General features: G+C 43.6%; 2 protein-coding genes across 7 annotated transcripts; both read right to left on the bottom strand.

The window, feature by feature from the left end:
- Positions 1-60651: 60651 nt before the first annotated feature.
- Positions 60652-63979, bottom strand: RASSF10 (Ras association domain family member 10). The gene has a single exon (XM_033062754.1). It carries the CDS (start codon positions 63959-63961, stop codon positions 62654-62656), a length of 1308 nt encoding a protein of 435 aa, XP_032918645.1. The 5' UTR covers positions 63962-63979; the 3' UTR covers positions 60652-62653.
- A 35276-nt stretch (positions 63980-99255) lies between these two features.
- Positions 99256-243263, bottom strand: TEAD1 (TEA domain transcription factor 1). 6 transcript variants are annotated; one of them, XM_033062393.2, is made up of 14 exons: positions 243162-243263; positions 193072-193325; positions 140865-140929; positions 138271-138333; positions 138120-138182; positions 130490-130501; positions 129153-129287; positions 128946-128992; positions 128462-128523; positions 126392-126516; positions 117834-118007; positions 107409-107549; positions 106372-106524; positions 99256-105187 (listed from the first exon to the last, which is right to left on the bottom strand). In XM_033062393.2, the coding sequence occupies exons 2-14, from the start codon at positions 193217-193219 to the stop codon at positions 105074-105076; spliced, it is 1302 nt and encodes a 433-aa protein (XP_032918284.1). In that variant the 5' UTR covers positions 193220-193325; positions 243162-243263; the 3' UTR covers positions 99256-105073. The 6 variants fall into 6 exon arrangements, with proteins under 6 accessions (XP_032918284.1, XP_032918281.1, XP_032918279.1 ...); XM_033062390.2 differs by lacking the exon at positions 138120-138182; XM_033062388.2 differs by lacking the exon at positions 138271-138333.
- Positions 243264-269141: the final 25878 nt, after the last annotated feature.

Raw genomic sequence — 269141 nt, 5'->3', positions numbered from 1 at the left:
ATCTCCTTCTCTTCAGTGAGCTTTGCTAAAGAATTTTAACTGCTTTAGCTCACATTAAAATTGTGTATTTCTGGAGAAAAGAGCTTGCTGTGTGGTTCTGTATTCTGTAGTCAAGATAAAAGGACTTCAAATGCACAAGTAGAAGAGCCCTGCTATGGGATAAAGGATGATAAAAATATTCTACAAAGAGCTTATGTATAATAATAATAATAAATATTGAGATATTTCATCTCTGTATCAATACCTTTCTGATCAAATAATTCTAATTTTTAATAATGTTAAGCCTACATTTTACTTAGCTTCTGTAGTTACATTATTTCAAAGGTGGCTCTAAATATGTCCTAGCCTTTGGAACTGACTTTTTTATTTTATTTAAGTTTTTTCAGGGGAGATTAAATATGTTTTCTATGCTAGTCAAAACTGTAGGTGCCACCTGCCATGGCAGGACTCATAACTAATCCAGTATTTGCTCATCAAGTGAAAAAAATTAGTATTACTGTAAAGTGAGCTGCTTAAATACTTTGTTTCATCCATCTTCTCTTTTTTTTTTTCTTCTCTTTCCTTTTCAAAGGAAACATCCAGATCACGGCTACTTTTGATCCTGTCAGCTACTGAACCACATTTAACACAAAGAGTTGTATGTTCATGAATAATCCTTGACCCTTGATTTCTTTGCCCCAAGGGCATCTCTTTGTTACAGGATGTTCTGCTTTGCTTTGCTGTTACCTTTTTGGCATCATGGGAGTATCTTTAGGACAACCTATAGCTGAGTGTATAGAGGCCAAATGCCAACCATATCTGTCACCTTTTGCAGTGGTGCTTAAGTAAATTCAGGTTGTGAGAGCCGTGAAAGAGTCCTCAATGCAGAGGTGGCTGTGGGCAGAAATTGCACCACCTTTCACAGCAATTTTGGTTTGTGGTTGGCCAATCTGAGAGCCTCACTGGTCAAACTGAGCCCAGAAGTGTTGCTGTGGGCTGGGTTCATGTCACTAAGGGCAGAGTGTGGCATGAAGTGTGTGTGGATCTCTGTTAGTTATCTTTTGCATGGTTTCTATATAAAAAATCCAATGTGTTCCCCTATTTTCTGCCTTTTCCAGTGGTGATAAATCCTTAAATCACACTATGCAATACACACATTATTTGTTCTGTTCTTAGCATGCCTGGCTGATTTTTACCAACCTCTTGACCTCTAGCTACCAAAGCACTTACACCCCTCTGTGATATAAAAACAGTGGACGCCTTGCTGGTTTTTAGTTAGTGCCAGTGTTGGATCTATGTAAAATCAAAACTGCAAAAATAAAACCCCCTTGTTTTATGCTGTGACTGCATAGTTTTGATAGTCAAATAAATGTTTCTTTTTTCAAGATCAATTGCCTTAGACACAACAAATGGGATCTGCTTTCCAGTTTGGACACAAGCCCTTAGTCATGGAAGAGAAAATGGAAGGATTTTTTTGCTGATAAATGATCCTATCAAAAGACAACACAAAACACAGGAACTACATTTCTGCTTTAGTAGGAGCTGGTTTGGTTTATTACAGAAACCACTCAGACTTTTTGTGCTGGTCTCCAAGATGCCTCACTCAGAATTTGCTGTCTGTAAGCCTACTGGCATTTTACAAGCAAAGATGATCCCCACCAATTTCAGATAATGCGCTTAAATCTATAGTCCCAAAGAAAGACTTGTTTTTTAATAGTGGTAATCCTTTAATTGACTGGGTGTGGAAACACCACAGGGCCTCTTCTGGGTTCCCTGCTGAGAGGCTTTCTGTATAATCTGCCTTTTTCTTTTTTTTTTTTTTTTTAATTTTTAAAAAAAAATTTTAAAGCCCTGTTATAAAGCTCGGTAAGTTTTTAATCTGTTCTTTGAATGTTTGTAAAGCTACTGTGCTCATGATACACTTTATGCAGTGGATATTGAGAGGAGGTACTGGACAAAATAAGAGTGAAACAGAAGGCAGCAGAAAAATTTGTCCATTGGGAGAAAAAGTGGTCTAGAACTGCATATAAAGAAAAGGGAAATAGAAGATAAGGATGGAGATATCTTCATGTTTATCAATATTTTTCAGCTAAGAAGAAGTTTAAGAAAGTGTAGAGCTCCAAAGTTTTTCTGTCTTTTAGCCCCAGTAGCTTGTCCCTTTATTGGGCTCCAAGGTAATTCCAAGAGTCCTGCAAACAAGAGTAGCATATTTGTAATATTAAAATATTTATCAATGATGCTGTTTGCTGCCCTGCCCTTCTGAACACCTGAGAGCTAAATTAGGAATAACCAGCAGCACTTTTTGACACACAGCAGGTTGAACCAACAGAACAATAAATTTTATAATATATATAAATAATTATATAAATAATAAAAAAAAATAACAATTATCCTGACTCCCAGGAGCAGGAAACATTGCATTAACTTGGGAAATCTTATAGCATATCTGCCAAACGTGTGATCACATTACAGCACATAAAAGTGCACTGAATTGTACCTTATTCAGAACAATAATACCTTCCTTGGAACTTGTTTTTTGCAATGTAAGGCATTTACAGGTAGTGAAAGAGTTCTTTCTTCACACTCCTGCAGTTTTAAAGCTAATTTCACTTAATAATCGTTTCTTTCAACTGGAACTTCGATAGCAAGTTTGTTTGGATCTAATTTTAAAACTGAAAAGAAGTGCTTAAAACACAGAAATGATTCTTGGTAAAATAGGGCAAACATTTCAGAAAAGCTACCATCAAAATTTTAATTTTGGTTACTTTTTCTAAGTAAATTTCTGCATTTATAACTAATTACTGCGTTGTACAGAGCGTAAGGAAAAATGTTGGTATCTCTTTCTTTCTGTCAGTCTTTTGAAATATATTTTGAATAAACAAAATGTAGAAATTCCTCCCAGTGTAAATCAAGAGAGAGTATATATATGTTCAAAAGAATCAAACTTTCAATGCACTTTACCTCTTCTTTCTTTATTTATATTCACTCAGGTATGTTTTTTCCTTGGCCTCATAATCCTGCATATAAATTTATTTTTTATTAATAGGTTTTTCATTTATCCCATTGTGAAGATTTTTCATTACATCCCTAAAACATCTTTTAACAGCTGCAATCTCTAACAGAATGTAAAATTTTAAACTTATTTTCCTTTTTTACTATTACTTTATGTTCTTTTTGCCAAATTTTTGCTCTAGCACATTTTCTGGAATTAGAGATTAATTCACAGTTTAACATTCCATATCTGTTCAAGTTACTTCTGCCAAGGTGAGGTTTTTGAAGAGAAATGAGAATATAGTTTGATCCTCTTCCAGTCATCAGAGACATCCTGGTCTTCTGCATTTTTGTAAACAAAATGACAAATATACAAACAGTAAATGAGCCTGGATCCTTTGGTAATTTAGGTAAAAGCCTCTGTGAGATGCACATGGACATAGAAACGTTCTACCATAAATTATGAGGAAAAAAATAAATTTGATGTAGGCAGTAGCCATTCCCCTTCTGTGTAATGGTATCAGAAATCTAAGGGAACAGGAACTACTGCTTTGGATGTTTTTCATTCCTATTGACTAATTTGGGGGAAATCCCATATGAATCAGCATTTTAATTACATTTTTCAGGTAAATCTTTCTAGTATGAGCATAGTTGATTTAATATAGATATATATCTTGTGCATTCTCAGATTAATCATAAATTTGTTTTCTGAAAGCTGGAATTCTGCATGTTGAAACAAGAATTTTGGCATGCCAGAAAGGTGAATTTTTGAGCTGCTGTTTGTAGCTGTAGAGAAGCACAGAAACTATGCAGACACATGCCTTTTTGTGAATACACACATTGCTTGGAGGAAATGCCTCAATTTGTATTAATTTGAAATTGTTTGTGAAACGTGCCTGCAATTGGTGCTGTTGTCCTACCCTTAGGTATGAAATTGTGGTCATTTTTGATGATTCAATGCTGGAACCTGTAACAATTAGCAGTGTTTCCTCTGTCTCTGTGTCCATCTGTCTTCCCATCAGCAGGAACAGATTCTTGCTGCTGGCTCCTTGTCCACTGCCAGCCAATCTCATGATTTCTCGCCCTAAATAATTGCCACACCTCATATTTTTCCTTATTCCATTGACCACCTTGGCTCTTGCTGCATCCTAAATGATTGGGTGGAAAGTGGAGAAATTGGAAGCCAATATGAAACATGGTATTTGATGACAATAAGTCATCTGCTGGTGTGCAGGGGAGCAGCTGCATGTTGTGTTTTACTCCAAAAGCACTTTTCAGCTCTGTGTTAGACACAGGAAAAAAAAAAAAAAAGGAGGAATCTCATTTCTGCAGTCACACTTCTTTGAGGAGGACACATCTGCTCTGGTGTTTAATAACTTCCAACTGTCATCCAGTTTACAGTCTGTAAATGTTTTCCAAGACATGAATCAATTATCTTTTCAGGGAGATATGAATGGATTACAGGATAGGTGTTGCTGTGCATTCTTGGCATTCTGAAAAAAGCATGTGCAATCAGTTAAATTGCTCTGTACATGGACCTCTAAATCTTAAGGCAAATTTTATCATTCTGGTCGTAGGTTTACATTCTGTTTGAAACACTCCAGAAGAGATAGCAAATAAAGTAGTTCCATGAACACCTGCAAAAAAAAACTCCAAATCCCTACATTTGTGCCCTTGGGTGTAATTATTTTTATGTTGCCTGTGCAGAAGGAACAGTAGACAGCTGATATGATGTGTGCATAAACTTTTTTCAGTACTTCTGTGCCCCATGGTCTTGTTCTTGGACAAGTTCCCACTGAACCATTTTTGTTCCCTTAGAATATGTGTGGTGGGCTGGATCCCATTTAGAAAAGTGACTTTTTAAAAGGCCCTCTGTCAGTGCTTTCAGATTACAATTTTCACATAAAAGTTCTTTATCTGCCTGCTGTGCAAACTTGTTCTGCTTACTTGGAGTCAAGGCTGGGCAACCTTCAGCAGTAAAACACATCAGACAGGATGTAGGTACCAGTCACAAAAATTGCTTCACGTGCCTGCAGACCTGGGACACTAATTAACAGCTCTGTTAATGATACATGAGGCAAAGCAGGCAGGTGAACAGATGAGACTGAATGCACAGGGAGCAGAAGTTTGTGGTAGGAATGCTCCACTGGATGTATGAGAGTTTCTGACTATTATTAAGCTGAACTGGCATGGATTGCTTCTTCTGGCAGAGGGCATCACTCCGTGGACTAAAAGCAATTAGGGAAAAACAGGATCACAGTTTATTTTCCTCACAGGTTGGTAATAGGTGCTGGAGCCTATCTGCTGGAGGTTCATTAGATCAGGGTGTTTTGACAGAAGCTTTTGTGTCTCACAAAGGCTGTGCCATATGGGATCCCAGCTACCCTGACTCTGGAAAATGCCCCCAAGTCTTCCACAGCAACAGACTGTTGACACATTGCATTTTGGACCTGCCAGTGGGCCCAGAAATCAGGTTTGTGTTCCCAAACATTTATGGGCTGTTGAAGAAGCATAATGCCTGTTTGAAGGGACATTGGAGATGTTCCAAATGGACCTAGTGTTTGCATCACAGCTGGTAGGAGAAGGATCCCTCTGCATCTGCCATCTGCCAAAGAGGATCATGTGTTTTGTAACTGGCATTTCTTATTCATATTGTAGGCAGCAAACCTTGCAGCTAGGGCAGGAAACAGAAATAGGTCTGATCCTGGCTGCTGGTGTTTTGTGCAGCCCTGGGAAATTAGCTTAAGCTGTCTGGCCTACTGACTTTTTACATTGTGCAACCAGAATAATTTTATGCTGTTCTGGTGGGGAGAAAAAAACCCAAAAAGCTGTATGTCTGTGTAAAACATGTTGTGATGAAAAGCTGCCTATGAGCTTATTAATATAAATAATTAATGCCCTTGTAGAAAAATGCAATTGCATCTTCAAAACTTCAAACTAAAGTGAGCCAGAGAAGGAGTTCTCGTAAGGCACAGTGAACTGGGAATTGTCAGTATTCTGAGAGTCCCTTTTTCCTGACATTCTGCTAAAGATATTTCTGTAAAATTCTCTCCAACCACAACAAGTAACTAAAAATTTTAGACCAGGTGCCTCAAGCAGCTGAAGTGGTTATCCAGCATTAGTACCTCGTGCAGACTGATCTTCAGAAGCCACCAGCTTCTTGTGAGATACTCAGACTTTAGCTACTAATTCCATCCTGAGCATTGATGAAACTTTCTTGTCAAATTAACAAAGTTCTGCCTCTTTCCCATGTTTTGTGTTTAATAAGTACATGATCTTTACAAGGGGGTACTGTTATTTGGAACTCAGGAGTTGATTTACATTACTTACTTATTTGAAAAACATTTGCATCTATTTTTATCCTGTTTTAAGTTATGACATAGCATAGAGTGTTTTCTTCAGTATAAAATCCTGCCAGTACCCAAGCCCTGCCTTATTTAATTTTTGACAACCAATAATTTTACTGCCACTAATTATGAACCTTTTTTTAAATTACAAAACCTGGTGTGAGAGATATTCACTAGCCATTTAAAAACCACAGCAGATTTACAGCAACTTTAGTTATGGCAGTGCTGCCAATACATTTTCATGGTTTCATCATGCATTAAAGTTGCCTTTGGTAATTCTGGCATGGAATATTAAATGGTGGAGGGAGGCAAGAGCACCTGGAGCAAGGAGGATGAAGGAGAAGTGGAATTCCTGCCTAGAGCAGGCACCTGACACTGTGCAGGCTTTATCACTGCTCTTACCAAAGGCTCTTCAGTGCAAGCAGTGAGCAGAGAACTCAACAGCTCCATTTCTACTGCTCTGCCCAGCCCTGGGCCCTTCTGACTCCACAGCACAGCTCAGGTGAAGCCCCTGCCTTGCCCTCACAGCCAAGCACAAAAATTACAGCTGCTACAGAATGGACAGGGGGCAGCCAGAGGGAGCTTCTCCTCCAGCCAGCTGGGAATTGGAGCTGGTGTCTGTCTGTGCAGCAGGCACACAGGGCTGGCTGTGTCAGAAATACAGGTCTGTGTTGGCTTTGCAGGCAGCAGCACTGCAGAGCTCTTTAGGTAAGGGCACTTTGTGCTCCTGCCCTTTCCTGCAGTTAGTACAGCAAGAAGAGAGCCAGAAATAACTAAAAGCAGGAGGATTTTATTTTTTCTGGGTATGACTTGCTAAGCAGATACTTTTGGTGTCTTTAATGTATGTATTCAATTCCTCAGGTGTATTTAATGTTCTCAGTGCTGCCTGCTCTGGAGAAGAGCTGAAGGTGTTGGAGATCTCTGGGAGTGCTGAGGTGTTCAGAGCCAGCCCTCAGTGACTGTGTTGGAGCATTTCCCTTTGCTCCATTGAATTGGCTTCCCCAGTGCAAGCACAGGCATGTCCTGAGTTAGGTGTTAATGGATAGATAATACTCTTTGGAATAATTGCTTGCACTCCATTAAAATAAGCAATGGGCCAGGAAGTTAAACAGCTGGTGAAAAACCAGGAGTTGAGCTGTGGTAGAGCTGTGATTGCTCAGGTACATTTTAGAATAACTTCTGGGCTGTAAAGAGTTCAAAATGAGCTCTAAAATCTGTTGTGCAGGAAATAGTAGTGCTAAAAAGTTTATATGGGGTAATGAGCCCTGGCTTTGTTCTGGAGAGCTCTCCAGTGTTTGTCCATGAGTCATTGCAGAATAAATTTCTGAATGCTTTACCTGCTCAGGTTGTTAAACCCTTTCAGCCTCCTCAGCTTTCCATAAGTGTGATAACAGCATTAGCATTTCTGATGTTTCTCTTTGTACCCCAAACAGATAAAACTCTTTGCTTGGGTTGGGATTTTTTTTGTTCTTTTTATTTGGATTTTTTTGTTTGTTTGTTTTGGTTTTGGTTTTTTGGTGGTGGTGGTGATTTTTTTATTTTGTTTTGTTGGGGTTTTTTGTGTGTTTGATTTTTGGTGTTTTTTGGGGTTTTTGTTTTTCATCCTTTGGATCCAAAGACCTACTTACATCAGGGAAAGCCTGACTTGCTGGTTTACTTGATCTTACTCTGATGTGCAGGGATGTGCCTGTGGATCAAGGGCAGGCCCTGGGGTCTATAATTGGCATCCAGGGAAAAGGTTCAGGCTCCCAGGGCTGGGTTTGTCTTCATCTGCTTGAAACAACGAATGCACTTTGGTTTGTTATTGCTCCTCGAGCAATATTTTGTCCAAAATTATTCCAAGCACAGAGAGATTCTCCAGCTCTGGAAATTTCTTTTCTAGGAATGTTTGGCACAAGACTTTACCAGTTACCAATCCTCTACTAATCCTCTTGGACCTTGACAATTATCACTTCTAATACCACATAAATGTTCACAAAAGCTTCTCATCTGTCCCTCTTGCTGGTTTGAGCTGGGGACAAGCAAAGAAAATTCCACCACTGTTGAGGAGGACGGAGAAAGTGGAACTCCTGCTTTTGCAGCAGCTGCTGGTAGCAAGGAGTGAGAAATAAGTTGATGGCTCTGGGTCTGGGCTGGCTGCTGTGCCTAGGGAAGCAAAGCTTTGTGTGGTTTTTGGGGACACACAAATACCACTTTACCCATGTGCCTCAAATCCCTCACATTACAAAACCAAAAGAGGGTGCCAAGCCCATTTTCCTTGAAAGTCCATCCACAGTGGTGTTGTTTTGTTGTGTGTGTGGCTTTGCTGGTGGGTTTTTTTAAAAGGGCAGTAAAGCCATAAATTTTTTCTCCTGCTTCCCATTTTTGTTGCGATAGGATTTAACATGAAATTCTGGTTTGTGCCACCCTTTGATAGCACAAATTTTACAGAGGCACCACCATCGCTGGTGTGCTTTGTTAGGAAGCCAAATCCCTTCAGGTGGCTCAGACAGATGCTGGCACCTGGGCTACGCCCTCGTTTGTCTACTGCTCTAATAGTTACTAATTACCTATTCAATGTCATGACCACGTTTCTGGTTTTGGCTCCGGATTTCAGAGCAAGTTGCAGCAGTCACACACAGAAACATCACTGTGTATTCTGCCAGCAGCAGAAAATGAGCAAGGTTGGGGTGCTGAGCAGCCAGTGTGTGTGTACTTAGCTCTTAGAATGTGTGTTTGCTTTTGGGTCTTTGCATTCTTTGGGATTTGTTCCTTGCCTGGAACCAAAGAGCCAAAAAGGCTGTTTTTTTTGTTTTTTTTTAACTTCTTCTTCATTCTACGTGCTGCAGAGCAGATCTACTTTGGGGAAACTTTACAGTTTGAGATCACTCAGTGAACAGAAGGAAATCTCCTGGATGGCCTTGGGCATTCTTCAGAAATCTGTGAATTTTCAGAAGCTGGATATTATTCCAAGTCAAAGTTGCTAGGAAATAAAATTTTTAAGAAACCACCCCAAAATACAAATAACTCAGTTGCTTCTATTGTTAGAAAATATTTATTGTGAAAGGAAGCAATTCTTAACAAGGTATAATTGAGAATATGATTTTTTTAACCTTTTCATTAATTCCTGCTGTGTGTGTGAGACCCATTTCATATCAGGATTTTCAACCCTCTCAATTCCCTTGCCCCTGCTCCTTTCTGAAAAGGGGTTTGTGGTGAATGTCCCACAGAGGGAGGTGATGCCAGCAGGGCTGAACATGTGGGACAGAGCTCCCTGTTAAGGCAGATTCTCTGATTTTGGTGCTGAACACCCCTGTGGGTTTGTGCAGAGCTGCCCTGCACAGCGCAGCCACACATAAAACACTTTTCCTCATGGAAAAAAAATAAATCTTTTCCTCTCAGATTGGGTAGAACTCCTGCTCCCATTACCTGCACGTCTGCAGCAGGAAGTTTTCCTGGTGTAAAATGATTAGTGCTGTAATTTGTCTTGGGAGCATTGCTATGCTGATAACAGGACTGGTTTATTTTTATAAAAAACAGCACTGGGAACACTTAAGAGAGTTTGGCTGGCTTTGTTGAACACAAAAAAAGATTGTAGTAAGAAGGCAACCAGTCCCCCTCTAGTAAGATCTTATCTAGAGTGGAATATTTAATTTTTACATTTAAATTGCTGCTTAGTTTTCAGAGTTCACTTCCACATGAAAGACGCAATTAATAATTACCGAAGCTATTGTGTGGACTGCCTTTGAGGCAAAAATCCTTGTGTTTGAATTTATCTACTCACAGAAAACTTGCATTTTGAAATGTCTTTTGTGTCTATGCCATCTAGTGACTCCAGTTCCTTTGTCCTTCTTGATTTACAAATAATCCGTGGAAGAATGAGAGCAGTGCTGAGTGTGAACAAGAGCAAAGGAATCAAGAAAGTACAAATTCTAGATCACAGGGCTTGAACCCAGCCCTTTCCCTTCACTGCTGCCAGTAGGGAGCAATGTGTCTCAGTCAGGAGAGCCCAATACTGTGTCTTAATCATCATTACAGATATTTATTTCATTTATTGTGTCTTCAGTGGTGATCCTTTGGTGCTTCTGGAAATGTACAGTAATTTCACGATTATAAGCCGCACCTGATTATAAGCCGCACGTTACAATACAGAGTGTGATAAAAGGTATCTGTTCTATCACCATCTGTTGAGGGTGGGGGCAGTGATCCTTATCTCTGTGGCAGATATTCTGCTAATGGGCCATCCATTGAAACCAGGCAGGGCATTGTTCTTTATCTTTTCACAACCCATCCTTCCTCCAGCCAGTCATTTTCTGCTAATGGCCATTGAGTCCCACTGTGGGACTGATAAAATTACTGCATCCCATTGGGAGTTGCTCCAGCCAGGGGGAAGAGCCCAACATTTCTTACCAAGATAAAAACAGAGGTTTTGGGACACTAAGGGAGCCCCTTTCTCCACTGGACTCCAGAGGAAAACCGGATTTCTCCACATCCCCACTGGAGCTCCGGAGGGAAACTGCACCTTGTACAGGAGCACTGCTCCAACTGAGCCACATCTGTCACTGCAGGAGGATGCAGCCACCATGGAATGGGACTGCTACCAACACCCTGCCTGATGGGGTGTCAGGTTGTACTCTGACTTTGTCAGGGTTTGGAGTTTGTTTCTTTGTAGTACTGTATTTGTATTTTAATTTCCCTAGTAAAGAACTGTTCTTCCTAATTCCCATATCTTTGCCTGAAAGTCCCATGATTTCAAAATTATAATAATTTGGAGGGAGGGGATTTACATTCTCCATTTCAAAGAGAAGCTCGTGCCTTTCTCAGCAGACACCTGTCCTCCAAACTAAAACAGCAACTTTTCATTCTTTGTCCGTATATAAGCCACACCTGGTTATAAGCCGCACTTTGGGTTCGGACCAAAATTTTAGTCAAAATGGTGCAGCTTATAATTGTGAAATTACTATAACTCTTTTGCACAGGAAAAAAAAAAAAAGCATCATGTTGTTTTTCACACTGAATTGTGGGGAAAGTTTGCTTCCTTGTGAGTTCATTGGGGAAATTTTGTCAAAGGTCAAGTAACAAGAATGTTTAGCTTTCGGTTTTTAGTCCTTTTAAATATGAGAGGAAGAAGCCAAATTGGACGCTGAGATAACTCTGCAGTGAGTGTCCTCAGGGTCAGCACTGGACACACTCTTCCCTGTTGTGCCTCTTTTTTGGGCAATATCTTCTGATTTACGGACTAATATTCATTCAAGAGCTAAACCAGAATAGAAAATTAAATTATCCTGCAACGGGAATACAAGAAATTCAACCTGCAGGCTAAAAAGCAAAGTGTACTGACTTTGTTTTAAAAAACTTTTAAAACCCTTTTAGAATAAGGTTGTCTACTTACAATTTCATTTTCTGTAATTCCTGCCCATTTCTTGGCCAGGTCAGGAGCATGCAGATGTAGAATGCTGCATGGCTTTTTTGGAAGCAGGAGTTTGAAGAACTTCTAGCTGGTGTGTTTGTTGTTTCCCAGTCAAGGAAGCTGGCAGATGATGTTACAAATTTGGGAAGAATTGTGGTTTTGCAGACAATAAAAGCAGTAGTTAGGGCACACAAAGTCGAGATAGGACTGCTGGGAACATAATTATGATCAGGTTTCCTCTGCTTAACAGATAAGTAATATTAAAACCTCAAATAAATTATAGTTGTAGGGCCATAAAACAAGCAGCCCTGAAGTCTGACATTTGCAAGATCAAAAAGGCCAGGGGAGATCTCTCACATTTTTTATTTAAAGCAGCAGTTCCACTTCTCAGGAACTGTAGGCACTGCCCCATCCAGGCAAACAAACCTCACAAAGACATTCTGATTTTGAAGCAACAGTTTGCAATACAAGCTCTGAAAATCCAACAGAGATGGGCATTTGCTTAAAATGTTGGCATTTGGAAATTGCTCATTTCTATAACAATATTATTGATTTTTTTTTTTTAAAGTGTGCTCTGGTTTTATTTTTTAAAGTCATATTTACATCACCCAAAAACCTTTCAGTTATTCTGTGTGCTGGCTGGGATGTTTTTAATAGACATGGTATGTTTGGGTGTTTTTTAAATTACATTCCAGGAACGTGATTTTAGCTTAAAATGTTCCTTTCTAGTATATTTATTCATGTAAGATTAATGGCAATTTTTCTCGTACAATATTTTCTCTTTATTTTTGTACTTGGAAGCTGGAAGTGTTCTGAGAATTAAAATAAGATTCTCACTGAAGAATTAGATCTCCTCAGTGCTTTTGTGTTATTTTGATTATTGTAGGAAAGAGTAAAAAATGGGGAAATGGTGACAAGAGCTCTTGTGTGTCTTCACCCCAGCCAGCCTGAGAACTGCATGTTCTCTTGTGGTAGGCATCTGGTACAAAAGATTTATTTATAAAAGATATATCTCTGCTTCAGGGCAGAGGGATGCCCAGAAAATTATACCAAGGATATCTGATTTTTTCAACAGTTACTGCTTTGGTGGGAAAAAAGTTATTTGTTTCTACTGCCTTCTGTGTGATTGGAAGGGAGCAGGCAAGCTCAGCTCTTTGAAATTTTCTGATTTTGTTTGCAGCTGTTCTTGGTTTGCTTTGCCAACAGTTGCATTTTAAATTTCCAAACTTCAAATTAAATTTCAGTGCTCTAATATGGAGCAGTGATGAGTTCCATAGCCATGACCAGGATGCTGCAGGAGGGGAGACAGTATGTGTGGTAGGAAGGCAGATAAAATACGTGTGGCAACAAGGGAAGAAAAGCCAATTAAAACACAAATTTCTGAGATTTTGCTCATTTCAAGGGAAAGATTTTGCAATTGCATCCTGATGAAAGTGCTAATTCTTGGCAGAAGCACCTTGTAATACTCTTAATTTATTCCTAATGCTGCTGTCCACTTCCCCTTGTTGCTTACCTGGGATGATTTTGAAAGAGAGAAAATGTAAGATTAGACACCTAAAAATGCAAAATAACTGCTTGAGACCTAGAGACAGAAACTGACAAAAGTTTTCATAAACTGGGCAAATGGGGCCTCTTGAGTGATTAAACCTAAGTATTCCCAAATAATCATAAAGCTACTTCAGAAACTGAAATTTTGAGTTCTTCCATGGTGTAATAATGTTGATTCAAAGGAAGATGGGTGATATTAAATACCTTGACTTTGTTCAGTGTTTCAACGACTTCCAATATAATAATTCCTTAGGTTTGACACTTCTCCTGTGTGTTACTAAAGCTTCTTTCCATCTAAAATCCTGAGTTTTCAGGTCATGAACCCCATTTTACAGATGGTTTGGTGCCCCCCAGCATATGTGCAAACATCTGCTTGTCCCCTCAGCATGGAGCGCACAAACAGAAGGAATGCAGCAGAGAAAACTGGGACTTAATAGGAATAAAGGTTCATTCATGGCAGAAATGCCTTTTCCATTTTGAGGAATAAACAAATGAAATGAATCCAGAGCAGGAGAGGATTACAGTAATTTCACGATTATAAACCTCACCTGATTATAAGCCGCACGTTACAATAGAGAGTGTGATAAAAGGTATCTATTCTATCACCATCTGGTGAGGGTGGGGGCAGTGATCCTTATCTCTGTGGGAGATATTCTGCTAATGGGCCATCCATTGAAACCAGGTGGGGCATTGTTCTTTATCTTTTCACAACCCATCCTTCCTCCAGCCAGTCATTTTCTGCTAATGGCCATTGAGTCCCACTGTGGGACTGATAAAATTACTGCATCCCATTGGGAGTTGCTCCAGCCAGGGGGAAGAGCCCAACATTTCTTACCAAGATAAAAACAGAGGTTTTGGGACACTAAGGGAGCCCCTTTCTCCACTGGACTCCAGAGGAAAACCGGATTTCTCCACATCATCACTGGACCTTCAGAGGGAAACTGCACCTTGTACAGGAGCACTGCTCCAACTGAGCCACATCTGTCACTGCAGGAGGATGCAGCCACCATGGAATGGGACTGCTGCCAACACCCTGCCTGACGGGGTGTCAGGTTGTACTCTGACTTTGTCAGGGTTTGGAGTTTGTTTCTTTGTAGTACTGTATTTCTATTTTAATTTCCCTAGTAAAGAACTGTTATTCCTAATTCCCATATCTTTGCCTGAGAGCCCCTTGATTTCAAAATTATAATAATTTGGAGGGAGGGGATTTACATTCTCCATTTCAAAGAGCAGCTCCTGCCTTTCTCAGCAGACACCTGTCCTCCAAACTAAAACAGCAACTTTTCCTTCTTTGTCCATATATAAGCCGCACCTGATTATAAGCTGCACTTCTGGGTTCAGACCAAAATTTTAGTCAAAATGGTGCGGCTTATAATCGTGAAATTACTGTAATTTGAGGTGTAAAACATCCTCCATGTAGGAAGCACCAGTGCAAAGAGCTCCTGAATGGTGTAGAGAGCTGGTTTGTAGGAAGCGGGTTTCAGTTATGGCTATAAAATGTGTTTTTTGAATTTTGCATCTTAATGTTCTGTAGTAGATCAGTAGCCTGCATGAATATGGAGTGAAAAATATCCATAAGAAATGTAAATTAACTTCCGATATCTATTGCCAGACCCAGAAGTTTGAGCTTTTCTGCCTTTGGTAATCAAGATTTCTTAAGTAGACAGCTTGAAGAATTTAAAATCTTTTGTTGTTCTTTTACAATATCACTCTCTTTTAGCTCAGAATAGGTTAATACAAACAAGGTTAATAAAACAAATAGGTTAATTTGTTTTGAAAGGCACTCTTGGGCATTGGGGAGACATTTACAAAGAGCAGAATATGTTGTTCACTGTAGAGTAAATCTTGGAAATTTGCCTGCAGGTGTACTGGTAAAATTACTGCAAATTTCTGGAGATTAATTTTTATATTTTTCAGGAAACGCAACTTCAATAAGATTATTAAAACCAAGAAAGTTAATTGATGTAATAATGTGCATCATAATACCAATTGCAGTGAATGACCACCCATATGGGAAAGATTATATTTTAAGAAATAATAACAATTATTTGATTGATCTGAGAACAAAAATTATAGTGAGATTTTCACATTTGGGTAGAAAACAGTCCTCCTGTTGTGGCTCTACATTTTGATGGGAATATTCTGGTCTCAATTTTTGCCACTCTTTGCCTTTTCTATAGTTATTTTTTTGTCTTACAACAATTAAACACCCACTGCCACCTTCACCCTTTTCCCCTTCTTCCTTCCTCCCCTCAAAAGCCCAAAGTGAAGTCTTTCCCTTCCACACAAAATTCAGGTGTGTTTTTTGACCTGGGTGTGTCCTTTTGTAAAAAGTGTGCCTTGATGAAATTTTCCCTGCTTGTCTGTTGATAAAAATATGAAACTTTACCTGCTTATCTGTTAATATTAATAATATAAAAATATGAAACTTCACTTGCTTATCTGTTAATAATATTCACATAAAAATATGAAATTTTGCATACTTGTCTCAATATTATTTAATATAATAGGAAATGTTGCCTGCTTATCTGTTAATATTATTAATATAAAATATGAAATTTTGCATACTTGTATCTTATTAATATTCATACAAAATATGAAAAATTGCCTGTTTCTCTGTTAATATTATTAATATAAAAATATGAAATTTTGCATACTTTTCTCAATATTATTAAAATATAATATGAACTTTTACCTGCTTATCTGTTAATAATATTAACATAAAAATATGAAAACTCACCTGCTTATCTGTTAACATTATTAATATAAAAGTATAAAATTTTGCATACTTGTCTTTTATTAATATTCATACAAAATATGAAATGTTTTCTGCTTGTCTGTTAACATTATTCATATAAAAATACAAAATTTTGCCTGTCTGTTAATAATATTAATTTTAAAAAATGAAAATTCACCTGCTTGTCTGTTAATAATATTTGTATAAAAATATTTTTCCAACTGTTGCCTGGATCTGGACTTCCCATTTAGGTGTGTGCTTCAGAATGCCCTAAGGCAAGGTGTGAGCAGCATTTTCAGAGGTGTCCTGCAGGGCAGGAGGCTGACAGTGCATATTTGGGATAAAACTGAACCTTTCAGGAATAAAACTGGCTTGGAGTCTTGCCCAGTCCAGAGAGGGGAGTTTAAGGGCTGCTATTGCAGGGAAACATCAGCAATTCCTGCTGGAAGAAAATTAGTAAACCCCCATGCAACATCCAAACTCACACTTACACAGCTGTTACCGCTTCTCATTTCCAATATATTTTCTTTTCTAATCTACAAGATGAGATAAATAGAAGATTTTGTGCAACTACAGCGGTTTTTTTTATGTCAACTCTGTGTCAAGTGATTTATCTTTATTACCCACTAAAGCCTGAAAATTCACACTTATTTTTCATGTTATTTATCTTGGAAAATGTACTAAATTGCTCTTCTCTGACTAGTTTAAATAAAAGAGAGCAATTTGGCACCTGCAATAATCAAACTGGCTGGCTTAGAGGGTGGGATAGCAATTCCTTCAGCACAAGCCCAAACCAGGGGATTTCAGAAAAGTCAGCATCACTGTGCACTGAGAGAAGCCACACCAGCTCAGGAATGCAAATATTTTAAAAGAAATGTTGGCCTGTGCTGTGTATTAGCCCCTGGCTGGCTTAATTTATCTGGCACATGCTCAACTCTGACACTAGCTGATTATACTAGTCAAAAATTATATTAAAAAAGAATAAAAGAGAGAGGAAGTGTATAATGTCTGCACTGTGGTTTTTATATTCATACCCCTTCTGTGTCAGGGAGTGAGATGCTGACAGATGGTACTTAGTCACCTGTTATGTCTGTTCATTATATGCTTTGATCTAAAATTTATTTTGCTCCTCTTGGCAGCTGAGCAGCTCCTTAATCCATTGACAAAACCTGCTTAATAAGCACTTGCAGAGGCACTGACATCACCAGGAGCACTGCTGAAATCATGACGTGATGCCCATAAACCCAAAGGGAGCCTTGCAGTCAGACAAAATGCTTTTTGGAGAAGCAAGGAACAAGAAGTTTTATTCTTGCTTGGTGCAGTTTAAGTCTGATGCTCCCTTGTATTTATTTCAAATGTATCAGTGAGGAGAGGATGGTTCAAGTGGCTGCTTTCCTGTGGAGGATTTGTGCCCTGCTTTTCTGGGTATTGAGACTGTCAGAAACCTTTCAGCTTCCTTAATTATGTCTGTGAATAGAGTTTTCTGGTCATGGAAGAGTTTTGAGAAGAGAACCATCACCTTGTCCTGAGGAGACTCCCAATGCCTGAGCAGAGCTGACAGCTCACCATTAGGAGCATAGGGAGATAAAATTTGGGGTTTGGGGGGATTTTTCTTGATTTGCAAAAGGTAAAGCTTTCTGGGGTTTTAGTTTGAGGATCCTGTAACTCCTTAAATTCATCACTAATAAGAACCAGCTGAAGTAATCTCAATATACAAACCTTGGCAGGGGGGAGTTATAAATTTCTGGTCTCTTGAGGACTTGAACAGGACATTATAATTAAATGCATTATCATTTCAGCACAATCAGGTCTTTCCTCCTAAGCTGCTTGGCCATCCCTGGCCAGCTCTTGCTGTCACCAAGCTGCCCTAAGAGGCTCACAGGGTCCCTTGCCATCAGCTGGCCCCTCATTCAATTACCAGAACATATTTTGTCATCATGGGAGGAGTGGCTGCTGCCAGGCTACGGTGTAGGAAAAACAGCTTTTTAATTTTTATTTTTTTTTAGCATTCTCTTTGTCTTCCAGCTTGCTTGATGTCCTGTGAAGGAGTCTAGGTAATTAATTTGAGCTAGGTGGGTAAAACATGACACCAAAAGAGGTTGTCTCCTCTTCCATGGTCCATCCTCTGACAAAATACTGAAGTTGCCACGTGAAAGATATTCAATAGCCCTACAGGGAAATCATGTTTGTTTTAATGCAAGAAATAGAAATCAATGGAGATTACAATTGTGCACAGAATTCTGGGGTATTTAATTCTGAGTCTGGCTATAATAACATATGGGGTTGCTGCTCAGATTCAGAATTGCTCTTCTGTGTTCTAAGCTAAAGTGACAAGAAAGTTAGATTGTCTTTATTGTGACTGTTCACTTGAAAATAGGAACCAAGTATTTTTATAAATGCTGTCCTGTGTAATTATGTAAGGGAAGTTTTATAAGCATCTTTGTTTTCCTGTAATATTTTTTATTTTGATAAAGCTAAATCTAATAAAATTCCTGAGCAGATATGAAAAACAAGTTCAAATTTTACAATTAAAAAAAATTAAATGTAAATTTTTATTTTTTTTTTTGGCAGAGGAAAGGCTGATTTAAGAACATAGGCTACAGCACTGCTGGTTAAACTGTAAATTACAGAAAAGCATGTTAAGGCATGACACTGTTGCACAGCTAACCATCATTCTTTTTTGGCTTGCTGCCTCTAGAGGCAAACTGAAACAGGGAGGAGAGGGGGAGGAGAAGCAAGCAGTTTAGAGCTTATACCAAATAAATACTGATAGGTTTGGAAAAGAAAAACAAACACACAAAAATTCCAACCACAGCCCTGCAGAGACTCCACACCCCCTGGAAATCCAGGGCAGGAGTGCTCCCAGAACACAAAATGCTGTCCCCATCAGAGCTGTGCCAGGCTTGGGGACATGTGAGGTGCCAGACACAAATTGTGCCACACAGGGCACTGCCAGGATGTCTGCCCAGCTCTCACAGGGATGCTGGCAGGGAATAATGCTCACCTGAAACCTGCTTTTTTGTGGGTTTTTTCTGGCTTTCTTACTTGGGCTTCCACATGAGATAATGGGATAAACACACACAAAAAAATAAATTCCCCTCAATTCAAACATACACTTCAAGTCTTTTTAAAAATTAGTGGCAATAAATGTTCGTCCTCATTACTGTAAATGTCCATTATTATGAATATTTAAGAATCTGATCTTTAACTTCTGGATGAAAAAATAGACATAAGAAAGTGAATGCTGTGTTGTAGTTTCATATGAAGGATCTTAATGAAAAGATGCAGTGGTAAAATAAAGTAATTGGTGGTGTAATTCTGTATTTATAAAAACATGTGTTTGGTTGGGGTTTTGTTTCTTTGGGTTTTTTAAATTTCTTTTATTATGTTCCCACACTTATGGAGTTTTAAATGTTTTAACTCCAACATTTTCTGAATAATAAGTTGTCATGATTGATGCTTTAGCATCGAAAAAAAGATGGGGAAAAATTGAGACCGTGGTACAAACCGGATTCTTAGCTAAGTGTTGTTGTGAGCAATTTCACACTTTGACACTGCAGTTGTCCTCTTGGACTGCACCACTGGCAGTCCTCACACATGGCTGAGCCAATTCACTTTCCCAGAGTGTCTTAAAAATCGAATTTCATCTCTACTATCATCTTCTGATTAGAAAAAATTGTTTTACAGAAGTGAAAAAAAAAGGGAAATGTTTAAAACTCAGATTGAAAACACATGTTTTCATGGGGAGAATGCAGGGATAAATCCAACAGTTGTGGATTTGCCATATATTTAGGCAAAACTTGAAGTAGAATTTTTGCTTTGGGTCTTGCTGGTGGTGTTGGTTTTGTCTTATTTCTTTTAAATGAGCAGCTCTTAATTAAAACTTCTGAGTTTTTTTCCCTCTCCTTACAAGTAATGATGAATGTGACACAGTAAGAGCAACCTGGTTGCAATGCACATGCTGGGCCAGGAGTCAAACATTCCACATCAGGCTGCAAGATGAAAATGTTTGTAGTTTAGCACAGTTTTACACAGTTTTGATTGGAGCCCATCCAGGTATTTGCATGCAGAGAATTATTGCTCAATGACAAATTGTGTAGATATAATCTGGTTTGTTGGGAAATTTCCACTCCAGCATGGTCGTGTGCCAAGTATGACACCTCTTGGGAATGACACAATAAATGATGTATGTTGGCCTTGAAAGGTCACTGGACAGCAAAGTTTTTATCATTTGGAAGAATCAGTTTCTGTATCTTTAATCAGAGGTGATTTTCATTTTTTTGCAAGTTTATGCTAAGATTTTAATGCAAAAAGCTGAAACCCTGAGTGTTCCTGCAGGGTTTGTAGAATACTCCCACCCTTAGGAGGAAGGGTCTGTGCAAATAGCATTACTTGGGTTGTCTGTCCTCCAAAGTGTGATTCTGCAAATGTAGTGCTGAGCAGCACCTTCTTCCTACAAATATTGGATACCACTGAGAAGTTGGCTGCTAGCTAACAATTCCATTTAAACCTGATCTTCTCCCCTTTATCCTGTGTAAATCCTGTCTGAAACCAGCTCCCTTTTCTGCTCTATTAATGCTGTTGTGGAGTTTGTTGGTGTTTCTCAGCCTCACTCACCTCCCAGAGCTCTGCTCCTCATCATGACAAATCTCCTGGAACCTCTGGGTGACAATCACCTGAAGTGCTGCACATCTGGTGGCACAGAGATTATTCCATAAAACTCAGAATAAACCTTGGAGAAGATGCAACGCTGTGAGGAACAATCTGATGCTGAAGTGCCTCTGTAGGAACATTCTGCTTTCTGATGTGTATTTGACAAAAAATTGTCTGAGGGAATGCAGATGTGACTCTTCAGGGTTTTAGCACCAGCTACTGAAAATAAGTCCCACAGGATCAGTCAGGAAGTTTTGGTTTGAGGTACTTAAGAGTTCCTCAATGAGCCACACTTAGAGCTAGTAGTAATAGGTTTCCTACAGTTTTCCTTTCTCCTCTTCCCTTTGCAGCAGAATCTGCATGGAGGAAATTAAGCCTGAAAGAGAGATGTGAAAATGAAGTGTATTTGTTGTACATAACAGCAGCATTCTTCAGCCTTTTTGCTAAAGGAACATGACAACTACATCAAATGCTAGTTTTTAAGCTGGCTGGCTACAAAAGGAGTCTCACATTTTTCAAATCAAGTTTTGAGGCTCAAAATTCATTTTTCTTAACTGCTCAGGTGATACCTGGAATTTCAGTACTAACTCCAGTGGGAATCTTTCAGATTATTTAATTCACTTGTACTCTGTAAGGGTTTTTTTATTTGGCAACAAACCAGCTGCAGGATTACTTGATGTGTTTTGTGATGAGATTACACTCAGCACTGCTGGCATTTCATGTTCCTGTTGGAATATCACTGACATCATGAAGCAAGTTGAAGAGGCTTAACTTGTGAGATGACAGCTGAAGTCTTAACACCAAAATCTCCCTGATGATTAGCTGAGATGTCTTCTGTTGGGAAAGAGCGATATGGGAAAGGAGAAAGGTGCTAGGGGGATTTAGGGCTCTGTCAACGATTTAATTGCACAGCTCAGGGGTTCCAGGCTCTCTCCCCAAGCTTGCTTTGTGCTCAGCTTCTCTTTGCTCCCGTTACATCCTCGTGTGGCTGCTGCCTCTGATCCCTGCTGCAGCAAACAGCAGAGGCAGAACCACTGAGAAAAGAGCTGGGGCTTGCTTTGGGCTTGCTTTGGTGGTTTTGGGAGGGTTTATTCTTTTTTAGAGAAGGGAAAAGATTTCAAAGTGACTTCTTAGCAGTTGGCAGGCAGAGGATTATCAACTTTTTGTCAAGTCCTGTGTAAACTCCCACTTTGTGGGTGAGTTTTATTTTGTGGGCCAGTCTGAACGGTGAAAGCTCTTATGTGGTGTGTCCCATGGTTGCATTTGCTGATTGAAATACTGCCTGTGTGAGGAAAAGAAGTGTCTTTGGTTTTTCCAGGGTTAGTTTTGTTTGCACAGAGACAGTGACAACACTTTTAACCTGTTCAATACCTTCCCCAAAACCTTCCTCTCTCCTGAGGCTGTGGTAAGAACACAGAAACAGGCTCTTAGGACACTGTTTTTAAGCAAGGATAATAAATATAAACATAAATATTCACAATCCTCTGTCTCTTGCAATCCTGAAAGGCTGGGAATAGCCAGGTTTAAGCTCAGTAAATACACCACTTGCAAAAGTGGAAATACAGTCTTAGTGGGTCTAAGATGGACAATTTCATATATTCATAAACAGGATGTAAAGATGCTGCTGCAGAAATCTCCCTGAGAGTGATGGAAAATAGTTAAACACAGAAAAAAATGCAATAATGATAGTTCAGTAGCTTAGAGTCAGTCAGTCTCATCACTGTGATGATGTGAGCATGTACAATTTGTATTTTCACAGACTCGGCTGAGCTTTCTTGTAACACAATGCATTTTTCCATTCATGCTGTCCTTTGAATCTTTTTCTTCATTTCTATTGCTTTTTTTATTCTGTTGTCTTAATTTTTAACATCTTTCCCCAAAAACTTTCTGCCCCATTCTTTCTCCCCCAGTTTTTGTCATTCCTGTGTCCACTGAGAAGATTTTGCTGTGTGCTGGCTCAGAGATTCACGTGAAATGAGATTCTGACTTTTCAGTGTTCACTTCCCAGCTGGCATGGGCTGTGCAAATGAAATATCTGGGAGCTCTAGGAGCAGAGGGAGGAAGCAGGAAACCTCCATGAGCTTGTGGTTCAGCCCATGGTGATGTGTGGGAAGGGGAATTTTTGTTGTTGTTGTTGTTGTTTTTTGGGGTTTTTTGGGGTTTTTTGTCTTTCTCTCTGCTTCAGGAGCTGGGCTGAGCAGCCTCATTCTCCAGAGCATGCAGGCAGTGAAAAAATCCTTAATGCCCAAGCTCCTTGGTCTGTAGATGGCATCACAAAGTGCTGGCAGCACCAGGGGTATCTCCACGTGGTGTTATGTCATAGACTTTGCTGCAGGATATTTCAGTAATAACTGGGCTGGGCTGGCTGTTTTAATATCTGTATTTGTTATGGTCAGAACGACCAGCTACAATTTTCTGTAATTGCCTCTAGTTTTCCTTGGACTAATGCAAGCTCTGTTCAATTAGCCTGCTTTCTGAAGACTTTTCAGGAAACAAATCTCTTTATGTGCAAGGAAAACAAGAAGTCAGATCTGTAAAGTATTGAGGAACAAAAATCCCCCAAACTCTTACAATAAACCAGCAATAACCCAACATTTTCATGTAATGCAAAGCAGGGATCCATAAACCAAAGTTCCTATTTTCAGTGGTAAATCTCATAATACTTTTCTTGGAGATTTTACTCCTCTTCTTCTTATAGAAAATTTTCTCTTTTTTTGGACAAATACTTTTGCTCTTTCAGCACAGTGGGCTCTCCTGACATGACCTTGCATTTCTTGCTGCAGAAGTTGGTGATATGACCAAAATTTCCCTCAGTTACTCACTGTTACGAAAAAGTGTTGCTCTGCTTTTTCTCCCTGCTGTGGGGGTTTTTTTCAGTGATTCATTTCTCTTTGGAAGTGTTATTGGGCTTGATCTCATCCTTAATTTGCTCTGCTGGTTTCAGAAAGGTGCCAGTGTTCATTTTTCATTTGGATCTTTTGCTGTTCACCAGCCAAATGCTGACAGATGTGGTTATGAGAGAGAGCCTGGCTGTTTTCTTTTTGCAAAGAATGTTGATGGTTTTTTATTATTTTTTTTGTGGATTTATTGATAGCATGCCTGTTGGTATGCATAACAGAACTCACACAAGGGATGCAGGACAAGACCTCCATGGAGTTCCAAGAAGTTTTGAGAAAACTTCCAGCTCCCTGACGAAGTTGCTCACTGGTAAAACTTCCCACAAGTGGAAACTTGTTGGGAAGGAAAGCAGATCCAGGTGGCTATTGTGTAAATGTGGGGAGACCTTGTCTGAAAGGTTGTTAAACAGAGGCAAAATTAGAAGAGGGTGAGTAGATGTTTTAGCTTGTCCTCAGTTGCAGGAGAGCTGTCTGTGAGAAATGGGATACGGAGATAATTTTGCACTTGTGACGGAATAAATTTAATTAAAGTGATTTATTCCTCTTTCTCCCACAAACCTTTAGAATCTTTATGTGTTTGTTAGAGGGTCACTAGAGTAGAAGCACATGATTTATTCCCCCTTTCTCTTTTACCAGAATTAATGAAGATTTCAGAGGTGCTCCAAAACACTGGGGACATGTGAGTGGCCACTGATGGGGAAGTGCCTTCCACTTGGAACTGTCTGTTGGATAGAGCAGATTTTCAGTTCATTTTGGTCAGAGAACTGTCTGTTGGATAGAGCAGATTTTCAGTTCATTTTGGTCAGAGAACTGTCTGTTGGATAGAGCAGTTTTTCAGTTCATTTTGGTCAGAGACGTTTGGAAAAAACTTTTCTTATTGCTGCATTTTTTTTAGGATTAGTTGGAGACATCATACTGTTTGTAGATCTTTATGGGTTTTTTTTTTAAGAACTATTTAACTTCATCTCTCAGTGAGATTCTTTTCCACCTGGGTGGCTGTAGATTCATTTTGTGCAAAATATGGGTTTTTACTTTACTTTTTTATTTGAGGAAGTGTCACCTCACACACACATATCTACATCACCCATAAGGAAAAATATCACTTTATTTTCCAGAAGAGTCAGAAGATCTCACTCCTCCAGCCCCAGTCACAAAGCTGGGCTGTGCTCAGTACCTACAGAATTAAAATAACATCTCAATGTGGGCTCAGGACCTATAGAATTAAAAGGAGGAGCAGCTCAAGGTGTGCTCAGTAATTACAGAATTAAAATAACAGTTCCAGATGTGCTCAGTACCTAGAGAATTAAAAGAACATCTCCAGGGGTGTTCAGTACCTACTGAATTAAAAGGAAGAACATCTCCAAGTGTACTCAGTACCCAACAAATTAAAAGGAGGAACATCTCCAAGTGTACTCAGTACCTAACAAATTAAAAGGAGGAACAGTTCAAGGTGTGCTCAGTACCTACTGAATTAAAAGAACAGTTCCAGATGTGCTCAATTACTACTGAATTAAAAGAACATCTCATTGTGGGCTCAGTACCTACTGAATTAAAAGGAGGAACAGCTCCAGGGGTGCTCAGTGCCTACTGAATTAAAAGAACATCTCAAGGTGTGCTCAGTACCTAGTGAATTAAAAGAAATCCCCCTTGTCACTGAGATGAGTGCAATTAAAGCACACAACCCTGCTCAGGTTTCCCCAGGTTTGGGGTGGGCTGTGCAATGTGAGCAGCAGCTGTGGCATCCCCTGGCAAGCCCAGTTCCAGTCAATAATCCTGTCTGTGCAGCACACAGGAATTCCAGTGCACACCATCTCATCAGTCCTGGGTGAGCTGGAATCAACAGGGGCACTTTGGAGCAATATACTGAATACACTGAATACACTGAATATGCTGAATATACTGAATATAGAACCATGCAAGGCAATCTCCTGGGAGAAAGGCTGTGTTTGCTTATCACTCAAGCAATTTCCAACAAGAAGCACAGGGAAAACCCCAGCTTTTCCTATATATTTCCTAATATTTGCTTTTCAGAGCACATATTCACTGCACTTCTCAGTGGGCTTCAGCTTTGCCTTGAGGGACAGGGAAAAAAAATCTTAAGGGGAAGAGGGAGGTGCACAGGAGCATGCCCAGTCACCTGAGATAAATATCAGCAGCTCCATGCTGCATGAGTCAGGTATTTATGTCATTAGGGAAAAATAAGTGTTTTCTTTCAGGTGTGTATAAGGTACAGAAAGATTAAATCACGGGCCATAATTGCTATTAAAAAATAAATACAAGTGCAGCAAGACAAAGCACTACTGCATTATCTTGCTGTTCATATCCCACAGATAAAATTCCTTCTATCTGTTGATGTTAAAGGTCAGGCTTGCTGATCTTGGAGGGCTTTTCCAACCTAAATGTTTCCAAAGATCTGCATTAAAGGGGATTGTGTAATTTGATTTATAGAAATAAAGTGAATGCAAACAAAAAACATCTGTTTATCAAATGCTTCCAAAACCTGTGTGCTGAGGAGGTACAGAGCCTTCAGCAGCAGGTAGAAAAGAGTGCTCTTTCATCTGATAATCCTGTTTGAGCCTTGTGCTGGCAAACTTGGACACTCACTGGAGCAGAGATGCAGAATGAAAGTTTTTATGGCTCTCAAAGGGTGTTTTACTATGGTAGTAACTACTGCAACATGTAATTTTTATTTCTTTTTATGAGGGTGGTTTTGAATCCTTTTTGTTTGTTGTATTTCCAGCTGGACTCATGCTCTACCCTTCAAGGTAGCTGTTCCCCAACAGACCAACACATGGCTTGCATATCTGCATCAACTGGGAGTTTTTGGCAGCAAAGCTGTTTTCTTGCATCAGGAGAAGGAGTTTTATCCAAACAAGTTCTGTTCAGACAAATGGCCTTAGAGGTAGGTGGTGTGGCTGAGAATTTTCATTTCTGGCTAGCTGGTGACATCCCCCTGGACCCAGGTGTGGAACTGTGGGACAGGGTCTCCATTTGTTTCTCTCCTGACAAAATGCTTTTCCAGAGTGGATGAACCAGATCACATCTGAAATGGGCAAGAAGTTTTCTTCCAGTCAGTAAAAAGTCACTTGATATTTCAAAAACTTGTTCTGGGGATTTGGGGAATAAAAGAATTCTGTTTGAATGCACAGATTTTCTTTGGTGAAATAATTGAAGTCAATATGTGGAAACTGGTGTTGTTCCCATTGGAAGACCCCTGTGATTTTTCTCATGCTAAGATTTTGGCTTCTTTCCAAAAATGTTTTTCTATTTCTCATATATGGAAATATTTTGATCTGTTCTTTAATATATTTTTTCAATTACGTTGGTTCACCATTGTGTTTTCCTCTGGAGGTCACATATTTTAGCTCTTCTCAGAGAGTAAATTTTATCTGTAGAGAAATTCAGATCATGTTTTCTGGTGTTTCTCATTGTATGGGAAAATATGGGGTCCATAAGCTGATAACTGAGAAAATTTACCACAGCTTGGATTTTGGAAAGTGCAGATTGAATTACTTCATTTCTCATGTGAAACTTCTCAGTTTTGTGTGTAAATGGTTTCCCTGAGTTATTCATGCTGCTTTGAGAAGAAGAATCAATTAAGGACTTGAAAGACTGGGACTTCAGCGACAGAAGAACCTTCCATCAGCAAAAATAAACTGGTAATAAGGTAATCAGTGTGACAACCAAATGCAATCAATTGCAAAAGAAATTATTCATAAAAAATAACCTTAAATAATTTCCATTCAGGTTCATGAATAGCTTGTAAGAATACAGAAGGACTTTGTGATATTTAGGTTATTTTAGTTGTGATTGTGAAAGAGTGATGAGTGAGTTCTCAACGGGTTCTTTAGGGGACATTTTTTTTTAAATGATAATGCAAATATCAGTGGTTTGAAAGGAATCAAGAATGTGTTGCTCACATCGTGCTCTTCCTCTGTGTACATTTTTGGAGTTAAATTTTCTCACTATTTTCTCTGTTTAGTATTTCCAAATATTAAGTGTTTTTTCACAAATTGACTGCTGTACTGCAATCTGAAATGTGTATTCTACATTGGTGTTATTGGAATAACATAAAATTGGAGTAAAATAAAATTGGAGTAAAATAAAATTGGAATAACATAAAATTGGAATAACAAAGTTGCACATATATGTTTTGCAAGTGCCTTGAAATGAAGTTGCCCCTTTCACTGTGCTCAGCAAACATCAGAATGGTTTTTGGACAGGAAGCAATAAAATCATGATTTCTCATAGGCATTTACTGTTAATAATCCTCAATACAGCTATATCAGGAAATAAAACCCCTTTCCTCTTAGGTGGTAACAGCAGAAAATAATCTAGGGAGTTCAAAATCCACTGAAGTGTATTTAAATATTGGTTAATTTTTAGGGGGAAAAGAAAGATACACTTTGGTCAGGTTGGAAAATGAAAGGTTATGTGTGTGTGCATGGCTTTTTTCCTCTCATCCATCACAGTCTCTGGGTCTGAGCATTTGTTATATTTATCCTTTAATCACACTGTCTGGGTTTGTTTATGTAAGATTTATTATATAGCCAGGGTGGGTAGTTAAATGAAAAACCAAACCTGACCCCCAGCCAGTGCAAGAATACCTACAGATTACTTTGCTCTACACAGACAGATTAGATTTATTCTCAATCCATTATGTAAGAGTTGGGCTCCACATTCCCTGAGCCACCAAGAGACTAAAATTGCTGCCAGTTGCCTGTGTCTTTTCTTCATTCTCCAAAACCAGGAGAAAAAGAAGCTGGGTGCCTTTTCTATAAGTATTTCCTTGAGACAGGAACTCACTTAATGGTCATGTTTCATTGTGCAGTTAAGCAAACACTCTCATAATTGAATGTTCTTGCTGCTGGCTGTGTACAAATCTTACCCAGCAGGAGTTTCTTGGGGTTTTATTTTTGGTAAACTTTACAGAAAACAATTGATAGATACCAGTAGCACAGGACTTGGGTGAATGAATATTTTAAAAATCACCACATTGTGAGTGCTCCCACATTTTTTTGGACACAAACCCGGTTCCAATATGTATAAATAAATTCATTCCCTAATATAATTTATTTTAAAATACTTGTTGATGTTGCAGCTTGTTCTGCCAGGGCACTGTAACTGCAGGATGGCTTCCTGGTGCTTTCCATTGTTTTTTCCCTTTATTTGATGAATGTGCTGAAGCAGACTGGAAATAACTAGATCCCCCAATTGTCTGGACAGTGAATGAATTAATAGTGGTGGAAATCACAGATGTTTTCACTCCCTGCATGTTGTGTTCTGTACTCCCAGGGCAAGCACAGAAAAACTGTAGTGGGCTTGTCCTGATGTGCTGCTGGGAATTGCAGATTAAATCCTGGTTTAAAAAGACCTACATGAGGTTTATTAATCTTTAAAATCCCACTTAGATCCTGTTTTCATGTCTTAAGTAGGATTTAAATGATGTCCAGTGCAGGCCCTTTGGGAAAAGGGGAAAGAAGTGACCCTGCAGGTTACTAAAAACATCTTATTTTACAATTTCATCCAGCCATATTTGACAGGATTCAATGGGCTGACCTTTTGTGAAATCCAAACTGCATGTTTTATGAGGAAATATATAATTTCTGCCTCAACAAAAAACCTAAAGGGATTCCAATGATTAAACAACCACACTTAGACTCTTAAACAATGGTTATTGCCAGTTCCAAATGTTTGGCTGCTCCCTGTGGTTCCCTGCACATTTATTTAATTTTAAAATGTTTCACTTCGGTTTAAAATAATGTTTTGGGAGTTTCCTTGTTCCTGGGAGTTTTTTATTGATGCTTGTGAAACATCTCTGCAAGCAAAAGACAAAGTACATTGATTCCAGCATTTCTCCTACAGTTTGGGGTTTTTTTAAAGCTGTATGTAGTAACTTGTGCAAAAAACCAAACTGAGGAATTCTCCAGGCATTTGGTATGCCTGAGATTCTCAGAGATGAGATGCTATGGAAATTGTGAAAATACACATCATTGTTCACCTAGGCTGTAAAATTTCCTGCTGTCCCAGCACAGCTATGCAGTGAGCCACACTGAATTTTCTTGCTCTATCAAGAGTAGGTAATTTTGGCTTTCAAAAGCCAGAGTAGGGCTTGATTTGCAGTTTTGAGAAATTAAACACTAAGTGCCCCATCTGTGCAGTGTATTATTACTATTACAGAAAATATTTGGGCTAACATTGAATGTATTCTGTCAGCTCATGGTTCATTACAAAGTAATGAACAATCTAATTAATTGCTGTCACACTCTTTGAGGTGTGGATGAGTGCAGCTTTAATTAATTTCCCCCCATAGGCAACATATTTTTACCTAATTATGTATAATTTTCCACTTTTTTTGCTCATCATCTTGTACTAACAAACAAATCAGGATATATGTTTGTCAGAAGGAGCATGAACTGACAGAGGAACAACAAATCAGTGGGTGGGCAGGTGTGGAAAATGAGTTTTTTGAGGCTTTTTAGGCAGATAGATTTGAATTCCAAGACTGACTTTCTGTACCTGAAGTAATGAATCAATCTTGAGGCGTAATTTAAGGGAGGTTGTAATTACATTAGCACAATGTAACAGGCCTGCTAGGAAAACTGGGATTTTGGGGAGGGTGTCCAAAATAAAAAAGGAGTATGTCAGAGCAGGTGGGATTTTTAATTTATTTTTTTATCCATAAATTAGTCTGCTGAAATGGAAAAATGCAGATTAAACCAAATGGTCACTAAGATGATACTTTGGCCAAGTGCTGCAGGCAGGGGGTTGATACAAAATGCAAGAATAAAATTGTTTTATTTTCTGCTTTGTTGTGATTTCTCAAGGACAGTCATTCTGTTGGGCAGAGTCCAAGAGTCCCAGAACAGGATGGGAAGAGGAAAATGAGAATGGGCATGTCAGGAAACACAGATTTTGGGAGGGGGGAGCATTTTGTGAGCTTGGTCCATGGTTAGACCAAGATCAGCTCCCCAAAAGATCTGGCAGCAGCATTAGGGTGAGAAGCATGTCTTTGATTATCCAGCAGCTACTAATAATTTGAAATCCAAACTAATAATTTTAGTTAGTAAAACTGACTCAATAGCAGTAGGGGAGGTTTTTACACCATCCTGCATCCTTGTCAGGCAGCATCTCCTTTGTTCCAGGGACTTGCTGAGATGATTCTGACATGCACATCCTGCTTGGCTGCCAAAGCAGGCTCAAAAATTTGCTGCTAGTGCTCCTTTGCCAAATGAGAACGTTGTTTTAATGCTATTTATGCAGGATTTACCATTTGGGCTCAGCTCCATTATTTCCTTGCTGACAGGGATGGTAATATAGAAAGGGTCCATATTAAACTGACAGGTGAGACTATGCTACAAGCTATTGGAAAAGCAGGAACAGCTTGGAAAACAGAGAAAAATAAAAGTAAAATTTTAAGAAAAAGTGTCAGAGTATGCCCTTAGGAACAACTAGATGGTTATTTTGAAGAAAAAATGCCTTAAGAATTGCTAGGACTTCTGGTGGATTGTGATGCAAATAGCGTTTAATCATTTTTTGTAAAAATTACAAATAGGGATGTTTAAGTAGATGCCTCATTTGTGGTGGATGTAAAGTGATCCTCCCCTCCATTAGGTGCTATTATAGATTTTTCTGAGCTGCTGTTTCCTGAAGTTAGCCTCAAGTGGCTAAGACAGGGGGAGGTTAAACATGAGGAAAGGTTTTTGTTAGTGCCAGGAGTGGTGTGGTGCTGGAATGATTGTGGATATCTCCAGAACTTGCCAGGTCTTTGCTAGCCAGGTGAAAAGAAAGGGTGGGGACACCTGAAAATTCAAACCTCCTTCATGCCTGTGTTCAGTGATTCTGGATATCATTCACTGCAGCTATGGAAACCTTGCTGGTTTTATCTCTTTTTATCCCTTTAGCCCCTTGATTTGAGACTTTAGCAGGAGGCATAGTGGGAATCCTGCCTGCACTCTCAGATATTTTGACACTTCCATTTAGAAACATTGCCTGAGAACATTTTGGAGGAATGAAAGGCCTCCACACCTTGGATTGCATATATATTGCAGAGATATTTACTGACTGCATTGTACAAGCTGGGTGTATTCAGCTGTGGCTCAGTTCATCTGGGTACACTTTACATCTTTACAGCTTCTGTGATGCCCAAGAACTGGCTGAGGGGATCCTCCAGGGCTCCACCAACAATCACATTTCTTTTCTGGGGTGTGATGTTTGTCTGGGGAACGTTGGAAGTAAAAAAAATCAGATCTGAAGTTGGGAAACACAGTGAAATCTATTCCAGATAACTAAGATTTACTGTATTCTGTATCCAATTCCTGTGAGAAGGGAAAGGAAATTTTCTTCTCTTTTTGCAATCTCAAGTGTAAATTTTCAGGCATTTCAAGAGGGCAGCACTGAATTTGTGCCAGGGCAGGTTTGGGTGGGATATCAGGAAAAAGTTCTTCACCCAGAGGGTGGTCAGGCAGTGGTCACTGCCCCAAGGCTGACAGAGCTCCAAAAAGGTTTGGACAATGTTGTCAGGCATGGTGTGACTCTTATGGTGTCCTCTGCAGGGCCAGGGGCTGGGCTTTGGTGATCCTTGGGGATTCCTTCCAGCTCAGCCAATTCTGTGACTGAAGGTCCCTTCCAGCAGGAATGGATATGTGAAAGACCATCAAATAAAATTGTAGCTTTAAACTGGAATTCCATTCCTGGAAAATCCAGAGAAAAACATGTCATTTCCAAGAGCTAACTAAACACTGAGGAGCTTCTGGGATGCTTTCACATCTTCTCTCTAATGTCAACCAAGAAACTCAAGCAAAGACCCTTGGAAAGCAGGAATCCAAGGAATCCAAGCTACGAAAAGCTGGCTGACCTGCCAGAGCTGTGCCTAGAGCTCTGTCTTGTGCCAGGGAAGGGTAACTGCTGAGAAATTGGGTTTCAAGAACAACAAGAATTGTATTTTGGCAGCAAGAAGCCAAAAACCCTTCCCTAGCAACTCCTTTTAGGTGGAGTTGCACAAACTAGTTTGTCATTGTGCCCCTGCTGCATTCTCCCAGCCTTCCCCATAATCCAGGCCATGAATTATAGATTATTGTATAGCCATTGTCTCCATGCACTCCTCATCCCCTAATAATTACCTGCAGACATGCTGATACATATTGAGTTCTGAAAACAAAATAAAAACCAGCCCCTGGATACCAGGCAGACCTTTGGGCTGCTTTCACTCAGGTTACATGAGGTAAGACTTTATGTCCATTGTTAGGAAGCTCAGGATGACACCACTTCCTGGGCTTTCAATGATTAATTAGAAGCCTGGGTTGAGATGTAAAATTAAATACTTGTACCAGCACAATCAGCTCTGCTTTTTGCACAATGGAAGTGCAATGAGCTGCTTTGTAAGGCCAGATATTTCCTCTAGCAAAAGTGGGAATTCAGCTGGTATGCAGTGCTTTGGCAGGAGATTAAACAAAACCTAATTGCTGAAGTTATATTTGCAAAATAATTCTAAACCACAGGACTGTTTCCCTTTTCATTTTCACTGCAAAATTCAAAGGTCTTCTGAGTGGGTTTTTTGTTCCTCTTATCCCTTTACATTTGTAATATCTGGTGCATATTCAAAATGTCAAATTTCATTGTCTCTATCACCATTGAGGTGGCCTTTCCAGTATGGAAAGCCAAAGGAAAGCAAACTGGGGAAAATTCATGGAGAAATTTCTTACAGTTCATTGAGCCTTATGTTCTCTCTGGTGAATTTCTAATGGGAAAAACCCAATGGGAGCTGACAGTCATGAGATCTGAGTTTTTGCTTAATTTTTTTTTTATTATTTGTTCAGAAAAAAACTTCTGGATCAAGCAAGTATTTTATTTATATATTTTTTAAAGGTTTTGGGGGAGGTTGGGTTGCTTTTTGGGGGTATTTTGTTTGGAGGTTTTTATTTGTTCAGGGAAAAAACCTAGATCAAACAATATAACTTTCAACGCAAGTATTTTATTTATTTTATTTTTTTAAAGGTTTTTTTTTGGGGAGGGGGGTGTTTGTTTCTGGGTTTTTGGGGGGCTTTTTGGGTTGTTTTTAATGGACACAGTGTGGTGGTGCTGGTCATGGGTTTTATCCAAGCAAAACCTCAGACAAGTGAATATCCACGCTTTCAGGGCTCCTTTTACCTGCCCTGTGTTTTGAGTTTTTAAGTGTAACACCACACTAGATGGGGGCAGGCAGGAACTCTTGTGGTGCTGAGGATGGGCAACATGACAAATAAAAAATAAAATCCCTCACCATTCAGCCTCTTCCCAACATCCCCCAGCAGTAAAGGGGGTTTTTTACAATTATTAACTTTTTTCCAATGCTAAAAGGCAAGTCTCATTCAAATGCAATTTTAAACCAGACTAGAATGTCTGCTCCAGTTTAAATAACCACAGAGGTTGCACTCCAGAAGGTCTACACTGCAGAAATTGTGATTTTTTTAACAAGTAGCAGTTAATTTAGATGAATAAATTTAGTTTTGCCAAACTGCCCCAGAGAAATTATCACTAACAATTAAATATATTTCGTGCTAGCAAATACATTTTCAAATATCAAAACGTCACTTAACTATCAGTTATGCTTCATTTAGTGGTTCTTGATGAATTCATCAGCTAAATTAAGCTTCATTAACTGATTCTTGCAGTATAATTCAGAAATATTATCATTATTTCTCTTTTAAATATGGGGAAACCAAGGTAGACAATTCAGGTGGTTTGCTGATGGCCATGATCAGAATTTACTCTATAAACAAAATTACAGGTTAGGTTCCCACGGCTTCTCCTCTGGTAGTAAAACCACTAGCTCTGGTTTGATACTTATAAAAAAAACAACAAAAACAAAAAACAGAACAAACAAACACAAAAAAACCCCCCAAACCCATGAAAACCAACAACAACAAAGAAAAACACCACAGCCAAGACACATCACAACAAAGAGACAAAACCCAAACACACTCCAGAGAAAAACCCAAAAAAAACCAACCAACCTTCAATCTCACTTTACAAAATCATCAGTTTCTCTACTGGTTACTCTAACAAAATCTGAAAATTATTTGAATTAAATGCATATTAGAAAAGTTTTGGAAGCCCAATAGAAATTAAACCAATAAACTTTTGGTTTTCAGACCTATTTTTATTATGGCTTTCCCATTTGTTGACCCTATAGTGTTAGGTGTGTTTTCCACCTGGTTTTTAGGCTGGAGATGTCAGGAAGATTTCTGTATTTCTGTAAAGTATGCATTTGAACCTTTCCCAAATCATCAGAGCAGTGAATCTCATTCATTTCCAGGTTTTAAAAATCCCTGTGGCCAGACAGAAACACCCACCTCAGAGCTCAGCCCCAGTGCAGGGGAATGACCTGCAGAACTGGAAATGTGAAAGAGCTGAGAAGCAGCATCCTCAGTTTGATTGCCCTGCCACCCCCTTCAGATTTCCAGCCTGCTGTAGAAAAGACAACAGGACTGAACTTGTGCAGGCAGGAAATCGCTCCTTGCTGAGGCTGTACCTAAAAGCAGGATTTAAGCCACAAATCAAGGCAGATTCTGCCTTTATTTAGTGACCAATATTGCTGTTTTCTAGCGCAGGGGGAGGCAAAGCCTTTCAAAGCCGAGCCACTCGACCCCAAACTCAAATAAAAGTTTTTCAAATTAAAAAAACAGCCTCTTCCTCTCATTTAGTTATGTCTTGGAGGACACCACAACTGAAATTGTTGGTGGATTCATTGCTGCTGCTTAGCTGGAATATGTGAAGCTGCTGTGAGCACAGAGAACCAGCACTCAGTGCATGTAACAAATGATTATACATGCAATTCATATTTTACAGGACAGATATTGAGTACTGAATGGACAATAATAACCCTTTCTTCTCCTGACCAGTGCTGCCAGCTGAATATTCCCCATGTTGCCTGGAGCTGCTCTTGCTCCAGCTATTTACATGTAAATAATTTATGTGTTTTGTTATTAGTGGGGTTGGAGTGGGGGCAGGGGACAGGCAAGGCAGGCACAAAACTTGTTTTCTTCTGAGTGGGGAGGAATTTTGCTGCTCTTGGAGCCCTGGGGTTTGATACTTTGCAGTGCTGACATCCCCAGGCTTCAACACTGCCCTTCTTATCAGCATGTTTTGCATCAACACTGATGAGGGCAAAGTGTCTGGAAAAGTCTATCACATTGTGAAAAGGCACCTGAAGGAAAATTAAATGTTTAAGGGCTTTGTAGGTAGGTTGGTGAATCACACCTGCTATGGTTCCAGTAGAGGTGATTCTCCTCCATCATTTCTTTGCCAGTGCTTGTTTCCAAGGAAGGAGAACTTAAGTACCTCAGAAAAGCACATAAATTACTAATTAAATTACTAACTAAATACTAAAATTCTTTTGTGTGGAGTTATTCCAGAGGTAATGCTTATATGTGAATATATAAACCTTAAACCTTCTAAAAAGGCACTTAGCAGACCTCAGGTCCTCTGACTTGTATAGCTGAACACTGAAAATGAGAATACCAATTATCTGAGGTGTTTCCTAGGAACATTCTAATCATTATTAGTGACATTATATAATTATTGCTGCAGCCAAGACTGAAGCAGCATTCCTAATCCAAAGGAGCTAAATGGTTTACATTTCCTGAAGTGATCTGGAATAATATTTTATGTGTTAGGAGTCATGAGGAGCACCTAGAAAGTCTGCAGGCTTCAACAGCAGAGCTGTCTGGACCAAGGCAGAAATACTGAAATCTATAAGGGATGACAGTGTTCTGGAAAAAAAAATAAAATAAAAATAGCAAAGTGCACTTGTTCAGCCCCACTGCTCCTTTAGTTGTCTGACTTTCTGAAGCAGCCTGAAAAATTGCAGGTTACTCATTGTCTGTATTTCTGTCCAGTGTTTCCATCTGACACTTGATCTCCAGAGGCTGTTGGGTGTTAGGTGAAACCACAGCTTCCATCTGCTGTTATTTCCACCATACTCAGGGGTCCCTCCTGCACAGCAGTGTGGTTGAAATGCTTCAGCTAGAGCATTAGGAAGTTAAAATGAAGTTTCCTTCACGTCCTTACCCCAGTCAGTGATGTAGCCAGTCCATGATGCTGATGAATTGCTGTGAATAAATAAGCTGCTCTAGGAGTGGGGACAAAACTTGGCAGAGGTCTCTTTCCATTCTCTGTCTATTTTAGAAGGAATTAAGCAGCTGGTGTCTTCCATCTGACTGAAACTGGGCTTTTACTGTGCAGTTCTGACTTTATGAAAAGGGAATAAATTATTGTTGTCATGGCTCTGGTTTCTGCTGTTAAAGCCTGGCTTGCAGTACCAAACCAAATCAAAACAAGTTTTCTTTTAAGCAGCTGCTTGAAAATCCAGATTGTGAAGTGGTCCATGGTATTAAGTGTCAGAAACACCTGGAGATACTGCCAGAGCTGATGCAGGTGCCCTTAAATCTGACAAGTTGAATTTGCTCTGTTGAAAGCCTTGAAGAAGAGCTGTCAGTCCTTTAAGTCTGACTGGATTGGCTTGGCAGGCTGTGAAAATCACTCTTAAAAGGCAAAGAAGCAAAAAAACTTTGCTGTTGAACTCTAGGGATGAACTGCTTCAACAGATCTAGTTAGAAATGCAGGTTCCTTCTACCTATTTCTGGAAGACTGGAGGTCTCAGCAGTTGGAGGTTAAAAGCAAAGCTTGTCTTTTTCTTCCGCATAGCTGAGGATACTTTTGAATGTTTTTTGTATTACAGCTGAGCTGTGTTTCTCAATAATTTGAGGATAAGTTTGGAGGAGGCCACTTGCATGGGAGCTGTAACATACCCAGCCATGAAGTTTATTTTTGCTTGGATGTTTATTGAAAGGAGTAAGTTGAAGAGGGATTATCAGGAACTCAGTTGAACTTGAAGCCTGTGGAAACAGGAGAGTGGCAAGGGGAGCAGGAGGGCTTTGTGGGGTGCTGCTATGGGACCTGGTGTAAGCCAGGCTTTGGCATCCTTGAACTCCTTGAATTAACTGTGAACATCAAAAATACTGCTAAAGAACAAAATAGAATCTTAAATAAAACAAATAATGAAAATACTGCTACAGATCAAAGTTATTTTGTGTATTTGGGCTGGAGTGTGTTTGTTTATTATTTGCCCTCCTAGTGCTGGTAGTGTTTTTCATAAGTTTTTTAATGAAGGCAGAAAAGTTTTGGTGTCTGTACAATATCTCAAAAGCTCAAGGCACTTAGTGTCCTTGGTCTGGGAGGTGGGAGCAGGAAAAGGACAACACTCATCTCATTGTCTTAACTGAATAAAGTACAAAAATAATGAATGAGCATGGGAAATGGGGGAGTTTTTTTCAGAATTTTAATAAACTAGTTTTATTTTTTATATTATATTTATTAATAAAGTTGTAATTGGTTCATTCACTAAACTAGCTGGTGGCATTAGAAAACATTGTTATGCAGCTAAGATTCTGGTTTGATTCTTTCCACAGACTGATATGTTCAGAGTGGAAAGACTTGGAACAAAATGTTCATCTCCTTGCTTGTTTCTGTGTCTTGAAAAAAAAATTACCATTAATTTTAAGGAAGGTTTACCAACTTCAGTTTGTTCTTTCTCACATAAAAATAAATGTAGTGACTGTTCTGTGGAAAATATGTCTCTGGCCAGATGCTGTGTTTCCAGTTCAAGATTTTGGATGTAGTCTTGCCTGCATAAGGACTGTAGAATTTTGATTGGTGTTTAAAGCATGGCTATATATATATAAATTGTCCTGCTTGCATGCAAAGCTTATGATTGATTTGTTGCCTTTTCTCCAAGTAGTTCATCTGCTTAAATATCTTTCCAGAAATGGAGCTCTTTGATATTTAATATATTATTCATTATACGTCTCCAAGAGCAAATATTTCATTTACATAACTCATGAAAAAAGATAGGAAATAGGTGGTGATTCTTCTGATCAAGTGTTTTCAGTTAATTCTGGTGAAGATAAAATTGTAACAACATCATTCTGGAGTGTTTTAAATTAAGATAGGAAAACCAGACCCTGGCCTTAATTTTAAAGAGAAATAAACATGAACACTAATTATGGAGTGTCTACAAAAACTCCATCTCTTTATACCAAGAAATCCTCTCTGTCCACAGCAGTCCCAATTAAATCAAGTTAAGCACTCAAATCGTTTACTGTGAGTTTTATCTGATTAGAGACCTGGTGTGGGACCTCAGACACCACCTCAGAGGTGTCAGAGGTTTAAAATTATAGTAGAGAAAGCACAATATGACTTGGAAAACTGTGTGAATTAGACAGTCCTTCTCTGTTTCAGTCAGATGAATTCAATTAATATATAAATTAATATATGCAGGGCTGTTGGCTGGGTGGTGCTCCCTGCAGGAGGAGTGCCAGGTATCTCAAAAAGCATCTCCTGGAGTGGGCTGTCAGCTCATCACCACCATGGCACTGCCAGAGGATAAAAGCAGCCCCACTCCCACTACAGAGGGTTTGTTTGGTTTGGTTTTGGTTTTTGGTTTGGTTTTGTTTTGTTTTGTTTTGCAGATCCTTAGGAGTTATTGTAAGATGAATCTGGGGGAGGGCTCACCAAAGGAAACCCATCCTGGGTTTTCTGGTTCTCAGCTGCAGGAGGTGAGTGGGGTCTGTCCCTTCTGGGGCAAAGAGTGACCCTGGGCACCTCTCAGTGCCACTCTTGCAGTGACAGAAAGGAGAGGAAGAATCTGGCACTGGCAGAACCTGCTGGGATGTGCTGAGAACAATTGATGCTGGATTGACTTCACAGCTTAGCAGTGTTGGACAGCTTTCAAGTAGAAACACCAGGAAAAAAAAATACAGATCTGGTTTTTTTCTATTATAAAATTCTGCTGTTTAGTTCCTTCTCCAAGCTTTTCCCCAGGGACAGGGCTTCAGGACACTGCACAACTGCTGTTTGCAGTGTTACCCAGAGAACACTCTAACCTGTGAAAGAGCTGCATGAAATGTTATCAGTTTTTCATCATTCAGGCATTCAAAATGACACTGGTCTCTGCCACAGCCTACACTGAAAAGATGCATCCTGCAAGACCCATTGCTTCATCTTAGTATTAATGCATAACTTTTGCCTGATTTTGAAGTATTTGTGGCAGAGATTTTCTTTCCTATCTCTTCCCATCCTTGCTGCCAAGTGATGAAGGGAACTGACAGTAATCTTTTGTTACAAAGGGCAGAATTTCTGTGCCAGTTCACTGCATGCAAAGAAGTGCCACAACTTCCCTTCAGCACTTGGTTGTGTGAATTACACAAGGTGAAACCCACAGGGTTGAAGAGAATGTGTTATTCTGCTAAGGAAGCCTTGACTGGAGTCTGAAGTGTGGTTTTAGGCCACTCTTTGCTCGTGGGTGATCAGCTGTGACAATGCAGTGGCTTTCCTGAGGTAGCCAACAAGAATGTCATAATTCTGTTTATTAAATCCTCACTGCTCTACAAACATGGCATTCATTCTCCTTGGTTAGTCGTGGCTCTCCTGACAGTGGAGGGCTTTCACTCCTCTCTGAGTGGCCATCCTTCTCTGCAGCTGCTAAAAAACACAGTTCCACCAATTTTAGCAAATATTACAATTAAAACATCATTCAACGTGCTAATGAGCTCTTAACCTGCTAATGAAGTTCCTGCAAACACCATTCTTATCTTGAACTTCTCTGGCATGCATTAAAGAAGGTTCTTCAGTGTGTAAAAATTGTGTATAAATTATACAGTCAATGTAGTGTCTCTAATTCAAAACTTCCTGTTCCACGCTGAGCTTTTGTTGCATCTTTGTGTTCATGTGTGCCATTTAATGATTGATTGGGCAACATTAAAATGCCAGAACCATCCAACCATACCAATCATTCAGCAGAGGTTCACTGAAACCAAGCATTTCCCAGCCTGTTACCAGTTTTTTGTGGTGCTTTCTGTATTGCACCTATTGCTATTTGTACTTGAGTGATAGATGAGAGAACACCAAACTTAGCAAATGTGGATGAAAAATTTCAGACCAAAGCAGAAAAGACTGTTTGTATTCTCCCATTTTGTGTTCTTGAGGTGTTTGCAGGTTTCTTAGTGTTCTTGCTTAATGGCCTTTCCCATGTTCCTCCAGATTCACAGGCTTTGTTTCACACAGAATCAGTGAGATTAAAACATCAGAATCAGCTACTATTTCTACTTTTGTCACTATTTCTCAGGAGCTGATCAATAAACAAATGAAAGCTTGTCAATCTTTACAATTATTGAAACCCAAAGAATATTTCTACTTACAGAAAACATTAATTCTATCAGGGTTTAAGCAAAACTCTCAGAACCGACCAGTCTGTGAAAACATCTCACGACAATTTAACTAATTAAATTTAAAAAAAAAATAAATTAATGAACTGATTTCCTGCTTCATTTCACACAGCCATGAGCCTCATAACATCCCTGACTGTGACATCTTCATTGCTGTTTCCATTTAGCCTCAGCCAAAGGTTTGTCACCAGGCAGCAGCTGAAGCAGAATTTTCTCTACGTGATTCTTGCCACCAGCAGGGCCAGCAGAGCCACGTTCCCCTCCTGGATGTGAAGTGCATCCTTTGTAATAATCAGGGCAGCAGCAGAACAATGTGCATACTGTGGCCTGACAAAGACCTCTTTCATCAGACTGCAATATTGTGCATTTCATTGTGCTGAAAGGGTTAAAAGAATCTGTTTTCTGCTGTAGAAATAAATCAGAAATTTCTTGCTCAAAAATTATTACAAACTTCTTCTAAAAGATCCCTCAAAAAAAGCCTTATGGCTTTGCCAGGCTGGGGTTCTTTTTTTGGTTTTGCATTTCAAATGGGATATTTTTGTCAGAATTGGCAAAATTAGCAGAATTAATGTTTCAGCATTTGCAGTTTTGTTCTGCATATAACAGGACTTTGATTTCTTTTGCATGTTGCTTGGCATTCTCATTTATCCATCCCTTTGGTTTTTTCCCACTTTCTTCTATTACCATTACAACCATTTGTCACCTGCTTATTTCCAGAATTTCCAGAAATTTCAGGCCAAAATGTTATCAGTGGCTTTTTTCCTAACATCAGTGCACAAGAAGTTATTCCAATATATCCATTTTCCCTGGCACTCAAGGTGAAAAGGAGATTTTTGCTGTCTGCTGGATGCTGCAGCATCAAAGCTGAGCAGCACTGAATGAATTAATCTTGGGAGGTTTTAGGACTCTTCTTGGAGAATATTTTCCTGGATTTCCTGGATTCTGACCAGTATTTCTTTTTTCCTTTCTGGGGGAGCTAACAAGTGACACACCTGAAGAGTGTCACTTTTTTTTTTCTCTTAATCTGATAATTTTTCCTCCAATTTTGAAACTCCCTCACTACAGAGTGCTTTAATTGGGTGAACATTGATTTCACATACCTGCTAGTGCTGCAGAGGGAAACATTCACAAGAAAGGTGTTTGTTTTTGTTTTTTTTTTTTTTTAAAAAGGTTTGGAAATTATTTTGTGGGAAGATATCCAGTTCCAGGGTGTGAAGGGGTTCATTCAGTGCAAAACAATTTCTGTTGTTGTGATTTTTAATAGCTTTACAAAGAGTGAGTAATGAGGGAAAACCTATGGCTCCAGTGGGGAATCTGGGGCACTGTCTGATGCTCTGGAATTATCTCAGCAGCCACTCATCTCTGTGCTCCATTCTGTTTTTCCTGTTTTTCCATTTGACAATGCCTTGCTCATTCAAGGAACTCTATTACGAGTGCATTGCTTCAACTTCTTGTACCAAATCTTTGCCAGGTTTTGCCTTGTCCATGCAAGCACCTTAAATAGATGAAAAATATGACTGTAGGCAGGAGACATTGTCTGAAATGATCTGATATAAATGGATTTTAAATACTGTACATCAGTGTATTTATGTCAGTGACTTCCAACCAACCATTTTCGAGACAATGATGTAAATTCAAATAAATACATCTTCTAGGTTCAGAAGAGAGTTTCTGTGTAGAAGGCTTTCATTTTTCCTAGGACTGATTTGAAAGATTTGTCCTAAATTTTTGGAAACTCTCAGGTAGAATTTGTTCTGTTCTGGAAAAGTAGGTGCATGAAATCTGGGTGTGTAATCACCCAAAATGCTTTGTAATTACCACTCAGCGATATAATCAATCAGGGCAGTCTGAAAGCAAGATAAAATCAGGCACACTCTGGCAAAACGCTGATCTCTGGCTGAGAGTTATTCCAGGCTCTCAGTTTGGTGAGGTTTTAAACTGGAGGTGGGGGAGGGAATGAATTGTCAGCACTTTGGATCTCGTCTAGAAGTGATGTTTTCAAGCACTCTGTGCTGCTCTGCGAATTCTGCTTTATTACACAGATTGTTCTAGGGTCTGAATATCAGCTCAGTGTCCTGGGCAGACACTGCTGCCTCTGTACCTGCCCCATTGTAGCAGCTGAAAGGAGGGTTGTTGTTTAAAATCCTTCCCCTTGCTCCCCTATTCAGAACCATCCTGTCCTTGCTATGTCAGATGGTAAGATTTCAGTTCCTGGCCCTTACCAAATGAAAGGTATTCAGGCAGGCTGTGGACATTTACCAAGCAGAGGAACAATGAAATATCTGTTCTCTGGGTGGGAGCAAAGGGATTCATCCTCCTTCCTTTGTCAACTGGAGAAACACACTAAGCTCTTGAAATTCAAATTCTGTGCTTTCTCCTTTGTCACTAATCTTTTAAGTATAGCAAGAATGAAGCTTGCTAGAGAGTTCATCTACATGACTGTGCCATTCAGACTGAGTAATAAATCTTTTGAGCCTGTTAACATATTTGTTTATGGGCATTAATAAAAGAGAAATACAAAGGAATTAAACCCCCCTTTTGGTTTCCAGTGTACAAATCCTTGAGAGGAAAAGCACTGTGAGGAACAGGGTTGTATTGAGATTGAGACATCTCTTACTCAAAATGTCTTTTTATGGTTTTTGTGGTAGCTTTTTATATTCCTGTGGGCTTGAACCTGTACTCAGTAACAAAAATTTTGCCATTGACTTCAGTGGGAACACTGATTAGTACCAGTAACTATTAGAGCAGATAAGTAGATTTGATGGTGTTACTGTGGTAGGAGAAGTTCAGTGAGTGAAGTTTTCGAAAGATCAAAAAAATAGAAAGCAATATCTTATAATACCTGTATTTTATTCTGGCTGCCAAGCAGAGCTAAAGGATAAGCACCCAGTCCATTAGTGGTACTTAACCCTTAACCAGACTTTTCCAAAACAAATTGGAGAGAAGAAATGCAATATATCCCAAGGAAAGCTCCCCTGTTGTAAGCAGAACACTTTCTTGTCCTAAACATTTTGTGGGCTCCCTCTTTGCAGTCCCATCCCTTAAATAGTTCGTGGCTGATGTAAACTGAACTTACACTAATTATCTCTCTTAATTTTGCATTCAGTAGAGCATACTGGCACAGAGAATAATCAGCCTGTGCAATTCAATGCCCTCAGAGGTGCTCCCAGCAGCCTCCAGGTAACCTGAGAGCTGCTTTTCCTCTGCCCCCCTAAGACTTGATGCAATTAACTCTGTGGGCTTGGGTCTCTCAGCTCCAAGATTCCCTCTGGCACATGGGCACATCTCTTCTGCACCTCTGCTCAGAGCCAGAGTGGTTTGGAGGTGCCATGTGTGCCTGGTGTCTCTCAGTCCATCGGTCCTGTGAACATTCTCTGTTTTCTGGCAGCCTTTCAGGTGTTTTATCTACAGGAAACCTTGATGGTTTAGTGAAGGGCCAAGTCCTTTCATTAGAAGGGTCCAGAATAGGGGGTGTGGAGTGTGAGAGGGCACCTGGAGCTGGGGAAAGAGCCCACCCATGGCACCCCAAAGGGCTCAGCCCCTGTGCACACCCTCAGGAGGAGCTGGCAGGTGAGGGGTGTGTGTAAAACCACACCTCAGGGCGTGTGAGTGGGAGAGCAGCAGCAGTCCCAGCTTTGAAGTCTCATCCAGCAAGCAGGTTACCCAGGTTTAGGGCCCTCCTGTGCCCGAGGGCATCCAAACCCACTGCTCCCACCTCCTGGAGCTCCTTCTCCCAGGTGCTGTGGGCTGCTCCTGGGTGGCAGTCACCTCCACCCTCCCTGCTGTGCCCACGCCAGCTCCTCCAGGGACATCCTCAACCTGCCCCTTCTCCCTTCCTGCTTCCTTGTGGCAAGAACAGAAAATATCCCAAGCTCCTGGAGGAGGTGGCTGGAGCTGGCCAAGCAGCATGGTAGAGAAATTGAGGGGGGAAAAAAAGACATTTACTGGCAGCACAGTCCTTCAAGCATCTTTTTTCTGCAGTGGAGAAGATGTAGAAGAAACAGAACTTCTCCCCTTCCCAAAGTCTCAGAAGAATGGGTGTTTCTTGAGAATCATCTATGCAAACAAAGCCTTTCTGGCATCTTTTATCCACACAAGATGTGGCTTTGAGCACCTTGTTGTTCAGGTGGAACCCTTCAATCCCAGGCTGTTGATGGAAATGCATCCAGGACTTTGTTCTGAGCACAGAGTTAATGTAGGTCTGAATCCTGAATGCTTTGGATGGGGCACTGGGTGAAAACTTATGCCAGTAAAATTGTCTAAACCATGGTGTTTAACTCATGGTTCAGCTGTTCTGGCAGGTACTATACACCTATCATGCTTTTCATGTGAAGACCTAAGAGTGCTATTCAAACAGTAATTTATTTGAGCTTTCCTACAGCCTGAGAAATTGCAAATTGCAGCTTTTTAAGAAATAAAAGCAATAAGTTATATATTTCTCTAGCAAGTAGTACAAACATACAACCTTAATGACATCATAGCAAAGTTCTGTTTTTTGTTCATATTGAAAAGAAGTACATAGGGAGGGAGATTTTTTTCCCCTTCTCAACCATCCTCTTAAAATCAGAAGTTAGCAGTTAATTGTGGAGCATTCTGTGTGATTTCTATTGGCAAGAGCCACGTATTTTTTGTACAAATTTCATCTAATTCACTCCTGGACCTATGAATGGGTATCCAGCCTTTTCCCTGGGTGGGATCACACAATAAATTGCTCAATTAAATGAGTTACTGCTCCTTTTTGAGCTTTCCTTGCTGTTCCTTCTCTCAGGTCCTAGAAACTCCTGTACAGTCCCCAGGGATGTTTTGCATAGTTTTAAGCACAGCCCATTTGCGTGGCTGGAGCTCATCTGTGCAGGGCAGGGATGCAAATGTTCAGGATGAGAACGTGTTTTAGTGGTAAGATCAAAGTGTGGCTGGGGCAGAGCAGCTCAAGCAGCTGGTATGCAAAACTCACTAGCCCAAAGATCTCAGCCACTGGCCCAGGACTGATGGATTCCCTGCCTGTGCTCAGGGAGGGGAAAGGCAGGGCTTGTTTTTATAGCAAACTGCAGGGAGGGCTGCTGCTTCTTTTTTTTCCTTGAGTTTATTGATGATCTCTGGTGTGGAAAAAGAAATATAAATATTTCTTGGCATTCATTGATAAAAGTGCATTAGCCTAGACTGCTGTGAAAAGCCAACACAACTGGCTTGCATGTCCACCTCTTTTCAACTCTGCTTTTTATGGCTTGCATGAAAATAAGGAAGGAAGGAAGGAAGGAAGGAAGGAAGGAAGGAAGGAAGGAAGGAAGGAAGGAAGGAAGGAAGGAAGGAAGGAAGGAAGGAAGGAAGGAAGGAAGGAAGGAAGGAAGGAAGGAAGGAAGGAAGGAAGGAAGGAAGGAATTTCCTTTTCCTAAGTCCAGAATATATCCAGCCACTTCCATTTAAGCTACATAAATATTTAAGCTACTATGCTGAATTCAAACAAAGTTAGAATTATGGATTGGTTTTATGGACCTTAAATTCCACCTTGGATATACCCTCAAGATTAATTGGGAGTAGTGCCAGTGGCAGCGCTTTGCTATTGAGCTCCTTTTTTTTAGGTGAATCTTAGTGATTGGTTTAAGAGCTGCCACCTTTGTATCATGTTGCAGTTAGCAACCATTTCGTTCTGTGAAGGAAAGGGTCATAACTTTTCTGTGCAGGAAGGGAAAAAAATGGAATTTTGGCTAAAACCATAAGCTGAATCATTAGATTCAATAATACTCCTAAGGCTTGCTTTTCCTGAGGTGGTGTATTTGAAAAATGCTCCCCAAGACACGATATATCATCTTTGTAGTTTCCTGTGGTTTCTCTCTCAACCCTTGCAGGGATGAAGTCGTGAGACTGAGCTGCAGACAGCACTGCTGCAGGTCTGGAGCTCAATTAAGTGCCGGCTAAATTGCTCAGTTATGTGGTTCTACCTGGTTTAACAGCAACGAAGTGGAGCTAAAAAGCATCTGAATGAATAATTAACATGCTCCCATCAACGTGGAATCTCCTAGGGGGAGAGTCTCTATTCAGAAGAAGAAATATTGCCATGGCACTTGCCCTGTGCTGTTCCAAGGCCTGGAATTCCTGGAGAAACCCAAAGGGGTTCCCCATCCTGCTGCTCCCCTCCCCACAGGTCTCCTGCCTCCTTCTCCCTGCTCCCAGCCCCCCGAGGTCCCTGGCACCCAGTGGAGTTTGAGCCAGGGATATGCTGAGGGATGGAGCTGGAGAAGGCTGGAGAAGCAGGGGAATGGATGGGGAAGGAAAGGGGATGCAGGGGGATGGAGATGCAGCCATGTGAAGACAGCAGAGGTTATTCCTGCTGGCAGGGCACTGGATGAGCAGATTCCATTGCTCGGAGGAGATTATATCTGGTAGGAAATCATCCCAGCTCCTAAAACCCTGTCAAAGTTTCACATAAAAGGTTAATACGAGTTTGTTTGCCTAATAAGGGCCCTTGCCAGGATGCTGCAGCTCCTTCACATCCTGCCTTGGCTGAAGGAGATGAGGAGGAGGAGGGCAGCTGGCACTGGAACTGTCTCATGATGTAGCAGCTGGAAAGGAGGAGGAGAAATCCTTGGGCATGCAGTACTGGATACTGGTTAGCAGCAGCTCTCTTTTGTCAGAAAAACCAGGACTTTTTCCAGGCACTGCAACAATTAGCTGATGAGATTCCTAATAAGGAAGGAATAGTCTGAAACACATTAAAGCTGCTGCTGCAAAACCTACAGTAATTTCACGATTATAAGCCACAACATTTTGACTAAAATTTTGGTCCAAACCCAAAGTGCAGCTTATAATCAGGTGCAGCTTATATATGGACAAAGAAGGAAAAGTTGCTGTTTTAGTTTGGAGGACAGGTGTCTGCTGAGAAAGGCAGGAGCTTCTCTTTGAAATGGAGAATGTAAACCCCCTCCCTCCAAATTATTATAATTTTGAAATCAAGGGGCTTTCAGGCAAAGATATGGGAATTAGGATAACAGTTCTTTTCTAGGGAAATTAAAATAGAAATACAGTACTACAAAGAAACAAACCCCAAACCCTGACACAGTCAGAGTACAACCTGACACCCCGTCAGGCAGGGTGTTGGCAGCAGTCCCATTAAATGGTGGCTGCATCCTCCTGCAGTGACAGATGTGATTCAGTTGGAGCAGTGCTCCTGTACAAGGTGCAGTTTCTCTCTAAAGGTCCAGTGAGGACGTGGAGAAATCCGGTTTTCCTCTGGAGTCCAGTGGAGAAAGGGGCTCCCTTAGTGTCCCAAAACCTCTGTTTTTATCTTGGTAAGAAATGTTGGGCTCTTCCCCCTGGCTGGAGCAACTTCCAATGGGATGCAGTAATTTTATCAGTCCCACAGTGGGACTCAATGGCCATTAGCAGAAAATGACTGGCTGGAGGAAGGATGGGTTGTGAAAAGATAAAGAACACTGCCCTGCCTGGTTTCAATGGATGGCCCATTAGCAGAATATCTGCCGTGGAGATAAGGATCACTGCCCCCACCCCCAACAGATGGTGATAGAACAGATACCTTTTATCACACTCTGTATTGTAATGTGCGGCTTATAATCAGTGCAGCTGTGCAGCTGCACAGGAGGAGAGCAGCAGGTGCCACAGTAAAACAAAAGATTGTACTTTTTGAAGACCCATTTCTTCCCTTGTGGCTTTTCTTAGGGCAATGTATCCTCTGCAGGCTTCCCAGACTTTTCCACACTCAACCCCAGTTCTCCTCTCAGCCCAAGGGGATGAAGCACAGGCTGGATTTGGATTTTGAATTTTGGGATTTCAAATTTTGGATTTTTGGATTTTTGAGTTTTTGGATTTTGGGCACGTCTGCAGCACAGTTTTATCCTGAGTTAAGTGTTTGCTGTTTAGAAGGGCCAGGCTGGGTGCTCCCTGAATTTTTTCAGAAGTTTGAAGTTTGTTTTCAGGCTGTAAACCTTTGCTGCTTGTGCTGAAGAGGAGGATGTATGAATTGTCAGCATACACAAAATGGACTAGATTTTTATAGATGAATTAGTGGTGGTATGGTCTTGCCTCTTTGAACTTGCTGACATAAACTTTTGGCAGTGTTTTTTCTTCTCTGCCATTTTTTTTCTGAGCTGAGAGGGAGTTTTTTAATGTTTCTAGCAATCAGTTTTGGCTAGAAGTCCACCCAGCAGTAATGACTAAGATTCTCCTCTTCCTTTTGCCAAATGATAGAGGGAAAAAAAAAAAGATTGGTATCAGTGAGTGTAAGTCGAATTTCTTCCCTCTAGCATAAGATTAATGTCAAGGCTTACTATAAACATCTTTTCATGCAGTTTAACACCTCAAAACTATCAGTGTAGCACATCTTAGAGATCTCTCTGTGCATTTCTACCTCCAGCTTTTATGCAGTGTAGTAAAGCCAGGACAGAAAAGGATGGTGAAGAGAAAAGCAGCACCCTACACAGCATGGTTCTCCAAAGCCAGATTGCTCTGGCAGTAATGTCTGGCTGCTGTGGGGACCCAGTCCTGATCTCCCTCCTTCAAGGAGGATGGACCTACACCACAGAAGCAATTCTGTTATCAGCAGCAGCACTGAGTGATGCTAATTGCAGCAGGTTAAAGCCATGGCAAGCCTGAATGCAAGATTGCAGGGCTGAGGTTTCTTCTTCCTTGATCAAAGGCAGAGATAGGTTCCCAAAGCTGGGGAACAGCAACTGAGGGTTCATGTGCAGTGCTGCTGCCTCCAGCCACCTCTGGATGTGCCTCGTGTTCATCCTGGTGGAGTATTAGAGATAAACTGATGGCCTTAGTCAGCCGTGGCAGCTCAGTTTCATTCTGTGAAGTAAATTGGATGCAGGAGCACCTCCTAGAAAGAGGTCAGGAGCTGTGACACTTGCTGGGGATTTTTTTCCTTTCTGCAAATTTCACATCAGCTAGGTCAGGTAGCTGGGTTTGTGGAAAATTAGGTTTTCACAGTAAGTCTTTAAGATTTTCTTGCTCAGTTACTCAGTAGAGCAGCTCAGATCTGGCATGAGATGAAGATGCTCAGCCAGGAGAATGCTACAGAATGCTGTAAATATGAGCCTCGAACAAACAGTTCAATGGGACAAAGTGCTGGGTTAATTCACTTCCAACCCATGTATTACTATAACCTAGAAAAGCTGGGCCTAAGGAAAGAGCCTAAACATTTCCATGTTTAACCTCAGTCTCTGTTTTAATCAGAACTGGATGCAGTTCTTCAGAATAGCAAGAAAGTCACCAGGGGTAACTCTAGGCAGGTTTCAGTGCATGAAATTGCAAAAGTTTTGTCCTGGTCTAAACCCATACGCTTCCCTTCTTATTAGTTTGCAGCTTTAAGTATCAAAGGCATAACATTTGAATTCTGTAGCAGGGCTGCAATTTTCCAGAAGAGTCTCAGTGATTTTTTTAGAGCTGTACCTCTCCTGCAAGCGGGACTGGGTTCCCAAGGAAGAGGAGATCCACACCCTCCCTGCCCACAGCAAATCCTGCAAAGGAAGCCCCTGCAGGCACCTTCTGGGGTGGAGGGGATGTTTGATTTGAGGGCAATGTCTGTCAGTCCTGCCAGACTGGTTGGCTTGTGCTGATCCTGTTTGAGGAGCAGAGCCAGGCTCAGGCATGATACCCCAAGTGATGTTTGCTCAGCACTGAGCACACTCTCTCCTCTCTCAGAGACTCCTGAGCTGCTATTATTATTATTATTATTATTATTATTATTATTATTGCTATTATTATTATTGTTATTATTATTCCTTGGAATGAGTAACTGCCCCAGAGTGGGGGGATTATGGAGGACAATGCTGTGTGCTGAAAGGAAAATTGGGTTTCAGGATTGCCATGGGTTTAAATCTTCAAAAGAGCAGAGCAGTTGTTGGTTCCCATAAAGTTGTTTATTGTAAAGGCACATCAGTCTCAAAAGGAAGAGAGACCCAAGTGTTCAAGTCCATGATAAAAGCTTTCAGCATAGAGTCCCAAACAGAAGAAGAGCCCTGATTAGAAGTAGAAGCAGCTCCTGGTGCAAGACCCCAAGAAGGGCCAAAGTTGCAGCTGCAGCTCCTGTCTTCTTCTGGGTGATGATGATGGTGGTGAGGAGAAAGAAGAGAGAGAGAGAGTCTCTCCCCAGTGCACAGATTCCTATTTACAAATTATTTACAATGAGCTGAAAACACTAATCTGAAGCATTTCTGCTAAACCTATTAGAATTCTGTTTTTTTAAATACAGAACTTTACTTATAACTTTCACATATGGCCTATCTGTTCTATCTGAAATATGTAAGCAATATTCTCACTCTATTTTTATTATGTCTAAAACCATGTTTTTGAGCTCCCACTGAGACTTGTTTGGAAATTTGTTTTTGTTTTTGAGCTCTCACTAAAGCTTGTTTTTCACACCAAATTCTAAGGCTTTTACTTCTTAAGACATTAAAACATATTCTTACAGCACAGGAGAATGTCTCGTTTTAGGCTTGTGTTTGTTCATGGATAGACCGTGCTCAAATGTCAACTTACGCCACTCATCAATGTCATCCACATTTTAAGGTTTGTACCTTGGCCTTGAATCTGGCCCTGGTTACACCTAGTAAAACGTGCAGTGGGTTGTTCAGCTGTGGTTCATGCTGTTGGGTATCATGTTTTATCTTCTTCTTTTTTCTCTGCCAGAGCCGGGATTAAACGCACGAGAGATGGAATTTCATGTTTGGACTTAGATGTTTATTAATTCTTATCTATGTCACAATGAATTCTACAGTTCTTCTAGCTAACAAGCTAAAAATGGAGACTGTATCTCTCTACAAGGCCTTTTAAGCCCAAATTGTCCAGTTAAGAAAAGCCACCTAAACTATTTTTACTTTTGATCCAATGACCACACACCTGTGACCCGCAATGCAGAATTTTCTGTCCAGTTACTAAAGTACCACCTAAACCCATGCAGAAGAAGGTGGGAAAGAAAGAAACCTCCTCCCTAAAACCTTCATCTTGCTCTCTACACATGACTATATTCTAAAACCTCAAATTCTAAGTGTTCTACCATGTGATACCACACACTTCCATGCAAACCACACACCAGTGATCCCAGTTGTGTCACTCAATTTTGGAAGCTTTCTCCACAGCCTCAGGTCAAAAGCAGCGTTCTCTTGGGGGTCAGTGCCTGTCAGCACAGAAAATCTAAAATTCTCAGTATCCAGAGTTCCAACAGTTAGAGATTTTTGAAAATATAACACAACTCCCCCCAAAAACTCCTGCTGACAAAAATATAATTTTGGCCAATGTTATTGTACTAAATGTTCTTTGTATTTGAATGCTGGCTGGAGCTGGATCTTTCAGCTTTTACACTTGTACATGTTTAGGCTGGATTTGCCAGTGCACATAATAATGGATTATTTAATTAAGAGTCATTTAAATTGAAGGCTGATTACACACTGCTTACAAACATTCCAGTCTGAAATTAACTTCATTTTGCTCCTTAGTAATTTGAATTTTTACCTGTCCTTCATTGACATACTTTTTATCTACTGATGTCTAAATGATATTCATACTTTAATTATGACATAGGGAAGAAAAATCAAATTAACCTGAGTCATCTTGTATTTACCTGAGTAGATTATGAACATGTGTTCTGATTTTTTGTGAACATTACACTGTTGAAAGAATTTGTTGAGAGTTGTGAGGTACTTTTGAAGCCTCTTTCTGCAATTTGAAGTGCACACTACCATGCAAAGAAATTCTTTACTTCTAAAGAAGTCTTTGCCTGCCTGTCGAATTTAAAGCAAAGGATAAAAATTAGATCTTTTTTCATTGATCTCATCTTATGATTGAGCATGATTTTAGTTCTTTTGCTCAATAATTCACATCATAATTAATATGAATAACTACTAATTATGATTAAGGATCATATTCAGTTAATCAAGATTCAGATACATTTCTCATATTGGAGGCTAATTGTTAATAAAGCTTTTTCAAGGCTCTAATCTGTTTTAGGCAGTGTCTCTGACTGCTGTAAGAGCAGACACAAAGCAGTAGGAAAAGGCCTGTGCATGTCCTGTGCTGAATATTTATAAAGCCATGTGAAATGTTGAAAGCAAGTTCCAATAGCACTATTTCCCATGACTTCCATTATTTTGCTTTTCCATCAGGGTCTGCTCTTATTAAAGCTCATAATCCAGTATCAAAAGTACTTTCAGACTTAGACACCAGGTTTGGTGCTTTCCATTCTTGTGTCTGATATTATTTTGCTCATTAGCAATTTGAATAAAATGCAAATTTCTCACTTTAATTACATGCTTTGTATCACAGCTACCTTCCCACGTACAGGCTTTTGGTGAGGGACCAAGCTGTTTGGAACTCATGGAGCACAAATCACAGTGGGATTCCAGACAACAGAACCAGCCCTAATGTTCACTTGTACTCCATAATAGCTGGGGCTTTCATCTGGGCAGATCAAAAAACACATGATAAAATGTTTTTGGAGCTGCTCCTTTTGAGCCCTAATGAAAGATGCATCCTTCCTCAACATCAAATATTTGTGCAATAAAGCCTTTTGTAGCAATGCAGGTCTCCACAGCACTTCCCTTCAGTAATCTAAAATACAGTTTATATGGTTTTTTTGAAGTAAAAATGAAAATCTCAGGACTGAGCTCAGTTCCAAGCTGTGTACTGGCCACAGAGTGCCAGAAGGAAATAATCTAGAGTGCCACAGTCCTCCTCACCTGGAATTGCCAGCTATGGCATGTGTTGAAGGAGAACCTTGTCATGTGTCCCAGGCAGACAGCAGTGGCTGCAGGGCTCACCTGAGAGGAAGCCAGGCAGGTTTTGGAGCAACACCTACCCACCAGGTGAGGCACCTCTGTCAGAGCCACCCTGCACAAAGTGTCTCATTTTTTGTTAAATTGGAAAATTAAAGTGCAGCTAACAGTATTGGGGGGGGGAAATCTGTTGGGAAGTTTTGCTCATGGACAGATCTCTGCAGTATGTGTGGTTTTCTTGACTGCAGAAAGAAGTGCAGATATCCAGGAAATGGAGAATGAAACCTGTTTATAAATACAGCAGCCATTCATACCACTAACTGTAAATGAATGAAAAATCTTCCTGAAATCATAAATTCTCATCTATAAAATCATGGGCTTGAGACTATCAGGAAGTGTGGCTATGAAGTGCAGTAGTCTAAAGCACTAAACTTTTTTCTAGAAGACTAGAGTCTTCTGAAAATACTCAGTAAAATGGGTTTCTACCTGTTGTGGTCCTGTTGCTATACCAGTGCTAATTAAAATACTGCTTAGCTCTAGGTGCAAATGTACAGATCACGGGGTTAACTGGATGCATTCCAATTTCTCCTCTTTTACAAGCAGGCTCTGATGGGAACTTGTGCCCTTTTGCATCAGCTGGTTGTCTTACCCATCTTTGAACCAAGAAAACACTCATTCTTTCAATTTTTTAATTTTATAAGCAAAAGAAATGCTAGAATATTGGTGTGGCATCTTAGATGGAACAACTGTGACTTTGCAGGTGTAAGCTTTGAGTTGCAAGTGTGTGGCAGATGATTTCTGAACAGGCAGAGTCTCTCACCCTTGATAAATCCAAAGATGAAACCCAATGACTGATGTCTGAAGGAGAAGAATAAGGCATGGAAGTTCTGAGGGGAAAGGTACTGGAGGGAGGGGAAATGAAAGAGAAGTTAATAATGAAATATGTGTTCTATAAAAGTAAACTATTCCTAATTATGCTAGTTATGGAGGTGGCTATGAAGATAAAATACAGAAAGGAGAATAAATAGAGGCCCAATTAATATTATCAAAAATGGCAATTGTGTTCATTAACTAGACTGAGTGATCTACATGTGAATCATCCTGGTGACACATGATGGGAGACTTTAAACAATTGAAATTTCAGTGTCAGCTGGCTTGTTTTACACAAACTAGTTTACAAAACATACTTGCAAGCCATGTGCAATGGCCTTTCTAATCTGGCTTGTGTAAACTGGAGTAATAGGGCTGCATTTTTTCTTAAGCTTGTCTATTAAATTAAGTTGAAATAGCCCATTTTCTTTGTGCCACAGTTTTTTGGCAAATCCTGTGGGTAAGCAAAGCAACATGACAACATCCCAGGTTCCAAAAGCATCAGCTCTAGGAAAAAGGGGTGTATTGCAGAGAAATTGATATACAAACTATGTGTCATCTGGGGAAACAATAATAATTCCATATTTACTAAGAATAACTTGAAAGAAAAAGGCGAAAAAACATTGAGAATGATATCTTCAAACTCTCAGCACATTGTATGTTGCAAATTCTGTAGCCTTTGCAATTGGGTGAACAGGAGCTCAGGAAAACCCTGGAGTTTCACTGGTGTCTCCTTCCCCCTGCTCACCTGGCTGCAGTGTTTGTTGTTTTGTAGATCTGCAATGCTGTGAGGCTGTGAAGATGCTGTGGCTGGATGTACTGCTTTCCTCTTGCCCTATTCCTATTCCCCTATTCCTATTCCTATTCCCCTATTCCTATTCCCATTCCTAGTCCCCTATTCCTATTCCCCTATTCCTATTCCTATTCCTATTCCTATTCCTATTCCTATTCCTATTCCTATTCCTATTCCTATTCCTATTCCTATTCCTATTCCCCTATTCCCCTATTCCTATTCCTATTCCCCTATCCCCCTATTCCCCTATTCCTATTCCCCTATTCCTATTCCTTGTTGGGGCTTTTTGTCCTTTATTGTTGGTTCCCTTCAGGAAACTCCTCTCCAGCTGGTGAGGTCTGGGCTCAGTTCGCTTCTCTTCTGACACAGTTTCCTTCTCCACACTCTTGTCCCTGTCCATCCCCTCCTCACTCAGGCAATACATTTCATTCACCCCTAGAACATAAAGCAGCAAGCAGCACTCTCCTTACTGCCCTGGATGTTCCATAAATCCCTCAAAGCCAGAATGCCATTTTCTCTTCTAACTGTGCAGGTAGGGAGCAGGAGGTGCTGTTATTAAAAATCCACACCCTGAAATCAGGGATTAATTAATTTAAAAATTAATTTAAAATTAAATTAATTTTTTAAAAATTAACTAAAAATATTCATATGATTAAGTTACTTTATTTCACATTGGAAACATCTGCTGAAGAGTCTTAGCCCTGCCTAAGAAGGGGCTAAGAATGAGTAATTTACAGTACAGTGAGTTCAAACCTGTCATGGACCATTCTGTGTGTTACAGGACACCTGAAGCTCCCGGTGCTCCATGGCAAAATTTGAGTGCCTGGCTCTATTTCCTGGCCAGGGCACCATTTTTTTGCAGTGAAGGATGGAAAGTAGGGGATGCAGAAAATGTGCAGGAGCAGAATTATAAGCAAAGATGACAGCCAGGCTTTGAACTTTTAATCTGCTGGTGGTTCAAGATTCCTGCCATCAGTCACTCCAAAAAGGAAACCAGTAATAGAATTATGGAGAAATTCTTCAGTGAGAAAGGGAAAAGCAACTGTGAAGGAAAGGGAAACAGAAATGCCAAATATTTGCAGTTAAAAGCAAATAATTGTCTTCTATGCTTGTGGTAGGATGAGCAAGCACCAATGTTTTCAGAAGGTGATCCATGTCTCTCTGAATTTCCAGTTACTTTTCAACTGTTCTTAGGATATGTCTGTCAAGGGGAGATTCAGTGGAAGGCAGAAAATAACCATATAAGGCTACACTGATAATTAAATGCATAAACTAATAGCCTGATTACATGTTAAAAAACTACACAGTAAGAGATTAAAACAAGGGGATTACATTAAACTGAAACAAGGATTAAATATTTTTCCTAGAGGCTTTTAACACATTTTCCAAAGACCTGCTCATGAGCACAATTTGACTGATGAAAAGAATTTCTTTTGGAGATAATAGACTAAATAATCACATAATTAAGCCCTGTGAAGTGCAGTGCTGCTAAGCTGATGATAGTATTTTTCAGACATGCAAGAGCTCTTTCCATGAGTCATGGATGCTTTTTCTTTGGATTATTTTTTTCTGTTTTGTTTCCTTTTCCCCAGCAAACTCTATAAAATCCCAAGACTGACTTAGCAGGATGATCACTCTGCAGGGGTCCCATGAGCTGGTAAATGGGAAAGGCTGTTTGTAACCATTCACAAAAGGAGATGAGGCACAGAAGGATGAAATTTTTCAGTGTTTTCATTACAGCAGCACCTAGGAGCAGCTCAGGCCTCCTTCTGCCAGGTGGTGCACACAGTAAATACCTGCATCAAAAGCTCACTCTGCCAGGGAAATAAGACACCACTCCCTGCTCAGGTTATTCTTCAATAACATGAAGAATGGAAGAACTCTTCAATTCTTCAATTGTAACTTCTGTAACTGTATCTTCCCACCCCAGGATGTCACCTGAGGGGATGTGCTCCTTCCCCATGAGAATGGGAAAATTCCAAAGCTTGGAAACATGTTAAAAAAAAAAAAATTAAAAAAAAAAGTGGGGGAAGAGGGGACAAAAATGTTGAGCAAAACCAGCGCCAAAGAGCTGGTGGGAGTGTGTCCTTATGGCAACTACAAAAATACAAAATACACTGCTGGGCTTGCCAGGTACTACAAATACGCAGTTTTTGCCAAGACTTTCATTCTTTCTTCAGGTTTCTTACCAAGCAGGATTCCAATTCTGAACCCATGGAGTCCCAGCAGTTTGAACAAAGCTACTCAGAGAAATTCAGAGCAGGTGCTGATGAATAGGGGGGCAGCAGGTTGGCAGGAAGGAGGAAAGGAGTTATTGGGAGAGGAAACTGTCTTTTCATGGAACATCAGTGACTTTCTGGAGCATTTTCAAAACTGAGGTAAAGGGGTTGTAATAAAACTTTCCAAATAAAGCTTGAAGTGTAAACAAGCTGATCTGTAGGGAGTGAGTAAAGCCTGCAGAAACTGTATTTTGAGTTAGTGCTGCAACATCTAAGGAACCAGTGGCCAGCTCTGTGTTTTTCAGCATGTGGCAGCATCTGACAATCCACCCTGCATGGGAGGCTCTGCTCTGATGCATTTGCACAAGTGATGTAGCAAATTATGCCAGCAGTGTTTCTCAAAATGCTATTTGACAATTCCCCTTGAAGATGGTTGGCTAATTTGCATACAGAGCCAAGATTTGCTTTGAGTTTATTAATTTTCCCCTTTCTGTGAAGCTTCCAAGTTCATTCAGCAATGAAAAGGAGGGACATCCATGCAGGCTCCCTGCACTTTGCCATACTCATTTCTCTAAACTTTGTGTGCCAGCTCAGGAGCAATAATATCAAGTGACTTCAAAGGACAACTGCTCCCTACAATCCACAATGGCTTGTATTTCAACTCTGTAACCAGCACAGCTCACCAGACCTGTTATTTCAAGGCCTCTGCTGCTCTTTTCATGTATTGAGCCACATTCCCAGCTCAGTGCAAATGAAAAGGGGGGAAAAAAATCCCAAAGTCGTGTAAAACTTGGGAGGGAGGTTGATTTCTGCACGTGTGTCTCCAGACACAGGAACACAGACTGTTTTTAAAGTAAACTTAGAACATGTGTTTCATGCAATAATAAAGCTTAATGACATGTTTTCCTTTTCTCACACCCACCTAGCTGCTTCCCTCCTTTGACTGCATCTTGTCTGAAAGCTGGACCGTAGGTTCTTGGAAAAGGATCTGTCACCACAAAACAACCACCAGGCTGTGATTTGGCTGCATGCTGGTTTGGAATCTGTGGCAATAATTAATAGGTCATTCATTTTGCATGTCAGTGGTGTTCTTTACAGTAAATGTATTTTCCTCCCCTCTTCAAACAACATCCCCACAAAGTGCTTATTCAAACTGGCAGATCACTTACACTGGCTAAGAACTAAAAATACATCAAACTCCAAACAGAGTTTTCATTCTGATAATATTGCCTGATAGTGGGTTTTTGAAACAAGGTCAAGGCTAAGAGCTGCACTCTTTGGCTTATTTTGGGTTTAATATCGGTGAGTGTAATTGATGTCAAAGAAGTTTCAGCTCTTGGAGAGTTTGCACTCTCCAAACCTTCACTTAGACTGTGAGTGGGGGATATTTACAGCCTGGAGGAAGCTTTTGCCAGCACGAGAGTCAGCATGAAACAGTGCCCATTGCTGAAAGGATCACTTCCACCTTTCCAAGGGCCTTGCATTTCTCATTTTTACCGCTGTACCTTGTTGTTGCCAAAAACATTTGGGTGATTGTGCATTGAGCCCCATCAGGGCCTCACCTAATTAAAGTTCTTTTATTTTTTTTTTCACTGCCTGGTCCCACGAAGTCCAGCAACAGAAAGTGCCATGTGGGGTCAGAAAAAACGTGGCTGAGGGCAGCAAACACACAGGACTTGTGTAGGAGTGCTTTGTAATGCTTGTTTAAAGGCTGCCTGAAACTAAGGCCTGCTGCTACTCTGATTTCTATCTCCTGGACAAAACTTTAGGTATTTCTGAGAAAAGCCTGCTGGCCTCAGTCCATGATGATTCCTTAGAGAAGCAGACTGGTGAATAGATAGGGCAATCTGATACCAGACATGATTTACATAAATCCTAGTGCTGTTGGGTTTTTATTTAATCCCTGGCTACCTGCATCTATCCTAGGAAGAGAGGAAGTTTGGGTTGGAAGTGACTCTGAAAGATAGAAGAGAATGGTGTTAAAGCATCCCCAAAGCCTGTGTTTGTTGGATCTTTCACCTCTCTCCTGGTGATGCTGGATTTCTATCATGGTGTTGGTAAGGGGTTTTTGGTTTTTTGTTTGTTTGTTTGGGGTGTGGTTTTTTTTTTTTTTTTTTTTTGGGGGGATGGGTTTGTTTTTTGCTGCTATCTCCCTCTCCCATTCTGTCTGAACTGCAAGGGAGATAAAAAAAATCCTGCCCTTCTACCTGTGACTCTGAATTAGTTCTCCTAACCCTTGGCTATGTGCCCAGCAAAAGCCCAGAGCCAAATTCCCTGACAAGCATCCTGTGGCTTGTCTCTATTATCTGAGTGAGGATATACAAGCCCAGAAGAAGGGAAGGGAGAAGTGCCTGCTCCAATGCAAACAGCGATTTCCTCCTCTATACTAATGTTTTAATAATGGTTTGAGAGCAGTGGGGATTTGTGAAGATGTTGGAGTTCAGCCTGTGAGCCTCTTGCACTTGTAACTGTTTAAACATCAAATTAATTTACCAAATTTCACGTGTACAATGTAAGAACACGCTCCCATAAGTGCCCTAAGAATCCTCTCTAGCTCCCACCAAACCCTTGAGGTTGCAGTGCCATGATCTTATTTGGGCTCCAGGGAAGCCAAGAGCAAGCATCACACAGTGCCCACAGCAGCCAAAAGCAAAAATGGGTTTGTCCTGGCTTTATGGATTTTCCCAGCTGAGGAGGAGCAGGCAGGCTCTGCTTTACAACTCTGAATTCCCTGCTTTCCCTCACCTCATGCTCACAGGCTGCCTGGTGCCTCTATGAGCAGCACAGTGATGTGCAGCCTGCTGCAGCTCATTTCTTCAACACACTTACTTTGAATTTGCTTGGTGTGGTAATGGCAGAACTCACACACAGCCAGCTCAGGTTTATTGCCCACATCAGACCCAGTGTCACATCCATGCTGCTGAAGGCAGAGCAGCAGAGGGACTCCCCACTCCCCAGCTTGTTCTCGGCCTCTGCTTCCATGAAAATCCAAATTTCTCACTCTGGACGTGTGCTGGTACTTCTCAGTGCACTGCACTGCCCCTGCAGTGGCCAGAGCTGAGGACAGTGCACTGCTGCTGGTACCTGAGGGAGCCCCTTGTGCCATCAGAAAGCAAAGGGACAATGCCATCATCCCTTGGTGTACCTTTCTTCTTGCTTTGCACACAAGGCAACACCACAGAACCCCAGTCCCGGCAAGATTTTTAAGTCACACTCAATTGAGAACACTTACTTAGCCTTATTAAGAGTTTTATTAGCTCTAAAAATAGGTTCTTAAATATTTTCCAAGGTTGACTAAAATATGAAAAACAATTATATAATCAGTGTTTAAAATAAACCACAGTTTGTTACAGCTGAGACCCATTCAGTGGAATAGCATTTATCAAGAGTCATAGCATATAGAAAATTGTACAGCTACAGCCTCTGCAAATCCACAGACAGTATTTCTCTGCTTGCTTTCAAACTGAGCAGCTCCTGAACCTAATTTTCTGCTATCCATCAGAATTCTTACCAACAAGAACACTGCAAGAGTGGAACGTGGTCTTTGGGTAGAAGGCTGCGAGGTTTTTAATGAAAATAAAGAACTGGTCTATTGGTGTATACCCCTTTTGTTTTATATAATTTCTTATTGTTAAATGAAAACTTTTATAAATAATCTTACATAAATAATAATCTCAGAAGTTTTAAAAAGTTCACACCATCAGTCAGACCTGACTCAACATTCTCTGGTCTCTCACCGCTTAAACTATTTCTGCAATTATTCTGGAATACAAGAATCCCTAATGTCTCTTGTTGCAAGAGCAGATCATACATTTTGGGCAAGAGTTAAGCTGCAGAGTTAGATTTGGCAGTGAAGTGAAATGCATGTTACAGCTGATGGCTGCTCTTTTTTTGTTGTTTTATTGGAATAACAGAAAAGATTAAGCTGTAGCGCAGGTAGGGCTTGAGTCATGCTTTTATCATTGCATCTCTTGGCCTAATATGAACTATGTCCTTAAAAACAGTAGCTCAAGCTGATTCTGAACTCTGTTTATCTACAACCAAGCTCAACCAAAGACCAGCTAGCCTAGTGAAAAAGTGTAGTTGAAGGCTGAGTGCACACAGGCACCGCTAATTGCCTTCCATGACTGCCCAACGACTACAGACACTAACAGAGTTCTCAGCATTGCCTTTCAGCAAAGCTCTCTTATCTACACACAGGGAAGGGCACTACGCAGAGCAGAGTTAATACATGTTAACCTATACCTTGATCTAGCTGGTTCTTTAGAAAAAGAGAGAAAGGAGGTGATTTATCACCCCTTTTCGTTGCCAAAAGGAACTGCAGTCCCGTCCAAAGGCTGGTGGCGCCCTGGGAGATCCCAGTGTCAGTAGGACTGACGCCTCTTCCCCTCCGTAGTGCTTAAGTGACCATCAGCAACTTTGGTGTCGCGACTTTCTGCCTGTAAAGGAGCCGGGTGACGGCCAGTAGAGCCCAGTGTAACCCAGCACCAGCCACCGTTTGACCTGCAATGCCGAGAAGCTGCTCGGGAGATGCTGGTCTGGCTTGGGAGATGCTGATCCCCCTCGGGAGATGCTGATCCCCGCTGGGAGATGCTGATACACTTCGGGAGATGCTGATCCCCTCGGGAGATGCTGGTCCCCCTCGGGAGATGCTGATCCCCGCTGGGAGATGCTGATACACTTCGGGAGATGCTGATCCCCTCGGGAGATGCTGGTCCCCCTCGGGAGATGCTGATCCCCGCTGGGAGATGCTGATACACTTCGGGAGATGCTGATCCCCTCGGGAGATGCTGGTCCCCCTCGGGAGATGCTGATCCCCCTCGGGAGATGCTGATCCCCTCGGGAGATGCTGGTCCCCCTCGGGAGATGCTGATCCCCACTCAGGAGCCCATCCTGGCCCTTTGCTCGTAAAGAGCTTACCCAGAGCAGCCGGAGGGTTGAAAGGCCCGGCTAGAGAAGCTTGGGGAGGGACGCACGCTGCAGGATTTAAGAAGCGAGCAATCCCAGACGTGAACGAAGCACAAACACGCCGTGTGGGTTTTCTCTTCCTTAGATAAAAGCACCGGCGAGCCAGCCTAAGCGCTGCCCGCGGATGACTAGTCAGAACAAGTCGCAACTCCAGAGCTCAAATTAAAATGTTTCCTCCGTGTGAGTGACTGCTGCCTCCTGCGCCGGGAGTTCCCTCGCCTGCCCCGCAGTGCCCCGTGCGGGGCTGGCGGCGGCGGGGCGGGCCGGCAGCTACACCAGGGACTCGCACACGGGCAGCGAGTCCGAGTCCTGGCTGTGCATGGAGCTCAGCCCCGTGTCCGAGTCCTCGTCGTTGTCGGCGCGGTCCTTGCGCAGCCACTCGCCCGCCGTGCGCGCCCCGCTCGCCGCTCCGCACGGCTCGGCCTCCGCCTCCGCCACGTCCAGCGTGCCCAGCGTCTCCAGCAGCCGCTGCAGCTCCCGCTCCCGCTCCTCCCACGCCCGCTGCGTGCAGTCCAGGTCGCTCTTGACGGCCTCCAGGTCGGTGCTCAGCTTGAGCCCGATGTACAGGCTGGTGCTGAGCTGCGTCTTGACCCGCTCGTGCTCCAGGTGCAGCTCGCCCTCGCCGCCGCCGCCGCTCAGCTCCGTGGTGTCGCAGTCCGTGTCCGCCTGCCCGGGCCCCGCCGCCAGCTCCAGCCCCTCCCGCCGCCGCTTCATCCAGCGCTCGTTGAGCTCCTGCTGGATCTCGGCGGCCAGGTGCTCCAGCAGCTCCTCCTGCTGCGCCCGCTGCTCCTGCAGCTGCAGCACCTCCTCGCACTTCCTGGCGTAGTCCTCCTCGGGCCGGCCCGGCTCCCGGCCCGGCTCCCGGCCCGCCTCGGGCTCGCCCGTGCCCACCAGGTAGGTGTCCTGCACGTAGTTGACGCCGTGCCGCTTCATGCGGTCCAGGTGGATCTTAGCCTCGTACCTGTCGATCTCGCGGTCCAGCTCGCGGAGCCGCTGGATCTGCTGCCGGATGGTGTGGTCCTGCGACAGCACCAGGTGCACCAGCGTCTCCATCCTCTCCGCCGACGAGGCCTCCCGGGCCAGCGGCTGCTGCCGCCGCTTGTTGATCTTGGCCAGCTTGCGGAAGGCTTTCCGCACCACCCGGCGCTGCCGCTCCTGCGTGAGCGCCAGGCTGGCTCGGGCCGCCCCCAAGCCGCGGCCGGGGCGCTCCTTGCTCAGCACCACCCGCGCCTCGGCGCTGCGCGGCCCCGCGTTGGGCAGCGAAGCCTCGCTGCGCACCAGCACGAAGCGCACGTTCTCCTGCTCGTCGCCCCACGCCACCCAGAGCCGCAGGATCTTCGTCTTGTTGGGCAGGATCCTCTCGAAGCCGCGCCACTTCTCCACGATGCAGTAGGAGTGCGGCGGCCCCGACAGCATCCCTCCGGCGGGCTCGGGCGGCGCCGGGCGCTGCCGCCGGTGGTGGCTGTCCTCCAGCAGCACCCGCACCACGTCCGAGCAGGTGGTGCGCCGCGACAGCCCGGAGATCAGCTTCTCCTCCTGGCAGATCCACACCGAGATCTTGCGCTCCTCGGGCTCCATCGGGGGCGGCTGCGGGCGGGCGGCCGGGGCCGCGGGCTCAGCGCTGGCCGGGCAGCAGCTCCATGGGGAAGGAGCGCTCGGAGCTGCCCGCCCGCCCGGGATGCTCTGCCGTCCCCTCCCCGCCCGCGGCACCCCGCCCGTGCGCTCCGCCGGCCGCTCCACCCCTTCCTGCCCGGTGCCGGGCACGGGGGGGCCGGCCCGCTCCGCCGGGAGCCCCGAGCCCACGGGGGATCGCACACGGACCCGCACTTCGGGGCTGCCCGCTCCTCCGTGCGCTCCTCGCTCCTCCGTGCGCTCCTCGCTCCTCCGTGCGCTCCTCGCTCCTCCGTGCGCTCCTCCTCCTCCTCCGTGCGATCCGGCGAGCGAGCGGCGTCGGGGATCTTCCCAAAGTGCCGAGGGACAAGAGCGAATCCCGGAGCTTCAAAGGGAAAGGACTAGCGAGGAATTTCCAGTTTTAGTAAATCATCCGCCTGTAATTAGGAAATTCGTGTTTGTGAAGCACTTCGCGGATGGAATATGCAAAGGACGGGGAATGTCTGAGCGTTATTAAAATACTAGCTGAGCCAGATTTTAATGGGAGCTGGCTGCGTGCTTTGATGGGAACGGGATCGGTCTCGGAGTGCGGATCAAAAGGAGAAGATGTGAAAAATAGTAGTAAAACTCAGGGCTGTGGCGCTGATTTTCATTGATTGCATCTCAGGGTTCACGGACCCGGGCTTATCTAAAATGATGATAAAAGTGCTATAAAGGGCTAAGAAAGAAAACTGTGTCAGACCTGAAGGCTGCCCTGTACCTTCCGAGGGAGTTTTAGAGCCAATAAAATCACTGTGCCGTGCAGAGAGGGTTTTGCCTGGCTCAGGTTTGTGTTCCAGCCGGTGGAACAGAAACGGAGTCATGGCATTGCAGCCTAACTCCTGCCATTCTGCTTTTGGGAACAGCGGAACTGGGGCATGCCGAACAGCGAGGGAACTATTCCATAGCCTTTTCCCCTAAAATAACAGGCTCGGTGTGGGCAGTGCCTGTGCGAGCTTCTCCTGTGTTTCCGTGGAAGGGCCAGTCCCGGCTCTGGCTGCGTAATTCAGCTAATTACAGCGGTGCTTTGTGACGTGCAGCCTCCTGTCCCGTGAGGAAGTGGCTGAGCGACCAGGACCACCGACTGCCAGCATTCCTGCAGCTGGAGGTCACAGGGATCACGCTCCTGCTGCCCTTTCCTGCCTTGCTGCAGGTTGAGGGATTCCAAACCGAGCTGGTGTTGCAATAAGGGCACGCGAGATAGGGGTGATGGGAGCAGGCTGGATTTGCTTCCTGACCACAGCCACCTGAGGTTAAAGCTGCATATTCCTGTCCCACGGCAAAGCCTGGCACTGCCAGCTCCAAGGGCAAACTGCTTTGCTCTCAGGATGTGTCAGAAGCGCTGGATGGCTGCGCTTCGTGCAGCGCTGCAGGTTGTTCCCAAGGTGGGCAACTTTTGTGTTCGGTGGGTTGGTTATGCCTAAAATCAGGCAGGGGAGCAGTGGCAGTCCTGGAAGAGAACACAGTGACCTTAACGAAGGTGATCAGGACTCTGGAACACCCCTGACAGCTCACACTGCCCCAGAATAAGGGGGTGTTGAACAGGAAGGAGATGTGAAACAGGACACTGTGATTCAGCTTTAACTTTGAGATGTTCAGGATTTTCTAAAAACCCTTCAGGAGAGTAGGAGAAGAAGCCTTGCTGCTTTCATCAGGCTGGCAGAAAGTTGGAGAAACAGACCATAACTTGTTTTTTTCTGAAGAACTAGGGGTAGAAAAGGAATTAATGAGGCAATGAGAAACTGTCCTACTCCTCTACTGGTGGTTGCTTGCCTTTCCCATTTAGTTTTGATCTTGTTTTACATGTGTTTCCTATGAGAATGTCTGTACCTATTTTCTTTTGGCAAAGAACAGTACAGGAAGAGCAGGTTGTGATGTGAGGAGGCACTTTGTGCTCCCCACAGGTCAAGCTGCTCCAACTTGTCTGACTGCCTGTATCTATCCAGTATCCAAGCCTGGCTTTGTGCAGTGGAATTGGAAGATGATTATTCCATCTCTCCTTGACCACATCTCTGTGGATGGAAAGCTGTCTCTGCCTCCTCAGTGAAGCCCCCAAGGCAGCATTGCCAGAGAGAGGATGAAGATGCTGGCAGTTTGGTTGGAAGCAGCAAGAGTACAATTAAGATTAGGAAGGCAAACCCTTGATTTTGGTAGGACATACCTATTAGATGTGTGTGTATGTATGACCCGTGGTTAAAAAGATGTCATTCAAAATTCACATTGCTGCATCTCAACTTTAACCCTCAGGAATTTGGGTTTAGACTGTCTGCAAACCCAGGAAACTGCTGGCAAAGCTTCAAAAGTTTGAAGTGCTGTATCTGAAGCAAAGTTTGGGCTGTGCTGAATCCCAGAAGAAAACTGAATGCAGGCAACCTTTTGCCTTTCCTCCCAAGATCCTAAAGCATCCTGCAGAGGAAGGTGGTGCTCTTATCTCATTCTAAAGATAAGAATGCTCTGGCCTGAAGGAATCCAGTGCCTTGCCTGAGGTTGTACAGCAAGGCAGTGGCAGTGTCACAAAGCACACCAGGTTCCTTCACTCTGGAACCATTAGTCACTGAACTCCAACCTCTCCTCCTCTCCTTCTTTCAATTATTCCATGAGAAAGGGAGATGAGGAGCAAGGCATTAGCTCAACAGCTGCAGATGGTGATAGGAGCAAAGTGCAAGCTCAGCAGACAGCATTTACCCCTGGTGAGGCAGTGGGAGGCAGTGGCACACGGGCTCCTTCCAACCTCTCCTCCCTGGTGGGGGCAAAGCTCCTCCAGCCCACTGTGCCTGCAAACCACAGCACTCAAGTGTCCCTGGAATATCAAACTGGAGCAAATTGGAGGGAAGGACAGCTGCTCCTCTCTCCACTCCCTTCCCCACAGAGCAGTGATGCAGGAGGTCTTCTACAACATCTGCAACAAGCCTATCACATAACTGGAATTGAAAATGTCCCAGCTGTGCTCTGCTGTAATGCAGGGGCTGTTTCTGTACTGCCTGATCAATGCTCTTTTTCAAAGCACAAACTTCCTTGGCAATATGCTATCCAGAATTTCCTTCATGGCCTGTAATGTTTTGTTGTTTGTTTGTTTCATAAACTGCAAAAATTCCAAATTGATGATACTCTTAAGAGCTGCCTAAGCCCCAAAAGGAGATTTATGAGCTTAATATTTTAGGCTGTATTGAAAAGTTCAAGTCCAGGTATAGAGTGGTTTATTTTTATCTGCTGCAGGAGAATTACAAGGCCAAGTGATGAAAAATCAGATGTATTTTGGCATTTCACACAAAGTTCTTTCTATTCTTTCCTTTTCATTGAAGTGTGCAAATAAATTACCTAGTCTTTTGCAATAAGAACAGCATTCCTATTATGGGGCTGGATAGCAAGGTGTCTGTTTTGTTGGGTTTTTTAAATTTGAGCTGAATTATCAGAATGAAATTGACATTTTTAATAAATAAAATTGTGCAAGATCTTATTTTTAATTTGTTAAAACTTAACTGAATAAATGCAAACGTATTTTTCTGCTTCCATTATTCGTATAGCAGGAATGAAGAGGAATTCTTAGAACACTCTATTTGAGACACAGAATTAATTTCTTTCAAATGCATTTAAATGGGGAAAGTGTAAGGATTCGTGTTCAGGGTCTTTTTCTTTTTTTCCGCAGTGAAGTTGCTTTTACTTTTTAGATCACTCTCAGGACAATTTACTTATTTTTCCTGAGGTTACAGTTCAAAAGAACACAGCCTAGGTGGATGAGCAAAGGCAGGCTGGGACTGGTAATCTTTTGAGCCATCACTGTCTGGAGAAGCTGCTCTTTGTTGTGATGCTGCACAGCCACGCTGCTTTCCCAGCTCCTCTTCCTGTGCTCCTCTTCATCTCATTCTGTGGGGTTTAGCTCTCTGTCCCTTCTAATTGTTGCTTTCGAACATTTTGTCCCAAAAAACACAGATGAAGTCCCAGGACAGAATCTGACTGGGATGTTACAAACTTCTGCAGTGGCTGCTGACCTGTAGGGATTGGTGAACAGGGAATGGGCTGCCTGAACTTACTGGTCACTGTCTCACGGGTGCTTTTCTCTTTTGAACCCAGTTTTTCCTGATGCTGTAAAGCTGGATAACCAAATCATGCTGTGAATAACCAAATCATCCCTAGTTAGCATGCACAGAATGAAACACTTGAAAAACTACCCCTGTGTTAGCAGACTGTGCAGACTCCAGTCAAAACAGTTTGTAGTCTTAGGCTTAGACTTGGAAGAAAGTTGTTCAGCTTGTACCTGGGCAGCTTCAGACAGGAGAGTGCTTTGGTGCTCTTCACTTCAGACGTGCTGCTGAAGACAATGAAGGAGCTGGCACTAATGAGCTGCTGAAAGGTTCTGTAAGCAATAACTTTGTGACCTCTTGACCCATTTCCTTCAGCTCCTAGCAGCTGATGGGTGCTGCCTGCTTCTGAACACAAGCAGTGCAGGCGGCATATCTGGAAATCTGGAGTCATTCCTCGCCTCACATGGCTGGTGATCCCTCCATCCTTACAAGATCCCTTTGGGGAGACTGTGGTGTGGCCTGTTTGCATAATGGCAGCTGATACTGGGTGATATTGCTTTGGCTTCTCCATCCAACTTCTTCTTTTCTCATGTGCACACGCCCAGAGTGCAAGCAGGTATGGCAGAAGGGAACTATCTGCAGTGAAATCAGTGGGGGCTGCATGGGTAAATCCCTCTGCAGCTCTTTCAAAGGGCAGCTACATCTACAGACTACCATTACAGAAAATTGTCCAGACCTATATTTATGTTAAAGTGCAGCCTGGTAGTCCTGATGTGCTAGATGTGATGTAAATGCATGGCAGGAGGCTCCCCTGCCTTGAAGGCTCAGCCAATGTTAGGCAGCAGGGTGGGGGCACAGCAGACATCAGTGCTGAGAATACAGATCTCCAGCTCCTCATCTTTGAACAGAATCCTCAGCAGTTTGGGGTTGTTTCTTTGTCATACATACTCTTAGAAAAGAATCCTCCTCCCTTCACATCTTCTGTTTCAGATTTTCTTTTGATATAAGCAAAAAGAAATAGTTGAGCAGAGCACAAAACTTTTATCCTTCTCATAAGCAGAATAGATAATACAAAGTTTTCACCCTAAGTAAGTCAACAGGGCTGTACCAGTCAGCTTTGGTGGGAAATATGACAGATCAGACTCAGATGATGGCTACAACCTTCCTTTTCCATAAAATATTAAGTTTATTTGAAAATGGTTCGCTATTACTCTAATAGATTGGTCTTGGTTTGAATACTGCAGCCTTGGCTGTGGTCATCATGAAAAGGTGGAAGGCAGCAAGGAGGGTGTGCAGCAAGTTCAAAATCTTGGACTTCAGCAGAGCAGAATTTGGCCTCTTCAGGGATTTCTTGGTAAAGTCCCATGGGGTAAAGCCCTGAAGGCAAGATGGGCCCAAAAAGGATTGTTAATATTTAAGGATTGCCTTCTCAAAGCTCAGGTGTGGTGTGTACCAAAAAATTAAAAATCAGGCAAAAATACCAGGACACCTGCTGGGGTGAACAAGGAGCTCCTGGAGGAACTCAAATGCCAAAAGGAAACCTGCAGAGGGCAGAAACAAGGACAGGTTGTTTGTGAGGAGTGCAGAGAGCCTGTCCAAGCATCCAGGGATCAGGTTGGGAAAGCCAAAGCCCTGACAGAGTTAAAGATTCTCTCTTTAATATAATAATAATAGGGAAATCGAGGGCAAGAGAGCTTCTGTAGGTAAGTTGGTGATAAAAGGAAGGCTGGGGAGGTGTTTAGGTTACATTAAACATTTCTCTAATCCCTTGAGAACATGTCCAAGTGTCTCACCTCTTTCTTTAGTTTTGACCAGCAAACTCAAATGAGATGAACTAGATCACTTTATCATGAAGGCTTTTAACTACTCCAAACACTCTTGTGGATCCTCCCCATTCTAACTGATGAATATCCTTTGGAATACACCTTGTCTTCTGAGTAAGGAAACACCATGCTCTCAGTAGCACAGAGGATACAGACTTTCTCACATAAATACTTGGATTAACTCTTTTTCAGGTCACTTTTACATTTGTGGAAGGGACTGGAGGTTTCTGGCCTTAATGGCAGTGATGGTTGATTATTCGTGGCACCACATATTACAGGCCAGCTTCCTTTTTCTTCTGCCTTCTCGCAGAGTCAGGATTGAGGCACAAGGGATGGATTCTTGTGTTTGGACTCAGTTGTTTATTAATTCTTATCTATAGTACAGTGAGTGCTGCAGCACCTCTAGCTGACAAGCTTAAAGTGAAAAAATGGAGCTGGATCTTGCTGGTTACAAGGTCTTTCAAGACCTAACTATCCAATTAAGAGCTAACATCTATATTATTTATACTTTTGACCCAATGACCAAACACCTGTGACCCACAGTGTGGGATTTTTTATCCAACCAGAAACTACTGCCTGAAAGCAAGAAGAAGAGGAGCAAGAAGGAAGAAGAGACAACTCCCTAAATCCTCCATCTTGTCCCATACTATTACTATATTCTAAAACCCCAAATTCCAAACCCTTCCCCATGTGATATTACACGCTTCTATCAACTCCACACCAGTGATTCCAACTCCATCATTCAATTTTGGGAGCCTTCTCCAAGGTCTCAAGTCAAAAGCAGTGTTCTCTTAGGGTTCAGTGCCTGACAGCACAGAAAGTCCAAAACAGTTAGTGAAAAGCTCTCCTGTTTGTTTTTTGTGTAGAGGCTGGGATCCATGGCAGAGCTCTTCACTTTTGGCTTTGGGCTTTGCTGGGAGCTGGTCCTGGAGTGCTGAGGGTTGGAACCATCAGTTGTGCATGAGCAAACACCTGGCAGTGTGAGTAAAAGGGTTCCTCAGCATCCCTGCACAGAGAAGGAGATCAGCCTTGGCAGAGGTCCTGGCAGAGGTGCCCAGCTGCAAAGAGAGGGTTGGGGTTTGATTACATATGATTTGGGTAGGAGAACAGTCAGTGACATGTGTTCCTGTCTGTGACTATGAAATGTGTGTGCTCATCCTATGGCCCAGAGAATTTCCAGAGAACTATCTCACAGGGATTCCTTCTAAACCTCAGAAACCAACCTGAAATTGTGGTATAAGCAGGATGTATCATTGCAGAATGTATCATTGGCAGATTGGAAGGAGGACAGATGAATTCTCAGTGTTTGAATGAACAGAGCTTTCAGCACTGCCAGTATTACCATGAAATTGAAGTCTGTGCTGAGCAGGTAATCTGTTTTACCTGTTCTGTTTTTATGATCAATAGTTGATTTCAGCTTTTGCATTCAGGTAAGGTTTAAATAGGCAGCTATGAATCCATATGTAAGAGGTGTAATTTACTTTTCAGTTGTAATGAAATCCTTACTGAATTAAGTCTGTGTGGTTATTACTCCAGCCTCATTCTCTCCAGCTGTGATCTTCAAACTCTTTGCAGAAAACATTCCCTAAGCCTTTCTCCTGAACTTTTATATTATTTCTTCAATATATTTGTATCCTTGACCCACTTTTGTTTTGCATTCTTGGTAGACCATTGTGCTACCCTTGAATCAAACCTTTATGAGGAGTTCAAATGAGTAAATAAAACTTATAACTGAATAAATAAGTATGCTTTAAAAATTATTTCAGCAAAGCATAATTCCAAAGTACTTACAGAGAGGATGAACTGGATGTAGATAGTGTATTTTCACTGGCCCCATTCTGACACTGACAGTGGCAACAGGATTAGGTCCAGAGGCCAGAATTCTCTTTAGGAAGCAAGAAGATTTCTATGATGCCTTTCTTTCCCTTGAGCAAATACATCCTGAATGGCAGAAAATAAAATGAGGAGCAGCTCAAGCTGGTGAAAAAATGTGAGTGGTAATATGTGATGTGAGAAAGGAGCCTGAATTGAAGTCATATGGGAAAAGGCCTGGAGTTGGGTGCATGCAGCAGGGAAAATAAGATGTGTTCTTCTTTGAAGCATGGCTTTCCTGAGAGCCACAAGAAGATCTCAGGAAATTAGGGATTCCTTCAGGATGGCCCAGCACAGGTCTAAACAAGAACATTGTAGGAGGCACCTGAGTTGTTTAGAACTTGTTGCACTGCTATTTATAAGAAAAAGTGTTTTGCTTTATCCTTTTCCTTCAACTTAATAAGAGTGTGAACCCTAGCTAAAGGGTAAGTATGAAATTGCCATGGAAGTGATGGAGAAATGACATCAAATGCAGAGCAAGGGAAATAAGAAAAGAGAAATTCAGGGGATGTCAAGAAAATCAGTCTGCTCTGACACTTCCTGGAGCTTTGTTTTAAAGGAAGTGACAGCAGCATTGATAGGAACAAGAACTGACACAGCACTGCAGAATACAGTGAATGATCTTGGCAGAAATGGGGACCTCAGTGCAAACCCTCAAAAAACCATGCAGGTATTACACCAACAAGTGGAGAGGCTGCTGCTCACTGTGCCTGCCATTCTGTGTCCTGCTGGGCTTTTAGCACAGGGGTCTTTTCAGCTGAGCTGAGAATTGACAACAGTGTTAAAAGTGAGGTGGTGTCCACCTCCCTCACTTGTCACTGGGGGAGAATGGTGCTCCATGCATCACCAGCTCCTTGAGCTGCAGTGCTCCCTGCATTGTCATTCCCTTGTTTTTGAGGCCTCCAGCCCCAGCCTTTCCTTGACAAACAATTCCCAGGAACAATTCCCTGGGGTTTCTGGGGTGGGTGTAGGTTCTGCTCATTGCTCTGGATGCCTTGCATGCATTTCTCCTCAGTGCTTACAAAGCCAGCTGTCAAGAGCTGACTCTTCAGTGGGGAAAAATAGCACCAGAAGGGCACATTTATGGTGCTTCCTGGCCATTAATGACTGAAGAGCAGTAATTTTTTAATGATTTAATGTGTGCCATCTGCAAAGGCTGCTGTTGTAATGGCCTGTATATATTTTACATCCAGTGTGGACTTGAGACTTATGTGTCACTAATGAGTGCATAAAATAATAAATAAAGTTAATTGGGGTGTGTTTTATATGCAGAAAACAAATGAGTCTCTTACTTCTGCTAGGAATATTTATCATAAATCAGATTTTTAGTAGCTTAAAGTCAATTAACTTCTTAAAGCTGTGATGTCTTGCATCAGCCTAAGCTTTGGTTCAGGCATCTTTTTGAAGCTGTACTGCCTACAGTTTTTTGTTGTAACTCATGGCAACTTTTGAATCCCATTTACTTTGTTTTAGCAAGGAAACCTGAATTTCATTTATCATGAGAAAAAGCAATTTTCACTCCAAAACTTGATCAGCTAGTTGTTTTTGAGTAGGAGGCACTGCATAAACTGAGACCAAAAAATTCTTGACCTCAAAACTTAAATCCCTCATTGTTATGACAAGTTCTCTATTCTTTTCAGACTTTCATTTCTATCCTTCTTGTACCAACAGCAGTCATTGGTTTTGGCAGTGTTTCTCAACCTTTGAGCAGGAAAAGTGAAGTGATTTTTCTCCATCTTAGTGTTTTAGCACTCTTGACAGCTCGGGGCTTGTCAAACTGTTTATGGCTTTAGAGCTCTGTGCTCTGGGTGCCCAGTCCCAGAACATGCTGTGCACAACCCAGCTCCACTAAAACTCTCCTCCTGGGGGCTGGGCAAGATGCTGTACAAAACCAACAAAGCAAGCCAATCAATTAAAAAAAAAAAAAAAAAAAAAATAAATGAGGGAATACTGAACTGTAGCCTTCACTGTGGGATTTGGGTTTTTTGAAAAGAAAAAGAGGATAAAAAGAGAGAAGCCACACATATTTGGCAGAAAGTCTGACATTAGTAGCATAGAAGCAGTGTCAGGAGTGAAGAATAGACCTTATTGAAAATCCCAGGAGAATTGCATACTTAATAAGTGAAGACTTGATCCTGGGCTGCTGCCACAAGGCTTCAAGGAAAGCTGGAGGTGCTCAGAGCTCTATGGCACAATCCTCCCAATCTTCACAGCCTAGGACAGGTTCCAGCCTCATCTTCCCCTTATTAGAATAGCTGCTTACTCATCCTGCAGCCCCAGCCAGGGATATGAAACCTTTTGGCTGCAAGCAGCTGAAATCCCAGATCAGTGAGGGTCTTAAAGTACAGCAGGACTAAATCCTGGGAAGGGGAGCAGCTGCTTGGTAGAAATATCTGGATGTCCACAAAGCTCCCACCACCTTTAATTAGAGTGGGTTTGGATGAAAACTTTTAATCCAAGGGTTGAAATGAAACCTGAGTGCAGGATTTGCTCCGTGCTTAAACTTTCTGTTAGGTTTGGTTTTCTCAGTTTGCAAATAGGGCTGATAATGGTTTCCAAAAGAGGGGCTGGAGGCCTCCAGGTAAGCAGAGCTCTGGAAAGGTCAGGGCCAGGGCTGGGGTCCTGTCAGGAGGCTGTGTAGGCACAAAATTGATTTGAATTCTCCCTAGTATTATTTGGCTCCCATCTCCCTTCTGCTTTTCAATCAGTACAGCACAAAGTTTGTTTGAAGGAAGATAATTTTACAAAGTGCTGAGTTCAGTGTTCCAGAGCCTCTGGCATTCAGCAGGAGACTTGCATGCTTTTAATCTATCTCCTGTATTCCTATATTAAAGGAAATGTTTCAAAGTGATTTGAGCAAGTTACCTGTGTGAAACCTGCTAACAAATAATAGGATAGATGTGTGTAACAGTTACTTCACTTTCAAAGTTTGCCTTTAGGAGCAGAAAAGATTTCTCATTGCTAGAAATTTCTTTTCTTTTCTTAAAAAAAAGAAATAAGAAAGAGAAGAAAAGAAAGGCTCTCATATGTGATCTTTCATTGCTGTCTCTCTTCTGCTGGCTTTAATGTGAGCCTCCCACCAAGGTCAGGGGGAGTTCTGGCTGATTTACAGGCTCCAGGAACTGGGAAGCTGATGCAGATTTAGTGACTGCTCCCACAGGACCAAAGGAAACAGTGGAGGCAAGGAGCAAATCTCAAACCCAGGAACCTCCTCAGCCATTTCCTCTCACCAGTGTTTCCCTCCTTGAGGCAGAAGATCCCCACTGATTTGAAGGGTGAATTCTTTGTGAGATCCTACCCAGGACTGCAGCATTGTCCTGTCAAAGAGCAGATCCTGCAATCATGTGTTTGGGCTGGTGAATCCTCCCATTTCCCAGTGGCTTGGAGAATGCAGAAGAGATTCAGGCAGCTGTAGCTCTGAGCTAAGACTTTGCTGATCCTCAGCACTGAGCAGGATCTCATTTATTCTGTACAGTGCAAACCTGCAGAGCTGTGGCCAGCCTTGGAGCACTGTGACTCTGAGTGCCCTTTAATTTCCTCAAGCTGGTGGAATCCTCTCCAGGGATGCAGCAGCAGGGAGCAGGAGTGGGGCACAGAGCTGTTTGCTGAGCAGCCTTGTCCTTGTGCTCTCAGGAACTCCCTCTGCTGCCCTTACCTGCCCATGCTCCACTCTGCACTGGTGTTTAACTATTTTTGCTCGAGTTATTTGATCTTTCCAGTCAGTTTTGCCCGAGTATATTTGTAGTGACAAAATATGGCAATGTAACTCATCAGTCCTTCCCCTTGGAAAGCTAAATCCCTTATTTCACTTTCCATCTGTACCTCTCCTACCACTGTTTTCTGTCAAAGTGATTTTTCTGCAAGTCTCTTCCATCATTAGGGCTGCTTCTGATTTGAACAGCTGCTTGTGCTGGGCTAAGATTTAGGCCCACAGTAACAGGATCTCCTTCCTAGCAGGTATTGGGGGAGGATTTCCCCATCTTCCCTTTCCACCTGGCACCTTCATCCCACCTTGCTCTGCTCTGTGCTGTTCAGCTTTTCCCTACACCTACCATTGCAGCTCCTGTTGTCTTAGGGATGTTTGTTTGAGTTAAAAATAGGCACAATCTGTCCCATTTCAGGTGTCAGAAAAAGTGGGGAGAAGGGTGTCACAGAGGGAATTGTCCTCTCACCAAGGCTACTCCAAATCCTGCTGTGAGTCTGGGGGTGCTTGGATCCACAATCTTCCTGCCGCTGTGGGATTAACACACCAGTTCTGAGGTTTGTGTCTCAAAGGGTATGAAATGCTTTTAGCTGTGTGTTACAAACCCCACTGGGATGACTGCAGGGAAATTACCCCACTCATTTCCCAGCTGTGTCCCAGCCAGGCACAGGGTGGGCTCCCAGCACCACACCAGTCTGAAATCGCTTTGACACTGGCAGCTCTCCCTGCCAGGGCAGGAGCCCCCAGCTCTGCCTGCTGCTGCTCTCCAGCCCCTTCCAGCACCATCAGCCCACAGGCTCCTCTGCTCTCTGCTCACAGGGATTTTGCCCAGTTTGGTGAAACACAATTTCAGATTGCTGGCAGAGGTTTGTGCCTCCTGCCTGCAGCCCCTTGGGGCTCCTGCAGACTCACTGATCCCGTAATTCCTCGTGGTCACTGCTGTCCTCAGAGATTTGGTTTTGGGAATAAGGTGTGCCCAGAGATGCTGTGGTGCCCTGGATCCCTGACAGCGCCAAGGGCTGGATGGGACACGCAGCAGGCTGGGCTGGTGGCCTTGTCCCTGTCCTTGGAAGGGATGATGTCCCTCCCAGCCCAGCCCATCCATCCCGTGCCCCTGGTGAGGCTGGCAGTGCCCGCCTGTCGCGACAAGAGTGTCGCGATGCGGAGCGCAGGCAGCGCGGTCTCTGTCGGCCCCTGCCGGGCACGGCGGGCACCGCCGGCTCTGGGTTCATCCCTCGGCTTCCCCCGAGCCTCAAAACCGGGCACATCCATCCCCGGGCAGGGAGTGTCCTCCGCATCCATCCCCAGGGATGGGCAGTGCCCGCAGGCAGAAGCGCTGGGCACGGAAAGCCCCCCGCATCCATCCCCGGGCAGGGAATGTCCCGCACATCCATCCCCGGGCAGGGAATGTCCTGCACATCCATCCCCGGACAGGGAATGTCCTGCACATCCATCCCCGGACAGGGAATGTCCTGCACATCCATCCCCGGACAGGGAATGTCCTACACATCCATCCCCGGGCAGGGAATGTCCTGCACATCCATCCCCGGGCAGGGAATGTCCTGCACATCCATCCCCGGACAGGGAATGTCCTACACATCCATCCCCGGGCAGGGAATGTCCTGCACATCCATCCCCGGGCAGGGAATGTTCTGCACATCCATTCCCGGGCAGGGAATGTCCTGCACATCCATCCCCGGGCAGGGAATGTCCCGCACATCCATTCCCGGACAGGGAATGTCCTGCACATCCATCCCCGGGCAGGGAATGTTCTGCACATCCATCCCCAGGCAGGGAATGTTCTGCACATCCATCCCCAGGCAGGGAATGTCCTGCACATCCATCCTCGGACAGGGAATGTTCTGCACATCCATCCCCGGGCAGGGAATGTCCCCGGGCAGGGAATGTCCCGCATCCATCCCCGGGCAGGGAATGTCCTGCACATCCATCCCCGGGCAGGGAATGTCCTGCACATCCATCCCCGGGCAGGGAATGTCCCGCACATCCATCCCCGGGCAGGGAATGTCCCGCACATCCATCCCCGGGCAGGGAATGTCCTGCACATCCTCCCCAGGAATGGGCAGTGCCCGCTCTGTACAGCCCGAACCTCGCAGCCTGCAAAAAACAACAGCCAAAGTCATATCCTGACCCTGCTTTTCCCAGCAGAGCCCCCAGACTCCGGACTGCTGGTGCCTGGCTTTATTTTCCGAGGCTGAGAAGGGCAGAGGATCAGCGACAGCCAAGGGAAGAAAGAGGTGACTTGGAAAGAGGCTCCTGCTTGTGCTGAGAGAGCTCCAGACTCATCACAGCTCGGGAGGCTCTCTGCCATGGAACAGTATTCCCCTGGAACCCTGGAGAGAGCTGTGGAAGGGGAAAGCTGTGTTTTGTCTCCTGTGTATCTTCACATTCCTGCAAATGTAGCTTGGGCATGAAGCACATCATCTCCTGGCATCAGCTAAGAGCTGTGAGCCACCACAAGGGCCAACGAAAAAAGCACAGTCCTCTTGATTTTCATCCAAAGATTCTCCAAACCCGAAGATTTTGATCCAAACTCTTCCCCAAAGGAGTTTATGCCGAGCCCTTGCGAGGATGGGTGGTGGCTGCAGGTGACAAGGGAAGGTCACCTTTGGTGGTTTTTGGGGCACGGGAGCCCAGCCCTGCCAGACCCAGCACCAGGATCCAGCCAGATCCACCACAGCAGCTGCACTTCCTACAGCTCCACCACGGCAGCACGGGCTTCTGCACCAACTGCACTGCTGCTGAAGTGAGATGGAATAGAATGCACCAACAGGGAAAGAAATTAAGGCTGGTAGATGTGATTGCAAGAGAGAATTTATTCATGGAAGCAGAGAAGTGAAGTGAATCCATTTCTCATTCAGCTTGCCTCGTGTTGTGCTCTGAGGATGGTCATCTCAGTTCAGACTGCTTTGGCAGTGAGCTGATTCTTAATTTACAAAGTGCCACCTGTGAATCAAAGTGAGCTCTTGAAATTTGGGAGTTACATATTCAAAGTCAAGGATTTGGTCAAATGTTTTGATAGGAAGCCAGTTTTTATGGTTTTCTATGTGTTGAAAGTGAACTCTGTGCTTCTGAGAGCTCATGATGGTTAAAGGAAGTGATTTTACTCTTCTCATCAGATCTCTTACTCATTCTTCTTAACCTCTCTTACCTCCAGCATATGGACAATAATTTTTACGTAGCTCCAAACTTTGTGTCCCTGTATAATAAAGGTCAAAAGAATTTTGAGGATTTCTCCCTCATACTGTATCTCTGTGTAAAAGTTGGGTGTCGCAAAGTGATGACAGAATGTTTCTTGGAACTGTTAAATGGAGAAGCATCCGAAAAATCTTTATTTTGTAACAGAACAGGTGAGGTTTCCTACCATCTCTTACTCCCTCAAATCAAACACAACTTTCTAAGAAACTCTATTTAGGATTTTAACTGGGAAAAGGACAGGAATTGATATCTGCAAAGATGTCTCCAATGGACTTTCTGACTGCAGTTAAAGATTTATACTCTGGTACCTCTCCCAAAGACAGGAATTTTTCTCTCCCAGTCATTATCTATGGTGTAGATGATTTCCTTTGTGCACACAGGCTTTCATCTGCTTCCAAATCCATCCTATTTTGTGGCAGTGTGTAACACCTGACAGTGGACTGGCTGTCACACAAAATTAACCTCTCCTGTTCCATATGTTGCTGTGGAGAGACACAGAACTGAGCAAATTTTGTGGTGACTATTTAAATGTGGCCAGGGAGTGCCCCTTCCTTTAACTGGTCCTTTCCCTGCTTTGTACTTCTGTTAATTTTATTTAGGTTTTCTAGCTGAGACAGGCACTAGCAGTCCCTGCTGTGCTGCATTAGACTCTCACCTCCTCTAACACTTCCCTGCTGATCATTATCCTTTGTTTACAGAGCTTCTGCCAACTTTCCATCCTCTGACTCCTCGTGTCTGAGGCAGTTTGAACCGAGTACAGCAGGCAGCTGCTACAGGGAATGCCTCAATAAAAACCTTATGAATAAAAATTCACAAGCCTGTCGTACTCTCTGCACCCACAGATTTTGCAGTCCAGGAGAGCTGAAGTTTGTGCCACAATATTTCTCCACAAGTGCACGTTGCTCATTGCTCAGAGCAGTGTCTGCTGGAGGATTTGTGAATTTTGGCTGTAGGTGTTGCTGGTGTTTTACAGGTGAAGCCTCTGTGGCTCATACTGCAATTTCTGTAGTGAGATTCCAATGAGATTTACAGAGATGCACTTCAAGGCTGATGGAGATTTTAGGGGCTGACATCAGTGTGAGGTCAGATTCAAGTGTGTATTTCCTGTGAATTTTACAGCATCTTTGACCTGAAACAGCTTTGGACATGAGGCAGAACCCCCATGCTCGTGCCTACAGCCTTTATCAGCAGTTCTTATTCACTGCTTTTGTTGGTTACTCTGTTGGGTGGTTTTTCATGATTACCTCACAAGTGGTCACAAGCAGAACAAGCTCAATAGACACACAGGCAACAAAAATCCCTGCTGTTGTTTCATCATCTGCCCCCTTTGAGAGTTCCAATTATTTAATTGAACTATTTAGGCTCATGTACTTCTTCTCATCTGAAAGCACTTTATAAATATTATTCATTCCTATTGCTGGTAACCAACTTAATCTTTTTCTATTTCCAACCCGCTGCAGTGACCAAGCAGTCAAAATATTTGCATGACAGGTTTACCAATCTGCTCTCCCAAAAAACCACCCACCCTTTTCTTGGTATTCAAGGCACAAAGGTGACAAAACTGAGTATAAGTTGCTTTGGTTTGGTGTCACCAGAGAAAAGTCTAATAAACACAGTTTATTATTTATTTTTTATTCTTGGAGGGCCTGGCTCCTAATTCCCATGGAAGCAAATTGCTCAGGTTGTACTTTAAGGCAGACACAGTTTCACTGTGCCTGTTACTGCTGGACATTCTTACAAAACCCCTTTTCTGTTTTGTTTGTTGGGGGCTTTTAAAGTAGAAATTAGGCATTGCTAAATCAAACTTGTGCGAAAATAACATCTCCTTTCTTAAATTAAAAAAAAAAAAAGAAGTTAAATTTGTCATAAAAGACCTAATTATCCTGAAGGAAAGGATATTTCCTATGTGTTTGTTCTGACCTTGTGCCTCATCAGAGCTGGAACTGGGGGTTCCTGTTTGCTGCTCCCTATCTCTGACATCCACAACAGGGTGTCATAGCTAGGGGTGCCTGTGTCCAGCTGTTCCTGGGCACCTGGATAGGGCAGGCTAGGGAAAAGAGAGGGACCACCACTGCTGGGAGATTTAAATAGATCACCAGAGCCCAGGATTTTTTTTTTTTTTTTTTAGCTACAGCCTCCCTATTAGAAAACCTATTTTTAATTTATAATTTGTAATGAGGTAAAGCCATTGCTGGTATGCTTTTCCCAGGATTTATACTTTCTTAAGAAAACTGCAATATATGTAATGAAATATGTAACAGCCTGGATTTAGCTAATTACCCATCACAGCCCAAGTGATTTCCAACTTCACTGCTTCTTGAGATGAAATCTGCTGAATGATTTCCCTCCTGGAAACAGAGGCACAGAGGGAGACAGGCAGGCTTCAGCATGTCAGAGAATGCTGCCCACTGAAAACCTGCAGCATCTCAGGGTTAGGAAGCAGGAGTGGCCTTTTAACCCTTCTGTGTGTGCTCACCCTGGCAGCTTGCAGAAGGGACAAAGCTGAGGATTTAACCTGGGCAGAGCCATGGGAGGGACAGGGTGTGCTGCTGGCAGGGTCACACAGGATGGGACAGCATTCTGCAGGGCTTCCAGGGTGTTTTATGGTTCTGTTCCCAGCTTCACTAGTTCCTGTGTGCATGAACAGTGGGAGGACAGACAGACCTCAGGCATTTGGAGAGTACAGTACAGTAAATTCCTCATTTTTGGAGTGGGTTTTTTTTTTTTTTTTTTGACCATTAGGTGTGTCTGTATGTGGGTGTTAGGAGCTTTTCATGGCTCCCTGACCCCACTGAAGTCTGCTGTGCTGGTGCATTTTGGTCAGCTCAGAGAACTTCCCATCTTTCAAAAAGGTGGGGAACTTTTCTCTGAGAAAACATTAAAACACCACCTTTGGTGGCTCCTTCATCAAGCCATGAAGAAACCAGGGGGGGTTCAATGCTCAGGGTTCCTCACATCCCCAGCTGTGGCAGGAAAGTTGCTGGAGGTGGGAGGGAAGAACTCCCAGTTCCAGCACTTCGACTGAAGAGCCTCCAAAAAGTTTTCAGAGGGTGACAGCTCCCAGGCCAAACTTGGAACCCAAATGCACCACACAGCTCCTGCTGGGGACTGGAATTTGGCACTGCTGCCTCGGGCTCTCCAGGATTTCAGCAGATGTAGTGCATTGATTTAATGTTTAAAAGGGAGCCCTGCTGGGGCTTCCACAGCTTGTTTCATCGCTTCAGAAATCAGGCAGTAACACACAAACAATACAAGCAATTTTGTGTTATAAACAACAGCCAATGTTTAGGGAATTGGGATTGAAATAAAACGTCTTCAAGACTTTTGGCATTCCCCCGTCCTCCATCTGGAGATCGTTTTCTTTTTTCCAGACTCTCCCCACTTCTGTCTAGTTCTGCATTTTCAGTGTTTTCCTTGCAGCTTGGAAATACCTCCAATCTGTTTGGGTTTTTTTAAGCCTTGATAGGGCTTGTTGTTTGCCCCAAGTAATTCAGAGCTAATAAAAACTCTGACTCCACACCTCTGAGTGCTCCTATGCCATAAGGCAGCCCATAATAAGCCCATTTCTGGGATGTCATCCATGCTTTTGTTTGTACATTCTGGGACCTGATGCTTATCCTAGGCTCCCACTTTGTGTCTGGGGTGGGGAGGAGGTGACTGTGCTTCTGAAAACACTTCCAGAAACATAAAATTGTGATGATTTACTGAATCTTCTATTATTTGGGTTCAAGGAATTGCTTTTCAGAAGCATTCAAAGGAATGTGAGGAAATCAATTCAGGTTCCTTTACCTCTACTGCTGTGTTACTGACATGATTACACCCCCACAGAAAGATTGTAGAGCTAGAAGAGATACAGGCAGATAAAGTTGTAAAAGATCTGGCCCCTTTCTGTGTCAACCATCACATGAGGATTTCACCTTAGGAAAAAACCAACTGAATGAGCGTGAGGTAAAATAGTATAAAAATCTTGAATGGAGTAGAGAATGTGATTAGAAAAACGTCATTTACTATTTTTCATATTTCAAGAAATCCATGGCAAGCCTGATAGAAATTAAAGCATGCTTTTTCACAGAGGGTGATGTCAGTCCCAAAGGTTTACCTGGATTCAGACTAGACCCATTCACAGAAGCAAACTCCACCAAAAGCTGTTAAATATATTTGTTATCATCTCTGCTTCTGAGATTATTACCCTGTGTACTTTAAAACAGAAAGTTTATCAGGGAGAAAGCACAAAAGCTTCTGTTTTCTTCCATCAGTCGTTCAGCCCTGCTGAGACAGGAGACTGGAAAGTCCAGCAATTCTTATTTTTCTAGTCTAAAACTTCACTTCCTTCAAGTCAGCATCTTTTCTCTCTGTCTTACTCTTTTTCTATTCCTCTCTTTGGTTTTTGCATCTGCCAGGCTGTGTTCTCTGCCACCCCAACTACCTCTGCTATTTTCTACCTCCTTCAGAGATTAATTTTTTTGGCCTGCAGTAAATCCTTACTGTGAGACCTAGAAAAGATTTTGTCAGCTTAACACCCATCTACATTTTCTAGTGATTTGGGGGTTAAGAATGAAGCACCTCCAAGAGCAGCATTCCCTCCCTGACAAAGGAGGTTTGTTTAAGGAGTTTCCAGCCACTCACTAAGTGCCATTACCATAATGGTGATATGCAAGAATTTTGTTGCTGCCACTATTTCGCTTGTTCAAGTGCTTGTTACATTTTATGCCTTTGGCTGAGTGGTGATTTTTAAAAAGCGAGGTGTTGTGGCTGCAATATTGGGCACAGCAGGGATGATGAAAAATGCCAGATGGAACAAAATTATTCTGATTTTTGATCCACAAAGAGCCTGGCTGTCAGTCCTGCTGGGCACCCAGCAGCTCCCATTGAAATCTGTGGCCCCAGGCCAATGCTGCAAGAAGTGCTTGGTTTAGTTCACTGGGCTGGCATTGCTGCAGAACCTGCCCCACAGCTGAGCTTTGGGAGCACAGAAGGACATGATAGTGTCAATAAACTCAGGACATGCAAAGAAGCCCTGGGGAAGGCAAGGGATTGATGCCCTACTGTTCCTTCCCTCCTTTTTCTTTTGAAGCTTTTTTTTTCACTTTTCATTCAAGTGCTGAGTGTCTTTTCTGTTAAGCACAGCTCCACCCTGTTAGCTCTATTTTGATTTAGTAGGTCCTGGCAGGAAACTGATTTGGAAATTAAAATTTGCATCTTGGGTCTCAGTCTGAAGTCATGCTTGCTGAGTTGTTTCTCCACTTTGTAGCATATTCTTATGGGGGAAAAAAATCCTTGTGATCACTCTTACTTGTGGTACACTGAAGGGCATGGCTACAACCAGTTCCTAAAAATGCACTTAGGATCCACTCATGAACTTTATTCAGGAGATTGTTTTATCTTCTGGTTTGGCTTAGGGTGTTTTTCAACCAGCTGTTAATTTTATTCTGAAGCACATCAGAATTCAAATCAAAACACCTGAAATTAAAATAGCAAACTTCAAACTCAAAAGTGAGATTATTTGGATGGATTTAGCCCACTCTTGAGAACAGCAGACCTGTGGTGCACATTTGAAGCCCAAACCTAAAGATTTGATTTGAATCTCTCTCTGTGTTAGGATAGTAAACCAGTTACTGGTATGTTTAGAAGAGTAACATTCGCTGTTTAAGGTGGTCCGCTGCTCTCTCTACATGAAAATAATTTGTTTGCAGAACAGGAAGATCTCTTCAAAAGATTCACAAGCAACAGAGGACAGATAAACTCTAAAGAGTGAGGCTGGAATAATAAAGAAGAAAAGGAAAAATGAAAAGAGCAAGAAAGCTGAAAACTTTGGTCACTGCAGCTTCTGGGTGCAACTGTCTTTCCCAGATGCACTCCAGAGCATTGGCAAGTTCAGATCCTTGTTAACAGAAATGTAATCCTGTGAGCAGGGAAGGAATAAATCTACAGCTCAGTGAACAGAATGTTTTCCTTTAGCACAAGCTGGTTTGAATTCTGCCTTACCTGAGATGATACCATCACTCCATGGAACTTCTGCAAAAGCACTGAAGCAGCAGATCGATTTTTCACACTGTTAGAATGTAAACTGCTTCCAAGTATAGATGTTTAGGCTTCTGTCTTTCAGTGTGGACCACTCAGGTGTGTGGTGCAGAAGTCTCCTGTTGTGTGTTGCCTGGTGGAGCTGTCTGGAGGGTGCCAGAGGTGCTGCCAGCCCAGGTATGTGTTCTGCCACCACAGCCAGAGATGGGATTGTCCCCAGGGCACAGCCAGCCCTCAGAACAGGTGGCTGAGAATTCCCAGCTGGCCACCTGTAGCCAGGGATGGCCTGGTTGGAGGAGCCAAACCTGCTGCTTTATCCCAACGTTTTCTGGAGGCTTGCATGCAGCTCCACAAAAGGGGAAACAAGTGGGAATTAGCATGGGGTTTGCATTTTGCCAGGCTGTTTGCTTTTATCTTCCAATGTCATAGAACATTATGAACAACTTCTCCAGATGGCCAGAGCTCCTTCCAGCTGTCCCTTGAAGGGGGACTGTAGGAGAATGGGATCTTCTGGCAAGGAGCTGCAGCACAGGGAGCCCATACTGGAATCTTCTGACTGTCCATTTGCAGGTTTTAGCTGCCAGGCTTGGACAGGACACTTTGGCTGTGCGGGTGTCGATTCTCAGCTCTGTGTCAAAGCTCAGTTTGTGCTTTAGCCTCCCTCCAGCCTTGCTCTGAACCTGGAAAAGGTGGTCTGTGCAAACTGCTGTTGTCACAGTGCTGCTAATGAGCTTTTACTCCAGTGGGAGGCACTGGAAGGGCCTGGCTGTTTTCACCTGGCTTTAATAAGTGTGTCTACAGATGAAACACAGATGAGAGGTGTGATGGCAAAGGCCAATCTACAATATTGATAGTTGGCAGCAGATAAAGAGGTGATGTGTTCAGAACTAAGCTTTGTGTTGTACCAGCTTGGATTTTATTTTTCTACAGCAAAAAAGCCATTTATGCTACCAGGCAGGTTTTTTTTTCTTTGTGGGGATATGATGCAGCCTTTTCACTTTGTGAGCAGTGTTTTGAAACTTCAGAACCATTACTCAGGTTTTCTTCTGACTCTGAGCTAGCTAAAGTTTTTATGTATAATAACCACCCATCCATCCAGCTGCCATGAGTGGCTGTTGAAATACCCAGACACAAATCCTGAAGGGGGGGAAATAGAGAAAAACATGCTCTTTATTTCATGAATAGATGAGCCCTGCACTCTTCACACAGCCAAGTAAATGTGGCATCTCTTTTTAAGTGCTCTAGCTGTCCTGCTTGCACTGCCACACTGTGCTCTGACTATTGCTCTTGGGCTGATGGTTTTTTGGGCTCTCAACACTGAGTCTAGAGCTTGGAAGAGGCACTCATCAATGAACTGGCTGCTGCCCAGCAAAGAAAGGGGGTTATTTGTGTCTGCCTGCATGGGGTTATTTGTCTCCATAAATGGGCACTCTATTCAGTGCTGACAATTCCCACAGTTTTATGATATGGCTCAATATTTAGCACTGGCCTAAGAGCCAGGCCTGGGATGTTGTGTGATATGTGTAGAGCTCATATGGTTATAAATGTAAGATGGGATGGTTTCCATTCTGGGGCAAAGTGGTTTGGAAGCACCAAAAGTTAACAGCAAAGCTTTTCATGAAATTTTTCATTTGAAAAATTCTACCACATGTTTTTTGGGGTGCATGAGATGGTTTCTGGCAGGCTGAAGTCATCACTGCTCCACTCATCTGTTTCCAGTGAAGCTGTGGTGAAGGCAGAGGCTGCCTTGGCAGTGCCTGCAGCTCTGAGCTCCAGTGCAGCACAGATTTAGCAGCACTGTGCTCCTCCAGGGTGCTCTGGGCTCACTGGCTTGGCAAATGGCTTGCACTGGCCCCATCCCATTGTACTTCTGCTCAGCACAAACCAGGCTGCTGGATAGGGTGCTCTGGGGGCAGAAAGGACACGGGGAGAAGTGTCCTGCCTGCTGATCTGGCACTGCTAGAGGAGGGAATTTGTGAACTTCTCGCCCTGCAGTTGGTGCCACCAGGACTCAGCAGGGAGGCCAGTGGGTGAGGGATGTTGTGTAATAGAGAGTGAGCACCCCAAAACAGGTCTGTGGCCACACAGGGAGGGTTTCATTCTCCAGAGGGGAGATGCAGGAGCTATTAACCTGCCAGTTGATTCACACCTTTGTGCCGTGTGGCATCCTCAGCCATAACCTAATCTGATTTCTAATATAAACCATGGAATTTCCCTGGCTTAGCTCCTGCCTCATGCTCTCCCTTGATGCCAGTGAGAACACGGCTGCTAGAGATGCAGGAGAATGAGGGAGATGCAGGAGATTTTTTTTTTAACCACCTGATCAGGAGATTTTTCCCTATTTTTTTCCCCAGTGACATGATTTTACCTTGAAAGTCCATCTGCTTTTTCACTGGGATAGTTTACCCAAAATCCCTGTGATGTTGTAAAGCGTAAGACGAACCCAAAGGGGAGCACAGATTTCCCATGCCTAGCCCCCCATTCATTCCCAGAAGGATTTCTGGCTATGAATAGCAGTGAAACAAGTGCCCAAAAAGACATTTGGCCACGTTCGGGATGCTGGCGATCCGGCTGCAGAGGGAGCCAGTCTCCAGGTAAAGCTTTCCTCCCTTTCCCTGTCGGTTTGTTCTCAGTGTCACAGGGACTGAAAATCCAGTTTACCCCGAATTTATCTTGCCTTGCTCCCTTGTTTTCCAGGCCGAGTTTGAGGGTTGAGGCTGTTTGTCCGGGATTTTGCTGCCAAGGAGGGGGTGAAACAGTGGTTTTGAGGGGTGAACCTGTCAGCCAGAGGTATGGGCTGAGCCCTGCAAATGTGAGCAGCAGCACACAGTGCAGGTCCAGAGGTCTGGAGCACCTTTGGCCGAGCTGGACACTTGCTGAACTGATGACTGGAGCTTGCCCAGCACATGGGATGCAGTCAGAGCTACTCACACCTAGAGCATGTGCTCAAATTTCTGCAGGTAACTCGGACACACAGCGAGGGCCACAGTGGCAAATTACAGTAATGTCACGATTATAAGCCACACCATTTTGACTAAAATTTTGGTCCCAACCCAAAGTGCGGCTTATAATCAGGTGTGGCTTATGTATGGACAAAGAACGAAAAGTTGCTGTTTTAGTTTGGAGGACAGGTGTCTGCTGAGAAAGGCAGGAGCCTCTCTTTGAAATGGAGAATGTAAACCCCCTCCCTCCAAATTATTATAATTTTGAAATCAAGGGGCTTTCAGGCAAAGATATGGGAATTAGGAATAACAGTTCTTTTCTAGGGAAATTAAAATAGAAATACAGTACTACAAAGAAACAAACCCCAAACCCTGACAAAGTCAGAGTACAACCTGACACCCTGTCAGGCAGGGTGTTGGTAGCAGTCCCATTCCATGGTGGCTGCATCCTCCTGCAGTGACAGATGTGATTCAGTTGGAGCAGTGCTCCTGCAGAAGGTGCAGTTTCCCTCCGGAGGTCCAGTGGTGATGTGGAGAAATCCGGTTTTCCTCTGGAGTCCAGTGGGGAAAGGGGCTCCCTTAGTGTCCCCAAACCTCTGTTTTTATCTTGGTAAGAAATGTTGGGCTCTTCCCCCTGGCTGGAGCAACTTCCAATGGGATGCAGTAATTTTATCAGTCCCACAGTGGGACTCAATGGCCATTAGCAGAAAATGACTGGCTGGAGGAAGGATGGGTTGTGAAAAGATAAAGAACAATGCCCTGCCTGGTTTCAATGGATGGCCCATTAGCAGAATATCTGCTATGGAGATAAGGATCACTGCCCCCACCCTCAACAGATGGTGATAGAACAGATACCTTTTATCACACTCTGTACTGTAACGTGCGGCTTGTAATCAGGTGCGGCTTATGCATGGACAAAGAATGAAAAGTTGCTGACACCCGGAAGTGCGGCTTGTACTCAGTGCGGCTTATAATCGTGAAATTACTGTAGTTTGGGGATCCCAGAGCCAGCACAGCTCAGTCCTCTGGGCAGCCTCATGGTTTCTCCTTTGCCTTTTCCTTCTAGGACATAGTGGTAGCAACTTGCTTTGTGTCGCTTAGAGCCTGGCTGCTCCACAGCCCCAGTTCAGAGCAATGTATTTGCTTCACTAGCTCTTAAAAAGCAAAAGCAGCAGAAAGCAGAGAAAACTGCACCCAGCTGGGCAGCTCTCAAGCTGCTCTCTTAGGGGTGATGTTGGCTGGCTGCTCCATGTCCCAGTTCTGCACCTTGGGCTCTGCTCAAGCAGAAATCTGTGGAGGGCAGGAGTCTGTATTAGCTGCCAGCCCACGGCGTGAGGCAGCGCTGAGTTTTCCTCTGGCTTTGGTTGCTCGGCCGCTGGCTGTGTGTCTGTATGCAAAGTGTTTTAATCTGTGTGGACCTGGATTCCTCTTCACCATGGAAACACATAAAATGACAAGTGAGCGAAGGCTGGTAGTGCCAGCAGTAGGGAGTGAGATGCAGAGATTTTGTCCTCAGCTCGGAGGATGCTGTTCCTGTTTGATGAGGCTCCCGTGGCCCACGTGCAAGGATTTGCAGTTGTAAGGTTGTGGTCTGCCCTCTTTGCAAACAGTGCTCTGGGAGGAGAATCATGTCTTTATTTCTGAGTCCTGCTGGGCTGAAGGGATTTCTGTGGTCACACAGGGGGCAGTGGCAGAGATAGGAGCAGATCCCTGTATCTCAGGGCTCATCTCATGGCTCTGCACAGTGATGAGCACAGCTGCAACCCGTGCTGGGATTTCAAAACCTGCCCTCATGTTTTTCCTGCATGAGCAGGCTGATAGAACCTCTTTGCCATTTTGCCTCAGTCCCACAGCCAGGAAATCATAATTTTGTTTTGCCTTTTTTAACCTCAGCTTAAACTTTTGCTTTAAAGGGTTGAAAAAATAATAAACATGTCACTATTTATCACTATCTAGTTTTCTGTTTATATCATTGATAGAGGGAAATGATTGAAAATAAGCTTTTAAGGGAAGAGTAAACAGTTCCAGGAGTAGTTTGTTTCAGGTTGTGGTATTATATATGTGTGCGAATAAGAACCCAAATGCAAAGAAGTTGGAACAGGAGTTTCAACCGAGTCCATCTCAGTGTTAAATTAAACCCAATGCTCAGCATGCCCTGGGCTCTGGTTCATGGGCAGAGTTGGGGGGCACGGGACAGAACAGCACAGAATGGGCACAGAATGGGCACAGAATGGGCACAGAATGGCACAGAATGGGCACAGAACAGCACAGAATGAGAACAGAACAGGCACAGAACAGCACAGAATGGGCACAGAATGGCACAGAACAGGCACAGCATGGCACAGAACGGGCACAGAACGGCACAGAACAGCACAGAATGGGCACAGAACAGGCACAGAACGGCACAGAACAGGCACAGAATGGGCACAGAATGGGCACAGAATGAGCACATAACAGAACGGGCACAGAACGGCACAGAACAGGCATAGAACAGGCACAGAACGGGCACAGAACAGCACAGAACGGGCACAGAACGGGCACAGAACAGCACAGAACGGGCACAGAACGGGCACAGAACGGGCACAGAACGGCACAGAACAGGCACAGAACGGCACAGAACAGCACAGAACGGGCACAGAACGGGCACAGGACAGGCACAGAACAGAAGGGGCACAGAACGGGCACAGAATCGACACAGAATTGGCACAGAATAGGCACAGAACAGGCACAGAACGGGCACAGAACGGGCACAGAACGGGCACAGAAGGGGCACAGAACGGGCACAGAATCGACACAGAATTGGCACAGAATAGGCACAGAACAGGCACAGAACGGGCACAGAATGGGCACAGAACGGGCACAGAATGGGCACAGAACAGGCACAGAACGGGCACAGAACAGGCACAGAACAGCACAGAATGAGCACAGAACAGGCACAGAACGGCACAGAACAGGCACAGAACGGGCACAGAATGGGCACAGAACAGGCACAGAATGGGAACAGGACGGGCACAGAACGGCACAGAACAGGCACAGAACGGGCACAGACCAGACACGGCACAGCACAGCACAGCACGGGTCCCGGGCCAGCGCTGCGCTGCAGACAAAGCTCCTGTCCCGCACAACACAAAACAAGAACTTTTTTTTTCCTTCCTTTTTTGTTTGCCTTTCCTTTGCCGTGCCCGGGTGCGATGCTGTGCCGGCACAGAAGAAATGGGATTTTTTCCTTGAGTTCGTGAAGCTGGTTTGGGTGAGGTGAAGTAGTGCTGCGATGTTTTGCCCAAAAATAGGGCACGATGCAAAGCTTCCTCCAGAAACCCTCCAGTCCAAGCCTAGGAGGCACAGAAGGGTCTGCACTGTGAACTCTGAGTGGCACAGCCTTGCTGGGGATTGCAGGCTGAGCTGCTGCTCAGAGCAGCCCTAGGAAAATAAACACCTGCTCCTGCAGGAATCACATCCCACAGAGCCCTTCTCCAGGATACAGCTCATGGTAGAGCAGTGGGAATGTGACCAAGTATTGAAGTTCTGTGCCTTCAACCCCACCAGCATCCATTTGGAGGAATATACATGTCACTATTTATCTATTTATTTATAGTGTGCCTAGTCATGGAACTGAAATTACGTCAGGGTAGATTGTTTTGTTTTAGCATTTATTTTGTTCTTTATGTTTGTGGTTTGTTTGTTTGTTTTTTTTTTTTAATCTAGGTAAGGCTGGTTGCTCATTGCACAGTAATTCCTTATGTTAACTTCTCTCAATGCAAAGCACTCAGCCCTCTGGCTTGAAGTGTCTTTTGACACACAGCTTGTACAAAGCCATAAAAAAGCCCTGATGCAGCAGCGAAATTTTATGACATTCACACATCTGTTTCCACTGACAGCTTTGAAGCCCAGTAAAAGGGGCTAAGTTAGAAAAGAAAAAGAGGGGAAAAACCACCACCGTGTTTGTAGAAATGTGACTAATGCCCAGACCTGCCTGTACTTGTTAAAATGTGCCAGAATGACAATGTTAACAGCTTGGCCAAACATCAGAAAATCACTGCTTCATCTGATGCTATTAGCTGAGTTATTCAGGGAAGGCAGAGCTGAAAAAACAGTGATGCTTCCCTGGGTCTCAGGGTGGAGTGGCAGAGAGATCTCCCACAGGTGACTGAGAGATGCTGGTAAGAAACCTGACCCTTTGCACAGGCTGCCCCTGCTGCTGCCACCCTGTTGTGAGTGGCCTGGAAAGCTTCCTGCATCTGTCAAAAATCAAAAATTTGCACCCCAAAAAGAGCCCAAAATGACACTTAATATTTGGCTTGTGAGGCCAAAGTATGGGCAGGGTGAGTGGCCAGCCACTGAACGTGAGCTGCATGCCTGAAAGTCACTTCCCTGAAGGTGGGATTGCTTTCATAAGTCCCCATAAACTTCTGTGGTTTAACTTGGACAGTTTTATTTCTGCAGCATTGACACCACCAGCGGGACCTGCCCCTTTGGTGTTTTATCTCTACACACCTTTGGGAGGTGAAGGAATAGATCTTTGGATTTGTGCCTCACAGCTGTCCTAAAATGTTCAGGTGACAGGCTCCCAGGTGAGGCACAGCTCCCATTCACCTGGGAGAGGGGACACCCACCAGGTTGTGTTTGTGCTAAATCCTGCCCACCCAAGTGAGCAAAAAGTGAGGCAGCAGAGGGGCTGTGTGATAAAACCAGAGGAGCTCTACACTGCAGTTTCACCTTCCCTGGAAATGGCTCTAGGAATAAAGGACAGTGCTTCAAACAGCCCTTGCCACAGGCATGTCATTCATTATGCTCTTCATGCAAGGACACATTGAAACTCAGTTCAAAGAGAAAGGAAAACCCTTCTGCACTCAGCAGAGATCAGATTATTTGGTAAGCACAAAAACCTTTTGAGTAATAACTTTTCTGTGGAGAGTCAGGTGGTGTCTACATGCTTACAGCCCTAGTTTCCCTTGAACTGGATCATTCAGCTGAGGTACCTCAGTCAGCTTTTAAACCATGCCATGCACAGCTGCATTCCCAGGCTGGCAAAGGCACTGAGATCTCTTGCAGGGCTACTGTCTGTGGCATTTGGCTTTGATCTCAGAGGGCTAAAGGGCAGTCTGACTCCAGCTGAGGTCAGTCTCTTCCACTGAGCTGCCTTCACCAGCAGCTGGGAGTAAAGCTGGAGGTAAACTGGCACCTTAAATTCCTTTTTGTGGATAGAGGTCTCCAGGAGAGGCAGAGCTCGTGTCATTTTATGTGCACAGGGTATCACACAGGCCAGGTGACAGAATTCAGACTGAAGGCAGGAGAGAACATGGCCATTGTACTGGCAGTGAAGGAACACAGGGAAATAAGCAGTAGACCTGGAACAGAACTAGCAGAAGTTAAGAATTCAAGATGTTATGGTAACTGGTACAGTTTCCTCTCTTTTCAGAAGAGCTGAATGTTTAATTGATTTACAACTGAAAGTGATAGGGAGGATGCTGCTGGTGCAGAGGAGAGCTTTGCAAGAGAATGGCAAAGACAATGTATTGCGTTTATTTATATTGGTAGCTTCCTAAAAATACATATAGGCTGGGGCAGCAGATACAAACTGTTCCCAAGTACCAAACTGTTTCTGAGCCAGATGACAGCAAGAAAGGGGAGCACAAACAGGCATTTTTGTACTTTTTGTTCAGGTGAATCAACTCTTGGGGCCTAATCTATGTTGATGGATTAATTTCTACTTTATGTGTTCAGACTGTGCACCAGAGAAGATTGATGAGTCCAAAAATCTTACAAAAAAATCTTACCAAGTTCCTTTTGTTGAAAGTCCTACTTGATACTCTCTTAATTAGGCAGGAAGGGGTAAGTCCCTTTCCAAAGCAGCCTCTGAAAGAATTGCTCTGCATAGTTATTCCTGATGAGTGCTGCAGCTCTTCTTTCTGATCACAGATCCAGAGAGGAGAAGGGAGACAAACTTCCAGCTTTGCAGCAGATCAGAGGGAGGTCAGTGGCTGGCAGGAATATGGGAGGGAGGAAGAAAGGTGAGAACTTAAGAATCTCTTAAAAATCAGTGACTGCCTCTGCCTACAGGTCATGAGCATCTCTAAATTGGTAGTTCCTTTCCCTGCTGCTAATTAGTAGTGGCTGCAGTGGAAGTGCATATTCTGTCAGCCTGAATTTAGTTAGCTGAGAAGGTGTCCTTTTAGGTGTCCTTTTTAGGGTAAACTCTTCCTATTGGGCACACTTTAATAGCTTGGGATCCATCCTTCTATGGCTTAGTGTTGTGGCAAATTTCCTGTATCCCAGCTGGGATCACAAGGGTGTCCAGAAAAGCCTATTGCTCTCCAGGACATCCTAGCACTGAGGGCACACTGAACAGATGGGTCATGATTTGTCTGTACGACCTGCATGTCCTATATATCTCCACGCTCCTTATTTATCTTTATATATATTTATTAATTCAAGGACCATTTACAATGATTCCCTTTATTTAAACCTCCTCTGGATTCTATCTGCTTGTTTGTGCCTCCAGGAAAATCAATCTGTATGGGGTACTGAGCACAGCTGCAATGAAGGAGAAAGAAATAAAGCAGACAGTGAAATACAGCATGTTCTCTGCAGAAGGGAAAGCAGAAGCCTCAAGCCAAAGTCCAAAGGTTACCCATGGTGGTAATGCTCTTATCTAACCTGGTTATACCTGCTGCTTGCAGGTAAATGGATTGAGCCATTCTGCAGTCATGAAATGAGCCCAGCAGGGCTTGATGAGCCTGCCTGGCAGCCCGTGCCCCAGCTGGCATTGCAGAGCAGCAGCACACAGCAGCACCCTTCAGGGTACGGCTGCTCTGTGTCTGGGAACACATCCTGCCCCTGGGCACCCCCAACACATCTGCAGCAGGGGCTGAGGAGGAAATGTGGAGCCTTCTGAGGGGCTTCTGTCAGATATTCTGGTCACAAACTTCATACAAGCACAAACCTTGACTTGGTATCACGCAGATAAATCCAGCTGGGATTGGTGCAATCTTGAAATGGAAGGATGGAAGAATGCATGCTTCTTTTCAAGACATTTTGCCTTGTTTCTTGGTCTGACTTTAAAGCTTTTTCATTCACTTGCTGGCAGTTTCTACTCCTTCGGCTCTTGCCAAGGCCTCTCTATGCCCAGCATTTCCTTTACTATATTTTCCTGTTTTTTTTCCTGTATTTTCCCTCATGTAGGATTGTACACCCTCTCAACACCAAGGCTGTTTCCTAGTTTTCAGCAGAGCTGAGTAGCAGATGCTCTGAGCCCAGAGTTCCAGCTTCTCCCAGGGTACTTTTCTAAGGGCTGAACAGCATCTTTGGATATCACCTCTGAACAAAAAAGGTGATTCAATAATAGTAGTAATAATAACAATAATAACAATAACAACAACAATAATAATAATAACAATAACAATAATAATAATAATAAATTAATATAATTAAATATTATGCAGAATTCCTCTCTTTCTGTCTGTTAAAGAAACTGGGCACCCCCACCCCCTGCTTGTGTGTTATTTGGGCACTCTGGGGGTGACAAAAACCCAGAGATGCCCTCTGCAGTGGTGACCATTTCTCACACAGGAACACTCCCCTGTCCTGCCTGAGCTCCAGGTGATGTTTTGCTTCCTCAGCCCTGAGTGTGTGTCTCCAGGGCTGTCAGCCCCACCAGTGCCTGTTCTCCCAGCCAGGAGGGGCTGGTTGCTGGAGCTGGTGGACATTTTATAGGGCTGATCTGCATGGCTTTTATTTTCTTGCTTCCCTTCTCCTCCCATCCACCTCCCTTCACAGGAAACCCATGGGCAGCCCTGATATTGAATTCTCCACCCCCTTCCAGATCTTTCTTGTCTATAAATCTACCTGCTGCTGCATCCACAGCTTTCCCATGGATGTACACACCCAAGGAAGCCTGGTTTGTGCAGAAACTTCTGATGCTGGTAGTGATCACTTGCAATGATCCATCCCCTCAAACACAGAGAGCTCTGCACAGTTCTCTCAGTATTTCAGGTATTATCTGATGTTCTCCCCTTTCACCACCCAACTCATTGGCTATATACAAATTAATTCATGGTGATGAGCACCCTGTACTCTTTCCTCAAGCAGGTTCTCTGGGTTCATTCTCTTTCCCAGATACATTTCCAGCTGCCTCCAGCTGACCAGCACTGACTTTGGCTCTGCCTTTTTATGCTCCTGACCAGAAGTGGTGGAAAATCCTCCTCTGCAGCTCTCTGGTACAGCCTTTACCCTATCATCTGCTCCATCAGCTTCATCTTCAGATCTGGCTAATTCTTCCTCTCCATTAGCTGATGCCATAGCTCTGTCTGAATGCTCTGCAGTGAAGAGGGATTGTGGAGCCTGGTGATCAAGGAATAGCCTTTCAGAGAAGGGCCCAGCTGCAGGGAAAGATTCTGCAAAAATAGGGAGGGGCTGTCTAAGGCCTCAAGGCACCCCTTTCATGTAATTGCTGCTCACAGGACACTGTGTCCCTTGTCATCTGGGAGATGAAAGCCAGGACAACAAGAGTTTGGAGGAAGTTTGGAGTTGGATCACTCCTGCTCCACATCTCCCCATTCCTTAGGGCTCATCCAGAGCCTGTCCCTGGCAGTCTGGGGCACCTCCCAGTAATTACTCACCTCCTCCTCCTCCCTCCAAACAGGAGATGCTGGAGATAGGCAGTGTGAACCCTGCTGAGACTGGTGTTCTGTCTCCCACGTTGCTGCTGCTAACTCCAGAGGTGAACTGCACCACCCATCGTGGTGTTCTGGTGATACAGCTTAGCTTAAACCCTTTGGATATCAATCAAAAACACCATATAATCACACTGAAAGCTGTACAGGTATTTCACAGAGAAGCCAGCAGATTCTCTGTGCTGTGGCATGCTGTGATGTGGGTGCAGTGTGCTTGAATCCTGAGTTTTTCGTGTTGGTTCAGGTTAAATCCAGTGGCAGGCCCAAACAATCAGAAGACCCCATTTCCCCCTTCATCTCCTCCAACTAACATAAAGCTGTGTCAAAAAGGAAGTGGTTATAACCTGGATGTTCTTCTTGTCCATTTTGCCAAGTAGGAACATTTGCCCACTAAGAATTCAACATCACAGGTGAAAGGATAAGAAAAATATCTTGGAAAAAAATAAATCTCTGATAACAGTGCATAGAATATGTAATTTAAGCTGAAAGGAATTTTTATAAGTCTAGAAAAAAAAAACCAAACCCTTGTTCTTTGGTCTCTGCCAACAGAAATAATATTGGAAAAGTACCTTTAAATATGTACCTATAATAATTAACTTACCTTTTTGGGGGCAGGAAAAGAAATCAGTTTGTAGTTTGTCAACCCCCTGGCAAAGTCAGCTGCTCAAGGAGCTGAGTGCTCTGCTCAGAGGGTAAGTTTGAAAGTTTGAAAAGTTTGTTTTGCCATAGCCTGTCTGCTGGAGGCCCTGAAGGCAGAGCACTGAGGTGCACTGCAAGGCAAGGACTAATCCTCTCACTGACTGTACAAGTAAGAGGAATTAAAAGGGTCTTAGAAATATTAATCACAGCTCCTGCACCTTTTTCTCCGATGGCCCCAACCATCATCCATAGTGGGACTCTGCCTTTAACAGAGCTAGGAGACAGCTGTGATGCCAAAGGCTCCAAAACTCTGTGTCTGGACAACTCTTAAAGCAGATAAAGAGGTTTAAAAACAGATTTATGGGGAAAAAAATCCAAAAAACAACAAAAAAAAACGAAACAACCAACATTTTTTTTTGCTTTCTGCTCCCATTTGGTAACATCAAGGTTACACATTTGTGCCCTTAGCTCTAGGATAGTGAGGAATATGGAAAGTATTTTTGAAATTTGTCCACTTAAACCTATAATGGACTCAGTGCATGCACCCAAACCCATTTCTGGCAAGAAGGTGGCTTGAGAAATCTTCAGTGATGGAGCAGTCACTTGCACTCAAGTGTCTTTGCTCGCCTGGTTGTTTTATAAACTCTTCTGATCCTTTTCCTCCCTTTTTCCTATTTTGTCCTGTATCCAGCTTTGAATTTTCTTTGAAAAGCAGTGCCCTGCTACTCATTTTCTCACAGCCACTTGCACTGTGGGTTTGTACACTTTTCCTTTTCCTTCCACCCCCAGAGCAGAGTCTCTACCCGCTCCCTCCTGCCCTTACCACCTCCTGGTGTCCCCAGCACAGCCCTGAGGGACCAGCAGCAGCTCACAGCCATTAACCAGTTAAATGCCACACCTCCCTCCAAGGCAGGTAATTATTGATGAACATCTTGAAGCTCTGTTTGGGGTAACAGATTGTTCAGCTGCTCCTGCTCAAGGGGCCCCACACAACAATAGTGAGGCAGCAAGACGTCTGAGCCCTCCTTTCACTCGTGGCTTTGTGAGTGTGAAATGTCTCCTGGATTCTTAGGGTCGAGCAGGCTCTTAGAAAAAAATTAAAATCCACAGAGTAGTGCATGGATCACATATCTGTGCTCCATAGAATGGCACAGAGTAACAGGTCTGGCTGCTTTGCTCCCTGCCCATGCAAAACAGCTCTGCCAGGGAGGGGCTGTGGCTCCCACTGAAACCAGCTCCTCAAAAAACAACCTGATGGTGACACCACGTGGGGACTCCCAGCCCCAAATGCTGCATGACATCTTCCCAAAGGTGGAAGATTTATGGGTTCAATCTAAATTAATTAGGAAGCAGAACCTTAATTAAGGACCAGGTTTCTTCTGAAACAGCTAAGGCACTTCAAAGGGCTGAAGCCATGTACTTAATGGGAACAAAGAAGAGAAAACAGGGTCAAAACAGACCATATCTGTGCCTTGTTCTCATCCCATTCATCTTGCACATGGGGGGTGCTCTGCTGGCATTTCAAACAGAGCAGGGGAACATCTGCCACCCAAAGGAGAAATGGGGAGTGTGGGAGGGGCATGAGGTTTATTCAAAAGCCACTGCTCCCCCATGGAAGCAGAGGATGAGCCAGATGTACTTTTTTTATCCTCTACCAAGTCCTGATCTTTTCCCCATTGATTTCATTTGAGCCAGGAAATCCCTCTTATTCTCTTTTTCTTTTATTTATTTATTTTTTTTTTTAATTTTGTTCCCTAGCTAGGTGGCTTCACCTCGTGAATCCAGGAGGCAAACTGATCCTGTTTCACCCTCTCATCACACCAGATACAGCTGCCAGCTGAGGGACAGGTGGTTTAGGAAAAAACAAGAAATGAATCTCTTGAAATCATGGCACATTTTTAGGACCTCAGTTCCCACAGAGCTCAAGTGTCCTGGAAGAACCAACCTCAGCTAATTGCTGTGCTCCTCAGCCAGTTCTAGCTGCTCAGTTAAGGATGTATTTGTATTTATTCTGCAGTATTTGGGACAGGTCATTCCTGCTTCTGGAATTAGGAGAGATGGGTGGCTTTTCCCATTGCAGTGGTGTGGTTTAAAGCATGTTCCACGAAAATCCACCACGGTTTCTTCAGAAGGACACAAGGCAAGAGCCAGGATGGTGCTTCCAGATGTGCAGGCTTCTGCAAACCCTTCTGCATCTCCCTTGCACCTTTAGGAAGGCACAGCTGCAAGTCTGGCCTTGTGCTATTTTGGAAAAGGCTTTTGAAGGCTACACCCAGCATTAAGAAGAGATAGACCTAAGAGATTAAGACAAATGCACAAAACACTTTCATTTTCTTTATTTTCAATTGATACTGTATGAATACAAAGTTTCTAGAAAGCTACAAAAATTCTACCACTTTATCAAGAAGGCATCAAAATGTGTCACTTTGCAAAGACATGAAAACACCTGCAGTAACCGACACAAAAATAGCATTTTTAGAGTGATGAAATAATTGCACTTAACTGTCATGGATATTAAAGTTATCACACATATGTACCGCGAAAGCTAGAATACATTTTTTTTTTTTTTACAAAGCACTTTATAAAAAAATTCTCTGCACACAAAACCTATAATTTTCATATTACTATCATACTAAAGATAAATTCACTTTAAAGCCAACACTTAAAACATTTTAAACAGAACAAAAAAAAAAAGGTACCAGTACCTACACACAGACAATAACAAATACAAGAATACTGTACTGCCAAGAGGTTTGACTGAAACTCCTTTTGAAAGCTTCTGCAAATATGTTAAGAAAACATTGGAGAACATTCAGGTTTTTTTTTCCAAGAGCCTTCCCTCACTGTCTAACCTAGAGGTACTTTATCATCAAAAGGCAAGTTCTACATCAAAAGTTACCAGCAGCAGTACAATATTAAAGTAACCACTGACCATATATGAATATGCTTAAGTCACAAACCCATTTTATACACATTACACAAATAAACATAAAGTGAGAATTCCATTAAGTCATTTACAAATGTGAACAAATGCACATGGCAAAAAAACCCCAAAACAAAACAAAAACCCAACCTGTTTTACATAAAATGTACTGAAGAATTAAAGGCTATTCAGGTTTTCAATGTTATAAAATTCTTTTGTCTTTTTTTTTTTTTTCAGGCACATATTGTATTTTTTGTCTGCAGTCATGAGCCTGAATCAGAGGCCCACAAAACAAAACAAAACAAAAAACAAAAACACATATTCTGTAAGGAGGTAACAGGGATCCATCTCCTTTTAGTCAACTGAGTGCATTTAAGATTTAATTTACACACTAAAACTAATTACATGATCTGAGCAAGAATGACCTGAAAAGTTAAAAGGTGAAGATGTCCAGAGTGTTTCTTGTACTTTGACTTATTCAGCCTCAATCTTTCTTGGGGGGGAGGGGGCTAAACATCTGATTGTGAAAGATAAGAGGGGGAAAGGAGATCATCCTGAGCAAAGGACAAAGCCGGGCTCTCCTCGGGCACGGGCACGTGTATCCTCACGGGACAAGGAAAGGGGGGACAACACCAGGGCTCTCAGTGTGGCTGACTGAGGGCTCCAGGGAGCTCCCAGGGGCGCTGCAGGGGCTGCAGGCGCTCCCCAGGACTTGCAGTGGGAGAAATAAATAGCTGGGGAATCAGCGCGCGGAATGTCGCGCCCGCCGCCGCAGGCATGGACAGCCAGCACCAAGGTACACCCAACATCAGTGTGCCCCAAGGTACACCCAACATCAGTGTGCACCCAGGTACACCCAACATCAGTGTGCACCCAGGTACATCCAACATCAGTGTGCCCCAAGGTACACCCAACATCAGTGTGCACCCAGGTACACCCAACATCAGTGTGCACCCAGTACATCCAACATCAGTGTGCACCCAGGTACACCCAACATCAGTGTGCACCCTTTGTTATCCCAACAGCCCAGCCCATGGGTAGGCTGCTGCCAAGCTGAGCTGGAGCTGTGCTGGAGAGGGAAAGCGAGAAACAGGCACGGGGTCCTTCAAAACAGTGGTGCAGTACCTAAACAAACCCAGTTTGGAATTCAAGTAAGTCAAACTGTTAGTAGCGATTTTTAACAGCCCCAAATGGTACCATGATGCTTGTTGGAATGAGACAGAGGTGCAGTTTAGCACAAACATCGAAAAAACAGCGCAGCCAAAATGTTTGGCAATGACTGAGAAAGGATGTTCTGCATTGTGTGGGCCAAAAGTGTCTCTGCCCTACCTCAGTCTCATTGAATTCAACAGGATTACTTTCTTATAGAGGTAAGTGAGATTTAGACCTCGAAGGAATAACAAAAATAATATTTTAGAGAAAGGGAATTTGAATTATCACAATATTTACCACACAGTGTCACAATATTTCTCTATATAAAAAGTTAATCTTAGTTTTCATCAAATACTTTAAAAATCAAGTTAACATTGTATTCACAACTATATAATCCCTCTGACAGCTTTTGGTTTTGCTGATATTTGTTCCTTCTAACATTGTTAAAATGTTGCTCCTCTTCCCATTGATTTCAGCTGTGGTGGAGAGTACGGCCCCCGTTCACAGAAGGTATCAAATACAGACACATTATTAAGAGGAGCTTATTTTTTTTTCCTTTTTTCCCTCCCCAAGACATCATCTTGGAGGAAAACAGAACAGCCCTGTGTTTTGAGTCATGCTGGCCAGAGTTTCCCCAGCAGCACGTTCACCCCCAGGGCTCCCACTGGACATTTCCATGTTTAAACCCACACGATGGCATTTACACTCAGCTCTCCACGTTCCTCTTGTTTTCTGCATCTGACCTTGTAAACAAAATCTGCTGTCTGAGCAAAGAATCCTCACAGATACCAAACCATTGTCAGAGGAGACCGACGAAGCCGCGTTTGTCCACTGGAATTCTGTAGGGTATGGATCTCTCTTTATGCAGATGTGGATGAAGAGAATACAAATGGGAATATTTTCGTTTTTACATCACAGACGAATCAGTTGCTGGTTTGCAATGCTGTCAGAAATGGCAAACAGTAGATTTTTCTTCAGCAGGCTGATCATTAGCAAAATCCCTTTGCTATGAATGGTGCTCTTTTGTGAATGGAGGCCTGTAGATTCAACTTATTCCAATAAACCAAAGGCATTACGGTGATAACTAAATATTTTTGGTCTCTCTACAAATTGTCATTATTATGGCAGCACTTTTCTAAGCTGGAATTTCAAACCAAAGGCACTTTCATGCTAGAGTGCAGAAGAGTCACGATTAATTATTTGGTCATGAAATTTAAGAAGGCAGCATTCGTTAATACAATTCACTTTTCACGGAGAACTAGGGATCTGAAACCTTTCCTTTTGGTATAGGCATCTCACTGCAATGGGACTGGCTTGTACAGACAGCTGGTTTAGACCAAGCAGTCAAAGAGTGTTTCTGCAGGGGGGAAAAACACAGAGATTTTAAAAATGGAACCAATTAATAAAACAATGTATAAAATTTAACGTTAAGAGGCTAAAAGGTACTTCTAATATAATGCTAAGGCACTGCATATTGTAATGCTTTGGCAGCTCTCAATTAAAAGGTTCCTACAAAAAAGTAACAGTAACAAGATAAGTACTTCCAGCTTACAAAAGAGCTCACAGTTTACAGGCAGCCTGTTGGACTACACACCCCACACTCAACAGTTGAAGGATTAAGGCTTTTAAGAATTAACATATACAGGGTATGGGTCATTTACAGAAGTGGAAAGAAAAGACGATGCAAGTAGTTTCCCAAACATTACATATGTGAACACCAATAAACATTGTGACTGTTTATACCCTAGAGTTATGGCATATGTAGTGTGCCAGATCCTACTAAAAAAAACAAAACAAAACTGTACCTGGTTTTGCAAATTGACTTACATACTTTATATGCCTTAAAGAGTTTGTTTGTTATTAAAAAAAAAATTTAAAAAAAATCACCAAACCCACAATTCAAACCCTAAATAAAAGACAACTTTAGAACAAAACCCAAAAAGTAGTTTTTGACTTGTAACACCAAGTGCTTAGAATAAAGGGCTACCGTTAGGCTGTTACAATGCAGTGCTTTTCCTGATGTGGTTGTTAGTGTTAAACATGAGCTAAAGGAGACCTTGCCATGGACACTTTTCTCTGTTCACTTCAGAGGATCAACTGAAAGGTCACCAGCCCTAATATCCACGAGCAGGTGAGAGAGCTAGACATCACAGCCACCATACAAAGCAGCCACCCCACAGAGCCAGCTGGGGCTGAGGGATTAAAGCAGTTTCCATTCCCCTCGGTGGTATCTACACCCAGACCTCACCAGGGATAGGGATAGTCCAGGTCTGACCCACCACCTCCCCCAGGCTCCAGCCTAGTGCAGACATTTCCACTATTCCAACAGGAAGGGCTGTGCAGGGATAGAACTTACAGAAAAGAATCAGACTTACTTGTTTGGAGACTGCAGCACTGGGCCTGGGAGGAAATTCTGCGCTTAAACTGTGCATGGGAACTGTGCTGGTTCTGCATTCAACTGACTTTTGGTAATGAGGAAAAAGTATGAGACCACAGGAACATACAGAAAGGGCAGGGAGGAGGGACCTGCTAAATGTGAACTTTGAGTCAGGACTGCAAAAGCCTCTCCTAAGAACCCTCCTTGCTGATAACTCATCACTGATCCCTAAGGTGGCTTGTGCTTGGTTGGGCAGCCCTCAGCCTTTCAGACAAATGTTTTGCTGGAGAAGCCTCTGCTGGCCCAAACAACTTCTGCTTGGGCAAGGAGGGGCAGCAGGAGGAGAGGAGCTGAGCAGCACCCTCCATCCTGCACGGGAGGATACCAGATATTCAAATTTCTCCAGCTGTGCCTCACTGCCTGGAGCCTTCCCTGAATTCAGCAGAAGGATGGACACTACCACATCCAAGAGGACAGCAGAGCCCTCCTGGTAGGTTATGCTTGTTTCAGAACAGGTTTTTTTTTCCAGACCTGGAGAGACAACTGGGACAAGTGTAAGAGTACCGCGATTCAGAGGAAAAGGAGAAAAAAAAAAATTACAATTCTCCACTTTCCAATCTTCTCTGCCTGGTGTTGGTTGTGATTTTCTAGCATCTCACAGATATTAAAGCTGCTGATCCTTTCAGAGGTGTGCACACTCTTCTCTCAAACACATCAGTGTTTTGCTCTCTGTTTGAGAATGACTCTTCATTTCAGAGTTGCAAGTTTTTTGCTCAACGCATTAGAAAACACAGTTGTCCGTAGAAAATATAACTGCACGCACAAGACTACATATAATGCAAGTCTAAATCTTCAGTATTTACCTACTTATTGCAAAATGAGCCATCTTTTTCATTAAATAATCAAATTTTCATATTAGTACAATACAACTTTATACTCTTTTAAAATACACTAGATATGTTAGGGGTAAGGGGTGATGTTTTTCTTTCTCTGCAATACCTGTTTGAAAGTTTAATGGATTAGAAGGTTAGTTTTAGCGTTGAGAAAAAAATACAAAATTTGCCTAATTTTAGGACCTGTCTGTTTCTATCAGGCATTTCTTAAGGCTATATTTTTCATTTGGTTTCAAACAGAAAAATGTTTCATTTTAAAAAATAATTTAGTGAATTACATTCGTCCATATCTTCCACCCTAATTAGTTACAAAGATAATTCTATAGAGATTATTAACTTTGTGTACTCATTTACAGTTATAGCTAAAGATTCATTTCAATTCCACTTGCATTGTAAAACAAGTATTTCATGTTGGAAAAAAACCCAAAATAAATTCTTATAAACGCTGTCAGTTTTTCCCCATGGCAAATGCTCTGTCATACATTTTTCTATCAGAATTAAAAATAGGCCTCCACAGACAGAGGCATCAGGTTCTTAAATACAGTCTTCCCAAAGAACTGTGGTTTACAAATTTGAAGAACACTTAGTTTTAGAAATAATTTTTACAACTGTACCAGAATTTCACAGCTACAATTATATATGAACACATTAAAAATGACTTCACTAAAACAGGATTTAGAAAAATGCGGGTGAAAGTTGGGCCAGAGGCACTGCCACTTAGTGTTGAGGTTTACAGTCTGTGTTTTGATAAAGAAGTGAAATGAAGTGTATATATAAATAACTGCTCAGTCCTTCACAAGCCTGTAGATGTGATGCTGTGCTCCATGTTCGCTGTTGGACACCTCGAACACACAAGCCATGCAGAGCAGGGTCTCTTGTGTATCCCTGTTTGTTACCACCTGTTGGGGGAAGGAAGAGGCAGACACATCACACACCTGCAAACAGCAGGGCTGCAACAAGGAGTGTTAGTGGCACCATACATTAGTGGCTATCTTCTATTTTTTTTTTTTTGGCTTCACTTAGAGTCAGGATTGACGCACGAGAGATGGATTTTCCTGTTTGGACTCGGTTATTTACTAATTCTTATCTACAGCATATGAGTTCTATAATTAACAAGCTAAAAGTGAGAAAATATTGGAGTATCTTGTTCATTACAAGGTTTTTAAAGAACTAACTATCCAATTAAGAGCTAACATCTATATTACTTATGCTTTTGACCCAATGACCAAACGCTTGTGACCCACAGTGTGGGATTTTTTATCCAACCAAAAACTACTGCCTGAAAGCAAGAAGAAGAAGGAACAAGAAGGAAGAAGAGGCAACATCCCAGAACCTCCATCTTATCTTGTCCCATACTATTATTATATTCTAAAACCCCAAATTCCAAACCCTTCACCATGTGATATTGCACACTTCTATCAACTCCACACCAGTGATTCCAACTCCATCCCTCAATTCTGGAAGCTTCTCCAAGGCCTCTGCTGCGGGTCAGTGTCAGCACAGAAAGTTCCAAACTCCCAGGCTTCAGGGTTCCAACAGCCCTGCCCAAATCCCCTGGCTCAGAGAGCTTGGCTAAGGTGCCACCCTGGAGCAACAGGGAGAGCAAGCTGGGTCACTGGATGAAGCTGGCTCCAGGGCCACCAGGTGTCCCATTCCCTGTGCTCCAGGTCACCTGCTGGGTGTTTGCTGCCTGTTTTCCCCGCCCAAGAACTCACAAACCCCAGTGACACCTGCAGCACTGTAACCCAGCCCCGCAAGGACACATCAGATGGACACAGTGTTTCACAGTTACTGCCTCAGGCTCTCTCCAAAGCCCAGCCCCCAGTGGAGAAAACTGAGAGGTAAGCTGAGATTTGTGGAAAACAACAAAGATGTTTGCTCACGCTCCCAGCCAGCTGAGCCTTTTCATCCTGAGCGTCTGTAGCGCCCAGCTCCAGCAGAATTATCCTGAAGTCAGTGGGATGGTTGGTTTGGTGAGCAGCAATGACTAAGGGATTTGGAAGCTCCCAACACTACAAGCTGAGCAAGCCACACACAGCCTGAGAGTATCTCAGAATGGAAAAACAGAAAAGGCAGTCCGTACCAATAAAATTGTGAAGTTTTCCAAGACGCTGTTCATCATGTATTTCTCTGGTAAATGCTTCAGCTTGTGTATGAAGTTGATCATGTATTCACACATGGGAGAGCGGTTTATCCTGTACACAAACCGGCCGTTCTCAAACCTTGCGTACTCAGTCTGGAAAAAATAAAAACACCGCTCAGGGTGCGAGAATTCGGAGACAAAGAAAAGTGACTGGTAAATCTGGTTTTTCTCTTTTTTTTTGTGTAGACGGGAAAAAGTGAAAGTGGCTCAGACACACACACACCCACACACCTCTGCTTGCTGACTCCCTTGCTAAAAATACAAGGGGTCCTAATTACCAAAAATTACAATATCACTACATGTTCTCCAGCCTGCAAATCACCAAACTGAACAGATGAGGATTATAAACTGAGTAAAAATGAATTAAGCCAAAAACTGTGGTAAGATGATTTTACAGGAGTTTTGAGGCACCTGTCTGCAAAGGGAGCAGCAAAAATAAGCTTATATATTTACACTTAAGTGTGCCCATACAAGCACAGATGTATTATTGCACGACTTGATAATCACATTATGAACTTCAGAAAGAGCTAGAACTACAGCTGGAAGAAAACCACACTGATTTAAAATGTGGACAGAGGGTAAGGCTGTGACTCTTGGACTTCTGCTCTCCAGCTACCAATTGCTCCCATGGAGGTTTATGAGGATTTTTTGTTTTCTCTAAACTTGGAATAATGGAAATTATTAAAACTCCCCCCCCCCTTTTTTTTTTTTAATGGTCACCATGGTTAGAAAATACACTTGGTTTAAGAAGGACATAAACAGTGACCAGGACATCTGCAAAGGCTCAATATTCAGGTCTAGGCTAAAATTCCCCCCCAAAAACTGTTTTATACATGACAGCTGTGGGTCTGGGGCTCTATCCCCAGCTGCAAGATCAATGTACAGCAATGTAACCACAGACCTGGCTACAGCACACAGGTCTGAGTGTAGGAAAGGCAAGGAATGACTAAAGGCACACATCCCATCACAGCACCCACCTCTACTTTTTCTACTACTTGCTTTCCAAAGGAGCAGACTTTGGTGGAGCAGGTGATTGTCATGTTTTCTGAGCTCTCGTACTGACTGGTCACTCCGTAAAATGCTCCTGTATCATCTTGGATGTTGCAGTTTAAGTCAGCCTGTGGGGGAAAAGGAACGAGTGGTGAAGATTTGATTTTTCATCTGACAGTGAGAACAGCATAAGCTGTCCCTAGCTCACCATTCTTTTCAGAAATAAGGGCAAGGAGCTCAGTGGTGATGACAGTGACAGCGGAAAAAGTCTGTCAGGGAAATAGCTGCCCAAATGTTGCAGTAAAAACCTCAGGAAATCAGCAATTGGTTCAAACTTTAGACCATAAAAGATGTCCCAGCATTTCTGTGGGCTCCAGGTGACGTTCTTGTCTGGCAGCTAGCTGCTGAAATCCCTGGAGCAAAGGCATGAGAGACAACCCCTCTGAAGTGAACCTGCCTTGCTGCCTCAAATTCAGCTCTAGACAGGCCACAGCTCACTTTCTCCTTTTGCTCTCTTAAAGCAATGAAATCCTCATGGCAGAGGGGACAGCTGGGCAGCACAGGCCCAGTCTCTGATAGGGCTCTGCCAGGCCATATGGCACGGATTCAGCAAAACACTCAACTCCACGGAGCAGTCTGACACATCCCTCTGTGCACAGAGCTGTGCCCCCACCTGCAAACGCTGCTGGAAGGATTTGCTGGCTCCCAGCAATTCCCTGCAGCCTCAGGAACCACCCAGCTGCCTCTGACAGGCAACACCAGGCACCAAAACTGGCAGGATCAAGCCCTACCTTCAATTATTCATGTGCCAGTGCGAGCCCTGTGCACAGCAGGATTTTTTGGCTAAGGAGCAAGCACACAGGTCACCTGCTGAACCCAGGCTCCCTGGGTTCCATTGGGCTGCCACTCTGATGTCTGACACTGTCAAAAGCACGCTAATATATCCATATATACTGTATAGGATATATTACATATTCCTAATGTGTATTATGTATGATATACAGGCAGGCTCCAGGGATATGCACAGCTGGATTTGTTGATTCAGGCATTAGCTCTGCTGACATCTTTGATGCCCAGGGGGACAGTGGGTAGGGTTTTCCTTTGATGTGGAAATAGCTGATCAGCTACTGCAGCACGACAGCAAAGGATCGCCTGAACCTGAAAAGTTATGCCAAGGTGAGCATTTCAGCAGGGAAATGCATTTCTGCAGCTGTGCCACCTGCAAGTCTAACTCTGCTTGGTTCTATTCCCAGTACAGGAATGGAACACAAAATACTTGACAGGTACCTCCAGGCCCTCAGGCTTTTTAAAAACCCTATTTACAGGTATGCTTCCCCATCCCTGAAGTGTTCAAGGCCAGAGTGAAAGGGGCTTTGAGCAGCCAGGTCTAGTGGAAGCTGTTGGATTTAGGTGATCTCTAAGGTTCTTTATGACCAAACCATTCTATGACTGGTGTGGAGCACTCACCACAGTTCAGGTCATTTGTAACTGCTGCCTAATTTTTAACTTGGCCACAACTCATTAATCCTCCTCAGTGTCTGCAGTCCTCATTTGCGGCACAGCCTTCTGGGGCAATATTCTGATAACAGCACACACCAAGGCAGTCTGTGGTGCACAGAAGACACAGGTCTAAGATTACTTGGGGCTGGCTTTGTAAATGAATCAGTGCAGCAGCCTCCTGAGGTTTGGACACAGTGGCACAAGCAGCCCCACACTCAGGAATTTTGCATTAGAGGAAGAAATCCTGTCGCTGCTCCACCTTGTTCCCCGCACCTGCCTTGTGCCAGCCCAGCAGTTAATGTTTAATGTGCACCCAAAGCAGGGACCTGGGAGCAATTGGTCAGGGCTGATGGTAAATAAGCAATTTGCCATCACAGCTGGCCTGCAGTGGAGGCATGGCAAACATCTAAACAAACTGCAGCAGCTGGGAATTTCGGAGCGAGAGGGATTTCTGCTGAAACAACTGCACTGATGCAATTAATAATAATAATAATAATAGAAGTAATCTCTAAAAATGCAACTATTCCTGCTGCTGCCACTGTTGTAGTTTTACTAGCAAAGAATCTTCTTTCCTTTCAGATGTGAGCAGAACATTTAAGACATCATCAACTGCACAGAACTTGCATTTCAAGCTGCAGTTGCAAATGTTTGGAGAGTTAAAAAAGGGCAACTTTTTATCTGCTGCCTTCTGATTTTGAAGCCCACTGAAAAAAAAAAAAAAAGTATTTAATAGTACATGCTGCCATTTAACCTGAGAATAACACATGTGGCCATCTGTCATCCTGTTGTTCAGTGCCCTTCCAGCCCTGGCTGAAATCACTGGGAGATTTGTGTACACAACATCCAGGCTGGGACTGATGTTTTGGAGAGGAACACTCCCAACTGTCACTCAATTGTCATGATTTACTCTTAAGAAACCACAGTATAGTTGCAAAAGTCCCATGATGATCATATAGATGAGAATTATTTTCATTTACTTCTTTGCTCTTTGATTTTTTTTTGAGTCTAACACGCAGTAAAGGTGTTTTCAAAGAAGGACAAAATTCTCTTTGTAAACAGTTTTCATATTCAGCTAATTGCTGAGGTTGCTGAGAGCTGAAGACTCTTCAAAAAAGTCTAACACCAGCATTGAAAAATCATAGGAGCTGGCAAGCAAATGCTCTTAAATGAAAGTTTCACCAAAGCCTCTTTTAGAACTATAACAATTTTGTCTTAGGAACCAAAGAATATTATTATGGCTTAAATAGTAAGGGATTTGTCTAAACATATACATCTGAAAGCCTAACTGTATTTTTCAAACTGATGAAATTAAAATAAAGTTCTTGCTGGTTGTTTTGTTTTTTTTCTCCAAAAGGTTATGACAAAAAAAACCCCAAAAAAACCAACAAACTAACCACAAAAAAACCAACCAAACAAAACCACAGAAGAAAAGAAAAGAGTTCCTATGTGGCTGTGAGAGTTGTGGGAATAAGGTGATGTGTTATAAATGAAGGCCCTGGTATTCAGCTTTAGCTGCTTACTACAGTATTGATTCCAGGGCTTGTGTCTACATTTTAGAAGGAATGTTGGAAAATTGGAAGGTGTTCAGCAGAGAGTTACAAGAATGATTTCAGGTCTGGAAAACATCCTTTGTAGTGAATGACTAATGAAACTCCATCTACTTACTTTTTCCAAGGGAAGTTTTTCCACAACCTTGTCATACCCTACAAGTTGCTACATGGGGAAGAGCCTTCTCCTAGATTAAATCTTGCAGAAAAGGGCATTAAAAGGCAGAAAGCTAAAGCTAAGCAAAAGCAAAATCAGAAACAAGGTAGTCCTGATGGCCCTGGAATAATTCTGAGATGAGGAGGAATCACCATTACTGGGGGTCTTTTTCGACCAACTGAGCATCTGCCAGGGATGGTCTGGTTCAGGCAGGCTTGGTATTGTCCTAAGCCAAACTTTACTTGGGGAGGTTCACTGCCTGAGCTGCATAAATGTAACAACAACAAAACTGAAATACAGACATCTATCCTCCTCATCTTCTCCTTATAATTTCCTGTTTCAATGACCTTTGTGCAAAAGGTGACAACAGCCAGGCCTCTGGAGTGCTGCTCTGGTGCTTTATTTCCATGGGGCTCTGTCTCCAGCTGTTCTCCTGCATTTCAGACACAGCTTCAAGCCTTCCTGAGCTGTAAAATTCCCTCCTGTACAGCTCCTCAGGCACTGGGGTTGGGCAGCACTCTTGCTGCCTGTACAGATAAATTAACTTTTTGAATGGTGACTTCAAATATATCGTCATGAGTTCAAATATTATGGTAGTTCAAACATCATGGGATGATCACATGTGATGAGCAGGAGTCTGTTTACTCACTGAGTTTTAAAGATCAATACAATTTAAGGTGGGGAAAAACCCAAAATCTCAAATGGAATTTAAAAATTATTTTCCTTTACTTTCAAGAGTAAAACTCGGATTTAGATTTATTTCTGAGCATTGAGTTTTATATTAGCTGAATGCACTTGGAGGTGGAAGAGGCACTCAGATTTCTGGCACCCTATCTCCAGTGCAAGAGCATGATTAATTAATTAATTAAGCACAGATTGTCAGTGGAAATATTACATATTAAGAGCACCAAGTGTTCAACACAGTAAATGGAGAAGTTCCTGCCACTGTGCTGCAGCTTTCACCTATGGAGAGATGGCTGCAACTCAAATAAAGAGTAAAAATAAAAAAAATAAAAACCATGTTCCAATTCTTTTCCCAAGAGCTCTTGGGCTCTGTGCTGCAGGCAGGGGCACAGGGTAGAGAACTGTGTAATAATAATAATAATGATAATAATAATAATAATAACAGCTTTGGCTAACAAAAAAGCAACTCCAGCAAAAATTGCTGAGAAGAGTCTAAATGCATCCTGCTGAGCAGAAGGAAAACAGCACCTACTGGAAGCAGAGCGTTTGGGGAGGGCCAGGGCAGCCTGCACTGGCACTCAGTAGCCACCAAAAAGCACTTAATAACGTCACTTATTAACAACATCTAGCTCTGAGCAGCTGCTGGCTGTGGGGAGGTGTGCAAACCCACAAACCCACACCATGCCTGCCCTCCTCCTCCTCTCCAGAGCCCCACCAAGGAGCAGGGATTCCAAACTGTGAAGCAATTTTTTCCAGCAGGAGCATCTGGGCTCAGGAACTGTGTCCAGCTCTGCCACATGGATGCTTGTGATGGATGCTGGGCAGCCCAAGCTGCTCCCAGCCTTTCCAGTGGCTTTCCAGCACCAGCCTGCACAGGGATGCTCCTCAGCACCCTGTGCCAGAGAGGGGGGGAAAAGCACAAGGGTGTCTGCTTTTTTCCATTTCTGATTTGCTCTGAGTACATCTGCATGCTGGCCATGGAGCCATTCATGTTCCAGCCCCCATTTGAGAGCTGCAGATCATTTGCCAGTCAAGCTGTGTGTCTGTGTGTCTGTGTGTGTGGAGGGAACTCCAAGATTCTGGACTATGCAATATAAATTACATGTAAAAATAGAAGGAAAGAAAGAAAGGGAAGGGAAGAAAAAAAAAAAGGCAGCAGCAGCAATTGTGTGTGTGTGAATGAAGGGCACAAAGAATCTCTGCACCTTTTAAGAAGGCTGGAGGCACATGGGGATAAATTCAGGAGGGGGTGGGAGGAGACCACAGGCACAAGCCATTTCTGAACACTGATTACATGGGTAAATTGTTTGTTCCACTGTATCACAAAGAGAAGGAGCATTATTTTTCATGCCACAGCTGTTTTGAATAAGAATAGGAATAAACTTAACTATCCTCCTCATGTTACTTACCACTAATTATGGCATATATTTACATCTATAAAACAGTGAAATTTTGGGAGACATAATTTAATGCCCCTTTATTGTGTAGATTCCTTTATTTCCATCCCACATTTGAATTTCAAAAATGTTTAGGACTTCAAAGCATCTTTAAAAGCTTGCCCTAATTATAATATGCATTACTTTCTAAAACTCCTAGTTTGCATTGCAGATTCCTGCAAAGAGAGGCATTCATTTTAAACATCAATTAATATCATCCACGCATCTTCAGATGAGTTTGGGTCTTTGTTTCAAAGTTGCAGTGAGCCCTGGCTAAGCTTTCCTCAGTCAGAACAGCTCAAGCTACTGCAAACACTTAAAATTAAGCCAGTGGATCAGATCTATAGAAAGCCTGAGAGGCCAACATTAATTTATATAATCAATTGGTTTTTTCCTGTGTCACCAATGAGAGAACATCCATCCTCCTTTTGGATATATTTTGCAGAAATCAGAGTTCAGGTTGGCACAGAGCACTTGGCAGTGTGAGAGACACAAAATCCCAGTGTGTTATTGCAGGGTGTGCTCACAGCAGAATCAGGGATCCCAGGGAGGCAGGACCCACTGCACACTGCTGCAGCTTACATGGAAAAAGCCATGCAAAATTGGCTTCAAAATTTGCAGTTGAGGGGGGTGAGGCAAAACCTGAGAGAGAAATAACAAAGTTACAGCAGCAGAATTTAGTCTAGAATTAAGAATTAGAGAATTTAAGAACAGTAGTGAGCACTTAGGGCTAGCACCAGGTATGAACATGGACAGAACCTGGTGTTGACTTAGCTTTTAGACAGACTGATTGGAACTTCAAAGAGCAGAAAACTTTGGGGCTATTCCCAAGTCACAAAAACAGTTTAAATGCAAACTAACCACCAGGAATACTGACTATACTCAGATTTAGGGTTGATGGCACAAACAATTCCTGGCTATTTTGCGTGGATTTGGCTTAGCCCCATAAGGTGAGAAAAGCAGGATTTTGCAGTTAACCCTCACTGGGGGCAAGGTTTCCTCTGCAGATATTTCCCAGCCTTCCCTGAATTCTGTATTATTGGAACCCTGAAGCCTGGGAGTTTTCTTTGCTTTCTAAGACTAACCCTCAGAAGAAGACTACTTTTGACTTGAGGCCTTGAAGAAGACTTCCAAATTTGAGTAATAAAGTTAGAATCACTAGTATGTAGTTAAAATAGAAGCGTGCAATTTCATGTGGTGAGAAGTTTTAAATTTAGGGGTTTAGAATATAATAGTGAGTATAAGACAAAATGAAAGTTCTTGAACAGTGTCTCTTTCTTCTTGTTCATGATTTTAAGTAAGTTTTTAGTTAGATTAAAAAGTACTAGAGTACAGGTCACAAGTGTTTGGCTATTGAGTCAAAAATATAAATAATATAAATGTCAACTTTTAATTAAACAGTTAAACTTTAAAGGACATTGTAACTAACAAAATACACAGACATTTTTTCTCACTTTCAGCTCATTAGCTAGAAGTGCCACAAAACTCCAGGAGGAGCAGGAGACTCTTCCTTTTGTACCTCCTGCACTGTTAGGTGGGAAGAGGCCCAGCAGTGTGACATCCAGCTGTGTCACCAGGACTGGGGCCAGGAGCTCATCCTTTCCCAGCACCAGGTTGTGTTTCCCATGAGATACAATCTGCAGGAACCAGTAAAGCTCTGCAGAGCAAAGCACGCTTTGCTTTGTACTCCAGCGCGGCGCTGCCTCGCTAAGTCAACTCCACAGCTGGCAAACGTCTTCTGGAGAGATCTCAGACCTTTCCCTCCCACTTTTTTTGTAATCAAACCTTATTACCGAAACCAGGACAACAGGGAGAGCTGCTGGCGAGCAGCCTGAGGCAGAGCTGAATGGGAAAGAGCCAGAAGAGTATTCTTCCCAGCTAGCAGAGCTCAGCTGCTTTCTGCCTTAGTCATCCTCAGCACAAGTACTCATCTGTGGTCCTCCTGTTTCCCATATGCCCATTCCCCAGCACGATTAATGCCTGAACAAAATGTCCTTTGTGCTGCCTGCAGTGACATGCTGACTTCCCTGGAATCCATCTGCAGGGTCTCCATCCCTTCTGGCACCAAATCCTCACCTTCGCTTTCAAGCTTCTCACGTCACGACCCTCTCCCTCTCCCCTTCTCTGGTTTGCCTTGACTTCCCTCACTCAGACCCTGCCTCTCCTTCACTGAGTCTCCTCAGAGTGCTTTCACACCTGTACTTATTTGCCCAACCAAAATTCCCTTCCTATGTTTTTTTTCCCCCTCAAAAAGTCCTCTTTTACCAAGCACTGCCACGGTCACCCAGCACGCAGCAGCTCAGAGCTGAGCAAATGATGGATGGATACATGGGGATGAGGGAGGAAGACAGCAGAAAGGATGGGAAGGGGGAAATGGGAAAATAAATGGTGAAACAGAGTATTGGGAATAAACAATAATCACACATCATGAACAGAACCCAGGAAGAGGTAACTTAGAGTAGGAGGAGGTAGCAAATGATGAGAGAATAGATACTTATTCAAAACCTGATGCTTAATTCAGCCAAAAAATGATCTATTTTCTAATTTCTATGTTAATAAATTTGAGGTTATTTATAGGGTCAAAAACACTGTCAGAAATCTGTGCCAGCTTTTTTTCTGGTTATATTATGACTGTTTAAAACAGTCCCCATAAAAATGGGAACAGCACCCTTTTTTCTGAAGAAATGCCCCATTGGGGTGACAGAACTAAAGGACAGTGAGCTGAGAGTTCAGGATCTAATTCTCCTGACTAATCAGACAGCTGTCTTCTGCTTTTCCTATACATATTCCTACATGCATTTAGGACGTGGGGCCACTGGCATGAAGTTTATTCCTAGAAGAGCATTCATCACGACTCTTGCAACACTCAAACTCTACCCCAGGCACCTTCTCTCTGCCTCACTCACTTGATGAGAGAGAAAATCCACTGGTCTATTTTGAGATCATGGCTCAGGCAAGTGTTCTTGCCACATTTTTAATGTATAACTCAGAAGGATGTTAGCACTGTATGTTTTTTAATCTCTAAGTTAATACAGCACAAAATTGTATTAAAAGGCCATTATGTTGGAAGGCACAGTGAGGTTAGGAAATGTTGGATTGAAGTTGCCTGCACATCCTGACTGCTGAACTGCATCATGTCAGGCTTTAGCTGCACACTCACCCCCTGAACATCTACACAACGTTTCTTTGTCTTTCACTGCTCAGAACCTGTGCTGAACACAGAATTACACATTTCATAGAGGCTTTGTTCATGGCATCACCTCACAACAGCCATGACCTGCTTTGTCAGTGAGCACTGGAGGAGAAGGGGTGGTGTCAGCCCCACTCTGTGGTGTCACAGGTGTGGGATGGGACAGGAGGGTTAAAGGTGTGCACTGCTTCTAGGAGATAAGCAGAGAAAGCTGGCCCTAGAATCTGCAAAGTCAGGAGAACAACTCAGTCCTCAGTGGTCCAAAGGAGGTCTCTTCTGGCTTTAGGAATTGAGCATTCAGCATGTCTGAAAATCAATTTCCACATGGAGAAAAAGCAGAACATACACATCAACTACCATATCACAAATCTCTGCTGTGTCCACGTGTAGTGTAAAGTCTGAGGCTTATCATCCTCTGTGGGAAATGAGAACAGGCATGTGAGGTGATATTCATTTCTGCCAGTGTGTTTTGCAAATATTTATTATGCAGAGTGGATTGGTGAGATGACGGCCTCAGCTCAAGCCAGATTTCCCAAGGAAATGTATTTAGTGGTCACAGACCCTTAACTCTGAGCTCTGTTCCTCTGCAGCCAGGTTTCTCCTGCTGTGACATTTGTCCTGTTCCCCCCTTTCTCTGCTGTACTTCACCCCAGTGATTCCCTGCAGGCTCAGGCTCCTTATCCCAAATGCTCCTTTTTCCCACTGCTTCCCCACATTCTCACCCCTGTCCCAGGCCACTGGTGCCTGCTGTGTTTCAGCTCCCACTGTTCTGCTGTCTCCTCTTTCTGGTCTCTTAGCTCAGCCAGCCCTCAAATACTTGGTCTACAGCTCCCAGACCCAGTTTTAAACCCCATGAATTTCTCAGTGGGTTTCTTCTGCAGTCCAGCACAGCTTCTGCTCAGTGGCTTCGTCCTTCTACATCCAGATTTGAGAAAAATCAAGCTCCCCTCACTCCAGTTTCCACTCCTAAATCTGATGCCACAGAAGCTCTTGGAAAGATATGAAGTCTGGGGGAACTACAAGGTGTTTCAAATCCCATAGATAAATGCCAGGAAATCTGACCACAAGCAGTGGTTCCAGATCAACCTTTTCTGGTTTCAGCCTCAACTTGTCCACCCTGCAATTAAGCCCTGAATATTCCCCTTTTAATGAAGTTTTAAAAGAAAAATGTGAATGCTTAGATGATAACTGCTGCTAGGAAAAGGAGCATAGCACAAAAAGGTACCCCAGTGAATTGGTGAGGATAAAATCTTTAGTAGAATCATGAGGCTCAGCCTGCAGATTTGCTGATCCTTTTGGGTGAACCTTTAGTAGTTGAGTGGGGGCTTGGCTGTTGGTTGGGCTCAATGATCTTAGAGGCCTTTTCCAACTTAAATGACTTCATTATTTATGATTATGTCATTACCATGAGATTTTGCAAATCCAACAAGAAAAACCTGGCTTATCAATTAAATTTATCATGACTACATCAACTTGCAGCATCCCAGCCCTCTGTTCAATTTATTTTTGCACCCTTGCTCTCAAATATGCTAAGTTATGGAGCAGTCCCATGGCTGGCTAACCAAAAGGCAAGGAGAAAGCAGATGTGCTTCAGAAGACCCCAGGCACCCTCCCAGCTGTCTCAGCTCCCATCCTGCTTGGTTCTCTCTTGCACCACTTGTGCCTGAAATGCCCGAAAGCAGGCTCTGCTCCCGAGCCTTCCCTGCTTTTCCCTGCACCACTAGATGGCAGTTCCCCATCTCCAGAGGGGGCTCTGGGTACCTGCAGGTGCTGCAGAGCCAGCAGAGCTGCACACCTGGCTGCTGGGCAGCTGGCAGCCAGAGTGCCCGGCGTCCTGCCGGGAGGGTGAGCAGCTCTGCACCCAGCAGAGGGAACTTGCCCAGGCACCCCTCACTCACCCAGAACTTGACGAGGAAGAAAGCATTCTGGGGCCCCTTCCCAAAGAGCTCCTTCAGCCCGCCCTTCTTCTCGGGGAACTTGTCGTAGATCTGGCGGATGTCCACGGACTCGAGCAGGGGGTCGCTGTAGGAATGGTTGGCGTGGCCGATGTGCACGAAGAGGTGTTTGTTGTACTGCAAGGGAGGAACAAGAAGAATCAGTGCTGAGGGAGAGGAGCGGGAGGGTTCTTACTGCAGGGGGCTGGTTTGGTGGGTTAAACGGCTCCCACGGTGGGGTTTTCTGCAGGGTGGTTTCCAGGAATGGCTTTGCTGGTTGTGTCACAGCCTTGTGAACAAGGGTCAACATAAAAAAAACCCCTGTGTCCCCACTGCAAACCCCAAAGCACCCCTCTGCATGGGGGTCATTCCACTGCAAGTACGGCGGCAGCATGGTGATAAAGAGCAGAAAAAGATGAATGCGTTCAGGAGGAAAGCCTGGTTTTGACCCTTTAAACAGTGCCTTTTCATGTCTGTGTGCTCAGAGTCTAAATTTCAGCTCGTGCCACAGAGCTCACTGAAGCTGCCTGCCTGTCTGCTAAAAAGCCCCAAAGCTCCATCTGCAGCACATCTCAGCTAAAAGAGATGGGAATTCCTTTTAACTGCAGCAAGAAGGCCAGCTACTCTGTGCTGCTGTTCCTACAGACACTGTCCTCCTGGATTTTGACCCATGTAATATTAAAGAGCCCAACTTCTCCCCCTTCCCTCGGGAGCCAGCCCTGTAGATGACCATCCCTGCCAAAACACATTCATCTCCAATTTCCTACTTCTTAACTCCATCCCATCACTCCTCATTTTAGTCACAGGAATCACCTCAGCAGTGCCTCTCCTGCCTGGGGGAATCCTTGGCCCACTGAAGTCCCCTCCAAAGGAGCCCAACATGATTTTTAGGGGTTGCCATTCCTCCAAGAGCACCCAAAACCAAAGTGGAAGGATGGACACCAAAGACCCTCCACCAGTCAGTCAGCACAGGATCCCCAGAGCAGAGTGAAGGAGCTCCAGAGAGGCAGGATTGAACACTGGGGGTTGTCACCACGCAGATCACAAAACATTTTGCTAACTCAGTTAAGGGAAAGCTGATATGCAGTCAATGAACACTTGAGAACCCTGTCACATTGAACAGATGCTGTATATAAGGGGCAATTCCCAAAAGCTAGGCACAAATAAAATATTTAAAACCCCAAAGCAAACCTCATTTAAGCTATTTTGTTTACAATGTACCTGCTGAATGAACAAATTGAAGTGACAAATCTAAATGAATTGGGCAACCACTCAGAGCCTTCCTTTGGTGTGAGCAGAGTCTTCCCTAGCAGATGTCCAAAACTCTGGGGAAAAGGAGATGGACTGGCTAGATTTCTGCACTTAGGAAATGAAATTGGAATCTATTAAAAAATCATCTAGCACAGTGAAATCTGAATTTAGAACCAGAGAACACTCATCTGGGTATGGGGCCAAAAATGAGATACAGCCTGTGTTTTTTTGCAGGGTCATATTTCTTTCTAAATTTTGTGGAAGGAAAAAGGAAAACGTAACATCTTATTAAGGCATTTCCACAAGCAAAAAAAATTTGGGGATTGTTTCCTCTCAGCCTTCTCAGCTGGAGTTGTTCCAGGTTGTACAAACAACCACATTTTTATGGAAAGAGAATGTAGGGCTCAGATTCTCCTGTAAATTGCCCTCCTCCCCAAAAGGATGTCTCTCTCCTGGTCCAAAGAAGGCTGTGGAAGGAAGAGCTGTATTTTACAGTCCGTATTTTACAATTTCCCAAGACAATTCACACACTGCACCTTATTCTGCAAGCCAGGCTAATATCCAAATTGCTCAGTATCCAAACTTCAGTAAAAGCAAACACATTTACAGGGGCATGGAGCATGAAGCCTTAATACTCTTTAAATATAAAAGCAGAGCTAGAGGCAGCTGCAGAGCTGCCACAGTTGTCTGCAGAGCTCGCCAAAGCACCAGATGCTGCTGCAGCAAAATTTCTGAGCGGGTACAGCAGGACAGATGGCATGACATCACCTGACAACATTCTTAGGACAGAAATGTTTATTTTGATATTGCAGCGTGTGATTATTTTCTCCTTATGTTGCTGCAATTCCTATGCTAAGTGCAATCATTACTCAGCTAATTAGACATATTTCTGCGAGCTAACAAATGATAATGCAATATTGGAGCAGGGTAAATGGGCTCTGGAACGATCCCTGTCGTTTTTGGACAAACACTCTCCACCACAGGAACTGGTGCACAGATAAAAGCAAAGGAGCAAAGTTTTCTGCCTATATTTTTGAGCCCATTAGTGTCTGAAAAGCTTAAAAACATCCTCATTATACTGAGAATTCACTGTTGATTTAGACTGGGTATTCCAGAGTCACTGAAGTACATTAGTTGCTGAGGAATTTACGCTGCAGCATTTAAAGGATTTGCATCTGGCATCAGGGCAATAATGCGCTTTAGATGCCATAAACCATCACAAGTGACAATCCTGCATCTTCTGAGTACACAAGTACACAAAAACAGGAAGAACACTTTCAGTTCTGTCTCCTGTGTCTGCATTACACGGCATGCCCTGGAGATGGCCGCCTCTCAAAGCTGAGCTCCTTCCCTTAGAAAAATTCCAACTATCCAAAGAATGCAGTAAAGCCATGAAATATGACTGTTGTCAAATAATACCACGAGAAAAAAAAAATTATAATCCACTTAGGAATTTGAAAGAACCAAGACAAATTGCCAATGGTAGGGGATGCAAGCATCAAAGCTGGTTCAGGGCAGAGACAAACCACCTACATCTGCTTTATCAGCCAGCACATGTATATGTGTAACAGCTCCTCACCAGTTCTGCACTTGTATTCTGACATAACCATGCAGAGCAGCACCTGGGGGGTGACTGGCTGCCCATCCATGGGGTGATGTAGATGCTCAGCAAGGTGGAGGGCAGGTGGAAAAAGCTGGTTTTGTGGCAGTGACCTCTCTCATGGGCACAGCATCCCTCTGGCACGGCTGGAGCCACCTGCCCAAGCAGGAGCCAGCCCAGGCACTGGTGGATCAGCAGTCTGTGTGTGTGCAGCTCTCACCCAAGCCCTGCCCAGCCTGGGCTCTGCTGCCTCACCGTATCTCGTAAATCTGAAACTCTTTAATTTCCTGCTGATGTAAGAAAACCGCCTGCTCTGCCAACAAGTTTTCTTGTTTCTACCAAAACACTAGTAACTGAATATTTAATTCCTGCTGCTGTTGTCCTCCACTGGAGCAGACTGGGAGTTGTAAACGTGACATTTTAATGCTATAACTGGAGTCTGTACCAAGTCCTCTTGTTAAGGTTTTTAACACTTTCCTGTGAAATGTTGACTGAACTTTCTGTGCTCTATGCTATGATACAGCTGCATAGGCAACCTGGTCTTTCATGGACCTCCCTGCCTTCAGAATCCTGCCTGGATCAGCTCAGGGACTGAACCAGAAATGCCAAGTGAAAGGGGATTTTGGGTGACTTTATGGCTGCAGAAGTGGAGAGGTGGGTAATGTCCCCTGACACTTCCCAGCTACTGCCACAGCAGTGTCAGCTTGAAACTGGGACTGGTTGCTCGGGCAAGGTGCTTACACAACCTTCCCATCAGCTTTTCTGCAGCACTGAAGATGCACCTTTCACTTCTGGCCTGTCTGATTTAAGACTGTGCAGTCCCAGTTCCAGAAGTGCTGAGGGCTCAGATGGGAAAATTGCGCCTGACTGTAGGAAGCTCTCAATAACGTTAAGTATTCTGCAAAATCAAGCTCATGACAAATCAAAGGGGACCCTCAAAATCAGTGGCCCATTCATCCTTCTGCACCTGAACTTCTTGGTTTGTCAATTGTGAGTAATAATGCTTCTTCATCCAAAAAGACTGCACTAGCACATCTGTGAGACACAAATGCAAATGCAGGGAGTTATTAATTCCATTTGGGAGGGAGGTTAGACAGTGCACAGCGAGCAGGGCACGGGGCCACGCATTTCAACAGCAGAAGAAAACAAACTACTGAATATTGCTTATCAAAGAAGGGCCATCTACATCCCCACTGAACAAATGAACACGTGAGCATGTCATTATCTGCTCTCTGCAGAGCAGGGCAGGAGATATTTCCCAGCTTCTGAGGCCAAGGCATTTGGGGTGGGTGTAGGGCTGCAGGAAGCTGGGGAGATGCAGGGCAGAGGCATAGCCAGGGAAAAACCCCTGGAGACAGCCAGGATGGGTGCTGGGGGCAGGCAGAGTGGGGAATGCAGAGTCACAGCCCACCCTGCTCCAGTGCCAACCCAACCCATGCCTCCCCTGAGCTTCCAATTTTACTGGGAAATTTCCCCAGCAGCGGATTTGAAGAAGGGAAGTCCAAGAAGGCAGCTGTTCTGGCATTCCCATCATTTCCCCAGGAATCCTGCTGCATGGGAAATCTGCTGCCATGCCACAGTGAGCCTGTGTCAACACTGGACCTCTTTAAAGAGCTTTCCTGGGACTCCTAACCATGGGCACTGGAAAATGAGCGTTTCACAGAGTGTGACATTTGCATCCCAGGGCCAACATGCAGCCCTCCAGAACAGTAAAATAAATGAGCCTCATGCTCAGCAAAACTTCTGGTTCCAGATGAAAATGACCTCAAATCCTCAGTCTGTGGGTCTGGGACATCCACCCTAATGTCAGTTTGCTTTCTTGTCCTTTCACATCACAGAGACACTAAACCAAGGACTTCCTCGTCAGAGAAATGCTGGACTGCTTTTTATACTGTTTACAGAGAGTACAGAAAGGATAAACAATCCTCCCAACAATGGATATTGTTCAAGGATGGAGGGCTTCTTTTGAAAAGATCTCATTTATTTTTCATCACTTAGGTGGTTTGATTAACTTTGGTGAATTTTACTGCATTTGGCTAATGATGGCAGGCTGTTTTTATGGCCCTTGAGCAATTGCTTTCCCTTTCTGGTTCTCAGGCACAATTCTCCCTGGGCTCACAAAGTCCTTTTACAACAACAATAAAACCTGAATTAAAACATAAAGAATGTTTTATTTCTTCACCACTTTTTAAAATACATTTTGAAATTCGGACCTAACACAATCTGACAGTTTGCATGGGTGGACTAATACTGAAAATGTCCATCAGCCATGTCCTTTATGGCCCTATACATCTATTTAAAATGTAAAGCTGTCTGAAGGGCTCACAATTTAAAAAAATGTGACAGAAAGTGAGAAATCTCAGAAAGGAAGAGAATAAAGGGTTTTTTTGTTGGGTGGTGATAGGGCTTTTTTCTCTGATGGAAAATCAAGCTTGTGTGTGTATGTGTATATATATAGAGAGAAGATTTTGAATTATTCTCATTTCTGTTACAGTCCTTGAGTTTTGTATCTCCTTGTGCAGCAGTCAATTGATCCTCTCTAACCTGCTTGCATGCTCAGTTTATATTTGTCAGGGAACATGGAGTTGCTTGGTTTAAGTATTTGTCCTGAACTTTCACAGAACCACTACAACAAAAATGGAAAGCCCCCATTAAGGAAAACCTGTCTTGGAAGCAACAGATGGGCACACAAACTGCTCCATCTGCTGAGATCAGAGTTATATAGGGCAGGCAGTAATCAAAGGTAACTGAAATGCTGCTGCTTGAACCTGCAAAGGAAACTTCCATGCACCATTTAGGAGCTGCACTTCAGCACAAAATGCCACAGAAGGAAAATACAGCTTGACATTTGTCAACTGGATCGATTTTCATGTAAAAGGAGGAGCAATTTTACCCACCCTCAGAGCCAGTATTCCAGCATTTTGCAACTGTGCCATCTTGTGCTCCCCAGAATATCTCCTGCCATGCAGAGTTACAGGGAGGGCTGCTTACTGTTTCCTTCCTGGTTTTTTGTCTTTTGCAAATGGAACAATTTTGTGTCTAGACAGGGAAAAAAGATCAGCAGCTGTCCACAAGTGAGAGCAGATCTCCAACCCTCCAGAATGCTCACTCTCAACTAAACTACTAAATGCCTAACTGCCTGGCACTGAGGTTTGTCTATTCTTTTTGACTTTTAAACACCAATTGCCATTGGAAGACCTTTGTGCCCATGCACAGCCACACTGCAGGCAGTGGGAGTCACCACAACTGACAAATACAAATTTTGAATTTCTGTACCGCAATAGGGGCTGCCAGGATCCAGTCCTGTCCCCTAACGCCATGCCAAATACTTCCATAAGCTTCCAGGTTACATTTTAAGGTGGGAATTGGTCTACCTGCCTCTACTCCTATGAGGTTTTCTGGTGTGATTTTGTGCTGGGAGAGAGAGGCAGGAAGGGTCCCACCTTTTTTCAGTGAAGTGTTGGAAGCACATTTGATGAAGACAATATTTTACGTAATTTTCTGTGAAAAGTCAGCAATGCAATGAATAACTTTCCTTTTCCAAAAGATACAGAACTCCCACACACCTCTCCTGTGGCAGCACATGAACAGATTCATTTCTGAGGCCAGCAGAGGCACAGAGGAGGTGCTGCAATCCCAGCACGTGCACACACTGTGTGCACACACACGTCACCTGCCTGGCTGCTTTTATTTGAGAAGCAATAAACCCCATCCTCTCTCTGCTGTGCAAACCACACCTGCAATAAAACCACACAAAGAAAGGTGTGCAAAGCTGCAGTGCCTTTTTCTGCCGTGGCACTAAGGGAGGCTGGGGCTTTGCTGTCACCTCCAAGGAGAATTCCTGGTGCTTGCTGGAGAGGTCTGTGCTCTGGAGACAGGGCAGGCTGGCAGGAGGCACACCAGTGCCTCACCTGGATGCAAGAACAATCTAAACTGGGAGCTGACTTCTCACAGAGTCTCATTTTTGCAGTGTTACAGCATTCCTTTCTTTTAAAAAAAAAACAAGTCTGGGTAGTTTGATGCTCTTGCCTGTCCTGCATGCAAGCATTTTGAAAGGTGGGTTTCTCAGCTGTCTTCTTGCAAGCTGGGACAAGACCCAGAGGGCCTCAGCACCCTCAGGAATTCCAAACAATATTAGTTTGCTGCAAAGAAGGCTTTACAGGACTTGTGGAGCCATCCTGGGTAAGCAAGCTCTCTCCCTGCAATGCCAATTGCTCTGTTTGCTCCTTTTCACATAAAACCCCATAGGTACAGAGGCACTGCACCTCTGGGTCTTGCATATAGACTTCTGTTATAAAAACCCATGGAAAAGGGATAATTAGGTGGCAGAGCAACCAATGAGGCTGCAGAGCAATGAGATTTCAGCAAGGCTGAGTGCTGCATGGCACATCCTGTTTTTCCTGGAGCACACACACACATCCTGGTGTGGGGCAGGCTGGGGGTGGCAGAGCCCAGAAACCAGCAGGACAGGCTGCACAGGGCCAGCAGGGGCTGGGAAATCTGTACATGGACAGGGGTGACTGACAGGACACCTGGGTGCCGTGCAGCAGAAATCCAAAGTGCTCCCTGGCCAGGTTTGGGGTGCAGGAGGGGGCTCCAGGGGACACTGAGGTGAAGCCACAAGACCAAGGGAAGGCAGAGGGATTCCAGGGATGCCCAGCAGCCAGGTAAGAGCTGGGAGAACCCCACCTGTTGCCAAACATTCCCTGCAGCTCCCAGCTGGCTCAGCCAGGCCAAGGGTGACATTCAGCACAGCAGCACTCTGCCACGTGCTCAGTGTGTGAATAGCTGAGACATTCTGTATTTTCACGGGCATGTGGCTCTGCCAGCAGCATTCCTGTGTTGTAAGGCTTCCACTGTGCAGGGTAAACACTCCCTGGATAACACCCCTGGCCACAGCCCATAAATGCTATGGTTTCCAGTGCTGGAGTATGAAAGGAAAATGATAGCTTCTCTCTTCTCCAGGCTGTTGTATTTCACCTGGAATCTGAACAGGAATGACCTGTCCATATCACCCATTCAGGACAGTATTTGCTTTTCAGAAATTATCTCAGAAAAAATTCTCAGGTTTGATCTGAAAGAAGTTTTTTCAATTTATTTGTGGTGCAGTAGAATCAGTGCAAGGCTACTGAGAAATGCTCTTGGTAAATATATGGTGATTAATGTCAAGGTTCAAGGCTTACTGGAGTGAATGAAACATTACAGCCAGTTTCAGAAACCTTGCAGGTATAGTACAGAGAGTGAAAATTAAAAGAAAATTTAAAACTTCATTTAAAAAAAAAATCCCAAACACAATATCCATGCTTCCTGTGTTTTGGTTAGGAAACAGATTAGGCTTTAACTCAGAGTTGGAGCACTGAATTCTTGCCAAGAACACAATGCAATTTGGTACACCTGCTAAACTAGGTCAGCACTGAGGCAGCCGGAGCCAACCCTGCCTGCTTTCACAGAGGCCTCTCCCTGCTGCAAATGGGGCAAAAAGAGGGCAAGAAGGGAAAATGCAGTCCCAGGTGAAAGGAATATTGCACAGAGCAGCAGAGAACACAGAGACACCCAGAGTGTTCCATCAGACAGGCGTGCCCAGAGGGTGGGGAGAGGAGGAGAAAAGCTGAAATCAGGAGTAAAGCAGCAGAGCTGAGGCTCAGAGGACACCAGGGTAATAAATACTCACAGATTCAGGATCCCTCTGCTGCTCAAGGAAAGCTGAGAACTCCACCAGCCTGAGCTTGGTCGTACCAATGGATCGGCCCTGCCACGCAGGGACTGAGGGAGCTGGAGCTGATGTGGGCTCAAAGCCTGGAACAGAGCAAACACCTGAGTGAAGAGGCTGACACTCCCTCTGTTTATACCCTCTCCATTAAGTATAATTGGGAATTATGCATGTAACCCTTGGATATTTATATTAATTTTAGCGAGCAATTAATTCGGGGTGAGTTAAAATTGGAAAAACTCAGGGCAATGTGCAGAAAAAGAGGTGCCAGCCCAGCAATCTAATAATGGCAGAAAGGAGAGATCTACTGCTTTGCTTCCTTGGGGCTGTAACTCACTGCAGAATTTTTGTTTAAATGATGTACTGGATTAGGGAGATTTACAGAGACTTCACCTGCACCCTTCTCTTGGAAACTAGTCTAAAGATTCATAGGAGACATCACTGCCTTGGGAGTCAAGAGAACTGGCCTCCCTTTCTGGCTCCTAATGTGCCCCACTTTACAATAAATCACCCCTCTTTCTGCCTGTTTCCTCTGCCACTCTCAATTCCCCTCTCCTATTTAGAGTACAAGCTCTCCAAGGCAGGGACTGCCTCTCACTATGTATTTGCACATTGGGTCTTGGCTTCTTTTGGAGCTTTTAGGCATCATTATGTTACAGCTAATAACAAATAATTACTGCAGAGAGCTGAATCATACCCTAAAAAGAAAAAAAAAAAGGTTTTAAATTGATAATAAGGAGAGAATGACATGATCTAGATAGAGAAGGGATGTTAACCACCCCTCTCTAATTCACCTCAAGAGAAGGAATAAATGCTATCTCTTGGTCCTCATTGTAGAAAATTGGACAAGAAGGAAAGAAAATTGTAAAAGAAGAGGAAAAGGCAGCAGCTCAAAGGCAAAACTCATCTTGGGAGAGACTCAGGCACAAGAAAGGCAGGGCAGAGGCACCAAAAGTACAGGAACAGAGATCATCCTAAGCCAGGTTGAGAAACAGGGGGAGGTCAGGGGCAGTGTGTGCCCATGACCCACAATGGGAATGTGGCACCTGACCCCAACCCTCACATTTAGGCAATGTGAGGCTGTGAGCTGGGGCAAGACAGGGAATTGCAAATGTCACTGGCTGGACAGGAATTCTAATGAGGCAAAGACTCATGCACGAGTTTTGTCTGATTTAGAAGTGCTAATATTCCTATTCTGAGAGAAAACACAGAAGGATAAAAGAAAACAATAGAAAACACCTGTCCTAGAAAATAATGTTGTAAATTAGGGACGTCAAGAAAAAGGCATTTTCATGACTGCAGAAAAACAGCTTTAGTTCAAAGCATTAAATAGCAGGTTAGGAAATCATAAAGAATTGGGTAAGAGTCAAAAATCTGCATCAGGAACTACCAGAAGCATTGGGGTCATTTGACAAGGGAGATGTAGCATGAGAAGTCATCTGCAAAGAAATAATGACCTTTCCTGAAATCAGGCATGGAAGGCACCTGGGCAAAGGAGCAGGGGAGTAGCCATGGGAAGGGCTTGATCAATTTGAGCAATGGAATTCAGAATAAAAGTAGGTACTTATCAAAGTGGTACCAGGCAAAGCAGGACCTCCAGGAGGGCATGAGCTATAAACAACCTGACACACAGAGAAGTTTTACACTTAAGGCTAAACATATATGACTTTGGAAGGGGTTTTAGGCTCAGTTTAAAGTAAATTAAGGTTAAAAGAAGCATTCATCCTATTGCTTATTTTTTACAATAATTCCTACAGTATGGAGTGCTGACTGGAAATTACACATCACACCTCCTTGCCTATGCATTAGTGCTTCCTACCTAAAAAAAAAAAAAAAACAAAAAAAAAAACCAAATGCAGTGATTTTCCCTGACATATAATCAGACAATAATAGGGCACTGGGATTGGTGTTTCCTTTGGCTGGAGGGAACACGAGCTCCTGAGTAGTGGCTCTGCCCAGGTCAGAAGTGAACACACCACATTCAGTACAAAATGCAAGTGTTTTTAAAGCAGAGGATAAATGGAGAATTACCTGAAATGGGAGCTGTGACTGATGGCTGGATAGGATAGGCCTGCTGAACGAATGGCTTGACGCTGCAATAAAGAGAGGTGCACAAAAAAAAAAAAATCACTGTGCCATCCCCAGGAAATTCCATCAGACTCACACAGCACGGGGAAATAGCTGGTGACCTCTGCCCACAAACACATCTCTTCCTTGCAGAGCATATGTAACAGGGCATTGAGGGGATGAGAATTACACTCTGCTGGGGCTCCCAGAGGACACAACCACAGGGACACAGAGGAAGGTGCCCATCCAGTACTCAGCCTCAGTTTTGAGGTTTGGGATCCCTTATAACGCTTTGAGCATGAGTTCACACCACTGTTAAGGCTCTTTCTTTCCCTAAAACTATCTTTACCTCCTTTTTGGAAAAAAATTCTTGCTTCCCTGGTCTCACAGAGTGCACAAGCCACCCCTCACCCTGCATAGAGAAACATTTTGCAATTTTCAGACTTACTCTTGCGAGGATCCAGGCTGCCCCGTTTGAATCATGCCCGGCCAAAACTGCAAGAGGAAAAAACAACAGCACACGGTTGTTCTCTTTGTTGGAAGAACTTCTGAACAAGCATTTATTCCTTTTGCAAACTTAACCCATTCATTCTGTCTGGGTTTTCAGTGGGCATTGTTAGGGAATACAGGGAATTTTTTGGGACTCATGACTTACCCCAGGTGCCCCAGGAAATGTAGGACGGGGAATTCCTGGCAGGCCCAGCTTGTTGTGGATAGCAGTAGCTGAGACTATCTGAGCTGATGACATTGCTGCCATGTGCTGGAGTGCTTTGTCCTTTGCTGTCTGATCCTTTAACATGACAATTACACGGAGTCTTAAAAAATTTGGCACAACAAGCGATGTCAAATAACTGCAGCTACAAGCACGTAACTAAAAACTTAAAAAGCCACACAGAAAATAGCAAAAATAGCAAACCATGCAGGAAGGAAAAAAAATAAAAATACAGCACGGAGGCTAACACTCAAACTACCTCAAGGCAAAACCTCCTCTCAGACATGCATGGCAGACCTGAATTCTCACAGCTTGCTCTGCCAGCACACAGGAAGCTCTGGTAGAGCAAACTACTGCCCACTTGTTTGTCTGGGCAAATTCTGATTTTTTTAAATCAGGCTGGCTAAACAGGGCGTGCTCCTGAGGCTCAGCTCTGCCTGCAGGACAGGGAGCACTGAGATTTGAGCTCTATCATTTCCATCTAAGAGAAGTTTGCCTTTTGTATCGCGCCGTAAAATGAGAACGCAGAACTGCAAACAGGGGCAGAGCTTTCCTCATGCTTAGGGGCTTAAGAGACATTTTGGGTTCAACTTTACCACAAACACTTCAAAAATTAGGTCACAAACATGGAAATGGCATTTTAAATTTTCAGTTGTGGCATTTCACTGGTTTACAGCGTTCTCAAAGCCACCAGCCATAAAATCCCTGCTTTTTTTCGAGCACGCAGGAAGGAGTTTAGGAAAAGGGAGGTTATTATCAGTTATGTGCATTAGAGCAGCACTTAAGAGTCCCAGCCACTGCCAGCCAGGCATGGTCACAGGACACACAGGGAAGGTCTCCCAATGCAGCAGGGTTAACCAGGGGGATGTCTCAGGACAAGGAAAATGAGTAAACAACAGACTGTTACACGCTGGTAAAGCAGGGCTCCTCATCCAGAAGAACTGGATTAATAAGTGACAATATTTAGGTGTGTCACCAAGAGTGAAGGAACACAAGCAGTATTAGGCAAGGGTGTTTTGGGAGGTCTTTTTCTCTGGTTTTATTTTACAAGCAAAGTAGCAAGCATGCTGGCAAGAGGTGCATGCTCTTATGTATGATATATGACTTTGCACATATGCTCCCTCTAAAGCTTGTATGGAGTAGTACTATAGGTGAGCAGTTTCTTCCTTTGAATAGCTCCTTTAGAAACAGCACAGGCTGAAAGTACAGGAAAAGCTAGCCAAAAAATTCTGCCAAGCACAGCTAAGGTACATAATACTTGGTTTAGTCAAAATACTTACCATGCTTGTTACCTGGATACAACAACAAACAGTTTATTAAAATGCTTGTGTAGAATGGCAGACTCTTAGCAAAATATGAACAAAATAGTAAGAGACAAAGGAAGAGCAGTTTGCTCAACATTAAATATCAGATTTAAACAAATGCATTATTTTCACCCAGGGTCTGATTCATTAAAAGGGGGATAAAAAGGATTTAAAAAAAAACCCCAAACAATAAAACCCTGGGGAGAAACAGCCCCCAGCTCCCTGTGTGAAAGCTGAGGATACTGAAGAAGAGGGATTGTTGCTGAGTGTGTTTTCCTCAGCTGTGCAAGGAGCCCCTGTGGGACACAGCCTGGAGAGCAGCAGGTGGAGCAGGGCAAGAGCTGCTCAGCATCATTCCCTGTGCTCAGCATCACTCCCTGTGCTCCCTGCAGGGTGTGAGGCTCTAGGACAGCCCTGTACTGAGCTCCCTGAGCAGCTCTAACACCCTGACCTCACCTGCGCTGGGGTAACACATCCCTCAGTCCTTTCTCAGAACCTGTATCTTTGCAATATAACCACAATCAGATCTCTGCTTAGGAGCTGGAGGTCAGCCCTGGCTCTCAGCCCTGCCTGTCCCAGGATGGGTGCACAGGAGGTTTGTGCATGCCTTGTTTTACTTTGGATGTCTGCAGACCACCAGGATAAAAAGTTGCTTTGCTGGGTGCTGAGAAGGGGCAGAATCCTGAGGCTCATGCAGCTCCACAGACCCTTCTACACTCTCACACAGCAAGAAGGACCCTCCATCATCAAAGGATGAAAGTGAGATGTCCTGAAGCAATATGGAGATCTAGCCCTATCAGATTTCTCTGTTTCACCCTTTTTTTGTAAGCAGAGCTGGCTTGGAAAAGCCGAACCATGAGAGTCTCACCCAGCCTGCTGAATCCTACCAAACCCCAACATTTAGGGGGTCTGCATCCTGTGTGTAAAATACATAGCACAAGAGATGTGCCTCTGGGTCCCAGCAACCTCCAAAACCGTGTGGGTGCTGATTTTGTGACTCTTTTATTCTCCAGGCACACTGGGGCACTGCAGGCTCCTGTCCTACACTGCCACCAGCCATGCCTGTGCCACCTCACAAAGGTGCAGCCAGTGCCTGTGCCCCTGCCAAGGTGCCCAACTCTTCTGGATCCACTGTTAGATGGATCTAAACTAAAGGAGGATTTACAAATGAAAGCTTTGACAGGGCTGTTAGAGGCCATTCCTGGGAGTTGCCTGAGCCCAGGGTAGGTTATATGTCTGTGAAATTGTTCATCTTGCCTTGCTGTATCCCTCCAAAGACTGGCTAATTCCCTGCTAGTGTTAGTGCAACTCCAGGAGAAAGCAGCTGTATTTATTTCTGCCTTGTGAGGCACTGGCACCAACTGAAGTGCATTACCTTCTGTAATGTTACTGCCATGCAAGGACTAGAATAGGAGTTGGACACCCAGCAGGCAAATCCCACCCTAAGAGATGAACTAAGAAAAACTTCTGAAGATTTACACTTCCTTCAAAGTCTTCTGGGGAGCTCTCAGTCACCATTACAGTGAATCTGACGATCCTGAATTTTAGGGACAGGCATTTTTGGAGGGAGAAAACATCCTTTCTTTTGTGACACAAAATGGTATGTGCCTTCCTTCTTGCCAATTGCTGCTTTTCACCCTAGAATAATCTGTGTTTTGTGGGGCCATTCAACTCATCCTCTTTCACTGATTATGCTTCCAGGAGGATGGAGAGAAAGAAAAAAACCTTTAGCATGACAGCTCAGAAGGGCAATCCTTGCAATAGGGCCAGTTTTGGGGTGCTTCAACAACCCCCACAGAGTCTCCCACTGCTGACAAATCTGATCTGGGACAACAGGAAGTTTCACCTTTTGTAGGCTTAGAAATTTTTGCACAGTGGGAGGATCAGCTTTTCCCAAATTTTACATCCAAACGTGGCAGAAATCAAATTCAAAGCCAAATGCAGACATTTATGAGGTCCTGAGTTGCACTGGCAAAAGAGCACCTTCAGCTCCAGGTACTTTTGGAGAGCTGCAAGCTGCCTGTGCTTGTATAGCCAAGCAGTCTCCACGGTCCTCAAAAATAACTGGGATGCCCACATTTTAAAGCTGCTTGTTTAGATTGCAGTATCAGCTTGTCTGCCACTTAAAAACAAGTGTATGTTGGGGTTTTTCATGCTGTAATAGAGAGCACTCGTGGCCAGGACGGAATGAGGCTCTCCACCTATCACTGTGAAGCAGCAGCTTCTGGGATGAGACCTGCTAACTGATTAATAACACACAATGGTATTACATCACAGTTCAGGCAGCAAGAGAAGTAATATATCCAATTAAAACGGCAGGGGTAATTTACACAGGCAGATTACAGTAATTACCCAAGTTGGAATTCGGCCAGGACAAATGGGTTAACACCCCTGCTCTGAAACAGGAACGTTGTGGGATTTTTAATGACTGCAAATAGTTAAGATTTTGGTTTCCTATCTCGTCCAAGACACAAAGGGTTTGGTTTTGCTCTCACTTTGTAAAGCTGGAATAATTTCCTTCAGCTCCATGTGGTTTACACTGATGTAGTAAAATAAAAGTTTGGCCCAGCATGCTGAGGTTCAGCAGAGGCTTGGGGGGACAGCACCTCCTACTGAACCATTAAATCCTGCTGGAGCTTAAGGTATTCCCTGGATAGTCCCATCTGGCCTGACCTGGTTTGACCCTGCTCAGCTGCTGAGCTCAGAGGGGATTGCTGCAGGAATGACACTGGAGTGAGCAACAGGCTGAGCTCACAGCCCTCCCCTCCACTCACCAAACTCTTCTGCACTGGGGTACTCCATGAGTAATGAGTGTGGATTTAGAGCACAGGCACTGGAAAACTGGTCTGGTTCCACTAAATCCCTAAAATACCATCTCTGCAGTGCAGGTCAGGATGTGTCTCAGCTTTAGCTGACTGCTTCTGCACACACTTTGTTTTTGGGAGCTGTGAGCTCTAGGCACCTAATGCAAGGAGACTACAACTTTTAATGAATCAGACCCTTGGGGTTTGCTTTTCACAATTCGTTTTGGAATGCAAAAAAATACATAGTTAAATTAGATAATAATAATAATAATAATAATAATAATTCCCCAGTATCATCCAATTATAAATCTTAATATCTATAAAAGCCCTGCATGAAACAAGACTTTTACATGACAAGCACAAAAGGATTTGTGCTTGACTTTCTTTTAATCCAACATAAACAGAAGAATAATTCAATCAATCAGATCAAACAAGTTCTTAAGCAAAAAATTAAAAACTGTTATCCTAGAATGATAAATGGGGCTTGGAATACCATGTTATCTATGACTCTGGGAGAAAAAAAAAATCTAAGACAGTATGAGGAAAAGTAAGCACAACAGAATAGTATTAAGAAGCCCTAAAACCTGTACCAGTATTTAAAATGCAAAACTTTTCATGTAAGGAAAAAAAAAAAAAAAGACATAAGAAACAACAATTTGCTCACAAAATGGATGTTACAGTAACACTAGCATAAAATAGCTTCCTAATAAGCAATTTTGCAGATGTTATTTCTGCTCAGATCTCATATTGATTCAAATAACCTTTACAATAATTAGCTGTAGCTCAAAAAAGATAAACAAATCATGACAATATACAATTGTTCTGGACAAAAGATAGAGAGCACTTCAGTGTTTCTAGCCCTGATCTCCAATTTGCTTATTATTAGAGAAGACAGGAGTAAATACAAAAGCTGGCTATTTCAGCCAGGCAATAGCTAATGCCAAGAAGAGAATGCGCATTCAAAGCTGTCCCAACTTGCTGCCTAATGAGTAGCAATTAATCCATCTTATTGTATTTCAAAATGCTGAAGACTCCATTCACATCAAAGGGAATTTTTCAAGGCTTTTATCATTGTTCATTTAAAAAAGTATAGAGCTATCTTTAGCATTTTAGAATTGACAACAATATTTTCTTTTTATCCCTAAATGCGGAATGTAGAATAATGGATTTAAAAACATGTAATAGATGTGAAGTGTAGGCATTTTAATGTGGGGGGTTTTTGCCACTAATTAATCTTGCACTATGAAAAAAATCTGATATGAAAGCCCAAGACAGACGTACTCCCTGCTGTGAACACCTTTACTCTCTGTTGATGTACAACTTCCAACCCATCTTTTGTCCTGAGTGGACAGAGGTGGCTTTGGCTCCCTGTCATGCAAAGGTGGGCAGTGCTGTGACCTGACACTATGGACTGCTGTACCTGGCACAGGAACACAGTCCTGGAGTGTAAAAATGCTACTTTGCCTGCTCCCAAGGGTGAGTGGACGTGCCACAAAGAGGAGATCTGTCTCCAAGGACAACTTCATCTCTCTTCCCGTTTTCATGTCATTAAATCCTCTAACTTCAGGAAGATTGTAATAACCTCAGTACATCAAGATTAACATCTCTAAAACAGGTGTGGTTTTGCTGCTGCAAAGAGAACTAAAATGCATGACGTCACTGGAAGGGTTGAGGTGACACTACTGGTGGTCTGGAAAGGCAGCAATAGCATTTATTTCCTTGCAGCCTAAGGATCCATCCATCCATCCATCCATGCACAGTGACTGCAGGCACTTCTCACTGAAGAGAAGGGACTTTGCTGCAGATTTTCTGGCATGCAGGTGGGATTTCTGCCTCTTGGGACAGCTTCCAATGCCATGTGTGCAGATAGCTCCGAGATCCTTCCATCCTTGTGGATTTTTGCAGAAGATTAACACAAGATTTGCCCAAGTCCTCTCCTCTTCATCAGCAGCTTTCAGACCAAGGCAGGACAATAAGATCTCTTGGTACAAAACAAACTCAGCAGCTACTTGGGGAGAAGGGTTATTTCTATAAACACTTTGAGGCCAGGAGCTGGGGCCAATGGGCCAGATGGGATCAGACACATCTCAAAAGAAAATTGACACCAGATGCATATGGGGTTTTTTTTTTAAAGTAGTAACTGCTTCCCTGGATGCCACCAAGCACAGGTTTTACAAGTGGCAGCTCACTGTTAAAAGGGTGAGTTGGCCTGGGTGGGAAGCACAGAATAATAGAATTGATTGGGTTGCAAGGGACCTTAAAAATCATCTATTTCCAAGCCCACTGCTGGTGGGACTTTTTCAAAAGGTCACCTCCCACTATCCCAGGTTGCTCCAAACACCATCCAGCCTGCCCTTGAACACTACCAGGGCTGAGGCCCCCACAGCTGCTCTGGGCAACCTCTTCCAGAGCCCCAGAGCCTCACCACCCTCACAGTAATTTTTTTTCTCCTGATATCTAATCTAAACCTCTTTCAGTTTGAAGCCATTCCTCCTTGTCCTGTCAGTACATGCTCTTGTGAAAAATCACAGCTGCTAAAACCTGCATTTTATCTTCTCCTTGGTCACCCCTTGACCAGGGAATGCAGACACACTCCAGGACAGCAAGATCCCACCTTCTTCCTGAGGACATTGATGTTCTGTTCAGGCTGCTGCCAAAATTGGTCCCTGCTGAAACAATGAGCACTCAGAGGTGCTGGAAGGTATCCACCTTGTCTTCCTTTTGCACCAGGGATGTCCTTCTCAGCTTCTGAAGCCCTCTGCAAACTGCTTTGGCAGGGGGAGGTTGGATTAAATGATCTCCAGAGGTCCCTTTCAATCCTAACCAGCCCATGGCTCTGGGTGATTCTGGGTGACAGTGGGCCACAGGGATGGTTCCACAAAGGAATAATGAGAAAAACAGGCAGTAGCACTGACAAAATGCCTGGAGAAGCAAAGGTCCATCTCAGGTTCCAAACCAGCAGCTTCCACCACCTCCAGGGAGCAACTGCAGCAGGCAAGAGGAATGAGAGCTCTCTTCTCCATGAGGCTATGGATGAAGCCCTTGCAAAATATTGTGTTGTCCAAAGAGGTCTTCCCTTCTTCAGGTGACTCCTTAAAATGAAAATTCCTTCCAGATCTCTATTACTGCAAATGTCATGTAGGCTAATGAAATGTTCTTAGGGTTTGGCTACGTCTTTGCTCTTTGGGAAGCTTCAATAAAAGTACAGCAGGTGCAGTACCCAAAAATGTTTTTTAATGCTTTGGAAGTGTCTTCATATTTTAAGGCATTTTGGTCATTCAGGAAGCGAAATATTTTAGAACAGTAAATCCAATAATTGTGCTGGGCTCCTAGGCCTGTGTTTGCTACCTGATTTTTTGGCTTCCTGATTTTTGCAGCCCTGAGCTCTCACCAGTCCTCTAAAACTCCAGGAGCTGCTGGTGCCGAGCACCTCTGAAAGTAAGGCCACCTCCTTACATACATACTTCATCTTAGGCATCAAGGCTTGACAATTTGAGCTTAAAATGCCACATGTCTCTGTATTATTATTGCACCCTGGGTTAAAAAGCAGCACGTTTAATTGTCTTAGCCGTTCTGTACGAACCCCAACTGCTCAGCCAGTGCAGCTAAAAAGCCAGCCACCAACAGCCAGACAAGCTTGCCAGCATGCTGCCCATGAAAAACCCAGTGCTTCTGTCAGGGAGGCCTGTCACAAAGGCAGGCTGTTATCCCTACACTTGCAGATCCAGGATGGGGGCAAGCATCTGCAGCGCTCACCGCTCGCGGGACCGCGAGAGCGCTGCCCCAAACGATTTGCTTCCCAGCCAGAACAAAAAGGTGATTTGTTCTCCTATCTGGGGGAAGGAAAAGGGAAAAAAAAATATCCACTCATGTTAAAAAAAAATAAAAAGGAGGGAAGTAAAAGATTTATAAGTTCCTTTGCTTTTTATTAAAAAAAAAAAAAATCAACAGCAAAAACTGCAAAACTCCCTCTTCCACTTAAAAAAAAAATAACCAAAAAAATCTCATGATCTCTGCTGGAAAACTTGAAAAAACAAGTAATGCAAGAAAACCCCTATTAAGCATTTCCAAGAGGCTCTTTTCAGCCTTAGAATATATTTTATGGAAGGCAGAGAAAACGGGGACGTGTACAATTCATCATGTCAGATTAAGCAAACATACTTAATATTCCCTGAACAGGACTCTGACTGAGGCTCCCCAAAGATTAAATGTCAATAATTTACTTTAAAAAAACTTAAATTTCAGGGAATCTTGTAAATAGTGAGCAGCTTGAGGTGATGCTAGATTGTAGTCTAGAAACACCACAGAGCGATCTGGAAAAGCTGTGCTCTCTGGCACTTGGAATAAAAGATCTGGTGTAATATTCCTGACAGCAGTTCAGAAGCACGGATTTAAAAAAAAACATTTGGGAATGGAAAACAATTACCTTTATGGAAAAAAATAATAAAAAATAATAATGATTTTTAAAAAAAGATAAAAAGCATCTACACAACTGTGTGTACTTAAATACACTGCTAGGACTCAGCTGTTAAAAAAGTAAAACGAGAAAGGGACTAACTAAGGGTTAAAAACCAGGTTTAGGTGCTGAGGTGTTACAGAGAGGAGCTCACTTGGCATTGGGATGGTGTTAAAAGGATTTTTAATGTGGATGCTAGTGCAGAACCCGGGGATTAAACACAGAGAGAGCTCCCACATGCAGGAAGAGGAGGTTAGAGCAGAGCAGCCCCAGCGCTCGCCCATCGCCGCGGGAGGAGGGAGGGACAGCACAGCAACCACAAGCCCAAAAGCAGAAAAGCGCATACCTTCAGCTTGGAATGAAAATCACGAGATTTCCTTCTGGCAAGAACCTGAATGTGACTAGACACCTGCAGGGTAGGGGAAGGGAGGAAACAAAGGAAAAGCCTGTAACCATGGAGATGAAAAGCCCCCTACAACTGGGCAAGCCAAACGTACCTTAATGGCGGCTTGAATTTCCCGAACTTTCTTTCTTGCTAAGACCTGTATGTGACTAGACACCTACATTGTTCAGGTTTACGGGGGGGGAAAAAAAAAAGAAAAACAACAAACAAAAGAAAAACAAAAAGCAAATCAAATTTTAAATGTCTAATTTTTTTTCCTTTAAAAAGAGAAAAAAAAAGAAAAAAAAAAAAAAAAGAAGAAACTTTTCTGAGGGGAGGAGGAAGTTATTTGCATCTTCAGTAAGCTCTGCTGTTAAAGATACCACATTCCCAGCCAGATACCAAGCTCTTAGCACCAAGGCTTAACAATGCAGGTCGTCACTGCAGTGACTTGATTAAGGAAATTAAAAAAAAAAAAAAAAAGAGAGAAAGGAAAAAAAAGTGTAACCCACCAGGTTGTGCATTCAGCTACAAGATAGAAGACACAGCTCACAGCTGACACAGCCCACGTGCTTTGGTACCCATCCCACCCATGGCCAGGCCCTGAGCTCTCATGTGGGGAGCCCAAAGGATTTCTACCCCATCTGCTGGGGATGCAGATGCCCACTCTGACCATTTGCCACTAGGCTTGAGATGTAACTTGGCACCCAGAAATTGTATCCATTATTTATTGTGCTCTGCAGCTCCAATGAGGAGACTCAGGCTGCATTTGGAGTCCACTGAAATGCTTTAAATGCTGGCACAAGTGATAAAGTACTGGCACAACACAGGTCCCTGAACCCCTGCTGGTTTCCTTGGTAATCTCAGCATCAAGTCTGCCCACAAAACTGGGGACCAGAAACATGACATCAGGTCTGGCCCATGGCTGTTTTGCTCAGAAATTTGTGCAAACCCAGTCCTGTACTACACCACTTATTGGTCAGAAGTTGCTGCCCGTGCAGTGAAGGGTCTGGACCCAAATTCCCATTCCTGTTTACCCAGGAACATACTGAAATCCTGATGAGGGTTTAATAGTGCTGCCCAGCATCACTTGGTAGCACTCAGCATCCTTCAGCCTTCTGGGAGAAGGTTTAAAACCTGCAGTGATGGCAAAAACAACTAAAGGGAAATCTCTGATGCTCATTTCAGCCAGGACACACCATATATCAGGTGGTGCACATTTTTCCTACATCAGTTACAATTCCTGTCTGGGAAAGAACAAAGCAAAAGAAAAGGAGGAACAATGATTTCCTCCTCTGTGGGACTATCCAGTGACTCTAATACAAAAAGCCTGTATTTTAGTGGGGAAGCAAACAGTGGTGCATCATGAGCACAGCCCCTACAGCCACCTTGGAGGGGCAGGTCAGGAATCAGTCTGCAGCAATTCAGAGTGATACTGATGCTCACTGAGCAATTCTGCACTCAAACACCCTCGACTGAATTTCCACACACATTCATCTGTTGTGCTTTCAGTGGAATATTAGTGGTGTTAAAGGTAATAAAGCAGAACAATCACAACATTTAATCGCTCGGTTAAAACTCCGGAGCAGCGACAAACCAAAAAACTTTTTTAGGCACTGGGTTTAAAGTGATTTAGGCATCACTACAGAGGGGTGTGCAAGTACAGAGGGCAGGGATCACCACACATCACAGTCTCCTGCCTTCTTGGCACTGCTAAGGGCCAAGGATCTAACCCCAAGCTCTGCACTTTGGCTCCTGAGGTAACTTTACAATCCCAGCCTAACTTCCAGCTCCTGGGGCTCACATGGGCAAGGCAGGGCAGAACTGGGGACTCTGCCTTTGTGATTTTTTTTGCCAGTCTTTGGTTTGTTCCTTCTCCACCTGTTGCATTTCTCCTCCTTCCTGATGCCTTTTTTCATCCCTTCCTGACTGACAAGGGACACTCCCCAGGGCAAAACAGCACCCAAAAAGCAAGGAGCTTTTTTATTGTGGAGTATTTTTAAACTGCGCAGTGACCACTCCATAAACTACACAAAAACTCTACTTTATGCAAGGCTGCTGATTGCTGTGAATATTATGAATTAAAGGATTCAGTAATATGAGATAAATTAATGGTTATGTGGTAATAGTCTAAAAAAAAAACTCCAGGTATTTTTAAGGTTTGTTCTGACTCTGATGAATGAAATCTTCCCATGGTCAAAGACCAGGAGCCTGAAGGCTCTTAGGGAAATTTTAAAATTATTTTTATATCCTGTAGCAACTACTGGCCATCAGTTGAGACCACAATTATGGTCAGTTCATTTTTATATATTTACCTCTCATATTCAAGAACCATAACCTTTATTACACAGCCAAATTCTCTTAACTTTTAAGAAGTTCCATTCTTTACTATCTCAAATAATAATTGTTATAATGTTATATAGGGAAATAAGGCACAATGCTTTAAAGTTTTGCTTCAACTTTTGATTTTTTTTATGAAATATGGGGGGATAATAGCTTCATTTAAGGACAATTAGTAAAAACGAATCCTCACACCACTACAACATAAACCCCAGAGTTTTAAATGTTCTCTAAACAGCATGTATTTATTCTGAAGAGTGAGGTCAGTACACCATCCCATCAGAGCTGAAGCACAGACAGCCACTGCAGCCAAAAATGCCAAGTTTTATCATCCATTGACATGCATACTTCCCCACTGGGTTATTTTACCTGCTTCCTGGTCCGTGTCTTCCCTGTTCTAAGTTTGATGTATCTGGCTATCAATTCATTCCTACCTGAAACAAAGAAAAATTCATGGTGAGGGACAAGCAGCAGCATCACACCATGCAAACACCCCATTTGAGCACAGGACCCCACCTCTCTGCAGCAGCTGGGCAGCATTCCCCACTGCCCACCAGGGCTCCTGTCCCATCTCCTGGGCAGGCACTGCATGTGCAGTGGGCTGGAGCTGTGCACAGCCCTGTGCTGGCCCACCTGCAGGGATGTACAGGCTGAGAGGCACCTCCTTGGCCAGCAGCATGATCTCTCATGCTGGGGCTCATACAAGGGCTGGGCTCCTCTGCTCTGTGCTCCAGCTGCTCCAGGTGTTGTTGTGCTAAGTGCCAATCACCCACATGTGCCAGCTCCTCTCCACGCTCCAATTCTACAAGGAGGACAGCAAGACCTGTCCCTGCTGCCAGGAAGCCTCCTCCAGAGATGGAAATCACTGTCCCAGTGCAGCAGCTTATCAATCACACCCTTAACTCCACTCACAAGGGTGCCTGCCCTGCAGTGCTGATGCTCCTGTGGGATCAACATGCTGCTTTGTTATTCAGAGCTCTGTTTCTCTTGGAAATGTGAAATGCTCCCAAGTCTCTAAAATGGCTATTTGACTCTTCTTCAGTCACACATCATGCTACCTAATGCAAACTAACATTTTCTATCCAAATAATTTCCTTCCTAAGCACTGCTGACATGAAGATAACACAAGTTTTATGCGGTGTCCTGTTTATTTTCACGGCATATTATGTTTCTCCTCCATGAGCTGTAATAGCTTAAATATACTTGTTCAACAAGCCCTAAGTTACAGAGCTATTTGCATTCAGCACAGGGGAAAAGCAGCCCATGTGTAGAAAGCAAGAAAACTGATTTAGCAGCGAGGTTGAGAAAATGATTTATCACCCACCAAGCTATTTTGAAGTGGATGAGTACATAGCTGGGGAATGCAGAAAATTATTTTATCAGCCAGGGCTTCAAACCCTTACAGCTTTAATACTGTGGGGGAGAGATGGGGAAGTTTTGAAGTAGCCTGCATGAGCTTGAAGTGCATTTTGTTGACTGAAAGACTGCACACATTTAGTCAAACTAGACTTTTTTCTTGTGCCTCCCCCTGTGAGCCTTATTTTACACCCTTTGTATCAAATACCTCGTGGTTCCTGTCTCATGTTTGCTAAATGAGTACCAGAACATGAAATATCAACGTGCAGAAGGTGAAATATCAGAGCAGAGCCGTGGTTTTGTTTTGGTCTGGACAGTGTGCCACGTTTCCCACAACATGCCTCTGGTTTGTAACTCCCCAGCAGGTCTCCTCAGGACAAACTTCCAGAGGTAAATTTTGCGTGAGCAAACAGTTCCACAAAGCAGGCACATTTCTGCACAGCAATGAGGGATTTCCTGGGCAAACAGAGGAGCAGGGAGTTACCTAACTCCGTGCAAAGCCCTTGTCTTTGGGCTGGACACGAGTCCTGCAGCCTGCAGTGCTCACAAGGTGCCTTCTGCAGTGCCTTTGTGCTCAGGGGCTGAAACCAGGGAATGCTCCACCCTGCATCTCCCTGTTCTGTGCTCTGTCCCATAACCCAAACAGAAACCTGCAGTCACCTGTGGCCTGCTGAGATGCAGGGATCACCACATTCCTGCAACCACCAGTGTGCTAGGTGCCATGGACATTTTCCTATTTCTAAATGCACATTTTGGTTTAATTGGGAATGCTCCCCCCTCTCCAGAAAGTACCTGCTTGGCATATGTTTAAATATGTGCACACATTAATACCCAGAATGGTTTCTTTTGGCTGCAAAAAGATTTGTCAGGCTGTTCTGATCAGCAGCTGGTGACTGTGCAAGGTCAGTGATGCTGTAAGGGGATGTAAAGGATGCTCTGTCTGTGCTGCAGATGTTTCAAATAGCTGGGCACAGCACAGGTCACTCCAGCCACCCCTTGCCCATTAAGGCAGCCCTATGCAGCCCCTGGCCACAGCCAAGGTTTCACAGTTCTCCTCCCAGACAAGACAGCTAAAAAGCTATTTTTAAAGGAAAGCTCAGGTTCCCAGGCAGCCACTTGACAGGAGAAGCATCTTTATTAAAAACACCACGCACTGGAAGTCTAGACTGTATTATCTGAGTGCTGTCTCTGCTTGAGCCCCAGTCCACCCATGGAATACTCTGGCTTCACTCAAGGGGGTTTCTGTAGCCATTATCTAGCTGGCCCGGGCTGTGACTAACAAGACTGCAGTTCTGGCAAGTGACTGCTTCCCTTGAGCTGAAGGCTACCCAGAGCCTAACTCTATCAGGGTGGGATCATTTTCCTTAACGTGCAGGGAGGAGGAACTCCACAAGGAACCATAGAAGGTGGCCGAGGTAAAAGCCTAACACAGGTTTTCCTTACCATCACGTTCCCAACACAGCAAAGACACATGCATGAGGTTTAGCCAGAGCAGGAGATACTGAAGGCTCACTAAATACCTTCTCCCTGGCCACAACTGGGATCTGAAAAGACATAAATTCTTCCTTGGGCTACCAGAAGCCATAAGCACAAACAGAAGCACTGCCTGACATAAACAAAATAGATGCCCCCAACTAAAAGTTTACAGCCTTAATGTTATCTACCAAACACTGGTGCTCTTCTTTACCAACCTTGACAGACAGGGACAGAAATGTTCTTATCTCCAGATCAGCTCAAGCCCAAAGAGGATTTTAAAGAAAGGAAAGCTTAATAATCCTAAAAACACCCTTTCCTGTTCTTGGGAATGAGAAGAGTGTGAAACAAAAGGAACTTCTTTAACTGGCCATTAGAAACCTTAGGGTGGAAAACACTCATTAATAAATAGATCTGTTTTCTCCAGAAGAGCTCAGCTCTGGAAATACTTTCCATACACACCCTCCCTCTGTCTCCTTGTCATATATATCTGGGAAATTGCCTGGCAGAAGAGAAGAGGTCAGATGTATGAACTGTAAATTTTCAGCTCTTTCTTCCTGTCATTCCCTTTGACAGTCTTCTACTTTGAATGTTTTGGTTCAGCTACCAAAGAGAGGCACAGGGAGGTGCCTGGTGAGATAAAACACCCTCACAGCACAGGAATCTTTTCCAAGGATCTTGAAAAGATCAGGAGAGGACCACAACAAATATTGTACACAGGCTGCTTCCTGGAGTTCGATTTTTCCCTATTAATTCAAGGCTTTATCTGTGTTGTCAGTGCAACTGCAAACTATAATTCTCCCTGGACTGATGCTGAGGAAGAGGTGCAAAGGAACACCTTTTTTAATCACAGTATGGGCAAAGAGGGAGTTCAGCTAGTGCAGATGCTACAAACCTGTGAGGCTTTGGGGACAGCCAAAAAAAGGGAAGCTTTGAGGAAAGCTCTCAAAGCTCTGCTGTGGCCCCTCCAAGGGATGCTCCAGCCAGCCCTTGGCACACAGGCTCCCTCCACCTTCCCCATCACCCTCAGGAGGGAAATGTGTGATGCTGGAGCCCTCTCAGGCAGCACAGAGCTGACTTTTCTGCTGCCCTGGTTCGGAACAAGGAGGAGCAGCTGCAAAGTGGGGCAGCTCCCACCACCCCTCCCGGGGATGCAGTTGTTGCTCTGACAGAGGGCTCCTTGTGCAGGGAGCCTCCCCCACCAGCTGATCCAAGAGCAGCCTGGATCAGCCCCCACAAAGGTCTCCCTGAGGCTCCCAACTCCGTCCTTGATCACAGAATCACAGAATGACCAGGTTGGAAGATCATTGGGTCCAACCCATCCCCTAACACCTCAACTAGACCATGGCACATCCAGTCTTTTTTAAAACACATCCAAGGTGTGCTTGTCCCCCCATCCAGCACCAGAAAGACCCTCAGAGGTGAAAATCCACCCCTGACTGAGGAAGGCATGACTGGCAACCCCTTCATGGGCCAGAAATCTCTGGCCATGGCACCACCACCTCTATAGGGAGCCACCAGAGCACTGCAGGCAGCTCTGCCAGCACCTGCACCAGCTGTGGACATGCTCTCAGCCACACTGTGTCCCTTGTCCCCTGTCCTGGCCCACAGGTATCAGTGCTCAGAGCCAGAAGCAGGGCAGGGAGCTGGAGCATCACATCCCTGAGCAGCCCAGAGGCTGGCGGGCGCCTTTATTTAGAACATTAATGGCACAAATTAAACCTCTGCCCTCCCAGCTCCCAGTAACAGGCACTATCCAAATGGGATAAAAATAGCAAAGTGTGGGAAATAAATCTGGCTAGCAACTTGAAAACGAAAAGCTAATTTTAAAGAGTTTTCATACTCAGCCACATAATTCAAGTAACGACCGAGCAGAAAAGCCTGGTTTTTTTCAGATTTCTTCAAATCCTACAAGACTGTGGCTGTGACTGAGATGTCTGGGGATAGATCTGCACGATTCCATCTCCCAGATCATTCTCACACCGCGTTCACACCGCAGCCAAGGCTTGGGAAAACCCACTTGTGCTTGTTCTGGTGATGGCACAGTGCTGCCTGGGGGCCAGATTGGGAGAGCTGGTGGGTTCTTCATTCTGCTCCATGAGCAGCAGCTGTGAGTGCCCTCCTGGTGAGCATCACCCAGCTCTTTGTCTGGCTGCGGAGCATGGGCTGGATGCACAGCCATGTGCTGCTTCCTCAGCAGAAGGTGGGCACTGGGGCCCTGGGGCAGCAGAGCTGGCAGGCTGTGGGGCAGAAGCTGCTCTGCCACAGTGCTGAGCCCCAGCACTGAACATCCAGCTTTGGGAGCTCTCTGCTCCAACTCGGCAGCGCCGCTTCCCGAAGGCGCCTTATGGCTAAATTGGCTAACAAAAAGCCTCTTGTAGATAAAAGAGCTCTGTGAGTCAACAACTGGCTAAGCAGCTCAAACCTCTGAGCGAGGCATCCTCTGTTTAAACCTTCCAGGCAAATCTAATTTGGGCTTTTAGAAATATTCCGGGCAGGTGCTGGAGTGGCGGGCACGCTGGGCTGGGCTGGTGCCCCTGCCCGGGCCAGCAGCATTTTGTTCAGCCAGCCTTTCTGCAGAAGGGCCACGTGACGGAGGCCAAATAAACAGCATCTGGGGATTTTCAATTACAGACCTTCACCCAGCATGCCTGCACTGTAATCTCTACCAGATGAGGCTCAGGCCTCACTATTTTCAATAATTCACACACTGTGTACACATAACATGACAATAAGGGCATTCATGCAACCGCCTGATTCGCACATCAAAGCTCCCAAATGGCCAGCTGTAAGCATGCTTACTGCTGAATAATTCATTCTTTTCACAGGCTTGAAAAAACGCTCAGCGGGAGCTGGCAAGCTTGTGTTCTTTCCTGTGTGGTATGCTAAACTCAAATTTTGAAAGGGGTACAGCCCCGCTAAAAAAGAGTCAGAGATACAACTATTTAAATGTGCATTTGCGAGCTTTCGGGTGGCTGCTCACAGGGGGAGAAAAAAAAAAGAAAAAGGAGAAAAAAGCAGCTCTACATTTCCAAGCGGATAGCAGAGATAAGAGGAAATAACCTACATGTCCTTCTGAGGCAGGTGGTTAATAGAAATAAAATTATAAAGCTGTTTTCTGGCTGGTAAAATATTTTTTACACACATTATTCCTGGCTAAAAATCTTGGATATACCAGGCACATAACAGTCAACAAGTTCAGCAGATTTGAAATTTCCTCATGCCTAGCATAAATTTTCTACTAGATGGCAAAGAGGGTTTTTGTTAAGACTAACACATATGAAAAAGGCAAACACAGAAACACCAGAGCTAATTCTGTAACTCCTATTTACTGCTCTCACCGATATGGATTGAATATTAATTCCTCCATGATATTTTAACAACTCCAAACTTGCAGCTGTGTCTCTGAACATTTAGTTTGCAACAAGTGAGAGTGTTCCAGATTTTATAATACTTTGACTTACAACAACAGAACCATAATTTCTTTAGGAGATTTAACAAAAAAAAAAAATATAAAGGGGGAGAAAAAAGAAGGGTGTGCTTCATAATATCAAGTTTTCTTAACTGTCAATCAGTGCCTGAACCAGCAGGATCAACTAGTCGTGACCTCTCCTTATAGCAAACACATGCTGCTTACCAGCTGTGGGCTGTGTTTTTTACATCCTTTTCTCTATCATTCAGAATGGCTTCCTCCTAATCACAATAATCCCAAAAGTGCTAAAACATATCAATCGTCCTCTAAGCCCTGCCTACAAAAGGCCAGCCGCCCGACCTTTATGGGCTTGTCCAACAGCAGCTGATACTTCATTCAACTACAAATCCAATTTAGCAGTTACAAGAGGTTTAGCATCACTGGAAAAATATTGGTGTTGATCCTGCACTCTTAAGTCAGCAAATATTCCTTTGCCATATTGTTTAGCTTTTTCTGCCATATTTACACTTCTGCTGGATTTCCCTGAGTGACTTCAACAGCAGCGTTTAACCTCTGAACTGGTAATATTTACAGCTGATCAAACAGCCATTTTTAAAATATGTTTACCACATATTGCAGAAACATAAGCCTATTTGAATTCCAACTGTTATAGCTCTGAAAAAAAAATCCCCAGCCAGCAAGCCTAAAAACAAACACAGCCATTTCACTCGAAACCATTGAGCACACTTCATGTACCAGTTGTGCAGGATGTTATTTATTACAGCCCTTCGGGCAAGTTCATGGCAATTCTCTCACTTATGTATTTTTAATTGTCAAGTGAGCCTAGGCAAACACTCCCTTGATCCTCCCCTACACCTTTTCTTTTTCTTTTTTTCCCCTATTTTTCTGGGTAGTTTTTTTCCTCTTTGTGCCCAGGACAAGGCAGGTCTCACAGTCCCTAGAGAATGGGATGGGAGCAAAAAAAAACAATTAACTGTGTGTCTTCCACTTGTGGGTGCTCTGAATCTTTTGGATCTGGCTCAGAATTTAGGTAAGGACCATGCACAAAAGTGGCCATGCAAGGACAGGACCAGGAGGGGACAAAAACCTCAGGGCTCCTAAAATGGGTTTTAAGGGCTGCCCCAGTGGGGTGTGTGCATGTACACACACACACAAAACTACAATAAGCCACTTAAATATTATTATACACAAATTAACTGCTTGCAAGGCACACCCTAACTGGGCTGCAAGAGGAGAGGGGGAAGAAAAGATCCCAGAAACAAAATAACCGAAATAATCCCTTCAGATGCTAATGAGAGAACAATTACAATGACTCATTTAAGTTATATCCTAATGATACTTGCAAAGAAAAGAACTTTTTGTGTATTGTATTAAAACCAACAACAATAAAATGATCCCAGATTGAATCAAGACCGCAATTTAATTTACACAGCAAAAGGGAAATGACCTAATAGTAGCACAGAGAGATATTCTCCTCATGTCAAGTCTTAATCTTTGGGTTTTATCCCAGCTCCAGTTTTAGAGAAAACAATGAAAAAGACCCATAGACACATCTGGTTCAAAAGTGTTCATTGACATTAATGCAATGCATTGGATTCTCTTTGGCAGGTCTTCACACTGGGAAATATTCCACATAAGCAATGTTTATTAATTTTCTTCTTCTGATTTTTGAAAAACAGAGGCAGAACATATTTCAAAAAGAGAGGAGCGATCCAGAGAGCTCTCTGAATATTCATTAATTAATATTTTGTCAGCGTTGGTTGTCTCAACAAAAGAAGGTTTTACAATTTACTCTAAGCCCCATTTAATTAAAATTTAAATGCTACAAAAATACGTGGCTTCTTTTTTATTTTTTTTCCCCCAGTAATCATTTCCTACTTACAATAAACTGTATTTTACTGCAACTAAAAATGCATTTCAAAACAAACAAGCAATTTTTAGGCTTCAGAATATACAAAGAAATCCTCACAGGAGGGGGCAAAAAAAAAATCCCCAAACTTTGACCTTTGCCATATCTCTGGATCAGCTACAGATGTTTAGTAGATTATACAAAAACCTAGATGTCCTTAATCTGACATTGTGGGTTTTCCCCCCTTGCTCTGAGAGGAGCTGTCAGTAACCTCTCTGTGAATTCCACGTGCAATTCTGGGTTGTTTTCCGAGATGGCTGTAGCTTCTCAGGGCCAGAGCTGAGGAAAGGAGCAGTCCCTGCTGACAGAAAGTCTGCTCTGGACAGGAATCCCTCAAACAAACAGACAATGGGCTGGCTGACCTGCCATGCATGATGGATGAGTTCAGGGGATTAGAACCACTATTTGCATTCGAATAGATAAAAATTAGCAAAATACAATTTCTCAGTAGGTGGCTTCAGTTCTGTTTGCTCTCGTAGGCAAAATGAAGTTCATTTCTAAAAGAATTATGATTGTTTAAATAATGCTTATTTGCAGAGAAGAAATTTGGGGTGTTGGTTTGTTTCCTACTGTTTATGCTTTAAGAAACACTTTATCACAAAAGTATCCTTTTCTCCCCATATTTATTATTAGAGCATTACACAACCACAGGGTTCTAACCTTAATATATATTATTACTATATATATATATATATATATATTACTAAGTATACCTTAATGCTTACATGGTTCTGAGCTGCATATACCTCAAAAAAAGTGGCTTGAGTTTAGGGAGAGATGATCAAAAAGACCAAAAAAATTACATTAAATTGTGTACTGATGCTTCAGTGAGGTCCTGAGTGCGAGCCTGTGACTCAGGGACTGTAAAAGGCAGATGCCTGAGTCACTGCAGGTTCCTTTTGACCAGATTCATACCACAGGCAGGGAAGTGGATGTAGGAACTGCAGAAAAACCCATCTGAGAGCCAAGACCTGTCTGTCAGACCTGAGCTGTGGAGGTCCTGTTCCCTGCAAGATTCACACCAGAGCCAGGAGCCCCCAGGAAAATCCAGCACATTTTAAAAATCACATCAAGTGTCCTGCCAAATTTCTTTGCTGAACTCTGCCTGTTGTAGCAGACCAGCAGCATATTCCACCCTGCCCTAGAGCAGCACCCACAGACAGCAAAGCTGAGGCATCAAGGGGGCATTTTATCTTCTTTTTCTCTTCTGCCAGGGCTGGGATTGAATGCACAAGAGATGGAATTTCATATCCAGACTCAGATGTTTATTAATTCTTATCCATGTTACAGCGAGTGCTACAGCACTTGCAGCTAACAAGCTAAAAATGATGAAATGATGATGAATCTCTCTCTACAAGGTCCTTTAAGGCTGAACAGTCCAATTAAAAACTAACACCCAACTTATTTTTACTTTTGACCCAGTGACCAAACACCTGTGACACGCAGTGCTGCATCTGTTATCCAATCACAAAAGTACCACATAGACCCATGAAGAAGAAGGTGAAGAAGAAAGAAAAACCTCTGAAGAGAGAAAAACCTCTGCCCTAAACCTCCACTTTGCTTTATACCTATTATTATATTTTAAAACCCCAAATTCCAAACCCTTCCCCATGTGATATTGCACGCTTCTATTCAAACTCCCCTCCAGTGATTTTGTATCACTCCATTTCTGTGTCCTGTGCAGTTAAGATGCTTTATTTTCACAGCAGGTGCAAAGAGGTATTTAAATTTTCATTATGTCCAGGGTATTTGGCCTTGGTTTGTGTCAGATGACAGCTCCTGACACCAGATGGGCCAAGTGGAGAAACATTTGACCGGCAAATGAAAGAGCTTGGGACACATCCAACACCAACCTTGGTTTCCAAGTTATTTCACAGGCACAAAGTAGCATTTTGTGGAGATTTTATAGCTAACAGTGTCATTCTAGCTACAGTACAGTAAATATTTTGCACCAATTACGAACCCACAAGAGAGACCTACAACATACTTGAGTTACAGGGTAAGTAATTTCTTGCAAACTCAGTCTCTAAACATGTTTAAAATTGAGACTCCTCTAACTCTTTTTTTTTCCTCCAGCCTAGCTCCTTCCCATTAGGTCAGCTGGCCATTCCTGCCCTCCTGCAGAACCCAACTGGGGTAGCTGGTGTTTGAGCTGAAGTGGAGGAGAACAACACTAACGCACTTCTGAATGATTCCCAAGACCCGAGACCAAGGGGAGGGAAAAAAAAACCCCCTTAATGTCATCATAAACTCAGGTATCAGAACACCACAAGCTGTTAGAGAACAGAAGACATCACTGCTTGTTTTGAAGTTCAGCTAAGAGACACAACAGTGAAAAGCTGAGTAATCAAATAATACTGCACCATAATGCATTTTGTTTAAATTTGGGAGTGTTCCTCACAATCTACTCATTTGTCAGAGAGAAAAATGCCTGCCTGGCTGTCCCTGCCCCTCTGCCCAAGGTTCCAGCATCCCACTGCCCACCCCATGCAGGGGAAATACCATGCTGCTGATTTCATTGTCACTGAAAACCCCCATTCATGCCTTTCAACATCTGCAGGGTTACCTTGGAGAATCGTAAGGAAATTTTGCTTTGTGTAGCCACCTAATGTCTTAGAACTCTAGTATTTGTAATCTTTGCTGCATTTCTTTTTTGTAAGTGGTTGCTTTGGTTGATGTGAGGGGTCTTTAAAGAAAAATAATTTAAGGGGTAGGACATTCTAGAGAACTGGAAGAAAATCACAGTTATTTATAATCTTTTTACCACTTGTTTGTTTCTATGGCAAATCACTGCTTTCTTTTGCTTCCCAGCTTATGGCTTTGCTTTACACAATGTTTATTCCAAAAGTGGGCATTTGGAAACCTTTTCTTGGTTTGTTGTGGATAAATGAGTAATGAAGTGCAAACACAGTTTCATGCATAATCCTTAACTCCATTTTCTTCAGGCTGATGCAGTAGGAGAGAAACTCCACAGGTTGTTTTGTGCCCGAGTACCAGGGACATGGGGCTGGAAGGGGAAGCTGGGTTGTGTCCCTGCAGTCCCTGTGCTGCCCCCCCAGTTATTTACAGATGGTAGTTCTTTGCATATCATGGTGAAAAGGAGTCATGAGAGATGCCTGCCCTCCACCCACATCCCTGGTCATCCCATGGAGCAGACCCAGGGGCTTCTAATTCTGACAACAAGGACTTTGCTTCTCAGTTCCACCACAGATTCCTTAGGTTGGAAAAGACCTCTGAGGGCTGGGGGCTGGCCTTAGGACCAGGATGGGGCACATGGCCTTAGGACCAGGATGGGGCACATGTTCCAGTATAAATCCCACTGCTGGCATCACCAGAGCCACTGCCAGGAGCCAAGGGCAGCTTCATGCAGCAGAGGAGCAATGTTTAAACACACACATCTGGAACATCTGCAGTCAACACTTATTAACGTAGCCTAGAGATTTCTGCCCCCACCAAGCTCCCAGCTGGCTCATAAGACTTTATCATCTGTTTAGTCTAACCTGCTGATATGGTAATCAGTGATCTCTGGTGCATAAAATTATTTCATTTCTCATTTGTTGGCACTTTATACATTCTTCTCTCCCCTCTTTCGGTGTGCTGTCTCTCCTGCTGTCTCCCTCCCTCCTTCTCCTCCCCTGCCCTTCCTCACAGGTAAGGACAAGTAACAGCAGTTCCCAGGATAATCCTCCCTTCCACAGGGGCTCATCTTGGAAGAGCATTTCCCTTCTGCCCTGCCCACAGTGTGCAGCCTCCACACCTCAGCAAGTTTTAGGGGTGTTGCTGTCTACGGGGCCAGGTCCCAACCAAGGCTCCTGCACCTGCCTTCCAGCTTGGCCAGAGGCTGGCTGGGTGCACCCTGACACATGGAGAAGAGTTTGGAGTGAGGAAAAGGGCCTGAGCTTCATTAAGCTTCATTACAGCTGAGACCAACAAATTAAAACTGTTTTTAAAGTGTTAAATTCTCTACATTTGGATTTAACCAAATGCTGCCAAAACACAGGCAGTGTACAGGCTACTACACTGTACCTAAACTACTGCCAGCTCCACAGGGCACCAAATTCCTTAGTTTTACAAACTCTGAAGCACTGCACTACATTTTAAACTTTTTATGTTTTGGTTGTAAAGGCATTTTCCCTGTGGCAGCTGGCAAACCCATCCCAAACCTGGACATCACACCAGTATCAACATTTTAGCACACAGGAGGTTCCTGCTACTAAAAGACAAAGAAATGGTCATTGGGTCAGTCAAAGGAACTCCATCCAACATCAGGCTTAGCTATAACATGCACAAGGAGATTTATCAGGAGTGCTTGCAAGGGTGACACCCCTTTCATCTTTGTGAGATACATGTGAATATGTCAGGACTCACCACTCCAGACACTAAATTGAGCCATAGTCTGATTTTCCATGAGGACTGGTGGACATGGTAGTGTCAGGTTAAGAGTTGGACTCGATGACCTTAGGGATCTTTTCTAACCTAAATGATTCAGTGGGTCTATGACATAAGAACCAGAAGTAAAAATACACTTACTTACCTCAGAGGCTCACAAATGTTTATATGAAGCTATTAAAAAGCTGAGATTCAAAACAACACATCCATTTAAAAGAAAATGAAAGGTTGTTTCTGGTACAGCTGACACAGTTATATGTTTTCTGTGGGGGGAAATTTACAGCCACATTATTGCTGTCAAGGAGGGTAGTGAGCCACAAGGATTTCCAGATGCCATGTGTGAAGTTTCTCATTTCCCCTACCATACCAAAGTACATTATCACCCAAATGCAAACAAGCTTTAAAAAGTGTCTGTCACTAAAACATGTGTGGCCTCCTTTCCTGGACTTCAGGGATTTGGGCTTTTCCTTTCTTTTTAAGCCAGAAGGGAGAGGGCAGTGCAGCAGCCCCAGTGCTGCCCACACTGATGCTGACAGCAATGCCAGGGTGAGAGGGACATGCTGCGCCCTGTCACAGCATTTCATTTGCTGAAAGGCAGGCAAAGCAGGGCAAGAAACGCTGCCACAGCACTCAGAGCAGCTGGAAAGGTGGGAACAGATTTAGGAGGAGCACACAAGCACACTGGGTTTGCACGGCCAGGTTTTGGCTGCTGTGAGGAGCTGCCAGCAGGTTCCTCGTGTCCAGTAGTGCCAGTGCCAGCCAGCTGTGAGCCACACACACCCCTGGGTCACACCCAGCCACAGCAAGATAAAAGGAAAAACAAGTTCCAGTTTCTCCTGTACCTATAAACCCAGCCTGCCACACTAGCAGGCAGCTGAGGGACCTGTCCCATTTTCTGCATGTCCATTGTATGCACACCTGGGACAGCTGCCTGCACAGGGGACCACCCTCACACCTACAGAGAAGGGAATCCTCTCCAAAAGGGTTTTTAACTAACTGCAGGTTAATTTTCAAGAGCTTCTGCAAGCTGAACAGAACGAGCACTCTCAGGGCTGTCTGGGACTGCTGCACGCAAGTGTGAGGCTTCCAAGGGGGAAGAGGTGCAAACAAATCCCTTGCAAGCATTCTCCTTTCCAGCTCTTAACAGCAGAATGGTAGGAGAATTAAAGCTAGAAAATCTCATCAGTGAAGTTTTGCTCCCAGCTGGAATTGTTTTTAAAAAAAGGAACCACAGAACTTACGCAAAAGTCCAGCACAATGGTGCTGAAGAGGCTAGAGGTGGAAATATCAGAAGGCTGATGCCATACAGTCCCCACTGGTTTTTTCCTCAGGCCAGGTGTTTTGTTACATGCTTCCTTGAATCTTTTGCTGAAAATGAACACTAAATGGGAGGTGTTGAGCCCAAAGCAGAGCTGACCCTTCTGTCTCACATCTGAGAGCTGAGAGGGGGCAGGAAGCACGGTTTTGCTCAAAACCCAGAATGAAATGAAGTCAAGGGAAGGGCCATGCTGGAATCTCTCCCTGCAGCTGCAGGACCATGGGCACCCAGTGAGGAACACTAAACCAAGTTCCTGAAGCCACAGGGGTCACATCAGATGCTTGGCTTGAGTGATAACAGCATTTTCTGAAAGAAACACAGATCTGAGTAACAAAAAAGGTTCCTCAGAAACTCCCAAACTCCACATTAATACCTCAGAAAAACTGCATTTCTGCTACAAGAACTGCTGCAAGCAGCTGAAGGCTCCAGTGCAGGGTGTGCATGTCTGATGGAACAGAAATAGCCTGTGCAATTATTTCCAGAAACTAAGGACAAGTCAATATGGACAAATAAATCCCTTTTCAAACCTCCACAGAGCAAATCATTGCCTGAGACTTCATGGCACTCACTCACAGAAAAAGAAACTCATGCAGAGTGCCTTCTGCATCTGTCAGTGCTTGATACTCCAATACTCCTTGTTAAAAAACAAGTTCATAGATTAAAAACAAAAGTGTCATGACAGTGCTTTTAAAACAAGTGCTGTACTGAGATGGCTTCTCCTTCATCTTTTCACTTCCACTAGATTAATGAAAGACTTCAATTAAAATGTAAGCCAGTCTACAAAAGATTTTAAGACTCAGTAAATCAGATCTTTCCATCCTAGCATTTATTTCCTATTGTAACATCTGCCATGCCAGCAGGCTTTTGTTTGCATCTTGTCCCATTCTCACCTGGACAAAAGCCTCTTCTTTACTCTCTACATTAAAAAAAAAATGAAGATGACAGACATTTCTATGTGCATAAATAAGGTCATTTAAGAGGGGACATGAGATAAATACGCTTAGCAGGTATAAAAATTACACCACAAACTTTCATGCCTGAGCTATTTGCTGATTCTCCGAGCACTGGAAATACTTTGCTTTGTGCATCTGAATCTTCACAGAAATCTTCTAAGCTTGTAGTTTCATGGCTGTGCTTGACCAGAGGTGATAAAACAGTGCAATAAAGCTCTTTATGCTGGAGACAATCGTGGGCAACAAGAAAAAATTCAGTCCCACCTCCTACCTCTGTTCTTTTATTCATACTCAATCCATACATTTTACTAAACTTGGGATTTAAATAGTTCAGGATTAAACAGAAATCATTAATACTTTAGCATGTCAAAATGTTTATGGCTGAAAAGATTTGAGTTGGTAAAATTGTTAACTTATAAGGTTAAATAAATATTTTTCTGGCTTTAGGAATTAGTAAATTGCATTAAGTTATATTAACTATTATAATTTATTCTAAATTGAGAAGCTTTAAACCAGTGTAAATTATATTAATTAGGCAAAGTTAATCCCCGCTCTTAAGCCTCCTTAAAGTCAATTGCATTCCTTAGTATTTGAAGGGTTAAACTGAAGCTGTCATCAGTGACATCTTAAGGTGTATATAAAATGAAAACCTTGATTTTAAATGTTGGTTAATTTTCACTGCTGCCATAAAATACAATACTCTTCTAAAAAAGTTCTGTTCTCTTTCATATAAATGTCTTTTTTTCCTAAAATGTGGGAAATAAAACCAGCTAGCATTCAATACTGGGCTCAGTAGAAATTACTGGCCTGAAAGTTCAGCCATGCTTTCTACAACATAAAATCCAATACCTCCAATAGCAGATCACATCACATTTGACCTAACCTGTGGGCAGGGGTTCTTCACCCAGAAATGACATCCTTTTGCACAAAGTCAGTGTTTGGAAGGATCACAACAGGTAAGATTACAGTAGTCTCACGATTATAAGCCGCACTGAGTATAAGCCACACTTCTGGGTTTCAGCAACTTTTCATTCTTTGTCCATACATAAGCCTCACCTGATTATAAGCCGCATGTTACAATACAGAGTGTGATAAAAGGTATCTGTTCTATCACCATCTGTTGAGGGTGGGGGCAGTGATCCTTATCTCCATAGCAGATATTCTGCTAATGGGCCATCCATTGAAACCAGGCAGGGCATTGTTCTTTATCTTTTCACAACCCATCCTTCCTCCAGCCAGTCATTTTCTGCTAATGGCCATTGAGTCCCACTGTGGGACTGATAAAATTACTGCATCCCACTGGGAGTTGCTCCAGCCAGGGGGAAGAGCCCAACATTTCTTACTAAGATAAAAACAGAGGCTTTGGGACACTAAGGGAGTCCCTTTCTCCACTGGACTCCAGAGGAAAACCGGATTTCTCCACATCACCACTGGAGCTCCGGAGGGAAACTGCACCTTGTACAGGAGCACTGCTCCAACTGAATCACATCTGTCACTGCAGGAGGATGCAGCCACCATGGAATGGGACTGCTGCCAACACCCTGCCTGACGGGTGTCAGGTTGTACTCTGACTTTGTCAGGGTTTGGAGTTTGTTTCTTTATAGTGCTGTATTTCTATTTTAATTTCCCTGGTAAAGAACTGTTATTCCTAATTCCCATATCTTTGCCTGAAAGCCCCTTGATTTCAAAATTATAATAATTTGGAGGGAGGGGGTTTACATTCTCCATTTCAAAGAGAAGTTCCTGCCTTTCTCAGCAGACACCTGTCCTCCAAACTAAAACAGCAACTTTTCCTTCTTTGTCCATATATAAGCCGCACCAGATTATAAGCCGCACTTTGGTTCGGACCAAAATTTTAGTCAAAATGTTGCGGCTTATAATCGTGAAATTACTGTACACTTCCAGCGGATGCTCCCATCCAACAAGGCAGACACACCCACTGAGCCATGCAGGACTCACCCAGAAACAACCAAGGCTTTTTTTCAAGGAACAAAGAAACTACAGCACTTCATCTAGGAACAGCCTCATCTGAATGTGGCTTAGTCTGCAACAACAGAGAAATGGACCCATTTCACAAGAAAAAGGATCCATTCCCACAAGACTTTCCTCAGTCGAGATTTTCCCATTTTTCCTGTATCGACCCACTCTACCTGCAGCACAAATGCAGGTATCAATTCCAAAACAAACAAACAAACAAAAAACCAACCAACCAAACAAAAACAAACAAACAAAAAAAAAAAAAACAAAAAAAAACAAACCAAAAAGAAACAACCACACCAGAGTGCTGAAGGCATGTGGGAGAGCAGCAAATTACCAGCAGATTGAAAGATTGATTTGTGAAGAAGTCACAAGGAAGTAGAGACATTGCAATCAGCATATGCATGGTGTAAAGGCTGAGTTTCCCAGCAATCCCTGAATGCCCTCAATTCCCACTAGAAGGCTGAAAGCAGTGGGAGCCCAGGACATTGAACAATTCATAAAAATTAAAGCAGGGCAGCGAGAGGTTTCATTGTTAGCTCTTGGCAGTGCCCAGCCAGAGCGCGACGCCCAGGGAATGCGTGATGGATGCTGTGGCAGCTCTGCAATTTGGAAAGCTGCAGCCAAGGGGACAGGGCACTGAAAAGAGGTGCAGAATGAGTCAAAGCTGGTCACTGCTGGCATTCTCTGTTAGTCAAATCCGCACAGAAATTCCTCTCCTGTGCTCCAGAGGGCTGCATGTCCTTGGTGGAACTGAGATGTCAGCAGGGTGGACATCACCAGTGCCTTGACTCCAGAGGAAAACCAGCCAAACCATTTCTCTCAAGAGCATGAGGATAATGTGGGACACCACTCTTCTGGTGTAAAAGCTGACATTTAAGGACAGTAACATTATTATGGAAATTGCTGCCTAACAAGATATGGTCAAGGTGAGGCAAGAACTCAGTAGCTCATTACAGTCTTTTATTGCTCTGAAATATTATCTGTTCCTGCCCTCTGCTGCTGTTAGGGAAGCTCTAAAACCTCCTAAGGGGTTTGAGTCTTGGTCCCTGCAGCTGGTTCTGCACAAGAAGGAAGGAAGAAGATTCCTGTGGCTTCACTGAGACCCATTAACTTCCACAGCAGCAAATCCACCAGGGAAAGAAAGGGTACAGGGAAGCTCTGTGGGCAGATCTGGCATGTACCCCACTGCAGGAAGAATTCAAGGGGTCATAAATGGGGTGGGAGAGCAGCACGGGGGGCAGGGGCAATAAAACAAAGTCTAAATTTTAAGTGAGAAAATACCTGCCAGATTTAAGACAAGCTCCAAATAACTGCCAATGTAGTAGAAAATAGACTTTGACCAATTCCTTTTCTCCCCCACTAGATGCACATTTGATAATTTTTTTTCTGTATGAGCTAGAAATCCATAGCTGCAGAGAGAGCCCCAGGTGCCAGGTATACCATGACCCAGTTCAGAGCCCAAAGAACACCAGGGCTGTTCTTTCCTTCAGCTCTGGTGGTTTAGATTTGGGTAGCCCTGTGATGTTCCATTGCACTATCCTTATGGGTCCCTTTGAACTCCAAATATTCCCTGATTCTGTGTCTCCTCTCAGTCCCATTCCTCTGAACCTGAGCCACGCCCAGCAGACCCTCCTTGCTTATCTTTATGGTTTTCTTACACAAAACAGAATCAGAAAAGTAGGTGATAAATCACTGAATTACTACTCTTCAAGAGGAGCTGTGACTAGTTAGTGTTGTTTTGACCTCACTTTTCTTGTTTATCTCACTTTTTCTAACAAATAGCACTTTTTATTTGAGCACAGGTTTTGCATTTTTTGGACATCTGGAATATGTAAAAAATAATTCCACAAGTTGCTTCCTTTTCTGGGAGGGAAAAATATAATGGAATGGAATGGAGTGGAATGGAATTAGAATAGAATAGAATAGAATAGAATAGAATAGAATAGAATAGAATAGAATAGAATAGAATAGAATAGAATAGAATAGAATAGAATAGAATAGAATAGAATAGAATCCTCCTGTAAATGCAAAGGACTGCCCTACCTTTAACATCCTTCCAACACTTAACACCAGGCTTAAAATTGTACCATATCAACAGAGAGAAGCTGAAATACCACGAGCAGCCCTTCCATCTACTTTGCTTTACACATTAAACCACGATTCAAGCAGAGTCCATTAAGGCATCTAAATGTGACTTACCACATGTGTTAATTGGGTGGGGAGACAAAAAAAGGAAAACACAGCCCTCGTCTGTGGACATTTATGTGTTCTCATTATTCAGACCCTCCTGATGCCACAATCTCCCACTTCTATAGTTTATAAATGTTTGATTTAAAATATAGCCATTTTATCATTTGTACCACATTTACCTCATCTCACCACTGTTCTGACTGGATGAGAAGCTAATGTAGCCTCCACTGTCTGGTCAATTATTGCATGGACACCAGGGACCAATTAATGCCATCCATAAAAGCCTGAATCATTCTGTCAATTAACTTGAACTAACTATGTCATCAGATATATTACTGGTGAGCAAGTCTATTTGGTTGCAATATGTCTTGAAGGAGAGCAGTATCAAATGAATCACAATTGACTTGGACAACTGCTAGCATAATTTCAGAAGATGAAAAGACAAATGTGGTAGTTATTAGTGGTCCCCTGAGGAATTACGGCCAAGCAATTGTAATGTGCTAAGACTGTACTAGCAGGTGCCCACAGCACAAACCAGGCAGAGGGTTAAATCAATATTTTCAATTTCTTGGGATCAATTCAGTGTTTGAACAAGATGGAAACTTGTTAGCAATTGGCAGAATGTGTAAATGAAAAGCCAAACTTCTTATTATTTGTTAAAAAGGAATCAGTGCTCTGCATCATGCCCTTGGCACAAGGTAATGCTTTCATGATCCTGTTGCTTGGGCATTCACTAAAAATCTAGCAGTTCTTAAATTTTAATGGAGTGCAAAAGGTTACTTTAATACATGCTGAACATTCAGGATCTTTAAAAATGATTGAAGTGTCAATAGGAAAGTTTTTGAGCTGTGACAACAGCATAGTTATTAACGATTAGTGCAAGGAGCAGAAGAAACCTTGATTGCTTTGGGAAAGTCTCACCAGGAATGCAGCTTGACATCCCTGCTACAACTTCACATTTATTCTGTTTCTTGCAGGAGAACATTTGGATCATCAGGTGATCCTTTACCAATTAAGCAAAAAAGAAAAAGCCACCTTACACAAATTGATTTCATTTATCACTGCTGGGTTCGAGGATGCCTGCAGCAGGACCTAAAGCACTGGCATCATATTCTTTACTTTTAACACAGAGGTGCAAAAATGAACTGTTATATCTCAGTATTGCTTTACAAAAAAACACCCTGACAATATGGGTTTGGAAAATACACCTTGTTTTGAGTGAGGCAGGCATACCCTTAAAACAACACCTTAGACAGGGCAGAGTAAAATCTCTGGGATCTGGAAGCAGAAAACTGGCAAGAAATGCTATTGTACCTGGGGAAAAACCATGTGATCTCAGAGAAAGCCATTTCCATGGTGCTCATCCAACACTTTGAGTCCATTGTTCCAAACAGATCAAAAGCATGAACATTTCTTATGCTACAAAACTATAGCAATATTTATTAGGAAAACAAAAAGAAGGCCCTGATGGTTCATTAGAAAGAGGAAACTCAACAAAACAGTTCTGGAAAATGCCTGAAGAAGGCACCTATGCTTCAAACATGAGCACATTGCTCTCTATATGGGTTGGTGCAGGAATTCCTTGAATTGTCTTCAGTGTTTGGACTTCAGCTCCTGGGCACAGACAAGTGAAGGAAGTGAAGCTCCTCTTCCACAATTGCTTGGCACAGAGACTTTATTCTTTTTAACAGACTTTGTTCTTTAATTATGGAGATAACAATATTTACAAGACTAGAAAAACGGTTCATCTGTCTGAAGCATTTTCCTCCAAAGGACCTCAAACACTCTGAGCACAGAGCAGGGGAATGATCCCTTTCCCAGCACATGGAATTCACTGCCTGTGAATTCCATATGTGACTTTCAGCCTGTGAATTCACTGTGACAGAAAGTTATTACCAGCAGCTCTCTAGCTGCTGTTTGTAAACAACAGTGGTAGCCTTCACTGATACAAGTCAAAATAAAGAGCACTTGAAGAAACTGCAAACCCTCTTAAATCTTTACATTAGGTGCTGCAGATGAAGTAGGAGGTATTTCTCATTTCTCAGCCTTTTCACAGGAAAAGAATGGTGCCAAGTCAAATGAAATAATGAAAAAAAAATATATTTCCCTATTTCAGGGTTGGCCCAGATAATCTATTGTCAGTGTCTAACTCGCTGCAGCTTTGTCTGATTTGTGCAATACATTTGCCAAGGGAGACCTTTCTCTTGAAATGCATTTAGCACAACATGGGGGATATGCTCCACTCCACAGGACAGCAGGTCCAGAGCAGGCAGACACAGCATCAGTGTCAGACCATCAAACAGAGGGGACATAAAAAATCACACTGCTTCCTACTGGTCTGGCCCACACTAATTTAAAAAAATAAAAAAAAAAAAGAAAATAAAGACCTCATTAGAGCAACGATACAGTGACTTTTTGAAGAATAACCCAGGGAAGATAAACCCTTTCACCCAGGACACACTGCCTGTAGATTTTCCCCTGCCCAGCCCCTCTACCTATGCACTGTGTGTCAGTAACAACACATTTTTGGGGTTCTGGCTCCTGTACACACTCTGGGGTGGAACTATTGCCAGGCTTTTTGCAGGGCACAGAGAATGTGAACCTCCCTGTGCAGAGAGGGGAGCAGGAGAACCAGCACAAGCAATTGAAATCAAGGTTCAGCAAACAGGAGACAATGAAATATGGAGTAACTTGAAACCAGCCCCAACAAAACCTGCGGCTTGTCTGGCTCTCAGACACAGCCCTGCAGCTCTTCTGGAGAGCTGGGCCCTGTCTGAGAGACAAGGAGCTGATTGATTCCATCCTCATGGGTGGGCATGGACGGACTGAAGGGCAGGCAGGACAGAGGGACGCATGGCTTGGGACAGAGGGACACACAGGACATGGGGACACACAGCTCAGGACAGAGGGACACACAGGACAGAAGGACACAGGACAGAAGCACACACAGGACAGAAGGACAGAAGGACACAGAAGGACAAAAGGACACAGAAGGACACAGGACAGAAGGACACAGGACAGAAGCACACACAGGACAGAAGCACACACAGGACAGAAGCACACACAGGACAGAAGGACACCAAAGGACACAGGACAGATAGACACAGGACAGAAGGACACAGGACAGAAGGACACCAGCCCAGCTGTCCCCCAGCCCCTGCTGTCTGCAGTGAGCTGGGTGCAGAACAAGCCGCGATTGTTCCTGCAGACACGGTGGCAGCCCCGGTGCAGAACTGCAGTGCTGCATGTCCAAGTGCAGCACACCCTGCAGCAGGACACAAACTGTCCCTAAGGGTGGTGACATCTTCTTCTGCCACCCCTGCAGCTGCTGACACCTTGCAGAAGCAGGGCTGTTTCATCCTCTGCATGCCCCAGCATCTTCTCTCCTGCACACTGAAACAGATTTCCCTCCTCACAAAGTGGTTTTTAAAAATTATTATTATTTTTTGTCCCTCATCTAGGAATTACCTTCATTAACTTCCTCTGTAACAGCCCCTGAGTTGTGGTTTCCACAGAATCAGAGTAAATAAAGTCAATCTTTGCAGGCTGAAACTCATACACCACTCAGTGTGCCAGTTTGATTTCTTTTACAGCATGATTTATCTCAGAGTGCTTCTGGTTCTGACCCAGTAAATCTAACCAGCCATAGGTGTCTCTTTCCCATTTCATCTCTTCTGAACCACGTGCCTACAAGCAAAATGGCACCACAGGCACTTCAGGCAGAGCAGGAGACCTGCTATCCTCATATCCAAGTGGCAAATCCTTCTGCTAAGTAAGGACAGCAATTCCACTCGTGATAAAAAGGGAGAAAATTTATGTCAGAGCCCATTCTGGAATTCAAACACTGCCCATGGATCTCAAACACAGCAGAACTCACTGTTAATTAAGAATAAACTACATCAAGCTATATACTAAATAAGCTAAAAACACAAGGCTCATGATAGCTTTGAAATGTTATTTTTTTTCTCCAGAAATAATAATATATATAATAATATAATAATGTAATAATAATATTTTAAAAATTAGCATATTTTTGTGTACCAAAAACTGTATTTAAAATTCTGAAAATCTAAGGAAAAAACATACAGCAGGAAAATAATTCCAAGCCACTTTACACACAGTCATTGAGCTTCTCATACAGGATTTTCTGGTTTAAATATGGAGCAATCTCACCAAACATTGTAACAAAGTCATATTGATGTAAAAATGCAGTCTGTCTGTAATTATCTATCAGTATTTATCAGATCTCACAGTATTATCAGATTTCACAGATTTTGGACACATAATTTATAATCCCCATGAATACAATTTAGTAGGGAACCAGCAGATAAACAGGAGCTGTGGTTTTGCTCAGGCTGGAATTGAGTTTTCAGGTCTTGGCTGGACAAACTGAGCAGATCCTAAAGAGAATAACCAACTAACAAGAAGCAATATCTGGCCAGAAGTCCCCATGGACTTCATGCCAGGATTTTATCTCTGGCTCTCACTTATCCCTGGCCCAGAAATGAGTGACTTCTCCCCAGGTCACAATCCCAAACTGAAGTTCAGCTAAAAATCAGACAAATTCTGGAATAAAGGCAGGGTTTGAGGATTACACCACAAGTAGAAATATTTACATGGTGCACCTGGTTTCACACTGGTTTGGAATCCAAAGGACTTAATGAGAGTTTGATGACAAAAAAGGGAACCTGAGTTTTTCCTTCCCTTGCCTCCTTGCCCAGGCCCCAAGCCCTGCAGTAACAAAATGCTCCCCTCATAACAACACCCAGCAAACACATCTGCAAAGAATATAAAGGCAAGATCCTCAAGCCTGCTGCTACACATAACCTCTTATTTCTCTCTCATATTTATCATTATTATTACTATTGTTTTCATTGTGTTACCAATATATTTTTTCCCTGTAAAGAAATACACTCAAGCAAAAAGATTTAAATATTTTGTTTCGAACATTACTTGTTTGAAAAGCAGAATCCCACCCCTGTACACTCATCTTCAACTAGAATTTCCCTCCCATAGTGCTGTAAAGCAGAAACTGGCATTTTACCATGATCTGCTACTTTTGCTTGGATGTGGTGCTGCTGTTAGGTAAAATGAAGCACCTCAGTAGCCCTCATCATCTCTCAGAAAAGACACCAGAACCAGGAAAACCACTGCAGCTACATAATAATAAAAAAAAATAAACACAACCATCTTGTGCTCAATTCTATCTCCAACATTTAATTAGAATAATTAGTCACGAAAATGTACCTGATTATTTACAATTAAAATCCAGCATGCTAGGTCAAAGTGGAACCTACTGCATCCAAAATGCTGCAGCTTTGAACTCAGCTGAGAAGTTATTCATGCTCCTACATAACTGATCCTGAACCCTGCATACTTCAGTTCAGGCACTTAGTCTACAAATGCTGGCTAATTCTTATTTTATTCACAAGGCAGTGCCAGATTTAAACAAACGAGTTGCAAATGATTTGGATGAGGATGTTGAATTGCTGCATGGTGTTTATGATGTACTGCAAGGCAGTTGTGTATAGCCTGAGTGATTCAGGCTTAGCATAATAAATATTATATTCTTGTGTTAGATAGCAGTACATCAATGAAACCTATTCTAATTCTATCCAAGGCAATGAAATCATCTGGAAGTGTAAGTCCCAAGCACTTCTGGACTTATGCAGATTTCATGCTTTTGCAGGTGACTTCCATAATCCATAATTACAGGTGCAATACCGTTCGCTAAACAACACAGCTTTTCAAATTTAATTACAAACCCCAAACGTACTTAGTTAATCGAATCAATTGCAAGTCACAGCAAAGCACATTCTAATTTTCAAGACAGATGAAATTTTGCCACCTCTCAGCTGCTGTGAGAGCCAATGTCAGGTGAAAAGTAAGAGAAAACAGACAAGCATGTTTTCCAAGAACCATTACAGCAAATTTTATGACTGTGTTTGCAGACATGTTCCCTGCAGATCTTTGATTTGCTAAGGCTGCTTTTATCTTGCTGAGCCTCTGCTGAGCAGCAACCACCATTTCCAGGAGGCAACAATGCCTTTTTTGACAAGTCCCATTATCCTTTCTTGCCCCACAAATGCAACAGGCCAGTCCTCAAAAGCCTCTTTATGAATTTATGGGTTTGAAACAGAACTTTTACATAGAGAAGCATAATTCAATGCCAAAACAGCTCCTGGAAGTGCCTGCCCCAGCCACAATTGCTGCCCTAACTCTGACAGACCTGCAGCAGAGACTTAGGCAAGGCAAGTCTCCAGCAGCCTGACTTTGCCCCTGTTCCCCTGGTGGTGCTGAGGCTGTGCTGCCAGCCCAGCTCTGTGGGAGCTCTGCTGGGCTCACATCTTGTGGCTCTGGACCATCAAACCCTTCTGGCTTCCCTTATTTTATCTGTTGTGCAAACCCACTCTCTTTTCTGCAGGGGTCAGTTCTTTCAGCACCATCTCCTCCATGTGACATGCAGTTATCAAATAATGAAAAATAGAGCTTAGAGTGGTGCAGGGCAGTCACACTGTCAATGCTTCAGCTACCCAAGGAGCCACCAAAAACCTTAGGGGTAGAGGTAATTCTGCTTTGGTTGCACATACTACCATTCATGTGAATGGTCTTGAGAGCATTCTGAGCAAAAGAGGCAAAACTGAGCCCAAAACAACTGGTTTGGAAAGGCTCAGATCAATCCTGCAGTCAGCCTACTGTAAACAGAAGGCATAAATTAGTGTATACAATAATCACCAGTTTGTTCTATGGCTGTGTTTCCTTTTGCTGCAAACACAATCACAAAAGCTCCTGATGACACAGCAGCTGCAAACTGAGCTGCTCCAATCAGCCCCAGCACATTCTCACGTTGACCCTCAGAAGGAATTAAGTATCATATTATAATTGCATAGCTGTAATATTATTTATTATTTGCAGCATTTGCAGCTCCTCTGAAGTGTCAGTTCCATGGTACTGGCTGTTTAAAAGCACAGTTTCTCAAAGGGCTTGCTTAGCCCAGGAAATCAGAGACTGCAGGCAGGTGTAATGGGCTGGTGAAAGGCACAGCAGAGAGGTAAGAGCTACCCAGCAGCTGTGCCACATAAAGTAACCAGTATTTCCCTCTTTTCAAGTAAATTTTGGCACACACAGGGGCAGGCAAATCAAAGCAATTCAAACACTGCCAGAGCCCTATTGACATCTATACAGTGTGCTGCTTCTCTGTGGAAAAACTGAATTTCCTCTAAAATGCACAGGCTCTGAGGATGGGAAAGTGCTCTGCCACCAGCCTCCCTCATCTCTAACAAACAGAGGATGTGAGGGCTGGAGAAAGGAGCTGAGAAAGGGTCCTGAGGGGAGACAGACTGGTGGGTGATCAGGAACAGAAAGCCCTGTTATACAAGAGTGCTGAGGAGCAAAATGGTCCCAGACAGATGAGGAGCCAGGTGTGAGCAAAGCCCAGCAAGGGCAGCACCTCATACCTTACCCAAAGGAGGCAAAATGCAGGGACAGCTCAGGAAAGTTCTACTAAACTCAAATAAGTTGCAGCTCGACTGTGTGCTGAGTCAGAAGCTTCTGGATATAACAGAGAATATTTGCTTTTTGACCCTACATAATCATACAGCTTCCACTGTCTTTCAAAGGGATTCACAGCTGCACTATCCCCAGAGCTGCTCCTCATCCACCTTCCCTGCAGCTCAGCCCTACAGATTTCAGCCAAATCTCCTGTGTCACCATTCCTGGACCACAGAGGTGCAGCCCACTGAGTCACTGCTTGTGCTGGGGCTGCTCTCAGAACATCCTTTGATCCTCCTTGTCATGCTCTTTGAATCTTATCCAGGTCTGCTGCTCTCCTTTTGAGTGAAGGAACTGAAATGCAGAGTATGCAGGGCTGTCCTGGTTTGCACACACAGCCAGCCCTGAGTCCTGCAGTACCAAGGAATAACCAGGGCTTGCACACACAGCCAGCCCTGAGTCCTGCAGCACCAAGGGAAAATCAGGCTTCTCCCAAAAAACCCTGCAGTGCCACCACAAAGATTCTAATTTCTATCACCTAATTAAATTTAAGGCTAAAAATCAAATAATCACTTGCTACTTTTATTTCTTTTTTTTTTTTTCTGGCTGTTTGTTTGTTTAATTGCAAGTATGGGAACGTTAGCATGGACCGGAGCGTTTCAGGTTTTGAAATATGAAGTCCTCTCAGAGTATCTTTTGAAGTTTTATGGACTGCCAGACATGCACAGACCACATGCTGAGTAACACTGCTGCTCAGTGCTTCAGCAAGCAGCCAAACAGGAGTGGAGGGGACAAAACAAGTCTGACTCCAAGTGCCCTCCTCAGTACGAGTAGGTGCTCAGGAATTCTCTGCATATATCCAAAACCACTTGCACACCATCTGACGCTCATTCCCCACGCTGCAGCTCACACGTGTGTGTGCCCAAGAGGGGCTCAGTGTTTCAGACCTTGCAGAGGATGGGAGGCAAACCCAAAAGCTGTGGGCTTGGTGGCTGAACTGGCTCTGACCCCCAGACACAGCATGAAGGACATGGCCAAACCCCTGAGAGACTCTTGGGGCAAATACCAACAAACATCAACTATTTTCTCACAGTAGCTGACCTATGTGCAATATTTTATGACTCATGGAAAACTTGTAGCAGCTGTAAGGAGCAGTCAGTAAATTTAAGCAAGACCCGGAGTGGGGCAGCAATTGTAGTGAAACAAAAAGCTACAAACCTGAGTGATAAATTGCATGACATGCCCATAATGGAAGGCTTGAGGCTGCTGCTGCAAAGGATCACCCATGAAGATGGAACCACTGGACAAGAGACAAAGCCAATGTATTGCTATGGATTTAACCATTTCAATGCTTCTAACTAGTCCTGCCTCACTTTCTGTAGCATAAATGGCAATAATTTCAGTTGGATTTTTTTTTTTTTTATGATTGAAAGAATGAAAATTCCACACTTACTTGAATTTATTACTAACTGACATCACAATTTCAGCAATTCATAAATTTCCACACTGGTCAGCAAACTATGACCCACAGAGAAAATGTTATTCTGACCTCACTGCAACAGCAGTGCTAAAACTGAGAAGACACAGGGTTGTCAGTATTTTAGCAAAGGCTTTTAGGTGGATTCTACTAGTTGAAAAGCTAGTATGACACTCAAAAGTAAATGCTGGGGTTACGGAAAATATTAAAAAAAATTAAGATTGAGTCTCTATATTGTGGACAAATACATAGGGTAGAAAAGCTGCAGAGAATAAATAAGACACAGTGCTGTGGGTGTTGAGGAACACCCAGCTACCCCCCAGCAGTCCCCAGGAGCACCCCTGTCCCCATCCCCACAGCACTGAGCACCCCAGTGCCCTTTCAGAGAAGGTTAATCACAGGCACGTGCCAGGGGAGAGCTCAGCACTGAGTTTTCCCCTCTCTTGCCTTGTTATATTTTGCAATACTTAATGTTCCATAATTGATTCGATGCAATTTGTCCCAGCTGTAGCTACAGGGCTCTGCAGGTCCACTTTGGGTGAAGAGGCAACGAAATTAGAAATGCTCAGACCACCAGTGCCATTCAGTGAATGTGTCTGCCAAGAAGGAACCAAAGAATTAATGCACTGGAGAATAACCTTTCAGGAACAGGGCAGGTTTACTCTGAGCATTAATTCTGAAAGTAATGAGCTTGTGGTTTCTGGTTCAGTCTTTAATAGTCTTCATCATAAAAGCACTACAGTTAATATCCCATAATCAGTGCTTTCTGATCAGGAGAGTCCAATAAGCAATTTTCCATCACATACTGGAACTCAGCTACTGCTGCAGTCTGAACAAAACAAACAAAACAATGCTCCAGTCTACATCTAGCAACAGGAAACACATGCAGAGCAACTTAAATATTTCGGCTGAGGAGCCATCTGAGGGTCTAGCCACATCTTCCATTAAAATCAGCAGCCAAAAAACTCCAGCTCTGCTTGGGAGTCTTCCTCATTTGGAGTTTTCTTACTGTTTGCAAACATTATCTTTTATTGTTGCTTAGCAGGGGTGACTCCCTCACTACCCCTCTTGGTAGAAAAGTAAAAGTATTCCAATTTAATTAGTTTTTTATCTGTTTTCCTGGAAAAACCGCTGGAAAAAAACAGTTTGTATTAAAATCAGCAAGAAAGCTCAATTTTACATCCCCTCCTCAAAATTAGTGTATATGGTTATTATTAATTTCTGAATCACACCATGTGCTCTTTGCTACAGTAATTGCTGACTGAAGTCAACAGCAGTACTGTCATCCATTTTAATGGGCTGGGATCACGCCACAAGACACAAAATAAAGACACTTCTTGTTTCGAAATGCTCAGGATCAAAACAAGAAAAACACAGGAGACACACTGGGAAACCCAAAGGGATGAATTACTAGGAATTTAATTTCTCATTTATTGCTAATATTATTGTTGACTCGCTTGTTAATGTAATGTAGCACTTACATTAAGGGTTCTGTGTCAGAGTGACCCACTAATGATGATTTGTATCTGCTGCCAGGCTAGGCAGACATAGAAGAGACTATTTCGGTGGTGTTCAGGGGCTATTTCCCTGTCATTTAGGGGATTTAAGGCTCTTAAGCAGTTATAGGCTTGTTTATTTTTTAATAATTAGAGCTGGCTGAATTGTAAGTCAAAGAAGACAGGCAGGATAAGGGGCCTCTGCTCTCCACAGTGCAATTGCTGCACAAAAGAGGAGGCAGGAGGTGCAGGGCTGGTTTCCCTCCCCTCCTCCCAATTCCTTGCACAGTGCCCCAGGCAGCACAGCTCCATCCCTCTGCAGGAGCCCCATCACCTAGGCACAAGGAGAGCCAGGATTTCCCCAGTGATTTCTCTCAGAGTGAGTGGGGCTGGTGTTTGTTCCTCTCACAGGAGCCACCAGAGCTCCCTGCTGCCTGCACTGTGTGTCAGGCTCTGTCTCAGGGATGCTCTTGGCTCACAGAGCTGCTCTGACAGGGAGCTGGAGCAGATTTCATACTTTTCCTGCCGTGCTGGCACATCCTCTCAGCTCCCAGGTCAGCTTGGCCAGTCCTGGGAAAGCCTGACTGGGGAGGGGACCATGGGGGGACAGGGAGAAACCCCAACTCTGTGTGACTCAGCTAGACCCAAAGTGGGATCTAATGAAGCCACAAATACTGGCAGAGAGTGGATTCCAAAAAAAGCCCTACAGCAGATATATCCTGCCCAAAGTACAAGCATCAGGTGGTAGCAAATGCCCTCTTCTGCCAGAACAACCTGCACTCCCTGTCCCAGCAAACCTCTCCATGGACTGAGAGAGCCACAGGGACACAGCCCCAGCCAGGTTGCTCAACACCTCTTCCACCACATTTATTCTGTGTCAGGGGTCACTGATCCTGACTGCACAACAAACAGCACAGGGGGAATACACGAGTTGGTTTGCAAGACGAGGCAAAACCAGCTGCAGGCATGGCTGGATGCACAGGGGAGAAGGCACTAATTCCAGTTTGGATTGGTTTTGTCTGCTTGCTTTTTCCTAGCTGGAAACTGGTATCACTTCCTGATGGCTTCTGTAACCCTTCACTACACCAGGCACTCCTGGACAGCAGCCTCCAGGCAGAGCAGGCTGATCAAAATAGGCACAACTAAAAATATCTGAGTGACAAACAAACAACTGCTGCTTTTAATTAATGGTGGTGCTTCTATCTGTGCAAGTGAGTGTAAAATTCTTCTGTTTAAGGCAAAGCAGTGAGGGACCAAGCCCCTGGCTCACTCACTTATCCTGCCTCCCATCCTTGGCCTCTGCTGTGTGTGAGAGAGCCAGGACCAGCAGCACATCAATAACTCTCCACCCCTCACATCTGGGTGTTTGTTTGTTTGTTCCCAGCCAGCATCAGACAGAATCCCTCATGTATCTGGAGCAAACACTGCAAAGAGAACCAGGCAGGAGATACCATCCAGGTCCTTGCAGGGCAGATGCAAACCCAAACCCACATTATTTCTTGCTGTTCTCTCCTTAGCTGGGGCTTTATCCTCCCCATCTCTGACTATTTAGACTGCAGGGCCAGGGACCACCTACTGTGTGCATGTTCCTACAGTCTCCAGAACAACACTTCCATTGCTGCTGGTTCTCCCTAGGCTAGACCATAATAAATACGATTGCTTTAACAATAACACACATTAATAATCGTTAATGCATTGCTGGAGTTTTCCTTTGAAATGCAATCCGTGCTCTCCTCCCTCTCTGGCTGAACTTTCTCAGTTAACTTAAAGTGCCATAGGTAAGATTTTTTTTCCCCCACTATCAGCACTTTGAATCTTTGTGTAATTTAAAGCAAATACATCTTTCTTTGTGAATGCAAATGAGCCCAACTGTTGGGGCTTTTCTTTGTGGCTTTTGCTTTTGTTTTGGGGTTTGTTTGGTTGGTTGGGTTTTTTTTTTTTACTTTTCTGAACTTTAAAGTTATTTTCTAAGAGCAACCTGGCCTGGCAGCAGTAAGGCACACATGACATAATGCTGGCTGTTAGTGGCTTCCTAACCCTGGCTGTCAGCTCTGCCAGCCAGTGAGTGCTCTCAGAGCCTCTCCTGCCTCCCAAACTCACTGTCCTGGGCATAAATCCCAGCTCTGTGTAACAATCACAATGGTTTAGACTGGAGAGGACCTTTAAAGCTCATCTAGTCCAACCCCTCTGCAGTGAGGGATGCCTTAAACCAGATTTAGATTGCTCACAGCCCAACCTGGCCTTAAATGCTTGCAGGCATGGGGCATCCACAACCTCTCTGCACAATCAGTTCCAGAGTTTTACTACCTCATCTCAGTAACTTTATAGTTAACCTTCTTCAGTTTAAAGCTATCAGCCCTCTCCCAACCGGTTCCTCTTAAAGCCTGTGTGCTCCTGAGCTCAGGAAAGTTCAGCTTTCCAGCATGTGGCTGCAGGAGCAGTGCAGGGATCACCTTTTGGGGCAGCCAGGAAAATCTGCCTTGTTCCCAAGGAGAGTCACCCAGCGCTTGGAAACAGCCACACTCCCAGCTCTGCTGTCTGTGCCCCTCCGTGCCACCACCAGAAAATGGCCAGTGCCCTCCAGGAGGCAAAAATCCATCATTTGAGCTGGCTGGCTGGGCTTTGGAGAATGATGTTCCTCGCACAAAGAACGCCCCTGCCCTCACTTCACATCCCTGATTATTGCTCAGGTGGGTGGGAGGGGGAGCAGAGCCCTGCTGTGCCAAGCACAGAGATGATCCTTTCCCCAAAGAGCTTACAACCAAGCATAACACTGAAAAAAAATCCCATTATTGGCAGATTAAAGGCAATCTGTCAGGGCAGCCGCTCCTGTTAGGAGCTTCTTGAGCAGAAAAGTATCACAGGGCCCTTGTAATTGGCCAAGGATCCCTAAACTGATCCAAAAATTGAAGTTATAATGAAGGACTCACCTCCACAGCAATGTTGCATTAAAACTGTGAGTGTGGGATGAGCACACGAGAACATTTTGAGCAGAGCACAGATGGGTAACCCCAGGGAAGAGGTCAATGCATGGATTTCTTTTGTGAGCTTCACAAACACCTGCAGCATATATGATCTTAAATAACAGCTAGGGATTTTCCTCTTTCAACCCAGTTCACAGAGTTAGTTTTAATACTAATGCTAGAAAAACAATTAAGTCACTGACAGGCTGTGAGTTAGCTTTGCTTTTTGTTTTTTCATATAGTGCCGCCTCACATATATTTGTGAAAAGAATTAATTCTCCTTTTGCTTGACTATCCATAATTCATTCATAATTATTAAATACTGGCCAAACACACTGCTAAACTTCCTGGGTCACAGAGCTTTCCTAATTGCAAGAAGTTAGTACAAGAAAGGTCATAAAGTATTCGTTCTGCATGTACAAATTACACATGGCTCTCACAACAGCCTGACTATACTTGCTCCCTTTCCCAGCTGCCATTTGAGATGCAGGAGCCTTCTGATATCCAATACAATATTTCACAGGGCCAGCACTTAGATGATATCTAAATACATGTCAAGAAACACAACCAGAGCGGGGAAAAAACAGGATAAAACAGTTTTTTTAGAAAAAAAACCAAAACAAAACCAAAGCACAACAAGTTCCATCCTCCTGTGGTGTAAACGGGCACACACTCACCCAGCAGTGAGAAACCACACTGATTTACATGATGTGAGCATCTGGCTCTTTTCCAAGGGTAAGGACTTGCTGCCCCAGGGCAAGAAGCAGCCCTGATGTTATTCCACATGGGCAGATGATTTCCCTGCATCATCACTGCGTGGCTCCCACGTGTGCCATCCCACCCTCAGGAAGGAATAACTCTGACCTCAGCTTCAAATGGAACTATTCACATCAAAATGAGCCTGTCCGTGGAATGTTCAGGCCCCCAGATAGGGCCCAGGGAACTAGAATTGTATGATCAGTGCCTGCCCTTGAGCATTAAGACTTCTGAATTTTCACACATTTGTTGTGACCAGACTTGCTCCTTATCCTGTTGCACAATCACACAGGGTGTTTAGCTCTAATGCTATGGTCCTGACAGAAAATAATCCCACCCCAAACGCTCAAAATTCTATTTCAGTACTGCATTTAGCCATTCATTACACACTTGCAAAAGGTGGGTAAAAGCAAGCATCACAGAATCAAGAAAACACTTTTGGACAGAAAAGCAAAATAAATCCATTTTCAACAGTTTAATAAAACCAAGAAAATCATTACAAAGTACTTCCTGACCAATAGGGTGAAATTAGTTTGCTAATATGAGAAGAAGCTTGGAATTAACTGAAAGCATACAACAGTACACAAACAAAGAAAATTCTACTTCTGTAAAAATTAAGATCTGTAAAGTTTTGAAATGACAGCCATTGGTACTTATAGAAATCTATTTATAGCTTATGTGCTGCTTAAAGAAACTTCCAAGGCTGGATAAACTGTTCCAGATTTCATACAGTTAATGTATTCTACCAGAAAATGTGCATTTCTGATGTTTTTCATTGACACACACTGATATACATTATGCCATTTGAAAAATGGCAGCTTTGTCTGTACTTAATAACTACAAGGCGTGGGTATGAAACAGCTAAAGCATAAAACCCTAAGGACAAGGCTTCATTGTAAGCATTAAATAATTATTACAATGCAAAATTAGTCAGAGTAATATCTCTGTTTTACTTCAAGCCATGTGAGGGCTGATCCAGAGCTGAATTTACTGTCAACTCCAGTTACAATGGCATTTCACACTGTACTTTTTGCTTATCATTAAAGGGACAAAATCAATTTTATTTTTTAATTTTTAAGCATCCCTTTTCGTTTATTAAATCCAGTTTATGATGATTAGTATTTTTAGACTTCAGACTTACCATGGTTTTATTTGTAAGTGCTTTCAAATTTGTTTCTTCTTATGTGAAAAGCTTTTTATTGTAAGAAATTGGCTACACAGGGGAGAAACTGTGGGGTTTCTGTCTGATTTCCCCCAAAAGTGACAAATAAATACTATTAGGAGTTTTAAAATTAATAATTTTGAGAGGAAAATAGTGTTCTTTTAACTAGTCATTATAATTCTTCCACAATAGGGTCTTGCAGCTGGCACTATACTTTCAAATAATGCCTACATTTAAATTCAGTCAGCCTCTATATTTTCCAAAAGAAACCTGCTATATAAATTCTCCTTGGTAGAGGAGCTGTGGAAATGATTTATAAAAATGCTGCATTAAGCTGAATGTTAGCATTGAGACACCAGTTAGCCACCTATTGATTATTATTTCTATTAAGCAGCACCCCCATTTCAAATCCCAGAGCAGAACCTCGCTGTGCTACATTAAAGAAAAAAAAAAAAAAAGAATAAATAAATAAATAAATGCACCAATTGTCAGGGCCTCCTACTCCTGCCACAACTATAGAATAGAAAAGCCCACAGTGAAAACAAGGCAGAAAAATCCTGCCAGGATCTGCCATGTGTGGCCCAGCACCCAAAACCTGGAGTGGAGGTATTGCCCTACTGCAGCCTTTTCCTGGAGGAGAGGAAATTCCTTTTTCTTGGAATGTATAGACCCACACAGCTGAAATATGTGTCATTCTGATGGGTCCTGTCATAGCTGGGCAAAACACAGCAGTGCTGGAAAGCATTCATCACAGATATGACAGGGCTTCCCAATTATGCTGCCTTTCAAGCCACTGCTTAATAAAAATGTGTGAAGTGACAGAGCACTTTAGCTCATCAGCATCTCTGGCTTCCTTTGGGGAGCAGCCACTCAAAAGTAACTTGAGTGAACCTCAGAATTACAGGAAGTGGAGGGACTCCAAGAAAAACCCACCTGTGCAACGAAACAATTCTGTAAAGGAGTTTATCTTCAGAGCAAACATTTCAGCTTTATTAAGCTTGCTGGCTTTCCTTTCCCAAGATGGGCACATTTGCTTTGTGCCAGCCCCTCTGCAGCTCCCATGCCACAAAGGGGAGCCTGAGCAGAAAATTCTGGACCAAGACAATTCCCACCCTCTGCAGTCCTGTTTTTGCATGAGTGAGCGGGGTCAGGAGCAGTTGTGCAAACTCATGTGCCCCCCAAAAACACCCAAAATCTGCAGATTTCAGTGAAACCAGCAGCTCAGCAGCAGAGGTGAGGTTTGATAGGCTGCAGCTCAGCACAGTAAGAACACAAGAACAAGAGCACATCTAGCATGAGTTGCTGGGAGGTTTTCTGGCTGGCTTTTGGGATGTGAAATGACCTCAGCCCCAAGCTTGTGTGCAGCAGCTGTTTTGTAAAGCTCAGGTTACTGAGGTGGCACAGCATCTTTGTCAGGCAGGGCCTTTTCACTTCTTGCCTGTTAACGGATTTGGAGGGCTAGATTTAATTTTGTATATATATTTTGACTCTGTGGTCTGAATCTAGCTGTTGCTGCAAATATTCACTGTGATTTAAAGTGTTAAGGAATACAGCACATGAAAAATCTGATTATTACCTTTGTTTTTACATATGAAGAGCTCCACTGCTTAAAAATACTCAAATGTTTCCTTACCTAGCAACTCTGTGTGCCATGGACATCTTCCCTCTGTCTGTTTAGTATCAACCCAGAGTCAAGAACCGTAACACCAAATTTCCATTGCTTAAGCTCCAAATGCTTTGCATTTCTCTCATGACGATTTCACGCCCTGTCTTCCACTCACAGCACAAAAATAAAGTCAAAATCCATGACATTTCCTCCTCCAGTCCCCTATTTCTTTATTTCTCTGTTCCTACACACAGACTTGCATTTGCCTCTAAGTGCAGGGAACTCAGAGAAAAAAATGTGCCCCTCCCTGGGCTTTCAATTTTTTCCCCAGCTCCTCTTGTCCCAAGCTCAGCCCATTCACACATCCAAGCATCCACCTTTTGTCCCACCACACCACAGCACTTCAGCCTCCACCACAGCCTTGGTATCGGAAGTTTCTGTATAATAAACTCCCCAGTCGCCTCTTCCTGGTTGATTCCTCCCAGAGCTCCTAATAAACCCCACGATGTTCCAACACACACACCCCTCTTTATTAAGGCACAGTGGCTTTGTTTTTAAGGCAGTAGGTCAGAGACCTGCACAGAATTTTTTAACTCCTGAATCAAACAGTTGCTTCTCTGGCAAGAAAAAAAATTTGATTTGAGCCTCCCTTTTCAACAGGCTGTTGATTCTGTGGGGTTCTCCAGGGGTATTCCAGCTAAACCAAGCGTGGCACAGGTGTTCAGCTGCCTGAAGCGACCTCCAGCAGAGCAGCAGCTACCCAGACACAGGATCACCATGTCAAAAATCACATTCAAATGCTGCTTTGAACTGTGCAGAGCACATACAGCACTCTCACACTGCACTATCACACCCACAAACCTAATTTGGGTGGAATGCCATTCATTGCAAATAACCCATCACCTCAGTTCAGCCTTCCATGGACATACAGTCTTGCCTGAGAGTGATCTTTTTCTAATATTCTATATGTGAAATAAAAATAAACCACCCTCACAGTTTTCAGGACAACGTGAAATCCCAACTTGTGGCTTGTCAAAACAGTGCAGTAAGAATATATGCAAAAAAAAATAAAAAAATAAAAAATCCCTGTCAGCACTCTCCTGACTGCAGTGGCTACAGGCCAGATTGTTCATGATGCAATTCCCCAGAGGAGCTGCTTTTCTGGCCAGAGCCTCACCTCCTCTGTGCTGAAGAAACTCCAGGGAGCTGCACAGGTGAATCTGCCTTTTCATGTGCAACCTGCTGTTACGTTTTTGTCCAGAGAATTCTGTTCTGTATTTCAGCACCATTCTTCTTTAACAGCCTGTGAGGACAATTTTCTACAAGGAAAGCTCTTATTAGGCTTTATATCAATGACCTTAGGTTATCTTTTATAGTTTAATCTGCACAACCTTAGAAATCAAGCTTTGCCTGTGGTGGCCAGCCCATCAAGCCATTCGATTGTCCAGTACAACTTTCAATTCTCACAGGCAATTTGACAATTGCAAGTATTTTGCACTGCATATTATGAAGTCTAGTGCTGCAAAAATAATAAGACCTGGAATTACACACAGCACTGAAAGTCTACTCATTTAACCATGAATTCTCAGGCCATTTAGATGTTTCAATAACAGGCCAAGCTGTCATATTACTCTTATCACAAAAATGTCATGTGCCTGTTCCCTAGCTTGCACACATGCCAGCTCTCAGACTCCCATCAAACCTTCCCTAACTCCAAGGATGCACAAGCAAAATACATTATTTTAATGGATGGTTTCATAAACAGCAGAGCCCTAGAGCCACTAAATAGTGCTCTCAAGTAATTTACTATGGTTTGTAATTTATTAATAGGGATATATGAATCTTCCTTGAGGGGAAAATGCAAGAAGCCAATGTAGCTGGAGGCACAGAGCTGGCTCCTGCTCCTGGTGAGAAGAGGGGTACCCTGCCTTTCTTTCCCTCAAGTTGCCACCCTTGGCCATCCACATCAAACCTGTGCCCCAGGTTTGGACACTTGTCAGGGCTGGGTGATGGTTCTGGCCACAGCACACCTTGTGCACCTGCACTGCTGAGAAAACAGCTTCAGGGTGGCCCAGAGGGTGGGAGGGATGCAGGGGATGCAGGGCTGGCTGGGTCTGAGCCAGCACTGTAGGGCAGCAGGGCTGGCTCACTGCTGGGACTGGGGAGGTGCCAGGATGGGGTGCCAGGTGCCCCCAGAGGGACCCAGGCTCCCAGCAGCGATGACAGCTGCAGGTGGCAGCATCAGAAGGAACAGAAACCACCCGTGACCGTGAGCCACACTGTCTGTGCAACGCGGGGAATCTGCGAAATGCCACGCGGCCGCCCGAAATCACAAAATAAACCCCAGCTAAATAGAAAACAATGAAAAAGGCAGGCACCCGCCCAGGCTGGCTGCACCCACGCAGGGATGGCCGGCTGTGCCCCACCACCAGACCCATTTCTCTCCCACTCTGTGCTCCTGCAGCCCTGCCTGGATCACCACGTGCCCCGCTGCGTGGGAGCAGGGTCAGGCTGGCTCAGCACCCGCTCCAAAACGTGACTTCACAACTGTTTGCACATCCCAAGTTTAGCAACCTGTAACGCTGCTGTGTGTAAAGTTAGCTTTCCTTCTGGCTGCTTTTATTTCTGCACCTCATCTGAAGCTTGGAGCCAGTGGAACTTTGAAGCCTCACGACATTCTACGGGATGGGGTTAACCTGCAGCAGCTCCTTAAATTACACAGATGGTTTAACACAAAGAAAAATAATCAGGTACAGAAAAGCCAGTCTGAAAGCAGATTGTGAACACTGTCTTGCTTCCAGCAAGTTCAGTTCACTTCCAATTCTGACCTGATTCTTTTATAGATTTAATGAATCTGTCAGGTTGATAGCATGAAATGGGACAAGTGAGCAGCCAGCTTTGTTGTTCAGGCTTTGTTTTCCTCTTTCCAATTAAAAACAAAACAAAGCAATTAATGGGAAACATTAGCATGTAAGAATGCTACAGCTTTTAAACATATGGGGGATTTCATCTGAGCAGGAATTTCCACTGGAAAAGATTGAGGTGAGATCACAACTTTCAATCAAAGTTCTGTGCATTGAGAAAACTTAGTTAAAGTTGGTTAGGGTTGTCACATAATAGATGAATTTACACAGCTCCAGAGACTGGCTTTACTAGGATGAATTATTGATGTCTCACTTTCATGAGTGAATGACTTGCAGAAACCAGCACAGAGTACATCCCACTGCTGCAGGATGTGCAGATTTAATGCAGCTCTGGAAAAGAGAGCCAAATTCTTCCTCTGGCTTGCACATCAACAAAAACAAGACTTAAAAGATACAATTGCTTTGGGAGTGGATCTGTCTTTAAAGCATTGAAAACAACGTCTGTACCTGAACCCCACTGATATTTCTTACAGCTGCTTTTCCTGTTTTCAGAAGTTTTTCTCTTCCCTGCTAATTGACAGAAGCTGAACATCTATTTCAGTGGAGCTCTGCCAGTTTACACAAGCTGAGGATGTGGCCCATATTTTTATAAAGGGAGGTCCTTTCCACTGTTTTGCCATCTGCCAAGCTCTACTTTCAGCTAATTAAATAACGTCAAGTTCTAGCAGGCTTTTCCAGGCCATTAGAGTTTTCCATTTCTGGACCCCTAAGGGTACCTAGCAAGTCTGCCTTCAGGAGAAGGGAGATGCAAAGGTGCTGACAATGCTAAGTGCATTTCTAAAGGCTGGAAAACACCCTGACAGTTTGGACACCCTCTGTGCTCTCCATACAAAGAGAGTTTGTGGAGGATCTGTGAATGTGAGCAAACAATCTTACACACTGGGAGGAAGCAGGGAATTGACTTCAAGCATCTGTTGTTCCAAGTGACCATGGCACAGCCTGTGTGGCAGCCTGAAGGTGCAGGCAGCTTGCTCTGCACAAACACTGAGACCATTTATCACAGGGAATTTTTATCCCCACTTCAGCAGCCCTTCTGTCGCCAGCCTCACCCACCCTTGGGGCTGGCACCTCCTCCAGTTCTCTGCCCACCTCCCCTTCCCATCCCAAGCCCTCCTGCTCTCTCACAGTGCCCCATGGCTGTGGGGATCAGCAGCAAAAAAAAAAAATAAAAGCATCTCATTTCCTTTCAACTCTACAGCTGCAAGTGTAACAAACACCATCCAGTGTCCCTGAGACACATAAATGAGCAGTTTCTCCGTGTAACCAAGGGTGTCCCACCATTTGCACATTTTCTCTCCCTCTCTGCTAGGATAAACCCACTCACACTACTGATCTTAAAACAGACCATCAACAGCTGGAGCAGAGATTGTCTCATCCTGGGAGCACAAGACCTACTACAATGGAGCCTTTATCCTGCCTGCAGACTGCTGTAATCCAAATAACGATGGTGGATGTGGAATAGGGTGAGCAGGACATGAACAGGAGCAGGGAATAACTTTCTCTCAGCCAGGAGCTCCACAGGAATAATGGATTGCACCAGCAGGACTGGTAGAGTTTGCACACTTCCTCCTTTTTATCCTGAGAGAGCCCAAAACCTTCCATATTCCCCAGGAGCCATCCTGGGCTGGAAGGGAAAAATTACCTCTGCCATGAAACTGTCAGTGGGAAAGGGAAGGGAATGCATGGATGCATGGCTCAGTGGCAAATTCTGCTTTTTGGTCTGCCTAGGATAAAATGAGAATCACCCCAGTCTCATCCCCTCTGCTGCCAGCTAAGAAAAAAAAAAAAAAGACAACAAACAAACCACAACAAATCAAGCATTAATGAGCAAGAAAACAGTTCTTCTCACATGGGCTCTCATGCAGTACCGTGCTGGTGTCAGGCCAGACACAAATGCTGGATTGAGACACCAGTTAAATTTCAGTGACACACTCACACCTCCCAGCGAGCCTCCACAGAGGTGTGAGTATGTGGCCACACCTCTGCCTAAAGTTCAAACATGATTTAAATATGTCATCCAGCAAAGTCATATTAGCACAAACCTGAGCCCCTTGTAACTGCCTGAGTCATATGAGCACACAGCAGGAATTTTAGCACCACTGTGATGGCTGAATAAATCCAAATCTCCAGCATGTTAAACAACCACAAACCTTCCTCTTCTCTTCCTAATTTATCATGTGAAAACAACACTCACAGATGTCCTTTGAAATTATAGGAACAGAAAGGAAAATGGATAGGAATACAATGACAGCAGCATCCTCCAAAAGAATGAGCTGGAGCTGCCTGCAAGAGTCCAGGTTTGGAGGGAGCCAAGTTTCCTGGTGGCCCTGATGAAGTTCTGTGCCTGTGAGGCTCATGGGTTTGAGAGGATGCTACAGGCAAGGCAACACTTCCTAGGGCAGTCTGTAAAACAGAAGTACAGCAATTATTTCAAAATGCACTATATTCCTGGCAAGTCACGTGCCTTAAAACCGCACATAAATCACTGCAGACTTCAACTTTTGTTTCCACAGAACTTTTTTTTAATGTTTTTGGTTCCCCACACAGGGCCCTGTTCAGCATCTTGCTGCCATGGTGTTTTTCTATCTTGACAATTCACTTCCCTGAGCAGGCACGTAGCCAACTCAAATGAGACTGAAGGCAGTGAAAAGCCCTTCAGGTAAACAGTGTGATAAGCTAAACTGCAAAAACGAGACAATGTTTTTGTACTATGAGGCAGTTGCTATGGAGATGGTTGCTAATTAACTGCATTCAGCCAAGAGAACAAAGGGTTTAAGGGCACACAGGACTCTGTATCTTAGAGCCAGCAATGCATGGTGTCTTATGCAATCTGCACATCTATCATATCTGGAATACCTGAGCCTTTGCTTAGGCTGCAAAATACCTCAGTGGCAACGGTGGTGGGGCTTTATTCCTTTAAATTTCAACTATTTTTTAGGCAGTTCATGACTTACCAATATTAAAAAAAAACAAACAAAACCCATACTCTTAAAAGTCACAGGTATCATGACTCAGTACCTCAAGTCGGGACTGTACTGGGCATGGAAGGGTTTTATGAGCCCTGGGATGCTGAGATTGTCCTGCAAGCACAGGGGATGCTGAGATTGCCCTGCAGGCACAGGGAAGGCACAGAGGATGCTGAGATTGCCCTGCAGCCCTGGAGGAGCTGAGCCCTGGGCACTGGGATGCTGAGATCCACCATGAGGATGGATATGGAGCAGGTGGATGCCTGAAGGAGGCTGTGACCCCAGGAGAAGCCCAGGCTGGAGCAGGTTTGTGACCCCCATGGTGGAGCAGCCTGTTCCTGAAGGACTGAACCCTGTGTAAGGAATATCCTGGAGAAATTCAGTAAGAACTGCTCCCCGTGGAAGGAATCACTCTGGAGAAGTTCATGGAGAATTGTGTCCATGGGAGAAACCCCCAGTGGAGCAGAAGAGCATTCCTCCCCAGGGGAGGAAGGAGTGGAAGCAAAGGTTTGTGATGAACTGATCACAACCCTCGTGCCTCATCCCCCTGCACCACTGAGGAAACAGAGAAACTGGGGGCAAAGTTAGAATAATCAACTCTACAATTCATTCCTAAAGCAAGCTCCTAAGCATGTACCCTGGACCTAAATACTGTATTTAAATTAAAATTGGCTATTCTGAACAGATAGTGAGCTGCATCATTTTCAAGGTTTATTTTGGTTTAGTTTTGTATTATAACTCTTTTCCATGTCTACAATGTACTGCAGGCACTCTAGAAAAAGCATAAACTTGTCAGAAGTGATGTAAATCCCAGAGCAGCACATTTCCAGTTCACAGAGTGTGCTCCTGGGGAAACTGCCCATGCTCACAGCATCCCCTGCAGCCCCCAGGAAGGGCCAGGGCTGCACACACACCAGGCACATCCTCACCCACCTCTGAAAACCTCCAAAGCTGAGCCCTTTTCCCAAGTGGAAGCTGAGAAAAACAATGAAGAACCCATTGGAAAGACCCTTCCTTTAGAGGTGACAAGCCAGATCTGCACTAACACAGGATTTCTTTAGGTCTGAATAAATAAGGCAGTGTTTTTCCTTTTGAAGTCATTACACACATGATTTAAATACAAGCAAAACTGGGATTTTTTTTTTAACATGATTCAGATGCTGTCAGGATGTGAAGAGTCACAATCAATTTCAAAGTTAAGTCCTTACTAAGGGGAATGGGATGAGTTCACACCTCATATGAGGGTATTACTTCAGCAAAGCCTGCTGCACACTGAACACACAGTATATTAATTTACTACCTGAAGGCCTAAGGTTTGGGGGGAATTTTTGACATTTTGAATTATGAGGCATCTGCAAACAGATCCTAAATCTGAATTGCACATGGATTTTCCACACCAGCCAATTCCAATTGCCCCTAGACATCCCCTCCAGCATTAATCACTCACCCACACTACTGTAGTTCATATTTCTTTTACAGAAACAGAGGTCTGCAAAATTCTTAAACTCTTGCCTAGAAAACAGGAATTATTACTTCTGTGGCAAACTAAGTTTTAAACATGAGGGACCCAATTCTGCCTTCAGTTATACTGCCATAAATCTCTAACAATTCCATTAGATTTATAACAGTGTAACTGAGGAGGAAATTGAGCCCAAGATATTTTCTAAATCAGTAATTAAATAGCAGAATTTTAGTTTGGCACAGAGTAAAGACCTCTTAGATTACTTCTCTGGATAAGGCTACGTACTTTTTTGTTCCTTGAATAATGCTGTTAGGAACAAATTAAATCATCCTATTTTCAGCAGCCTCTCTCTCATTGTGTGGGAGGACCACATCATCTCATGGAGCATCAGTATGGGGCTAAACACTGCCTCAGTTTCCCATCCACTTCTCCATATAAATCCCAGACTCCTTTTGGCTCTCCATTATTTATACACAGCACCTCAAGGACCTTTCCTTGCTTGGTTTCAAGGAACTACTACATTAAGCAAATGTCTAATAACAATAAAAAGGCATTTAGTCAACTGCCTTATTAGAGGAGCAAGGCATCCTGTGGTCACATTATGCAGAGATTGTGCTCTCCAGAAGATGCAGCCTGCACAGGATGTGGTGCAGGAACGTGGATTTACCACATTTAGTTACCCTAAACTCCCCAAGGGTCACTGGATAAGCTGTGAAAGGACCCCCTCCGGCACTGGGGGGAAGAGGGCTCAATTCCCAGCTCTGCTATAAAACCCCTGATGACATCAGACAAGTTATTGAGTCCCTCTGGGCTGCTTCTCTTCACTGGGCAAGGGCGGCTTGTAAAATTTCCCGTCTCGTAATTTTAATAGGAGTGGATTCTTAATGGCTATTTTACCTCATTTTAATTTTTGCTCAGCACTTCCAGCCCCAATGCCTCTTCCCTGTTATTCACCCCTCTGCTGAGCTCAGATGTCACGCTCCCAGGGGTCAGTGGGAGGCTGGAACCTGGGACAACTGCTCCCAAAACGGGGGCTGAGGGAGATCAAGAGCCAGAGGGCTTTCTGAGCTGTCCCACCTGTTAATGGCACTCCTGTGGCCACCCAGCTATGCAGCTCCAGTGGCCTTTCCTGGCTGCCTGGCAGCGTGGAAAATCCTATCCCTTACAGCAGCTCTGTGATTGGGCCTCCTGCAGCTAAAAATACCCCAAACACGTAGCACACAATGTATGCCTGCATACCTCACCTAGCTAAATATATGCCTGCATGCCTCCCTAATAACAGCTACAAACATGAATCACACTACTCCTTCCTTCTCACGGGAGGTTGATCCCAGCTGCCAAAGCAAGGCAAAGTCCCAGCCAAGAAGTAGCCAACTCCTTGTGTACAAACCAAGGAATGGTTTATAACTCCTAAACGCATTTTAATTGGCTGGAACACATTTTATCCACACACACAAATCTATTTGCACATATATGTATGTGTATGTATTTATATACAGCTGTTAGTAAACCCTTCTTTCACCATTCACTGCTCTGAAAGGTCTGTTGCTGGTAGTCCATCCCAGGAAGAGCTAAACAAATGAAAATGCAATTCCTGTTCAAAGAATTAAAATCTGAAGTTACCAGGTCACATGAAGACACCTGCTAAAATGATCCAAAGACTACTTTCACTATGGAAAATTATTAGCTGTCAACTATACCCAGCCTGCAGTCCCCAAGCCCCTGAAATTGGGACCCAGCTGGGCTAACATTTTCTTTTTCTCAGTGTCTGAGACAGCAGTGTTACCTGCTAGTTTAGGGGTAAAACTGGTGCTGAATCCAAGAGGCTGAAGACACATTTCTCATCTGTGCTCCCTACTCAACTGCACTGCTAGCACGATAAAAAATGCAATTTAAACTGTGATTTTTATTAATTAAAATTAATCACGTTTCCATGCTGACCAAACACCAGTGGATGTTAAGGTAGAAGTAAGAAAAAGCGAAGCAGCGTCCGGCAAATAAACTTCAGATGCTTTAGCTCTGCTGCAAACTGAAAAAGCATTTTCTTTATTGTATGCAAACTTGGCATACTCTACCTCACCTACTTGCATCAGATTACTGTCTGACTGACATCCCAGCAACTCCCACTGTGTGCAGTGCTTAAGGTCCCAATTCCCTCGTGAATTTGGGATGGATGCTGTCCCTTTTACATCAGGTTTGACAAGCCATGCCACTTTTGTGTGCTTAAAAGAGCATTCATGAAACAGAATAGCACGTTCATATCCCCCATTTGTATCATTTTTGCTTACAAGAACATGTTCCTTAGTCAAACAGTGGGAACACTTTGTATGCCTAGAACAAAACCAGAAAAATTGCAAAGGAGCCTTTTTCTACTGACTGAACCATTACTTCTACTGAAAGTCTGTAAACTGTTAATCCATTAGTGTCTAATTTCTTAAACTCAAATTCCAGACTTGAATCATCTGAAGCCCAGAGCCTGAAGTGTTTCTGTCTGATGTTGCAGACCAAGTGCCCCACATGAAATTGTTTGTAGGATAGGAAAATATTCTTACAATGGTATTAATGCAACTTCTCAAGGGCACCACAAAAAGAAAAACCAAAAAACAAAAAACAACCAAACAAACCAAAAAACCTAGAAAAAAAATCCTTCATGCATCTGTTAGGAAATCCCCATAAGACTCAGATAAGATACATATTAATTTTGAATAGCAGGCCCCCAGGGAATTGTGTAAGACTCATGTCACAACCACCACAGCATTTATTCTCCACCAGTTAGCCCAGGATCACCCCTGTGAGGTGTAGGGTGGGACACAAACCTACTTCTCAGGAGACTGCATGTCCCCAAAAAACCAAAGATGCTGTGAAATATCTTTGTGCTCCCACTGCTCCTTGTCCCCCACAGTGTTATTTGATATGACACTCACACTGAGCACACCCACCAAGGGAACAGTGGGAACATTGGGATGAATTTCCCTTCCAGCATGGCTCAGATGTCTGGTTTTCACCACCCATCCCACTGGTCCCTAGCCCATCTTGAACAGCCAGCTAGGACTTCTCAAATCCAGCACTCTTAGGTGCTGGTACAAGCCATGGTGATGGTGCTGGTAATATTTCTGATCAATATTTTTTTCATGTTGCTGGCCATGTGAGATGCTCCCTGCACTGTCCAAGTCTATCTCTTCACAAAACAACAATTCCTATGTTTTCTCACCTCTTCTGCTTCCATAAAGGTGCCCAGAGTGAGAAGATGTTTGCACTGGGGGCATTCCCAGTTCTGCAAGGAATGAGAGCAAATAAACAAGCCAATTTTCTTTCATGCTATCTGCATGAAGGGTTTTCAATTATCTTGATCTCTCTTGATCAGCTCACACACTCCATCAGCCTGGCCCAGACTGTTCTAACTACCTCCTAGCACGACAGCTATTTCTTAAAGCTGCAAAACTTCTGCAATCACAGGATCACAAGTTCATCTTGAGAAACCAGTGCTGGGAGAAAAACGAGCTCACACAAATGACCCCAGACAACCACCTCAATGAATCCTGGATGTTCCAGCGAGGTTGCATCACTCCAGTGGTCTCATGTTCATGTGTGGCAGTTCTACACAAGGGAACAATGGCATAAAGGAAAGACAGTCTTACTCTGTTTAGTATGGCTGTTTAAATAGGATTAACCACTAAATGAAGTGGACAAATGCCTGGTCTGAACCTGCCCTGGTAGCTTCCACTTCATTTCAGGCAGGAACTGATGTTGCCAGTAGTTCCTCCAGGCTGCTGAGCACTGTGAGGCAGGGGCAGCAGCCTCACTCTTGGTTTTCCCATGAAATGGATATACATACGTTTCCCATGAAATGGATATACATTTCCCATCAAAGGCTATACACAGCTTTCTGCCAGTCCCCCTCTATATGGGTGGGTGGCTGAAGAGAGCATGTTTAGTAGAGAGAGGACAAAGCCCAAGTGCTAAAAATCGCTTTCAAAGGATGTGCCTCTCTTTCTGATTTGGAGTTTTTCAGCAAAACTTCCAGGCATACATTCCCGTTTCATTTGGAATGAATCATCCTCCCAACCCAGCACAGTCAGTGGAATGCTGGATCCAAGGCTGTGCCATGTGCCTTCCACAGCATTACTGACACTTCCAGCTGTGGTGCTTACCACCAAGAAGGAGTTGATGCCCTTTGTCACACACAGCTCTCACTATTCCCACCTAGATTTTCTCTTTAGGATAGCAGGTTATGGCAAAGAGGGAAAAAAAAAGCACTGACAATTTACTCGTGGAAGCCCAAGGAGGAAGATCAAACCCTGTTCCCCCACATTTCAGAAATCCTCGAACGAGTCCAACAAAGGGCTGGGCTCACAAAACCAGCTCTTACCCTCCTGCTGATGTTGCAAGAGCATCAGTGCATTGCAGAATCACTCTCAGGCAGATCTGCTCATGAGACAGGCAGTTTCAGCAGTAACTCCTGCAGCAGGCACTGCAGTTTCAGCAGTAACTCCTGCAGCAGGCACTGCAGTTTCAGCAGTAACTCCTGCAGCAGGCACTGCAGTTTCAGCAGTAACTCCTGCAGCACACACTGCAGTTTCAGCAGTAATTCCTGCAGCAGACACTGCAGTTTCAGCAGTAACTCCTGCAGCAGACACTGCAGTTTCAGCAGTAACTCCTGCAGCACACACTGCAGTTTCAGCAGTAATTCCTGCAGCACATACTGCAGTTTCAGCAGTAATTCCTGCAGCAGGCACTGCAGTTTCAGCAGTAATTCCTGCAGCACACACTGCAGTTTCAGCAGTAATTCCTGCAGCACACACTGCAGTTTCAGCAGTAATTCCTGCAGCAAACACCTTCTCTCTGGCCCTTGCTGCCCTTCCCTGCTGGCTCAGGGCTCAGCCCAGGCACACCAAGCATCCCTCACTGGACACATTTGTTTGCATCCTAAAAACCCCAAATAGAGCTTTCACAGTCCCATCTCCACTGCATTCATTTGGTGCATGCTGCTGAGAGAACAAAAAAGGAAGAAGAAAAAAAAAATCAACCCAAACACAAGAGAGTATCTTTGCACAATGATTGCAGGAACAGATGAATAAACATGAAACCTGATACTTCACATCTGGTATTTCATCACTCCAAATACCTTATTCACATTCAAATATATTTAACACTGTGGAAACTTTATAAGGTAACAATGTCTTTATGGAGGCAGCAACTTGCATGGAACTTTTAAAATTAAAAGTAATAGTAAAAATAATTTGTAACACGTTACTGTACCCTTCATAAACCTATTTACCTCGCAGTTTCCTAATAGAAACCCAGAAAACACCAAATAATGGCAGTTAGTTACAGAATCAGGCAAGCCCACAGAAGAGGATTTCTTTTGTCAATGTTCCAGTTCAAAGTTCAATTTTAATGCCCAATTTACAGAAGGTGCTTTGGAAATGAAGACTGCTATTACTCATCGTACAAAAATTCTATTATCTGAGCAGAAATTTTTATGAAAGTATCCTTTTCCCTTAACAGTGCATGCCAAGAGATTTTATGTATAACCTAATAAACATACACAGTTCTGAAAGACTGCTATGAAATTTCTCACGTTAATTAGTACTCATTCTTCTCTGTAAAACTACAAAACATGCTAAAAAACCTTCCTTTTAATAATCACTACATACTCATAAGCACTTCTGTAGCAGAGATGAACACCTCCAAAGCAAACTCACAACTGAAGAGCTGTTTGCAGGTCTCAGAAATTAATATCGAGTTATTTTCTTGTCTTAAAGGCAAAAGCCACCTTTGTTACTTTGAGGCTAATTTTGCAGTGCTGATAACAAAATATCTGCAGGCATATTCCCCTTGCTAGCACCTATGGCACTTTGGCATTGTCCCTAGAGCTGCACTAAAGCCACATCTTGCTGGAGATAAATTTCAAAAAAAAAAAAAAAAGAAAAAAAAAAGATGAAAATGTGCACACAGAGACAAATCCAATCCCCTGGTAACTCCAGTGACTTCAGTGTCACACCAAGGGATAAAAGTAGGGCTGCATTTCACAGCAGCTTTCATTCTTGTAATCTTTTCCAAAACACTCTCCCAGGAGCAAAGACAAGCACAGGCAAATATCTTGCCAATAAGTGAGTTCACAGGGATTGCTACAAGTCACTGAAGTGTCAGCAGTGAGAGCCCAGCAGTGAGAACAGAGTAAAGCACAGGACAGCCAATGCGCTCCCAGGGGCTGGCTTTTACTGGGAGTGCTAAACAAGCACTCATTTATACCCTCCTTACCTTTTTTCAATTTTTGTTTACTTATTTTTATTTATTTTACTTATTTTATTTATTTATTTTTATTTCCTTTTAGTCAACACTGTGCTAGGAGCAAAACCAACGCTGTAAGACCCTCACACCTCACTCACAAAGGAAAGGGAAAGGGGTGATGGATAGAGCTCTCCTGCAGGAAAATTATCACATGTCCCTTGGCTGTACAGTGTACTCCCATTCTCTCAAGAATTTCAAAACCAGTTTCTGGAGTTTGCCCATCCAAACCAAAACAAGTGTCTTTGCCTCTTACCCAACCATTTCCTATAAATTTAAAAACAAGGGTTTCATTAAGCTTTCGTTTTGTTTTCTGAGGGCTTCTTCAAGGAGACATAACCCTGGGCCAGCAGCAGCCTGAAATGCTCCTGGTCCTGCACAGGTCACAGTTTTGTCTTTGCAGCCTGAGGATGCCCCAAGGCAGGAATAAAAATGTCAGGACATCCCCTTTCCTCTCCCCAGCCAGGGGCCCCTGCAACCCTTTTCTGTGGGGATAGGATCAAAAGTCTTTTGTTCTCCTCATCCTCTTGTGTCTTAAGTTACATTTTTAGGAAGGCAAGGGCATAGGGAAACACCCTCCCTTTTCCTTCCCTCCTTCATCCCAGGTCTCAGCTGTGGAGAAACAGCTGAACTGACCCAGGAAAAGTCACAAATGTCCCCCAGTGCCATCATGAGCTACCCTGCCCAGGTGGCACCAGGAGCAGGAGCCAATTCCTACAAATTCCAGTGCCCCCAGTGCTCCCTGAGCCCCCCACCCACAGATTCCAGTGCCCCCAGTCCATCCTGACCCCCCCACCTACAGATTCCAGTGCCCTCAGTGCTCCCTGAGCCCCCCACCCACAGATTCCAGTGCCCCCAGTGCTCCTTGAGCAATCCTCTGGGTCCCCTGGAGCCAGCTGAACACAAACCTCTGAGAAATGCCAATTTAGGGATGGTTTTTAGACCACCACAAAGAGCAGTGAAGAAACTCTGGCTGCTTTCTTACATGAGTGTTGCAAAGCTCCCATTAAATCAAAGGCAGACACTTCAAATATTTCTTCAAGCAAAATCTCTGCTCTTCTCAAAGTCTCCCTCCAAAGATCAAAAACTACAATTGCTTAATTTAATCCACACAGAGTGATCATTATATTTGCTTCCATAAAGATCAGATTTGTTCTGGTGCCCGTATCTGAAGGTAATTTCTGCTAGAAAATGAAATGGTGCTCCCTTGACCTTTTGTCTTACATGGTCCATGAATTACTGACACATTACAATATCCCCCAACACTATGGAAGCTTGGCCATATTGCAATGTCTCTCTTGCAAGTGAAATAAACTTGGTATGCCACTAAAAGGCATTAAATTATTTTCATTATGCCACACAGAATGTAAAACACTTACACTGTTTTGATTTCAAAATCCTCAGAGAACAATTATGCACTTAGGGCCATAAGACTCTATTAGGAAGTCCTCAGAAACCTAGCATGGTTTCAATAAATCCTCAAACACTACAAAGCAGTCACTCAGTTTGAAGAATGAAAACATGAGTTCATCCACTGCAAAGTCAGGATGTAAATTCTGCTCATACAGTGCCCTGCACTTCCTAACACATTTCTTTCTACCCCATCAGGGCAACACTTTTAAGTGAAGTTTTCAGCATCAAGCACGCATAGCTCCTTTTCTGATTGAAAATTAACTATATTTGATTTAGGATTAGCATAAATGTGAGATGTGCCTATGCTTATGGTATTACTAGCTACCAGTATTAATCAGCAATTAGAGATGCACAAATAGTTTTATACATATATAATTCAACAAATGTTAACATTCAGGATTAGGAACCACTAAATTAAATCAGAGAGTGTCGCAATGAATGGATAAATATGTTAATTTCTTTAATTTATACAATGGCACCAAAAAATGCTTCACAACACCAAAAGCAGGTTTCAGGGGTGACTAGTGGGGTTGTAGGGATCCTGATTAAAAAAATTAAAATGCAGCCACCCTTATTTTGGCTGGTAATCCCTGGGGCACTGCCACCCATACCCCAGGGCACACAAAGCTTCTGCTGGCCCCAAGGAGGAGTTTGGAAAAGGGAAAAGAGCCCCTAACTTGCATCTTTCTTTTCCTTTTCTTTTTTTTCCATTTTATCACTTTTTTTTCATTTTTCAGTATTGCATAATCTGCCACACCACCACGCACACTGCACTTCCCATTTGCCTGTCTTCACCATTTAGTGAAAAATAAAGAAAAATTCCTAATTTTTTTTATGCCTGAGGAGTGACACATTTACATGCTTCTTTTAAATATCCAAGTTCAGCCACAGCACAGAACTTCTCAAAAGCAGTTATAGAAGGTCAGTTCTGGACAGTAGACAATAATAGGACAATTCTGCATCAGTATTGCATTCCTAGTGCCAGTAGAGAAGGAAATGGCTTGGGCAGTCCTGAACACCACATCAGCTCAGTTGAGCTCTCTCAGCTTCACAGATTTCCTCACTATTTACTCCAAAAGCACCCCTAACTTGCCTCTTTCCTTTTCTTTTTTCTTTTCTCATTTTATCACTTTAATTTTTCATTTTTGCGTAATCTGCCACACCACCACGCACACTGCACTTCCCATTTGCCTGTCTTCACCATTTAGTGAAAAATAAAGAAAAATGCCTAATTTTTTTTAATGTCTGAGGAGTGACACATTTACATGATTCTTTTAAATATCCATGTTCAGCCACAGCACAGAACTTCTCAAAGGGAACTATATAAGGTAGCTAATAGGATAATTCTGTATCAGTGTTGCTTCCTAGTGTCAGCAGAGAAGGAAATGGCTTGGGCAGTCCTGAACACCACATCAGCTCAGTTGAGCTCTCTCAGCCTCACAGATTTCCTCACTATTTATTCCAAAAGCACCAAAATCAGAAGCAGGAACATCGTAAAGCAACCAGCCAGGCTTTGCAGTTCTCAGGTTGGAACAATTATTTCCAAAGGCTAAATGCGCAGCACTTACCATACATTTTGCCTTCATCTGATAAGATGATTTTCCTCCTGCCACATGGTGGGTAGATAGCTAGAGCCTCCTGAAAGCTCTGTTCAATGTCAGGGCTCCAGACCCCCTCTGCATCGTTGTCAATAGGTTTATCTGCAGAGTCACTCATTCTTTCAATGTCCTCGGCAGGACTCTCGCTGCCGCTCCAGCTGCTGGGCTCAATGGTGATGGCTGGCGTCTCCAAGCCAAAGCCTGGAGTCTTCAGGGGGATGAACCTGCAACACAAACAGCCCCAGAAGGTGTTAAAGGTGTGGAACCTCAGCCAAACATTCCTGCCTGCTGCCCATGCTCCGTGAGCAGCAGTTGAACAATAACAACAGCACCCAGAAGTGAAAAATTCCTAACCATTCTACCCCAACAACATTTTCTGAATGAAGTTATTTTTCACAAGTAGTCAAAAGTGGGGCAAAACTCTCCAGCCACACTGCATCTGGCTGAAGACTGGCACCCTTAAAATAACAAGCCAGACCCCCAGGCAGGGGGAAATCAGTGCACTGCCACTGGCTGGCAGGGAAGCACACCAATTCATGCCACAGTGGCCACCAGAGCCTAAAACCTAAAAACAAAAGCAAAAACTATTGCTCGCATTCATCCGGATGTCAGTGGATTAAATGGAATTACACCAGCGATGCCACAGCTCAATGTAATTAGCTGGAAAAGGCTGTAATTTTCAGATCTTACTCAAATAAATAATACAATCAGAATCCAAGCTACATACAAAAAGAAATTCTTAAAATGATTATACCAGAGCAAGGAATTACAAGAGAAGATATATGCTTTGCCTGCCATAGCAAAACAAAAATTACAAGCTTCAAGTTGCTGAATCAATTTAATAAGAAATAATTTAATATAGCTGCACCTGCTCACACCAGCAGAGCTGCAGATCTGTCAGTGTTCCTTTCATATTTTTGAGAGAAATACAACTCTGCTGTAAAGACTTGCTCCAGGCAAAAAAGCTGCTATACCAGACCATGTTCAGCTCTGGTGTAATTCTTCAGGAAATAACACCAGGAACAGATTTGGCTCAACATGTCTAGGCATAATGCAGTTTTATTTTGAAAAAAAAGAAGAAGTTTGGTGAATCCAACTGATCTAAGTGGATGGGAGTGTTCAAACATGCACACAGTTAAAAATCCAGTTTCCTGGCTAAGCACTCAAAACCCCTAAACTGTGAGATTTTTATCCAGCTGGGGCAGAGGAGAGGGGCTTCCCCTTGCACAGACCTCTGTCCTCCTGCTGAAATGTCTCACTCTGGGCTCTCAGGATGTCCTAAAACAACAGGTGGGAAGCAGCAGAACAGCATTCACCTGAGAAAGAAGGAGAGGGTGTACGTGGAAGGCCATGACACCTCTGACTAAACACCTTGGGGCTGGAGAATTGCCTGGAAGAGGAAATATTTCCACCAGAGCTGCCCAGCCAACCAACCAGTAGAGATAAGCAAAACCTGACTGTCCTGTCCCTCGGAGGCCACGGTGTCCTGCAAAAAACCAGAGCTGCAGCTGGGGAAACTGGGAGCAGGCTGTCTCACCAACATTACCAGTCTGGCATCCATGCATGGGCTATTTCCCCTTCTCCACTCTCCCACAGGAGCTCAGGGGGATCAGGACCTGCGGGATGATCTCCCACAAACTCGATTTTCCTTGCTTGCCTGTTTCTGCAGAGAGGCATTTCCTGGCTTTGCATTGGTTTGAGCACAGCTTAGGAAAATGTTGGTGCCTCCCCACCCCAACAGCCAGGCTAATCACTGCCTTAAATGCCTTTTAATAACTGGTAATGAGGAAGCAGATGGATTCACAGGGAACCACACAGGTGTAAGAGGGTGAGAACTCTGCCCAAGTGCACCACTTATTGTCCGGGAAATCAAACGCGTGAAATTTTTGAACTCGACATCACAGAGAGGGACATGCAAACCTTGGCACAAGAGTGAAACCCCCTCCTTCACAATCCTCAGGAGGCTGAAGGGTTGATGCAACCCCTGGAAGAGCTGCATCTTGTGTGCAAGGTTTATCCCAAGCATGAGCACAGCGATATTGGGAAACCACTGACAAAAACAATCTTGAGCCTTCCAATAGAGGGGGAATCTCTGGTAAAGGAGAGGTAACTGAATGCTGATGGGGATTATTAGGGGAGGGACAGTTTTATTGCAATAATGCAATAAAATGGCTGGGGAAACGGGAAAATGGCTGCTGGAGGATTTATTGGCCTCACATGGTCCATAGGAGCATTTCACCAGAAGGCAGCACGGCGTGGGACACGTCACTGGCTCTGCTTTCCAGAGGTGCCTGCAGCAGGAAATCCTTCCCCTCCCTGAGCCCAGCCTCATGGCTTGCAGTGCACAGCACAGCCAGGGGCAGCTCCTGTTCACATCAACCACTCTGTGCTTCCCAAACCTGCCACAGCCATAGCCTCCAGTCCTATCATCATCTTAGAAACCAGCCCTGGTTATTGCATTATGCTGAAATAATAATTAAAATGCACAAGGAACACAGAGAGGATCTAAAGTAATTAATGGTACTTGATAGTCATGTTATATCTTGCGTTGTGTTTACTGGTGAATTTTCACTGCAGTGCTATCTCCCTTCCCATTCCTCTTTACCTACTTGGATATCATCTTGAGGCACTCACAAATACTGTTCCAGCCCCTAAAATGGAAGATAACCAAGTGTTCCTTGCAGAACATCTGTACAGCAGGGGCGTGGAGCAGCCTGCTGGAAGAAAACCTCTCAGATTAAAGGATATTCACAGTGATTTCCATTTTGGTGACTGCTGACACTGCACATCAAGAGGACCAAGGAGGAAAAAACCTTGTATTGCAACTGCTAAATGGGTGCCTCTTACTTCAGGAAAAGAAATGAGCTAGCTCAGTTAATCATTTCCAGCTCAGCTCTATGTATCAAAAGGCAATTCCACCTCCTCCTTAGCTTGAATTCTAAGGACTCAACTGTGATGAAAAATTTCAGACCTGTTATGCTGGAGTTCAACATGATTATCAGAAATAATACAAGCTGTCAACAGATGAGCTTTTTTGGACGTTTCTAATGAGCTATAAATCTCATGTGAAAAATGTGGATTTACCATCCAATTTAAAATTATAAAAAACTTTCAAAAGTGAGCCTACTTCGTATTAGCAAAGTCCAAATCTTGCAATGCCACCTTTCAGCAGAGGAAGAGCTAAGCTCCTCGGGGAAATTAGCCCCACCTTCCCTGGCCAAAATCAGAGCTTGTACGCATGACAGATCAAGTTGAAGAGTGCTGTATTTGCTTTTTTTTATCACGTTAACTTTCAGAGAACCAATTCCCTGCTTGCACTTGCTGTTATCAAAATTTAAACACATCAACACTACCTAGAAAACCAACCAACCAAAAAAAAAAAAAAAAAAAGCCTCAAACCTACAAAAAATAGAAAAAACCAACCCAAAAGATTTTGGCTCACCTTTTTGTGCATTCTAAGATTGCTTAAAGCACACCGCTGCAGTTTAGGTGGTCTGTCCTCAGAGTTTCCCTTTTAACACCAGCCTTACACATCTCAAGACAGCTTCCCCTGTGCATAAAACTCTTCTAGCTGCAAAACAAATGCATCTGTCTTGCAGTTGCTTTCTACTCTGTGCAGTTAAGTCAGCTCTAAATATATCTGTTTTCCTCATGCAGTCATTAAGACACTTTTTCTCTGTGTGATGGAGGTATGTCCCCCCCATCAAACAGTGCAATGTCACAATTAGGAACAGAGAAACCATTAGGGGCAACAGGGGATTTTATAAACATGTTTTATAGCCAGGCCATTCAAGGCAGCTTGGTGAGCTGCAAGAGATGACTTACTGTCATTGTGCTCACTCACTAGAGCAACTTGAAAAATGACTTTAAAATCTCAGAGGAACAAGGTTAGCTGTTGTCAGAGCTCATCTAACCAATGTGTTTAACTCAGACCAAATGATAGCCTGAGACTTCTTATCAAGGAAATGGTTTCTGGCTTTCTTTACCCACACAAAACATTCTCTTACGCCTTTCACTTCATGAGCAATGCTTGCCCAGAAAGCTGCTGCTCACAGACCAACACTGAGATCCAGGGCTCCTCACAGGAGTGAATGACAAGAGCAGATCTACAGCTTGGATACCTCTGATAACCTCCAATATCTGCACAATGAGCTAACGTGGAAATGCTGCCTTTCAAAAGGCACTGGAGCCGGGTCTTATTTTACAATGACTTCCAAAAGTTAACCTGTTTTCTCTGTTTGTTTGATCAATTTACTTCCTTGAATTTCAGTGTACAGGTGCTGAATGGTGCCTGTGCTGTCCAACAAGCCTGGAAAAGGATTGATGCAGATACTGGAGCAGGAACACAAGAATGACTGAGAACACCCCTTGACTCTGAGAGTTGTCTGAGGAAAAAGCCCACTATGTCTCCAAGTCTTCTAAACTGTGTCTGCTCAAAGGGGATCAAGTGCAGGTATTTCTGAGCCTGAACACCAGTATTGTTATCCACACTGAACTTCTCACTATGAACAGATGCAGACTGCAAATCATGCAGATCAATATTTCTAAAACATCTCTTTTAGAAAAAAATAATCTTAATTCTTGAGGTAGAGATTTCAAGCATTGAAGGGGTAAATTTTAAGAATACATTATATTTTTAGTTCGCAAACAACCTCATCTTAGCCTCAGTTATGTAAAAACAATGGAACGAGGAATCCAACAAGCTTTTTATAAACATTAAGATGGCAACGAGCAGATGAGTGCAAACCAACTAATTCTAAATTTGCAGATGGCAGATTTTCTCTGAAGGCTTGAAAAGTTGCAGGCCCATGGGATTTTCCTTCTGCTTTGTTCAGCAGTGCAAAATCCACAGCTGGAGCGCCAAAGCTCTGGAGAGGATCCAGAGGAAGAAAGTTATCAGATCTAGAAAACATGACCTATCAGGAAAGGAATTGGGATTGTTTAAATTTAGAGAAGACTGATGTGAGAAGATAACCACTTTCAAATAAGGAAAAGGTGAGAGCAAAGCAGAGAAGCAGCTCTTGGCCATTCCTGCCTAGGATAGGGTATGAAGCAGAGACCTTGAGCTGCAGCAGGGAACTGCAGGTTGGGCATTTGGGGGATTGTTGTGACCCCACTAAGAGTCACACAGCAGAAGGGATCAGCTCCTGGGGGCACTGGGGAGCTGCTGGGGCACACAGCTTGCTCCCAGCAGGGCGCACAAGCATTTCTGAGCACCCAGCTCACACTCTGTGGGGCAGAGGCATGACCTACGTGATGCCACTGATGCCTCAAGTTTCAGCTTTCATATTTTCCAGATTCTGTCCTGCATTAGGATATACAGCAATTTCACGATTATAAGCCGCACTGAGTATAAGCCGCACTTCCGGGTGCCAGTAACTTTTTGGTTTTTTGTCCATATATAAGCTGCACCTGGTTATAAGCTGCACTTTGGGTTCGGACAAAAATTTTAGTCAAAATGGTGCGGCTTATAATCGTGAAATTACTGTAACTCTGAACTCCATACAAAGTGTTACAGTTCTCTTCAGCTCAGTCATACCAAACAATCCTTTTCCATCCTCAGAACCAAGGACATGCTGCAGCTTCAGCCCCAAAAAGTGCAAACAGGGAATTGAGGAGAGAATCTGGGAGGGTGGGATGCAGGACCTGGAGCTGGAATGGGACAATGAACCCCAATGTGGGAATGCAGCAAAACTTATAAAAGTGTGAAACTCCTGACCCAGGGTCCATCTTGGGTGTAGCCATGGCCAGGCTCTTGCACTGCCCAAGGTGAATCCTTTTAATAAATCCCAGCTTTGTTCCTTTACCTCTGCCCAGCCTCTGCTCCAGGTCAGCCTCTCCAGGCATCACCAGGAGTCTGAGCAGTAAAAGGCTCCAGCAGAATTGGTGGGAAGCCTGAATTTCTCTAGGATTTTATCTTTCTACTTTGCCAGTGTAAGTGTCTTTGCAGTGTTTATGTTTACTCTTTTGATTTACAAGTTCACAGTGGATTGTGTAGCTGTGATGTGCAACTGTGTATGGATTTTTCTGACTCTCTAAGGCATTCAAATGGCATTACTCTCAGGAAAACACTATTCAAGCTACTTTATATATAAATTTCTTTTGATGAGGAATGGATATAGCACAGTAAGAAGAATAAAAATGTAAATAATTTACAGAGCATCCAATAGTGAAATCATTAGATTAAAATTACTTTATATTGTATTTCTGTTACAAGTTCCACTTACCAACAATTATTCCCTCTAAGAAGAAAGAGCATAGGAGAAAGAAGCAGCCCATTTCTAGGATAAAGTGTTCCTTTAAAACTCAGTCAGACTAATTCAGCCATTCACATTTGCCACTAAAATTTAAAAAAAAAAAAAAATTCTCTGAGTGTTAAGACACTTCAGAAAGAAATTCTGCTGCTTTGCTTTTCTGGTGATCAAATACTGGCCTGCAATGGTGCTTCCATGTCCTTCCTATCACTCGTATAAACTAGCTTTGTTCTCCTAAGACTGAACCCACCATTTCAAGCTATTTATTACCTGTCAGCTGCCTATTTCAGATTTGTCTTTGGGATCTGTGCAGGAACAACATGATCAGTCCAGCCACAGAGCACCTGTGATGGTTTTCTCCTGAGGTGAGTGCATTATTCAGTGAATTTGGATGCACTTCCTCCTCCTCAACTACCACACTCAGGGTACAAACAAAAGTATTAGGAAGACAGTGCCATTTCAATGTGTAAAATACCCAAACCATGTCACTCAACATTGGTGAAGTGATGGTTTTCTTCCAGCAGAAGTGGGCAGCCTGCTCATCTGAGATTTACACGTGTGCTTTCACAAACTGTGAGGAAATGGAACAAAGGATGGCTTAGATCAGCAAGAGTAGGCAGCATACAGGCCTAAATGTGAAATTAGGATTATAGGAACTATTTATGAAGAGAAACAATGCATTCTCCTTGAATTGCTCTTTTTTTTTTTTTTTTTTTTGCTTATAGAAACAGATTACTCAGCAAAGAGTGGGTTGATGCTAATACATGGGAATTCTTCCCTTTGGAAACAGCTTTCATCTCTGAACTCTTTATGCAAGTGAAAAGTCTATTTGGTACCACTCTGAGAGCTTCATTTGTTTATTTTTCCAAAGGCTGCTTTTGTTGATAGATATAATTATTGTCGTAAGGACGTTGAGTCATTAGCTCCAACCCAGTTTTCTTGTCCATTAGCTTTAATTTCATACCATTAATGAAATGGTTCATCTTCTCTGTGGGGACACAACTGGATCCTGACTCTCATGGGCTCAGGAGGCTCTGTGCTGCACCACCAGGATGCCTTCTGCAGGCAGCTCAGCTCCAAACCATGTGTTACGGGGCAGGTGACCAGCAATGCAGCATGCCAAAGTGCTCTCTGAGTGGCCACACATCCCCCTGGTCAATCCCTGCCTCACTGCAGTCACAGCTGCTCCAGACAGAATTCCTTCCCTCTGTGACACTGGAGCAGGCACACTCCTCCTGTCACCCAGCAGGGTCAGCATCACTGTGCTCCAGCTGGGATTGCTCCATGGCAAAAGCTGCTAGACTGTGCACTGGGGGTTACTGGCATTTCACTCACCCACTAGTTATTCAGCTTTGAGAAGAATGGTCTGTGACCAAGCTGGGTCTGTCCATTTGGGGTAGGGGCTCTGCTCCCAGAGCAAGCCAAATAGCTCGGACTGGCCCAAGGACTGTCCCCTGGCACTGGAAAATGGTCTGTAAGAAACATTCCCAGCCCCAAGACTCATAGCCAGAGGTCACAGAAGGTCCCTCAGGGCAAGGTCTGCAGCCACTGCTTTGCCTGGGCCATGAACAGAAAATAACAACTAGTGACTATCAGACAATCAGGTTTTTTTGGATGCACAAGAACTGGGAAATGGGGCAGAACAAGAGGTGCAGTTCTTGCTTGCATGCATTGACTCTATTCTTTAATGCCCTGAGCTCAGTCCCCAGTGAGGCTGAGGCAGGGATCCAGTGTGGTTGAGGCTCTGTGCCTTCCCTCCACCCCACAAATTACCTCTCACAGCAGAAAAACCCCACGAAAAGAGGCACTGGCCCTCCTTCAGCTCCCCACACTGCCAGCTTTGGGATGCAGACCTGGACCCAGGCACAAACACACTCAGTGCCCCTGGAACTCTCCACCTTCTGCATCTCCCATCCAGCCCATCTACCTGGGCATGGTGAATGATGCCAGTGCAGCCCTTGGGCAAACAGAGGATCTTTCCTTTGTAGCTTGCTGTAACTGCCTTCCCACAGGCATCACTGAGCCATAATTTCATTTTGTACCCCAAAAGCCAAGCTGGAACTATCAGTGCCACCTGTCAAGTGTTACAAACACCAGAGTGAGGTACAGCCCTGATCTCTGCTGTGTTACACATTATTATTATTATTACATTATTACACATTACATGTACTGTTGGGACACATATGATCCACTGCTCACACAAATAATGGGCCTGGCAGCAAGTGGCTCTGTGTACATGGAGATCTGAAACCCCAACTCCCCGAGCCTCACTAGCTTTACTGGAGTTCCCATGTCACACAGACATTTGCAAAACCAGATGGAATCCTTCACATTCATAGCTCTCTTACTCTATTTCTGGCATATGACTAACTGGTTTTGTACTCCAGCTTTAGACTTTTCTCCTTTCTTTTTATTTTCTTTTTTAATAACTTGTTTTTAGGATGAAAGGGGTTTTTTTCCTCCACAATGGCTGCAAAAACACGAGTGTTCACACCAACAGCTCTGAGTGAGGTGGGGAAAGGGACAGAAAACCACCTGCTTGAACAACTTTATGTAAGTTCAGTCAGGAAAGAGAAAACCAATGCTATTTGAAGGGTGGTCCAACATCTGACTGGCTCATATGTAACATAAAACTTTCGCCTATATAAAAAATATTTTATATAATGATTTAAGTATTCTGTTAAACAGGTACAAAAAAAGCACAGTAAAGTAAAAAGTTCATTCATTTATTCAGGTGCATTTGTTTAAACAAGAAACAGCCACAAGATTAACCCTTTCCCTATTCCAAGCCGAAGAAGGTTCCCCCATCTTTTATGAAGCAGAAGAAAAGCAAATTTTGGACAAACTGCTACCTCCAACTGGCCAGAGCCACCCCTGGAATCTAGTGCTGGCACCTCTTACCCCTCGAGCCCACTTGTTCTCTGCTCTGCAGATGTTCTACAAACACTCCTTTGTGAAAGTGCAAACACACACACACACAGAGACTTTCTCAAACATTTGTTGGAAAAGCTAAAATTGCCGCTGAAATTCATTTCTTGAGTTTAGAAACTCCACCAAGCACTCTGTGTGAGCTCTGTCCCTCTAAAGTTGCTGCAGAGATTGTGAATGTCTCATGCTCACCTCAATCTGCAGGTTTTGCACCAGGTAAAACCAGGAGAAAAGCATTTTATTCTGCTTTGGGGCTACTACTTGAGTTACAGCCCCAGGCTCTGATTCTGACAACACAGAGCCATTTTACACATATGAATAATCACTCCAAGTTTAATGAAGCTCCTCACATCTCCATTAGCAATTGTTTTGGCTGCAAAAAGGCCCTGCCTATCAGCCCTGGAGGAGCCTGGAAACAGAGGAGTGATAATACTGGGAGGCTCACTTTGGAAAAGGCTGTGGTTTTCTGGTGATAGGACACAGAACTGCAAGACAAAAAAAAAAAAAAAAAAAAAAAAAAAAAAAAGAAGCAAAAAAAGAGGGAAAAAAAAAAAGAAAACCAACCGACCACAAAACTTAAGGGGTGAAATCACAGTGGCCCAGCCCTCCACAAGGCTGAGATTTAATCCCAGTTTTCTGGCCTTGTTCTCACCAGTTCTAAACAGAGAGATTTCAGGAACCAGTATGTGAGATCAGACAGGATTTGGGGTCCAGGTCAAGCAACCACAACATGTCCACAGCCTTCATCGCACACCAGCACTGGAAAACCCACCTCGGGTTTTTTTTTGCACGTGCAGAAAAATCAAAGCAACAATTTTGTTTGCAAGTGCAGTGGCTGTCAAATAAAAGTTATTTTAACTCATTTTGTTTTCCAACTGCTAGCAGTAGTGTTATGGGCAAATTAGTCGCCAAATTAAATTTTAAGTCTGGGTTGTTCATGTGTCTATTACAAAGGAAGCCTTCTCTGCAAGGAAATGAGCACTGCTAATACACAGCACTCCTGCACTGAAACTTCCTCCTCCATCTCCCTCTTGCCTCCAACACTGTCCTCTCCAGGTGGGGAATGCACTGGCACATGATGTCCAGAGAAATAATGTTTCATAGAAATAATGACTGACCTATGGCTTGCTCTTTGTATTTCTTGCATCTCATCAATTAAGGATGCTTTCATGCAGCAGGACTTGCAGTTTCTGCAAGGGAGCAGTAGAAAACACTTCCCTGCTGAGATCCTGAAACAATCCCAAGCTGTGGCAATCTTTAATTGCTGGGCATAAGTGAAACCTGCAATGACTGGCTGTAGCATTTTCAAAACTCAATATAATAGTTATGCAGTCATTCTGTACTTCTCTTGTCCTTATTGCCTGTTGAGGAAGCAATTTCTGTCTTAAGCTCTGACTTATATTTCCAGTCTGTTTCAACTCCTTGTTCACTGTAGTTTAATCCTACTTCAGGGGGTGTCAATCTGCCACAAAAATAACTTTGCTGGCAACCATTAGAACCGTGAATTCACTGGACACCAGTGGAGCTAAAGAAGAGGTGCTGGGCTCAGAAACAGCAGAAAACAGAACATCAAAAAAACACCCAAACAAAAAGCACAAGCCTAGGAACTAATCCTGGTAATTCTCCTGGACTTTAAAACTCTCAAACTTGACAGAAATGGCGATTTCACAGCATGCTCATTTCTGCCTCAGCATCCCTTCCTCCCCAGTGCTCAGCACTCACATTTTCACCTGCCCAAAGAACAGCTTCCCTGTCCCACACCTTGCTCCTGGTTCCGAGCTCTGACTCCAGCCCTGGGTGCCCCTCTCAGAAGGTGATGCCAACAAAATACCAATAATATTTTCAAATGACAAAAGAAAAGTGTCTCTGCCCACAGTGATCAAAAATACCTTGCTAAAACCATCCAACAGCCAAAATTTCTGGTATAAATAGAATGCTCCTAACACATTCTATTCTCTCTAACACATGCTAGTATTTAGTATCTGAAGGTTACTATCAAAATCTGTTTAGGAAGAACAGTTAGTGCCCATGCATGCACACAGTTCTGTTCTAAATGTTTAGTCAAGCTCAGAAGAAGACCAACTCAATTATTTATACATTTAGATTACGTTAAATCACACTAGCTCTTCAAAATTGCCTCTGTTTTTCATAAAATCTGTGCACAAGTGTTCCTTTAACTCCATTTATTGTAGTGAAAACTGAGCACCTGCAGCATGGCTTCTCCAGTATGTTTTGAATTAGAGGCTCAGGGTGGCTTCATGATGACAGCTGAGACTTCAAATTTCACAATTTAATTCACCACCACCAAACACCATTAAAACCCTGCACTTTTTTTTTCTTTTTAAATTTCAGGCTGCAGGCTTCTCAGCCTTTGCAGGGCAGGCATCTCTATAAGCCAGAACAATTTCTGGCCTTGCAGGGTAAGCAAATGTCAGAATGGGAGATGTGTCTATCAATCCTGAACTATTTAGTGCTGTTTCCAGTAAATCTAACACTTCAAGACAAGCATTAGAGTGCCCTTGGTTCTTCTGATTTGCTGTATGGTTCTTTAAACCTTTTTGTGCTTTAACATTTGTCACATCCTCTGCACTGAGAAGCTCAGTCAGGTTGTGTTACAGTACCCCCAAACCTTCCTGCTATTTAAATCCTTGGAAGTCCAAAGCAAATATATTTCATTTGACTATTTTTGCTATTATTAATGTTAAAGGAATACAAACAAGAAGGAGAGAGTGACCCAGGCAAAAAAAGAATGACCAGAAAGGGGATGAGCCAGGAAACGACCCAGAGAAAAGAAATTATTTTGGCTTTCTTTCTCAGAATAGCTGTTGGTTTCCTCAAATAACATTTTTAAAATTTTATTTGAAAGCATTAAAAAAATGCTGATGAACATTACAGTAGGAGCAACCTTGGCTCTTGGTAGAGAAACATGATGACTTAGAGCCAAGGACTGATTTTTCACATGTGAATTATTTTTTGAACAGCATTTCCTGGCTCAATGTCACTGCAGCACAGACAGATATGGCAGCAGATAAGTGAATGAGATTTTAGATCAAGAACAGTGCTACTTTTACTATGAATACATTTGTAGTCAGAGCTCAAAAGGGGGTTTATTTCTGCTGTGCATGAAAGATGTATTGCACACTGTTTTATTAATACACTTTTCTCCTTAAAATAGAATGTAATTCAAATTTTCTGACACTGCAGCTGCAATTTGATGGTTGGGTTTCCTAACCATGTGGATTTACAGTAACAAACTCCTCAATTTTCTTTCCCCCTCTAGCTCACCTTTCTGCCACCTTGATTTATTTCTGTTTCACAGCTGTGCCTACCAAATGATTCATGCTCTCACTCCACACTTTTCCCCCTCCTCCTGCAGCTGATCTGAACTAAAACACAAATTTTCTGGGAATGTGAAATTAAAGAACTCTCAGCAAGAATACAATGTCCAGAATTTAAAGGAACAACTTACCAGAGGACAGGAGAGAACAACCTGAAGGCTGGAGGTTCAAATAAAGAAAGATTTAAAAACTCTCAGCTTAGAGTGCACCATCAGTAGTCGCTACAGCACACCAGGAACTCTTCCCTTCTGTAAAATTTACTCACCTCTGGGGTTGACAGCACCAACCACCAAGAGCAGCAATTGCTTGAGTTACATAAATAAAGCCCCAAATACTCCCAAAATCAGTGCTGCTGCTTTTAACACTGGCACCAGAAAACCTCAGCAGCACAAACATCATCCAAAAGGCAAACCCAAACGAACAGTGAAAACCAGACTGAAGCAGGCAACAAGGGAACGCACCGAGGACCAGCAGGATGAAATTAATTTGTAAAATACAGTAATTTCACGATTATAAGCCACACTGAGCATAAGCTGCACTTCCAGGTGTCAGCAACTTTTCATTCTTTGTCCATACATAAGCCGCACCTGATTATAAGCCGCATGTTACAATACAGATTGTGATAAAAGGTATCTGTTCTATCACCATCTGTCGAGGGTGGGGGCAGTGATCCTTATCTCTGTGGGAGATATTCTGCTAATGGGCCATCCATTGAAACCAGGCAGGGCATTGCTCTTTATCTTTTCACAACCCATCCTTCCTCCAGCCAGTCATTTTCTGCTAATGGCCATTGAGTCCCACTGTGGCACTGATAAAATTACTGCATCCCATTGGGAGTTCCTCCAGCCAGGGGGAAGAGCCCAACATTTCTTACCAAGATAAAAACAGAGGTTTTGGGACACTAAGGGAGTCCCTTTCTCCACTGGACTCCAGAGGAAAACCGGAGTTCTCCACATCACCTCTGGACCTCCAGAGGGAAACTGCACCTTGTACAGGAGCACTGCTCCAACTGAGCCACATCTGTCACTGCAGGAGGATGCAGCCACCATGGAATGGGACTGCTGCCAACACCCTGCCTGACGGGGTGTCAGGTTGTACTCTGACTTTGTCAGGGTTTGGAGTTTGTTTCTTTGTAGTACTGTATTTCTATTTTAATTTCCCTAGAAAAGAACTGTTATTCCTAATTCCCATATCTTTGCCTGAAAGCCCCTTGATTTCAAAATTATAATAATTTGGAGGGAGGGGGTTTACATTCTCCATTTCAAAGAGAAGCTCCTGCCTTTCTCAGCAGACACCTGTCCTCCAAACTAAAATAGCAACTTTTCGTTCTTTGTCCATATATAAGCCGCACCTGATTATAAGCCGCACTTCGGGTTCGGACCAAAATTTTAGTCAAAATGGTGCGGTTTATAATCGTGAAATTACTGGTGAAAACAGAGGGAGTCTGCCCTCAGCTCCTTCCCTCTGCAGAGCAGCACAGATGTGAAGGAGAGCTGGGTGCTGCCCCATCCAGCAGGGATCCCAAGGATGCAAGTGCAGCCCTGTGTTTATGTATTAATTACAGAAAAGTTACTTAACCTGGAGCCAAGTCCTCAGGTAATGAGCTTGGGCTTTCCCAAGTCTCTCAGGAAAGGAGTAGAAGGAAACCCTTTGGCTTGTTTGCACTGAGGACTGTGCTGCCCTGGGTGCTTGGTGGGGATTTTTGGGCACTGCCCAGCAGGGATGGGCTCTGGGGGAGCAGCAGAGTGTGCAGACTGCAATTCCAGCTGCCAGGCACGCCGAGATCTGCAGCGATAACAATTACACTTAAAAGCCTCACTGCACGTCTGAATGCATTTACACATTCTCCTTTTACTCCCTATTTATTATTAATGGCAGCTCAGCTCATATCAAGACCCCAGCGTGTTTGGCACTGTGGGTGCACAGAAGGGCAGCAAGTTCTTGCTCTGAGGAGTTCCCAGACTAATTAGGAATGACAGCAGATAGAGGGTAAACATTGTGAGCCCTTCTGCTTTTCATTAGGGAACTTGAATCAGGTAGCAATTCACAACCAGACAGGAACAATGGCACGCTCAGCCATGTGCCACAGCCCTGTCACCTCACACCCTGTGTGACAGTGGCCAGTCAGGACAGACAACTGGCCCCAGGAGGCTCAGGGCTCTACAGACCACCACCTGTATGGAGATTGTGCAGGAAACAAAGAGGAAAGCACATATTTAAATCCACACCTGTTCACCAAAGGGCATCATGTGGAAGCCCACAACATGCATCTGATGGCATTTTGCACTTCCTCACATTTTAGATGTCATTCCTGAGCCCACCTTAAATCAGCTGCCTATGCCACTTCATATTAATGACTGTGAAATATTACAGGTTACAGATGGGAAAGGGATGGAGAGAGGCACAGGTTATCCTAACAGACCTCCACAAAAAGAGGAGTTTGAGGCTATAACTGATCAATTTGGCCACCTGAGGACCATAACTGATCATTTTTGTCCACCTGCGGACCATACTGGTAATTCACCAGGAAACTGCAGCCTCGTGTTTCACACATCTTGAAACTCTTCTGTGGTGGCAGACCCATCCCAGAGGCTCCATGGGGCTGAGCTGCAGAACCCCTTGAACAGAATTCCTTGTGCAGAACCCCTGGTACAGAACCCCTTGAGCAGAACCTCGTGCCCACCTTTGCTCACAAACACCTGACCCTCAAGGGCAGGAGGGCCAGGCACCACACGTTCTACTGCAGCCACCCAGTGCCACAGGGGACTCACCACCCCAAATCCTGGACAAAAGTGGATTTGCTAACACGAGGTACAGACAGAAAATGGGCACAGAAAGCTCAGATTCCCACCAGGGCACACAGCTGCTCTAGGAAGCCAGAAGTACCTAGCAAGCTACTGATTACCAGCCATGTCCATGTGGAAGAAAGGTTATTTATTGCACCACACCATGGGGATGACTGCATCAGCAAAGAGTCCTGGGCTTGAAAACCATTTTGTTCCCATTAGTAAATTCACAAACAACTCACAGAACAGGAGCAAAGGTCTGATACTCACAAGAAACAAACTTCTTGTGGTCATTCTCTACTCCCAAACAGAGGAGGGCTCACTCAGGGAAATGGGCAGGTGTCTCCAGGGGAGATGCAGGCAGTGTCACACACACTGAGCAGCTCCCAGTGTGTGCAGGGCTGGCTCTCACACGCAGCCTTCTTCTTGTGGAGCCCATTCTGGCAGTCCAGCTATTGTTCTGGAATAATAGTACAAATTGGGGATACATTTTGCAGCACAAAAGGGTGAGAAAACCATTTTGCTACTGCAAAAAATTAAAAAGTTTACTTAGAATTGGACAATTAATCTCCTCGGGTTTGGTCTTGTCAAACACAGCCTCTGTGTCTTGGGGAGATTCCACAACCTTCTTTATGCCACAGCCACATGGAATGTGAGAAAAAAAGGAAGACAACTCAGGGAGAAACACTTTGTATTTCAGACTTCACCTTCCTAATAAGCAAAATCCCTGACAGAAGACTTTAGTCCCAGCCAGGCTACAAAAATTGTGCACATGGGCTGCAGAAATTCTGAATGTCTCTTGAGGATGCTGATGATTCTCCTTCAGAGAAACCACCATGGATCAGCTAAAGAAGAAATTTGAGGAGGACACTGCTGCATGTCCAGATTACAATCCTTGCCAGATATTATACAGAGAGGGAAAAAAAAGGTATTCACCCTTGGAAGACAGAATAATAATTTGAATTATAGGTCCTTCCTCCCAGACAGCATCAGGATTAGACAACTGATGCAGAAAGCAAAAGATTTGAGGAGGGCTTGAAAATTTACCACAGGAAATTTATGGCAAATGTTGAAAAAATCCTCAAGTCATCCTTGAATCCTCTGTTCTGTTCTTTAAATTATTTCAGCTATTCCAGCAGGCCAGGGGAGAAGGCAATGAGTATTATTAAATTATTAAATTATTATTAAATTATTAGCAGCGGTCTGGTTTCATGGGAAACAAAGGACAAAAACCACAAATACATGCACACATTCACACACAGCTGGAAAATATGAGTTAAATCCTGCAAAGTGAAGAAGGTGTCAGATCTGGTCAGTTGTGAAGCACAGAAGGTTTAATTTCTACATCCTATTCCAACAAAGTTGCTCTGATTTTCAGGGAGTTTGGCTTTTACAATTGGACAAACATGATTATGAATGATTTGCATGAGGGACTTTCCCAGGCATGTTTTATAGGCTCAGTCAGACTGCTGAAATTGTGTCAGTCTTTTCTGCCTCACAGTAAAACTTTAAAGCTCTTTCCCAGGCACCTGAAACTGTGTCCACAGTATTTTGCTATTGAGTGAAACCCTTTCCTATAAAAAAACCCCAGAGTATCTGGATGGCTGTATCTTCTACATCTTCCTAGAGTCTTTCTCCCACCATGTTAATGCTGTAGGTTCTGCAAACAACAGCTCTTTGGGTAAAAATTAGGAAATGTTCTTTCCAGGCATTTAGCACTGAATCGTTATCTGTATCTATGAGCCCTCTGAGAGTTTCACATAAATTCCAACTGCTTTTCCACTTCATTCTTTTTTCCATTCTTGAAGATGGTTGTTGCATAAAGGTCTTCAGCATTCTATTTTTTAATTATTATTTTGGTTGTTTGGGGTTTTTTTTCCTGCTTTATAAATTACCTATCTGGTAGTCTTTTCCTTTCAATGATTTACTTTCCTTTGAAGAGGAGGAAGGAAAAAGCAAGTTTCAAATAAAGGCAAGTAAATACCTAGATGACTGCAGAAATAGTCCAGTAACTACATGCCACGTGATGGAAATCAGAAATAAAAATCACAAGAATTAGGTAGATAATAAAAACTGTCACTTGTTAGGCAGACACATCAAGGAGCTGCCGTGACCTCAGGCCTGTGGTCCCAGAAGCCAAAATCAGTTAAAACTTGCAGAGAGCATTGCAGATTGTATTCAGGATTTCCACTGAGAGTCCCGCGTTAGAAACTCTGCCATTCTTTTAATTTTTGATAGATGATTGAATTCATTTTGGCTTTTGCTGTTTTGAAAATGAAACCTAGCTAATGGTTTCACTGCAGTCTTAAGGAAGGCTTTGTTTCACGTGCAAAGCAAACACTTAGTGAAGGGTTCCATTAAAGCCAGACAAGTAAATGTTTTACAGAGATCGTTCAGGAGCTACAGCACAGCAAAACAAGCATTCAGTTAAATGCTGAAAATCTGACCTGTGTGCATAGGTGCCCCTTTTGTCTCCCCATCTTCTTTTTTTGGCCTTTTTAAAAAAATTTTGTTATTGTGCTTGGGATTTTGTTCAAAACCACAAAGAGATTTTTTTTTCTGCAGCCCCAGAACAAGTTCTGGTGCCCAGTTTTCCAAGAGGATGTTGCCAGTAGTGAGCAAGCTAAACACAGTTTGCTGAAACTGCCTTCAGCAAGTATGGCAGAGTGCAAAAAGGGGGTAAGGGGGGAAAATCTGTGTCTTGAGACTCCTGGCAACTGCTGGAACTGCACAGCATTAATTTTACCCTGGGTGCTCACCCAACACCTCGCTGGTTTGCTGTGTGGAAAACTGGCCTCAGCATGAAAGGTTGGCTTCCTAAAAAACAGGAGAAGCAAGCATGGCTGTGTACAGCCTTTTGCCATCTGAGGGGCTTTCCTCTCTCCTCAGAAGTTTCCAAGAAATCCTCGCTGCTGCTATCTGTAAATGGTAGTTTATGGAGAGGAGGGAAAACACAGGACAGGCAGTAAATCAGCCACTAAGTGATCCAGAGTCCATCACCAAATGTTTTGCATTACATGTATGGCTTCACTAATTTCTGCAATGTGTTGCAGGCTATTTCTGGAAGCTTTAAACATGCACAATGCTTCTGCATTTTAATACTTAACAGTACAGTTATTTCAGTTTATTAAGGAAAAAAAAAAAAAAAAAAGGGGGGGGGTGGAATCTGCTTAACTGCATTGGCTTTCATGTCACAAAAGGACTAAGCCAGCACAAAAGCATCCAAGCAGGAACCCTCTTCAAGTCCAGCATGAAGAAAACCTTTCCAACCTCTTACACCAATTAGGATAATCTGGGTCTTTTGATGTTAAAATCCCAAAGAATCATATGGAAATCATAAAAAAGCACAGTATTTAAAACAGACTCAGAATGCAGATAAAATCATTTCTCCTTCTCAGCGTTTGGGTTTGCTCTCTGACAGGGATGGTGAGGCAGGCTGTCCCTAAAAGCAGCCAGTCCTAAAACAAGGGAGCACCTGGGAGGTAAGGCTGGGATGCAGCTGGAGCTGAGACCAGCCCCAGGTCCTGGAAGGGAGCTGCTCCCAACCAAGGCAAAGAAGACTGAGCAAGGACATGATCCAGCCCCTGGATGCCTTGGTGGGCTTGTACACCCTTCCCTGGGTGAGTAACAGCCTTCATGACCATAAACCAGGAAAAGGAAATCGAAATAACCCGCTTGGATCTGTGGAATCCATTATCTTTAGGTGAGAAGTATTCAGCCTAGCAGTGCTGCTTTATATTGGACTGTTTCTGAGGCATCCAAATTTCTCCACGTGTCTTGCTTCCAAGAATCTCAGGGCAAGAATTCTGTTTGCCTTGAGGATTTAAAAAAAGAGCACGGGCAGGAAAACAAGGGATGTTTTGCTGGATGTGATTTTGCAAAGCTGGAGTGGTGTTTTATTCTCTTCAAATGTGAAATCCGACACACAACAACAAACCTTCAATCAAAGTCTCGTACACACTGAGAGAGACAGAGAAGGTGATTTTACAATATTCTCCCAGACCACAACACTGTATTTTCTGGGGCTGGTTATTTTACTGCTGCATTTCTGTCTGGTGTTGTACAAAGCAGAGAGGCAAAGGGACAAGGAGGTGACGAGAGAGGGGCAGAGGTGGGGACACCCAGTTCACGAACCTTAAATTGGCATTGGGATAAACTGAAAAGTAAGCAAAACTGTCCGTGTTTATACAAGCAACTTGACTGTACTCTAAGAGAGGACAAGGGTATGAAACTATGTCCTTATAAAGTAACGCTCATCTTTTACTTATCTAACAAAAAGAAACACAGGAGAGAGGTCAGAGGCCATTGAAGGAAAAATACCCAAGTGTTAAGGCCAGAGAAATGGAAAACAAAGTTTGGCAAAGATAGGAATACAAGCAGATGGAGCACACAGAAAACCCCCTTAAACACAGCTTATTTTTCTACAGAAACAAACATGGAATATTGTTTTCAGTGGCACGCACACCTCTGTGAGAACCTGGTATTTAAACTGTCAGTTTGACAACCAGTAAAAATAATAGTAAAATAAGAGCAGCATTACGTTTCTATTAAAAGGAAACTGGTGAATGTGAAATCAGGCTTCTCACAATTCTCAGTTGTGTTACGAAATCCTCACACAGATTTTGAATTTACTTTTATGTGTCAGAGTAATACTGGAACCGTAATGAATATTAATTACAACTTCCATCATTTCACCGTGCCTGAATCGCTTGCTATTCCCAGTATTTGCAGGAAACAAGCCACGCAGTTCCTGGCACAAATATTATTCCTTATTAGTTTTGCAGCTGAATAAAATTCAGCCTGGAAGAGAATCCTCCTAGGACTGAAAAGCACCCTTGTGCACACGGATACACGCACAAAAACAACAACTGAAAGCTAAAAGCAAACTTGCCCAGAGCTTCTGGGTCAGCTTTTGACATCACCCATAGGAATGAAATCAGACACCGACCAATCCTGCACCATGAGGCTGGCAGCACAAAATCAACAAAAGCCTGGCCCAGGGCTCCACAATGAGGAAGGGAAGTGGAAGAGACTATTGTTCCCAAAGCCTTTAAATGATGTTGCTTTGTTTATTCCTTTGGACAATGCCTGAACTGAATCTTTAAAAAGGGAAAGGAGTCTGCCCACCCTGCCCCCTGGGCTGTGCTAGGGCAGAGTGTGGAGTTTTTTCCCCCATACTGGGATTTTTCCCTGCTAGGGCAGAGTGTGGGTTTTTTTCCCTGTTGCTGGGTTTTTCCCTGTGGCTGTTTTTCCTCCTGGACAATTTTTGATCCAAGCCCCACAAAGCGCTTGCAGCATCTCTGCAGAACCCCCAGCTCCAACACTCACTGCCAGGCTTTCTGAAAGGCTGGCCAGCCTGGCTGCTAAGCTCTTTTCAAAATCTGACCCTTATTTAGGTGCCTTGCAGGAAGCTGAGGTCTTTAGAAATCTGGCAGCGAGGATTTTGGGGACGCTGGGGCGAGGACGCGCGGTGGCAGCGCTTGGTGCGCGTCCTTGTCCTGGGACAAAAGTGACACGGAAAAGGCTCCTTCTGTCTCTGTAGAGCTGGACCTGCCCCAGCCCAGCCCCTGCAGGAGTCCAGGGGTCATTATTCACACCAGTGGGCAGCAGGACAATGCCCCATCACACAGCCAGGGATGATTCACTCCTCGGACACTCCAACCTGTCACCCAGCTCCAAAGATTTACCATCAATCCCGGAGTTCACTAAAAGCACACATGGCGTGGGTTGGTTTTTTGGGTTTTTTTTAAAGTTCAGCTCAGCTGAACAAAGCTGGCTGAATGACTTCAATCCTCTCAGTGCTTCCCCAAGGAAAAAAAAAAAAAGAAAGCAACATGTGTCTGCAGCTCAGGCTGAACCTGTTGCCCCTTTCCCATTCCTCACCTCACTGCACAGACAAGTGGAGAGGGACAAGTACAGGCATTCCAGAGGGAACAGATAAACCTGGACCCTGGAGTTGGACAGGTAAAGGATATCAGTCATTCTTACATCTTTAATAAAGCAGACCTTTTTCTACTCCTGCCAAGAAAATTAGTCCTAAGGTGCACACAAAATAATTACATATTGTGGAACTGTAAATTATTACAAATGCCACAGAATTCAAGCAGCCCCAAGTCTGGGCCAGAGTTTCAAATGTTTTGCAGATGTTTATGGTTTGCTGCTAAACTTTTGTCAAGTTACCCACACAACACAGCATTTTCCGAAGGATTTTGGCACATGGTAATTCATTTACTTTGCACAGGTGTTGCATTCCAGAAATATTTTGTCTTCTTACAGAAGACTGCTGGAATTCTACTTTAAAAAAAACTTATCACGAAAGAAACCAGATCCTCTCATATGGGAGAAAGAGGGGGAGGGGAGGGAAAAAAAAAAAAAAAGCCACCCCAAAATCAGTTCATTTGCCTTTTCTTTCTTTTCAGGTAAAGAAAACGTCTGCAACAGGTAAAAATGCATTTAAAATATGTTGCAGATGCCTGGTGTTTCTGCAGAACCCACAAACTGGGGAAGCTACAGGGTGATTGGCCTCTGATAAGAGATATTGGAATCCCAGGGCCCAGTAGTGAATAGAGATATTGGAGTGCCAGTAGTGAACAGAGATATTGGAATCCCAGGTCTCAGCAGAGAATGGAAATACTGGAGTGCCAGGTCCTAGCAGTGAATGGAGACACTGGAGTGCCAGGGGTGAATTTCCCTTCCTGGGAGCTCCCAGCTGGTGGGACTGCTGAGTCTCCATGCCTTGGGCTCAGCAGCAGCATCCCCACGTGCCTCCATCACCTCGGCCCCCTCCGTCCCACCACAAAGGCACCACGTGCACCCTTTTGTCCCCAGCTTTTATTCCACACTGCGTGGGGCAGGAAGCAAAACACAAAACCAGGGCTCTGCAGCACTTTTGGACTCTCCTTGGCTGAAAGGTTGCCTGGAGGCGAAGCGAAATGAAACCCTTGGGATTGGACAAGTTTCCCTTTTAAGTGTATGGAAATTAAACATTAAGCCTAAAAAATTTTCCAGGAGCAGATATGAATCCAGATATAATATTACTTTGTAGATATGGAAAAATACAACCAGCTATCTTCAACTTCCTAGACATGCAAGCCACTAGGTTTTCCTTCAGGGTAGGAAAGCAAAGATGAAAATGCCAAAGGACTGTTAACCTTTAGAGACACATTTTAAGAGATAACATGACTGAACTCAGATAAATCAGAATTAAGTTTAATCAACCTCCCACTCTTTAGTTGCACTATCAGAGGAGAAGAATCTACAATTAGGGAAGAAACAGAAGGAAATTCAGACATCTTCAACTGAGCAAGCTTCCATCTCTGCTATGCAACTTCCTGATGATACTAAATACTGCAATTCCCATGTGCAGTATTACAGACTTGCTGTCTTAACAGTCCTCTTATGAGTAATCAGTGGAAGGGAACATTTAAATAATATTTTGGAGCGCATATTATCTAGATTTGGCTGTTGTTCTCTCATTTAGAGCAAAATGAGTCTAAATTTACAATTTAAATACTTTGCGTCAATCCTTAAAGCAGCCTTGTCTCCTTCTGTGAATGGAGCTGTTAACATTTTTGTGCTCCACCACAGCACCTAGGAATAGATAATCCTTTAATCTTTTGCTCTCTCTCCGACTCCTGGCAGTGATTTCAGAGTACAGACTGTGATGTTTCTAATGAGCTAAGCATTAGAGTAAGATGGGCTGTCACAAAGTGCTGCCATGAAAACAGGTGTGAAGGTACCTGCAACAGGAATCCTGATTTCTAAGGGATGGATCAGGAGTGCTCCCAGCACCAACACTAAAAGAAGTTTAAAAGAAGTTCAAATATATATTATTAAAATACCGACCCTCCTATCCAATGCATTTTTTTGTTGTTTTTCCAAATTAAACTATTAAGTTATGATAACCACTTCTATCTTATCCTAAACTTGTTTTCCAAAAAAATCTGTGATTTTATGAACGTGTCACTGCTCACTGTTAATTTTTCTGGGAAAGTTAAGCTGTTGAGTGGACACCTTTCACTGCCTAGGCATCTAAAACAGCTTCTTGAAGCTTAGCCCAGGGGTTTTTTTACAACAGTATTTTTTTCCTGCAAGTTACAGCAACAGGTCTCCTAATTTTCAGGTAGTTCTGTTTCTAATTAGTTCACTGTAAGTTAGGAAAACAATTAGAAAAGCGGGAAAGTTTGTTTTCCTCTTTGCATTCGTGAATAAGATCGAGATGTGCAATTACAGGTTACATAAACTGCTCACGAATATTGAGGCTCTTGGTGTGTTCAGAAGCAAGGGGATCAATGCCATAGCTGTAGATATTAGTTTGGTGTAACAGATCAGCTTTAAAAGCACAACATATTTCAATTAAAAAATTTTGCCTTGTATTCTGCATTCCACTAAAGCAGCCTTGAAACATCACTCGAGTATTTTAATTGAATTCAAACTATTATGAATGAATCACATGAGACTAAAAGATCTATTATTTCTACTAAGAAAATTAGATTTTAATAATATAATAAATTGTTGTTGTTTTCTAGCAAAAGGAGTGCAAAAATGTAGATTGTGAGTAAAATTCCATAAGCAGTGCACGTGTGCTCAGAGAAACCCAACTGTGTATAACAAACAGCTCTGGTTAGCAAATTATATTGACCAATAAAACTCAGCCTTTGTTTAGGAAAGTAACTGGAAAGCAAAAATGCAAAACAAGATTACACTTAATTATTTAAATCAAAGTGCTCTGCTTGTTGATTCAAATTGTGATTAAAATCAGGGATTTAAATTAATCCACTCTGGATTGCATAAACACCACCTTAATGAGAGGGAGCAGTAGCTTCATCTCCCCAGTCATTCAGGAAGAGCACTGTGATGGAGCTCAGGGGAAGATGAGGATGTTCATTCTTGGACATCCCTCTGCTGCCCAAACTCCTGTTTTTCCCAAAGAGAGACAAAGCAAACGCCTGAGTGGGAGAGAAGTGCATGCATACAAACATGCACAGGAACTAGGAGGTAAAATAAGGGTGATGATTTGTCATGAAAAGCAGGATTCCTCTCTTACACAAAACAAAGCAATTACTGACACGTTCCCGTTACTCTTCCTTGTTTTAGCACCTAGGACAGTCCTGCTCACACCTGTCCACCAGCAGGACACGGAGCACACTCCCCTGCCTGGGACTGACATTTAGTCCTTGTGCCACTCCAACAGTACCAGTGCTAAATGTCACACTGGAAAGGACTCAGTTCTCAGACACCCACAGCCAACCCCTGCTCTGGCTTCTGCCAAAGTCTGCACTCAACATTTCTTCCTAGACAGCAGGGAGGGGACCAGCACAAACCACACAGTCCAGCTGAGTGCTAAGGGAGAGCTGCTGCAGCTCCACTGAACGCCCAGCGTGCTGCCAAGGGCACCCAAACACCAATATCATGACAAAGGAGCACAAACTCAGGCACTTGACAATGCAACCCACAGCACTTTCACTCCAAGGACGCTTTAGTATCTCATGTGAGAACATCCTCTCAAATAATATGATTGGATTTTCAGCAGAGGTCCAATTACAACTAAATGAAAGCAGTTAAGCCTTTCTTCTTTCTGCTTCGCAGCTCGAATTTGAAGGACAAACTGCTCTGGTTGAGCCTACTTCTAAGGAACTACTTTTCTTCTTTGATTTTACAAGAAAGTGTTTTACAATCCAGAGAGGATGAGTCATCAGAAAATCCTTGTCTCGTTGCCAAAAACCTGCCCCTCTTCATTATGAACATAAAGATAAAAGCTCTTACAGTGCATTAGCTGGCATACGCCTACACAGACAGTACAAATAAATTAATTGTGCCTAGCCTCAAACATCCAGAGAGGTGTAGGGAGCTCAGTCCATCTTGTTTCATTAACAAATTAAACCCTAATAGAGCATCAACAGTTCTCTTATGTACATAAGCTTGGCTGTTGTATAGAAAGGCTTTGCAGGTATCATGAATACTTACAAGTGTACATGGCAATTCTTCAGCTACTCACATGAGCTTACTTAAACTACATAAACACCTACAGAAATTGTACATGATTAGAGTAAGGATATGGGATGTTGGTCTATTCAGAAACTGATCAGCATTTTGGAAGCTAAGACTGAGGTAGTGGTGTTTATTAAAAAGGGAATTTGGAATACGACACACATGCAAAATGCCCAAACTGTCTTACATCTGACAAGAATGGCAAGTGTGAGCAGACTGTGTCCACTCTGCTGCATCCAGGTTTAGAATTCAGAATTTGAAAATTTGCACTACCTGCAAACATCAGGGTTATTTTATAAAAATATACACACGGGTGCATGGCACAGCTCAGACAATGAGAGCCCAGAGCAAAAGGGAAGCCACTGGGTGAAGTGCTGTACATGGACCAGGGGCCAGAATTGCTGGAGATAATCAACATTCACCATCAAACTCCTGCTACAGATGAACTGTTTTCCTTCTGGAATGCTCACAATCTTTAGCATGAGAAAGTTATACACAACCAACTTGAAAAACAAGTTTAACTCTACTTGGCCACAAGCTAAGATTACACCCTCAAACACACCTTTCTAAGATTTCTTATGAGAGGTTTGTTTGTGCAATACAGTTAAGGGCAATTTGTTAAAATTGCCCTGTGATTTTCTTTATCCTTTAACTGCATAATTTAAGCAACCTGCATTTTATAAGTTCAAAGAATTTTTTTTTGTAATTATGTATTCCTTCTTTTACCTCCTGAAAATAGAAGAGCTGTACAGAGAGAACACAGGGAGAAAAAAAGAACTGATGAGAGAAGCTGAGCTCAACCTAGCACAGAAAACAACTTCTTAATTAATGAGAACAGAAAGTGAGCTAACATAAAACACGAGGGTTCAAAAATATCTATATCAAAATAGATATAAACCTATACCAAAAAATGTATCAAAATCAGTGCTATATCAAAATAGCAGTGTATGCTACTGCTGCTCTACCTCTTTGGCCTCTGGGAAAAGCCAGAGAGCAAGGCAAGGCACAGGAGTGCTGGTAGCCAAAGCCCCAGCCACCCCTCCACAGAGAATTTCAGCCCTGTCCTTTGCACAGGGAGTTTTTAGGGTCCCAGATGGGGTCCAGCAGGGCACAGCCATGGCAGTGACATTCTGGACAGATGTGACAATGGCAGTGATGTTCTGGACAGCTCCAGCTTGATCCCTGCTTGAGTTCCAGTTCAACCAGAGTCAGTGCTTCCCTTCCTCTGCTGCTCCTAGCCCTAATGTGGTACTGCACATAGCAGCTCCCACACAGGCTCCAAACTCCATTTTCCAGTGTTCTTCCTGAGGTGTGACCAGAGACAGGGATGCCCACCTTGGAGCAGGCTGTGGCTCCCTGCTCGCCCTGCACATGCACTTCGGTTTTTTGCAGAGATCAGTTTTGACAGTGCAGACACACCGGCCCAGACTCGTGACATCACCTGATTAATAAATCCAAGGAAGGTTTGGCAGCTCTGCCTACGGGCAGCCAGCCCGTGGGAGAGCACAGCCACACCAGACAGTGCAGCACTAGCTCAGGGCCCTGTGCACTGCCCCAGACAATGAACAGTTTCCTCACCAGCCCCCTGTACCAACCACCTCTGCACTGGGAGCCCCAAAGCAGGCACCAAACCCCCCTGCCAGAGCTCCCACTGCTGCCAGAGCTCCCTGTGGGATGCTGAGGATGTCACAGCGCCACAACAGGGAGGTGACAGAGACACTGCAGCTCTGCAGAATAGACTGAACTCCCTGAGCAGAGCCCAGCACCACAGCCAAACACAGGGCAGCCTCACCCAGCACCCAACCAGAGCACAGCCAGGCTCCTCAAAAATATAAGTCCTCTTCTTCCCCCATTCCTCTATGCACAACACCTCGTTATTGCAGGATGACACGAGCACTTAATTAGTGCTCTGGGTTAATCACCCATGAATAAAGGAAGCCAAGCCAGGTTCCCGTTATCCAGCCACCAGCACGGGCTCCATCCTCAGCCAAAGCCAACCACAGCCATCACAGACACACCGTGCCTGGTGTCCAGCTGGTGATATCCTCTCTGTTATGGGGTTAACACTTGCCCTTGGGGATCACTGAGCAGGACCTTAGATGAGAGATTCCCATAAAAGGCAGTAAGAGCCATCCAGCTCAAACCACACATAACTCAAGCTAGTTTACCCCTTTGCATTATTTAAATGTCTCTCCTTAATGTGAATGCATCAATTTAAAGGCACAGCGCTCCGGGCGGGCAGCTCCTCTCTGGTGACCAAGTGTGTCTGTCCACGATGTAAATTCGTGCATTTCAGAGAATGTTCTCAGCTCTCTTGGCTGTCAGGGAGCAGGGGGAGGATGCTGCCGTTCCCACTGCTCCCAGGTGTCACATCTGCTGTACCTGGCTGCTGGGCAGGTGGGGCTGAGCCCTCTGGGCTGCTGCAGACACTGAAATCCAAGGCACTGGCATCTCAGCCCACTGGTGCTGGCAGCTCTCCCAGCTCCAGGACAGCACCTGGGCACTCTCCCGGTGGACCAGAGAAGGAAGAGAAGCCCCACTTCCACTCTGCTTCCCTACTCCTGCCTCCTGTCATCCATACAAGAGCTTCTGCTGAATCAAAATTTACACCAGTCCATGCCTGGAGACTCCTCCCAATCACTCACAGCTTGGCCTTCCATTTTAAGATTACAGCTCGTTTTTCCCCCAGGTTTGTGTTTGTACAAAGACTACCACAAGGTTCAAGTTACAGCAATTAATGAAATTTAACTACATTAATAGGGAGAGAGCCTCTTTAAGAACAATTTTGGGTTTAATGTTAAAAAAAAATGCAGTAATAAGAGTGAGGTAGAAATATTTTCATTTGACTGCCTGCTTCTTTCTCCTGCTGCACGTATGAACTTGTTTCCTGGTCAAGGGGAATTTTTGCAGGTAGAAAGAAAATAATTCTGCCATCCACTCAGTCCTTGAGTGTCTTGTTTTTACAAGGCAGAAAGGTTTTGTCAGTCAGGTTACCTAGGAGTGAAAGTTATGTCCCATAATCCATAATTCTGTTGCACATTACACACCATCTGGTGACACAGTCAAAGATAATCTGATTCTTGTTTTAAAAACACCACATAGCTGTATCATATGGTGCAGGCAATATGATAAATTGCTTATTGAAATATGCTATTTCTGGGCAGTTTACCATTTCATGGTCACTCTCAGCTAACATGAAAGCAGCTTTGAACAGGTTTTTTATTGATTGTTGCTTCAAATATCTGAATCCTTAACTGGGGTTTTTACCTAATTACAGCTACACCTAAAATTGTGTGATTAAACAGCTAACATCTACCCCACCTTTAAGAAGCTTTCATTGCAATTGAAAGTTTTGCATCTATGATGGAACAAATAGCACGACATAGCTGTTCCATGTCCCAAAAGCAGCACTGTTTTTTCACAGTGCTTTTACCAGGAAGAGCCTGATATAATTTAATTCCAGACTGCTCACTCAGTCTCATGCAGGAGTTCTCAAGCATTTCCACAGATTCTGGGAGTCTACCCAGAAAAAGCTCCTTGCAAGGAAATGGTCCATCAATACATCTGCAGGTTCGCAGCAGGTTTGCTTTTGTCACTTTATTTTCAGCCTCCAGAACAGTTAAGTGAGCTGCCAAAAGTTGAATCCTCACAAAATAAATATTAAAAAAAAAAAAAAAGAAAAGAGAATCGATCATGCTGGGCAGAAGAAAGCTCTTACACAACTAACCTGCTGAAGGGAAATAGGCCATTTGCTGTTGCTCAACTCCTTTACCCAACTATTTCAGCGGCCCTTACATTCTCCAGGGCCAAACCTTCAAACAACAATCTCATCCCCTTCTGATGCACAAGACACACCCAAGACATTTTCAGGAGGGGTGGAAAGTAGTAAAAGAAGATTTCTGTGATTTGCAGTCAGGTTATTCTGGGAAGATGACATATTTCTAGGAGGTTGTGATGTATACATGCATCTGTACCTCTGATACAATCACACTATCACCACTCAGATCTAAACAGCTATTTTTCCATGCAGATTTTTATTACTTTCTCTTCCTGGAATAATTAACCACTTTCAGATATTTTTTTTCATGTAGAAGACTTAATTTTCACCTGACTCTTCAATTAGGACTCTGAATAATTCCCATTTTCCTTGCAGGCTGCTGTCAGGCTGCCGTGCCTTTTGCACTGGCAGGTTTTGTTCAGAGCCTCTGGGCAGAGCACAAGCCTACAATAATCTCATTTAGCCATCCACCTGCATCACTCACCAGGATTTTCCCCAGTCCCAGGCTCCATTTGGGGAGAGGAAGGCAGCAGTGCTCCACTGAAAGCCAGCTCCTGGTGGAGTTTGGGGTCAGCCCCAGCTGCTGGGCTGCTCCATGGGGAGGCAGGGAGCATTCCCAAAACCTGGCAGGCAGGAGATGGATGGCACAGGAGCCCCAGGTGTGAGGTCACAGGTGTTCCATCTCACTGCTCCTCTCTTTTAGGGCACCTGCAGAGCACCAGAGCTCAGCCACAGAGCTCATCCCATCTCCTCTGCCCCCCAAATCCAACCATCCCATCCATGCTCCTGCCTGTCAGGTACACTCTGCTGCTAGCAGGGATTTGGGTAAAGCATTTAACTATCTGGCAAGCATTTTCTTCAATGAAGACATGCTAAGAGCTAGGCAATCATATTTTTGACCGTGCTGCCTGCCAGAAAAGTGCACAAACTTCCAATAGCAAAGAAATGAGGTCATTCTGGTCACCTGCCAAAATCAGCACATTTCCTCTTTTGGTTCTGGATGCTGCAGTTCCACACACCACAGTGTGTGACAAGTTGTGAGCAGGAGGTGTGGTGTCCCAGCAAAAAATAAAAGTCAACTGGTGGATGTTAGGTTTTTTTCTTTAAAAAGGAAAGAAAAAAAAAAGGAAAAAAAAAAAGAGGGGGAAAGAAAAGAGGAGAAAAAACATCAGGAAGTGTCCGGATGCCACATGACCTCCTCATGAAGATCTATTTAATTGGAGCCTGGTATAACCTTCCTAAGAACATGTCAATACCTTGTCCTGATGTTAGAGCAGTGTAAAGCCTCATCCTGTTAAGGAATTTGAAAGGCTTACAGCAGGGATGCAGCTCTTGGGTAGAAGGCTGGACTGGAATTTAGCAGATCAGGATTAAACCCTGATTTTGCCACAAGTTCCTGTGGGGCTCTGAGCAAGACTCCTAAATTCCCCTGCCTGAGACCCTATCCTGATCCTGGTCATTAAAAATGAAGTTTTCCTGAGCTGGCAGTATCTCTTTGCAGTACAGCAGAGTCTGGAACAGTGGATTTTGGATGCTCACTTGGGCCTCTTAATGCTAATGCAGCACAAACCGAAATGACAGTAGTAGTAATAATAATAATAATAATTATCTCTCAGTCTTTATTTTCAAGTTAATGTCTGCCAAAAATGTTAGAGAAGTTTCTCTTTGTGGCAACTACTGTATTTATGGGCAGAATTTACAAGCAGCTCCTCTGAATAATTTGAATTTTTTATTAAGATTATTCTCTCATTTTCCATTGAGAAGCCTTCGTAGATACTGACTCACTTTCAGCCTTGTAGGGAAAAGTGCCAAGCATTTGTTTTTCTTCTGTCTGCAGTAGTTATTTGACTCCTGCGTTAAACTCAGCAAAGCCAAAACCGAATAGGAACAATCTTAATTTAATTATTAAATACATTTCAAGCTTTGCTGTAATTTCAAGAAGCACTTTCATGTGGGGCAGTGGAAATGTGCCAGGGCAATCTAAAAGAGCTGCATAAATCCCGTGTCCCCACCCCTCCTTTCTTCCAAAGGAGGTGAGCTGAGCCCAAACCCAGCAGTCAGGGGGAGACACTTTCACTTCAGGTTTGCTTGGCAAAAAGTGGCCAGGGCACCCTGCCAAAGCCTGCCACTTTTGAGATAAATATGACTTTCTTTCAGGGCACTATTATGAGGGGCACAGCGAGAGGCTCATATACTCTGGCAATTCACTTGCAGATTTAGCTGTGCAGCAGCTGCTGCCGCCCCATTGTAAACAACAGCTCGCTCTGGAGTTCTCTGAAGAAGTTTACAAAAGGGACAGTGTATTTATCTGACGTCTGTCCCAGTGCTGGGCACACACACAGATGGCCTTTGACTCTCACCTTCTGCATCACACCCAGCCAAAGCCCACAGAAAGGGCTAGGCTTTGGATCTGCCTGCTCTTTTCCTGGTGACACTCCCTCCCTTCATCTGCCTGACAATCAGAGCCAGCTCACTCTCCTTGGGAGGGTCAGATTGGCAGATGAACTGCAGTGAGCAGAGGAAACATGCTAAGTATGAAAACATTCTCCTGAGCTCTCATAGGAAAAGGATGTAGCTAACAATTAAAGAGAACCGTGCCTTTCTCCGCCAGACTTTATCATACGGGATTATGCATTTCCAGAACTCACATCCACAGGAGGCACATTCCCAAGCACCCATCCTTTCTGCCCATGCTCAGCCAGTCCTGGGGGATGCCTCCAGGCACATGGACCACCACGGGATATCCATGGAGGGGAAGGAAGGGGGTGTGAGTGCCAGCCGAGTGCTGGGAGCTGCTGAGAGAAGAGCTGCACATCTGCCTGATCCCTCAGGGAGCACCTCCAGGAGCCACAGGGTTGGCAGGCATTGCTTGAAGCCAGCTCCCTCCCCAGCTCCTCAGCCTGTGCTATGGCCACAAACACCCTTAGCTGTGCAACTGGAAGGATAATTACCTAGAGTCTGTCCCTCCCGCTCTGCAGTGCCCTGCGCTTCCGCAGTTTTGCACATCTGGAACAATAAAGCTGAGGAGCTGATATGGGCTGGGCATGGCTTTGAACAGCTTGTCTTTTCCTGGCCCAGTGACCACATCATCTGCAGCTTCACTGAAAAGTCCAGCTCTGACTGTCCTGGCCAAGTGTCATGGCTTTTTGAACCTTTTCAGGAGCTTTTTGTCAGCCCATCCCCAGTCCATCTCTACTCCCAGCAATGCACCAATGCACAGACCCACTGAGCTCTCTCTGGTTTCCCCAGTCCCACCTGGGCAGCTGATTTTGCCTTGCTCCTCACCTGTGGATAAGTGTGCCAAGCAGGCAGCACAAGTGGGGTTTGCTGCACACAGGCTGCTGGGCAGACTTCTGCAAGCAGCCCTTGGTTCACACTCTGTCTGAGCAGTCAACACCTGGAAATAATTCTAGACACCCAAAAGGGAAAGCTGCTGCTGTGGGTCATTCTCAGAGGGGATCCAGGGCTCTCTAAGTTGCCTCCTTCTCATGGATCTGGAATCACTGCATGTGATGAAAGCAGCCTATAAACAGTGCATCACAAAAACATTCTGAGATTTTATGTCCTAAATTATGTATATGATTGTTTGGCCTGGTTGGTGACTTACAGCAGTGGGAAATCTAAATCACTGTTGTTACACCTCTAACCAAGGATTTTTCAACAATTATTTTAATTTTAAAAAAAGACGAGTTCTCAAGAAAAAAAAAAACCTTCAAAAAAGCTCTGGACATTCTATGAGCAAAACTTGATAGATCTTCTAGTCCTGGGACACAATGTCAGTATGTTAATTCTGCAAGGACTGACACCTGTGTAGTCATTTCTGCACTTAAAAATGGTTCTTCACATACATTCTCATAATAAAGCACTTTATAGCAGTTACCCAATTATTGCTTAGAGCATTGAGTAACAAGGTATTATTACTCCAATTTCACAGAAGGGAACAAATCATGGAATCCGAAATACTTACTCTGCTTCTGCGTAGGCTTTCTCATATTAATTAATTATGAGACTTAATTACACTCAATCTTACCACTCCAAGCCAATTACGGAAAATTGGGTAAAGTAAAGAAGCAGGGAAATCTGTCTTGGAGACAATCACTTACACTGACAACACTTTCCACATAGGTATGTAAAAGCACTTTGCAAACATTTACTTGTCCTCTCGAAGCAACAGGACAGATTTTTCTCTGATTTTTCCCAACTGTCCCTATCCCAGTAATCTGAGCTAGGATCACTTCTCCCAGCTTCCTCTCTCAACTCTGCCCCAGAAACCAAATGCAAACCTCTGCTCCCTGACTTGTGCCTTAATCACATGATCACCTTCCTTCCCAGAGGCAGTAAAAAAAAAAAAAAAACAACAAACTCCAGGCATGTTAAAATCACCAGAGTAGAAGACCTCTAATCCAATGATTTTATGGGTTGGTCAAAATTGGTATATGACATAGATAGACAGACAGACAGATAGCTAGATGTTGCAAACTATTTATAGCTTTCTATTTATTTTGAATCTACAGCAATTTTACTCACTGAAGGTCTTCCCACAAGGGGAATGGTAAATCCTCTAAAGCATCACTTTAAAAGTTTTTCTTACACTGAAGTATGTATGAACACCCTCTGCTGCTGAAACATTAATTCACTATTTCCCACAGCACTCAGCCTCAGGGACTCACAACACATTTCAATGCCTTCAACAGCAGCAGCATTCCACAGGGAACCATTCTCCAATTTCCAAGTCATGGCTCTTACAAAGATGGACTAAGCCCAGGCAAACTGGCCTTTTTAGTACCAACTGAGCCTCCCATAAAACGCACACATTCTAAATCAGAGGAGAAACAAGGGTAGCTATCTTTTGCAGTTTGTCTAAAGAGGGCTATGAGTCCAAGTAAGTCTACTTTGTTAAAACTGAGGAGAGATAATGATCAGACTGGATTTTTCCTTAATTTTTTTCACTCTGTTTGCCAGCGAGTAAGGTCTTCTGTAGAAGACTTTGTGAATAAAGGTGTAAATACGAGCAGAGGAGACTCCATGCATTGATGACTTTGACTTCTCTGGAGCCAGAATTTCCCCCAGCCTTCCCAGCTGTGACATTTTGTGCTCAGTCTGGCCCATTCCAGCAGAACATTCAGTCTGTGCTCGTGGCAATTGTGCCTTGTTTGCATCACACCGTGACACGCGTGCTCCGGGAGTTCCGCACACCGCAGCGCACCACAGTTTATTCTAAATTTATTCTAAATGCTCTCCAGTTCCCCAAGTGAGCCTCATGGCATGGCAGCACAGCTAAATACAATGGGACCTGGCAGGCTGTGTTCACAGGACTGGCTTGTAAAAACAGGCAAAATAAACATTAGCATTTTGACTGTTTCTTGCAGTTCCTCTAAATATTCTGAAGTAAAACAGAAAATACTTTGCTGAGCCCGAAAAACCAAAGGATTTGCAGATGCAGTGAAATTAGACAGTTTTCAAATATACATTCTTCCTTCACCAAAACTCTCCCCCTTCTTTGCCCAGTGATATTTCCCTAGGCCAGCAAAGGGCAGCCACTGTGTAAAATATTCAGAGGTAACCTGGTTCTTTTTAGTGCCAAACTAGCACACCTCCAACTAACACTCCAAAGAGTGAGATGTTCAAATCCTCACCTGAATCCCCACACCTAATGACAGCTTTACCCTCTCCCAGGTAAATTACTACATCACCTTCATTCAGGCACAGAGGATGGGGAGCCAGGATCTCCCTCTGGAAGCCGTCAGAGGCACACAGCTCTCTCCTCTGAATACAATGATAGCTAGAAACTTTCATGGCTAAGAATGGCTTTCCATGCACCAAAAATTCTGCAATAATTTCAGTACACAGCCCTCTTAATTTGGCTCCCATCTCCCAAGCTTCAGAACAGCCACTTTCCTCGAACATGCAAGATACTTGTTTTAACAATTCAATTTGTATCAGCACAAATTCCACGTTCATGAGAATCATGTCTCTTCCATGCTTTTAATACTAACCCCTGAGCTTAATTATTATATTTAGTGTCTAGGGCAGCAACACTTCCTACTCAGCAGCTGTCATGGGTCCAGCAATTAATTGCATACCACTGACCTTCACAGAACTCCATGGAAATTTTATTACTGTACAACTCAATTGCAGCCGTACAACACTGCCCCAGAACTATGTCTTATTACAAAAAAATCATGTGCTTACAAAAGGGATAGTTGAGCCAACTGAACTATTTATAATTTGCGAGAATAAAAAACATTTCATGAGGTTTGCAACATACATACACCAAAAAAAAAAAAAAAATTTGCAGCCTTAACACAAGACAAATGTTACCAAGATTCACGTTATAGACAAAAGCAGAATGGAAAATATTCCCCGAAGTCATAAAGGCAGGGTTATGCAGTGTGCTATTTAAAAGCTATTCACCAAGGTCTTCTTCCTGCTAGCCAGAACGCTATGGTAGAAATTCAATTGAAGAAAGTCAATTAATGGAAATTGTGGTCCTACAACGCAGGGACTGGATGTGTACGATGAAGCAGCAGAAGAAAAGGACTGCACTTGCACACCCCACTCAGTACCAGGTTTGCCACCATGGAGTTCCCTGCTTTGAGGGGGCTACAGCCTGCTTATGTCATGCTGCTGACAAAACCAAAACACAAAAATACAATAAAGAAAACTAACTTCATCCCAGCCACGAGCAGCACACCTGCCTTACTCTCCTCTAAGAAAATGCTGCAACTCAGCACATTGCTTCTGAGAGTCTCCCTGCTCCTTTGCAAACCAAAGGGTTCACAAAATAAATAATTGTTGCATGACTACTGCAATTTCAGACTGGCATGCTAAGGGAAGCCGGGCAAGAAAACTTTCTCCCTGGTTTCAAGGGCTGCATCCAGGATGAACCAACTCATCATGCCAGGAATTCCAACACCAGCTCCCAAGTTCCCAGGCTGGAATGACCCAGCAGGACACAGCCACAACCCTCCACACACACATCTGCACCTGCTGCAGGTGCAGGGAGGGAAAGGGATACTGCAGGAGCCATCCTGGGCTTTGCTGAAGGCGCCCACTTGCAAGAGCTGCTGTTTTTGTAGTTGGCACTATCCTTGTGCACTTCCAGCCATTATCCAAATTTCCCACTGGGTGACTGATGGTGAAGCAGAACTCCCATCCCCTAAAGTCAAAACCCAAAGAGTACCATGAGGTAACCACTGAGCAAACTGGAGCAAGACCCGTGTTTTAATCTTACTGAATGTGCATCTCCCAATCACCTTGATTTCCCACAAGCAAAATGAAAAATGCTTCCCGCATGACAAATTCCTCACATCTCAGGCAATGCATTTAATTCCACCAAAATGCAGTTGCAGCTGGGTTTGCCACATCAATCCAGTTTCACATCTTTTTTGGTTAAAGATCTGCAATCTCTGCTGCCCATGACAGTAAGATTATGTAGCAAACAAAGCTCATCAACAATGCTTTGCTTTGAAGGATCGCCTACACATGGAATGGATGATATCTGCAAGGCAATTCAGGGCTCTGTGATGGTTCAGATTTTGTTGTGAAGGTTGTTTTTGGGTTTTTTTTCTAAGAACTTCATTAAAATTTTTCAGTTGATATAATAGATTCTTCCATCTCTTCAATACAGCAGAGGAAATGAAGTGAAACTAGCTTCATTGTAATGGAAAAGTGATCTCATAATTTAATTCACTTTGCTCCCTAATCACAAATGCTCAGAGCACAAGCTAGGGAAGGGAAGGTCCAAAGTGATGCTGCAGTGTCACCCACAATTAAAAATCTCCCTTCCTGAAGGAGTCTGGGTTGCAAACCAGAACGGAGCACACATGTATTGAGATTACTGAGAAGGCAAGGCTATGATTTAGAGGTAATAGTTTGAAACTAAATCCAGAATTCCCACTGATTTTGCTGACACCTTGGCTTAGACATTCTTGAGGCCTGATCACAGACCATATCAATACACAGAGAGGTGCTGCAATGACTTGCTGTACAGCCTGACACAAAAAGAAGATACAAAATGAATGCAAGGATGACAGACAAGCCTCCCCTCTCCCAGCCAGGAAAGCTTTTATTGCCACCTCTTCAACACTTTCACTTCTGCCAGAAGTCCCCTCTGCCAGCCTGGCCCCTCCAGCTGTCCAAAGTGTCTCACTGCTGAGCAGGCAGAGCATGGATTAAATAGTATTACGTGTTCTTTCTGTCATTTTGCTTCCAGGAGTTCAGAATATTTTTGAATAAGGCAAGGGAGATGCTACAGAAAAAAAAAAAAATTCTCCAAGATCAGAATACATCAGAAACTTGACAATACTTAACATGTCATTGTGACCATGAATATGTACAGAAACACACACACACACACACAAACCAAGTCAAGTGTTTTGGAGGAGGTTTGAAAAAATAAAACATGCTCAACAGGAAGAGTCTGTTTCATGTGGGATTTAAGCAAGGCTCTTGCATTTGCATAGATCACTTACAGCAACAGCAATTCATTAAATTCTCCCATAAAATCGTGCTATATTTTGTCTGAAGCGACACATTCCTTGCAGATCACAGTGCCTTTCTCATGCTGTTAATAAGATAATCTGTTACATGAGGCTTACAAATCCATTTAAATTGATTTTAATTAATGAATCAATCACTAGCCACTGATGACTTGGTCTACAGACAGCAAGCAATTCAAAGCCCCAGGCTTCTAATCCAAAACCAAAATCCACATTAGAGCGACAGGACATCTCTCTGATCAATAGCAACACAAAGATGTTCAGTTCATACACATTTAAAGGGTACCAACTTGATCAAAATGTATCTCCACATCTTACCCATTACAGTTCCCAAATTCGGGACTGTTCAGCTACAAAAACAATATTAAATCATTTACATTTCTTTGCAAGGGGAAAAAAAAAATTAAATCAAGCACAACTATAGCCTGTTTCTAAACTTTAGATGCTTATTCCACTTAAAGGTTTTTCCCTTTGTTGTTACACAATCTGTTGTTTAACATTAATTAATAGAAAATTGCACCTCTCAGGATCACAGACAGGAACAATGCTTTTTACATTTGCTTTGATGCCATGAAAAGCTATGCTCTCCACTGCCCAAGTGCTTACAGTTTCCCTCAAACAGAAAACAGGAAAGAAGCAAGATTTCTGTCCCAAAACCAGCAAGCAGAAGCAGCGGGAAGAACATCCTTGTTATTGTAGTAAGTTAATTATTATAATTATTGTTATTACAAGGACTTAATTACAACGCAGCAAGTGGAATCCAGCACGGGCAGTGTGCTGCCCAGCACTGCAGCGCCTGCAGCAGCACATCTGGCACAGGGGACACACCTAAGGGAGGCTCCTGCACAGCTGGGGACTCCAACACCCCCTGAGCCAGCCCAGGGAGAGGAAGGGATGGTGCCTGCCTCCCCAGGATCCTCCTGCAGCATCTCCCAGAGTGTTAGAAATACATATTAGCACACTGGCTTTGCATAAATGTTAGAGTGGATACTGTATGGGTGCTGTTGAAATGTTTTTAAGATACAGTTTTCTTTAGGAGTAACATAAGCTGATAAAGTATCTTTGTAACAAGTGAACTACCTGCTTAACCGGAAAACACACAACAAAAACACCTGCCAGTGATACACCAGCTACCAGCACTGACCCTCTGCAGAAATAAAGACCACAGCTCAAATTAAGACTGATTAAAAAAAAATAAATTAAAACTACAGCCAAAAACCACACATCCTCTAAAAAGACAAACTCAAGGAGTGGTCATGCAAAACAGTTCTTAAAATATGAAAAATAGTTTATAAAAAAGTTTGAAAATATATGATGGTTCTATGAATATGCAACAGGCTTATGAATTTAAGGGTGTCTCCAAAACAGCAGGGGTGCTCTCAGCTGAATACCAAGCACCCAACCATTATAACCTTTTGCTTTATTGTTTGTCTCTTATTAAACTTTTTAAAATCCAGCAGGAAAGTGAACCTCGTTTTTCTGAAGAGGAAGAGCTGCTCCTTGCTGGAAGGTGTCGGACAGGCAGCTTGGCCCCAGAGCAGTCTGAGGTGCCCAGTCCTGCTCACAGCACCCTGCACAACTCTGCATGGCTGGGGAGGGACTGTGCTCTTCACACAAGGGCTGAGGTGAGGCTGACTCGCTCCCCAGCCCACACCAAGCCTTGCCCTCCAGAGCAGGGCAGGAGCAGATCACTCCAGCCCTGCTGTGCCAGGGAAGCTGGTGCTGAGACCTGCAATCACAGAGTTACACTGGCTCTGATTTCCTCAAACACCCTCTGCACCTTCACTAGCATCCCTTTAAATACCTGAGAGGAACCCTGACCCCTCAGATTCAGCAAGCAGCTTGCTTGGATGCTTGCTGTCATGCCAAAAGTCCAGTTCCACCTGCTTAAATTAACAGCTCTGTATTTGTTTTTAACCAATACAGTTCAATAACCCTGTCAAAAGCAGACCTTTTTTTAATGTAGTATCTACTGATCTGTCGATCTCAATACTCTTATTCTTACAGATTTGTTAAAAACAAATGATGTTTTGGAGGGGAGAATAAAAAGAATAATTAAAGAAGGTGGGTTTGGCCTTTATGTGCTGCTATTAATTGGAGTTAAATTAACCAAATTATAAGAACAAGATACCAAACTCACTTTCACAGTATTTAAGAAGAGCAGAAAGGATTGACCACTTCCCAGGTGTAAACACATTAAGATCAGTGTTGTCCCAAGCCTGAATGTGGCCCCATTAGCTCCAAAAGGTAAATAGTTCATCCCCATGCACAGATGTCAGAGCATACAGGCACTCCAAGTTTAAAGGACAGATTCTGCAGCCAACAATGCTCCACTGACACAGAGACAATCAATGTGTCCTTGATTATGAGGAGGCAAACAGTTTTCACTGCAAAAAGAAAGGAAAGAAAAAAAAAAAAAAAAAGGAGACTGAAAAACAAATCATATGTTTTTATTTTATAAGTTCCAAGCTGGGGTTGAGTTTTTTTTCAAGCCCTTTTGGAGTGCTGAAACAGAATAAAAATAGCTTGTTGCACAAGCATAAAACAAAGTAACTGCTAAATAAACATTTTAAATTTACTCCTATGTGCTCAGTTCTCACTCCCATTAGTCTCCAGGAGTTGGACAATTCCACAGAAATATTTTCCTGTTTTCTGGAAAACTGATTAGATGGGTTTTGTCCAAGAGCAGCGCCATAATGTGTTCCCTGTATTTCACATGCTGGAAAATGCAGCACAGAACGCAGTATATGCCAGTGCATCCTGACATTCAAATCAAGACCACAAATTATAAACAGTTTCAGCAAATTGACTCGAGTGCCTTTGTTCCTCAGACATACATCTTCCTATTGCTTACAAAAGCAGCATATACTAACCACGAAGGCTGCTATAGCCAGTACTGGGAAAGGAAGTTATTGAAGCCTGGATTTCCTGCTTTCAGCCCCAGCCAAGAGCTGTGAGGCTTGTAGTGGTTTCAGGAACTGACTCATCTAATGATTCATGGATAAGATACTGGTTTTAATATATTTCTGATCATAAGACTCAAACTTCAAAAACAGTGATGCTTAGATTTTGTTTTAAAGTTTAAAAAAAGTGCATAAATCAAGCAGACAAATATTGTCATGGGACAAACAGGCTAATAATTGTTAATAGGTTTTACAGTGAATTCTGTTAGGAAAAAAAAGCAACAGTGTGTTAAACATCCTGGAAATTCATTTCAAGAGAATGCTGACACTGAGTTAAAAATCCACTGTCAAAAACTTGAGTTACCTTCCCTGCAGCTCCAGCAGAGCTGCAATGCTAGTGGAGAGCAGCTGGGGTATCAGTGCAGTTTGAGAGCTACCCTCAGGTACAGGTGTGACCACTGCAGCCCAACCAGTGAGTCCATTGTTCGTGCAGCTGCTTTCTTCAGCTGCAGACAGAAAGCATCCCCAAAAACTGGCTGCTAACAAACGCTCGAGAAAGTTTTGTTCCAGGAGTGACTGGAACTCCTGAGGTCAATCGTAAAGCAGTGACTAACACTGGATTTTAAGTGCTCTCTCACACACACACACCCCTGCAGTTTTGTGCTAATTCACAATTCAAGCCCAGCCTTTTTTATGCACTGAGTTCTTCCAGAGCAAAGCACGCCTTCCAGAGCATCAAAACCCTTTCTGCCCACAACACAAATCTCATCAGTATGCTGTAACTTGAACTGCCAGGCTCCTGCACCTAAAAAATAGCTGGTGATGGGAGCTGAATTCTGCCAGGCTCATGTATGGAAAAGTACTGGTTTACTTTTTAATTTGTGAGCTGCAAGCTGCAGCCACTCACACCCTTGGTGCAGCGTGGTGGGGACAGAGGGGGACCTTAGCATTTCTATATTTCACCCCCTCCACAACCAACACAGGGGGGAAAAAATAAAAAAAAAAAAAAAAGAAAGCAAGCAAAATGCATCTTGCTCAGAGGAAAAGCAAAAGAAAAGCAAAGAAAAAACCAGCAGTTAAAACACTTGACAAGAAAAGGCCAAAGTGCGCTCCGTGGCTGGCAGTCATTTTATGGCTATAGTCCTACAGCAGATTTACTTAGATGACGTCAGTGGCTCCAATCCAGCTTTTCTTTGGTAGCATTTACCACTTGCCTCTTGAAGCCTCCACTATGCTACAGAGCAGTAGACCATAATCAAAATTCCCTTTGTGAAATAGAGTTTACCTCAGGGCACAGAGGCATTGCGAGCTGAATTGCAGGCTCTTCACCCTGTACTGCATGCCCAGAAATAAATAACCTACAATACTGTACTCTCCTTAATACAGAAGAGCCATTAAAAGCAGCCTGCTACCTTAAAAAGGGTCCTTTAATTTGTTTCCAAAAATCTCAGAAGCCAGAATATTCGTTAATTTTCCAAGCAACCAAGAACTATAATAATTCCACTACCCTTTGGACTTCTCAGTATTGTTTTTAGAGATTCTGGACGATAAAGTTATTTATGGGTCACTGTTTCACCAGCAAAAATTATTACTGATGCTAGAGGCTAAAGTGAATCTGTATAGGAAGCTGCATATTTAAAACTGTCTTCCAAATGTGCCCCTTCAACTGCTTATCTACAGCTGCTCAGTAAGCATACAGTAAATATGCCAAGAACCAGAGCAAGAAATTACTGTGCATAAGTAACAGTCAATTTAATGAGCAAAATGCACATTATTTGGAGCTGTGGATTTCCTATCACAAAGCAGTGGCTGAAACCAATGGAACACCAGTGAAGCCAAGTCAAGGAAATCCCAAATAAACTAAAACTTCACAGGCTCTGAAGTTTAAATCAAAATAACCCCCACAAGCATATGAAAGATGTGTCTTACGGTACTAAATAAGCACAGATTTGTTATGTTTTAAGGGAGCCATCAATCCGAGGCCAGCCATGCTCATTATGGGTGGTAACTGGATACATCAGTGAACTGAGAATTGCCTCTCACAGTTAAGCACAGAGGAATAACTAGCAGGGAAGATGCAGGCATGCCTCAGAGAGCTGAAAGAGCTCTCCTTGCCCAGGTCTTCACTTCCCTTGCCCCAAAACACCACTGTCACCAAACTGCACGAGTCACACCATGGACCTGCACTCTAAACCTGAATTTAGAACAGACTGAAAATTTGGGGGCAACCCCAAACCAGCTCAAAGTGGACTGGCACACACATCCATGTCCCTGCAGAGAAACCAGAAGCCCTCTAGCAGCCTCAGGTGCCAAGCCAAAGGCAGGGAGCCTTTCTCATTTTCTGCAGGTGCCAGCGTCAGCTAAGGCAGAGCAGCAAGGTGGGAGCATCACCTCTCCCTCCACTGCTCACCCATCTGGCCCCTGGGTGCCTTGTCAGCTTTGTCCTGCCTTTTTCCACTCAGTTATCTGGGTGGGCTTCAGTCAAATGGTAAAGAACGGCCACTGCTCAAATTGCTCACATTGCTGCACATGGACAGGAAAAAAATCTACTTCTCTTTGAACCTCTTCTCATTGCTAAGCAAAGTGGTGTCAGCAAAGAGATTCAGAAGATGACTGTGAATTTCTTTGAGAGGGAATCCAAGTCCTTTTCTTGGTCACTAAGGATCTGGACATGAAAGGCATGGCAAGCACAAGTGGCCCTTTCTTTCCAATATCCAGGGCTGGGAGCAGAGGGAAGGGAGCCCACAGTGACACCACATCCCTGAGCAGCAGCAGAGGACCTGGGAGACGGACTGCAAAGGCAGAGAGAGAAAAAAACCACAGGGAGGCAAAGAGCTTCACCACTGCTGGCCAAGAGCAGGTCTGTGTGTCCCAAGGAAAAAGCAGGGTCCAGCTGGGGTGCCCTGCAAGGAGCAGGAGACAGGAATGTGCAAGGTCAGAGAACAGCACAGGCACATCCAGCCCTAAGGACAGCACGAGCCTCTCAATGGGACCCTCTATTTATGGCTGGAAACTTCTGCTACAGCACAATTACTCCCAAAGAAAGGCAGGGCTAGGGGCAAGATGAAGGAACTCGACTCTTCCAGTCCCCTCCAAAGCTCAAAGTTCATCATGGAAAAAAAAAAAATTTCAAAGATCAGCTGATAGCACACATAGGGACACGACTGTTTTTAAAGGCAAATTTTTTGAAAGAATGAAGGCAAAGGCAGGGATATGGAAAATGAAACTGTTTACAGTTTTGCCTTTTTATTTTAAACTGTAAACCAGCTTTAGGACAAAAAAAAAAAAAAAGTATGCACTGATATTGATGATAGATTTAGTGTGAATAAAATTTCCTTTCTCCCATTTCTCCCATTAATTATTGTCCCAGATCACCATGTTTTTTAAATTGAGATACACATAACAGAAGCTTTAATCCCCTAAACCTTTATGAATTTACCTTTTCTTCCAAAGTCTGTTCTGACATTTTCTCCCCTCAAAACCAAAATGTCATTCCTGAATTATAATCTCCCAACAGAAAGACAACCACGTAAAAGGAAAGAAAAAATACCCCAAACAAACCATGCCAGCTAATTCCAAAAATAAGCCCCGCTGTTCACAGCACCACGAGGTGAATGAATGGTGAGAGATTCCACCAAGGGAATAATTGTGATGTCTGTAATGTTAAGGAATAATTTGGCACCAAAAGTACCCAAGGCCATACTGGTTGGCGATTCAAACACGAAGCATATCAAAACACTAGTGATAAGCTAAATTAACAGATAGCTTATCTGAAGCATATACTGGCCATATGGTGCCACAACTTCTGTTGCCTGTTGCTGGCATAACAATAGGCTACTGCAGTCTTAGACTGGAAGCACTATTTGACAAACTGTCAACAGCATTTTAATTTTTTTTTTTTTTGTAGAGCTCTAGGGCAATGGCACACTCGCCTATTTGCATTTTTTTTTTAAACAGGTGAACAAAGAGTAAACCAGATGTCGACTTTAGAAATCGAGCTGTCTGGATCAGGAGATTTAACAGAGGCAGGCATACTGCTACAGCTCAAATCTAGACAATGAGCTTTTCTAAAAACACTCTGGCCTAGGGGAGTGGCTATTTAAAACACTTGGCTTCTTTTATTTCAGCACTATGGAAGTGAATTCTGCTCTTAAGTGCCAGCTCAAATGAAGTCATTTTGTTTCACTGGGGCTTTCTTTACATTTCAGAAATGTAGCGTGTACTGTAGTAACGGAAGAGACAAAAAAATGGGGGGGGAGTGTGTGATGTGGAAACCAGCAATTTGATCACATACAAAAAAAAAAAAAAAAAAATCTTTGAAAGGACGATTCAAGTGCAAGTTACATGAAATTTACTTTTCCCTCTTAAAATAAAACACAAGCAAACACACCAACACGACCAAAACAAAACTAACAACAAAAACCAAAACTTCTGTCCAAACCACTTGAGTGCTTTAGAAAGACCTGATATTTACAGCCCCCTCAAGCTCCACAAAGACAAGCAAAACTGAGCAGAAAGGACCATTTGCAAGGGGATTGGATATGTTACAGAAACACGTTAATACCAAAAGTATCATCAAAGTTGTCTTCCCGCTTTATCTATAAAATAAATCTTACTATTTGAGGAGAAAAAAAAATCTTTTCATAGCAACGTGGCGATCTGCTCAATCATTTCAAAATTGACAAAATAAAAACTAATGTCAATCAATATATAGCAAGTCTGTCTATGATATTCAATTATGAAAATGTGCTCTTAGCTGTGTTCTGTAGGAGTGTGAAAGACATAATGAGAAAAATAGATAGCTTTCTGTCCTAATAATCTTTTCTGCTTTGATAGGCAGTTATGGGAACATATTTATTTTCTGACTTATACCCAGCTAAGTATGTAGCATTTTTAGATTATCTTTTCAAATTGTTCTTGAACATTCTCAGTTTAAAAAAAAAAAACTCCTTTCATGTTAAGTTGAGATTGCACTTGAACTCTTTCCAAAAGCCAGAGCTGTACTGAATTATGATAATTAGAAAGCTGTGCGCATAAAAGGCAGCACAGTTGATGCATTTAAAAAAGTTCATGCCAGAGAATATAAGTTCAATATGTTCTCACATAATTAACATTTCCCATCATTAGCAGCAGTTTTCAGTTCATGTATCTGTAAAAACAACAGCACTCGTCATTGTTTTAGATTCCCAGTCAATAGCAGTTTAATAGTTTTACACATAATCCCAAACTCTCCTTCCCTTCCCCCGCCCCGCACACGGAGATTTCACATTCAGCCTCCTGACCTGCTAGCAAACAAACTGGGATTCTGTGCCCCTGCTGCCACACAGACGGGCCCTGACCCCAAAGTTTGGGGAAAACCTCCCAAGAGCCAGAAACCCAAGCAAAGGTCCGGCAGGATGCAGGGGCAATAATCATGTTGTTGCGGCAAACAGCGAGCAGGAGACAAAGAACACAAAGTTGTGGGTGATACCTGGGACTGGACAGCAGCCAGAACTGGAACAGGCTGCCTCTGACAGGGCAGGTACAGGCTGGAGGCACCAGGAAATGGGGTCAGAGCCCTGCGCCAGCCGGGCAAGCGACTGCAAAGCCTGGAGAGACATCGCGGGTTCGCATCACGCCCCGGCCGCGCACCCAGCATCCACCCAGCACAGCAGGGCATGCAGCAGGCATGGCCCACAGCTTGGCCTTCCTGGGGACAGCCACTCCAGGCAGCTGCCAGCAACCCCATTTATATCTGAAATTATCATAAAATACTGTGTTTTAATTAATATCATTCCGGCAGAACGTTATTAACCCGATCCGGTACGAAAGCTGCTGAGTCTGTGTCAACGCAGACAGAAGTTTTGGGTTTACCAACAACAAGGTGAAACTCCCAGTGACTGCAGTGGGATCAGGACTTTGTTGCATGGTTTGTTACATTAAATCAGAAAACAGCTGAATTTTACGCGGCAGATCTGAGCAGCGGATTTGAAGTCGCTGCCTCGAAGGACTTAAGGCTGCAACTTTTCACTCTCTTCTGTTTTGGAAATGAGCAATCATTAAAACCAAACACAGAATTATTCCAGGAAATATTATTCCATCCTTGTTCCACTTGCAAGAGTCAAAAGGAGTTTTGTCCAAGAACAGAGAGCAAGATAGGGTCATAAAGTGAGAATTTACTGCAGAGATTTTTTTTTTAAAACTGTGTCTTCAGCACAGCTTAGAGTCAGCTGTCCTTACAATTAATAACACCATTAATCTGTTCATATATCACAGGATGCAATTCAAATTATCCAGCACTTGCACAAACTGCCACCAACCCTACAACAGCCCCTGCTTGCAGGGAGATGATTTACCTCCTGAAACTTCTAAAATTTTGTTGAGATTCAACAAAGCAAGGACTGCAGGCACAGGGCTGCAGTTTAGGAATATAAAACATCCCTGCTCACGGCAAAGCACAACACAGCAACAACAGAAATTAAACCTCAGATCCCAGAAAAATATTTCTCTCATGGAAAGGTAGGCCCCTCTGATGAGCTGGTGACTTCAAAATCATTTTTAAAAGGCCAATTTGCACCCTCATTACAGCCAATGTAATCCAGCAACCGGCCGTACCAAGCTGATGGAATTAAGATTAATTTAGACCAGATTTCTAAAAAGTCAGCCCTCACCTCATATTTGCACGTGCTGTGAATAAGAGCCCAAATGGAATGAATGATCAGCTGTTAATAGAAATTTGCCTTCAGGTCTCAGGCAGATTACAAGTTAAGCAGAACATAAGCCCCGAGCAGAAATTGGAAAAAGTACGTGTGTCAAATCAATATTCTTTTAAATCAAAGATGTCCTTCTTTAGGCATCGAATCTCACACTAACCATGTACATAAAGCATATGCTGTAAATATCTGAGTATTTGATCCAGCAAATGTTTATTCCTATGAGTCATCCTGGTCACTTTAACCTGAGCAAGGATTGGATCCAGCAAGCATTTTCTTTTTAAATAAATGGAATCACTACAGAAAGACAGCTTTTAAACTGCCCCTGGAGGGGTACAGGATTGATATTAATGACATGAAGAAATACCATCTAGAATGAGTGATGTGTATATATATATTTATATATATATGGTGTGTATCCAGTGAGAAACCATGTGCTCATAACAGGTAGCCTTCTCCCAGACACACACATCCAGAACTGTACAGCACATCTCCACATTTTGGGAACAGTCCTAGGCCCCTTCTAATAAAATCAGGTTATTTCTGGTGAAATTCTTCCAGCAGTGTAACCATCCCACTTTACAGACTGAAAGCTGACAGCAGTATCATGATACATGACTGCATGTTTTTACCTTTCCCCTTTTTTTTTTTTTTTTTTAGTGAAAGATGCCAATATTTCTCTACAGCTACAGAAGTTTTTATTCCGGTATTGCCTAAAGCTCACTTACAATATTATCACAAAGGCAGTTTAAACTGAAAGAAGGAAGAAATGTTTGGGTTTTTTTCCCCTCAGCATGTGACTCAACCGAACTTAACTTTTTCAGGCATGGACAAACAAAGCCCAGAAACCACTCTAACAATATCCAAAACCACTGCAGCGTCCAGCAGCAGCACCAGAACCCCAGGGGCTCCAAGTGCCAGCAAACACTGCCCACATGCTCACACATCACCCCACACACCCCACCACGCTGTCCCTGCCCAGCTGGGCACTCACAGCTAGGGCTACTCCACAGATGAGTTTCTGCTGGTCTTTTCTAGCTGTTTAATTAAAACTCCTCTAAGCACACTCTGTCTTTGCTGAGACTCCTGTCAAATCAACATTTTTTTCTTTGCTCCAGCGCTCCTGTGCACCCCAGTCAGCACCAAGAAACTGTGGAGAACACAAAATCACAGTTTGAGCCCCAAGAGCTGTTGTTCCACTCTCCTGGTTGAAAAGGCCAATAATATTTACTCCAGGATTGATGCTCAAAATACACCCAACATGTTTAGCCATAAAGTACTTTCCAAGGGTATTTCTAGATTGCTAAGAAGAAAAATCAGAATAAATCCTTTGCATCCAAAATTTCTGCTTGGTCAGCTGATAAAAACCTGGAGCAGACAAAATGCAAAATTATCTCTACTGGTATAGAAAATGCTTTATGACCTAACTAAACACCAGTGCAGTGTGAAGAGACGTTTTACCACAAAGGTGAAAAAATAAATGCGCCTCTAAAATGTTTACCCTTCATGAAAATAATTTCAAAAAGTTTTATTTTAAAAACTTGCAACTTCAGAACGCGACCCAAATATAAAATCTTCGGGTTTGGTTTCAAGAACATCCAGTGTTTTAATCCCTGTATTTCTATTCCCAAATAAAGGAAGCCTCTCTGTGTGTGTATGTGTGTATATAAAAATACATATGTTCACATACAAACAAACATGCAAGCTTCTCTCCCACCCTCAGAAGTAATTTAATATCCAGCTCTGTGTCATTTTTAATAGCACCATCTTACCATCAGTACAATCTAATATTCTGTAATGGTATTCCCCAACTATTTATAGAGATAGAATACATCATACATTACAGACACGCATTCCCAACCTAGGGTTGTAAGAAGAACCCTACATAATTTTAAATTAAGCCCTAATGTAATTATAATCATTTTTGTTTTCATATTCAATTGCAGGTAGCACTTAGTTATTTACATGAATTTTCCTGTGAGAGGCATTCCCACAGAGATTTCCATAGTGGATGTGCTGCAGCATAACTGAGCATGCAGCACGCTCTCCATGCTGCTCCCACCTTTGCCACTGCCCAGCTCTGTGGAACCGCTAACTAACTGGCAATATTGCATTCCCAAACTCCAGCAGCACCGGGAGAAAGCAAACACGCTCCTGCTAACACAGGAATACAGCTGCAGATGGACTTTTTGTCCCTGAGGCTCTGCCATTTCGGCTTACATTTCTTACAAACGCTGTTTTGAGTCAGAAAACAGCGGCACAATCTGATGTTCCTCGGCCTCTCCTGACTCGGAAGGAACAGTTCAAAAAATCCTGGGAGCCATTTCCATTCAGAGAGCGCAGGGCAGAACTGCTCCCTAACTTTCCAGCACTTCTGGAGGTCACTTCTCATTTCTTCATATCAAAGGCAGGCACTTGTTTCTAATAAGTTAACAACTCTCCTGAGAAACGTGGGTGGCTGGTATTTCATTGTTTCATAAATATTTTTACACTGGTAACACCGTCCAACTTAAAACAGATTTAAAGAGGAGAAAAATCACGACTAGGACAGTGCTCAACAGAGGCAGGAGCGCGAACTTTTTTTCCCTGGATATATTCTCCCCCCTCCCCTGTCTGTATTTCGGCTGGCTGTTTTTGTTTGGTTGTGCGGAGGGGCCCGCTTTGTTTTAATTCGGGTACAAAAGGCGCAGTGTATAAGTTTTCCCTCCCCCTTGGAAGTGTACTTCCTTTGAAAGCGCTCCTCCGCGAACAAAGACTCCGCACCAGCGCCGGGGACAGCTGGGCGATGGAGCTCTGCGAAACCTCGCCGAGAAAAAGGAAAAAAAAAAAAAAAACCACCAAAAAAAAAAAAAAAAAACCCAAACCGTAACCAAAACCCCGCGGTTCCTACCGAAAGGAAGTTTTCCAGGGACAATCTCCTCGGCGTTGCTGTAACTGCGACTTTGTCTTTTTTGGATACAACGATTCTGCTGACTCCCGAAAATTTTCCACTTGAATGTGCAATTAAGCAGCAGCGGCGGCGGCAGCTCTGGAGAAGGAGAAGAAGCAGCGAGAAGGGACATTCCTTCTTTCATCTTTTGGAGGAAAACAAGCCAAGGGAGGGAGGCAGAGCCGGGGGCAGGCCGGGGATGGCTGCGGAGCGCTGCGAGCCTGCGGCGTGCTCGCTTCCCCGCCGGGGAAGCCCGGTATAAAAAAGAAAAAAAAAAAAAAAAAAAAAAAGAGAGAGAGGGGAAAAAAAAAAAAAAAACCAACAAAAAAATGTGAAAAATGCCAAGGATCGGTGCGCGCGTGTGCGAGGGGGGAGAGCCCGTGTGTGTGTGCCGGAGTGAGTGAGTGAGCGGAGCGGCGTGCGCCCGGTGCCGGGCGGTGACTCAGGCCGGCCGAGCGCCCGGGCAGCCCCGGCCGCGGCCCCGCGGCGCCGCAACTCCGGCAGCGCCAACTTCTGCCCGCGGCCCCGGCCCCAAACCCGCCTGCCCCGCGCCGCGGGCCTGCCCCGCACCGCTTACCTCCGCCGCACCGCCAGCGCTCCCCCGGCACAACTTCGCCCGCCGCCCCCGGGCCGCCCCGGCTATTTATGGCCCCGCGCCTATTTTTAATCGGCCGCCCGGCTATTTATACGGCGGCCGTAGGTTGCGGCGGGCCGACGGACGGAGCCCTCGGAGGATGAGTTGCTGCCCGGCCGGCGGCGGGGCGGGCCGGGCTCCCGGCCGGGCTGCGCGGCGCCAGCGATGCGAGGAATGCGCGGAATGAGGGGAGGAATGAAATGAACGCGGGAGCGGGGCGGCCGCGGGGCGGAGCGCGGCCCGCCGCCCCCTGCGGCCCGGGCGGGCGGGCGGGGCCGCGGGCGGGGCCTGGAGCCGCGCTGACCTCATAGGGGAGCACCGGGAGCGGGCACCGCCACCGGGGACACGGGCACCGGCACCGCGGGTGATGCCGGCCCGCCCGGAGTTCCGAAGGATGCGCTGCGTGTGGCTCTGCCCTGGGGAGGCTCCCCCGGGAGCTCGGTGCGCGCACACCCGCAGCAGTCCTTGGGTGTCCTGCGAAGCTCGCACCCATCCCTAAGAGCTGTGCCCCAAAACGCCCCACAGCACGGCGTGAGAAGACACCCCAAATGGACACAGACACAGCACGGGGTCCAGTCTTCACCTCCATCCAGATCCTGACCTTTCTCACTGTCCCCATGCCCGGATTTCACAACGCTGGTTTTGCACCGCTCCAAAGGAGCGAGCCTGTGTGCCACTGCACTGTCTGTACCCTTCTTGTCCTGTGCAAGCCATCCCCAGAATCGCTCCCCAGCAGCATCACAGGCACGTCTGCCCCGCTGAACAATCCGCTACCTTGTGGAAATAATTGCAGGGAAGGCACAGCTGTTGTGCTTGTGAGGATTCATATTTGCATAAGCAAAACGGATAACTGGACACCTCGGTGTTTGTGGAATAAATTGCTTACTTTGATGTGCAAGCACACATTTCTACCCACCTTTGAAAGTTTGCCCAGCAGGGTTATCGCGTTTGGAGCCATCACAAAAATCCCATTGCTACCTCAGAAGAACAATGTATCGGTGTCCACACAAAAATCCCATTGCAGCCTCAGAAGAACAATGTATCGGTGTCCACACAAAAATCCCATTGCAACCTCAGAAGAACAATGTATCGGTGTCCATACAAAAATCCCATCGCAACCTCAGAAGAACAATGTATCGGTGTCCACACAAAAATCCCATTGCAGCCTCAGAAGAACAATGTATCGGTGTCCATCACCAGGCAGCCTTTACCTGTTCACATAGTAGGTTCACGACGGGCTGGTGGCATCCCCAATAAATGCCCTGCACATTTTTATTTTGCCCCATTGATCAGGGATGCCACCCTGTGAACACCAGCCATCCTTGCAGCCTGCCACTGACCCCAGAGCCTCTTGAAAAGGAGCCACTTGAAGCTCCCACTGCACTTTACAGGGAGGCTGCAGCTGTTTTTTACCTTTGTAGAGCAGGCATGGAGTGTGTATGACAGGCAGGAGGTGCACACACAGGACACTGACTGAAACCTCCTAAAACAGAAAAGTGTGCAACCAGCAACAATATCAAACCAAGCCAAAGTCTGAGCAGGTCTTGGTCAAAGTGGGAATGGAAAAACAAACGCATTTCAGGATATTTTTCCATGCCACATCATTCCACACTGGCTGAAAAATTTCTTACCCAAAACAGGCTACAAGAAATCCTTTCACACATGCAGAATTTCTTTTCTCTCCAGCTCCTTCTTTCCAAATAGCTCTGGTAATATTGTCTAATAAGTGTCTGAGTGCCTGCACAATTGGTAAAATTCAATCACTTTGCAGATGTCTGCACAAAAGCCATAGTCTCCTGAGTGCATTAAAGATTACCAACTCTTTTCCAAAGTTGGAACAGAAAAATGGGACAAAACTTTGCCTCCTAACACTTATAACACAGATTTTTTTAGTCACTAGGTTTTAAACTCCCTCTGCTATGCTCGCTGCATGCACAGAAATGTGAAATGCCTTTAAATAAATGTGATTTTTTTTTTTCCCCATAGGGCTTGCAGAGGAAGTACCAAGAGCACTGACTCTTAAATTCTATGCATGTGCAGGGCCCAAGAGGTATCACAGCTCTGTACATGTGGAGGGAGAGCAGCAAATCCCTGGACAATGGGGAAGTAGAGTTTGGAAACTTCTTACCTATAGCAGTTCTCACAAATGACAGGGATGCAAACTTTGCAGGATCATGCTGTCCTTGTGGAAAAGGAAACAAAAAGAGGCTTGTTTCTGCAGCCACCTCTGTAGATGAACACAAATCAGACTCTAACAAGGTTGTAGCTGATTGCTGTACCTGCAGACAGTTCACTAGCTCTTTTGCAATTCAGAGCTCAGAAGACTTGTGGAAGAATAATCAAATTTACCTGATGCCTGCCTATTTTCCTATTAACTGCAGGCAGCAGGGAAGGCTCACACAATTCTGTGTTTCCCAGGTCCTGAAGTTCTCTGGCAGCATCCTCCAGAGGAAGAAATGCTCCCATGGAAGAAAGGCAAAACCAAATGCTTGGGGAAGGCTGGGGGCCTTCCACTGGCACGATGTAAAGGTTCATCCACAACCCAGTTTTCAGCTCAAGGCTGGATCCTGACAATCTCTTGCTCCCAGGCCCCTGTGCATGGACAGCAAACCAGTGTGGAGACAAAAGCACAGCCCTTGAGAAGCACAGACAGCGGGCTCCAGACAAAACCAGCATCCTCTGAACAATGAGGGAGGGAAATTCTCTCAGGTACGGGTGTCTCTTGCCTCCTGCAGGGCTCACATAGCCTGGAGATCGTCCTGTCATGCCACACCACATTGGCAGGCCCTTCAAAAAACACATACCTGGAATGCCCACAGCTTTCTGACAGGGGAAAAATGGTGTTCTGGGGACAGAGAGAGAGGTCTGAGCACTTTGACAGATGGTGGAGAGGAGGTAAAACAACATCAGGATCAGCCTGTTAGTCCAGCCACTGCCCCCGTGCCAGGGGAGGCTTGGGATAAAGGATGGATAGAGGAGGGAAGTACACTGGCAGCACATTCACAGGCAGAAGTTTGATGAATTGCCTGCCCTGTGTTTATTGATGAATGGCTTCTTCAGGCACACAGGTGCGCTGAGAATTACAAAAGCTGGATAAAACAAAGGGACATCGGGACAAGCCCAGGCAGGGGCATTTCCTGGGGACAAATGCTTATCTCAGCTAGAAAGGAGACACAGAAGTGGGGAATATGAGAAAATGTGGTAAGAAAGGGAAAGAATGACATTCAAGAGACAGACACCAACAAAAGGACTTTGGGGAGAGAGACAGGGGAAAAAGAAAAGACAGAGAAACAAGCACAGAAAGTGAGAGCAATTCTTAAAACTACAGACAGAAGACAGGAATAATGAAAGAAAGTTTAAAAAGGGTGATAAAAATGGAGAAAGGAAAAGCTGAAAAAGAAAAGGAATTGATGGGGCAGAAAGAACACCTGAAAGGAAACCAGCTGGGAGAGCGAGGGAGACTGTGGTGTAGGAGATGAAAAAATAGAAGTAGTAGCAACAGGAGACAACAGTGAGGAAAGGGAATTAGCTTTACCGTGAAAAGAGTAAGGTAAGGAAGGACAGAAAGAGCAAGTGAAAGAATTAGAGAATAAAGAGCTGCAGCACTACCAAGTCCTGCTTTTGTCAGTGAAATACTGTTTTGAGTGCAAGTCCTATTGAGTCTGGGGCAGAGGCAAGTGTGAAAATGCTTAGAGATAAGGTGGAGGCTGGACTGTGCTTTACATGTAGGAGCCACTTCTGTTTTTATTAAGGAGACCACTGATAGTAGGGGGCACTGGGTACAGGGAACAGGAGTTACACATTTCAGCCCAGCCACCCAAAAACAGAGCGTGCTTTAGAGTCTCTGAGAGATGAAACAGCACCAAAGACACAGGGCTAACAGAACGCCCCTCCTCCTCTGGGAATAAATAAATTCATCAGCCTAGAGAGCACTGGCAGATGACAACAAGATGGACTTTGCAAATTCTAGATCCAGAGTCCATTTTGGATCTGAAAACTTGGAATGAACCTCAAAGCTCAACAACGCTCGGACTCAGTGTTTTGGTTATGAAAGAATTTTAAAACTTTGTATTTGGGTTGCAGTTCAGATTAGGAAAACCTCTAATCCCAGAAAGTGCTTAAAGCACTGCACAGATTAGGGTTAATCTATAGAGCGCAAAGAATTAAATATCCAAATCAATGTGCTGCTGAACATGCCAACAAGAAAGTGCTGTGGGGAGGCTGTAACATAATGGAACAGAGCTCTCCATATCACAGATCCAGCTGCTGAGCTTTGTAAAGCAGCAGACAGCGTAAAGAATGAAAACAAATAACAATTTAATAATGAATTACAACTATTTGAGTCGAGAGGAAGCCAGGACATGAACCACGGCCTCAGAGCCCAGCCGAGTTAAAATAGTACAGGCAGTGGAAATAGATAAATCCAGACAATCCTGGCTGCTTATTTCTAAAGGTGAAGTGAGAGCTTTTTAAAATGACACTGCCAGAGTGCAGGGCTGTGTATGTCTCCCATTGATGAAATCACTAACACCAAAATGGTGTGGCTCTCGTCCTGCTTTGGAGCAAACAATGCAGGCACAGCAGCCCATTCCTTCTCCTGATAGCAATAATTCCCAGGGCCACTGATTGAAACCAATTGCTGTCGGAGCCACTCATGTGGTTGGGCTTTTAAAAATGTATTTTGCACTACAAATTTCGTGGTGTTACTGTCCTTTTGTGCTGGAAGAGGGGAAAAAAAAGGAGGAAAAAATTCCCATTCAAATTCTCAAAGTATCTCTTTGATTCATAAAAATTTCAGGTTTATGAGCATTTCTCAGCCTGCTTAATATGCAAATGGTATATTTTGTTCTCTCCCTTCACTTGGGCCCAGATTTCTAATGGTGTCCAGATTTTTGATGTTAGGTGCAGTTAATTTTTCATCCTCTTCAGTATCTAAGTACCTAATTTATTTTGGTTTCAATGGAGGTTTAGGTGGGAATTCTATTCTGGAAATCCTTACGCTTATCTAGACACAACAACAACAACAACAATAATAATAATAACACAAATAGCAATAAAAACAACAGTAGCAATAATAAGAAAAGATACCTTAATGCTGATCTTACCCACCCAAGTACCCAAATACAAACCCAAAGCTCATGTGAGGGACAGGGGTACCTAAAATATGATGAAGGCAAGTAGGACAGATTGCACACTGAAGGCACAACTAGAATGCTGCCATCCTTACTTTACACTGATTTTTCCATTTCTCCACTCATGATGCAGGTAGAATCACAAGTGGTAAATAAAATTTAGAGGAAGCAGAAGTGAGGAGGTGTGAGCTCTGCAGAAGCTGCTAAGAAGGAAGAAGTCAGCAGATATCTGTCCTCTTGTCACACAGCCTTCTCTGCCACCTGAATAATGACACTTGCAAAAAGTACCCGAGCTTCTCATGCTTCATTATTTTCTCAGTGGGTTTTCTTCTGCTCCGATAAAATACAAACCTGTTCCAGACACCTGCAAAGCTCAGGCTGTGTTCAGAACAGAGCGTGGCCCCAGTTCTCAGGCAGTACAGAACCAGCAGGATTCAGTCTTTGCACTTCTGAAGGGGGAAAGAGGGAGAGGAGAGGCAAAGGAAAGGGATTCTTACAAGAATATATTCCCATTTCCTCTAAAACTCAACTCTTTAGATGTTCAAATGAGGAGAAAATGAAATCTAAAGAGAGGTGATCCATTCCCTACTGCAACTAATCCTCGAAGGCCAGGTTAAGTGAGTTTTTGGTAGGAAAATGACAAAGAGTAATTTGCAGTTGATTGCTAATGAGAGAAGAAGAAATGACCTAAAGCTGCTGGGAAATCCTGATGGTGCATGGGTATGCAGCTAGATGGGCTCACTTCACAGGGATGAGAAGCACTGAACCAAGTTTCTGGAATGGCTATTACAGAACCTGCAGCAGTAAATATCAGCATGTAAATCCCGACCTTTCCTCATCCCTCCCAGGGGGAGCCACAAATGCTTTTCATCTAGCTGGTATTTAGGAAGTCAGTTCAGAAACAGGGCTGAAAAAAGAGTCAGCTGAAGATTTGGAGCCACTGGGGCCCATCAGAATGGGATCCCCACTTTTCATTTCATCATCAGATATCTCTTCTCTCACTGCTGTTCCTGCCATGTTCCAGAAATGGCAAACAGTAACTGGGCTGACAGTGTTACCCGAAATAAGAATTAAGAGAGTTACTTGAATTAAGAGTGTCAAACAGTGAGATGGTGTAATGGACAAATGTTTATCATTAACAGAGAATCCTGACCTCACTTCACATGTGATTTCATCTTAGGTGATCTCACAAGCCCAGTTACTCCACCACCTACACAGCTTTGTTTCAGATTTCTTTTACCCTCTAGATCCTGAGGAAATTAATTAATTTGATTTTTCATATTGGATCCCAGATGGATGATAACTCACCATTTTCCAATTTATCATTTTCAAAGCACTTTATACACACAAAGCAGTTTATCCTCACACCACCCATGTGCCCTAAGCATTAGTATTTCCTTTTTACCAACTGGAAATTGTAATGGGAATTCACAGCAATCCTCACAGTAACATTCAGTACCATCCAAATACACCTGTAGCACATCAGACCTTCCCACCACACCATGCTGCCCTCAAGTAGTTTTTCTTTCTTATTTACATATAAAAATCCTCTCCTCAGCTGTGGTAGCTCTTCCAACTTTCTGGTTTCAGGTAGAGTTGAAGAGCCAAGCTCCCAGCTTGTCCACAAGTCAGCTTCCAAAATACTCTGTACGAGTACAACTTTTTTTGTGCCTTAAGGTATTTTATCCAAAATGTATTCCAAGTACAATCAATAGTTTTTTTAAGTCATCTTTCTAATTTATTTGCTTACTACGAGGTCACAGAGTCATCTAAATTCCTCATGGGTACAGAACTGGGGTTCACTGAAAATCAGGCCCCAGCTGAGCTTTGGTGAATTTTTAAAGTAAGCAATGAAATGGCTTGTAAAAGAGAGGTATTTCCAAGCTGACATCAGTACCTCTTGGAAAGAGCTGAAGCTCAGAGGGGCTGTGTTCTCAGCTGCAGCAGAGCATTCAGCAGTGTGAAACTCCTTCCAAGCAAATGCAGTGGAGACTGCTTTGATTTATTAATCATAATGGCCTTACACACACAGCTGTAAACAGGTGAGTCACTTTTAGCAGCCAAAGGCAAGTGAAGAGGAAACCTTGGGCAGTAGTTAGACAAAACTCAAAGCCTCTAAACCCCCCCTTGGGCAGTGTTTCCTCCTCTAGTGTTGTCCATACTAGCAGAGGGCAGTGGCACCTGGCTGAGCTCTGCCAGGACACCACCCCAGCACAAAAACCTTCTGTGACCCCTCTGCTCATGCCAGTCACTCACACAAAAAATTACCTGAACAAAACCTCAACAAAAGCACCATTTTTTCCCATGAGAATCTATTTTCCTTCACTCCTTTTACAAATGTTTTCCCTGCAGTGGCCTGTGTGACCCCAGAGCTGATGCTCCTGAGGACAAACCCCGCCTGCTGATTTTGCTCTGGTGTTTGACAATGCTTGGGAAAGGGCAGGTGAGGCTCAGCACAGGTAAATCAGAGGGGCACAAAAGGAAAATCCTGAGGCCATCAGCTGGAATCCTGCCTTCTCTCAGCATGGACACTTGTCTTGCACGACAGGAGGTGTTCTGCTGTGACTTGAGCCCCACTGGGCTCTGCCGAGGTTGGGGATCACTGCTCTGCTTTTCAAAGTGACAGATGGCCTCTGTGCTCCACAGAAAGAGACATTGCCATCTTGCAGCAAAGGAGCTCAGCCTCAGCCCACTCAGCACTGAAGGAAATCCAGGTTTAGTGCCATCGCCTGCCTGAGGTCAGCCCTCCCCTCCAAGCCCCATGAAGGAAGCCCTGCTCAGCAGGGAACAGAACAGCAGGTTCTCCTCCACAGACAGACATTGCATTTTACTGTGCTCCTGAAAGAAGAAAGCAGTGGGTTTCTCCCAGCGTTTCTGGGCAAGATCAGTGGGTATTACATCCATCAGTGGATACTGCCCTCCAAACTGGGCACTGAAGTGGGATAGAATCCCCCCTTTCCATGAGGAGCATGGCCAGCAGAGACCTTTCAGACAGGGAAGGGAGCTCCATCAGTTGTGTGGCCTCAGCAAAAGCTGGGAAAAAAGCACTTGTTGGCTTCATCTAGGCTGGAATGAGGCATTACTGTACCTCTGCATTGTAACTCCTGCTCACTCTGCTCCCTTTGCAGTGGAAGAATTAAAGGCTGAAAAGGGGCCAGAGGCAATGGGAAATCTAAAGCCAGTTGGAAGGGACAACTGCTCAGAAGGAGCACTCATTGATTTTACATTTTCAACCCCTGGGCTGGGCTCCTTCTGGCCAGGCATTATGGCAAAACAACAGGGAAAAGAAATTTCATGGGATGGAGTTGTTTGAGCAACACATCAGCATAAACATCCTACGTGTGAAACGCTGCCCAAACCTCCCTGCTCTGTTTTCTTCTCTGGGTGCTCTGGTCCAACCTGCCTCATTAATTCAGGCCAGTGGAAAACAGTCAGAGAAAAACAGTTTGTTTGACACATGGGATTGTGCTGCCCAGGTTTGAAGGGTTTGTGGCTATTTACCAACATCCCATGAGCACAGGCTCAGAAATGGGAGCCAGTGGCAGTGGCTGAGCAAGGCAGAGCTAATCAGCTGAGCTGTGGCTGCTCAGTCATGTCAGAGCTTTCCAGGGCATCCATGTGAATCCTGCAAACAGGGGATGAATCTGGCACCCAGGCTGCAGCACTGGGGAGGCACCTCGACTTCTGCCTAATTTTTAATCTCCAAAAGGATGAAAAGATCCATTAAAGTGTGGCAGATGGACGGCACGTGCTGTGCTCCTCCATGGCACCACCACTATCAACTGATGTTATTGGTGAGGAGGAGAGTTGAGCTATTAAAAACCTAATTTATGTCTCTTTCTTCAGCCTGTGACTCAAACCAGTTTTGCAATCAGTTACAGGTTAACTAGGCAGGGTTAGGCAGGGTGGGGCCTGCAGCAGATTGCAAAACTGGTTTAATGCACAGAGTGAGAAAACATCCTCAAAACCAGGCGTTCTAGAGGAAGAGCAGGTACCTTGCTGTCAATCAGGGTGCAACAAGGGAGATTTTCAGGCCCCTCAGGCTCACAAGGTGAGGCACTGCATGCACTGCTGCAGCTGCAGGGCTGCCCTGTGCTGGGCACACCTCCCCTGTGCCAGGGTAGCTGATAAATCCAGCACACAGCCTCGGCCAGGGGACGTGGGGGGCACAGAGGGGACATTGGGGAACACTGGAGCACAGAGAGGACCCTGGGGGACATTGGGGGGACATGGAGAGGACACTGGGTGAGAGTTGCAGTCTGGTTTTACCTGTAGAGCTTCAGGTGGATGGGGGATGTAGCACCACACTGTTGGTGTGTCTGAGAGCCAAGGAAGATGCAATGGGAAATAAAAATAACTAAATTACATCAAAAGTCTCTTGTATATGTGTTAAGATACGTGACACATGGTTTCAGAATCCTGCACCCTCTCTTGCTATGAAGGCAACTCTTTTCATTATTTCCAGACAATACAAATGTAGGCATTGTACAACACTCCCAGAGAAAAGATGAAGGATATGATCTGTTCTCCTTTATGCAGCCAATGACAGTGTTGTACTCAGGAGTTTTTCCAGCCTTAGAAATGTCATCAGAAACCAAGAACCCTGCTTCCCCTTGCACTAGTGGGCCTTTCCTGTTGCTCCAGCAATGCAGAAAGGTCCCAAACTTTAAGTAAAAAGATGCACTTTAGCCAATTTCACAGATACCAGGGAGTATTCTGCATGGGACAGGACCCAGAAGGATCACAGAGAGACACCAGAACACACTGCTGGAGCAGAGGAGCTTCCTTCCCAGGAAGTTTTTGGGAAGTTGGGATGTGCCTGTGCCAGGGTGGTATGGGGGCACTGACCCCCTTTCAGGCTAGACTGAGTGATTTTCTGAAATCCCTCACAGTTCTGCAGTTCTAAACATTTCTTCTTTCTCAAGAGACAATTTCTTTGTGTGCCAGGCAGCGTGATCTGGTTCTATCCCCAGAACATTTCTGTAAAGGCTATCAGCTTACCCACTGTAGTAGTGAAAATTAAAAACTGCATTCCTGAAATTGGCCCATTTCCCAACAACATACCAAAGAGAAGTACACAGAAAAGGCACCACACATCATTTCATTAAGATTGTTTCTTCTGTGCTTACTACAGTGTGAATATATTTTCACTTCATGCTCCCTGTCCAGCCCAGATGAGCTGTGATCCTAAGGACATCCCACTATTGTGCTTTTAAAAAATGCAGTTAAAGATTCCTCCTTTCATCTATAGAATCCCCCAGAACTGTTTGGAGTCCTGCTCTACATGGCAGGCTGTTTTTTGCCTCAGAAGATGTCAGCTTTAAATGAGGCAGCCACCCTTTTGTTTCACAGTAACATCTGTTGGGAATTCTTCCTAGTGGAACCCCAAGTACGACAGCTTTAACATCTAGAACCAAAACCAGCGCTCAGGCTCAGTGTTAATCCCATGGAAGTGGCCAGTTTGAAAGCAGAGCTCCCCAAGTGTTCCCTGCTCTCCCACAGAAGGGACATCAGAGCCTCTGAGGGCTCCTGGCTGGGACCTACAGAGTAGCAGAGAGCTGGGCAGCAATCTGCCTTGGGGACTCCTCCCCTGCCATCCCACAGAGCTGCCTGGCAGGGTAACCAGCCCATGCTGTGCTCTGCTTGCAATATCAGGGACCTCTTGAGTGCCAGTGCAGCCCAGCTCCCAAATTTCCACGATATAAAAAACCCCTTCAGCTTGTGCAGACATCCCTGTCAGCCTTTTCTGGTGTCTCACTCATGCTGGAGGCATCAGTCCCGAGGGGATTAGAGTGGAGCTGGCATTTCCCTGCCCTGGAAGGGAGGTGGAGCAGCCCTTGGTCAGAGCTGCACCCTGGGTGACTGCAGTAATGAGGTTCTGCAGTCCATAACTTTTCACTGTGCATGTTCTCCCCAAGGAGCCCCGGGCTGCTTTATTGAAATCACACACAAATAGGTCTCAGTGCATTTCTGGGCAGTAGATATTAGGGGCAAAAAACCCCCTGAGATTGATTGTGAAATGCTCTGGTGGAACCTGCAGGAATGTGGGCTTTGTTCCTGGCTGTGGGACCGGCTGGAGGGTTGACTTCAAAGGAATCTTCCAACCCTTTTGTGTTGTAGAAAGGGACACTCACCTGCTCTGTGCTGCTGTCATGCCAGCATGGGCTGAGCTCCTTCTGGGAGCCTGCTGTGACCTCTCACCCTGTTCCCTGGGCAGCTCCAGGACAAGACCTTCACCAGCACCCTGATCCACAAAACAAGCAGGTCTTCTTACTGTTGTTATGACTGCAGCTGGTTGACAGAAATCCCATAAAGCCTGAGGTTGTAAAAAATAATAAAAACATTTAAGGTCACAAAAAAAGTTATTTCGATGCCAAGTGCCAAGTTGGCGTGGCCAAAAGTGACCCAAGAAAAACACCAACACTGCTCCTGCTCCCTGCACTTCCCAGAGAAATCCTCAGCCAGCCCTTCCTCCACCTACACCAGGCCACCCCAGCACCTGCACAAGTGGCTCTGGGCTGTGCTGCTCAACTCCAATTCCAAAATTGCACTGGATGAGTGTCCTGGTTTGGAGGACAGGTGTCTGTTAAAAAAGGCAGGAACCCCTCTTTGAAATGGAGAATGTAAACCCCCTCCCTCCAAATTATTATAATTTTGAAATTAAGGGGCTCTCAGCCAAAGATATGGGAATTAGGAATAACAGTTCTTTTCTAGGGAAATTAAAATGGAAATACAGTACTACAAAGAAACAAACTCCAAACCCTGACACAGTCAGAGTACAACCCGACACCCGTCAGGCAGGGTGTTGGCAGCAGTCCCATTAAATGGTGGCTGCATCCTCCTGCAGTGACAGATGAGGTTCAGCTGGAGCAGTGCTCCTGTAAAAGGTGCAGCTTCCCTCTAAAGGATCAGTGATGATATGGAAAGGTCTGGTTTTCCTCTGAGATCCAGTGGAAAAAGGCTGCTTTCGTGTTCTAAATCTCAGATTTTATCAAGGTAGGGAATGCTTGGCTCCTCCCCTGGGTGGAGCCTCTCCCCATGGGATGATGGAATTTTATCAGTCATGCAGTGGGACTCAATGGCCATTAACAGGAGATATCTTCTGGAGGAAGGATGGGTTATGGAAAAGATAAAGAACACTGCCCCACCAGGTTTTAACAGAAGGTGACAGAATCCATACTTTTGGTCACATCCTGTATTGCAACCTAAGGCAATGAGGCCAAAGAGACTTTGCCAGCTTTGCCACTTTTCACCTCGTACTCTGCACCCCCTGCCCATGTAATGGCCAGATCTGATCATTTAGTGGAAGCCAAACTCCTCATTTTCAAACTGCTGCTCTGCAGGTCATCATTAGGTTTGAGCTGCAGTTATGTCTCCTCTTGGGATATTCTATCACAGCATGCGAAGTATTGTGAAAGTTAGCATTTTTCCAGGGCAATAAAATCTGCCTTTCAAAAAATCTATGATGAATATCTATGAAAAAAATAGGTAAAGTTTAGTTTATTTTCATTTTTGATTCCTCTGGATGGCAGGACAGCTGTATTGGCTGCATAACATATTTTTTAGAGTTAGAAATACATAGCCATCTGTTCAGCTCATAACATGTGTTAACAGGTATCTCAAATTTCAATTCAAGAAATAAACATTTTAATAAATAACAGCAAAAAACTTGGGTTAACTAATGGAGACCTAGCTGTAGTAGTAGTAGTAGTGCATCTGTTTGAGTTACTCATTACAGAAATATTCAGGTAAAAAGTACATGGATAAATGGAACCTTTAGCTAAAAAGCATTTTAAAAGTGCATTTCCTGGAAGCTTGTGACTGAGACTTAAAAAATGACCTGGCAAAAAGGTTTCCAGGTTTGTGTTGACACTTAGATAGATTTTAGAGAGATGAGAGACCTTTAGTAACCATTTACTCACCCAAGCATCATAAATTTCTCCTATGGTCTTGGTGGGCCAGAGGTGACCCTTAGAGAACCTCAGACCCAGTTGGATTTGGAGTTCAGGCCCCTAACTCTAGAGAAAGAAAGAAAATCCCTTGCAAAATACATGAGTTCAGAGCACCATTAAATGAATCTCACGTTGTGCAGCCTCTGCAGGACCCTGTTGAAGTAGTCTCAGAGCAGACAACACTCAGCTCTGAATTTGTTCTGGAAGGTGAGTTAGCTCTGGGTGACTGCACTGGGTAACCTTGCACAGGGGAGCATGAAACAATGAAGTAAAGGTGTGGTTTGGGGTCCTTTCTGCTTCAAAAGGTTCTTTTTGCCACACGGTGAGAAGTGTAAAGAGCTGTAACTGCAGGTCTTTGGTTGCCAAGATGAAGGAAATGTCACTCTCAAGCAGATGGTGCTGCTGATGCAGAAGGTCAGAGACTTGGAAATTCATTTAAACAACCCAAAACAAAAGCCAGGGAATGGTAGCCACAGTCCCTGATTATCTTTGAAAATTAAAAAGAGGGTTGAGGAAGCACAGCAGAAAATGAAAGCCAGTTTATCCCTAGATTAACTGCAGCAAATATATTTGACTTCCTTAATAAGAACTCGAGGGAATCATAAAGAAATCCTGGCCAGATCCCTGCACTGGCAGGTGCAGCTCTCACCTGAGGATGAGGACACAGCATCCCCACAACAAATGTTCTTTACAGCATCTCTCATTGCAGGGATGCCTTCCACCTCCCCAGCTCCACCTGTGGGCAGGAGGGGCTGAGTGCCCTGGTTGATGCTGCTCCTGGTCCAACCTTTCGTTTTGGGACTGAGAAGAGCACAGAGCAGTTGCCATCCCCAGCCAGCCTCATTCCAGCTGAGCAGGTTGGTGGATTCCAGTCCTTTGTGGCCAGCACAGGGGCAGAGGTGAGACCAGAGAAGTTACAAGAAGATGACTTTCTGATTTCACAAAGTACCTTCACAGGAACTAATTAGGGGGTAAGTTATTAAGGGAGAAACCACCAAGTTATGAATGAACTGTCAGTCGCTGTGCCAAGTAGCTTGCATCAGCAATTACAGGCCTAAATGTTCTGGGTAAAAGCACATTTAATAGGACCCTTTCACGGGCTGTGCAGTCTCTGTCACAGGAACAATTTAGTGGTTCCTTTGTCTGTGCCAGCCACAGAAGGGCCTGGAAGATCTGTGATCTTTATTCAACTTCTGTGACATGAATTTGCACCCATCTTTGCTATTCATTAAACCACGTCCCTCCCCTCCCCCAGCTTTTTAGCTCTTATGCCTGGGGAGAAAATGTGATTCAAACGTATTTTGGAACAGCAAGATCTCCCTGAGTCTGCAGAGAGCCTAGTAAGATGCTTGTGAATATAAACTGCCCTATTCACATTGATCAGTACCTTCACAGGTCTCACAACCACAGAACTCTAATTTTTCAGCAATACACCAGAATTAAGTGAATTTTTCACTTGCCAGAGACACAGTACTTTACACTTTGTTTCTGCACTCTGCTGTGATCTCCCAGCAGCAGTTCCTCTTCCAGTGGTTTTCCTGACAGCAGGAATCTCTGGGGTTGTGGTCCATCACTCCCCCTCCCTCTGTTGAGCCAGGCAGGTGCAGAGCTCACCTCTGGCTGAGCCCCTGCTGGTGTGGCCACACCGAGGTGACACCAGGAGCCCTCACCAAAGTGGCAGCTCCTGGCACCCACACCGTGCCTCTGGATCTCCAGGATTGCTCAGAAATGGAATTCCCATGCGACAGACAGCCTGCCAGCCCATCTACCTACAGGAGGCAAAACCAGTCATGGAGAGCATCTTTTCATGCTCTCCTTTTCCCCAGAACAGCTTGTCAAAATCCAAGCAGCTTTTAACAGTTGCACAGTAAAACACAAGCATCGACAAGCTTTAGCAAACACACAGCTCCAAACAGAAATAATTCCCACACAAATAGCCTGCCACAGCTCAGCAGCACACACAGGTTTGGAAACTCCTGCAAACAGAAAGAGATGTGGCATCTGACTGGAAAGAACAACTTCCTGTCTTGTTTTTAAAATGGAGTTAAAAAAAAAACAACCTTCCATTTTTATCTGTTCCTTATTAAGAGCCACATCCAAAAAAAAAAAATATTCATCCTGAAGTTTGCTAAATAAGAAACCAGTTATTGGTACAGTAATTCCTGTGTTAGTATTCAAGTACTTCCAGATTACGATTAAAATATTATGAGCTGCTTTTATGAGAGCTGAAGTCGTGTAAGGAGATTTATACAGGCTATTGCAACCTTCCTATCAACTGCAACTTTGCTTAAGGCTACTGTTTATGCTTGCAGAAAATACTGGAGATATCCAAGGTCTAAGGCACCAGAAAAAAGGAAAGGGAGACAAGCATCTGTCATGCAACTTGGAAAATGAATCCTTCTAGCAACTCCTGCCCAGCCCTAGATTAATATGGATTTACAATTAACATCATCAGTGCATCAAGCAGCGTTGTAATTGTTTTTGCAGCTATTCCAAAACTTTCTTCTGCACAGACATAACCTAATTCTAACTTAGTGAGACAGAGCAGCTTGACACATTTGCTATCTAAAGACCACTTCAGCCAAAGAACATAATGAAAAAGCATGGGAACTTGACTCAGAAGCAAAGGCTCTTCTTTAATATTGGTTCTAAAAATAAAATGCCTCTCCCCCTTACAACTCTCATTATTTCTTATTCTCGAAGGTCTAATATTGCCCCAAGGACTGCTTCAAAAATACATTCTCTTTGATAGGATTGCTCAATACTGCTCAGTCAAGTGGGATTAGAGCCTTCTGAGGAAAAGAGCATTTCTTATTCATTTTCTTCACTAATTAGTAAAGATTACTTTGGGAAACCTTAGCTGTAAATGTACCACTCACTCCTTCTTCTCCTTCTCCTTCTTTCATGCCCTCTCTTCCCTGTGCTATGGCTGGGCATGCCTCATTTGTGAGAATTAATCCCATTCCTCCAGGTTTCTTTCCTTAACTAAGTTTCTTTTCTTAAACTCAATGAATTTGTACAGGCACACAATTAAAAATAAAAAGAATGTGCCTGAGTTTGTTCAGCTATGAAGTCTAAGAAGCAAACCAGGACTGTCACTTGTGGTGCTGGGTTTTCACTGTGCATTACACCATCAATACATTTAGGTATTGACACTTGAAATCATCCCTGATAAGGCTGAGACAAGACAAAATCAGACCCAGGGATCTGAGTCTACAGGTCTCATTAAATCAAAAGCAGGGTTGGTGTCAACATTTATGCTAAATAATGACTCAGACCTTAAAAATCCACAATGCTGACTTACATTTGTGATTTTTGAATTTTATTTATTTATGTCTCCAGAATAAATTGCATTTCTACAGTTGATTTGCTGGAGTGTTTTTGTAATCTGGTAGGTAAAACTGTCAGGGTGTGGGGCAGAAAAACAGGCTTTAGGAAAAAAGCATGAGACAAAGCTGAGATGAGCTTCCCAGCAGGAGGACAAAGGGGTTTTTCCTGTTCCTCAGCACCACTGCCCAGCAGCTGAGCTGGGACAGCCACCCTAGAACAGCCCCCTCAGATGTCTGCCTGAGCCACAGGGCCACAGAAGGGCTCCTGACTTCTTTGGAAGGCTGCAGCTCTAAAATTCATCCTCTGCCTGTCTGGTCTAACTGGAAACTGTGCATGTCAGACAGATGCTCAGAATTAAGAATACAACACAGATCCTGCAAGAGGCTTTTTTTTTTCTTTTTTTTTCTCTGAGAGAGAAAAGTATTCTAGAACAAAATTCCCACACTTTGTGGCGTAATTTCACTCTGAATTTCTGAAGAAGGAAGGATTTCTTGCCTTGCCTAAATGCCTGGTCGTCAGAAACACACTGATAAGTGGTCTTTGGCCTTTTTTGTGTAGTCATATGCACCAGTCTAGGTAAGACAGGATAACATGTGGGGAATTGTTCACTTCCTCATGCCCAAACAGCATCTTTCACTTCTTTCACCTGCTGTCAGAGGTCAATAGATTTGAAAAAATAAATAAATAAAAAGGATCAGTAGGAAGAAGTACCAAAATAATAGAAGAATCCAGGAACATCATTCTTAAAGCACTGCCAGAGCTTCCGCTTAGACAAGGGCCTATTACAGCAGGTGATGAAATCCATTTCTCTTCACTTGACAAAAGGGAACCTGATCATAGGATTTAACTGCTTGTTTCTTTTTCTTGAAGAGGTTCTGTCCTAAAACCCAGGTCAACATTAGCAATACTAATTGTGCCTGACAGTATTTTGGGACCTTTGCAAAGACCCCTCAACTAGAGCTGAGCTGTTAAAAAATCCTCTTTTTTTCCTAAATGTAGCAGAATGTGATGTGTTGCCATGTCCACCAACTGCAGACACGATTTTTCAACAGCTCCAGGGATTGATGTAATACAGCTGTAAGCATGAAGCTTCTGGGAAGCTCAACAGGACCTCTGGGACTCTGCAAGCCTCCCTGACACTTCCAGAGAGGAATTCTCTGTCCAGATTTCTCTCTCAGGACTAAAACCACCACACCAGGCATCAAGGAGTCTGTGAGGAGCTACTGAGTGTGGAAGATTGCAGTGTAGCATTTTACCTTCCCCCAAAATATCAGGGGGAGTCTGCTGTGAAACCCTTCAGGACACACCTGCACAAGGCAAAAGAGCATCCCCAGGGCCAGTGTGGGAAACACCACAGCTCACACAGCTCCCATCACAAATAAGAATAGTAATATGGTGAATTGTCAATTCAAAATGAAGTTAAAACAGTAATTAAACCCAAATCTCTATATAGCAACCTACATTGGGTTATTAATCCTGCTGGGACAACATTCTGGCTAGGAGGCAGTTAAACTTTTGTATTTTGAATTTGATCTTGTCACGAAATGAATTTGAAAATTCTGTAGGTGGTATCTGTTAAAAAACTTCCAGCCTGAAGCACATGGTTAGAATAGGACAAATGTTCTACATTGATATGCAGGAAAGATTTGCCTTACAAGGTTTTCCTTCAATCAGAACACTTTAATATGCACTTTAATTCTCTTGGGAAGCAGGTCCTGTGGTCAGGTGGAGCACTCTGGGCAGCTCCAAAGGAAAATGGTCAATGTGCATCACAACAAACTCCCAGGCTTTTGGGAAAAGCAGCTCTGCCATGGTTTGTCCTGAATTACAGGCAGGCCTCAAATGGTCTCCAGATGCCAAGTCACCAGTTCAGATACCCCATCTGTCCCAACATCTACTGCATTTCTCCAGAAATCTGGGCACATTAAAAAAGGGTTTTTTTGGTGCCTCCTCCCCAGCATCACCTCCTCTAGGATGTAAAGCCTCCAAATGGCTTTGGGGGCAGCTTTTGCAAAGCAGTCCCACTTTGTATGCTGCTCTGACTCACCAGAGTAAAAAAAAAAAAAAAAATTAAAAAGTCTTTTCTCCTCCTCACACAGCAGTGTGAGCTCTTAACTTTGCAGTACAAAACCCCTGATCCACAAACGGCCCTGAAATGACTTCAAGAACTGTTTTGCCTGTGGATTTTACCACCAGAAAAGTGCCTCATCCAGCAGAAAGCAGAAACTTTACACAAACTTCCGTGTGTTGGACAGCCCCTCACCACCACGGCTCTCTATTCGCCTTTGAATAGGTTTGCTATTCACATCTTCTAAATCTGGATACTGCATTTGCTACTCAAAAAAAAGAGAATTAGTCGAACTGCCCGAGACAGGGAGTGCTGAGACAGCTGAGCTCCAGCATTTGAGAAGAGCCCAAGTGCCCTCATTTAAAGAGATACTCGAATAAAATGTTGGTTTTTAGAGGTCTCCTCTCCTGAAGCACACGTAACTACCATGTACCATTGCCATCTAGTGGAAAGGTAAGTAAGGACACAGGTTCTCTTCAGTAGCTGGCCCTGATGATCTCTGAGGAGTCTTTTAGCTAATTTGGAAAACCTCTAGGAAGCTGATGTCCACACATCTCAGTGCCTGCCCTGCTGCCAGGGAAATCGATGCCTTCCCATTCTTCTTATCTTTTGGTACAATTAAGATTGCTGTCAGCAATCCACTGCAAACAGTTTTTTCCTGAAACAACAGGAAACTTAGTTTGTTTTCTTATCTTTGATTAAAAGTAACAATAAATAACTTAACAGAAATACAGCATGTTAGTGAGTACCCAGAGTTGATGAGGATATATTCCACAGACAACTGCTATGACAGGGGAGGTGGTGGAACAACAGGAATAGAAATAACACTGTAGCAATGCACCTTCTCCTTGGCTGGTGTAAAAGAATGAAATAACTCTGCTTTTTGCCATTAAAAGTGTATGGAAGTTTTGGGAAGGCTGGCAGATCAAGTAGTAAATTGAGGAGTTTCTACACAGAAACTCTAGTCAGGCTGGAAGACTTCTTGTAGCCATTTGTTTAATGAGTTTACATCTGCTGTCACATTCAAAGAAGTCAGCAGAGCTCAAGTGTTTGACAGCTGCTCCCAAAAAACCCAAGGAGGGTGCACTTTGCTCATCTTCCTCACAGCCTTTAGATAAGGATGAGAAATGTTACACTGGAAAGCCTCAAAGGCAAAATGCACCATATCTAGTTTTACTAGATTCTTATCATTTACAGTTCACCCTAAAACTCCCACACATTTGTTTCTTAATGTCCCTCATGCTCCGTTAAACCTCACTACAGCAATGTTCCCATAGGAATGTGGCCACTTGCCAGACTCTCTCATGAACATTTCATTAATCTTCTTGGCTCTCATACAAACTACAAAACATTATTTGTTAGCAATTTAACTGTTTTGCTCCCAAATGTGCCAGAAATGTGATCTTTGCTATGCTTTCATTCAAGAATACGCAAGGATAATTATAGAGTAAATGAAAAGAGGGGTTTTTTACATTTAGCAGGATACAGTGCCAAGAAAGGTGAACTGATTACATCTCGTTTCTGGAATTAATTCTCATGCTATCCTAGATGCCAAATCACTCTCAAATGTTAAGATCTAACTGAAACTTAGCAATGGACATATTTAGATACAGTTTTATTTCATTACATTACACAAATATCTCTGACTTCTTTGAATAATTCAGATCATACCATATAATCTACTTACTTCAGAGGATAATTTCACAGAAAATATCATTTCTGTTTTCTGGAAGTCTGGCCTGACTCATGCCCAGTGGTGTTGAGAAAAGACAATTGCTGGCTCTGCTGTGAAGAGGAAGAGTCTTGGAAAGCCTGCAAAGCTTTCAAAGCACACATGACTTGCTAAGGAGAAGGAAAGCCATTTAAAGGAGCTTCATCCTCTGCAGAGCAGGGGGATTAACTCCAGAATGCAAACACACAACTTCTGTTCCACAAAATGGGAATATTCAGGGGGGATCTGTGGATAGAGCTGTCCTCAGGTGCATATGACAGTGGTAGGAAAGAAGCAGGTTTTATCACTGTTTCATGTGGGCTGAAAACCCAACAGTACTACACAGAAAGGGAACTTCAAGTGAGAAGTGTAACATCTTAATTTCCTAAGTTCCATTACCTTCATATGTGCAAACTTCATGGAGTTTGATTGTTTGTTTTTTTTTTTAAACTAACTTTTAAAAAATACAGTTAATGCCTCAAATCCCATGTTCACTTTGCAACCAGAGGACTGTTTTCAACAATGTGCACCCATGGCACTGAATGCAAACAAATGTGCATCAGCAGTGGAGGGATGAGGAGTAAAGAGGGAATTAAGACTGCAGCCATGTAAATGGACAGGAAGAGAGAATTAAAGGGATGGGGAAGAACAACAGAACTTCCATGGATATGTTTTCTCTTCTGACTTCAGTCAGTGCACACAAGACACCAAAACACTTGGGAGGAATCCAAACTCAAGCTCTTTTGAGGTTTTCCCAGCACATTTTGAATTCAGAGCTGTTCTGCAGTGTAATGGGCAGAGACATGGAGCCACACTCTTCATGGTGTGCAGCAATAAACCTGAGTCTGTGAGAGCAGACAAGGATCTGACCAGCCACAAATGAACCAGTGCCCACAGCCTCTTTGCCAGCTCAGAATCTGCATTTATTCATTTTTTACAAACCAATCATTAGGAGAAAAGAAGAAGGTATTGCAAATTATGTTGCAGGATTGTGGCAAGAAGGGATTGATGCAGTTCTTTCAATTCTACCTTTAAAATTACAGCAGGAGGATGAGTGAGAGATTGTCCCATAGAAGGTGAGAGGCTGAGGACAGAAACAAGAAGTTCTATCAGCTACATGAAGCCAGATAAAGAAACCATCCAGAGCCTTTCACGTGGCCTGGAGAAAAGAAAGAGGAATGGCATGGTGTTTGAGGGCAGTTTGGAAAGAATGGAGGTTTGGTGAACAATGGCATGGTCAGCTGCATGGTTTGGGCTGTTTGGATGCTGGGTTCAGCAGCTGGAAAGAAAGAACCTGGTTTGGTTCTCCCAAACCAGGGAGAAGGGACAGCTAGAAAATGAGTGGTGGTAAGGCACCAACAGATGAAGGGGCTTGGGGAGCTGGGAGTTTTTGGAGGGTTACAGCAGTTAGGTAAAATTTGGTACAAAGGCTCATCCAAGTTCTCAGGAGAGTCAGTCAATCAGGAAATAAGCAGTGGCACCCAGGAAAGCACCTGAGGTTCTCACATGGTGACAGGAGCTGCTGCAGGTCCTTTAGCAAGGGACTGAGGGCTCTCACCTGCAGCACTGTGAGGGTTAAAAGCAGAGCCAAGTCCTCATGATTTCTGTCCAAGTGCACCAGCCCAGGGACCAGCACATCTGCCACTTGCAATGAGCACTCCCAGTTCAGCTCTCAAAGCCCAGGCAGAGCAGTGAGATGCCAAACACAAATTCAGGCAGAGCTGTGCTGCTGTGCACTCCTGAAAGCTGCAGGACCAGGAGTCAACAGAATAGAACTGACCTAATTTCTTATTTTGATTTCATAACTAAAAACAACTCCAGGGAAGCCTGAGCACAGAGTCTTGCTCAACCTACTCCATAATTGGACTGGCTGATTGAACTAGTTGGTTGGCTAAAATTGTATTCTGATTAAATTCTAAGACCTTTTCTCCAAATGGCAAAGCTCTCCTCCCTCTAATTCCTGAGAGATCTATCCGAGAATTACAATCTAAAGAAGAAGAGAGTGCACAGTGTCAGGCAGCCTCTGTTGTTCCCCTCAGCAAGTTATAAATAAATATAGAATACTTACAGTGCTCTGTACTAGAGAAAGCCAAGATCAAGGCCAAGTGTCACAGTCCTCCCTGAAAATAATTGCAGCATGCAATGTAATCCACATGCTCCAGCAATATGTAGTCTAAATAGAAATGAGCAGCATAGAACTGGATTGTGGGTGGTGGAACTGTACCAGACCTTGGGAATTTAATGTTAATTAAGAAATGCTGATTAATAGAGAATGGTAAGTTTTAACAAGCCAGTAATAAAAGAGAAATTGTGTTTAAATAACAGGCGTATCTTGATTCCTTGGAACAAACCTTCTGATTTTTAATTGGGGGAATTCACCTAGTGGAAAATGTTGTCTGAGTTAAGACAGCAGTTTTCTGTTGGTGTTACTGTGGTTTCATTGCCCACCACAGAGCTCTGCCTGGGTAACTGAGCCATTGAGAAAGAAGCCTTAAAGGGCAGAAGTTAACAGCCTTAACACCAAAATTACTGGGTGAGGTTGTGCCACACAGAGCAGAGAACAGAGCACCACAACACTCCTGGGGTTCAAATGATGAAGACCCAGCAGCACAAGATAGTTCAGCTTAAATTCCTGTAAGTGCTCAGAAGAGAAATTACAGGTTTGCTGGGAAATATTTTAAGGAAGGGAATTTTAACTTTAAGAAGATCCATCCTCTTTCTCACATCAGGGTACAAACACTTTTTCCCTCTTCTAGTGGCACAAACAAACATTCCTTAAGTACAAAATGAAGGAGAGCCTGGATATTTGCCATCACTGAGCACAGGAGCATCCTGAGGTTTGATGCAGATTTCTTTGCACAAATATCTCCAAAGGAGGGAGAGCTGACTCAGAGAAACTTGCCCATTACTGTCAAATCACCACATCACCCCCTGCATCCTGGTGTAGATCTACAAGGCTTTACAGATTATATAAAGGAGCTCTGTCCAATAGAGGCCCATTATATAAGCATTAAAACAGGAATCCAGACAGGTTTAGTAATCCAACCACAGCCAATGATGGCATAAAAAATCCACTGGAGCAAAGGAAAAAATGAAAAGCAAGGTCTAGTTATCAGCAGTGGCATTTCAGAAGTCAATGCTCAAAACTTCCAGCTGAGGAATACACATGTCCCTGAAAAGCAGCATAATATCATCTATTCCAATATCATAATATTACACCACCAGTAGATAAATCTGTGCCCTAACTGTGCCTCCTAGCAGCTAGATAATGTTCTAGTGACTGGGAAGTGCAGATTCAACAATCCACTGCCACAGCACCTTCTCTTGCAGGGGAGGACAGTGTTCTGTCCAAGACAGGAAAATCTCTGGGTCTGCACACAGAGCTCTGGCTAAATGAAGCCGAGTCTGCTACGTGCCTTTAATTTCCTTGCTTTGATGAAAGCCTTAATGTCACCACTGAGGCAAGGAGAAGTGAGTTAGGGCTTGATCAGGACTAACTGGCAGCAGGCAGAGCTGAGGGCAGGTCTCCATTAAGTGCTCTAAGCCACTGGAATTAACCTGTGGCACTGCAGGCTCTGGGCAGCAGTGGCTCACATGCAAGTTTTCACTTCAGAGTGCCTCAAACTAAACCTCTTTTCACTCCTGCCTTCTCCCTCCAGCTCTCCTCTTCCTGCTCCAGGTAAGCCCTGCAAAGCAGAACCATAACTTACCAGCCACAGGCAGCACACAGAGCACACCCCTGGGTAATTCATCAGTCTGGGTAGGTGTGTGTCCAGCTGGAGCACCCTTCCTGGGGCATGGGAGCATGCTGCAAACACAGAGTGATCACAGAAAGATACCCTTCTGTCTCTGTTCCCTTCAGCCTCTCTGCTTCCATCCTGTGCTGGTTTCTTTAGGATTGTGGTGGCTGGGATGGTTCCACGAGTATCTGAGTGCCTGCCCCCCATTTGCTGCAAGAATCCCTAAAGTGCCACAGGAAAGTTTAGTGGTAAGCAAGATCCACGCTGTGATTTCAGTCAGAATTAGAGGGGGGTGGTTTTGTTTCCTTGTTTTCCTTTTGATTATTTTAAAGTTGTGTAAATACAATTAGTATCACTTCTGTTCTGACACTACTCTAAGTAGTGGCTCAGATTGCCCTCCTTGCAATTTGTATTTGAGGAGTTTATTTGATTTTAGTATTGCTTTAAAAAGAGAAGGCACAATGACCCAACTGGAAATACTGATAAAGATACTAACCAAATAATTCTTTACATTTTATCTTAAAAAAGAGAGAGGAAGGAGAGGAAGGAGAGGAAGGAGAGGAAGGAGAGGAAGGAGAGGAAGGAGAGGAAGGAGAGGAAGGAGAGGAAGGAGAGGAAGGAGAGGAAGGAGAGGAAGGAGAGGAAGGAGAGGAAGGAGAGGAAGGAGAGGAAGGAAGGAAAAAGGAAAAATGGAAAAATGGAAGAAAGAAAAAGAAAGAAAGAGTTAGTTCTCAGGAAAATTATGAAAATCACAATGGGAAGTGCCACCTTAAGACTTCACTTCTATTGAAATTCTAACCACCACAAATTCATTTTCCATTTATCTGAATCAAGAGTGGGAATATTTTCCCACTTAGAATTCTTGTTGTTGTTGTTTTTACAGTTTGCAAGGCAAAAAAAAAACAACTAGATTAATTACAAACAGTCTGTCAAATACAGCAGTTTTGTCACTTACCTGTCAGGCTAGTGCATTCGTAGGAATAGTTTTGTTGGTTTTTGTTTTTGGTTTTTTTTTCATTATCTCATAAAAATACACATGTAAGTTTAGCACAAACTATAAAAATGTGTTGTACACTTCAGCTAATCTAGTATCTTTCATTTCTAAGGAGGATTTGGGTGGAGGCCAAGTTAATTAAAACCAGAATAGAAGTGGGTTCTATTCACATGAGTCATACACCTCTGACTCAGAATAGAGTCTGTGCAGCTAATGGGTTAATTTGTCCTGATAACAGAAAAAAACGAAGCTGGAGGTTATGACTGTTTGGAGTGAAAGCTGGTACGAGGTTTTTATGCCACTGAGAACACAGACCTGCTCTAATGATGTCCTTTCTGTCTATTCAAGTGCTGTAACAAACAGTTCAGAAGGATCTGCAG

The sequence above is a fragment of the Catharus ustulatus genome, chromosome 6 (assembly GCF_009819885.2).
Source record: "Catharus ustulatus isolate bCatUst1 chromosome 6, bCatUst1.pri.v2, whole genome shotgun sequence".
In the NCBI taxonomy this organism is placed as follows: Eukaryota; Metazoa; Chordata; class Aves; order Passeriformes; family Turdidae; genus Catharus; species Catharus ustulatus.
Note: the sequence above shows the minus strand (reverse complement) of the source record. Positions and strands in the feature narration are given on the sequence as shown.

Coding starts and splice junctions, on each gene's coding strand:
- TEAD1 (XM_033062393.2), bottom strand. CDS start 193,219: ATGAGTGACTCTGCAGATAAACCTATTGACAACGATGCAGAGGGGGTC. Junction 128,993..129,152: donor CATTTCCTGGGGCACCTGGG/GTAAGTCATGAG, acceptor TTCCTCTTGCAG/TTTTGGCCGGGCATGATTCA. Junction 118,008..126,391: donor AGCAGAGGGATCCTGAATCT/GTGAGTATTTAT, acceptor CCTCCCTTGCAG/TACAACAAACACCTCTTCGT.
- RASSF10 (XM_033062754.1), bottom strand. CDS start 63,961: ATGGAGCCCGAGGAGCGCAAGATCTCGGTGTGGATCTGCCAGGAGGAG.